The 241,630-nt window shown below is 38.9% G+C and overlaps 5 protein-coding genes, 1 long non-coding RNA gene and 2 pseudogenes across 10 annotated transcripts; 4 read left to right on the top strand and 4 right to left on the bottom strand.

The window, feature by feature from the left end:
- Positions 1-18,132: 18,132 nt before the first annotated feature.
- On the top strand, positions 18,133-20,021 carry LOC104595517 (UDP-glycosyltransferase 91C1-like). Its single transcript, XM_010256271.3, has one exon. The coding sequence runs from the start codon at positions 18,228-18,230 to the stop codon at positions 19,677-19,679; it is 1,452 nt and encodes a 483-aa protein (XP_010254573.1). The 5' UTR covers positions 18,133-18,227; the 3' UTR covers positions 19,680-20,021.
- Positions 20,022-25,860: 5,839 nt separating this feature from the next.
- On the bottom strand, positions 25,861-27,889 carry LOC104595516 (uncharacterized). The gene is made up of 2 exons (XR_734886.3): positions 27,364-27,889; positions 25,861-26,494 (listed from the first exon to the last, which is right to left on the bottom strand). It is a non-coding gene; the product is annotated as an uncharacterized LOC104595516 (long non-coding RNA).
- A 6,681-nt stretch (positions 27,890-34,570) lies between these two features.
- On the bottom strand, positions 34,571-164,692 carry LOC104595514 (binding protein). Of its 4 annotated transcripts, XM_088888398.1 has the most exons (41): positions 164,276-164,540; positions 163,311-163,610; positions 147,512-147,575; positions 145,380-145,608; positions 145,034-145,207; positions 123,960-124,042; positions 123,692-123,779; positions 112,695-112,917; positions 100,558-100,626; positions 99,958-100,416; positions 99,443-99,770; positions 84,453-84,911; positions 84,187-84,345; positions 83,902-84,051; positions 70,805-70,960; positions 70,594-70,635; positions 70,121-70,465; positions 59,852-60,025; positions 58,847-59,007; positions 58,438-58,750; positions 57,916-58,348; positions 57,444-57,780; positions 57,118-57,306; positions 55,244-55,505; positions 54,897-55,088; positions 54,602-54,820; positions 54,316-54,489; positions 47,259-47,374; positions 44,381-44,845; positions 44,009-44,222; positions 43,444-43,665; positions 42,844-43,308; positions 42,420-42,761; positions 41,875-42,327; positions 41,731-41,777; positions 41,062-41,155; positions 40,617-40,823; positions 39,537-39,662; positions 39,034-39,405; positions 38,684-38,915; positions 34,571-35,606 (listed from the first exon to the last, which is right to left on the bottom strand). In XM_088888398.1, exons 2-41 carry the CDS (start codon positions 163,424-163,426, stop codon positions 34,906-34,908), a joined length of 9,654 nt encoding a protein of 3,217 aa, XP_088744524.1. In that variant the 5' UTR covers positions 163,427-163,610; positions 164,276-164,540; the 3' UTR covers positions 34,571-34,905. The 4 variants fall into 4 exon arrangements, with proteins under 4 accessions (XP_088744524.1, XP_010254570.1, XP_010254569.1 ...); XM_010256268.3 differs by lacking the exon at positions 164,276-164,540 and adding an exon at positions 164,554-164,692 and having other exon boundaries at positions 123,692-124,042; XM_010256267.3 differs by having other exon boundaries at positions 123,692-124,042.
- On the bottom strand, positions 131,193-132,942 carry LOC104595515 (protein RTF1 homolog pseudogene; annotated as a pseudogene).
- Positions 164,693-183,650: 18,958 nt separating the features above from the next.
- On the top strand, positions 183,651-192,207 carry LOC104595513 (receptor-like cytosolic serine/threonine-protein kinase RBK1). The gene is made up of 8 exons (XM_010256266.3): positions 183,651-183,958; positions 184,057-184,503; positions 187,826-188,074; positions 188,651-188,805; positions 188,887-188,966; positions 189,064-189,199; positions 191,487-191,636; positions 191,737-192,207. The coding sequence occupies exons 1-8, from the start codon at positions 183,943-183,945 to the stop codon at positions 191,905-191,907; spliced, it is 1,404 nt and encodes a 467-aa protein (XP_010254568.1). The 5' UTR covers positions 183,651-183,942; the 3' UTR covers positions 191,908-192,207.
- A 12,076-nt stretch (positions 192,208-204,283) lies between these two features.
- On the bottom strand, positions 204,284-209,458 carry LOC104595913 (pentatricopeptide repeat-containing protein At1g50270-like; annotated as a pseudogene).
- Positions 209,459-214,351: 4,893 nt separating this feature from the next.
- Positions 214,352-232,416, top strand: LOC104595512 (serine/threonine-protein kinase CTR1-like). 2 transcript variants are annotated; one of them, XM_088887717.1, is made up of 17 exons: positions 214,352-214,585; positions 214,790-214,924; positions 215,480-216,358; positions 216,760-217,058; positions 217,137-217,281; positions 218,808-218,923; positions 222,578-222,786; positions 223,601-224,149; positions 224,311-224,351; positions 225,427-225,495; positions 229,900-230,000; positions 230,134-230,218; positions 230,325-230,423; positions 230,505-230,573; positions 231,063-231,194; positions 231,322-231,416; positions 231,705-232,416. In XM_088887717.1, exons 3-17 carry the CDS (start codon positions 215,681-215,683, stop codon positions 231,799-231,801), a joined length of 2,784 nt encoding a protein of 927 aa, XP_088743843.1. In that variant the 5' UTR covers positions 214,352-214,585; positions 214,790-214,924; positions 215,480-215,680; the 3' UTR covers positions 231,802-232,416. The 2 variants fall into 2 exon arrangements, with proteins under 2 accessions (XP_088743843.1, XP_088743844.1); XM_088887718.1 differs by having other exon boundaries at positions 214,790-214,928.
- Positions 232,417-236,137: 3,721 nt separating this feature from the next.
- On the top strand, positions 236,138-237,214 carry LOC104595511 (Tetratricopeptide repeat (TPR)-like superfamily protein). Its single transcript, XM_010256263.3, has one exon. The coding sequence runs from the start codon at positions 236,326-236,328 to the stop codon at positions 236,968-236,970; it is 645 nt and encodes a 214-aa protein (XP_010254565.1). The 5' UTR covers positions 236,138-236,325; the 3' UTR covers positions 236,971-237,214.
- Positions 237,215-241,630: the final 4,416 nt, after the last annotated feature.

Genomic DNA, 241,630 nt, shown 5'->3' with positions numbered 1-241,630 from the left:
TTCAAGAAATGCCAGAGAGAGAGAGAGAGATAAGGGTATTGAGTCCAAAGGATGGGACACCATTGCCCTTGGATTTGATGATTTCCCTATTCAACTATCAAGAAACACAAAAAGGCAAATGAAGTTATTTATACTGCTTTGATTGATAAGTATTGCGAAGTGGAGAAGATTGAATTTGTTCATTCTTTTTGTCATTGCGTGACAATATGCTTACTGACAATTGTTTGCCAAACACATATCAAGAAACACATCAGTTACTCACTGATGTCTTCCTAGAGGGTGGATAAATTGTTTACTCACCCGCCAATAATACTTTTTTTCTCTTGCCTTTCTCTTTACCCAAATAAATTACATTATACCAAGGTTCAAAGTATCAATACGTATCGGCTCATATTGGCCGATATGTATTGTTCCGAGACCCTTCCGGTACGCCCCTATAATGGGTGTATCAGGGGTCTGACCGGTTTAGGGGGTGGAGGAGCCCTAAACCGGCTTTCAGAAAAAAGATAAATAAAAAGTAAAAAAACAGTATTGATTTGCTCGATACACCCCTATCGACGTATCGAACGTATCAATATTTTGAACCTTACATCACACAAAAACACTGGAATCGAATTTATTTAAACAATTTTTACTTGAGAAACACTTGCCCATATAAATTCACAAAAGTGAGTTAAAACGAATGGAGCCTTAGACATGACAACAATAATCCATTTGAAGTGCCAAGAATTAGTTATCTTATAAATTCTTCTCGATTCACTCTTGTAATGTGCCAACTCTTTGACTATGCAGAAAATATAGTTGATAACCCTTCAGTTCTTCCTGCATATGACAAATGAGAAGTTGCTACAGATTGGGGGAAATATCCTGAATTTATAGGTGCCAAATTTTAGAGATGCAAAATGTTCAGTTTGTCCGTTACATTACCTCATGCAAATAAAATAACATCAAGTGCATTTTTGTTATAAGTTTTACATCGTTTTGCGTGTTTGAATGTAGATGAAGGTAAGAAAAAAATATTAATGTAACCAGAATTTGCACTCTTTTTACACTGCAAACAAATAAAAGGACAAAATTGAAATATGTGAGAGATTGGAAATATCAAGTCCATAAAGTAAGCCCATTATTGTAAGTTATCCTGCTGAGTAAACAGAGAACCTTACCGACTCCGGGTGACGAGCCCGTGTTGTATATATATATGAACTGGTTTGCATAAACATGAACTCATTCAAGATGCAACTAGAACCTCGCTGTTGTAGAAGTGTCATTTGTTTGCAGTGCAATTACTCGCCCATCTCTGCTCATGAGATCCTACTACTATTCCCTCCCGAGTTTCTTTCCTTCACGCGTTTTCTCCAAATTTCCCGTTATAGGAATCAAGCCGGCACCAGGTCGCCCCATCCACGCAGTTCAAGGAGAGATAAGTTTCAATCAAACGACTGCTTCAGTTTCACCGAAGAAAATCGGTCGTGTTTTTTACCTTAAAGAGTTTTGTGCATTAATCAGAAACCTCTCCAACAACAATAGAAACCATGAAGCTTTGAGTGCTTTAGATTTGATGCTAACCAAAACCCATTACTTCGATTCTGCCACTTCGGTTCTTGTAATCGACGGTTTGTCTCGATTGCGGATGCTCGGGAGAGCGAAAGCTCTTTTGAAAAATCTGAGGAGTAACGGAAAGGTGTCTGATTATTTTCTGTATAGTTTGGTAATTCATTGCCTTGTTAACGTGGGTAGAATCGAGGATGCTGATTCCTTTTGGAACGAGGTCTGTGGGTCTGATTTGTCATCAGATAGAAGAATTGATTCATCTGAGTTCGTGATATATCTATGTAAATTCGGCAGGGATTTGGAGATCGAGAGGATATGTGATCGGGTTTTGATGGGTGGTGGGGCTCTAAGGTTTCAGAGCTATATTGCTCTGATCGGGGCTCTTTGTAGGGAAAGCAAGGGTCATTTAGCTAAAGCGGTGCTTCAGGAGATGAAGAGAAAGGGTCTCAAACCTGATAACCTTACCTATCTAATAATGTTCCAGTGCTTCTGTAGGAATGGAGAATTAAGTGAAGCCGACTCCATTTTGAGGAAATTGGTTCGGAGGAAGTATGATATGGATATTTGTATATATGGCAGCTTCATTTACGGGCTTTGTAAGTCGAGTAAGTACAGAGAGGCGGATAAATTGTTTAAGAGATTGATAAAAGTGGATGATTCTGGAGTTTCTGGTAATGGGTCCTTGAAACAGGGAAGGAGGGCCATCTTCCAATTGAACTGCAAGGGTGCAGTTCCTGAGATAATGGCTTATGAATATTATTGTAGGTCACTGTGCGACATGGGAAAGCTTGATGAAGCAGAAACTTTGTTGAAAGAGATGATGAGGAAACGAACTGTGCCCGAGGGTTGTGTCTATAGGTCTTTCATTAAGGCTCTCTTTCAGGCTGGCCGAGATGAAGATGCTATTAGATTCTTTAATGCAATGAAGAAGAAAGGATTTGTTCGGCAGGAGGAGATTGCAGGTTTCATAGTCATGGGGCTTTGTGAAATGGATAGAGTTGACGATGCATGGATGATTTTTTATGATATTTTTGTTAAAGGTAGTGTTTTGGTGGAAAGGAGCATTTCCAATTGTCTTATTGGTAGTTACTTGAAAGTGAGAAGACTGGGTGAAGCAGAAAGATTGTTCGAGAGGATGAAGGAGGGAAGTTTTGGAGGGCTTGATGCCTCCACCTACGTGGTCTTTGTCAATGGCCTCTGTGAGCAGGGTGAACTTACAAATGCACTCCTTGTATTTGATGAAATGCTGGAGAAAAAAATCCCAGTCAATGGGACCATTTATGAGGTTATTTTGAGGGGATTATGCACATGTGGAAGGATTGAGGAAGCACATATGTACCTGAATAAAATGATTGAAAATGGGCATTTGGTTTCATATTCTAGGTGGAAAGTACTTCTTGATTCAGTGTTTGTTGGTAATGAAAACGATCTCTCACTTGAATTCTGAACTTCATCATCAGTCCAAGGAAGAGAACAATTGCAGTTTGTCTTCTTTGTGGTTGTGCAATAGAATGAAGATTTCCATGAATTATGCAGCAAACTTTTGAGATTGGGAAGCTTTTTCTGGCTTCATGAATCAGATGATCATATAATGACTTCATAGAAAAACTGCCTGATTTTTCCAAAATCCACCTCCTTTTATCTCTTCGATCCCTGTTTACGTTGCTATTGCAGACTGAAGCCAACAGGTCAGTAAGGGATGTAATCTCTCAGTCATTTAGCCTTCTCCTAATGTGTGGGGTCCAAACAGTAGAGCCATTCAGAACCTCGTAGTTCTCTGAAACAGTGGATTCTTTATTTGAGGCGATTGCATAAAGGAGAGGGAAAACCTCCTTAAATGGGCTTGTTGCTGCCCAAATCTCATCCTAAAAGCCAACCTAACACCATCCCCCACCTCAAAATTTACCCCTTTTATAAAGCGATCATACGAATTTTCAATTCTATTCCACAAAGCAGACCATAGGAGCTGGTGACCGAACCTGCACGGCCATAGGAGCATTTGTGTGTATATGTTGGCGGGTATGGCTTGGTAACTCAGTGAAGTCTGTAATGTAACCAGAAACTAACTTGCCCCAAATCCCCTTCCTTTCTTTCCCAACTGATACACACACAGTAAAAACACCCAAAAAGGGGGGAAATCTTAGAGTAAGGGTAAGGGAAAAACTCTTTATCATGCTATATAAACTGTATACTTACAAAAGATATCTAAAGGGGAATTGATAATTATTTTATGTAGGATCATCAATTAAGGCTATGTTTAGTTGAAATTCTACTCCAAAGAATCATTACTTGAATAATGAGTTTTGGGTTGCACAGCTACTTGCTGGTTTTGTAAGTTTTACTGTTTTCTTTATTGCATATTGAGCATGATACTTAACATTTTATGCCCCTTTATTTCAGTTTTGGATCGCATGTTTAATGTTTTACACTTTCAGCTTGCTAACATGTGTTTTCTTCTGATTTTCTCCTATTTGCCTTCTCAAAGAACCATTCTACCTAAAAGCTTAAGTTGTTAGGTGAGGTCCTTTAATAGGTTGATATTCTCTAACATGCTCCCTCACACGAAAGTCCATTGGGCTTGAAGTGTGAACAAGCACAGGCCCACCCATACTTTGTGCTGAAACTTAATTAATTATAATGGGGGTAATGAAGATTGAACACTAAGACCACTTGGTGAAAGTGGCTCTGATACCATCTCAAAGAACCATTGCTTAAGCTGTTAGGTGAGGTCCTTGAATAGGTTGATATTTTCTAACATTCCTTACTCTTTGTAGCTTGACAGGGTGAGAAAATATCTCATTACAACTTGTGAGCACCAAGCTCATTTCCAAATTATCTATATATGTGAAGCCAAGTAGATTGGAATATTTATTGAGCTGCCAAGACAAACCTAGAATAAACTGAATGAGGTACTGAACTTTCTTTTGCAAGAATAGTGTGTTTTGATCAAATCAAGCTCCAGTGGTAGTCAACCTTAACTTTAGGGAGAACCATAATTTCTTGATAATATGCATAATGTGGAACCGTAACTTTGGTTTCATACCTGGACCTACCCTAGATCGAATAGGTACTGATCTGTTCACTATCTGCTTTACTTATTAAGTTTGGTATTAAAACAGTCAGTTCTACATCATGGGACCTTTCCCAATGCAAATTGGGGCTTCAATTAAAATTCAAGCAATCAAATTCAAACTCTTGAATTAAAATAACATGCATTTTAGTTGAGTTCATCTTTTTCTCTATTTAACTTTTTTACTTGTGGCAATTTCTGAAATAAGGCTCTTTTGGTAATTTGAGCATTGGAAGCTTAAATAATATGATCCTGTTTTTATGTTTTAAGTTACGACATGGACTGAATAAACAGGAAATTACCCTCTTAATACTCATTTTTCTGAATATTTTATTCTTAAAACTTATTTTCTGTTCACATGTACAACACCAACGGCTGCCAGCTCCAAGAGATATTTCAGGCTAGCCGACATACCAACATAATACTTCTCATGTGTAATAACAGAAGATTCCTAAAAAGATGAAGAGGGCAAATGGGCTTAGAAACAAAATTCAAATGAGAGATCTGAAGAGAAAATAATTCAAATTGTAACAATGGTCACCATGAAGTCCTACATTTGCCATGTGAAATTGAAATGAAATTCCAATACCAAACATACTTATTTTGCTTTTACTTAATTTCTTAATTTTGCAAGAGTAGAAGAGGTCTCTCCAAGTGAGACTTAAGAGAGGGAGGGTGGGAGAGAGGAGGGGGAGGGGGAGAGATGTCCTTGGTTCATAGTTCTCTTGGATTGTATACATTCTCAAGGTTTTTTGTTTAGCTAAGGCTGCAACTTGGGTCGGGTTGGCCCGAACCCAATCCTAACCCAACCCGAAAAAGTTGGGTCGGGTCGGGTTGATGCTCAGGTTTGGGTTTGGGTTAGGGTTGACTAAGGGGTCAACCCTAACCCAACCCGAACTCGATTCTATAGTACATGTCATATATAAATATATGTTATATATAACATACATTGATTTGTTTAGATGCATGATATTTGTATAGTCCTCACCACATAGTATCATGTATTTCTTTTAAGATAATCACTTCACTTAATCCTAATCAGAAAGACTAAAACCTTGATAACATTATTTTATGTTTTTTGAAAATTTTATTCTTCATCTCCTCTATGTTATTTGCCGCCCAAGCAAGATCTATTGTAAGTCATAACTCATAATAAAGTATTTCTGAATTTTGTACTAAAAGAACAAAAAAATAACGTCAACAAACAAATACTAATGAAACATAGGATTAATATATGTAGTGAAAGTTGAGTTAAGATCTAAAATCGAAAAATTCTATGCGGTTTTAAAGGATGGGAAGAAAGTTGGGTTGGGTCGGGTTAGGGTTGAAGGAATTTAGTTAGGGTTAGGGTTAGGGTTGGGTTGGTCGGGTTGAAGGTTGGGTCGGGTTGAAGGTTGGGTTGAGGTTTATAACTTAGGGTTGGGCTAGGGTTGGCCTCAACCCGACCTAACCCGGCCCGACTTGCAGCCCTACGTTTAGCACCATCCATTATCTCTTATCCTTTCTCCCCTAACATTTATGCTTTTAAATGATTAATGAATGTCTGAACCTTTATTGGCATGTTATATAGAATAATATAATGTTGATATCGTATGTTTATCTTAGCTACTGGATGCTTATATTATCAATCCGCTTCTTTTGGGTATATTGTAATTTTATGCAGAATATTTGGATTAGCTCATGCAGGGAATGGGCCCATGAAGTGAGCTTTCTCCAAGTGAGACTTAGGAGAGGGAGAGGGCGGGAGGGGGGGAGGGAAATTTGATATGCATATTGATTTGGTGAAGGTTTTAGCACTGTTTAGATGCCATCAACAGTTCGGGCCTTCTTTTTCAACCTTTCTCTCAATTTTGGATTTTGGTTGGATCAAAATTAAAATCTTTATTATTTATTTCACTAGAAGATTTGGATTAAGTATTAGACTTGATGACAATAAAAGCAGGCCATTTCCCAAAGCTGGTCCCCAGCTATCCATGGTCTTGGGAGGGTTGGACTTCATATGGACTATGTTGCCAAGACAGTGTACAGAGGACCATACTTGTTATTTTCAATACAATTTACTATACTTTTACCTTTCTAAAAAGTAGAGTTGATTTTGAGTGGACTTAAAAACATCAATAGATTATTTTTTTTTTCACTAAACTATAATTTTCCTTTCTTAAATACTCTCTCTAGCTAATATTGCTTTGCTGCCAGGTTAAAACTCTATATAGAAACAACAGGTGAAGCCATTAACAACAGCTATTGCCTTTGTTGAAGATTTTTTTATATATAACAATATTTAAAGGTGGTCAAAACCAGCCATATAACTTGCTGCCGGTTAAAATAACAAGGTCCCTGAACTTGTTCTAGGCTAATGAACCTAATTGCTTTCTATGTCATGCTAAGTATCTACGTTATGAATGTAATTTGGTATACTCAAGACAGAATGAAACAATTAGACTCAACTTTTGAAACTCAACAACTAATTGAGCCTTACACTTGACTTATAGAGTTATAGTTCAAGCCAATCTGTTACTTTATTTAACAAGCCAAGTACTTCGAATTGCATTTTATTAATGAGACGATTGGACTCAACTTTTGAAACTCAGCAACTAATTGACCCTTACACTTTGAACTTCATTTTATATAACCAACCAAATACTTTGAATTGTATGTTATTCTATTTTGCCTCTATGAAGCAGGGCGTCCTCAGCCGACGAGATCGGATTCTATCAGGTCAAAGCTGTGCTCACACCGTTCTAACGGCCATTTTCACCCTTGCGGGAATATCTCCTCATAAAATAAAGCATACGGGCATGGAGATATTCTCAATGCAAGGCAATAAAGGGTGCTCGAACCGGCTTTTCCCTGTCAGTTTCTGTCAGGACAACTTGGTGCTCGCACTGTTCGAGCAGCCCTTGCAACCTTGCATTGGAAATATCTCCCATGAAATAAATCAGACAAGTATGAAGATATTCCCAACGTATGACTGTAAAGGTTGTTGGAACGGGCTTTGCCCTGACCGAAGTCGGACTCTCCTCAGCCAGTTATGCTATAAGATGCTTCGCATTTTCTTTTCTGAGCTTTCGAGCTTCTCATATTGTCTAATTATTTGATTTTTCTGACGCAGTTGAAGCTTTTAACTATTTCTGATACAAAGTCCCATGTATGGAGTGTACAACCAAAGGTTGCTTGCAAAGTAGATAGATGACTTGACTAGTCAATTGGATTCCCTACCTGGGGGTGGTATTAAATCTGTATTGCATACATCATACATCATCTCCCAAATTCCCTGTGGTAAGATAGATTTGATTAAAACTTTTTTTCTGCCATGAGACATTCTCTTATGGCTTTGGTGGGATCAGGTTGGTTAGGTTTGTTAAATGCCTTAATCCAAGTCAAAATTTTGAACTTTGGTCTCAATTGGTTCCAAAGTATGAATATTGGCAGAGATGTATGGGTGCTTTATGCAATGCATTTTTTATTTTCTATTTTTTGATTTCATTTTTATAAATATTTTTATGTTATTTAATAAATAAAATAAATAAGTTTCTAAAAACATCTTTAAATTGGTGTATCAGATACCATACAAATATACAATATGGGATGTATCTTATCGATATTTTGAACCTTAATCCAAGTTAAATTACAAGAAATGGCAGAATCAGCTTAGGGTAGCTAAAGTTGGTCCATCAAAATGAGTTTGGATTAGCTGAACGCTCCACACTGTTGAGTAGGCTGTGGGGTGAATTACGAGAACTTGGCTTCAGTCAGTACAATGCTCGTTTGAACATACTTTATGGCCTTGCATTGGGAAGATCTCTCCATGAAACAAAGTACATAGGTACAAAGATATTCCCAATGCAAAGTTGTAAAGGTTGTTCGAACAGTGTTTGAATGAGCCTTGCACTGACTGAAGCCGATCTCGAATTACGAAGGTCTACATCAGTTTTGCACGGGAATGACCATTCTCATGTGCAAGTCTGTCCCACGAAGAGATTTCAAAATTTTCATTTTTCTTTATTTTATTTTCATTTTTTTCTCTTTGATCCCTAACCCTTTTCCTCTCCTCTTTCAGTCTTTCTCTCCCACCTCACCCTTTGCCCCCTACCGGTCACCATCAAATTCCACCACTAGTGGCTCTCTTTCTTTAAACCCTTTTTTGTCCATCTTCTTTTGCCACAGATGCGTTTCCATATTGCCACTGCAAATCCTGACAATTGTACCAGTTCACCCAAGTCTAAGTTGTAAGATTGGTTCCACCGTCTCTCTCTCTCTCTCTCTCTCTCTCCAACCCCCGTTTTTTTCATCTTCTTCTGCCACGAAGATGTATCCGTGTTGTCGCTGCAAATCCGACCAACTAAACTAGTTCATCTGAGTGTAAGTTGCAGGATTGGTCCCGGTCAGTCACTGAGTGCATTTCTCTAGAGATCATAATGTTCGTGTTGCAAACCTAGTAGTGAATTGGAATGTTCAGTTTAGGAAGATGATCAAGTTACCATCTCAAAGTTTGTGTTTTTTGATGCAAGGCATTTGTGTTATTTATGGGATGTAGAAGACATCCCACACATGCACACAAAGAGAGAAAGAGAGATCTGTCGGTGATGGAAATTGACAATGACTGACGATAAAGTATAGGGTGAGGCAGGAGAGAAAGGGGAGAGGAAGAAGATTAGGCTGTTAGGGCTCAAAAAGAAAAAAACTAAATAAAATAAATACAAATTAAATTTTGTAAACTCTCCTGACTGAATTGGGATCTGCTCCTCACAGAACGTGTCTCACATCAATCTCATAGCCACATCCCACCCTGTATTAGGAACATCTCCAATGTGCGGCCAGGACAGGCTGTGAGGTCAGTGTGAGGCGTGTTCTACGAGGAGTAGATCCAGACTCTAACTGACTCTTGTCATTCTTTATGAGATGGATTCACACATGGGAATGGCCTTTATCATGTAAAACTGACGTGGACTTTTCCAATTCACCCCACAACCCACTCAACACTGTGGGGCGTTCAACTAATCCGAACTCCATCAAACTACAAGGCTACATGGCTAAATTGCAATTGCAAGGCAAATGGCACATTTGACAAGTCTTTTTGAAAAGATCTTCTACTAGTTCCAACAGTCAAAAGATGCATTGAGCTTTTGACATAAGATTTGAGCAGCCCAAAGACCATTTGGTAAGGGTGATTATTCATTGAGTTATTGGAAGACCATATCAGCCTGAAGAGTATGCACATTACTGATGTGGGCTACTTAGTACATGTTTGACACTTGGCCCATCATGGTTGGGTCACAGTGGCCCAAATGGCAGTGGATCCAGGTCTTGTGGGTCCCACCTACACTAACAATGTGTGGGCTCCACATATACTAACTACTATCTTTCATTGATTATAAACACCACATGGTTCCTGTATGGTTTTAGCATGGGTGGGGTCCACAAAACATTTGTAGGGCCCACTTGAATGAATTTTAATTGGTCCAACTATCAATATGATATTGGATCTCTATACGGGTGTACTTTACATAAACATGTTCACAAGAGTTAGCAAAACAAATTGAGTAACGTACAAGTCATTTCCATACTAACAAAATAGTAATTAAAAGCATCATCAAAATGATGAAACACATCATTTCATAATAGCATGCACATGCTCCAAGTGCAACAACATGTTCCTTCTTATAGTCCGCATTGTCATGAGAATGTTGTGTTGTTCAATATGTGCACTTGAGGTTCTTCCGGGGTATACTTATTTGCCCACATGAAATATTACTTTGTTGGTTTCATACCTCACCACTAGGGCACTTATAAAACCATCTTCCATAATTTTTTTTCCAGTTTTTACCATGAATAACCTCATACGTCCTCGTCCGCATGCACAAATGGATCCATTTCGAATAGTGGCCATAATTATCATTCCATAAGTACTCAATTAATTCATAACAACCAAGGCTATGTAGATTGTCTCCTATTATTTCTTGGTTGATTACGATTAACACGTAGGCTGTAGTGATCAACCATCTTGAACATGATTGCATCTCTGACTTGTTCCATCCGTTTAGTGGCTTGTGAACCTATGTCAATTGAAGTCTATGCTACACCATGGAACATCCCTCCCTCTCCTTCAACGGGAACGTCCTCTTATAAGAACCCATTCCAATATGGATCCTGTATCCGCAACATCCGAATGAAATTGTGCAGCACACAACAAGCAAGCATAATCCTAATTTGCTTGTGAATTGGGTAGGGATGCATCAATTTCAAAATTAGGAAATGTGCTTTTAGAATTCCAAAACACCACTCTATGGCATTCCTTAGTGAAAAATGCACATAATTGAAGTATTCTTTGGATGACCACCTCTCCCTTGAAAGTCTCTCAGGTGGTATCTCTCTGATCTGTATGAAGATAGAAATCCAAACACATTCGTGTAACCCGAATCAACAACATAATACTTTCCTACACGAAATTGCAATCATATTTATTAGTGTATTGATGATGTTAATACATCATAATTATTTGGTAGTTTTGTTGACCTTCTGGTGGTATCTCTCTGGGTTTTGGACTATTTCCAAAAATACCCTCGAATCTTGTGCAACACCCTCTCATTCTATTTCAATGAAAGTGAACAACATGTCAAATGAACATGCACACATCACATTCTGGGTGGTGATTGACTTGCATCCCCTTAATGACACTTGTTCACTAGCTGGAACACATGCATGGACATGTGTGCCATTTATAGCACTAACACAATTCTGCAAAGAGGAAAGAAGAAATGCAAATGAAGTTTTGTTATTATGGTATATTTAGGAATAAAACACTCCACAATTAGAATGAGTTACCTCAAACCACGGAGAATACTTTAGATTATTGAGAATCTATGGTGAAACAACTGTCAGATCATTGGGTTGCACAATTTCTTTACCAAACTCACAGATGGCCTTCAAAGTAGTGTTAAAGTGCCATGAAATTGTTTCACTAGAATGCTGAAAGCAGTTTGCAGTATTCTGGTTTGATTTGTTGTGCTCTATCACTTGTAATAGAATCCCTACATGCTCATCAGTTGATACATATCGATTGTCTTTCACTAACCCTCTCTGTCTCAATGAGGCCACTAATCTTAGAAGCACTGGTGGTGTCAGTTTGAACATATCTAAGCATCTAGTGCCACCATTATAGATGACATTCTTTAAAAATTTTGACCAAGCCAGTATGTCATCATGGTAGGGTGTCTTAGGGATCGACATCTCTTCTTTTTCCAGTTATCTCACAATGAGGACATTTGTTATCATCCGTTGCTCTTCATCATCAACTGCAACAATTAAAACTGCTTGTAGCATTGCCATCCTATTTGGGATGTCAACCATTTTGATCTGGCATATGAATAATGAATGACTATAAAATACCTAACAAGTTTGGATCCTGATTCAAATGACATCTCATGGTGGTGACTCCTAAGCATACATTAACATCTGCATCATAACAATCAAACACGTGTTTCCCGTAACCTGCAATACCATCCCTTTAATGGTGCATATGGGAAAAAACAGGCATAAAAATATACCCACCCATTCATTAATCATCAACCTGCCTCAAGCCCACAATCTTGCCTCAAACATGTAACACACGTCCATCCATTCACCATGTGCCTATGTCAAGTGTAGCCATCAAGGAAAAAAAAAACACAATTAAGAGAAAATAAACCTACATTCAACATACAACTCTATCAATCCATCAATTCACCATGTACCTATATAACCATAACAACAAATGAGAGCAACTAAACCTACATTTACTATACATCTCTATTAGTCCATCCATTCAACATCGATCTAACTATATAACCATAACAAAAAATGAGAGCAAATATATAAACTTGTCTTTACCATATCTATCTATCTATCTATCAAACCATCCATTTACCATCAAAGTAGTTCAAGTGTGACTATCTCATAACAAAAAAAAAAAAGAAAACCAAGTCATATGTGTTTCAAGTTTAACCATCCAACAATTGTTTAAGCATTAAAAAAAACAAAACAAAGGTAGTCAAATTTTTGAAAGTCAGACAGTACATGTTTAACGATTTATGACACTCATCACCCAAATCTTCCTAAGGGTGGGGGGCATGTTCAGAAACCACTCTCTTGCATCTGGGTTCTAGAAAACCTCATATAGCTTGACATTAATCATTATGGTCAAGCCCTTCAATGGTGTTCAACTCTACTAGCACATAAGACATGGATGTTAGACTATCTATCCTTGTTTTCAATCCATTTATTGCCTCCACTAGCCTATCAAACCTCTTATCAGTTGATGTACTCTGATTAGCATTTGCTTTACAAAACTTTGAAAGTTTATTCCTACATGGATTTTTAGTGGTTGTAGCCGAAACTTGGTCAATGTCAACATTGCCTGATTCATCAACTCCTAATGATGGTTGTTGGATCTCATCAACATGTGGTCAGTTGATATGTTTCCCTCATCTCGGGGTGGGGACTCTACGCCTTGTGCCAATGATGCTTGATGTAACCGGTTCCGGTCACGTATCATTTTTTTTCGTGATGTGTCAATTTTTTTGGCTAAGTACCTCATCATCTCGTATGCTCCCAAGTGGCCTGTGACTCAGAGGCTGAAGTGGAGCTCCCTGGTGGCGAATTGTCTGGTGGTGAACTACCTTGATGAGCTGCTTGGAGGTGAGCTACCTTGATGACGAGCTGCCTGGAGGTGAGTTACCTTGATGACGAGCTCCCTAGTGTAATGCAACTCGACTGCTATCGGCAAGAGGTGATCTGGCTACCAGTAACGACGGGAACTGAACTGGCTACTCCCTCCTGGCGGTGATCTGTTCATCTTTGTAAGCGGCGGGAGCTGAGGGACCTGCGAGAACCAAATTAGAGAACCCGGGGGTGTTTACCCGGTGAGGTCACTCCGATGGCTAAGTTAGCACAGTATAGTAGTAGAGAGATTGAAGATGATAAGAGGATGAGAGAGCTAGAGAGCAGAGGTTACCCATCCCTTTGTTCATCATACCTTCGCCCCTGGGGGGTGAGGTCTTATACTGGAGTCCTCATGGGCTAGGTGGAGAAGTTCTTGGATTCCAGCTGTGATGGGACTGGCTTGCGTGTTAGGTGGGTGAAATGCCATCAAACGGTAAAACTATCCCTTCTTGTCAGAACGGAGGAGTGGGTGAGCTAATATAGCCGTTACAAGTCACAATCCTGTAAAATGTGGGGTATGGAGGTGTGTTCCTCGAGGTTGTCAGGTTGGCACCTGTGTCAGGCCGCCAGGTCAGTGCCTGGGCCAGGCTGCCAGCTCGTGCCAGGGCCAGGCTGCCAGCTCATGCCAGGGCCAGGTCGCGCCAGCTCATGCCAGGGGTCAGGCCACCAGGTCGCGCCTGTGGGACACCATCAACTTAGCAAAGGTAAGTTTTGTCAAAGTGGTCTCGGGTGTCACCTAGTTGTTCTGAGGTGCCAGGCTACATGAGGGTGAGCTACCTATGGCGAGCTGTTTGTGGCGAGCTGCCTATAGCGAGCTCGAGCTGTCTAACTGTCAAGGGGCTGCACTTAGTTGGCACGAGGTGCCAGGTGTCACAATGTTATTGGAGGGCCAAATCCACCCTCATCAATGCTGAGAACCTTCTAGTGGGTGTTGTTCCCCCAAATATGACCTCTAGGTTGTTATACTTTAGGCCACCCACATTATGAAACCTTTCAGCCTTGGGGTTAGCCTAAAAAAAGACACTAGGACACCAATCAATTTATATGTAATGTCTTGAATTTAAAAATTTTAAATAAAATTACATAAGTTTAACGAATACCGATAAATAGTTATCCCATGCCTCCGATGAGGCTACAACCATCTACTTCTCTTCATCCCAACCATCTACTTCTCTTTAAATCTTGTATCTTGTTACTAAATGATTTCGTGTTGAACTTCTGCCCAACTTGTGTGAAAAAGCTCTGCCTCACTTCTTTTCAAGCAGCTGGTTTCAAACAACTTGCTACCATCCCCCCACACTAGACTTGTTGTACAAGTAAATCTATGAAAACATTTTCTTGCGCACGTGTCCAGTTTGCATTTATGGTGGAGGCATTTTCAAATGATGTATTAGCTACACTAGTCACCATCAAATAAACTTTTGGTTACTGACACAAGTTTGTATGGGCATATATCTTGCTTATAAATCATAGCTCAACCATATGTAGATTGCTTTTATTTATTTCTACTTCTATTCACTACCATGGAGTGCTTAGGGCTTAGGGTGATCATTTACCCAATTAGTTGCTTGCTTCTCAAAGAATGAGACTGAGATTGAGATGTGCTGTATGATTCCAGTCATTTTTTTCTTTTATTTTTTATGTTGTTTTTTCTTATTTATATTGTTTGATAGAAAATAAGAGATTAAGAGATAAACAAGAACTTGAGGGAAAGTTCTTAGGAATTTTTTGAGTGCTATTGGTGGCAAAAACCAACAAGACCCGGATTGGCTCTGCTTTGAGGGAAAGTTCTTATAATTTATCCAAAATGGTCTTACGTGGCAAAAACCAACAAAGAGTGTCTAATAATGCAGAAGTGATTGGCTCTGCTATTGGTGGGTGGCACCATTTTGTCTTTCTTGTACAGAGTTTCATCAAAATAGACAAATAAAACATATACTATGGGCTATCAACTTATCACCCAACAAACAACAATAAAACCTCAATTTTGAACCAATACAAATGGTGGGGAATGATCTATTAAATAATCCATCAATTGAATGGCTAGCTACCTATAATTTCATTGGATTGAATCCAATTAATAGATTTATATGTAATTTGAAGAAAATGAAAATAAGAAAATTGTTTTTAATATACAATAGTTATACCAAGATAAGAAAGCCGTATACAGGATTATAGGCTTTGCCTAAAACGACTTGCATATTATGAATTATGATTTCTCTTGTGTAGTCTCCTCTGTGTCTACAAATCTTTAAGTCAAAAGCCTTATGTAACCAGAGTCGAATTTTCACAAGAGTAAATAGTATCCTCTTGCATCACAAGCTCATAGATCGACATTCATTTTCTAAGAACAATACAGATGAATATAAACACAAAAAAAAAAAAAAAATCAGTGGTTCCCATATCAAACCATATACTACACTACCATACTCGCTTTAATCTATTCGTAGCACAACAAATTAGGACAGATGTGTTCATATTAATCCATACATGACACCGCAAAATGGAAGGATGCATTAACATTAAACCATATAAAACACAAACAGAAAACAAATTGACTAACAAAAAAATGAAATTGTTATGAACTGTACCTACGCAAACCCACAAAAAATGAAATTGTTATGAACTGTACCTACGCAAAACCACAAAAGACGAAACAAGAAAAAAACCCTAACAATCCATATTGGGATGTGAGCTGTACCTACGCAAACCACCAACCGAACGATGGACGACCACTGCCCTGAAAATCTTTCTCCAGGGCTTCTAAACAAACAGAATACGGCACGAAAAAACTTGCCAAACGGGCCAAAGTTATTCCCTTGTCTTGTCTAATGTCTATAGGACTGTCAATATCGAGGTATTGGATTTCAATTTTGTTATAATAATCCGATACCCAACTAAAGAGAATCCAATTTCAATATAATTATGTGCAATTTGATCAAGTAACACCAACACTAATTTTTTCTCTTTTACTTTTAATGTCAAAATCCAATTTAATAAATCAAATCGACAGAATCCAATCAATCCATCGACAGCCTCACTAGAAATCTGCTGCCCTCTTACTGTTTGCCATTTAGGAGTGGAGTGGAGTGGAGTGGAGGACTCCCTCACGCATCTACAAGTTCAATGAAATCTGCTGCCTTCTGATTTCTTAATAATCCATTGTCTGTATCCCTACGGATTGATTGTTGGCTCGAGTTGGCGTGTAGGACGGGAAGGGAAAAAAATAATATTATTGAACTTTCTGTCTTTTTCATGTTTGGTTTGTGTCCGTGTAATATCATGAGATTCGATAGAAAAAAGGTAAAATTATAATTTTCGCTTTTTTTATAGATATAGGTTTTGATGAAATCAAGTATAAAACACCCGTATGATTGGAATAGATGATCTGTAATGCTTTTTTTTTCGAGTAGTAATTTGGAAAAAAATATTCTCTCTTTTTTGGATTAAAGTTTGAGGATTAAAAAAAGGGATTTTTGGGTAAATTACATTTAACTTTGGGTAAATTACAAAAGCTCCTTGTCTCTTTTCATCTTAAATTATAAAAATTATCCACTCCCTTCTATAATAAATTAAGAAAAATTAAATAAATCATAAATTTATATCTATCAAAAAAGAGACCAGATTTGCTTTTCACACCTGGTGCCTCACATGTACACCGTAGCATACATTAGAAACATCTCCCGTTCTTATTAATTATTATTCACATGAGATGTTCCCAAGGTGGATGTGTATGTGAGGCACCCATTTGTGAGGAGCATATCCCGTCTCATAAAAAAAACTTTTACTATTTCATTTAATTATTGAATCTAATAAAAAATATGGATTGATCATGATTAGACCTGTTCATGGGCCGGGTCGGGCCGGGCTTTTATTGTGTATTAACAAATTTTTTTAAGGCCGGAGCTCGAGCCCGGCCCGACCATCGGGCCTACAATTTGGGCCTGAGCCCGGGCCCGAAATTTAGCCTATATTATTATTATTATTATTATTAATGTTGAAACAGCTGAATAAAGAGAGAGATAGATTGAAATTATAAAGAAAAGAATAATATATATATATATATTAAATTATAAATATATATTTTAATAAATATTATATTATTTATATATTTTATATAATATATAAAATATATATTATATATTTTATAAAATATATAATACTGAGTCGGACCAGACATTTTTGACAAATCCCGAACCCGGCCCGAAACACAGTCAGGCTTACTGTGTTAAGCCCGAGGTCAGGCCCGCGGGCCTAATTATATGACCAAGCCCGGCCGGGGTGCAGGCCGGGCCGTCGGGCTACCCGGCCCATGAACAGGTCTGATCATGATTCGATTTACCTTTTTTTTTGTTGAATTTGGATAACTCTATGGCGATGGATTTTTCGATCAAATAATCGAATTTGAATCACCCCTTACTGATTTAAAAAGATTTTGATGAGATTTTTTTTTAAATGACGCAACTCCAGGGGCTATTTATTGTAAAGTGAAAGTTGCGGGGTATTTGTCACTCCTTTCGATATAGTAATAATAGATACTATTGTGCGAAAACTATAATGCTCTGATCCTTTGATTGTTTGACCGGTTTCTATCGTTCACGTAACTCCTTGCGTCACTCGCATGATGTTTGTTTATTTTTTTGGGAAATACTCAAAATTAGTACCTGTATTTTGGGTCGAGTGATACCTTGGTTTTCTAACTTTAAGAAAAAGACAATTCAGTACTACATTAACTGGCATTTGAAAAAGACGTAAATATCTTTTAATTTTTTTGGAGTCACATTTGAGTAGACACGGTGATCTCTTGAAACCGTTAATTTTTTTATCAATTTTTTATCAATATTTAGATGATCTCAACCTTGCTTCTTCGGACACTCTCTCCGGAGTCTGGTATTGTGCCGTGGACATGGCGTCTCTCTCTTCTGTGGCTAACAATAATGAGCTTCACGTAGTGATGTTCCCATGGTTAGCTTTTGGGCACATGATGCCGTTTTTGGAGCTCTCCAAGCGTTTAGCTGAAAGGGGTCATCGCGTCTCTTTCGTTTCCACACCCAGAAACATCCAAAGACTCCCCAAGATCCCTCCAAGCTTATCATCTCTCGTGCATCTGGTGGAGCTCCCCTTGTCTCCCACCGACGGTTTGCCGGAGAACGCAGAGGCAACTGTTGATCTCTCATACCACAAGGTCCAGTACCTTAAGAAGGCCTTCGATGGGTTGGAGGGACCCTTGACTCGTTTCTTGGAGAGCTCATCCCCAGACTGGATCCTTCACGATTTTGCGCCTCACTGGTTGTCGCCTATCACAGCGAAGCTTGGCCTGCCTTCTGCTTTCTTCAGTCTCTTCAATGCATCGGCACTTGCCTTCTTTGGGCCTCCGAATGCTTTGTTGGGTGGGGATGATGACTGTCGGACGAAGCCGGAAGACTTCACCGTTCCGCCCAAGTGGGTCCCTTTCCCATTGGCGTTTCGCCTCTATGAGATCCTTAGAATGGTCGATGGCTTAGACCGGAATGCTTCAGGTGTCTCCGACACCTACCGAATTGGATCAGCGGTCCTAGGCTGCGATATTGTGGTCATTCGAAGCTGTATGGAGTTCGAATCCGAATCCGATTGCTTACGTCTCCTCGAGGAAAAGATCTACTGCAAGCCAGTCATTCCGGTCGGTCTACTCCCTCTGGCGGCACCAGCAGTGAAAGATGCCATGGGTGAGGATGACAAGTGGCTAGACCAACAGGGGCGGGGGTCGGTGGTTTATGTTGCATTCGGGAGTGAGGTAACACTGAGCCAAGAAGATGTGACGGAGTTGGCTGTTGGCCTAGAGCTTTCTGAGTTGCCATTCTTCTGGGTGTTAAGGAAGCCATCCAGCTTGACCCAGGAAGAGTGGGGACTATTACCAGATGGGTTTGAGGAACGAACCAAGGGTCGAGGGGTGGTGTGTAGGGGTTGGGCACCACAGCAGAGAATCTTAGCACACCCATCGGTTGGTGGATTCTTGACCCACTGCGGTTGGAGTTCGATAATCGAGGCACTTGAGTTCGGGCATGCATTCATTCTACTGCCCTACTTGGCAGACCAAGGGTTGAATGCTAGGCTATTAGCATGGAGAAAGTTGGGGGTAGAGATACAGAGAGATGAACGAAGTGGGTCGTTCACAAGGAGCTCTGTGGCCGAGTCGCTGAGGTTGGTGATGGTGAGCGACGAGGGCGCAGAGTTGAGGGCCAATGCGAGGAAGATGGCAGAGATGGTGGGCAATAAGCAACTGCACGATCAGTACGTGGATCATTTGATTAGCTACATGCAAGAGAATAGACGTAGTCACGTAACTCGTAAGGCGTGGCCATTGAAACCAGGCAAATAGGGAAATCTGGACTGCATCAATAATGGCCAGATGATCAATATGTTTAGGAAAGAAATACTGCATATGGTTAGATTTGATTTGGGTTGGTTCGATTTTGTATGCAATTTGGACTGCATCTGCATAACAACCCGGAGGAGAACTAAGGTGCCTGATTTTGTGGTTGGGGAAGAGAGTGAATCATGTTTTTAGACTTTAGTTGAACAATAAAAGAATAATCTTGTTCTGTCATGTCTTGCCGGCCGGTATGTATAATTTATAGGGTAAAATACAAAAACCTGGCAATGATAAAAACTTTCCCTATAGTTTCACTTTAATAAAAACCTTTTCTAAACTTTTAAAAAATTCGACAAAAACCTCTCTTCCTTTACTGATCCAGACGGAAAACGTTTAATTGATCCATATTTTTTTTCAAAGTACTATTTTTACCCTTTTATAAAATAGGCACTGAAATAACTAACCGATGAAAAAGGGATTAAGCCGACCAATAACAGTTGTCGGTGAAGAACCATTACTATGGAAACACCTACATTGCAGCATGGCAATCCTCCAAATGCAAGAATAGGCCCTCACAAAAGCATGACTGTGTTATTTGCAAAATGTAAAGAAAACGAATAGAACAGATAGAAAGGACCAGAACGAAATAGAAGAAGAGACCCTTTTCTTTGGAGGAGTTATTTCTTTATGAGATAGAGGGTTTGGAGTTGCTCGTCGAGTTTTTTTCAATGCCTTCCAGGCCTTCTCTTGGTCTAACTCGAACTAGGATTCCTTTTACACAGGCATGCAAAGATGAATTTCTCCTCATGTTCTTGAAATTCTAACCCCCATGATGAAATAGCGAAATAGAGGGTATAACCTTCAGCTTAAAAAAAAAAAGAACAGAGGGAGAGATTAATGGCGGTTTCTGAATTGTGAGAGTTTGTGGAAGCATTTGACCACACAATCCAATTTCTAGAACCAAAGTGACCAATTTTCAGACCTCGAACAATAAAACCCACTACACACAAAATCTCCATTATCTTTTAAAGCATTTATATGCTCATATGAGCATAATCTCCATTGTCTCTCAAGTTTGATGGGACTAGAGCACAACTCTTCAATGAATTGTTGTCGTCTCAATTTCTTAGTGACCTAGTTCTAGACATAGTGAATTAGTGATAAATACAAAGATTCCGTTCCTATTGAGAATCGTGATAAATTTAACTACGGGATCCCAACCCAAACTCTTGCTTTCAAGATTTCATTTAACCGCCGGATCCATTTTCCCTGCTCTTTGGGTCTTTTTTTTTTTGTGGAATACTTTGTTATGTGACTCTATCATCCAATTCTTGAAAAGGAAGCAATCTTTTTTGTTGAATTAGAGTAGAAAGATATATATGGCTTCAAGAACTAATGCCAAGGATATCATCACTCTTTGAGGTTCTATAGTTATCATCAGTGAGTTTTCTTCCCTTTTAACCGTCATTTGGAATCTTCCGCCCTCAATGGTATTTAGCATTAAGTTAACATTTGACGAAGGAATGCCCAGGAAGTTAACGTCCAGCAATTGTTTTTCACGGGCAATTGTTATTAGTTAGTTATTTCAGTACCCATTTTATAGAAGGGTAAAATGGACATTTGGAAAAAAATATGAATCTGTTAAAAATTTTTCTATTTGAGTCAGTGACAAAAGAGAAGTTTCTATCAAGTTTTTTAAAAGTTCAGGGGAATTTTTTATTAAAGTAAAACTATAGGGGAGGCTTTTATAATTATCAGAAACTATAAGGGAGGTTTTTATATTTTACCCTAATTTATATCTGCACAAGAATTAATAGGTGTTGTTTCCAAACTCCATTATTTACATTATTTGAATTGAAGGATTTCTGTGGATGCATATATTCGAATTTGATGCAAATTAAGTGGGGACCAACAAAATCAAGAGATAACTACAAAAATGAAACTTTGTCACAATGAATCTTACGTATCTTCGAATTTTATTAAAGTTTCCAGTTATGAAAAAAATTTTGTATAAGAATAATACTCCAAAACCACCGTATCAGTTACGGGGTCTGTGACAAAGACCTTGTTTTGTGATAAAGACCCTCAAAATTCCTTTTAGTTAGTTTTTAGTTTTCCGTTGAAATCTGTCGTTACAATTTCCATACTACCCTTGTCGAAAATTTTGAAAGAAAAACACTGTTCATCTTCCCCAATTCACCGTACATGAACAACAGATCCACATTTCTCTCTCTCCTCCGATCTCTCTTCTTCCTCTATAGCGAATGTTCCAAAACCCAAATGCAGCAGATTTTATAGAGTCCTGTTCTATTGTCCGCTGGACTGATGGAAGAATGGGCGAAGATGAGAGGAGAAAGAGGAGAAAGAGAGTATGTGTGTGTCTCCTCTGTAACTGTAAGGTCAATCTAAGAGAACCAAAAACAGACGAAAACGAAGATATGAAAAAGATCTCTTACTATTCTTCTCTTCTTCTTCTTCCACTTCCAAGTTGTTGCCTGAATCTTCAGAACGCTGCAACCGAGTTCTTAGCGGAATCCCTTTTAAAGCACCGAATCAAAGCTTACGACATTTCCGCGTTAAGCAGGAGAATCCATTATCATGTTTCTTCTCCTTCTCATCTTCTCTCTCCTAAAACTTCATCGCTGCCTCCATGAAAACGACTTCCATCGTATTTGACGAGGCACACACATACTCTCTCTTCCTCCGTACCGGAGAAGGTGCGACACATGATGAACTACGATTCTCTCAACAAGCCAACTAACACAGTAACACTAATATTGTTCTTCGCTGAGATTTATTCTTTCTAGTTTTTCCCCTACACTTCTTGGAGTAAGCTATTAGAATCAGAGCGTGTGACAGGTGCGGACAGGGCATGAAACACCGCTGCGATAATGGCGTATGGAAAGGGAAAGGCAAGGAGGTTTTCGATTTTCTATTTGACCTGAAGAAGATCTCGCACCTCCTGGAGCTCCAAAGTTTGAGAGAATTAAAACTCTTTCGAGCAGATCTAACTAACGAAGGGAGCTTCGGTGCCGCTATCTTTGGATGCGACATGGTCTTCCACGTCGCTACTCCAGTCCACTTTGCTTCTCCGGATCCCGAGGTAATGTAATGCCGTTGGATCAATTGTATTATTGGGCTATTTTCTTTGTATATATCCTTTTGAGGCAACGCACGGCTACTCTGTCTCGACAACAATGACAAAACGATATTGCTTTTTTTTTTTCAAATTAATAACAAATTAAGGATTAATTTTAGAGTGAATTGTTTAAAACTCCCAAATTAATGTTGTTTGTTGATTGAAACAGAATGACATGATCAAGCCAGCAATTCAGGGAAGGTTAAATTTTGCCGGAGACTCGACAATTCTGCGTGGGACGAAATGATTCGCACCTGGAAACATATCACGGACAAAACCGGATAAGATGCTGAGGAAAATTACAGAAACGCGGTAAACAAAGGTAGAGAATAACAGCGGTGGTAATCCTCGATCTCCCTTTCTTTTTTTATAGCAAAAGATGAGCTACACAAGCCGGGGGTAGCTCTTAGATCCCAATCACAAATGAAAATAAAATCACTAAAACCAAGACCCCTAGCACCCCCCTGCCGAAAAGAGCTTTACGAGCTAACCAGTTTGTCATTTTATTTGCTTCCCGATACATATGTTTGAATTTGATATTTAAGTTGAAGAAGTCCATTAGGTTTCGGCATTCTTTGATGACATTTTCCAATCTCCACGGAGGCGCAAGTCTACCATCGAGGCAGTCGGTAACTAGCTTAGAGTCATCTTCAATGACGATTTTCTGATCCCTATAGTTGATAGTCAAATTAATGGCTTCTCAAGCTGTCCAAGTTCTGCAAAATTGATAGTCAAAATTCCAATTCCAGTAGCTTTAGATTCCAGGACTTTGCCTTGATGATTCCTAGCTATGCAACCAATTGCACAATTGCCACCATTCGAGCAAGAGGCATCAAAGCTAATCTTGATGCAATTGTGTTTGGGCCTGAACCACTCAACATGGGTTACCGTTTTTCTTTTATTGGATTAAACTTACTCTCCCAGTGAGGTTGAGAAAGATGAATAATATTTTTCTTATTATAAAGGTAGTATGAGGATTAAAAAATATTGTAACGGCGGATTTCAACGAAAAGCTAATAGGAAGCTTTTGTCTCACAGTCATAGTACAAGGGGGTCTTTGTCACGGACCCCATAATACAGGGTCTTTGTAATTTACTCTTGTACATACAATAATGTTGAAATCAGAACTTCATCTGTCCAATATTTTTTTTTTATTCTATCGATCCATTAATTTTAAGCTTAAGAAATGAAAACATTTTGACAAAATATAGAAAAACAAAAATAAATCGAGCCAACTCAGTTTAGGCCTCATCAAGCCCAAAATTTTTCAAGCTGAAATTTTAGGAAAACAAAGAGTGATTGTTTTAGGAAAATTTTGTCTTTTTGTACATCGGGTACTTATAATTTCTAAGGTTCAACTATGATGATGAAAAGGCATGATACCAGAAAAACATAAATCGAGGGATCTCTTGTTTCAACACCCTACCAACTTGATTACACTGCACATCTCACTATGAAACTGGGGTCAATTCTAAGCCATATCATTTGTATGCCAATGACTTTATCCAAAAAAAGGCCCATTTTATCATATTCCATTTTATTTTAATTGGTATAATGCCAACTTAAGAAAAAAGAACATTACATTTTGAGGCCAACCTAGTTCAACCCTAAGTTCTAAACCCCAAACCTAACCCTAACCTTAGTCCAACCCGATCGGGTTAACCCAACCTTCTTCCCATCCCTTAAAACTTCATAGAATTTCTTGATTTTAAATCTTAACTTTCACTATATATATTAATTCTATGTTTCATTAGTATTTGTTTATTGATGTTTTTTTTTTCCTTTGACACAGTTTGGAAGGAGTACAAATACAAATATGTACAATGCAAATACATACAAAATAATATAAAATACAAGGTTTTGCACTCTACACATTTGTATTTGCACTCCTTCCAAATTGATTCTTTGGTACAAAATTCAGAAAAACAAGTGTTAGAAAAATGATTATAGTTTATTATGAATTATGACTTATGATTAGGGGTGGCAAATGGGTGGGTTGGGTAAGGGTTGAATACCAACCCACCCATCTTGACCCACCAACCCACCATCAATGCTTGTTGAAGGGTCACAAGCCACCCTAACCCTGACCCACCCATATTGACCCACTTGACCCATTCATATGACCCTTGCCCACCCTCACTCATACTAACCCACCTACCATCATATATAAATACATAAACGGGTCGACCCGACCTGTTTACCCTAAACAACAATTTTTGAGAGATTCAGCTCTCCCGAGACTGTCAAGTGGTATACACGGGGTGGATCGACCCATGTACCCAAAAATAGCATTTTTGATGAAACACCTCTCAATGATGCCACATGGTAGAAACAGGTCGTGTCAGCCCGTATACCCAAAAAAGAACAACTTTTTGAGAGAAACAACTCTCCCGAGATTGCCGTGTGGTACAAACGGGTAAGGTTGATCCATATACCCAAAATAACATAAAATACTAGAATATACAGAAATTAATCAGAAAAATTGCAGAAAATTCACAAAAATGCAGAAAAATAATGGGAAATTACAAAAAATTGTAGAAAATGCAGGAAAATAGCAGAAATTTGTAGAAAATCAGCAGAAAATTATAGAAAAATATCAGGAAATAACAGAAAATTGCAGAAAATATAAAAAAGTTGCAGAAATTTCAGAAAAAAGCAGAAAAATTCCACAAATAGCATAAAATTGCAAAAATTACAGAAAAATGCAGAAAATGCAAAAAAATCAGAAAATTGTAGAAATTTGCAAAAAAAAAATCAGAAATTTCAGAAAATACTAGTAAATTGCAAAAATGCAGAAAATACAAGAAATTGCAGAAAGATACTAGAAAATTGCAGAAAATAGCAGAAAATACTAGGAAGTTGCAGAAAATACCAGAAATTGCAAAAAAAATTATAGAAAATTACAGAAAATTACAGAAAACTGCAGAAAATGCAGAAAATATCAGAAAATTGTATACCTAACTGTTGTTACACATTATCTTCTAGGGTTCTATTCGCAATATACTTTGTTCTGATAAATGGATTTCGCTGATTTCTTAGTTCAACATAGAAACATTAACCTCGAAAACTAATTTACAAAAACAAAAATGAACATCAATTTCAATTTCAGTTAGCAGAAACATATATTTAATGCTGTGCTTAATTTGATACAAATAAGAGAGAAACATATATTTAACCAAAAAAGTTCTTCACTGACTAAGATGTGCCTAAACACGGCATTTAGTTATTTGGTTTCTAGTCTTCTCCTAAAGTTCAGCCTGTCACTTCAAACTCTTGTTGGTATCAGTCGGAATTTTGGTAGGCAAATAGGATCAAGCAGTTCAGGAATACCAGAAAAGAAACTTCAAAATTTTCTAAGTTGGAAGATACAAGTGGATCAGGAAGAACAACGCCCAGATGCTTTGAACTGTTTAAATCCATTTACCAAGAAAGAAAAATGCACCCATCTAGTCACTAAACAGTCTTCAATGTTGAAGTACCACACTAGCTCTTTTCAGACAATATACTTTAAATGAGATTGAAAGGGGAAAGCCTGTTTCACAAACGAAGATTTCCAATGTTGGTCTCCTTGCAGACAATATACTTTTGTTCCACCCCTTGCAGAAATAGAAAATTTTCGCTATAAAAGGCCATTATTCAATGTTGGTCCCAGTGTTCTCATGCTTGTCAGAGATAAATTTCACTGTATTTCAGAAAAAAAACTGTGAACTATGATTGTAAGGTTATATAATAAGTGCTGTTGTACAAACCAGTAAGAGAACTATTGTCTAATAGGTAAAGCACTAAGAGAAAATCTAGAATGCTGAAAGTGCCTTTTCTAAATGCTAAACCGTTTTTCTTCTCACAATATATATATAAAAAAAAAACCCTTTTTCTTCTCACTTGATAACACTCAATTGAACTTCTCCTCGATAATGGTTAAAATAATGCATATTTAGGTAGCCCCTACAAATGGATTTCAATGCCCATGGCAAGACCATATTCTTTTTGTACTTGTAAGTTAGGTCCAAGGAAACCACATGCAGAAATATAGTGTGGTCAGGATCAAACAGTTCTGCTCTGCATTGGTGTACATATTGGCAATACATCCATCTACTTATTTTATTAAGGAAAATGTAACAAATTGAGAAAATCGAAGCATAAACTCCTATCAACAATGATGTTTTTATTGTGAAGTAGGTGAGGGTGTATGTTTTGGTTGTACTTGTCCATGAAGCTGATCTTCTTAATTTCGACTAAAATATGGAGTATTTTGACTAAAACGAAGATATTCACAAACGAAGATATTCTTATTTTCAGGGGAAAGGAATAAAATGGAAAAGGGGGAGAAAAAGATTTCCTATTTGCATACACATTTCACGTGTCTTGTTTTTCTAGAGCATATAAGACAATGATATAGCCTTTGTCTTAGCTTTTTTTAAGCTTCACTAGTGAAAGCATATGAGCTCACATGTCTTGCTTCAATGGCGGAACTAACATGCTTCAATGTCAAGACTAGCAAAGCTTTAAAGAACTGCGAAAAAACTGATGGCGGAACTAACAGAGATTTACCTATCCAAGATCTTGGTTGCTTCAATGGCGGATCTAACGGAGACTTGCGCTCCCCTTAGAACTGCGAAAATTTTGGATGGCGAGTGGCTTGAAACTCTAACAACTTTCGACCTTGCACTTGATCTGATGACTAGAACAAACAAAACCTTAAATGGATCTTTGATGGTGGAAGTTCGTTCGACTGAGAACTGAGAAAAACCTAAGATGTTTGTTCGACAGCCACTCTGCAACTCCTCTCTCGACCGTTTCCCCTACCCTCTCCTCTTACTCTCTCTCTCGGCCCTTTGCTCTTACTCTCTCTCAACCCTCTCTCGACCCTCTCCTTGACCCAAGTGACCCTAACCCTTTTGACGCAATGGGTACCCTCGACCCAATCCACCCTAACCCTTTTTTCCTTGATCCTAATGGGTCATTTGACCCATATAACCCACTACTGAAATGGGTGAGTATGAGTGGGTTTGGAAGTGGGTGGGTTGGGTGGGTAAGAAGGGTTAGGGTCGAGATTGCCATCCCTACTTATGATGGATCTTTTATGGGCGGCAAACAAAGAAAGGAGATGAAGAAATAAAATTTTTAAAAAACATAAAATAATGTTATTAAAGTTTTAGTCATTCTAATTAGGATTAAGTGAAGTGATTATCTTAAAAGAAATACATGATACTATGTGGTGGGGACTATACAAATATCATGCATTTAAACAAATCAATGTATGTTATATATTACATACTAGCGGGGACCCATGCGATGCACGAGATCTATTAAGAGAAAGCTAAATAATAAAAATGGTCATATACTAAAATACCCCTTATAGTTTTATGGATTTACTAAAATCTACCCTATAATTAGAATTTTACTAAAACACCACTTATAATTTGCAATGGATTTAATCAATCTTCCATTATATGATAGTGGAAAATGACAGTGTTGACCCTAATGTTCATATTTAATCAAAATAAAATAAAAATACCATTTTTGCCCTTAATAAGACACGAGCAACCACTCTATTGATTATATTTGGTCAATTTTGTTTTTTATACAAAAAAGTGTTAAGGGTATTTTTGAAATAAAAAATCATAGGCCTAATGGCAAAGCAAACACTCCTTAATGAAAGGTTAATTAAGTTAATAAATTGTAAAATATATGGGATGTTTTAGTAAAATGAAAACTACAAGTTAGGTTTAAGTAAATATGTAAAACTATAAGGTGTGTAGGAATGGCAACGGGGCGAGGACCATATTCCCCGACCCCGATCCTCGACGGGGATGGGTTCCCCGTGGGGACCCGAATCCCTAAAATGTTTTTAGATAATAGTATTTTTTAAAATAAATAAAAATTCTAAATTATAAATAATATTTTAAATATATTTTGATATATATATATATAATATAAATAATATAATAGTATATTTAATATAAATAATCGGGATCGGGATGAGGCGGGGACCTCAATCCCCATCCTCGACCTCGATCGGGGATTCCTATTAATCCCTATCCCCACCCCACCCTACTAAAACAATCCCCATCCCCAGCCCCATCGGGTCGAGGAAGTCGGGTCCTCGTCGAGGATGGGGAAAATTGTCATCCCTAAAAATGTGTTGTAATAAATGACCCTAATAGAAACACATAAGAGTATACAATTGTTTTACATTTTCAACTTTTTAAATAATTAATAATTATTCATATTTTATATACTACTTTTAATAAAATTTTTATAATACAAAAATAACAATAAATAATTTCAGTTAGGTTTATTTATCAAACTGATGAAATTGACCAACCTGATTAACTCGACCCGAGTTGGTTGATTTTCTAGTATTTTAGGTTGGCTTTCTTTCAAAAACTTTCCAATTTGACCAAGTTGGATCAAGTCAACATCCTAACCTAACCAGGTCAATTTGGTTGACCAAATAGCCTACAACCAAACCGAACCAACTCATGAACACTCATTATTTTAGCTAAATTAATAGTCTTATCTATGATAAATAACAATAGTTTAATCTCCGATAATTATTGAAAAATTATAGCAAAAATACACAATTATTGAAAATATATTGATAATGAAAAATACAATAATTACAAAAATTATAAAAACACAATAAGTACTAAAAACATATTAACTTAGTCAATAAATAGTATAATCTCAAATAATAGTTTAATCTCTAATAAATATTAATCAATAGCTTATAACAAAAATACAATAAATACAATAAGTACAATAAATTAAATTTAAAAATTTCAATAATAGTAATCTAATCTCCAATAATTATTGAAGGTTTTCTGTTACATAACAAAATAAAATAAATTTATACATAATCATTGAAAATACATTTATCACAAAAGACAATAAATATTAATTTTAGTATATATAATTATATAATAAATACAGATTAAGAGTTTAAAATTATTATTAATAAATATTATTTTTTTGAAAGATATTTTCTCGAATTATTACTTGATATAAGTGAAATTAATTATTTACAATATTATGCAAAAATATTAAATTATTATTTATTTCAATATTATGTTATAATTATTTTTATACTTATTAGATTTTTTTTTAAATTTATTACATAATTTCTTTATTTAAATATTTAGTTATTTAAATATATTAAATTATTATTAATTTCAATATTATGTTATAATTATTTTTGTACTTTGAATAGACTTTTTAAATTTATTACATAATTTCGCTATTTTAACTATTTAAAATCTAGTTATGATAAATATTTAGTTATTGAAATATTTAAATAATCTATAAAATATTTAATTTTTTTTAATTTGAATTTTTTTATTTAAAGCTTTTTCATATTATTAAATATTTAAAAAACATTTAAATTGATAATTCAGAAAACATAATTTAAATTATTAGTACATAATTTCGTGATATATTTTGTAAGAATATAAAATTATTTTTTGTGTTTTTAATAAATATTTTAAAGTTACTATATAATTTTGTTAGAATATTTAAATAATTCTTAAATTTTTAATCCAAACTTTTTATTTATAGATATAGATAAAAGTAGGGCAAAGGATAAATAGGAATTAAAGATAATTTTGGAGATAAATATGAATTAGAGATAATTTAGAAGATAAATAGAAATTAGAGATAATTTTGGAGAAAGTGGGGGAGGTAGTTTAGGAGAAGAGATTATTTAGGTTATTGGAAAGTGCATCTCATTGGTTGTTTCAAAAATGACATGGAATAAAAAAATAAAAAATTCAAAAAAGGAGAAAAATCTGTTGATCGCTTTGTTTTAATATATATATATATATATATATATATATATATATATATATATATATATATGTATATATAGATTACATAATTTCATTATGAATTTTGTAATATTATGTTATTATTAATTTTATTATTATGTTATAAATATGAATTAGAGATAATTTAGAAGATAAATAGAAATTAGAGATAATTTTGGAGAAAGTGGGGGAGGTAGTTTAGGAGAAGAGATTATTTAGGTTATTGGAAAGTGCATCTCATTGGTTGTTTCAAAAATGACATGGAATAAAAAAATAAAAAATTCAAAAAAGGAGAAAAATCTGTTGATCGCTTTGTTTTAATATATATATATATATATATATATATATATATAGATTACATAATTTCATTATGAATTTTGTAATATTATGTTATTATTAATTTTATTATTATGTTATAATTATATTTCTACTTTGAAGAAATTTTTTAAATTTATTACATAATTTCGTTATTTTAACTATTTAAAATCTAGTTATGATAAATATTTAGTTATTTAAATATTTAAATAATCTATAAAATATTTAAAATTTTTTGTTATTTTAATTTTATTTATTTAAAGCTATTACATATTATTAAATATTTGAAAAAAATTAAATTCATAATCCGAATTAAACATAATTTAAATTGTTAGTACATAATTTCGTAATATATTTTGTAAAAATATAAAATTATTTTTTGTGTTTTTAATATATATTTTAAAGTTATTATATAATGTTATTAGAATATTTAAATAATTCTTAAATTTTTTAATCCAAACTATCTTTATATAGATATAGATAAAAAGTAGGGAAGAGGATAAATAGGAATTAGAGATAATTTAGGAGAGAAACTCCATCGCCATCCCCGACGTTGACCCCAACCTTAACCGAGGATTCCTATTAATCCCCGCCCCCGCCTCGCCAAAACAGTCCCCACCCCTAGCCCCATTAGGTCGGGGAAGTCGGGTCCCCATCGAGGATGGGGAAAATTGCCATTCCTAAAAGTATGTTCTAATAAATGACCATAATAGAAACACATAAGAGTATACAATTGTTTTATATTTTTAACTTTTTAAATAATTAATAATTATTCATATTTTATATACTACTTTTAATAAATTTTTTATAGTACAAAAGTAACAATAATTAATTTCAGTTAGGTTTATTTATCAAACTAATGAAACCGACCAACTCGATTAACTTGACTCGAGTTGGTTGATTTTCTAGTATTTTAGGTTGGCTTTCGTTCAAAAACTTTCCAATTCGACCAAGTTGGATTAGTTTCACTTTAGCCATTTGTAAACCAACCAAAATCGAACGACCTAACCATGGATATATATCATTAATCTAATTTTTAAATTTATTTTTTAATAATTGCGCTATAATTTTTAAAATTAAATTAAAATTTTAAATTTGAATATTTTGATCAAACTAACCAAACCAAAAAATTGACCCAAACCTATACAACTTGAGTGGGTCGGTTTTCACAAAAGGTTGGTTGGTTTCAGCTGACCAACTCCCTAATCTGAACAGGTCAATTTGGTGGGCCAAATAGCCTATGACCAAACCGATCCAACTCATGGGCACTCATTATTTCAGCTAAATTAATAGTCTTATCTCTGATTAATAACAATAGTTTAATCTTTGATAATTATTGAAAATATATTGATAATGAAAAATACAATAATTACAAAAATTCAATAAGTACTAAAGATATATTAACTTAGTCAATAAATAGTATAATCTCAAATAATAGTTTAATCTCTAATAAATATTAATCAATAACTTATAACGAAAGTACAATAAATTAAATTTAAAAATTTCAATAATAGTAATCTAATCTCCAATAATTATTGAAAGTTTTCTATTAAATAAGAAAACAAATAGATTTATACATAATCATTGAAAATGCATTTTTCACAAAAGACAACAAACATTAATTTTAGTATATATAATTATATAATAAATACAGATTAAGAGTTTAAAAATATTATTAATAAATATTAATTTTTTTGAAAGTTACTTTCTCGAATTATTACTTGATATAAGTGAAATTAATTATTTACTATATTATGTAAAAATATTAAATTATTATTAATTTCAATATTATGTTATAATTATTTTTCTGCTTTTTAGAATTTTTGTAAATTTATTACATAATTTCTTTATTTTAACTATTTAAAATCTTTATTTAAAATATTTAGTTATTTAAATATGTAAATAATATGTAAAATATTTAAAAATTGAATTTAATTATCCGTAAAATCATAATTTATATTATTATTACATAATTTCATTATTAATTTTGTAATATATTAAATTATTATTAATTTCAATATTATGTTATAATTATTTTTCTACTTTGACTAAAATTTTTAAATTTATTGCATAATTTCGTTATTTTAACTATTTAAAATCTAGTTATGATAAATACTTAGTTATTTAAATAGTTAAATAATCTATAAAATATTAAAAATTTGTTATTTGAATTTTATTTATTTAAAGCTATTATATATTATTAAATATTTAAAAAACATTTAAATTGATAATTTAGAAAAACATAATTTAAATCGTTAGTACATAATTTTGTGATATATTTTGTGAAAATATAAAATTATTTTTTGTGGTTTTAATAAATATTTTAAAATTATTATATAATTTTGTTAGAATATTTAAATAATTCTTAAAATTTTTAATCCAAACTTTCTTTATATAGATATAAATAAAAAGTAGGGGAGAGGATAAATAGGCATTAGAGATAATTTAGGAGAGAAACTCCCTACTAAATTAGAGATAATTTTGAAGATAAATAGGAATTAGAGATAATTTAGAAGATAAATAGGCGTTAGAGATAATTTTGGAGAAAGCGGGGGAGGTAGTTTAGAAGAAATTTTAGGAGAAAAGATTATTTAGATTATTGGGAAGGTGCATCTCATTGGTTGTTTCAAAAATGACAATAAAAAATAAACAATTCAAAAAAAGGAAAAAATTTCTGGACCGCTTTGTTTTAGTATATATTTATATATTACATGTATTATAGAGTCGGGTTTGGGTTGCCTAAGGGATCAACCCTAGCCCAACCCAAAGTAAAGTTGGATTCATGAATTTCAATCCTAATCCTAACGTGAGCATCAACCCGACCCAACCCAACCCAACTTTTTCGGGTTGAGTTAGGGTTGGATTCAGGCCAACCAAGTTGCAGCATTACTTAGGGGGTCTTTGTTGAGAGGTGGATTGGATATGGACCTAACTTGCAGCATTTGTTTTTTTTTTCCTTTGTTGAAAAGTGTCTGTCCTCGTAGCTTCAAGAAGAAACAGTTCACCACTTATTCCTTCAATGCCTATTTGCACGGGCTGTTTGGTGTGGTGCCCAGATTGGCTTGAACCCCTCATCCATAGCCCAGCATCCCATCCATACTATCATCATGAATTATTTGAGAATGTCAACCAAGAACCTATGCAGGTGGTAAATTCAGCATTAAAATTCCCACTGGAGTATCCACCGTTTAGGCCTCCGCAACCTCGTCATCAACCATTACATCCCAATAATATTCCATCTTTGTTTACTGATGACTCTTTTGATCCAGATTCAGGTAACGCAGAACAAGGGTTCATCCTCCAACATGCCAACAAACAATATACCAATGCAAAAGGCAGGCCTTGGGCTCTCACCAGCTATGATGCTGAAATTTGAGCCTTGTTAAGAGGACACGTGGCCCTTTCAAATGGCATAACACATCTTTTGGTACACTAGATTATGCTGCCTTAGTAGATTCTGTGAATACAGGGACCAATGGCGCATTATCTAGTGTACCAAAAGTAGATTCTGTGAATACACAAATGCCAAACGTTTGGGTCTATACCTAGTCTACTTGCAAAAATGTCTGTCCATATTTACACCTCCAAAGACCCATGATAGGGACCAATGGCGCCATTAAGTGGTACAAACAGTTAAGCAGCCTCAATAGATGCCCATAAATTGAAGTGAATCTTTTATTGTTGGCCAGAAAAGAAAAGGAAACTAAACAATCAATAGATCTCCCTGTTCAACACAGTAAAATAAATAACAGAAGTATTAGGGGCCATTACCCAATGTTGGTCCCAGATATCTGGGGTCTTGTGATGAATGGACTGGATATAGACCTATGGCATTTTTAACCTAAATACTGAACTCTATTCGGAAAATAATACAAAAATAAACAAATGAAACATCAATGAGAACATGATACCTCGGGTCAATATTTACAGTCAGTTATGGTATATGCTCTAAAATTGTACTGTTGATCGTAAACTATCCTGTGGTAGAAGCTTTGGATTTGACATTTCGAGGAAGGCTAGTTCTGCGAAGCTGAGGATTTTCAATAGAATATACAAGAAGGCTTCCATCCTTGGTTCCGGCTAGGAAGCATTCCTCAGGCGTCACTGTTAGAGATGTTATTATCTTTCCAAGTCCATCATACCGTCTCACCACCTCAAGTGAGTTCATAGACCGTACAATTATTTGTCCTTGGTCACCTGCACAAACCAAGAATTCACCACAACTGCTGAGTTCAACACAGTTGAGGCGGCCATTGGATTCACAGGTGGCAATGTGTTTTCCATTAATAGAGTATAGGTGCAAACTCAAATCACCATCTGCATAAAGCACTATGCGACCATGCCGAGATGCAACCAGCTTTGACAAGGCACTGCCAGTTGGATGTTTAAGAGACCTTACATATCTTCCCTTCCGCAATGTATGGAAGACACAAGTTCCATCTTTTGATCCGCTGATAACTATATCAAGCTCTACACTGACAAATAAGCATGTAATGATGTCATCATGGCCACAGAGGATATGGAATGGAGTTTCAACAATGACACAATCTTTTCTGGGTAGGTCTGTCTGTGTGCTCCGAACCCTCTTTTCTGTTGCTTTGGCACGATGGACCTCCCACACCATTACTGTTGTGTCATAACTTCCAGTAGCAAGGATGCTTCCATCAGATGTCACTGCAACATTAATTGACTTCGATAAGGAAACAATCATCAAATACAACAATTTCAGAGTAAAATTTCTACTAGTGAGACCGAAACAAATATGACAAGGTTAAACAGCAGAAGGAATGATTGAATGGATGTTGCTTGTACTAAGCAAAACAAAACCAGGCCTATATATTTCAGAAATGATTGAATCAAATGAATAGGATGAACACTAGTTGATATAGAACAATTATGGTATAAATCATATAGCTACAAGAATAAATAATGACGCTGTAGAAAGTTAATTCGAAGCACATTTCGTGTTATAAATGTTCACTATCATGAGTAACCTGCAGTTATACAGTTTCGAGGAGTATGAACCCTCTTTCTCTCTAGAAAATTACCTGCATATCTACACATATGTGTCTCACTCAACAATGTTAACAGAAAAATGAAAGTAGACCAAAGTTTAACCTGCATTCTTTGCTTTTGACTTGGAACATCGTAAGAGATTCAAGTGCAACAAACAGAAAATTTATAGGATACTGCCGACTTGGAACATCCTATATATATGCCCTAAAATGAGGACTTCTACAGTCCATGTTCTTGCTAATATCGAGTCATTAAATGAAAGTAGTTCAATTATACCATTACTTCCAAAATTTGAAGTTTAATACCTGATTATTTTGCTCCACAAAACTTGTAACTTGAGAAGAAAGAGGGAATAAAAGAGAATGACCAGACGTATTTGGTGGGGATTTCTAAAATATCTCTCACCAATCAAGTGGCTGGATACATATAGATTACTACAAAATGTCAAGGTTTAAAAGGTTGAAGTTGGTAAAAATATTGGTCATCCAAATATAGGAAACATGTTAGAATGGTCAAAAACATCATATTGAAATATTATAGAAATCATAAACATGGTGGAAACATTGTGAAATATGCAAAAATATAGAATGCTATTTTATATAATAATAAAAGATGCATAAGGTAGACCCTTCGAAATTATTATCTTGTTCCGAATCATCCAAACTACATGATAGAGTGAACTCAGGCAAAAATTAAATTGATAGAAAGTGCAAATGATTCTAACCAATCAACCAAGTAATTTATCATAGAATAAAAACTAAGATTTAACTTCACATATGAAAAGAATTTTTAGCTGGCCCATATCTGGTGGCCAATAACATTAATACTGAATATTTAAAATATTGTTGCCAACTTATGTTATAATACCATGTCTTGTACTCCACATAGTATTGGTAGCTTTTATTGGGGAACATGTCAATTCTAGTAATAATTCATGTTGGAAACCATGCAAATGGAAATATTAGGAAATTTATGGACATTTTAAACCATAAATAATGTCCAATAACATGATTATCCTTGCCAAGTAAAACTAAGGACTAGATTGTCCTTTATAGTCATGGTTTAAAGTATCGATACACCCAATACCTGATATGCAAGAACATGCGTATCAGGTGTTTCAAGGGGCACACTTCCCTTTGTTCTTATTTTTTTCCCAAAATCTGATAAGCATTGGTCATAGGCCTGGCTAACCCCTGAAACAACCCAAACCCCTTGGATTTGAGTGTATTGGTACCCCAAAGATACGATACGATTTTGGACCTTGTTTATAACCCAAGAACTACCTTGCCACCCATAACTATGTTAGTTACATATTGATTTACATAAAAATGGAAATGGGACTACACTAGCTAATCACTCCAGCAGACCACAATATGAAAGAAGAGGAAAAAGAAGTGCCAAAAATATAAGGAAATGCCTAGGTCTAATTTCAATGTATTTTCTGTAAAGTTGATGCTGGAGATGTTTTCATGACAACTTGATCATGGGAACGAGGGGTATCCAGAAGCAGGTGTATCTTGTTATCAGATTTTGGTGAAAAGCCAAACTTCGATTTCTGATGAAATGGACTAAATGGATTTTCAATTGTCCCAGTACTGCCTTTAATATAAGTATCTTCTGAGAGGAGAGCTTGCAGGAGGTTTTATTGCCTTTTGACTTTCAGGGAATTATTTCCCTATTTCCCTTCTTTTCTTCACATGGGTCTCATGTATTTTCTGTAAAGTTGATGCTGGAGATGTTTTCATGACAACTTGATCATGGGAATGAGGGGTATCCAAAAGCAGGTGTATCTTGTTATCAGATTTTGGTGAAAAGCCAAACTTCGATTTCTGATGAAATGGACTAAATGGATTTTCAATTGTCCCAGTACTGCCTTTAATACAAGTATCTTCTGAGAGGAGAGCTTGCAGGAGGTTTTATTGCCTTTTGACTTTCAGGGAATTATTTCCCTATTTCCCTTCTTTTCTTCACATGGGTCTCACGCATGGTCCAAAATCTATTGTTCTAACTTTTTCTTTAATAGATTGAATTCCTGGTCTACATAAGATTGTAGGGGTTGTAGAAGGACTTTAGAAGAGTTCTATATATAGAGGTAATGATATGTTATATCCTTGTTTAATTATGCTATTTTTTTACAATCTAATTCTTAGTTCCTTAAAGCAATAAAAATCTATTTTTTCTTTCTGAAAACTTGTAAGAAAGGCTTAGAGTTTAATTTCATGTTGAGTTTGTTGCATCAGGGTCCTTACATCCTTGAACTGCTTTTCCTCCAGTTTGACATGTGTATGCACCTTTTCTCTGGCCACTGTTTTCTTCATTGACCACGTCTAGACGCTTTCATTGTCATTTCTGTGGTTATGTGCTAGAAAAATGTAATTCCAGATGCAAGAGAAGTGTCGCATGATATGCAATGAAAAAACCTATGAGCCTCTTAGAGGCACCTCGGTTCAAAAAGGCAAAAAAATATATTGTAAGCTTATCCTACTTAGAGAACTATTCCTCAGTCTCTGGAGATCTATCCTCTTGGATGGGGAGAATTGACTTGAACTCTAGAGCATATACTTAAAGACTTCTTTTGATATAGGGTCCTGTAGTTGGTAATGAAGTCTAGATCAATTTTGACCATGTTTTCAAATTTTACCACTATTCCAGCATTCCCTACAAGTCTGTTTAATAAAGGAATTATCATAGAATTGTTTGAATGCACTATTACTCCACAAGATACAAATTGATACCTGCAACACAGCTGACCACATCTTTGTGCTGCCGGATGCTCTGCACCAATCTTCCATCATTAAGAGAGATTACCTGGAAACTATTTTCCCAATTACCACATGAAATCAAAAAATTTTCTGATGGTGTTTGCATTGTAGCAAAGCATTGTGCTCCAAGCTCAATATTTTCTGCTGAAGGACTACCAATTTTACGAGGAGATAGAACATCAGAACCAATTCCAAAAAAAGGATCCTGCAAAAATGTTGACAAGAGATAAGAAAAAGGTTTACTCCATAAATTTTACTGGGAAATGGTGACTAGACCATTAAATAGTACAATGCAAAAACTGTATTAGAATCACCATTCTCACCTGTGAGCTAGAGAAGGTAAAGTTCCCACCAGATTGCAGTTGGGTGGTCAACCACATTTTGACTGACATGGTGAGTCCCTGGTTCACAAGGACAATGTTTGATTCCAACATACCGACAAATAATACAGCAGATGGTGGACTTGTTGTATTAGAAATGATTGATGTCAAACTTATTGAACCAGGAGCAAAATATAAAGGATGAGCAATAGGAATTGGTGGGCCTCTTCTTGGGTGTTTTTTACGAAAAATCTGGATTGGTGTCTGCCCAAAATTTGCAATTTGGTCTTCAATGGCAGATCTTTGCAGTTCATCTTCCATTGTTTCAAGATCAACAGCACCCTCGTAAGTCAAGTAATAAAAGATATTTGCTGCCTGGAGATCCAACATAATTTTTGAGATTAATGAACCCGGGATTAGGACTGAACCCACATAGTTGGGATTAAGGTTTAGTTGAGTTGAGCTGAGCTGAGAGCTACTAACTAAACATATATGCAAGCACATACCTCTACTGCAGGTTTTCCACGTTGCTTGTAACCAAAAACCAGATCAATCCAGTTATGGAGATTGGAACTTACATATTCACTTTCAAGAGCTTCTCGGTTTTTGTTTATAAATTCCTCGGGGGAGCCCTGTGTAATTGATTGCAACTCAGAAATTTAAGGTCCTGATAAACTTTTTATTGGACTCCAAAAGGAATTATTTGATTAAAAACAGCCTCTAGTTTTCCTCTCATGCCATTTCCTAGCAAGATCTAAAACAAAAATAGTAATAAAACCACTACTCAACACCCCCAATAAATTGAAAAAGCAAGTGAAGCAAGATAAATTGAACTTAAAGAGAATGCATAGCAATACATTACTGAATCTACCATAAACAAAATAAGAAAAAGAAAAATTATAGTAATAAAGGAAAGCTTGAAAAAGAAAGAAAACCTAAAACAAAATTTCCCCTTTTCAATAAATGAATGGATTTTACTAAAAGATAAAAATATGGTATACTAACCTGATTAATACAATTATCTTTCATTGGGCTTGTGGCACCTTGGGCTGCCCTTTCTTTTTGACATACGTCCCAAGGCTTGTATTACCTCATATTACAATTAATAAATTATCTTTCATTGCTTAAAAAATGAAGAATCCAAAGGCCAAAAAAGGTTTCTGGGGAACCTAAAATTTTTCACCCAAAAAAAAGAAACTTAAATTTGAAAACCATTTAGATGAATGTACTTAGCAAAATATGATGATCAAAAGAATATCAGCAAGAAGCAAGATTAGGAATTTGTAGTCAAAATGAAGATGAAGAAGAGGAGAAACAAAGAACATAGGAGATGTGTAATAGATACATACTAGGTCCATTTTCATACCCTCAGACATGTAATAGATGTCAAACTTTCTAGGTATACATAGAGAACAGGCAAAAGAAATGATTCAGGATGCTGAAAGACATTTTTCTGCACTATTCTTTATTTTAAATAAAAAATATACTAAACTGTTCTCCCAAGGCTCCCTTGATTAACTAAAATAGTAGCATATAAAGTGAAAGTCTTCCACTAGCTATCAGAAGCTAGATGGGACTTAATATACCTTGGCCCAAGGAGGTAGAATAACATCTCCTAAGGGTTCACCGCCCTGTTTCACACCCAAATAATACGAATTTGAGTTAACAAGAAACTCTGGCATGTAAAAGAATTCAGGTATTAACTCCTTCACATCACTTGTATTAGAAAGACAATTGCGATATGTGCCCTCAATACTTTGAAAAAGGCGATCTGCATGGTCAAATTTACCACCCTGGAGAAAAAAAAAAGTGTCGATGTTAGCAGCATAGAAAGCATACCAAACCTCATACTTTCAGGTCCATTTGAAACCTTAAAGACCTTTCTTTTTTGAAGATGTTACAGTTAAAGAAATTGTGAATAAAGTAAAATGATTTAAGGAAGACCATGCAACTAAAATTGGATCATTTCTTATTTAGATGACAAAAATTGATTGATGAAAATGTAAATGTTTTTGTTTAAATCTATGATACCTGCAACATCCGGTGTAGAGCTGTGAAAGGCTCCAACCTAAGTAGGTAGAAAAGAACGATTCCCATGCTTGAATAATGAGAACCGTAATAGAAACTGCAACAAAAAGCACAAGGGCACTGCTAATGAGACAACATTAATTCATAAAAGGATGGCCACTCTCATAACTATGGAAAGCAATATCCTTGGTAGTTAGGACCTACCGAGTAGTGTCCTTATTTTCTTTTGGTAATTACTAGACTACCCTGCCTCCCCTCCCAAGACTTAACATAAAACAGCTCTCTCAACAGCAACTATGTGGATTATCATCTTTTATACCCGTATTATATGGCTCTTGGATGTATGGAAACAAGATTTGGATGAGATGCATTTTCAATAGCACCTATCTATATTTTACTGTTATACATAGATGTTCTCTGATAGTTATTTGAGACTCTTTGTTTTATCATGCTTTTTTAACATTCCCTGTAAGTTTTATATAAATTAATACTTAATCCTTCGCATATGTCTGGAATTTCCCAATTCTTTTCAAGATACTGAATAACATTTGCAAGTAATTTTGAAACATTGCCACTTTTCAAAGTGGTTATCAAGTGGAAACAGGAAACAGTCTTGGTTATAGTTAATAATGCAAAAAATGCTATGTTCTAAAATAAGGTACACATGCATACCTAGGAATATCAGGATCACAGAAATTACGATATCTATCCTCAAAAACCTGCATGTGAATTGAATTATAAGGATAGGACAATTGTAAAATAAGGAAAATAGTAACTGATAGGGAAAGCTCTAGTTAAACAGGAGATAATAGTCACCTCAAACCGTTTCATATCCAAAGCTCCAACAGGTTTTGAGAGGTCACGAAAAGTTGAAGACTTGTTAAAGTCGAGTTTCTCAGAAGAATAATCAGCCAAAACCCAAGGAAAGACAGGATATTGAGTCAAATCGTTGTATGATCTGCCTGCAAGTGTATTAAGTATCATTAGATATTCAAAGTTGGTAATATCCCTTCTCCTCCAACTCTCTCTTGCAGTCTCTGCCATCTCCAGTGCCACACGTCTATCAACAAAGGAAATAATTGCATTCTTGTCACGGTTACTTCCTTTTGGAAATAATAGTTCATTTCTGCAGGAAACTATCAAAGTTCCAACATCTTTGGCATCTTTCTGTGATGCAAAATTCAAAAATATGGGTGCAACTGAATTGTTGAAGAAAATCTCTATGGCAGTGTATCTTAGCAAATAGCGAGTCCAATGAACAGCTTTTATCTACCACAAAGAGCAAAACACAGCAATGTCAGACTAAAGGCATCAAATATGCAAGTAGTTACAAGTGTATATCTACAATCTATGTTTACCACCTTGGAGACACGCCATCTCCGGTGGCGTTTAATTTTCTTCAGTTTTCTTTGAAGAGAAGTTTCATCAATCACATCTGTGTTATCAAGGCCACTCTCTTTCTCAGAATACGCGTCAACATCCAAGGGAAATTTGGTTAAGTTCTGCTTATGGATTCCTCCCAATTGGCTAGATTTGTTAGGAACAGAACTGCTTGAAGCACAAAAGCTATTGAAAACAGATGATCCTCCGGTACCTTCAACCAGAAACTCACCACAGAAACGGAGGACAGTTTTCATGACTGCTAAATGCCCAGCTAATTTTCTCTTAGGTGTGACAAGCATGCAAGGAAGAGACATGAGAACCTGAACAAAACGAAGCCAGACATTAGATGCTGCACTGCATCTACAAGGAAAAGGTAGAACACATTTATGTACCAGCGCATACCTCACTAGTTTCTGTCTCCATTGTATTGGAGGAAGCATCCTTTCTATCTTGAACATCCTGGTCATTGCTTTCTTTAGAAAGCTCAGTTTCATTTACCAAAGAATCATCAGGAGAAGAGGCTTTTTCTGCACTTAGTTCAGTGTCACTTTCACAAGGCTCTGAGCTTCCCTCATCTGTAATCCTACGTACTCCTTTCAATAGAAGGCGCTTCAATTGTTCAGGAATATGACTCACCAAATTAGTTTTGCTTTCATAGGCCAGACGACTGGGACCAATGGAAACAGTAGATGGAGGATGACATAGCTTTTCATTAAAACAATAATTCCGTCTTAACTTGGGTCTACGCCTCCATGCATCTTCTGATTTCTCAAGTTTCCAATGAGTAATGGTACTATTTGGAAAAGGATTAGCAGACCATGGACCTCTCTCATCAATCAAAGCACGAAACATGTGAATCCACTTCTCCTGCTCAAGAACAACTAACTATTATTACACATGCTGGTAATAACTTTAATCAATAGCCAGATAAGAAAAAAAAGTCATAACCATAGATGCTTCAATGATAAGTAGATAACACATAACATCAAATTAAATTCTTACAGCGACAATCTGCTGTTCTTCATCATGGGAAAGCTGAAATGCAGCTCTTCTGCTCTTGTCTGAAGAAAGAATCATGCTCAAGCTACTTTGTATCTCATCTTCAAAAACCCTATTCTGGTAAGATTCTGTAGATGAATTCTCATCCAACCTCAAACAGATCTCATGCAACTGCTTTGCTCTATCAGATTTTGAAGTCTTCACATATTTTACCTCATCAGCTACCTGAGAAATAAAAATGAAGAAAATTACAATACTGTGGTTTAAGAAAAAAATAGATTCCAGATAGATTAATCAACAATATCTTTGAAATAAAACATTAAAACAGCTAAATGACCCTGCTGATATTTCATGAACCAGTATGTAAATAGGATTTTTCTGTCCCTCAGTTCCAACTACCTAATGAAGGCCCAACTAAGAGGAAAGAGTTACCAATACAAAGGATTGTTTTGACATTTCAATGTCATTTCCAATTTCAATTACGACTGAGATTGAAGGATATCTGAGCATACACTTAAATAATAAAGTCAAACACATGAAAGTAAAAAAGGAACAAGTAATGACAAACCGCAGTAAGGACTCTATCCTTTTGAATTAGACCATGAAAGGTATTTGCTTCCTTCACATTGCTGCCAGAATCAGATGAATCATCTCTTCCCACAATACCAGTAGCCAGCATGGACTTCCCACAGTTCACTGTTTCACGTATCAGGTGCGATATGACATGAAAACGTGCCCCATCATCAAGCATTCCATATTGCGATCTAACTGTGAGCAAGGACCTAGGCACAGTTGCAACTGGAAGTCATATCCCTACTAGTGTATAGAAGTGCACTTACGTATCTTCAGTTCTATGTTAGGAGGAATTTTAGATGATTCATTTCAAAAAGAGAATAACCAGTTTCAATTTTACATGGAAACATGCATGGAGAACCCGTACCATATGAATAGCTGTAATCTGCCCTTGCTTTGCTCATCATCAGCAGCAAGCAGACAAGGAAGCAGTGAAATGAACTGCTGAATACATCTAGATGCTCTTTCTAGATCAGCTCTGCAGAGATATAGGATGACAAGTCGAAAAATAATTTTTGGACATTTTTCCCCTCTCAGTACCATAGCTTTATCAACACTTTTATTTGGTTTTCCACCCAATGCATTGCTAATTCCACCTGATACAACAACTGCAGCCATTTCAGCAGCTGGAATATTCAATGATTCAACTAGGACACGTGCCCGTTGGCCAAAAGATGGCCCCATTGCTGGTGAAGATTTAACTAGCATTTTGCTTAGTCCTTTTCCATTCATCGCACTGATAATAAGCCACAGCTTGTCAAACAATCTCCACCAGACATCATCTATTATGTCATCTTCATCTGAGATAGGTGGCTTACAAACTTGTGGATGTCTGTGAAAAGAGAGTAATTTGAGATTAAAAAGGATGGATCAAGAATTATACAAATAAGATTGAAAAGAAAAAGACATTAGTAAACACAAAAGATATTCATGAATGGAAATGTGCAGATATGATATCACAAAGCATAGAGTAATGCATATTATATTTATAAAATTTATTTGTTGTATATTCTCGTGGGAGGTATCATCATCCATGCCTTATCCCAACAGGCAGGTGAGCCCAAAATGAACCTCTTATAAAATAGCACAGTCTCACCAAAGCAAATGGTGGCTTGGGGATTGGTAGATTATGCTCAAGGAACTTGTTTCTATTGGGGAAATGGTTATCAAGGTTTCTGTGGAGATTGAGAACCTTTGGCACTCTGTCGTCCAAAGTGTTCATGAATTTCATGTGAATGGATGGAATGTTTAACTGACAAGAAATGCAACACTTGAGATACTCTTGGAAATATATTGATTTCCTCTTGGAATCCTTCTTGTAGTTTGTAAGGCACAAGTTTAGTTATGGGAATTGTGTCAATTTTTTTTTGATAGATAATAGTAATTTTATTAATAAAAAACAAAGATACATACAACAAAATCTCCACAAAGAGGTGCGAGGTGCAGCCTCTAAACTATATCATAAAGCTTACAAATGAGCCCAAAAAAGCTGATTCCTATGTACCCCTTGTTTGGGTAAAAAATCTTCTAACCCATTTGCCAATCTTCTTTCTCATTGAACTGTGACTGATATATTTGATGTTAACCATTTGAACCTTCTCAAAGCCCCTCTATAGGACCAGGTTGCAATCTTCGGCTCTTTTAACCACCCAAGAACCAGTTTAGAGTCACCTTCAATGAATAAGTGTTCCACTGCAAGCTCCTTCGCAATCTCTGCTCCTTTTAGAACAACTTGGACATCTGCAATAACTGAATCTCCCATACCAATAGGACCAGAATATAAAGCCATGATCTGCCCCTCAGCATTTCTGAAAACTCCCCCAATTCTGGACAGCCCTGGGTTACCAAGGCTGCTGCCATCAAAATTTAATTTAATAACACCTTCAGGAGGCTTCCATTCCACCAAAGGCTTAATTCTAACAGCAGAACTTTTGGCAATTTGCTCCCAATTCCTCCATATGTCATCAAAGGAGAAAGGTAAAAACAGGTCCAATGACTTTTCCCAACATATGGGCCTATTTAAAATACTTTTCCACAAACCAATCTCATCCCTCTCCTTATCAATGAAAATTCTGGCATTCCTTTCCTCCCAAACAACCCACACCAAAGCAGCTCTCGCAGGAAATTGTGTCAAATTTTGGACAAATCTCTGGTGGACAATGTTCATTTTTACTTTTTCCCCTGAATAATTTGCTTTATTGGATCTCAAAGACTCTCATTTTGTCTTGTGTTTCTAATTTTATGGCTAATCTCTCTTGGAATTTTGGGTTCAGAAGAGGCTTAAGGCTAATGAACCAGATAAGGAAATTCGTCTTGCTTTAATACCCTTAGCAGTTTTTTTTCTTTGACAGAGATTTCCATAAAAGAATTTAGGTTGTTGAACCAAGTTGATCCTAGGGCTGCAAATGGATCGAATTGAAGTCGGATAGGGGTATATCCGAATCCGTTCCAATAAGAATATGAGAGACCCGAATTCTATCTGATATCTGATAGATATATAAAACAGATTCAAATTCAACTCATTTACATTAGGACCATTTGATGCTCTTTATTTTCAGTCAATGTTCAGATTTTGCCATTGCATTCCAGATTGTATTTCTTCATTCCTGATAAACTTTTTTGATTGATAACCTAATAAGAAGTATTTGTTCATGAATTAATCATCAATTCTAGGTTTAAACTATCAATTCCAAACTTCTGGCAAATTCCTAGTTTCCTAATCTCATATCCTAGGGCTCTCTTTAAATCATGATCTGAATTTATCTTGTTGATGCCTCTAATTGGTCCTACCCCTTCAGTTTCCCATTTGGGTTTCTTGAAGTTTATTTGGAAGCTTTGCCTTCTTTACGATAATCCTATTATAAAGAAAACCATTTCTACAAAGCTTCAAATTTTAGAAAAGGTCAGATCATAGTATTTAGGGTCATTGCTTGGTTCAATGGTAAAATCTCAGGCTGACAAGCATGAGAAAGTGGGTTCAAGTTTGAGAGTGGCCAATCCGTGAAAGAATATAGTGAAGGTTAGGCCCACATCCAATCCACCCCTTCCAAGACCCTGAATAGCTGGGACTGACATTTTCTTATGGCCCTTTTATGGAAACAAAATCATTTTATGTAATACTTAAGGCTTATGCAAACAAAATATCTAACACAAATTTGGAGGTAAGAAAACATACATTACTAAGAGTACTAAAATTGGTGGGCATAACATTTTTATATAACCAATGAAAGCACAATAAGCATTACCTGGGAACTTGGTCATCAACTTCTCCATGCATGGCCTCAAAAATAGAAGAGCTCAGATCTTTGTTACTCTCTAGTTCTTGGCAATCAGATAAAATACCTGAGCTACTTCCAGGATACTGCAGGGAAAGAATTATGTTACTTTACCTTTGAATCCACTGATTGTTGAAGTATGTAAAAAGAAACAAAGTAAATCCATACTTTGCATGATATCATGTGGTGGGCGGTATTGCATTGTATGTCAATTTCAAGAAGCCAATAATCCGAACTAGAAAAAGGATCTATAACCCCTAAGATGTAGGTTACATAAATCTTGAAAAGCAAAAAGTGAAAGATATATGAAAAGAACACCTCAGAAAGGAAGCTAAATGAAAGGGCTGTAAAGGGCTTAATGTTCCACATGCATGCAATCAAGTAAATAGCTTACCTTTTCGGAGGAATAAAAAGTGAATAACTTATCTTTTCCATTATTTTATTAAGACAAACATATTGCAGGTTGTCCTACTACAGAAACTTATTTTGCTTGTTTTCATTCTCCCTATGTTTTGTCTCTTCTTTTCTCCCTAATATTATGGTATCAGAGCACATTATTCTAGTTTGGTTAAAGCATCGCATAAGTGTCAACTATGCAACCGCCTAGGCATTTTGGAGGCCCATCACCTAGGCACAGAACAAGGTAGGTAGTATAGTTATAACCATCTTAGTGGGGCCAATTAACTGATTTTTATATACTCATATTAAAATGTGCAGCCTATTTTGGGTTATTTTGAGTGTATATATAATGGTTACTGAAGCAAGATAATTGATTAATATGTATAAAAAAGCATTCTTAATTAATATAACTCATTGCTTGAATTTAATGGTAAATCTTGGGTTGACAAGTGTAAGAACATGGATTCAACTCCAATGTGTCTCCTTGGAAAGCTATTCATAAGGTTCTTGAGCATTTTCTTATTCACATCAGGTTTGGTCTCAACTCTGGTGATAAAATTAAATTCTGGAAAGATCTATGGGTGGGTGAGGCTCCTTAAGGATACTTTTCCTTCGTTGGAATTTGGGCTTCTGCAGGAATGTAAGTGATACAGAACTGGACTTTGTTTCATATCTCCTACAAATTCTTGAATCGGTTTTCTTTGATGACAGTGAGGGGGATAGTTGTATATGGTCTAGTAATCCTTCAGGGGTGTTCAGCTGCGCCTCTTTCTTTAAATCCTTGTCTTCTTCAGTTACTTCTTCACCTTTCCCAGTCAAAGAAGTTGGTGCCATGCTGTTCTTCACAAAGTGAGTGCCTTTTGCTGGGAGGTTTGTCATTGTGCTATTAATACTTGCAACTTGTTGCAGAGGAAATGTGGGGTTGTGGATATGAATTTTCCATGGCTGTTATTCCCCTAGATGGCCTTATTACCTGGAGTGGTCGAAGGGAATCAAACTCTATATCACTGCAAGGAGAAAAATAGGATACATATATGGAAAAGTTAAAGAACCGAAAATTTGGAAATGCTGACTAGGAAGTCTAGGATAAATGGAACCAAGAAAACAATATGGTGATGTTGTGGCTGCTTGTATCTATGCTACCACAAGTGAGGAAAAATTTTGTGGAGATCTGGGAACAAGTAAAGTCCACCTACTCAGATCAGAGGCACTATGCAAAATTACCAGTTGCAAGCTGCATCTTCGACTTCTAAACAGGGGGAAAGAAGTCTTTCAGTAATTCAGATTTGACTTCATTTTGGAAGGAGTTATATCACTATTGGAATATGAATTGGAAATGTGATGAAGATGCCAAGGCCTATAAATCTGGTGCAGTACGGAAACAAAGCACGCTGAGAAAAGCTTCAAAGAAAAGAGTAGAAGTCGAATTATTAGGAAGAAGAATTCTTCACCGAATAATTAAGAGAAAATCAACATAAAAAAACTCCCTTAGCCTTCCCCTAGTTACTCTTTATATAGGCTTACACCCTTATGGCTCCTACAAGAAAGTTTCCTAATCTATGAAAAACTCCACAATAGAATCCTACTAACTTGGTAATTTTGAACTAGAATAGAAGTCCTGTGCTGACACTAGCTTGGTAAATTCAAACTAAGATAGAAATTCCATGCTGGTACTAACTTGGTAAGTTCGAACTAAGATAGAAGTTCTGCGCTGGTGCTAGCTTGGTAAATCCGAACTAAAATAGAAGTTTCATGCTGGCACTAACTCGGTAATTGATTACTTAGTTAGATTAGTAACGTCATCGAAGCTTCTTATATGTCTTGGAGTGGTCCCAACTTGCATAGAACTTATTGGCCTTCTATACTGCATCAAAATCTCTGGTTTCCCAGCCATTGGTGTTTGCTTTTCTTTTGGGGCTGAATCCTACATATGAATCTCTTAAAGTGCAGATCCTAGGTAGTAAAGATATCCCTTCAGTCCAAGACATATATGCCATGGTGCAATTTGAAGAAAGTAGGAGAAATGTGATGAACAGTTTTGAGGGGGAGTCAATTGCTTTGACAACAAAAGGGGGAGTAAACACAACTAGTGGGAATTCTTTTAAGAAGGGTGATTTCCGGAACAGAGTAGATAACAAGGGCAAACTTTTGTGCACTCATTGCTAGAGATCTAGGCACACTAGTGATACATGCTAGGATCTTCATGGGAAGCCAAAGTCGACTCAAAAGTTGAGTAAGAAGTCAGGCCAACAATGTCTTTTAATTACCACAGCTTTCCATGTGACTTCCCATACCTTAGATTTCCCTTGGATAATTGATTTTGGAGCCTCGAACCACATGACGGATAAGTCCAATTGGTTTTAGTCCTACAACCTGCTTTCTAGGAGGGACAAGGTGAGACTAGTTGATGATTCATTCTTCACCATAGCTGGTCAAGGCACTGTCTCTCTACCCTTTGGCCTTACTCTTTCTAATGCTTTGCAAGTTCCCAAGTTACCTGTGATCTTGTTTTTTTGTTAGTATTATTACCAATTCATTAAATTGCTCAGTAACCTTTTTCCCTTCTTGTGTGTTGCAGAGGTAGCATGGTAGATGGCCTCTATGTACTGGAGAATAAGGCTGGTCTTTCAATCACAGAGTCCAATAGTCAGTCTAGTAAGACTCGAGTCTATATGTGGCATAATCGTCTTGGTCATTTATCTTTTGAATTGTTGAAAATTTTGTTTCCAAAGTTGTTTAAGTGAATGTCCATGTTAGAATTCACATGTCAAACTTGTTAATTGAGCAAACATTGTAGAAATCATTTTCCTTTAAGAAATGGTAAATCTGGTTTTCTTTTCCACATTGTTTATTGTAATGTTTGGGAACTTGTTACTTTGCCTACCAAGACATGATACAAGTATTTTATCACACTTATTGATGATTACTCTAGATTTACATGGGTGTACCCAATGCAATCTTGAAACGAAGTACCCAAATTTGTAAAGGATTCTCAACGCATGATATTCACCTAATTTCAAATGAAAGTCCAAAATTCCCAGTTTGACAATGTCAAAGGATATTTCATAGTGATCTCATAGAGTTTTTCATTTCGTGTGGCTCCCTTCACCACACAGTTTTTCACCGTCAATCTCTTGAAATTGCTCATGAATTATTACTACATATGAATGTTCCCAAATGCTTTTGGATGGATGTTGTATTTTGTGCTGCATATCACATCAACTACATGCCCTCTTAGTTGTTAGAGTACAAGGCCCACATTAACTCTTGTTTCCTAAAGCTCCTTTGTTCTCTATACCTGTAGCGTTGTACGCATGTTTAGTTGTAGTTGTTTTGTTCATGACTTGTCTCCTTGGGGTAAACTTGACCCTCGTACTATTCCCTATGTTTTCCTAAAGTGCCCTTCTTGTCAAAAGGGTTATCGGTGTTTTGGTGTGGGTAGAAAAACAAATTACATGCAACACTTCAAGTGTACAACAATAAGCACAAGAAATACCAAGCTAAAAACAACAAAACAAGTTGTATTTTTAGGGATTTCAGACCTGAACATGAAGTAGAACCCCTCCTGGAACAGTTCCGCTATAGTAATAATGGCATAAAGCTGGCCTCCCATGCGGACACGCAGCGATAGAGGGATTAGAAGGTGCCAAAATGGGTTGACTCCTCAAAACCCATCTCCCAATACTTGAAAACCCTAGCTAGGGCTGAGCTACAACTTAAACAAGGGAGAAAGAACCAAAAAGCCCCTATAGGGACAACCCCCTTCTCTTTTATAAATCCCAATGGTTTGCTGAAGAAGCCAATTAAAATATTTACACATAAACCCCTAGAATGCTTCCCTCTCATAAGCAACTCCTTAAGAATAAAACTAACTTCAAATGAACCCCCGAAAGATACATTTGTTACAAAAAGATCCAAGAGACCAAAACCCAAGAGATGTGCTCTCATCTGCCCTTGACCAGAATCTGAACTATAAAATGACGAAAATACCCCTGGACCCAAATTGTCAATAAAGCTACATTTGACCTCATCATGTTTTGACCCTATATGTAGGAAGTACTATGTTTCTATCTATGTGTCTTTCTTTGAGAGTGAACCTTTCTTCCCTATTTCTCTTTAGAGGAAAAGTAGGGTTGAGGAGAAACTGGTTCAAGTTGTAGATCCAACACCCTCCTCTTCTTGATCCTCCTCCATTCCATGTTTCCATTTGCTGTTGTAAGGGCCAGCCAAGTTCAAGAGCCGTGGATCAACTTGAAGTTAGTACCATCAACATCATCAGATTCTTGAAGGGTAGATCCTATCAATGTTTAAAACGCGGAGGTGTGACGCGAGGTGTTCCACTACCTAGAGGCATGAGGCATAGTTCAGAACGCAAGAGGCGTAAGCCTCCTTAAAAGGAGGGGGGTTAGGAGGAGGATGAAGAGGGAGGGGGATCTTATTTTTTCTTTATTTTTAATACAAATCTTTTATATTACGAATAAAGATGCATAACATTAGTTGAAAGGGGGGGGGGGTCTTGTTGAAGCGAAGGGGGCAAACCACTTTCTTTCCACTTATCTTTTCTTCCCTTCCCTTCCCTTTCCTTTTCTCTTTTTTTCTTCTCTTTCTTTTTCTTTCCCTTCCCTTTCTTTTCCTTTCCTTTCCTTTCCTTTCCTTTTTTTTTCTTTTTTCTTTTATTTTCTGCCTTTTTATATCAGATGTGCATGAGGCGTACGCCTCTAGCACGCCTCATGAAAAAAGTGCAAGAAGCATATGCCTTAGAGGTGTCAACACCTCTGGCATATGCCTTAGGGCGTTTTGGGAACGCAACGCCTAGAAGCGCGCCTCCAGGCATACGCCTCCCACGCCTTTTAAAACACTGGATCCTATATAGCTACCTTTGTTCCCATTGTTGTGTCTAACCCCATTGCCACATATACCTCTATTGTTGATGACCTGGACATCCCTATTACACAAAGAAAGGGGGTCAGGTCCTGTACTACTAAACAACCCATTTTCCATTTTACTTCCTATGAGAAGACCTCACCTTCTTTCCATGTTTATGGATAGATTGACACTAGTTCAGTCCTAGTTTAGAAACAAGAGAGGAGAGAAGAAAGAAGAAAGAAGAAAGAAAGGGTTAAGAGTCCGACCGGAGAGAAAAATCTCACTCTCAGCCGACCCACCTTGTATTTATAACTTATGCATTATGATACAAAAGACAATCTATGACCCTATTAAGTATGAGACACAACTTAAACACAAATAAAATAGACAACTCACTTCTAATTATATGACAAAATGATCAAACTACCCCTTATTTTGTCAATTCTAACACTCCCCCTCGAGTTGGTGAGTATATATCATATAATCCCAGCTTATTACATATGTAATCCACTCTCCCACAACTCAACCCTTTTGTAGACAGATCTGCCCACTAATTTCTTGAGCTTACATGTGTTGTACTTATCACCCCACTGATCACCTTTTCTCTTACAAAGTGACAATCAACTTCCATATGCTTTGTTCTCTCATGGAAGACTAGATTGGAAGAGATGTGGATTGCAGCTTGGTTATCACAACACAACTTCATAGGCTTGTCAACTGAGAACCCCATCTCCTACAAGAGATTTTTCAGCAACAGTAGTTCACATGTAGTATGTCCCATGTCTCTTTATGGCAAACACTTTATTAACTAGTGGGGAAGTGTGTACTCCCTATGTAAGTTGTGAAGAACAGGTTGCAAATATCTTCACAAAAGGCCTACATAACTTACGACACAATGGCTTATGTGCCAAGTTGGGCATGATTGGCATCTATGTCCTAACTTGAGGGTGAGTGTTAAAGTTGTTAGTTGTTGTTTACTAGTGCTGCAAGGGCACTTGTATCCCTTTAATTTTTTATGTCGTTCTAATATAAATACAATGGCTGGCACCACCAGCCCACTTGTTGTCTCTCTAATCAACTTTTCTCTCTTCCTCTCTTCTCTTCTCTCTTACCCTCTCTCCCTTCTCTTTCCTCCTTTTCCTTTCTATTTTTCTCCTTTAGATCAAGAAAACAATCAACATTTTTTTTTCCATTGAAAAAAGAACAGAATTAATTATTCCATTACAAAATATTCTATCAAAAGCCTTATAAACAAGTTGAAAATTTTCGTTTTGTAATGAATGTAGGAAATAAAAAATATATTTTATTAGAAAAATGAAATAAGACATGAAGAGGTCAACAAAGAGTGAGGAGGATTCAGTAACACAGTTGAGAGTAGATAAGTTCATAATGTATTCCAATATCCTAACATAGGAAGGGACTGGATGATTCTGATTCTAAAGTACAGGAGCAGGGTGGTTGATGCAAGGGCAGCCAAGCATCTACTGAAGGGAACATGAGAAAGCTAACTCTTCAATCTTAAATCTATATTAAGTAGAAGTGATCAGTTAGGAGGGAAACGGTCTTTTGTTGGGTGGTTGAAGGTTGAACAGTTGAAGCTAATATGAGTACTGTTTCTTTGGGCTGGTTTCAATGGTTTTGCAATCTCTTAAGATAGACATGAACAAGTATATGGTTGGGTTACAGAGATGGAAAAAATTGACATGAACAAGTATATAATGTGAAAAATAAACAAAAATAAACACCTCTAATAGATTAATACCGGAAGATTATAGCCAAGTTCATTGATAAGCATCTCATCAACCAATCTTAAGAGATATAATGTGTTGTCTCGACATGGTTGCAAGACAAAAATGTCATCCTCAAATGACGCTTCTACAAGCTTTCCAATTACATCATCAAAGATATCATGAAGCAGGTCCCTTGAAATTTCCCCCTGCATACATTAAAACAAGTTGAATAGAGGCTGCACCATAGATACTGTAAGGGATGGAATAAAGATGGGAAAGATAAAATAATAATATCAGAATGAAATTATGGATCATTACTTGTTCACAATGCATGAGCAGGAAGTTTATGGTTTCTTCTAACTGCTGCCAGCCACCTTTTATGGAATTCATATAATGGCAAAGAACAATAGAAAATAAGCCCCTTGCAAGATGTTGTTCATTTATCTCGTTGTCAGCATGAACCTGAAACTCAGCCTTATAGTTTTTAAACACATCAAGTCTCAAAGATGTTGCTAGCCAGGAATGCCACCCATATTCCTGTTCACAATGATAAATGGTTAGATTACATTCTGATCAAATTAGATATGCATCAATAACATGCAATATACAATACCATAAGGGCTTCAATATTCGAAGGATTTGAATCAAGAAGATCAAGTAAATCTCTTAATATTTTCACTCTTTGAGCTGTTTCCTCACATCTTGACAAAAATCTGAAAATGAGCATCAACATCTGAGGAAGGAAGAAGTGTGTATTATTTCCCTTGATCTTGTGCTTTTCGGACTGATTATGTTTCTGTAATACCTGGACCTCAATTTCATGGTAGAAGTTAGAAGAAGTTCTCAATTTTAAAATATAAGTTAGAAGATGACTTCCATCTCATCCAAACCTAAATAATCAAAAAGTTGCATTTTCATATCAAGAATAAACCAGTCTATGGAAATAAAATTTCACATTACCTGTTTAGGGCTAGCACCACCAAGAAGCACATCAAACAAGGTTGCACACAAATGATCTGTTTGTGGAAACTTAAACAATCTGTCAGATATTGCAGAGAAAATCGGTTGCAGCCTAATACTGATCTTCTTATGGCTTTCTGAAAGAGATCTTGATCTTCCAACTGCAAGATTGAAAAATCTGGGTCCCTTCTTCTCAGAGGGAAGTCCAACCAAAAGTCTTCCCAAGAATTGCAAACTGAGCAATCTTATTGGCTCAAAGTCCCTACATAAACAAGTTGAAATAAATGTCAGTAGATATAGTAGTAGGGACTAGGGACCATCCTCGGCAATTAATATACAGTTTCTATTCACATGTACTTAGCATGTTGAATTCTTTACTAAATTCATTTATTAAGGAAAACATATATTAAGTTCTCAAAGTTGCACTTTTGATATCCTGTTTCCTCGTTGGTATTAAGATCTACCTTAAATCCCAACCTTATTCATCTTTACTGATTACATATAGCGAATACTTGACATGGCTTCACATCTTGACCACTATCAAAATCTTGATTCATTTATTTTCCTCTCTCCACTATTTCCCTAAGTGAGGTGCATTTATGAAGGAAATGAGCTTACAACTATGTGCACAACCAAATCAAGGTGGGAAGACCAGGAAGGTCCACACCTCATTAAGTAGTATCAGAAAGAATATACAAAATTTAATCATATTTATTTCCAGTAAAAATCTAGCCACATATAGAAGTGCAAAACATTTTACAGGGAAACAACCAATCCTTCTCTAAATCTCACTGTTGAGGTCTCTAAACACACTAATCACATTGATACACGTATAACAAGATTTACATGTAGTGGGATTCTTTAATTGGTTCTTTCATAGATGGAAGCACACAATGGAATTCTATCTGCCTACTCCTATGCAGCCATAGATGGGGACCCTAGTGGTAGATATTCAAGTTTTCTTGCATAAACGATCAGTTGACAGAAATTGGGAAATGTGCTACATGGAGGAATGTGAAGCAGTCAAGAAAATCTAACCACAAACTAGCTAGGGATGCCACAGGTTGGATAACTTGGATTGGGTAAGAGTTTGCCTTCACCCAAACCCAACCTCCAATGGTTCCAGCCTTCCACTCAAACCCCAACCCAACCTGACTTAATAACATGTAATTTTCAAACCTGCCCTGACCTTATAGGGTTCAACCTGATACCGACCTGACTTGACCCACAGTCTTTCAACAATACTTTTTAACACATTTTCAAAACCCAAGAGCCATTAATTTAATTTTCACTAAGGGACTCCTCATTTAACATTTGACCAGTTTGGGTTCATCCATTGACTAGCCTAGGGGTGTAATAATTATCAGTGTATACTTTGCTTCTACTTGCTGTTTGGGCATATTTCCTTATCTTGCTCCAGATCAAACTACAAATTTTAGTTTTGTCGTCTTGGATTGAGTTCTAGTATTAGATCAGTTCATAGCATGGATCAAAATGATATAAAAGGCAGTGGATGAGATGAGAATGCAAGATACTATGATCTGCTGTTTTCTTTCTGTCATTGGTGTTTAGAGATTATTTTATATATGATACCTCTCCTTGTGTTAGTTCCTAACAACAGTAGGTTGGATCATTCTTTTAACAAGTATTGTCTCCATAGGAGATAATATTGTAGATCTATTGAAACACCCTTTACCCATAAAAGAAATCATTACCATGGCATGATCCGCACCTTAGTGTATGACTGTATGCCTAATTTACTTTACCATATCAGTCATACCTCAAGCACCTTTGTAGACATTGATCTATAGTCACTGTGCTTATAACTTTCATTTAAGATCATCTCAGATTGATATTGTAATACAGAGGCATACCTATGAAGAAGATTAACAAAAATGTGACAGCCACCAAGAATATTGACTTGCTCCAAAAAAGAAGCAAGTAACTGCTTTTGAGAAACAGCACGAATAACCATATGTAATACATCCTCAATACATGCCATATCCTGACTTCTCTCAAAGAAAGCTATGAGAGCTTTGATATCTGATGCTGCAATGTTCTGCCTGCAAAATAAGATTTTGAAAAGTCATGTTGATAGAACTTTTATGTGAACACAGCTAACCAAAATGATTAGTAAATACAGCTAATCTACAATTTAGAATGCATGTAGGAGATATGCCAGAATTAGGAGACATTTAACCTGAGGCTCATTTCACCAAGACTTAATAGAAGGAGGCGGATTTTGTGAACTTCTTCTTGATTTGGTCTCTGTCCAATTATTCGTTTACTTATAGGATGAAGTAGAGGCTTGCTTCCAAAAGAAGAACGACCTTTTGGTTTATCCCAGTAAAATTGGCATATTATATCAATCACACGAGGGAGCCGACACAGGCTTGTGAGCAATCTTGGATCATTATCAAATTGCTGGATGAGGAACAAATATACTTCACGTTGGACTTTGTAAGTAGTATATACCCAGATAAATGGATTAAGAAATATACTTGAAACAACATCTTTCACCAATAGCTCTGACAACCCTGGTTGATAGTAGAAACCAAAGGTGAGATAAAACAATCTTGAAAGCAAATAAATCTAGATTCCAGAATAATGAAAGGTACATAACTTCTAATATAAACATATTTTAGCTTAAGATAAAGCCAAAGTTACATTACCACAGTTTGCCACAACATCAAACATTTGTTTCAAAGCTGAAAGAGTTTCTGAATTAAGTTGCTGTGGTGGAACAGATTGCAATAAAAATCCCAGGATAGAAAAGCCAGAAATAAGATGCATCTGTTGTTGATTTGCTAGATTATCATCTAGAAAAGAAGCTATTAGCTCAATAACCTCAGCTGCCATACGGTCTTTTGTGATATATCTAAGAAATGTATGCCCAAGTTGTTCATCTCCTGGATATTCAGACCCATCAAACTGAATTAAAAGAGGAAAGAATACTGAGACACCACCAACACAATAGATTATTTGTTGCAACAACCGACGGGAACATAACTGTGTTCCAGCCAGAACTACTGCTTCAAAAGAGTTCTTATCCAGTGCATGATCCAACAGTGGTGACACATTAAACAAAGTCCTACCACCACTGGCCTGCAAAAAGATAGTAAGATTTTTCAGTTCTATAATCAAAGATAAAGTAAAGGTGTCCCCATGAAATTGTACTAGTAAAGAAAATGCACCTGTGCGTTGAGACCAAAAACTATTTTAGATCCAAGGCCATCTTTTGCATCAAGAATTCCATTAGGCAATGGGCTGTCTGAAGAAAGTGCAGCTTCATTATCAAGAAAAGAATACATGTAACTTGGTCCTAGGAAATGGATACCCTGTATCTGCTCAGAAGAAATAGCATCTCCAAACAGATACACGGGACCGATCTGACCAAGAAAAGGAGATGAATCTTTGACAGATACCAAGCTTTCATCATCATAAACAGTTGGATTTGTTTTAGTTCCAATCGTACAGCGTGTCAAAGCTTCATTAACTTTTGCATACCTAACACATGACAAAAGACAAAGTTATGAAACAATTTTATCAAAAATGACTGAATTGAGAATGATAAAAAAATTAATGAAATACATGACAAAACACCTGCATTTTTCAGATGATACAAGACGACCATCAAGATAACACCGTAGTAGGCTTCCCCCAGAAAATGCTCTTCCAATGGTATGAGTTATGCAAAGAAAATGCCATTTCTTACGGACAAGATTGAGTTGCAATGAAACACATTGCCGTTTCTGATTGATAGACTGCAACAGCCATAATTTTACTGCATTAGACATTGACTATAACATTAAATAAAAATCCATCAAAATGGTAAGAAAATAACAAGCTGACCATCCAATCAATTTTCTGATTTAGAAGGTTATAAATCAAGAGACAGACAAAAAGAAAGGGAGAAACGGATGATTAGTGATCAGAATTCCAAAGCTTTCACCATCTGGCTCCAATTCCATATCATGGCATCTAAAAAGATGAATGATTACATTGAGCATACATGAGCTGTTACAAGAACAAATTAAAGAAGCAAGGCCAAGTATATGCCTACTATCATGTCTGATAGATCATTTGCCATCACGCTTAAGCAGTACTATCTACAAACTAAGTTATATATCTAGACTGAGGTAGGGTGGAGTAGAGTCCTTGATTCTTCTGTATGGTGGGCATGCCACCTGGTGGTTGATCAAACTCTTGGTCTGGATTGGATGTTTCTTAACATTCCAATTGGAACTCAAAAGGAGGTGAATGTGCTTGACTGAGGGTAACTGAACAAGGTAGTGGTTCATCATTGGCACTTCTACAACGAGTGAGACTGGGCAAATTTCCTAGATTGCAACCATCAAAATTCAGTCTCAAGGAATTTATCAAAAAAAAAAAAAAATTCAGTCTCAAGGAATCTGATGATTTGGAAGGGGTTCCAAATTAGATGTCATGTGTTATATCAGCATATTATTAGAAGCTAGACATTTTGGTAGTTAAAGTGAACCTCTCATTTCCATGCAATAATATTTAGCATTTAAACTTTGGAAAATAAAATAATGACCATATGTTATAAATAATATGAGAACAATTCAAGGAAAAAGGAACTTTAACCTCATAAATGAGCTTCTCTCTTCCAAGCATAGCAAAGCACCCCCTTCCATTTTCTGTAAGAAAACTGAAGAGGCCCATTGTTCCAGTTCTTGGAAAGTTCTCTACCCTGATCCAACACGAAAAAGAAAACCCCTTATTGTGCGGCCACTGCACTGGTGTTTTTATTACAATTCCCTTTAAGAAAAAAACAAAGAAAGAAGAAAGAGTCAGGTATCACAACCAAATTATAAAATTAAACAATATAAAAATAGAATAGATCAATGTATTTCCTGAATAATGATAATATTTTGGGTTGACAGATGTTGTACACATATGTTTAGTACCACAAGGGTACTTTTGTAATTTCCACATTTTTATGTTGTACGACCATCCTAGTATAAATAATAACATACTGCACATGCCTGCAGCATTCTTTTGGACTCTCAGTCCTCTCGCCTCTCCTCTCTTTCTCTTCTCTTGTTCAACATGGTATCAGAGCAAGTCGTCCAGGCCTGAAGGGTGATGTCGAGCAAATCTGATTTTTTCATCTTCCAGCGTAGAAAAAAGTTCTGGTTTATAGAGAGTTTTCTATCTGATGTTCAAAGAAGTCTGCCTGACTTTTCATCTTCCAGCGTAGAGAAAGTTCTGGTTTATAGAGAGGCTATCATCTGATGTTCAAGAAGGTGTATTATCTACTGTTCATCTGCTGTTCGGGTGCCCTGGTATTCGACTGAAGTTTTTTTTTTGTGTTACTTTGCACCCATTGATGGACTGTTGATGCCCTAGTATTCGACTTAAGTGTTCCTTTTTGTGTTACTGCTGTTCAGCTACCCTGTTGATGGACTGAAGTAGCTCTTTCTTTTACTTTGCTCTCATTGACTGTTCGGCTGCCCTGAAGTTGGCACTGTTCCAGGTCTGCCGATTAGGTGTGTGGTGAACTTCACCTTGCTCCTTCCATTTTGTTGTGGGGTCGTATGATCTCTGTATATCCGTAGGTCATACAGACCTGTTTATGTGCTGCAACAGCAGTGTTGGTCTTTTCGGATCCCTGTAAAACCGTAGGTCATACAGACCTGTTTATGTGCTGCAACAACAGTGTTTGTTCTTGGATCCCTGTGAAACCGTAGGTCATAAGGACCTGTTTGTGTGCTGCAATAGCAGTCTTTTTAGTGGACTGAAGGTCAAGAAGTGCTCAGTGCCTTCTGTAACAACTCTGTGAGGCAGTGCTCCTTCTTTGGGTGCTGTTTTTTAAACCTGAAATCATGAGTGATGAAGATTCAGCCACATCTGGAGTTTCTTCAATGCTGAATGGAATGAGTGGGGGTGGTGACCTATCCTTTCCTATGGCTGTTGTCCCTCTTGATGGTTTAAATTACCTAGAGTGGTCAAGAGGGATCAAGTTATATATCACTGCAAGGGGGAAGATAGGCCATATTAATGGGAGAATTAAAGAACCACACTCTGGGAGTGCTGAATATGATAGATGGAATCAGGAGAACAGTATGGTTATGTCTTGGCTCTTAGTCTCCATGCAACCTCAAATAAGGAAGAATTTCATGTGGGCTGAAACTGCAAATGAGATCTGGGAACAAACAAAATCTACATATTCAGAACTACGACACTATGCCAAGATCTATCAACTGCAGGCATAATCGTCTACTTGTAGACAAGGAGAGAGGTGTTTATCAGTATATTACTCTGACTTGACTTCTGTCTGGAAGGAGTTGGACCATTACCAGAATGTGGATTGGAAGTGTGACGAGGATGCAAAACTGTACAAGAAACTTGTCTCCCAACAAAGAGTGTTTGCCTTCTTACATGGTCTGAATCCTATGTATGAATCTATCAGAGTCCAGATTCTCAAATCTAAGGATCTTCCATCAGTTCAGGAAGTTTATGCTCTTGTACAATTTGAAGAGAGCAGAAGGAATTTGATGAACAACCCTGGTGGGGATGCAGTTGTGTTGGCAGCAAAAGGGGGTGTCTCTACTAGTGTGGGATCTTCTTCCAGGAAAGGAGATCTCTAGAAAAAAACAGAAGATAAGGACAAATTGTGGTGCACTCATTGCCAAAAACCCCGACACACCAGAGATACCTATTGGGATATTCATGGGAAACCAAAATGGGCTCAAGATCTGAATAAGAAGCAAGGTTCAGATGTGAATAAAAGGTCCAGACAACAAGGTACAAAGAAATACAACATGGCCAACATGGCTACTCGGGAAAATCAACCCTCCATCCCTACTGTCACTCAGACACATCTCTCTAGATCTGACCCAAGGGAGGATATTATGAATTCCTTCCGTGACCATTTAGAGCTCTATGGTAGAGCAATTCGTCAGATGGATGCTCCTCCCTCAACCTCATTTGCATCTATGTCAGGTAACTCTGCCATAGCTTTCCATGTTGCTTCTCACACCCTTGACTCTCCATGGATCATTGATTCTGGAGCGTTAAAACACATGACTGGTACGTCCTCTTACTTTCAAACCTGTCACCTTCTTTCTAGAAGAGACAAGGTGAGACTAGCTGATGGATCATACACTTCCATAGTTGGTCATGGAACCATCTCTCTTCCCCTTGGCCTTACCCTCTCTGATGTCCTACATGTTCCAAAATTTCCCATTAATTTGTTCTCTGTTAGTAGTGTTACTAATTCCTTAAACTGCTCAGTGACCTTTTTCCCTTCTCATTGTGTGATTTAGGATCTGGCCTCGGGGAGGATGATTGGTAGGGGACGAATGGTTGATGGACTTTACATGTTGGAGAATAAGGCTGGTCTTCATGTTACAGAGTCTATGAGTCAGTCTTGTAAGAGTCAAATTTATTTATGGCATTGTCGCCTTGGTCATTTGTCTTTTGAGTCTTTAAAAGTTGTGTTTCTAGAACTGTTTAAGTCAATGTCCGTTTCAGATTTCTCTTGTCAAACGTGTCAGTTAAGTAAACATTGTAGAACTCATTTTCTTCAAAAAAATAGTAAATCTGAATTTCCTTTTCGCATTGTTCATTCTGATGTATGGGGCCCTGTTACTTTACCATCTAAGAGTGGTTACAAGTATTTTATTACCCTCATTGATGATTATTCTAGATATACTTGAGTATTATATCCTATGCGAACCAGGGAGGAAGTACCAAAAATTATCCAAGATTTTCAACGGATGATCTTCACTCAATTTCAGACTGAAATCCAAATTTTTCAATCAGACAATGCGAAAGAGTTTTTTCATAGTGATCTCACGAAGTTCTTTGCTTCGTGTGGTTCACTTCACCGTAGCTCGTGCCCGAATACCACAACAAAATGGTGTGGCTGAACGGAAGAACCGACATCTCCTTGAAGTGGCTTGGGGTTTACTACTCCATATGAATGTCCCCAAACGTTTTTAGCTTAAGGTTGTTCTTTGTTCTACCTACCTCATTAGCCGTATGCCCTCTCGTTGGTTAGAGTACAAAGCCCCACATCAACTTCTCTTTCCTAAGGCCCCCTTTCTTCCCATTCCTCCTCGTGTCTTTGGTTGTCGGTGCTTTGTCCAAAATCTATCTCCCACCCGTGGGAAATTGGATACTAGTGCTATTCCTTGCATATTCCTTGGTTACTCCACTCAAAAGGGATACCGTTGTTTTGATGCTGTTTCTCGAAAATTCTATGTCTCCATGGATGTTTCTTTCTTTGAGGATGAGCCATTCTTTCCTGTTTCTCCTTAGGGGGAGTGTAGGCATGAGGAGAAACTGGTTCAGATCCCTCCTCTTCCTGATCCTCCGCCTTTTCGTGCCTTCTTTCGTCGTTGCAAAGGCCAACCAAATTCAAGAGCTGTGGAGAATCTAGAACCTGTACCTCCAGTGCCATCAAACTCCTCAGGGGAGGATCATACCCACTCAGGTAACTTGGCTCCCAATGATGTCCCTGATTCTATTGAAATTGATACCTCTGATGCTAATGGCATTGACCTTCCTATTGCTCACAAGAAAGGTGTTAGATTGTGCACCACTAAACATCCCATTTCCAACTTTGTTTCCTATGAGAACATTTCACCCTCATTTCGTGCTTTCCTTACCTCTATTAACAGTGTCCCTATCCCCAAGAATGTGGCAGAAACTCTTTCAGTACCTGAATGGACAGATGCCATGAAGGAAGAAATTAATGCCCTTCATAAAAGTGGCACATGGGAACTTGTAGATCTTCATAAGGGAAAGGATCCAGTTGGATGTAAATGGGTGTTCACTGTCAAGCATAGGGCTGATGGAACGGTGGAGAGGTATAAAGCTCGTTTAGTGGCAAAGGGGTTTACTCAAGTGTACGGACTTGATTATGTAGAAACTTTTGCCCCTGTTGCCAAGATGAACTCCATTAGAGTTCTATTCTCTCTTGTTGCTAATCTGGTTTGGGATCTACATCAGCTTGACATCAAGAATGCATTCTTGAATGGTGATCTTGAAGAGGAAGTTTACATGATTCAACCCCCTGGTTTCCTAACTCAAGGCAATGAACAAAAAGTGTGCAAGTTGAAGAAGTCTTTATATGGGCTGAAACAATCACCAAGAGCTTGGTTCAGCAGATTCCATGTTGCGGTTCAGCAGAAAGGATACAAGCAATGTCAATCAGATCACACACTGTTTGTGAAAAGAGGAGAAGGTAAAATGGCCACTTTAATAGTATACGTGGATGACATAATTGTTACTGGTGACTGGAAGGATGAAATCCAAAGGTTGAAGTGTTTCCTTGCCACTCAGTTTGAAGTGAAGGATCTAGGACCTCCCAGATACTTCCTTGGAATTAAAGTTGCCCGATCAAAAAGGGGTATCTTCATTTCCCAAAGGAAATATGTCCTAGATTTACTTCAGGACACTGGAAAGACGGGACTGAAGCCAGTTGACTCTCCCATTGACCCCAACCATAAATTAGGTGACAGCCAAGGTGAACCTCTCAAGGATGTGAAACAGTTTTAGAGGCTTGTAGGGAGATTGTTATATCTTTCTATGACTCGCCCAAACACTGCTTATGTTGTTGGTGTCCTCAGTCAGTTCATGCATGCACCTAGGTCCACTCATCTTGAAGCGGCAGAAAGAATCCTCCGATATCTAAAAAAGTTTCTTGGTGCTGGCTTGTTATTTCAAAGGCACGGGCATTTGAAAGTCGAAGTTTATACAGATGCAGATTGGGCTGGATCTCAAAGTGACAAAAAGTCTACTAGTGGCTACTGCACCTTTATAGGAGGGAACCTTATTACATGGAGGAGTAAAAAGCAAAATGTGGTGGCTAGATCCAATGCTGGAGCTGAATATAAACATTGAGTGAGTTGGGTTTCCCAGTGGACAAGCTTATGACTCTATTCTGTGATAACAAAGCAGATATAAACATTGTTGCTAACCCAATGCTACATGATAGAACAAAACACATCAAAGTTGACAAGCATTTTATCAGAGAGAAAGTCATCGCAGGCGAAGTATGTACTCCCTATGTCAGCTCTGAGAACCAACTTGCAGCATCTTTACAAAATGGCTACACCATTCTAGACATCATGATCTCTTTGACAAGTTGGGCATGATTGATATCTATGCCCCAACTTGAGGGGGAGTGTTGACAGATGTTGTACACATATGTTTAGTACCGCAAGGGTACTTTTGTAATTTCTTCATTTTTTATGTTGTACGACCATCCTAGTATAAATAATAACATACTGCACATGCCTGCAGCATTCTTTTGGGCTCTCAGTCCACTCACCTCTCCTCTCTTTCTCTTCTCTTGTTCAACATTTTGCATGAATAATTTAAAGCAGAAAAGGAATCACCGAAACCATTTATTTTATCCAGAAGTTGCATAATTGAAGATCACATGCATTTAACACTGGCCACCTCCCAAAACATTTATTCCCTGTTAACTCCTGATCTTGCAAGTGATTCTGTTAGAGTTTTGCTGATCTTGGCACCCATTTGACTATTGCTCCCAAAGCCCTTACCATATTGCAGATCTCTCTTAAGTATGCCTTTACAACCTTGACAGCTATTCCGTAACCACCCCATCTGTACTGGGAATACTGTCAAGTATTCTTTTTTTTTTTTTGTAAGTAATACGAATATTATTTTGATTCAATAATTCCGTAAGAGATATACAGTAAAAGCTTCCCACAAAGAGGCACGCGATGCAGCCTCAAAAGCAATACACAAACTTACAATTGAATAAAAAATGACTGATTCTTATGCACAACTTGCTTAGTTAAACAATCTGCCACCCCATTTGCAAATCTCCTTTTCCATAGAAAACTAGCTACCATATTTGTGGTTAGTCACTTGAATCTTCGCAAAGACATCCTAAAGGACCAAGCCACTATCTCCGGTTCCTTCAGCCACCTAATTACCAGTGTAGAGTTACCTTTAATTAGCAATCTTCTCATAGTCCTGGTCTCTAGCAATCTCTACTCCCTGTACTGCATGAACTTTCGCATTAACAGCACCCCCCACTCCAGTTGGACCTGAAAATAATGCTATAAACTACCTTCTACATTTTTGAACAATCCCCCAATACCAAAAGGCCCAAGATTGCCTAGACTACAACCATCAAAGTTTAGCTTGATAAATCCTTCTTCAAAGGGGCCTAATCTATCACAGGCTTATCTGTGACAGCAGAGCTTTTCGTAACCAGTTCCCAATTCTCCCACATATCATCAAAGGAAAAGTGTGAAAATAAGCCCGAGGCTTTTACCCAAATTACAGCCCTGTTAATTATACAATCCCAAACTGCAACCTCTTCTCTCTCCTTGTCATTGAAGAGTCTAGCATTTCTTTCCTCCCAAACTGTCCACACCAAAGTAGCTCTGGCACATCTGCACATGACCTTATCTCTTCTCTTAGGTCACCTAAAGGTTGTAGGGTCAAATAGATTGCCAATCTACAGATGCTCAGTCCACCTACAACCAAAAAGATCAAAACACTTTTCCCAAAGATCTACAACAAAGGGGCAAGAGTATACCAGTTTGGGGAAATACTAAGTCCAGGTCTTCTCTTTTGCAAATTGTCCAAAGTGTTTAGTTTTCTAGGAGAGACTTCCCAACAAAGAACTTTGAACTTAGAATGGAAAGGCTGAAGGTTAGGAACATAACACAAAGAAGAGAAAAAGGAAGAACAAGAGAACAAGCCCAAAGGGTTAGTATTGCCATCCCCCTCCTTAATCCATTGATGACTTGATTATTGCCTCCAAGAGATCTCTTCCCTAAGCAAAATCTCTTCCCTAAGCAAAATCTCTTCCAACATATATCAAAGTCCTATCCTCCTAACTTAATGATTCTCTCCTCAAAGCTTCCAAAGTGATCTCTATTCCACTCTTTAATTTGGCATTTAAGCCTTTGTGTCTTCCTATGGAACTTAGCTCCTTTCCACCAAACATCCCCCACTTCCTCATTCCACCATTCATCCACCTTGTGCACAAACTTTTGGTGTGTGCACCGCATATTTTCAACCCTAAACGATCTATGGTCACAAAGAAAGTCCTTAGTTCCAATACTAATCAGGTAATGATCTAAAGTGACTCTTGGAAAAGCCCTAGCTATCAACCCTATCCAATGTTTTTCCCACTCAGGATTGAAAACAAACCTATCCAACTTAGAACAAATAGGGGGGACTTGCAAATTGAACCAAGTGAGCATTATCTGCTAGAGGAGAATCTCTTTTAGTGCACAATCATCAATAAACTCATTGAACTTCCTCATACTAGTAGAGATCAATTGATTGGGATTATTTGTCTCATTTGTATTATTTTTTTTTTGATCAATAACACTTTCATTAATTCATCAGTAGAAAATTTACAAGTGGAAGACAAACACACTTATCTTCCAAGAGTCACAAAGAACTTCAAGAAAGAAAAGAAGAAAATACAAAGATACAAGGACACTAAACAAGGAATCCCTTTCTGCCCCTTGTTTTGCTAAACCGTCAGCTAGGGAATTAGCTGATCTCTTAATCCAACATGTCTTAATTTCCATCTCCCGCACCAGCCATTTGAATTTCCTCTTCTCATTGTTATACTTCCAAAGAGCTCCTCTCAGTCTCATTTGTATTATCAAAGAGCTCCTCTCACAGTCTGTCCAACAAGCCTCTAACATCAAAGAGCTCCTCTCACATTTCACCTCTCTCTATATCTATTAGGAGCATAAACATTCGACAGTACCCACATGAAGCCATCTCCTGTGTTTCTTGAATTTCAAAGAGACTGAGAACCGGCCTATTAATTCTTCCAGAGACTCCATCACCTCATTCTTCTATATTGTTACTAGACCCCTCGAGTCCCCACCCCCTCCATGATGGCAGAAAGGACCAACCGATTCCTCTAGAGCTCCAAACACTTCTCACCCATCACCTGTTAGTACATAAACCCACACTAGAGTATCTCTACTCCGCACAAAAGGATAACTAGAAATCACCAACAGGACACCTTTCTCTTGTTGAGTCCCAAAAACAATTGGGCAGTGATTGCTACCAACATGAAAGGAGTTATCTTCTTCCCTACCAACCCCAAAATAGGCTTCAGATAACATTGGTACAGTCAGGTTCTTTGATTTGTCATTGCCTTCTTCCTCCAAAAGGAAAAAAAAAAGAGCTTTTCAATATCAAAGCTATCCTCCTCTTGGAATCTTGGATTTCTATCCAAGCAAACACTGCCAATACTAAGTGTCTTAGACTCCTCTAAATTGATATCCTCTTCATTCAACGAATAAGCTCCTTCTAAATCTCCATTAAAGAGAGTTCTCCCACCCAATGCTTTTGGACTGTAACGAGAATCCGGGGGGGGGGGGGGGGCAATAATGGACCAGAGTTAGTGTCCATAAATGGCCCCTTAGAGTTTCCCACATGACCTTTTAAGTTGTCGCATGACCCAGCCCTTTTATTAACTAATGTGCCCGACCCACTTAAGTTACCCTTATTCCTCTCACAAGCCTTCCCCCTTTCATGTTTAGTCCCAGTCCTTCTTTTTCAATCAATGATGAAGATTTTATTACAAATAATAAAGGTGTTACAATAACATTTAAACATAGGTGTGAGATACAGCCCCCTTTACATGAATTGAATTACAATTGAGCCACTAACAGTTCAAACTAATGCACCTCTTGTCTTGTAAAAAAATCAGCTAACCCATTTGCTAATTGCCTTGCCCGTTGAAAAATGGTTATTATATCTCTAATTAGCCATTTAAATATTTTCACAGAATCTTTCTGGTTCCCTTAGCCACCTAATTTTTAAAGGTTGGGCTTCATTCTCTTTGGGCCCAATTGAGCACCCCACAAACGGATCAATTGATTCTGGTCTAGTACCTCTCTTTTGAAGATTCAAAAGAACTCATTCTCTATGTGTGCAAGTTGGGCAGGTTGGGCTGGGTTTGTGGTCAACCCTAAGATTTGGGCTTAAGCAGTGCATAGGTGAGGCACATTTTATGGTATGTGCCTCGCCTAGGTCCTAGGCACAGCCCTTTCAAAAGGTGCACACCTGGTGCGCCTAGGTGGCTTGTAGAATCAGGAATGTAATATGTTTTACATCACATTAGCTACTTGAAGTAATGCAATTCAGGAAAAAAGAGATTATGAGTTTGCATGCTTGGAAATGTTGTATATGTTTGGTTTTATTTTTAAATTTTCATTTGAATACGCATTACATCTTATGTTTATGTATTTTAGTTTTAGATAATAGGTTTTTTAAAACATTTATTTAAAATTTAAGTTTATATTTTTATTAATATTATGTTTATATTTTCTATTTTTTTGCAATTTTTTTGAATTTTCTGATATTTTTATTTTTTAGCTTTTTTTTTTTGTATTTCTGTGCCTTGCTTCAAAAAGGCATGTGCCTCACCTTCCGCCTTGCACCTCGGGCGCAAATTGCCCCTTGCACCTTTTTTGTGCCTTGTGCTTTTAAAACACTAAAGCCTAAGGACTGAGTCCGAGGTCAAGCCCAATCTTCCCAACCCAAGCCTAGCCTGCACTGTAATTTGATGCACTCAGCTTGGGCTTAGGCCCAAACCGAGCTCGGGTTGGTCAATGAACACAGTCTAAAATCACACATGTATGTATGCATTTATACAAATATTTATGTATATATCTAAATACATATCTATATATGAATGTATGTACGTACGTATGCATTTACACATGTATGTAAATAATCACGCTGGGCTTGGGCCAGGTTTGAGCTAAGGGGTTAGGCTTGAGCCTAGCCCAGAAATAACAAAACTCAGTCTTGACCCAAACCCAGCCCGAGGACCAAGATGATACGTATACCATGAAAAGAAAAAAAAAGTCAAGGACTTACAGATTCATTCCCAGTCAGATCAAAAAAGGCAGTTGGTCCTTTTTCATTTAGCATAAACAGAATGCTGCTTAACAGCAATGAGCAGTATTGCTGCCTCGTTCCAATTTTTTCACTGCGAAGAAGTGCAAAAATTTTGCGTATGTCCTTTCCAGATATGCTATGCCCACCAATTACCTGAATTAGTTGTGCAATTTTTAAAACGACACTTTCATTCACTTCTTCAGAAAACCAATCAAGAAGAAAATTAAGCATTCCTGCTCTGACACAAGAAGCACGATTGGAGATGGAATCCCTTAGCAGTTGCTGAAATACATTGAATCCATAATGCTGCAAAGAATCACTGCTCTGCCCAACCATAAGAAAAGTAACGATTCAGAAAGGCACAGACTCGTACAACCAAAATGTCACAACATTCAGATTTTTCAAAATTATGGAAATCAAAACTGGAAAGAAAAAAAATAACTAAACCCCACCTTCTGGAGAACACTAAAACATAGAATGATTACATCTTCATTCTGCACCAAAACAGATAATGGTGAAAAATTAACATTAGTGGCTAAAAATCCTGAATTCAGTTACAAGTTCCTATTCCTAAACATAAAACCAGAAAGAAGAAGCAACAGATAAGCTTAGATCTTATATCAAAAGAATACAAATTTTGTAGATTAGTTTCTTATAACTAACCTTTATTACAGGGTTCACTTTGATGTCAAACTTCCCATCAACAAGCATATCAAGCAGAGCATTTAGAAGCCCTTCACTTGGATGCCATTGGCAAAAGTCCAACAGCAAATTTTGCAACATCTCATAACCCTTCCCCACAAGGGTTCTGAATGCAGCCTGTGAAAAATAAAGAACTGAGGAAAGAAACACTACTGAATAATGAATAAAATTATGAAAAAATGGTGAGCCAAGAACAAAACTAAAGAGATACTTTCCCCTCACACCAGTCTAGCTGGCAATCAAACAATATAGTGAAGATGAGCAAGAAATTAAAAATGTTGATATTTATTCAATTTTCTTTGACAAAAAGAAGGATAACAACCAAACCATAGTAAATAAAGTGATGTTCATAAAAGGTGTTAGTTTCTAAAACATCAGTCCATTACATAAGGGCTTTTGCATTGATGCGGCTGTTGAAAAACATGGCATGTCCTCCTAGAAGTGCAATAATCAGCCTATTCTGCATAGGATTGGTAAGAATACATATTGATTATAGTGTTGAAGACAGAGACAGGAACACTTAATCGAACTTAGGGTTCAGAGAAGGTCTGATAGCAGAGTCCTCCAAGATTTCCAATCTGAGTTTTTTTTTTAGCTTGACTAGACCACATTTCCACGGTTTCCTTTAGTTTTCTTCTTTTTCTGATGCAATGTGCTTCTATCAGATGATTTATCTTAAGTTGGGTAAAAATTTTCAGTTTAGAGCATTCTATTATTGGCTTTTGAAGGAACTTTATTCTCTTTTATGTGTATGAACGTCAAACTTAAAGATGGTCAGTTAACTTTTATCAGTCAAAAACATAAAAAAGAAAGAAATCTACAAACAGGATAAGGGTCATTACCCAATAGTAGTCCATGCCATCCAAGGCCTTGGGAGGGGTGGACTGAGTAGACCCAAACCTCAGCAATTTTTTGCAGGAGAGCAGACCAAACCCACATTCTCATGCTTGTCAGCCCAAGATTTTACCATTGCACCAAACAATGGCCCCTAAGTTTACAGCCAGGATATTTATCATTTTTTATCAGCTGTAAGAATTATCCATAAAACGTAAGGGATCAAATAATGAGCCTTAGGGGATTAGTTTTATTCTATATAGAGGACCTTTTGAACATCCCATAGTTATTATCTGGCATGCAAGAAAGACCCCCTAACAAATATCTAACAAAAACATGGGCACCTAATATATATACTACTTTAAAAAGTACGAATAGCCTCAAGAATATTTCGGGAATTTTCTGAGGACAAAATTTACCCTTTATGTTTAAATTTATTGATAAAAATGAGGGCAAATAGGATAGTTGGTTATTCATATTAAATGAGTTGTAAAGAGGTAATTTCAAGATATTCAATTCTCTCTTATTAAATCTAACAATCAAGGTATTAATTTGCATTCACCTTCATTGAATCATATATCTAAGGTTTTTTTTTGTTTTTTCTCATCATTAAATTCTATAATTAAATCCATACATAATAAATTAATAATTCCATAACATAAAAAGTTATACTTTTAATATCTACCTGGAAAAAAAAATAGTGTTTTCATCTAGGTGGTGGTAAGAAATTAAACCATTTGGGCCAAATGGGCCAATCCGTGTTGCCACAATTAAATAATAAAATTCAAAAATATATAAAATGCAAAAAATATAGAAATTAAAAAAATAGGAATGTTTTTAACATCATATATATTATGATTCGGCCTGCCCTTGAGTTTTGTTAGTCTGATAACAGCCAAGAAGAGAGAAGAAGAAAGAAGAAAGAAAGAGAGAGAGAGAATAGAGGAGAAAAGGTGAGAAGAAAAGTCTGGTTCGAATGAGAGAAAAAAATTACCTCTCCCATTCGGCCAGACATGTTTTATATTACTAACATAATGGAAAAGACACATGTGCCCTTACTTAAGTAAGGGACACTAGTTCTAATATAATATTACAGATCAGCAACCTCAACATAAGTATAAAGACAGAAATACCCCTACATACTCGACACTAACACTCCCCCTCAAGCTAGCGAGTATATATCATATAATCCCAGCTAGTTACATATGTAGTCCACTCTTCCCCGACTTAACCCTAAATAAGTCTGCCCACTGGTTCCCTGTGTTAACATATGCAGTGTCTATCACTCCATTCAACACCTTCTCTCTCACAAAGTGACAGTCAACTTCTATTTGCTTGGTTCTTTCATGAAACACCGGATTAGAAGAAATATGAATTGCAGCCTGATTGTCACAGTAGAGCTTCATTGGAGTGTTAACATTGTATCCTATCTCCTGTAGAAGGTTCCTTAGCCACACTAATTCACAAGTAGTATGTGTCATAGCTCTATATTCTGCCTCTGCACTGCTTCTTGCCACGACTATCTGCTTCTTATTTTTCCATGTCACCAGATTACCCCCAAGGAAAGTGCAATAGCCTGTGGTAGACCTCCTATCAGACATAGAACCGGCCCAGTTAGCATCAGTATATCCTTCTATTTCAACTTTTCCACCACTTTTGTATATCAAACCATGACCAGGAGCCCCTTTTAAATACCTCACAATTCTTAGAACCACATCCCAATAAGGAACCAGAGGTTTCTGCATGAACTGACTTACCACACTAACCACAAATGAAATATCTAGCCGAGTAATGGTTAGGTAGTTCAGTTTACCTACAAGTCGTCGGTATCTGCCAGGGTTTTCAAACACTTCACCCATATCATTGCTCAGCTTAGTATTTGTTTCCATAGGTGTTTCAACTGGTTTAGCACCTAACAAACCTGTTTCCTCTAGCAAATCAAGCACATATTTCCTCTGACACAAATTAATACCATGCTTAGACCTTGCTACTTCTATCCCCAAGAAATATTTCAATTTACCGAGGTCCTTTGTTTGAAAATGTTCCTGTAGAAAAGTCTTCAACTTATCAATGCCCATTTTATCATTCCTGGTAATAACAATATCATCTACATACACCATCAATAGGATTTTTCCTGCTTGAGAGTCATGACTGAAGACTGAATGATCAACTTGGTACTGTTTCATACCAAACTTCTTTACCACCTCATTGAACACACCAAACCATGCTCGATGAGACTGTTTAAGCCCATAAATAGCCTTCTTTAGTCTGCATACCTTACCATCTTCCCCCTGAGAAACAAACCCCGGTGGTTGCTCCATATAGACCTCCTCGAGAAAATCACCATGCAAGAAAGCATTCTTGATATCAAGCTGATAGAGGGGCCAATCATACATAGCAGCAAGAGAGATCACAATACGAACCGAACCTATCTTAGCAACTGGGGAGAAGGTCTCTGTATAGTCAATAGCATAGGTTTAGGAGTACCCTTTTGCAACCAATCTAGCTTTCAGGCGCTCTACACTACCATCAGGTAAATACTTAACAGTATAAACCCACTTACAACCGACAGCCTGCTTCCTAGGAGGAAGAGTGATGAGGTCCCAAGTATGATTATGAGTTAGAGCTGAGAGTTCTTCCATTGCACGACACCACCCTGGAGAGGTAAGGGCTTCCTAGACATCCTTAGGGACAACAACTGAGGATAACAAAGAGATAAACTAGCGATGGGAAGCAGAAAGGTGAGTGAGTGAAACATAATTAGAAATAGGATGAAGGGTACAAGTGTGTTTACCTTTCTGCAAGGCAATGGGAAGATCAAGACCAGATACTGGGTTTGGGGCTGGTGTGGAGACAACTGCCGAATCTGTTGACATTGATGGAGCTGGAGGAGTAGCAATCGGTACATGTGGGCGATGTGTATACACTTGACGGATAGGTGGCCGTTCTGGAGGCAAGGACTTGGTCACAGCTGGAACAAGGGGAACAAAATCCGCAACTGAAAGTGGAAGAAGAGGAGGTGATGAGGAGGAAGAAGCATCACCAAACCCCAAGAAAAATGGAGTAGACTCAAAGAAGGTAACATCAACACACACAAAGGAACGTCGAGAACTAGGATGATAACACTTATACCCTTTCTGGGTCCAGGAATAGCCAAGGAAGATGCACTTGATGGATCGTGCATCTAACTTGTCCTTCCCAGGGCTCAGACTATGGACGAAGCAGACACACCCAAAAACCCGAGGAGAAAGAGGAAATGAAGGCAAGGTGGGAAACAAGGTAGTGAGTGGGGAATGACCATCAAGGATAGACATGGGCATCCAATTAATCAAGAAGCAAGAAGTAAGCACCGCATCACTCCAAAAGGGTTTGGGAACATTCATGTGATGCATGAGGGATTGAGCTGTTTCCAAAAGATGATGATTCTTTCTCCCAACCACCCCATTTTGTTGTGGGGTGTAGGTACATGAGGTCTGATTTATAATGCCATGTTGGTCCAAGTATTCTTGAAATGATGAAGAGAAATATTCACGACCATTATCGGAACGAAAAATTTTAATGTGAACACCAAATTGGTTGCGAATCTCAGCATAAAATTTTTGGAAGATGGTAAACAATTCACTCATTTCTTTCATTAAATAGAGCCACGTCATCCTTAAATAATCATCAACAAAAATGACAAAATATCTATATCCATTGTATGACATCACTTTATAAGGACCCCAAACATCTGAATGAACCAATGAAAAAGGACTCAACACACGGTTATCAACCCCAGGACTAAAGGGAACATGATGATGTTTCCCCAACTGACACGACTCACAATCTAAAACAGAAAGTTGACTCAACGAAGGAACCAAAGACTTCAAAACTTTCAGCGAAGGATGACCAAATCGACAGTGCCCCTAGAGAGGAGAGAGAAATGACTGGAGAGCTGTTGATGTTCTTCCACCACCATAAAGATAATACAATTCACCAACTTCATGCCCTCTACCAATCTTCATCCCCGTCTTGAGATCCTGAAAAACACACGAAGAAGGGTAAAAAGTAATGGAGCAATTGAATGACTAGGTTAACTTACTAATAGACATAAGGTTAAACGGAAATTTAGGGACATACAAAACTGAGGATAAAGATAAGGGGGTCATGTTAACATTGCCAACACCACAAATGCAGGATGTGGAACCATTAGCAAGGGTAACAGATTGTGATGTTGAGCAATGAGAGAAGGAAAAAAACACACCTGGAGTTCTAATCATGTGATCGGAGGCTCCAAAGTCAATAATCCAGGGATTGGGTGTAGATGCCAAACAAGCCATACCTGAGTGTGCGAAAGTAGCCGTGTTCTGCTGAGATGTGGATTGGACAAACCTCTCATACTCATCACGGGAAACACTCACCATCTCCTTCCCGAGAACCTCTGTGGATGTAGGAGGCATCTAATCAGCTGAACGACTCTCCTGTCTGAAACTGGTGTCACTAGTCAAGGCATGATTGGCCCAAGTTGAGGATGGACCATGAAGTCATAGCAATAATTAATGTTATGTCCATCCATACCATAATGAGTACATCTCCTCGGACCCGAGCCACGTCCTCTGCCATGGGCTCCCCCTGAATTTGTACCTCTAGTACGACCACCACCACGGTTATATGTAGGTCCACCACCACCACTCCGGCCATATACCGGTCCACTGCTACCACTACGGCCAGATTGAGCTCCGCCTCTAACACCACGGCCCCTTGATACTGCAAAGGCTGATCTATCAGAAACATTAGAGTTCTCAGTACATCCAATGGAAGTCCTCTGAAGTCGAGCAAACACCTCTTCTAAGAAAGGGAGAGCTGACCCTCCTAGTATCTGAGCCCGCACTGGTTCATACTCAGATTTCAGCGCCACCAAAAATCGAGTCACATCAAGTTGTTCTCTCTGTTGTTGTTGAATTTTGACATCAGAAGTGAGGGGGTGATAAACATTCAACTCATTACGAATGTTTCTCATACTAGCATAGTACTCCTCAAGACTTTGATTGCCCTGTTGCAGATTAAAGTATTCCTGATACAACTGATATAGTCTGGTTGTATTGTCTTGACCAGAATACAACTTCTTAGCATGGTCCTGCACATCTTTGGCAGTGTCCAGAAACATGAAATTTACACTAATCTTGGGTTCCATACTGTTCCATAACCACGTGATAATCTGTGCATCCTCTTGTTTCCAGTCATCATACTCATGAGAATCAGTGGAGGGATTCTCCTCCCTTATGTGTTTCACCTTCTTCTTTGCCTTCAGAAAAACTTTTATAGATTTAGCCCAAGGTACATAATTCTCTCCATTCAATTTTAATGGACGTCATTTGAACATTCAGGTAATCAGTAGGTATCATCACATTAGATTTGCTATCACTGCTATCTCCCATTGTTGAATTCTGTTATTATTGAATTCGGCACACTGCACACTACTTGATCACACTAGTTTCAACACTTGTTATTGCTGAAGATTGCACTTTTTACACCACAAACCCTACCCCACGACTACTTGAAATCTCACCACTATGAGGACCACTCCCCCTTCGAATCACACTAAAAAACAGCATAAACCCTAGCACACTACAATCTGAAATCCCACCATATGATCTGAAACATACTTCCTATTTGATTCATAACAAAAATATGCATAGAAATCTCTTACCTCATCACCCGAAAAACAAACCACACAAAAAGAAATCAAACCACACAAGACACCCACTACACCACACGAACCAGCCCTCTTCTCTTCATCGATTAGGGGAGGGCTTCTTAGAAACCACAACGACCGACCATGAACAGCACAATTGGAGGCATAGAGACCTCCAAGGGAAGAGGGCGACCACTCCTTTTCATCCCTTTCCCTTATCTCCAATCGACGGTAGAGAAATCAAGAGAAAACCCTAGACTGGGTGCGTAAAAAACAGAAATCTGGGCAGATTCGAGTTGCTTAGTTGTGCTCTGATACCATAGTATGATTTGGCCTGTCCTTGAGTTCTGTTAGTCTGATAACAGCCAAGAAGAGAGAAGAAGAAAGAAGAAAGAAAGCGAGAAAGAGAGAGAGAAAAGAGGAGAAAAGGTGAGAAGAAAAGTCTGGTTCGAATGAGAGAAAAAAAAATTACCTTTCCCATTCGACCAGACATGTTTTATATTACTAACATAATGGAAAAGACACATGTGCCCTTACTTAAGTAAGGGACACTAATTCTAATATAATATTACAGATCAGCAACCTCAACATAAGTATAAAGACAGAAATACCCCTACATACTCAACACTAACAATATATTTGGCATATTAAACAATAATAAGTATGATAAACAATGTTTTAAAACACAACCCGAAGGCCAACCCGGTTTTTCCTTTGGGTCACAGGTCACTGGTTTGACTATCAAGGTCAAACAAGTCAAACCGCTCTACGTCAACACTATATATGTGTATTTGTGTGTGTTGTGTGTGTGTAAAAATACATATTTTATCAATAAATAGTATAATTATGTTTTACATATATTTCATAGTTTTCAAGGCGCCAAGGCGAGGCAAGGCGAGGCTAGGCAACTGGGGGGCACCTCGTCGCCTGGTCACCTAGGCAGGCCTAGGCGACGGATTTTTTTATGTTAAAACATAGATCCTAGGGTAGTTCCCTAGGTACCATATTAAAGTACCTATTTTTTCACAAGAAAAGTATACTTTTTTCACAAGAAAAGTATAAATTTCATATTAAAGTATAGAAAATCAACATATTCATAAGAAAAGGAAGAAGGAAAATAAAATTCAAAAAATATAGGAGCTGAACCCTTATTTTTGTTATAGGAAAAGAAGAAAAGAAAATGTATCGGTAGTAGAAGAAGAAGAAGAAGAATATATGGAAGAGGAAAATGTGCTGATTAGATAAAATTTTAAGTTCTTCCTTACTTATTAGTTCAGGTTATGAAGTCTTTGAGGGTTCAATACAACATTTAGCAATGTTTGTGTTGAATAAACCCTAATAAATAAGAAAATAATAAAAAGAAATTAGTATATAAACACACAAAATGATTATTTTAGTTTAATAATGTCTATTTTATAATTATAATCTCAAAAAAGAATGAATAAAAAAATATTTTATAGTAGGAAGTAGAAAACTGCTTGGCGATTAGGTGAGGCGAGCCTCAAAGAGCGCCTTGTCGCCTAGGCGTCGCCTTGACAACTATGATATATTTTATAATTATGTTTTACATATAATATATGTTTTATGTTAAATTTATTTATGTTTTTTAATTCAGATTTTAATTTTTTATTTATAAAAAATATTAAAAATTGCAATTTGGGGCCAAAAAAGGGGTTTTTTCGCGAAAATAGCAAGGCAAGGCGCCTAAGGCCCTTAGGACGTATAGATCTTGAAGAGTTGCTCAAAAAAAAAAGAAAAGATAACCCCAATCAGACATTGGAATGAAGTATGGCTTCCAAAAATTTGCACATAATTAATTGTGCAACTTGCAACCTAGTTACCGGGTCAAACGAGGCAATGGTTGAACCGCTCGAGTTACATGCCTTTTAACTGGAAGAGGGAGTTTCAACAAAACCAAGCCCAAGATCAAGGCCGAGTGACAGTTCGAACAGTTCAATAGGCTAGGTTAATGATAGGTTGAAAACATTAATGATAAATAAGAAATTTTTTTATTAATGATGGAAATGGAATGTAAAATTTAAAACCAATTGGAAGTAAAACTATTGTCCTATTATCTCTCATTAAATCTCATATCTAAGGTATATTCTCTTATTAATCATAAATTTAAGATATATTTTTCTCATCATTAAATTTTACTAATTAAATCCACAACATTAATTTTAATAATATAAAAATAAATATTTTGAAAAATAATTTGAAAACAAAACCATTTTCTTCCCTCTCGGTGGTGGGTAAGAAATTCAACCATTTGGGGTAAAATGCATCAATAAATAATGCCATAATTAAATAATAAAAATAAAATATATAATACAAAAAAATAAAAAGAATCGGGCACGTCACTAACATTGTATATTCATTATACCAAACTAAAGTATGAAATGTAAGAAGTATTTTTATAAATGATGAAAATGGAATGCCAAAATTAAAATTAGCCTAGAAATGAAATGATGTCATAGTCAGATAATAAAATTTTTAAAAATATAAAATACAAAGAATCACAATTAAGACATAATGTTATATATTTATAAAAAATAAAATATTGGGTACGTCTATAATATTATTCATTCATTATAATGAACAAAAATAAATATTATACATAAGATACAGTTTTATCAATAATGGAAATGTAATACAAAATTTAATGTCAACCTAGAAAATAAACTTTTTTTTGGGTCATGGTTTAGGTCAAATGGATTAATCAATGATATGATAGTTAAATAATAAATATTTAAAAAGTAATAAAAAAGTACAAGTAGTCAAAAGAATATATAAAAAATTATATATTAATTATGTCAAACAAAATTTAAGTGTGATGAGTAAACATTATTTATATAATGTAGATGAAATATATAATTTAAAACTGATCCGAAAGCAAAGCTATTTTCTTATCTAAATGGTGTGTCAATGATCCAACTTTTCAAAGAAATTCATGATGTCATAATTGAATAATAAATATTTAAAAAAAAAGACCAAACACAAAATAAAAATGTATAAAGTTGTCAAAGACATTTCGGAGCATTTCTAATGTTATATAATCATCATATTAAATAAAAATAATTGTTAAAATAAAAATTATTTTTATTTAAGATAGAAACAGTACATAAAAATAAGTATAATCATCATAATAGTAATAGTAATAGTAACAATAATAATAATAATAATAATAATAATAATAATAATCATTATCATCATCATCATAATTATTATAATTTAAAATTTCTGCACGTGCACATTTAGTACAAGTATTTAAGTTTATTTTTAGTCATATTATTACTTTTATTAATTTTCAATTTATATCTTAACTATGATATATCTAAAATGCAAGTAGTTAATATAAAAAAAAATTCATACGTGCAACTCCACTTTAAATATATATACAAAGTAGTCAGACTAGAGCCCTCAACTCAAACACATGGCTTCCTTCAGTTAACAGTACCTTGAAATGGGTTCTTCCCATTTTCAGAGAATCAACCCACTCGTCACAAGCATTACTGCTTAACTCCACTTTAAATTCTTCAAGTCTTACTACTCAGACACTAGCACCTTAAGACAGGTGTCACACATCTGTGGAGTTAGAACTGGTTAAACTCCACTCTCAAATAGAAAAGCTACCTGGAAATATTTATTAAAACACAAACTCGATCCACTTTGATGGCACAAGCATGACTATTCATCAAAACAAAAAAAAAAAACACATAAACCACCTCAAAAAGAAGGGGGGGGGGGGGGGGGGGGGGGGTTAACTCCATTCACTGGATACCCACTCAACAACGTATTAGTGTTTAACTACACTTTCTTGAAAATTGGTAATTTCAAATAAATATTTTCCAGTTAACTCCATTCACTGGGAAATTTCCTAAAACAGTTACCCACTTTCCGGTTAACTCCATTCACTGGATAATTTCCTAAAACAGTTACCCACTTTAAATGGTTAGCTAAACTATCTTGAAAATTGATAATTTTAAATATATGGCTCTCTCTCAAAAATCAGTTACCCACTCTAAACCAGTTTTACTCAAATATAAACTAATTCTTATCTCTTTCCTCCTCCCTTAGATGAAGAATATTTTATTTCTGAAAATCCATGTAAGCTATTGATATTTGTAATGTTTCTGCAACTCTATTAAAAATCGTTTCTTTCTAATATTACGTCTATGCCTTTATGGGTTCTCTTTACCTATTGGTTTTATCGCCTTTTCTATAATGTCAATTTGTCTGTTTATTCCATGATTGTTCTATTTCAAAGGTAATGAACAAGGAATTACAAGAACAAGTGCATCATGGATGAACAGATAGTATGGTTGTCTTCTCAGAAATGTGGCTTAGTTTGTTAGCATTCTTTTTTATCAGTAGTTCGCTAGCAATTTTGTTTTTATTTCTAATTGCAATTGTTGTATATGACTAATGATTAAGTAGTAAATGAGATGGTGGAGATGTCAGTATTAAATTGGGAATGTCTACTGTTGTGTAACAATAAAAGTTCAACTATTGTCTATTGTCTCCATATACAAATATGGCTCGCTACGGCTTATGAGTCTAATAATCGCCTATAATCTAACACTCGGTGGTAGTATAGCAACCATAGAGAGCCACTTCAAACTTGCAACTTTATTCCTTACTGCCAAAGACTCTTTTGGGTGCTGCCATGCCCATTCAAACTACAAGTTTGAAACACTGATAGTATGTAAGTGATGAACCGGGAAACTGAATTTTCAATCAACTATAGTTTTATGTATTTCATGTTGCCTTAAATAGGGAATCCCCCAACTAAGAGCTCATGGTATAAAAGAGAACACATTTGGGGCCTGATTGCAGCTCTCTCCATTTAATCTGACCTGTTTTTGTCTGTGGGCCAAAAGGATGAATACATTTGGGCCTTTTTTTTTGACCCAGTTAAATAGTTAAACGATGGTAGACCCAACCCATTATTGCCGCCTCATCTAGCACCTTTAAATACATGGTTATAGTAGAACATTAATTAATACACCACTATAGAGTCTGGATCTTAACTTAATTAATTAATAAAACTAAACTAACTTAATTAAATTAATAAGTTAAATAACAACATAATTAATTATGGGCCATTAATCATTAGATATTAAATTAAATAAATGCTAACTTTACGTACATAGCCATCATAAAAAAGCTTCCACTCTAAAAATATGTGCGGCTCATATAAATCTTTGTAATTCAATTTCCAAATTTGAGTAGAAATCTTATGAAGGCTTTAAAGTTATAAATTAAACCTGATTTGATTATTTAAGTTAAATATAATTATATGATAAATAGTGAATCACAAATAAAATAATATTATTATAAAAAGCTAAAAAAAGTAAAAACCAAAATGATACATAAGTGTAGTTGCCCTGTACTTAGTACGGGGATCATTCCTAGTTGTGAATGATAGGAGAAAGTCCAATAAAAAACCTAAAAGTTCCAACCGCCAGAACCAAAATTTCTAGCAATTTACCATCCTAACAACACTGTAAACTATAAATTAGCTGCAAATGAGACAAAAGAAGCTGGATCTTCCGAAGTTGACTTGACATAAAAACAAGAAAATAAATCTAAAAGAACCATAATAATTAAAAAAATGGAGGGACTTAAGAGGAATAATTAATCTGCAATCAACAGTCCTTTGCCAATCATTGACAAAGAAAAAATATCTACTAACGTGACTTTCTATCAATAATTCCAATAATTCTTTGAGATTCACCAAATATCTAAAAGAACCATAAGGCAGTCACCAAATTTTGCTATCAAGATTGAACCTGCGACTAGTAAGGTGGTAAGAATATATCAAGGTGCTTTTGCTGAAGAGACATTTCAGATGGGCTGTTTAACTGCACATAAATGTCTGAATCTTAGAGTCAACCAAGTCAGAAGATTTTTTTTTTTTGAAAAATGTAAGAACATTTATTGTATATTCCAAAAGCCTATGTACAAAAAGATTGTTTACCAAGGAGAAAAGCAAGAAGATATAAGTATATTGATGTGCTGCAAGGAGTGCAGTATGCTAGTGAAATGAATATAAACAAGCTGCTCACTGAAGGTGACTCACAGGTTGTAATTGGATGGATGTTGAATAATGAGTAGGCCTTGTGGTTCTATAGGCATGAACTCAAGAAAATTAAAAGGCTGACAAGGAATGTCAAATAAAAATTGAATGAGTGTAATTGGCTTGTAGCATGCCTGCCAGATGTGTTAGCTAAACAAGGGCCAGTTAGGGACCAATTCTTTGGGCTCAGTTATAAAAAGAAGGGGAGGAGATATTGATATTAATAATGCATTCAACCACAAATCTTTACTTAATATGACAGACTAGAGAGATATATCAATTAGAACAAAAATTAATTATAGACTTTGAATGTTTTGCCAATGTGTACACAGACAACTTGTTCAATTTTGCAGTATAGAAGGCAGGGTTAATGGCATAAGCATTAAAGAATAGTCCCTGAAATTATTAAGATACAAAATAGTCTTTAAAACTCTGAATATGAAAAGAAGAGAAAAAAAAAAGGCAAGGTACCTTTGATGAGTCATTCCCTGTAAGCAGATGGGTCAAAGTATGAAGGACATTCAGGACCAATTGCTCTCCACTCCTCTCATCAAGGTTGCCATTTAACAATGAGACAATGTGCAAAAAGCATTCTCCCTTGCGAAACAGATCCTGGTAATACTGAAAAAGAAAAAATCATAGAGAATCAGGTCAACAAAAAGAAACCCAGCATAAGTTGCTTTGCCAACAAAATGATCTAATACACAGAATTATAATATATAAAACTCTAGGAAGAGCAAAACCTCAGAAGCATACCACTAGATCAGTTAGAAGCATCTCTCTTATACCAACCAATAGATCAATTGATAATTCTGCAAAGTTCTTTTCCCTTTCCCTTACACTAGCAAATGTTTGCAAGTACTTAGAGCATAGCTGCAACTTTGCCGTATCATCTTTTTCAGAAGACAGTGGTAGCTGCACAAAATGATCATTAGACAAAGGAAAAGGTTGGAAGTCTTTCATTTCCATTGCTTATGCATGTAAGAAAAACCAAAAACCAGATGGTACTAATAAGGCATTACCATCATTAGGTCAAGAATAAGTCTCAATACATGCTTTCTCAAACTTCTTTTCCAGAATAAATCAAACAGACAATCGATGCATGTTGGATTATGCAAAACCCCACTCTTTGCATCATCAGCTATTGACAGGTATTCAGTAAAGAGCTCTAAGGATGCCTCCAGGCATTTAAGCCATATTTCAGATGTATCAGCTGTACTTTTTCTCTGCCAATTCCCAGACAGAATGCCTCCATCATCCTCACCCTCTTTAGGAATTACATTGTCAGAACATTTGAATTCTTGGGCTTGAATACAGGCAATTTTCAGCACCCGAGAAATTGCATCCAGTGTCTTAAAAGAAGAAATGGTCTGCTCAGATGCCACTTGTAATATACGATGCAGACTCTTCAAAAGAATACTAGAAATCTCAGGTTGGCAAGCAGAACGTTCGAGGGCATCTAATAAAGCAGAACATTCTGGCTGTCATAAAACAAAACAACAAGGTAAGCTGAATTTCAGTAATTCTTGGGCCAACATTATGTGAAACAGTGAAGGAACTATCCCACTGGAAATTGTAACAGACTTTCCAAGGTCCTTGTAACTATAATGAACTATACTCCCTAATGACCAGGTTTTAACATGATCATTAATTTGTTATATTTGTAGATCCATGGATAATATCTTGATCTACATTCTAAGGAATTAATGAAAGTCAAGTTTACTTCTTTGACATTGCAGTGGTACAAAAGAAGTAAAGTTCCAGGCATAGTATCAATTTATTACCGTCTTTCTTCCAAATTCAGCTTATTACTCTCTTTCCTCCAAATTCAGCTTTTTAATAGATATAAAACATGCTGCCGTATGAAAAGAATTACAATACCCACCAAATAGCAAATTATGAACAAGATAAAGTAGATTTTTTTTGAGAAGAATAAGATAAAATAGAAACTTCTTTCTTATCAATAACAAAGAAAACCTTATTAATGTCTATGGTACAGAGTCTAAGGTAAGATATCTCCAGGGGCTTAGGTGGAAGTTGTAGGGATAGTCGTAGGAGAGGAAAAGAACACTGTTGATGTCAACATTGAGCAACAGCCACAGGAACAGGTAAAACAAGCTCAGTTTGACAGAGTGAGAAGTGTTGAGCCTGAAATAGAGAGGAAGGAGATAATATCTAAATAAGTAGCACAGAGTAGAAAATTAGGGGGTTTCTTTCTTGGAGTTGAAACTAGAGTACAAGAGTACTTCCAGATTCTGGCAGAAAGGGATCATTTGAACCTTGAGAAGAGGGACAATTAGGCTCAAACGAATGGGAAGTTCATAGTTACTGAAACTTAGGCAGAGACCCATTTGATGCATGAGTGATGTTAAAAAGTTCAAAAGTTTTTTAACAAATAAAGAAAAATTAAAAATATAAAAAATTGGATTTTAACTATAAACTTTATGTAATTATATATGATATCTATGTACATACATAAATATATTACATGCATATATACATAGAAAGCTTAATAAAAAGTTAATCACGTCTATAGTATTATATATTCATCATGCTGTATACCAATATATATATTTATATGTTCAACTACGATACTGGGAAGGCAGAATACCTGAAAAACTACAATCAAATCATTCGGCATCATGAAAGTGGTAATCAATCATCTTGTATTCATTAACAGAGTTGGTGATTAGTCAGAGTTCTTCCAGTGTCATGCATCACATACACACACAATGTTGTCCACGTTAGGTGTGCTGTCCCTTCTCCTTGCATATTTATCTTGTTTCTGGTTTTCTGAATATTTGTTATTTTTCATTATTATACAACTATATCTGTATCCATTTCAATTGATTATGATTTTATATCCATTCCATATGCTGGCATTTAATAATAAATATAATAAAAATAAAATCCCATCTAATTACAATTTATAACATAATTAAATTAAATTATAATTATTATCTATTTCATGATAAAAAAATAAATTCAATTTGATTATAATTTATAACATTATTAATAATAAATGGCAGATTATAAGGCTAAATAATCTAGTTCCATATATAAAATAATTAATTTTTAAGTTAATTCCAAATCAGAATAAATAATATTTCCTTCACTTAACAACAAAATTATCAATATCTGAAATTCTAAATACCAATTAATTATAACCCATAAAAATTCTTTTTAGACCCCAAACATCTGGGGGGGGGGGGGGTATAAAACCTTACCCCTGATAAAGTTATGCAAGAGGGGATTCAGCCCATAACAAATATACAGAAACACTGAATACCCCTAAAAACAACAAAATCATCTAACTCTAAGAAAATGAATTAGAAGATTGTCACTTCTTAAAGTCCAACCAATAGAGTTGTCTAAAATAACACAAATTCCATTTCCAAATAAATACAATTACAAGTAAACTTCATCATCATCTATGCCTTATCCCAAATATATGGGATCGGCTATAATTACAAGTAAACTTAAAAGGTATAATTCAACATCCACTTATGCACTACCACATAATTATAAATTTATAATTATTAATAAACTGAAATCCACTAAATAAAAATGGAAAGTTATTGACAAAAATTTATTTTTACATAATAAGAAGTATTAATGAAAAAATAGTCAATTTTTATAATATTCAATCGAAATTTTAAAATAAATTAATAAAATTAAAAAATACATTCAATTTACGTTCCATTTAAAATAATAAATATTAATTAAATATAATAAAAATAATTATTAATGTCTATTATTGATAAAACTATAATTATAAATCCATTTAAATTTGATATAAAATAAAATTAAGAAAAAGTAGTTTTTACTTATAGTGTCTTTTTAAAATTAATATCTATTCAAAATGCATTTAAAATTAGTACAACATTATCTAAAAATAATAAAACTAAAAATTAAAGAAAAAATAATATAAGATCATGCAAACTTATTAGTTTAATATTTATTTTCATTAATTTAAATCCCATTTTAAAGTCAGTAAGTTTACCTGATGAGGGCAGATTTGGCCCTCTAGTGAAATTGCAACACGTGGCACCTTGTGACAACTAGGCAAACACCCAGGCAAACAACTTACCAAGTTGGTGTCCCACCCGGGCACCGGTCTGGCTGGCCTGGCGCGACCTGCACGCGGCCTGGCGCGGCCTGCGCGCGACCTGGCCGGATCAGCCTAGCACATGATCCGACCTGGCCGACCTGGCAACCTATAAGACGCCCACCGAGAACCATTAACGGCATACCCCGTGAGCTCGGTAGCTCACCAACGAGCTCGCCAAGGAGCTAGGTAGCTCACCAAAGAGCTCGCCAAGGAGCTAGGCAGCTCTCCAAGGAGCTCGCCACCAAGGAGCCAGGCAGCTTGGCATAGCTCCCCCGGGCTTCTCGCCACTTGTAGGGTAGCTCGGCACAGAAGAGTAGTTTAGCGTATTGCAGGAAGATCTCCTGTCTGACAACCTGGCCCAGACACCAACCCGCCGACTGACACAGGCACCGACCTGGCAACCTGGCCTGGACACCGACCCGCCGACTGACACAGGCGCCGACCTGAAAACCTGGCCCAGGCGCCGACCTGGCCGCCTGACACAAGCGCCAGCCTGACAACCTCGAGGAGTTCATCACCGTACCCCGGTTCTGACGGGATATGACGAGTCTTACTGTTTGAAGGCTTTTCACCCACCTAACCCGCGAGGACACCACTATACAAGGACTCCGACCCCCAAAAGCCAAAGGAGAGGAAAAAAGGATGGTAACCCCTGCTCTCTAGCTCTCTCATTTCTCTCCAAGCTCTCTGTAATCAGAATGCTAACTTAGGCATCGGAGAGTCCCCGCCGGGAAAATACCCCTGGGTCCTCTGATTCAGTTCTCGCAGGTCCCTCAGCTCCCGCCGCCTACAAAGGAGAGGAAATCACCTCACGCGGAGGGTAGTCGAGTTGCGCTGCACCAGGGAGCTCCACCATCCTCTGAGTTGCAGGCGCCTAGGAGCAAGTCAAGCGACGAGTCCACCAGGCAGTTCGCCACCAGGGAGTTCGCCACCAGGCAGTTCGTCACCAAGTAGCTCTCCACCAGGGAGCTCGCCACCGGGCAGTTCGCCACCAAGTAGCTCATCACCAAGGCACGTCACCACCGGGTCAAACAACGAGGTACTTAGCCAAAAAATTTATACATCACAAAAAATGGTACGTGACCAGAAACGGTTACATCAATTGGCGCCGTCTGTGGGAACACGCTACAAAAAGCCAAGTTCTCATCCTACAAAAGCTAAGTTCTCATCTTACCAAAGCTAAGTCCTAACTTTTTAGAAATTGAAGCTATCGCTTTATAGTTTACATTTTTTATGAACTCAAAGACTATGCAGGGAGCTAACAGACTAAGTAGCTCTACCAACCTTACTTTCAATTTAGATAATGCCTCATCAGTCCTCTCCGCAAGGTCCCCCCTACAAAGATGAGCTCTTCGTGGCTTCCGCGGGAGTTGACGGCTAACAGACTACATAGGCACCCTTACCGGTCGAGCCTTCCAAGGCTCCCGTGTGAGTTGACGACCTAAAGTTACTAGTGCTGCCCCCGAAGGTCGAGCTCCTAGTAGCTTCTTGTAGGAGTGGGTGACCGGCATTACGAAGCTGATGCAGCACAATCATAGCTCGACACTTCACAGGCAAAGCCTACGGGCCACATTACTGCTTAAGACCCGGTCGCCTCTCCGGCACGGGCAAAGTCAAAAAAGGAGTAGACTATGAGTCACTCCCAAACCTACAGGCCACATTACTGCTTAAGACCCGGTCGCCTCTCCGGCACAGGCAAAGTCAAAAAAAGAGTAGACTATGAGTCACTCCCAAAGCCTACGGGCCACATTACTACTTAAGACCCGGTCGCCTCTCCGGCACGGGCAAAGTAAAAAAAAGAGTAGACTACGAGTCACTCCCAAAGCCTACGGGCCACATTACTGCTTAAGACCCGGTCGCCTCTCCAGCACGGGCAAAGTCAAAAAAAGAGTAGACTACGAGTCACTCCCAAAGCCTACGGGCCACATTACTGCTTAAGACCCGGTCGCCTCTCCGGCATGGGCAAAGTCAAAAAAAGAGTAGACTACGAGTCACTCCCAAAGCCTACGGGCCACATTACTGCTTAAGACCCAATCGTCCTCTCCGACACGGGCAAAGTCAAAAAACAGAGTAGACTACGACTCACTCCCAAAGCCTACGAGCCACATTATTGCTCAAGACCCGGTCGCCTCTCTGACACGGGCAAAGTCAAAAAAGAGTAGACTACGAGTCACTCCCAAAGCCTACGGGCCACATTATTGCTCAAGACCCGGTCGCCTCTCCGGCGCAGGCAAAGTAAAAAAAGAGTAGACTATGAGTCACTCCCAAAGCCTACGGGCCACACTATTGCTAAATATCTAGTCGCTTCCTCAGCAGGAGCAAAATCAGCAAAAGTGAACTATAAGTTGCCCTAGAGCCTAAGGGCTACAGTACTGAATTGGCGGAGACCCCCTCGCCTTAGTGGCAGCTCGCCACATACAGGCAGCTCCCGAAGCCTAAGGAATTGGATCAGCAGCTAATAGCTCGTCGACGTACGGGCCAAAAGAAATCTACTCCCTTCGTTGAGTTACTCTCAGCTAGGGAGTGGGGGGCAATTGATGAGGGCAGATTTGGCCCTCCAGTGAAATTGCGACACGTGGCACCTCGTGACAACTAGGCAAACACCCAGGCAAACAACTTACCAAGTTGGTGTCCCACCCGGGCACCGGTCTGGCTGGCCTAGCGCGACCTGCACGCGGCCTGCGCGACCTGGCCGGATCAGCCTGGCACATGATCCAACCTGGCCGACCTGGCAACCTATAAGACGCCCACCGAGAACCATTAACGACATACCCCGTGAGTTCGGTAGCTCACCAAGGAGCTCGCCAAGGAGCTCGGTAGCTCACCAAAGAGCTCGCCAAGGAGCTAGGCAGCTCTCCAAGGAGCTCGCCACCAAGGAGCCAGGCAGCTCGGCATAGCTCCCCCGGGCTTCTCGCCACTTGTAGGGTAGCTCGGCACAGAACAGTAGTTTAGCATATCGCAGGAAGATCTCCTACCTGACAACTTGGCCCAGAAACCAACCCGCCGACTGACACAGGCGCCGACCTGACAACCTGGCCCAGGCGCCGACCTGGCCGCCTGACACAAGCGCCAGCCTGACAACCTCGAGGAGTTCATCACCGTACCCCGGTTCTGACGGGATATGACGAGTCTTACTGTTTGAAGGCTTTTCACCCACCTAACCCGCGAGGACACCACTATATAAGGACTCCGACCCCCAAAGCCAAAGGAGAGGAAAAAAGGATGGTAACCCCTGCTCTCTAGCTCTCTCATTTCTCTCCAAGCTCTCTGTAATAAGAATAGGCATCGGAGAGTCCCCGCCAGGAAAATACCCCCGGGTCCTCTGATTCAGTTCTCGTAGGTCCCTCAGCTCCCACCGCCTACAAAGGATAGGAAATCACCTCACGCAGCGGGTAGTTGGGTTGCGCTGCACCAGGGAGCTCCACCATCCTCTGAGTTGCAGGCCGCTTAGGAGCAAGTCAAGTGACGAGTCCACCAGGGAGTTCGCCACCAGGCAGTTCGTCACCAATTATCTCAGCACCAGGGAGCTCGCCACCGGGCAGTTCGCCACCAAGTAGCTCATTACCAAGGCACGTCACCACCGGGTCAAACAACGAGGTACTTAGCCAAAAAATTTATACATCACAAAAAATGGTACGTGACCAGAAACAGTTACATCATTAATGAAATTATGGTTAGGTTGGACTGAAACTAGCTCGACCTACTTGGGAATGTTATAAAGCTTCTTCTGCTTCGATTTCACTTAACAAAGTCCATGCATTACACGGGTCCTAACTAACGTGTGTGTGCAAAATGAGGATTTGGTTATCAATGATGAAAATGGATAAATTGATTAAAAAAAAAATGTTAGAGTGAGCCGAATAGGGGTAGTTTAGTAATCTCATGTCAGTTAAGTACTTTTCTTATGTGGCTGTTTTATTAGAGCACTCTACCCCACACTTAAGTGTGGGCAGTTTAGTCTTTGTAAGTGTAATTAGAACCTAATAAACATAAGGGGGTCGACTGAATGGGTGACTAATCAGTTTCGACTAAACCCTCCTGTTCTCTCTTTCTCTTGTCTTCTTCCTCCTTCTTCACTGGTTCGGATTACTGTAGCTGCTCCAAAACATGGTATCAGAGCGAGGTTTCTGACCTGCTTCCGCTTGCAAAGCATCTCAGCTGTGTTCGTGACACCCTCTTCTTTGTTTCCGGTTAGTTAATGGAGAGAGCTGGTTCGCCCTAGGTCTGAGACATCACAGTTCGTTGCTCTCTGCTACGCACAGTTCTCTTCATCAAGGAAGGTGATTTCAGCAGTGAATGGTTGGCTGATACTCTCAAAGGAAGGTTGGTTATTTAGTCCTAGTTGAAAAACAGTTCACTTGATGTATGGAATTGTTTAAGATTAGATGCAAAACAGCAAAACAGAAAACAAGAGAGGAAGAGAAGAGAGAGAGCTGCTGCAATGAGTGTTAGAGAATGAGAGGTTCGAACATTACCCCTCTCTAACACTCTAAACATCTTATTAATAAGTTAATCTTTGACAAATTACAGAGAGGCCCTTGAGTGAGCAGGAAAATACAAAAAACAGAATATTACAGAGTATGGACCCAGAATAAGGCCCACAACAGAGAGAAACATAACATAACATAAAATGACAGTCTATGGGCCATTCGGCCCATCTTCTCTACACTCCCCCTCAAGCTGAGCATAGATGTTAATCATGCCCAGCTTGCCAGTGTCATGTTGAAGCCTTGCCTTGGAAATGCCCTTGGTGAGAAAATCTGCCAATTGTCCTTCAGAAGTAATGAATGGAAGACACACTTCACCGGAGGAGACTCTTTCACGAATAAAGTGTCTATCAACCTCAATATGTTTGGTTCTATCATGTTGTACCGGGTTGTGAGCAATGTTGATGGCAGCCTGATTATCACAGTACAACATCATGGGTTTGTCATGATCTACCCCAAGTTCTTCCATTAAGGACCTTGGCCACAACAATTCCGAGACTCCATGTGCCATGGCTCTATATTCTGCTTCTGCGGAGGATCGAGCCACAACTGTTTGTTTCTTACTCCTCCAAGAGACAACATTACCAGCCACCAGACTGCAATACCCTGAAGTAGATCTTCTATCATCAATATTTCCAGCCCAATCAGCATCAGTATAGGCTTCAAGTTTCAGATGACCATGTTTGGCAAATAGAAGTCCTTTTCCTGGAGAGCCTTTCAGATAGCACAAAATCCGTTCTGCTGCTGCCATATGGGTATCTCTAGGAGCATGCATGAACTGGCTAATGCAACTGACAGCATATGCAATATCTGGCCTAGTCATGCACAGGTACAAAAGCTTCCCAAGAAGTCTCTGGAAGACCCCTTTGTCTTCTAACAAAGTTCCATCCGAAGCTGAAAGTTTGTGACTCATATCAATAGGAGTTGCAGCTGGTCTTGCACCCAATTTGCCAGTTTCAGACAACAAATCAAGGACATATTTCCTCTGGGAAATAAGAATCCCATCCCTGGATCTGGCAACTTCTATGCCAAGGAAATATCTCAACTCCCCCAGATCCTTAATCTCAAATTCTGTACGGAGGAAAGACTTAAGGCCCAGAATGCCTGAGGCATCATCACCAGTCACTATAATGTCATCAACATACACAATGAGATACACTGCTAGAGACCCACTTTTCTTCACAAAAAGAGTATGATCTGACTGTGTCTGAACATAGCCGAATTTAACAAGTGCAGCTCTAAATCTCTCAAACCAGGCTCTAGGAGATTGTTTGAGGCCATAAAGAGATTTCTTCAGTTTACATACCTTTCCTTGCATATCTTTCCCATACATTCCTGGAGGAAGACACATGTAGACCTCCTCATGTAAGTCACCATTTAGAAATGCATTCTTTACATCTAACTGATAGAGAGGCCAATCAAAGTGAGCTGCCAGAGATAAAAGAACCCTCACAGATGTCATCTTAGCAACAGGGGCAAAAGTTTCCAGATAGTCAATCCCATATGTCTGTGTGTAGCCCTTTGCAACAAGTCTGGCCTTGTACCTCTCAATAGTCCCATCTGCCCTGTATTTAATGGTAAAAACCCACTTGCATCCAACTGGATCCTTCCCTTCAGGCAAATCCACCACCTCCCAAGTACCATTTTCATGTAGAGCATCCATTTCAGCCTGCATGGCATCTCTCCATTCTGGAATCCCAAGAGCTTCTGATACAGACCTAGGAATGGGGTTAGAAGCAACTGAAGAGAGGTAGGCACAATATGAAGGGGAAAGTAGGTCGTAAGAAAGGTGTTTGGAAATGCAGTGTGCAGTACACTTCCGCTTTCCTTTCCTAACAGCAATGGGGACATCAAGATCTGGGAAGGAGGATTCCAAGGGAGCTGAAGCAATACCTGTTATCTCATCTGTGATTGGGAGGGTATGAGCCTCATCTGTTGTAAGGGAAACCACTTGCTCATTCCTGGATCTCTGCCTTTGATACACTTTGGGATTATGGGTAGGACGAGGAGGTAAAGAGATAGGAGCACTAAGACAAGAAGAATGAAGTGGCTGATCCTCCTTTGATTCATTTTGTGAGGATACAGATTTGTCAAGAGACTGAACTGGGACAGGAAGGGGAAGAGCAAAAACTTGTGACAGACTCTCCCCCTGTTGACAATGTCCTTCCTGAGAGGAACCATAAAAAGAAGAAAGTTCATCAAAGGTAACATCCATAGAGACATGTCTGGTGCCAGTCTTTGGATCAAAACAACAATAACCCTTTTGTGTGGGGGAGTAACCAAGGAAGATGCATTTGTGGGCTTTTGGTTCAAACTTGTGTCTCTGCACACTTGGAATGTGAACATAACAAGTACAACCAAACACACGAAGAGGAATTGGGAAGAGATCCTTATCTGGATGAAGAAGACTGAAGGGGGATTTAAACCCTAAAACCCTGGATGGCATATGGTTTATTAGATAGGTAGTAGTAAGTACAGCATCACCCCAAAATCTTGTGGGAACATGTGAGGCAAATAAAAGGCTCCTTGCAACCTCAACAATATGTCTATTTTTCCTCTCAGCAACTCCATTTTGTTTAGGGGTTCTAACACAGGAGCTTTGGTGAATAACCCCCATGTCAGAGAGATACAAGGATAAGCTCTTCTCAAAATACTCTTTTGCATTGTCAGATCTGAAAACCTTAATTCTGGTACCAAATTGAGTTAAAACAAGCTCATGAAATTGCCTCACAAGTCTCGGGATTTCATTAAGTATATCCAAGTGAATCTAGAAAAGTCATCAATAAACAGGATAAAGTATTTGTAGCCCCCCATAGAGGGTAAGTGGTAAGGCCCCCACACATCAGAGTGTACAATATGAAAAAGAAAAGATGATCTTTTATTGCTCACAGGGTAATTTTTTCTACAATGCTTTGACAACTGACATGACTCACAATTGAGACTGGACACACTGACTCCCTTAAACAGTTTGGGAAACAAATGACTTAAAGCAGAAAAAGGTAAATGACCCAACCGACAATGACTCAACATAATTTGACTGACAGACTCTGAAGAAGTAGAACCAAAAGCAACATTCTTGGGATGATCAAAGCATTGGCCAGGGGTGTCAAGCAAGTATATTCCATTCGCTTCATGGCCACTCCCAATCACCTTCCGAGACTTCAGGTCCTGAAACACACAGTGAGAAGGGAAAAAGGTTACACAACAATCCAATGACTTGGTCAAGCTACTTACAGATAACAAGTTGGTATTTAACTTAGGTACATGAAGAGTGGAAGATAAAAGTAAAGAGTCTGTAGGCTTGACAGTTCCCTTGCCAGAAATGGGGGCAAGAGAACCATCAGCTAAGGTGATTTTGTCACGACCAGGAAGCAAATCATATGACACAAACAAAGTGGAAAGGTTGGTCATGTGATCAGAAGCACCTGAGTCAATGATCCAAGGGGTCTTGGGATTACCTGAGGTAGATGCATGGTTAGCAGAAGCCCTTATACCTGAGTGAGCAAATGCAGTGGTGGCTGGACTTCCAGAAGGGTGGGATGATGAAGTTACACCTTCAAGCTGGCTGATCATCCTTCCAAACTTCTCATATTCAGCTTTCATGGCTGCCAATTGTGCACTTGCAGACTCAAACTCTATATCTATACTTGTGGCAGTATATGCACTTCCTGTCTTTCTATTGTCATTCTTCTTCTGGAATCGGATAGGAACAAGACTGGGATGCAATTTCCAGCACTTGTCCTTAGTGTGTTTCGGCTTCTTGCAATATTCACACACCACCTCCTTCTTTCCTGTGCCACTGGGAGCTCCTGTAACTCCTTTGGGTTTGATTCCCATATTTGCAAAATGATCATTGATACTAACCCCTTGAACCTGCACTTTCCTCCTACCTTCCTCTACTGCAAATATGAATTTTTACGGATTGTGACCAGGCCAAATAATTGGTTCCATCCAATTTAACTGTAGTTACAGCCAACAAGGAATCAGTTGTAGTTCCCAAATTATGTCCATATTCAGCAGTGCTCTTGTTCTCAATTTTTGAGAAGTCCATTATGTAACAGCTTCAATTAAGGTTTCGGCAGGCCTTTAAAAGTGATTTGATTTCAAAGAACTCAGATTGAGTTGAAACAGTAGCAAACACAGCAGCACACAAACTCAGTTCAGAACTGACAGCCGTGAGAACCAAGTTCGGTGGCAGCACTTTCAAAGAGAAGAAACCCTGATTCAGCCTTCAAGGAACAATCAGCAGGCCTCCAAACAATATGTATTCTTGGTTCCCAACAGTAATTTTCCAAGGAGAACAAAGAAAAACAGTCCACAGTACCTAAGAGGACTTTTTACAAACAATATATATGCAACAGTCAACACTTCACTGTTAACAAGCAGAAATCACTTCAAGAACACTTTGTCTAGGTCCAAGAAGCAGCTGAACTAAAGTAGAGGCTTGTACCACTTAATTTAGATCAGTTTTTCAGCAGTTTGGAAGCCCAATAACAGCCGAACCACACTTCTAGAATAACCCAGAAATCAGTCCAGCAACAGTGGGCCGAATGGAGGTGTGCTTTGAATGCTTTAACAGTCCTCCCAAATAACAAAAATAACTCAGCAAAGAACTGAGAAAACAACTTACAGTATCTCTGGTTTGAACTTCAAACCAGGCTGAACACTTTGCTCTCTGAGCTAGCTTCGAAATCCCTTTTCTCTGATTTCAAATCAGGCTAAAAAACTTGCTCTCTGATTCCTCCTGGTCACCGAACCCTTCTCCAAGTGTATAGAAACTTGGGCACCCTCCAATGACCTCCAAGAACCAGGCGAATGACTGTAAACATTCAGCCCTAGAACCTCCTCATGCAGTTGGCTGAACTAGAACCACATGAGGGACACGCCAAGCAACGACCCGCTCTGATACCAAGTTGAAAAATAGTTCACTTGATGTATGGAACTGTTTGAGATTAGATGCAAAACAGCAAAACAGCAAACAAGAGAGGAAGAGAAGAGAGAGAGCTGCTGCAATGAGTGTTAGAGAATGAGAGGTTCGAACATTACCCCTCTCTAACACTCTAAACATCTTATTAATAAGTTAATCTTTGACAAATTACAGAGAGGCCCTTGAGTGAGCAGGAAAATACAAAAAACAGAATATTACAGAGTATGGACCCAGAATAAGGCCCACAACAGAGAGAAACATAACATAACATAAAATGACAGTCTATGGGCCATTCGGCCCATCTTCTCTACAGTCCTTTTGTGTTGCTGGTATTTCTAGGTAGGAACCTTCAAGAATCAGTTAGTACTGATTAGAACCTAGAGAACTAGGTTCATTGTTGCCCTAAGAAGGGTTGTGTGTGCAGTAGCCGAATGGTGTAGGGCTGCTGTGAGTTGTTGAGTGGTGTTAGGGCTGCTGTAGGTGGCCAAGTGGTGTAAGGTGGAATGCAGTGACCTTGCCAAGCTCCTTGTGGTCGTGTAATGCCCTCTTAAGTGTGTTAAACAAATCTGAACTGGGTGTAGCAGTTTGACTGTGTTGTGGTGCTTGTGATGCTTATGTGGGTCGTAGGTGTGTGAAGTCAGCAGTAGTGTGAAAAAGAACAAGTGTGTGCTCCCACTGTTGTGTTTAGGGGCTGCAATAGGTGCTGAAGTATCAAACTGTGAACAACATCAATCAGCTTGTAGCTGAGAAATAAGGTTAGAGGCAACTGTGAAAGAGTACAATGGCAGCAATAGGAGATGGCTACAATGATCAGAAACCTAATGTGGTAATTTCCTCCGACTACCTAGGGGTACAAATGACCTCAATTAAGCTGAATGGGGAGAACTATGTTCCATGGGCTAAATCAGTGGAAGTGTTTCTCAAGGCAAAGAAGAAAGTAAAGCATGTAAGAGATGAAAAGCCATCGGAGGGAGAAGGTCCTCGCTGGAGAACAAAGCACATAGAGGTTGATTGCCACTTTGTGAGGGAGAAGGTCCTTGCTGGAGAGATAAACACAGAACATGTGGGCTCGAATGATCAATGGGCAGATTTGTTTACAAAAGCTCTAAACTCAGGGAAAGTGAACCATCTATATAACAAGCTGGGATTATATGACATATATTCTCCAGCTTGAGGGGGAGTGTTAGAGTGAGCCGAATAGGGGTAGTTTAGTAATCTCATGTCAGTTAAGTACTTTGCTTATGTGGCTGTTTTATTAGAGCACTCTGCCCCACACTTAAGTGTGGGCAGTTTAGTCTTTGTAAGTGTAATTAGAACCTAATAAACATAAGGGGGTCGACTGAATGGGTGACTAATCAGTTTCGACTAAACCCTCCTGTTCTCTCTTTCTCTTGTCCTCTTCCTCATCTTCTTCTTCCTTCTTCACTGGTTTGGATTACTGTAGCTGCTCCAAAACAAAATGGAAATGGATAAATCACTAGGTTCCTCACTGAGTTCATTTTTAAGTTTTAAGCACATGCTCCTTTAGATCAATTGATAAGGTAAACAAACATTGTTATCGGTGTCTAATGTCTAAGCACATGCTCCTTTAGATCCTTCAATTTGCATCAAATCATGACATGTAATTTCCCCATGGTAAGAAAAAGAAGAAAGAACAAAAAGTATATAATGGGGGACAATAGACAAACATAGATTAGCAAGAGGTTAGAAAAGCAAAGCAAATGAAAAGTCTAGTTCCATAACAATTTCAGACATCCACACAAAAACACCCCAAATCATCATCATCATCCATGCCTTATCCAAACTATATGGGGTCAGCTACACAAGACACCTCACAAGTGACTTCAAATAAGAAGCACTAGACCACCACAGCAAGCTTCAAAATGGATGAAATGTTTTGAGGTCAAACAGAATTGTCACCTCACAAGTGAAAAATAAGAATCAAATGCAAGAATTGTCAAACAGAATTGGTCCTTAGTAATCATTTTCAGAAAAAAGTCCTTGATAATTCAGGACCCAACTCTAATTATTGCCATCAAACAGACTTCAAAACCCTAAATAGTATCAGCTTAACAAATACCATGGCAACAAACAGCAAACACCCATAAAACAAACTCTAACCACATAACTTCCATAGCCCACTCACACTTTTAAAATAGAGAAGGCTCATAGCCTCATACATAACAAGGAAATGTTAGTCCATGAACAAGACATCATCCATATCCAGTAGGTTCATAAAGCATATAAACAAACTTCAATAAACCACTTTTCCACAGTACAAGATTATGTCATAGCAGTTAAGACTGGCACAATGTTCACAATGACCAGACAACTCTTAAATAGAAAGCTCTCCATCTAAACAACTGAAATAGCGTGGACACCAAAGAAGCAACCTATTAGCATGCTTTTTGATCTTTACAACATATATAAACATGAAGAAGAGTACAACACAAAGGACATCATAAAGAAATAGGGAAAAGAACCCACCAAGTTATGTGCAATCCCATTAAATGTTGCAGTAAACTCCACAAATGATACCACTTCCATTTGAAGAATTTGAATTTCAGTTGCTTTCATTTGATTATTAATGGAACTAGAGGTCAAAAACAGTTCCACGTTTCCTGGAACTCCCTTAGAATAGATGCTGGACTCCCCAAAGAGCTCTTCAGAAGTTGGTCCAAAATAGAAAAAGTTCTCAGAGAATAGAAGATCCCACATCCTCTCTTCCCGAAATACTTTAAGTAATGTTGGTGCAGAAATAAGAACCCTTCTAAATGCATAAAGAGTACAATGCTGCAAAGTATTCAAAAAAGTCCTGCAGAGATGGAAATCAAGAAATATCATAAGAAAACAGGCATAAATGGGCAACAACCACAAAAAGAAGAAAGAAAAAAGAAAGGAAATAAACAAAACTGCAATCTAGCCATAGAATTACAAGCATTCTCTCAACAAAAAATGGAAAAGAGAAGTTAGCAATTCTTGTGTATAAGTTAATTATTCACCTTAAATAGCTTGGCAGCACATTTTGATTAGCACAAGCCCTAATGCAAGGGAAAATGGTCAGAAGAACCTTCATAATCCATTTTACCGAAAGTTCCCAATAAACCAAGGAAACTGGAACAGCAGCTCGACCAAATGATGATTGAACATTCTGAAATTTAATATCCTCGGGAGCAAGAAGGAAAGAACAAAGTATATTGCTTAATCTTATAGAATACTGATCCCAATATTGAGAAAAAGAATGAGCAGTATCCAATGGAATAACATATCCTGATGCCAAAAACTTTTTGGGGATCTCCTTTTCAGAGTCTGAAACAGGAATCTGAGAATCAGCTTGTCCAGAGCCCATTCTCTGCTGCCTGAAGTCTTGAAGCATGAAAGCAGGTAAACAGATGTTATTTGAAAACTTATGAACTCTTCCATTCTCACATAGAAACTGCAAATTGTTCAAATTTCCAAAACTGAAATAGTTGTTAAGGTCAACAGCATCTATTTTTATATAACAAAAGAATATCACAGCAATTTCTCAAAGAAAACTAGTAAGGTGCATTAATTCTTCATGAAAATTCGAAACTAAATCCTGTCAACGGTTTGAAGGATACACAGCCTCCCTGAGGACTTCTAATGACAGAAGTTGAAGCTCAAAAAGACCTGAAAAACAATTTTCCTCTCTGAGATAGAGGTTAATCCAAAACATCAGTACATGGAAGTGTGGAAGAACAGCAAATGAATGTCACAAGCATCAAATAATTATAATGCAGGAATTGAAAGCAAAGCAAGTTTATCATGTACAAATAGAAGAAGAATAACAAGCTTATCTATGCCATAACTCATAACATAAAGATACCATCCTCAACACTAACACATTAACTGAAGAGATCAGACTTATGCAAATAGATAACAAAACCATGAAAAACAACAAATCTTCTAACTGAACAACGATTACTAAATTATGGAACACCCAGCCAAAGCCCTTAACTTGCTTTAACTCATAGATTGTGATTCCCAACAAAACGGGATGGACAGAACATGGAGAGCTCTAAATTTAAAGAAAACAAGGGGAAAGAGAAACTGATAAATGGGTAAAAGTTAAAAGTGATCCAAAATAAGGCCTAAAAGGTTGGTTAAGCAAATATGAAGGACTGGTTAAAGGTTTAGGGATAGGTCTAGGTTTAAAACAAGGAAATATCTCACATGCCCAATAAACCATCTAATTCTAGCATCTCCTTCCCACCTTATATCTCTCTCCATCTATTTCTATCTTTATCTCTCTCTCTCTCTCTACCTTCTAAACACATTATATTTTAATTTTCATCAATGTATTAAAATATTATGTTTAAGTTAAAACTTAAACATTGAAATAAGACGAGTAAAAAATATCATAAATACTAATAAGAGAAAAAATAAATAATATAATAAGACAAATAATAAAACTCAAGTAAAATTTAATAATTAATCAAAAATATTATTTTAATTATAAAAAATATTTTCATATAAAGTAATAAAATTTAATTTCAATTTAAAAACGATTAGCACTCTGCCCACCATTAGACATTACTGCAGCCACTACTGAACCATCCTGCCCTCCATTTAAAAATGATTAGCACACTGAAAGTGTCTATTTCCCCCACAATATTTGTCTTGGTTGGATCACCTCTTCTGCTTGCAAAGCTCACAATAACTGGTATCAGAAGAAAACTTTTCTTCATCAAAGTTATCTTTCAATCGTTCCTAATGTTTCTCAAATTTTGTTTTTCCAAAATGATCTGGTATTTTATCTTGAGAGTTGCCATGACCAGTATTAATTCCAACCATTAAGCCTTTCTGCTAATCTCTTCCTTCATTGTTGTTACCCTTTTACCAAAAATTAAAAAAAAAAAATCGAGACCAATTTTCCCATTCTCTTTCAATTCACCACTCGCTTGGTCAGCCTCGATTTGGTTAAGAGGTGTAGAGAACACTGATGTGGGCCCCACAGCTATGGTCCCGCTGTGTTCGTAGGGTAGAATGTGTTTGTTATGGGCCCAGGAATAGGATCGTGTCACGGGTCGGTCCACGGGGAAAAGCTCCTGTTTTCCCTTGTTCCTCCCCTTCCTAACTGAACCTATCTTGGCGTCCTAGAGGGTAATTTGTCCAAGAGATCACCGAACTCTCCTTTTACTCTCTTTTTTGATTGGAAATTTGATATCTTTATTCAATAATTTCAGCTCCTTAAATAGGAGATTACAAGAGGTAAGAGTCCTTGTAGGAAGACTCCTTGATAACTAAACTGCTTACAGAGAAGATAGATAAGACTCCCAGATAAGACTAACAAAACTGCTTACAGATAAGATAGATAAGACTCCTAGATAAGACTAACTAAACTGCTTACAGATAAGATAGATAAGACTAACTAAACTGCTTACAAATAAGATAAGAGTAAGAAAGCAGATAAGATAAGGATAAGGTAAGATGAACTGTGGCTAGCTAGATAATCTGATGAGGGTCCCACGTTACTGCTGCTACCGGCGGCGGTACTTCTTCCCCACGAATGCGTCCATAACAGTGTTCTAGTCATCCTAGGGTTAGCTGGTGGTCAATCTATTATTTCAGTTTTATTGTGTTCTATTTGTTATGTAAATACTAAGGGCAGATCCTAGGATGACTAGAACACATTCTACCCTACGAACACAGTGGGACCATAGCTGTGGGGCCCACATCAGTGTTCTCTACAAGAGGCTTTGACCCATTGCTTCTTTTCAGTTCACCACTTCTTTATTCTTTACCTCCCCCCCTCTTCTGGAACCTTCTCTTTTCAATTAGCACTTCCTTCTCCCCCAACCATTCCTCTATTACCACCACCTTCTTTATTACGAAATCCAAATCTCTCAAACATAAATATGGCATTACATGAAATCCCCCCCTCCCTCTTTAATTGAAATGTTCCCATTTGAATCCAGGTCCAAAGTGTAACTTTGACCAACAGTCTAGACACTACCTCCACCTTCTCTAGATCCACTTGCAGCCCTTTCTCCACAATTGTCATCATCCTTACACAAGCCAAAAGCATCAATTTTCAGTAAATGAGAAGATGACTTGTCTACCAGTCAGTCACTACACCACCAAAAATTCAATCACCACCATGAACACCCGGTTTCCTTCCTTAACCTTGACCATCTTGGGTATGTGCTATGGGGTGTTAGCACGCACCCTAATCACTACCCATCTCACATTTTGCAGGCTTGTCATCTTATTGCACACTTCAATAAATTCACAAGCAACACTCCCCAATGGATCGTAAAACCAGATGGTTCCAGAGGTGAAATGGAAATAATTCTTACCTCCAAGACAGCTCTTCTCCATTTTACAGCATTCACCTCTTTCCTCTAGGGGATCAGCCTGAACCTCCCTTACGTTGAAACTGGTAGAGAAATTGCATCACCTTCTAGTTTATTTAGAACCACTGCAACATTCTCCATCACCAACAATAATGTTAAAAGACCAACCTCTCTTCCACCTTGCAAATCAATGTTTCTTCTCATAACCTAACATAGCACACTTTTGAGAAGCTAAGTACTCTATTCCCCCCCTACCTTCTTGAGATCATTATCATTCATGTGGGCTTTTCCTTTTACCCAACCATCCAGCTCCAACAATTTTCCTGTTCTCTTCCATCTTGGAGGTCTCTCCATTATTTTCAAGAGACAAGCCCTCCTCCAAGAAGTATCACAACCCTCCATCCTGCTTTCCTGCAGGTATGCAAAGTGGCTTTGATTGACCCTTACCAACAAACTAGATTCGGACCAGCTTTATGCCCTCATCACTGTCTTCATTCCATGAAAAAGGAAAGCCCTCAGGCCTCAATCATTAAACTTACTCCAAGATTTGATAGATAAGACTTCGAAGTTTTTCCTACGAAATTATCAAACTTAGGAAATCTCCTTGTGAGATAGATAAAACCTCCACCAAACTCCAAAATTTTTAACACCTAATTGCCAGCCAGCGACAAATATTGAAATAAAAGTTTTGTTGATTCCATAGTTAAGGCCGCAAATTAGAGAAAGTATAGGAAATGATTAGGGACAAAGAAAATGGAGAAAGATGAACAAGAAAGGGTAGAAACAAACTAGAGTGATGGGAAATCTTGACAACAAATCCAACTGAAATATGAGGAAGTAGAGAAGAGAAGGAGAGGAGAGAAAGGAGAAGAAAGGAAGAAGAAAAAGCTTGGAGCAATAAAACAGTGCTGGCGGCGCCATCTTTTATTATATTATATAGGGCGGCAAAAATAAGAAGGGAAAAGACCCTTGTGCCCCTGCTGTAAGTGAGTACAATAACAGAAATAATAGAAATAAAAAAATGCTTTAACTAGCCAAACAGACCCTAACACAAATAACTAAATTATTTCAACACTCCCCCTCAAGTTGGAGCATAGATGTCAATCATGCCCAACTTGTCACACAAATCATTGTGCCACACATGATGAAGACCTTTGGTGAAGATATTTGCAAGTTGTTCTTCTGAGCTGACATATGGGGTACACACTTCTCCATTTACAAGTTTCTCTCTAATAAAATGCTTGTCCACTTCAATGTGTTTCGTCCTATCATGAAGGACTGGATTAGCAGCAATATTGATGGCAGCTTTATTGTCACAGTAGAGTGACATAGGATTGCTCACTGCAAAACCCAATTCACCTAACAAATTTATTATCCACATGATTTCAGCAACCCCATGAGACATTGCTCTATATTCTGCTTCAGCACTAGATCTAGCCACCACACTTTCTTTTTTACTTCTCCAAGTGACCAGGTTTCCTCCTACAAAGGCACAATACCCACTGGTAGACTTTCGGTCATCGACTACTCCTGCCCAATCAGCATCAGTATATACTTCCACCTTTAAGTGACCATGTTTCTAGAACAACAAACCAGCTCTGAGAAACTTCTTGAGGTATCTAAGGATCCTCTCTGCAGCTTCAAAGTGAGTTGTCCTAGGGTTGTGCATGAACTGACTAAGGACACCCACTGCATAAGCAATATCAGGCCTGGTCATAGACAAATACAAGAGTCTCCCTACGAGTCTCTGGAACTTCTTCACATCTTTCAAAAGCTCTCCCTGACTGTCTCCCAGCTGATGATTAGATTCAATTGGTGAGTCAATTGGTATTACCCCCAACTTGCCTGTATCTTCTAGTAGACCTAATAATACTTCCGTTGGGAAATAAAGATGCCCTTGTGAGAGCGGACGACTTCAATTCCAAGGAAATAACGTGAGGGGCCTAATGTTTCACCTCAAATTGAGTGGCTAAGAATTTTTTTAGTCTCCGTATTTCAGCCTCCCAATCTCCTGTGATCATTATGTCATTCACATACACAATAAGAGCCGCAATTTTCCCTTCACCTCTTTTCACAAATAGAGTGTGATCTGACTGGCATTATTTGAACCCCATCTCTTGAACTGCTAAATGGAACTTACTAAACCAAGCCCGAAGTGATTGTTTCAACCCATATAAAGATTTTTTTAACCTACACACCTTTTGTTCATTGCCTTTGGCACAGAAACCTAGAGGTTGGGTCATGTACACTTCCTCTTCCAAGTCACCATTCAAGAAAGCATTTTTTTATGTCCAATTGGTGAAGTTCCCAATCAAGATTTGCTGCCAATGAAAGAAGGATCCTGATAGAGTTCATCTTGGCTACTAGAGCAAAAGTCTCTGCATAGTCCACTCCATATACCTGTGTAAAACCTCTTGTTACCAGTCTAGCCTTGTAGCTTTCAACAGTTCCATCAGCCTTGTGTTTCACTGTGAACACCCACTGGTCCTTCCCTTCAGGAAGGTCCACCAACTCTCAAGTGCCATTTTTGTGTAATCCATCAATTTCTTCCTGCATTGCATCTGTCCATTCATGTTTAGATAAAGCTTCTGCCACATTTTTAGGAACGGGGACACTATCCACAAAAGAGAGGAATGCACGGAATGAAGGTGAAACGTGATCATAGGACACAAAATTAGAGATAGGATGATTAGTGGTACAAAACCTAACACTCTTTCTCTTAGCAATAGGAATATCAAGATCATTGATGACAGGTGAATCAACATTGAGAGGAACAAGCATATCAATAGGAGCAAGTGTACCTGGCTGATGAGACGGAACTGCCTCTGGTGAATCCAATGATGTTGGTTGCATAGTGTCAGGTTCCATGGCTCTTTAGCTCTGCTGGCTTTTATGGCGACGATGAAAAACCCGGAATGGAGGAGGATCGGGTAAAGGAGGTACTTGAGTTTGAGCCGCCTGTTTCTCCTCAACCCTACTCTCCCCCTGAGGAGAAACCGAGAAGAAAGTTTGATTCAAAAAGAAGGATACATCAATGGAGACATAGTACTTGTGAGAGGTAGGACAGTGATACCCCTTTTGAGATAAAGGGTAACCAAGGAAAACACAAGGAATAGCCCAAGGATCAAGCTTACCTCGAGTAGGGGACAAGTTATGGACAAAGCAACGGCACCCAAAAACACGCATCGGAATGGTGGACAACGGAGCTATAGGAAATAGAAGCTGATGTGAGGCCTTGTACTCTAGTAACCGAGATGGCATACGGTTGATGATGTATGTAGCACACAAAACTGCATCCATCCAAAAATGTTTTGGCACATTCACATGAATTAATAAGCCACGAGCTACTTCGAGAAGGTGATGGTTCTTTCGTTCAACAACGCCATTTTGTTGGGGTGTCCTGGCGCAAGAGCTTCGCTAAAGTGACCCACTCAAAGCAAAAAACTCCGTGAGATCACTATGGAAGTATTCCTTCGCATTGTCCAACTGGAAAATATGGATTTCAGTTTGGAACTGAGTGAACACCATGCGTTGAAAGTCTTTCACAATTTTGGCACTTCATCTCTACATCGCATAGGGTAACCAAAGTGTATCTAGAGTAATCATCAATCAAGGTAATGAAGTACTTATATCCAGCCTCAGTGGGTAGAGTAACAGGGCCCCAAACATCAGAATAAACAATATGAAATGGAAATTCAGATCTTTTATTTCTCAAAGGTAAAGAACTTCTACAATGTTTACTCAATTGACATGTCTGACACTGTAACTGACTCACTGACAATGACTCAAACAACTTTGGGAACATAACTTTTAATGATTCAAAAGAAAGATGACCAAGACGATTATGCCATAAATAGGCTTGACTCTCACTTGACAAACTCATGGACTCTGTAGTCACAAGACTTTATTCTCCAACACGTAGAGACCATCCACCATGCTTCCTTTACCAATCGTCTTCCCCGAGGCCAAATCCTGAAACACACATGAAGACGGAAAAAAAGTGACTGAACAGTTCAAGGAGTGAGTTATACTACTAATAGACAACAAATTTATAGGTAATTTCGGAACATGCAGTACATTAGAAAGGGTAAGGCCAAGTGGGAGAGGTATAGTACCTTGGCCAGCTATGGTAGAGAAAGAACCATCATCTAGTCTCACCTTATCTCTCCCAGAGAGAAGGTTATATGTCTGAAATAAATTTGACTTACCGGTCATGTGGTTTGAGGCTCCGGAATCAATAACCCAAGGAGAATTAGCGGTATGAGATGACACATGGAACGCAGTGGCAGCGTTACCTGACGTAGACGCGAAAGAGGTAGAGGGACTAGGACTAGAATCCATCTGGCGGAGAGTCCTACCATACAATTCCAAATGGTCACGAAAAGAGTTGATAATTTCTTCCTTAGGGTCAGAATTGGGAATGCCTCTCCTGAGTTACCAATGGACTAGTCTATGTCGACGCCATATTAGCTGAGTTATACTTTTTCTGATTCTGCTGGCTTGGTATCTTGCCCTGATCAGGTGTTGACTTCTTACCCAAATCCTGTGCCCATTTAGGTTTTCCATGGAGATCCCAACATGTATCTCTCGTGTGCCGTGTCTTCTACCAGTGAGTGCACCAAAGTTTACTCTTATTATCTGTTCTCTTCTGAAAGTCACCTTTCTTAAAAGCACCTCCAACATTTGTATCTGAATTTCCCCGAACAGCTAGGGCAACTGACTCCCCCTCTACACAATTCGTCACACTTCTTCTACTCTCGTATGACTACACTAAGGCATACACCTCCTGAACTGATCGCAAGTCTTTACTACCCAAGATCTACACCCTGATGGACTCATATGAAGGATTCAGCCCTAGGAGGAAGGCAAAGACCCGTTGCTGAGATACAAGTGACTTATACGCCTTTGCATCTTCATCACACTTCCAATTCACATTCTGGTAGTGATCCAAGTTCTTTCCATATCGATGTCAAATCAGAATAATACATCGAGAGACTCCTCTCCCCCTGCTTGCAAGTAGAGGATTCAGCTTGCAGTTGATATATCTTGGCATAGTGTCTCTTCTCTGAATAGGTGGACTTTGCTTGTTCCCATATCTCACAAGCAGTTTCAGCCCACATAAAAGTCTTCCTTACCTGTGGCAGCATGGAAAACCAAGAGCCATGACATCACCATACTATTCTCTTGGTTCCCACCTATCATATTCAGCACTTCCGTACTTCGGTTCATTCACTCTCCCATTGATGTATCCTATTTTCCCCCTAGCAGTGATGTAGAATTTTATTCCCCTAGACCACTCAAGGTAGTTCAGACCATCAAAGGGAATAACAACCATGGGGAAACTCATATCCATTCTCCCACTCATTCCATTGTGGCTCCCTAAAATCTCTTAAGTAGCAGAATTCTCAGACGACATGGTAAGCACAAGAGAATAGTATTCTGATTTGATCCCTCCTTATATCGACAAAAGCTCCACACACAACAATTCAGTTCTGGACTTGATCTGAGCACAAAAACAAACAGCACCAACTTCCAAAGAAGAACTATGACGAGACTGATTTTCACCACAGCATTAATCAATAACGTGTAAGTTCCACCACAGCATTAATCAATAAGAGAGATCCTAACACACATGAAATTAGACTAACAAGCAGAGAGAACAGGTCATCTACGACCTACAGTCACCTTTTCATAGGTACAGGATCACACGATCCAACAAATAAAAGATATAACCCTCACAAAAGTCTGCCGACATTCAGTAGTTTGGATTCATTTGCTCTCCACTTGGTACACAACAGAGGAAAGAAATAAAAGAAGAAAGAAAACTTTAGGGTTGTACCAGTTGCAGATCTGATTTGATCAGCCCAGATTCAGTCCTCTGTTCCATTGAACTTTACTGGTAGAATATCTCTTTTCTCCATGGCCATTTCAGCAAAGTAGGCAAGGAAAACTGAGAAAATAGACCAGCCGAAGGTTCAAGAAAGTCCAAAACTCGATGGAATAAGTGTGTCCAACCACACGTCACAGAGAGGAATCAAAATCCAATAAAGAAACCAATCACACGGTCTTCTCGAACTGATAACAGTCCAAAAAAGGTAAGTTTTCTTGACTGTCGAACAAGAAGAGGGCAGAACACTCTTCAAAAGGGATCCAAACCAAAAAAAAAAATTATAGATCTATATAGATCTGACCTGGGCAACTTCAGATCTGAAGTTTCACAGTGATTGGAGTAGCCGATTGAGAGAAAATGAAGAAACCCTATTTCTTATGGCAAGCTTCCAGAGAAATAGCAGTAGAGATGTGCAGATCAGTACAGCAACATACGAAATCCAAAGCTGAAGATGAGTCGATCTCAGATCTAAAAGGATGTCAATCAAGGACAGGTTGAAAAACCTGCTCTAATACCATGTCAACTTGGATCAAATCAGAGAAGAATGAGTTGAGAGTGAAAAGGGTGTGTTCTCTCTTCAACCCCACGCCCAGAAATAATTAACTTATATATGAGATAATGCAATGTTATGGAAAGGACAGTTATGTCCTTGTCTTACAAGAAATAATAAAACAAAAGATATTGTACATAAGTTACAACATAAAAGGGTGGTCCCAAGGGCCAAAAAAGGAAAGAAGATGTAAGAGACATAGATTAGTCTCTACAGCTTAAACTAGCAAGCTCTGGTTTAAGAACAAACAATATCCAAGATGCAATAACCTTTGATGACTAACTGACAGCTGAAGGGCCTTTACATCCTTTCACATGCCACTTAACGGCTGGTTAACAATGGGTACTAAATTGTCACGTTTTGGAAGTTCAGGTACCAGATTGACACATTTTAAAGTTCATGGACCAAATTGAGACTAGGCCCAAAGTACAGGATACTAATCTGCAATTTTCCCTAAACTTTATTTGTTAAACACCCGCTACCTCCCCGTCCCGCCACTTCCTTTTCCTCCCACTTCCCCTCACTTCTTCCCCCCCAGTCCTCTCCCTTCAAGTCTCCTCTTCTTCTTCTCTCATCTAGAGAATAGAAACTAGGGAAGAGAATTAGCAGGAAGAGAATCAAAAGGACTTACCTCTTTAAGCTTGTAGACCCCTACAGCTTCTATTCCATCAAGGACACCCCTCTCTTCTACCTCCACAGAATTGGGTCTCCTCTCCAATGACCTAGGCTGGAGATGGGAGGAACTTTGATCAGGGTCTTTTCAAACTCTAGTCGGATCGCTTGTGTCTTGCTGGCTTTGAACATCTTGCACAGCCACTGGAGTCCCTTATCTCAATGTAGTTTCTCTTTGAGGTGAGCCTAATCTTTCTAAGTTATCTTGAGCTGCAGGTCAACCAAAAGTTCCCTAGTGGAGGTTGTCAACGACGACAACCTCTGGCTTTCCTCCTTTTCTTAGCCTAAGGCGTGTTATGCTGCTCGTAACTAGTTACCACCTATGCCCATTCCACCCCCTCCATTCTCTTTTTTGATCTCCTCAATTTGTTCACCTTTGAAGATTTTTTCCAAGTGTACCACTTCCTTCTGTGATTCCTATTCCCGTAAGCCTGGAGTCTTTCCCTCCCCTTTATCTTTTAAACCTTTATTTGTCTTTCTTCCTTCACCCCCGCTTGCCACGTGTCCTTCCTTTGCCCCTTTTTTCTTGTGATTTTCCTTTTTTGCCCTTCAAGGCTCCCATCTCCTTGCCTCCTTCCTCCTTGCATTGGCATATTGTCTCCCTCAACTCTGCACCTAGTCCCTGAACCTCTCGATATACCTCTCCCCTCGCCGGTTTCTCCACTAGAACAATGTTGTAGTTATCCCGAGAGAAACTCAAGAATGTATTGTCCTCCCCCTCCACCATAATCCTCAAGTCATATTTCTCGCCCGAAACCACAAATCAACGAAACTCAAAATTTCTAAGAACTCCTCCACCTCCACCAATAGCTGCACCATATCCAATCAATCCACACTACCCTTCTCCGTGCAAATAGTGCACCGGTTCCAGCTCCAAAATCCCCTTTGCTATTTCTTTGTTGTGAAACATAAATAGAAATAGTACCCCATTTAATTTTCCAACGCCCAATACTTTCTCCCTTCCCCACTCAACCACTGCCTAGTTCTCCACATCAAATTCTATTCCAACGAATCTCCCAACTAAGCTTGCCCCCAACACCCTCTTTCGTTCTTCTAGTTTTCCCACCTTTCGTACGTCTACCTCAATCAAGGCCACATGTTCCTGCAAAACATCAAAGAAATCCTTCTGATCGAAGTTCACATAATAAATTCATGGATTCTAATCCTTATGTTATGTTTGGTTTGATTGAAAATAAGAGAAACAGAAATTTGAGGGGATCAGATTTCTAATTTCTGTAATAGGTGGATTGCTATCATTTTTCATAGCGAGGAAGAACAGTTTATTCTTGTAAAGATTTGAAATCTTCCAGCTTCCCTCTTGTATTGAGGTCATTTCCCCTCTTTTTTTTTACAAATTTACTCATAATTACCAAGAAAAAAATATAACTTGGTAACTCATGAGGCCTGAGCCTCAGGCCTTAAGGTTGTTGAGAGATATATTGTATTTGGTTGTATTTGGGTTTTTGGAGGTTATAGGGGTATATTTGCAATGCTGATAAATTTTGGGGACTTGTATGTATTTATGGGAGGAAGAGGGGCATGTGTGAAATTCTGGTATAATTTGGCCTTTTGCTTATTTAAGCCATTGGTTGTGTGGGATTAGGGTGGAGCTAGTGGATGTTTTGTTGTGAGTCTATAGAGAGGTCAGCCATGTATCTCTTCTCAGTTCTCATAGTGGATATTTTTTGCTCTCTTCCTGTGGATGTAGGCTACCAAGCCGAACCACATTAAATCTTGGTGTTTTCTCTATTTCCTCTTCTTATTTTCTTCTTGATTTGTTATTCTATTTTATGTTACTTGACAAAGGTGTATGCCTAACTAAGGGCCTTGGTGCCTGCCTCACACCTCCATGTTTTTCAACATCAATTCAAACATAAGCAGAAGCATGCAATGTCTAGAATAACTTCCCAACATGATTCCATGATCAATGAAAGAACTAATCCTTGAAGGGGCAAGCCATTGGTTCAACAATTTGGTCTATATCAACATGGGTTGGTGCATAACAATGAAGTAACAAGTATTAAACTTTTTTGGGAAAACAAAATTATTTTGTGAGAATTAAACTTAACTATCTAATTCCCTCAATCAATAAACTAGAATGATATTTATGAAGAAGTTTACAAAATGAAATCCAACTGAAAACATCACAGTGAAGTCATGAGAAGCAAACTAAATTGTCCAATCAATTCATTCAATCATAAACTAGGCTGGTGATCAATTTTTTGTACACTGCAGCCCATTAAATGCATAACCAATAAGCAACTGAAATGCAAGAGAAAGGCTGCAAGAAATGTGATTTCAACTAATAACCTCTCGTTATCAGTGCAGAAGGTATTTGTGGACTCCAATACATTGTTTGATTGAAGGGAAAGTCCATCCAAAAGCACCTCTAGTCCCCCAATGCTTCTGAAGTGATTCTGAGCACGTGCATTATCAGATAATGCTAATTGAAGAGTGCACAAAGTTAAATACTGAAGTACTTTGTCAGTCCATTGTTCTTTCATATTCAGTCTTCTGATAACACGCAATAGTTCTGAAATAAAACAACCAGTTTCCGTGAATAAATTAAAGAGCACAGATACTGTAATTCTATTTTATTTGGAAAAAGGAAAAATCTGATGTGTAACACAATATTTATAAATGCATCTATGTTTCTTTCATTGATAAAAGTATAGTTGGGGAGGAAACCAAAAACAAAAGATCAAGTAGGAAGATATGAAAATGACTCATCAACACCAAAATAAAGACTATATGACAAACCATTCTCTTGAAAAAAAAAAAAAAAAAACTCTATGCTTGAAATCATTTTTTTTTAATTTGATTAGTCATGAACAGTACAAATAACTGTTGGAAGAATATCAAATAACCGCTTTGAAGACAGTAAAGCAATTACAACTTTGCCCAAAACAGTTGCTGCCTATAAACCTCCTACTTTGCTAATGCATCCACTATCCCATTTGCAGTCCTAATCCACTTGAAGGTAGTGCCTATATCCTTCATTAAGCTACCGGTTTCCCTAAAAGTGTGTCTGTATGCACAAGCACCTGGAGTTTTGTGATTTGCCCAGGATATAACTAGCTTAGAGACCCTTTCCACCCCTACCTGTTGAAGCCCAATTTGCTTGCCTATGCTTGAAACCCTTTTTTCTCTGATCAGCAGCCTATGCTTGAAACCTTTGAAACCACCAAGAACAAAAGCACAACTCATCAAACTGCAGATCATGCAGAGAGAAGTGCAGCAAAGGTCCACCATCACTTACAAAGGTTCTTTTGCTTCTTTATTTCCAAATTGCCAAACAAATAGTGTAACGAAACATATCCTAAAGAGTATATCTATTACTGCTCAATAAGTGAGAAGGCCAAGTAACCTCCCTCATAGAGTTGTGATGGATCGAAGACATCTAAAGAAATAAGTAATAGAATTCCAAATATGGGAAATTCTGAGGCAAAAGAGAAAAAGAGAGTTCATTGACTCTTCAGCTAACACAAAATGCATATTTTGCAAAGTTGCAAACCTCTATGGTTCACTTAAGTCTTTATTAAAGACAAAAAATTGGCTTTTCTTGAATAGACATACTTGTATCTCAAGTAAGCTAGAATAATTGCAAACATTGCTGGTTTTGATTATACTCCAACCCCTAACCAACACCCAGAAAGAAATTACGAATTACCAAAATTTAGCTTGACAGAATTTTCCAGAGGGGTTCATGACATCATTGTCTGTGCTATGAAGTGCAGATTTGTCGATTGCGGTCCACCCTCTCATGGCAGAAGTCCACCATAGAACCTTTGAATATCTTTAATGCCCAAACCCAATCCCAACAGATTGCTTTCAACACCATGTGATGAGGCCAAAAAAAAGAAGAAAAAATGAAAAAAAAAAAAAAACGTGAATGTATTCTGTTTTGAATGTTTTTGTAGTAGGATCCCAAATTCTTTTTTTGGGGGGTAGGCTTTGTTGACAGTTTGGGACCAGGAGTATTTTGGTCTCTTGGGTTCATATCTGTTGGGTTTTGGTCTCTTGGGTCTTTTTGTAACAAAAGTTATCTTTTGGGGATTTCTATGCTTCCCTTAGTGGAACCCTAAAGACTGAAAGAAAATAAATTAGCAAATTAGAAAGCATGAATTTTACCAAGTAATTCTACCTCCCAAAGAGACATAATTCCTTTTTCATGCACCCAATCTCTTTTCACACCTTTCTAAAATTGAGTACTAAAATGGGTAAAAGACTTAAACATACCCTGAGTTTTCATAAATTGACTAAAATGAACCATAAGTTTTTCAAAAAGACTAAAACATACCTTGTGGTCTAATCCCTCAGGACTTAAACATACCTTCCATCAATGAAAAGGACCATTTAAAATTTTAAAAATCCTATTTTGCCCTTTTTGAGAAGAAGGAATATAGGAAGAGAAGTGGAAAAAAAGTACTCAGTACTTGGTCAGGGTAACAAGCAGCTTGTAAACGACGATAAGGAGCATGATCAGTTTCAAGCTCCTTATTATTCTTTGAGGTAACCAGCAGCTCCTTAAACGACGATTAGTACTCAATTCTTTCTCTTTTTGTTTGATTTTGGGTTTTGTTTCAAATTGTTTATTATTTGTTTTCTCACGGTGGATGATATATGCGACAAACACAAAAAATGGTTTTCATTAGTATTGATTGTTGTAACTAGAGGCTTTTTATTGTAGTTCAATGTTTGTTTTGATATTCTTTGAGGGCTTCCAATCACCTATTTTGGGTTATCATAAATTGAAATTTGTTGCTTGTCTTTTGGGGAAAAAATTTGCTCTTCACGAGTATGGACCAATTTTACATGACGATACTGATATGATGAAGATCATAAATCAGATCTAGATGAGGTGGGATACAATGATGAAAGATCATAAATCACCAACACCATCCAAAAAAGGTGTCATTCTTGATATTTGAAAATAAGTTTCAAAATACGTCACCCCTTTTTTTGTTAAACATATACGGACTGATTCTGTGTAGATTGTGAAAGGATTCACACCCATGGATATTACAAAGTTGATTTTTGGTTAAGTCATCTCATAGTATCTCTATCATTTTTTTTATCAGCAAGAAGATTTTTATTAATAAAAGTGAAATATTGAAATACAAAAGTTATAGGTTGCAGAATGCATTAAGCAAATCTGCAAACACTACAAAACATCTACAGTTCTGCCTAGTACAAGGTAGATCTATTTGCCACCTGTTTTGCTAGGGTGTCCGCCAACCCATTTGCAGTCCTATAGACCCAACCAAACTGAGAGTTGAACCTCCTTGCAATTATGTCAATTTCTCTGTATATAAATTTGAGCTTCCAAGGTGCTGATGTGATGTATTTAGCCCAAGAAATGACCAGCAGTGAGTCTCCTTCTATTTCTAAATCTGTTGTACCAATCTGTTCAGCCATCTTTAAACCTTGAAGTAGAGCCAAAGTTTCAGCCTGTATCGAGTCCATAGTTGTCAAGGTGACGCCTAGGTGACAAGGCGCCTTTTGAGGCTCGCCTCGCCTAATCGCCAAGCAGTTCTGTACTATGCATTGCAAAATATTTTTTAATTCTTTCTTTTTTGACATTATAATTATAAAATAGGCATTATTAAACTAAAGTATTCATTTTTGGGTTTATATACTAATTTGTTTTTATTATTTTTCTTTTATTCTTTTCCTATAACAAAAATAAGGGTTTAGCCCCTATATTTTTTGATTTTCTTTTCCTTCTTTTTTTTCTTCTCATGAACATGTTGATTTTCTATACTTTAACATGAACTCTATACTTTTCTTATGAAAATTATGAATAATTATTAAGGAAATATGGCTATGGCACCTAGGGAAACCCCCTAGGATCTATGTTTTCTATATAAAAAAATCCATCGCCTAGGCAACAAGGCGCCCCCTAGACGCCCAGCCTTGCCTTGGCGCCTTGAAAACTATGATTGAGTCACCAATACCTATTGGTCCTGAGAAGAGTGCCACAACTTCACCTAGATGATTTCTAATAACACCCCCTATACCTGCCCTTCACGGGTCACCAAAGGAACTCCCATCAAAGTTTAGTTTTAGTTTGTTTAGTGCAGGTGGTTTCCACTTCGCTCTCACATCTTCTTTGGGTACATCTGTTTGTGCTACTCCAGTCCAGCTTATTAGAATCTCATTTGTGGAGAAGTTTTTGAATAGTTCCACGGTCATCACCCAATGTGCAGTTTTGATTTTTATGGTTTCAATGACTTCCTCCTTTGATTTACTTTTTTCAGAGAAGAGTCTTTGGTTTCTTTCCTCCCATATAGTCCATACAACAGAAGCTCTTGCTGCCTTCCATAAGCACTTTTCTCTTTTCTTCTATTGCCTCAGGAAGGAGGGGTTGAATAGACTTACCACAACATGTAGGGGAGCCCATCTGCATCCAAAGAGAGAACAAACAATTTCCCAAATACAAGATACAAAAGAACAAGATAAGAGTAAGTGGGGTAGGGCTTCACCACAATCCTTACAGAGGACACACACATGAGGAGAAAGGCATTTATTTGGCCTTCTTTTCTGTAGCACATCACACGTGTTTACCTTCCCTAGGAACACTTCTCAATAGAAGGCTTGTACTATGTGAGGGATCGGTTTACACCAGATTCTCTCACTAGAAAGTTCACCCCCAAAGGATCAGAATGAGTGAGCAAACCAAAGAAAGAGGCACAAGAAAATAAACCATCAGGAGTTGGGGACCATACTCTACTATCAGCTGTAGTTTGATCTAAATAGACCTTCTCAAGGGTTGATAGCAAAAGCAATAGGGACTCGCATTAATTTTCCCTTAGCCCCCTTCTAAAGCAAAAGTCCCAAGAGATACCCAATTCTGAAAGTATGCCAACCCTAGCAACAGGTTTGTTTTTAAGGTTTGATAAAGAGTAGAGTCCAGAAATTTAACCTTAAAGGGCAAATCCCCTACCCAAAGATCTTCCCAGAATAAAACTTTATTGCCACACCCAACACCGAAACGGATAAATTGAAGAAAGGTTGGTAGTACCTCAAAGATTGCCTTCCAGGGGGAATTCGGAGCTGCATTGGAAGCTACTTTTGCATCCCAGCCGTTTTCTACTTCACCATGAAGGCTCTTAATGACCCTGTAAGGATTGTGGTGAAACCCTACCCCACATACTCATGTGTGTGTCCTCTGTAAGGATTGTGGACGAATGATAGAAGATTGTAATCAACCCATTTTTTATTTACAATCTTCTCAGAGCTGTTGTTCAGACACGGCCATGTAGAGAGAGAGGGAGGGAGGGAGAGAGGGAAGGAGTTCATTATACCCACCATCCACGAGTTTAGGGTGTATTTTGAAAATTTAAAAGAAAATGAAGGATAAAAGAGTCACAAAGTATATTTGTCTTTTTTTAAACCCAGGGTATGTTAAAGTCTTTCTCTACTTTCCTTAGGATTAGCACCTAGGGGAAGGCCTAAGTAGATCATAGGCCAAATGGTGGTATAGCACTGCAGACAAGCAACTAAAGAGTCTACTTCATAAAGCTTAAATTTGATGGTAGCAGCATGTGAAACCTGTAACCTTCAGGAGCAGGAGGTGTGTGTAGGAGTGAAGTGGGTCAGCTGTCATAATGTTTTCGAGCCCAATCAGACAAGGAAATTCTCTAACAGCAAAGACTATGGTTGTTAGGGATGCCATGCAGAGGGCATGCAGCAGTGGATGTTTCTCAGTCAAGTCCTTTGTTACCTCCTTGAGACAGACAAACAGCTCAGAGGTTGTTCCTCATAGCTTATTTGGAGCATCCACACCCCCAAAAAAATTTCCTATCTGGTTTGATCTCTTATTCTGGGTAAGAGTCTACCTAGAGAAGGTCTGCTCAGAGGGAAGGAATCCAATTCAAGATTCTAGTTGTGTGTTCTGTGGGTACTCCCTGGAGACAACTGAGCATCTTTTCATCCACCGCCATTTTCCTCAAAGAATCTGATTAAATTTATCTGAGCAGTTAATATCTCATGGGTGCAGCCAAGCTCCATTTCTGCCCTGCTATCCTCTTGGAGGATAAAGGGCCTAAGCAGCAAACAACAATAGTGCGGGAGATGATTCCTGCTGCTGTGGTTTGTGTAATGCATTCTGAGAGAAACAGCAGGATTTTCAAAGGCAGAAATTCTAATGATGATGAGATTCTTTGCAAGATAATCAGCAAGATTGCTTCTTGGAGTGTAGCTGTTAACGAGTTTGCTTCCCCGAATACTTTTATGTTGTTGAGAGAGAAATGGTTGTATACTCTCTAATGTTAATGTACTTTTTACCCATTAGAATTTCAACTTTATGACATTTTAGTCAACCACCTAAGTTTCTTAATCTCATTCCTGTACATCCAAATCATTACCCCCAGCTTTATCATCATGCCATCACCAATTTAGAATTCCCTTTGATTATAAACTTTTTGATCTTCATACTTCTTGCGCATTGCACTCCTTCCATCAGAGCCATGAATTCAGCCCTTCATGAATCACCTACACTAATTGGTACATTTTACTGTTTATAAATAATAAAACTAAATGGGCATTTAATGGCCCTTAACCTGGTCAAAACAGATTTAATAAGTACTTGATTATGGACATTTTAAACCAGGCACCCCATCGCGTAATATGGAATTGCCCAGAAACACTTTGACTCCAGAACACCATAAGTTCAACTCATAACCATAAGTTCCTTAATAAAGTTCTGATTCAAAAGTTGAACTGACCCTTTTGGGGAGTCATCCCAAAGTATTTGAATGACAGTAAACTGAAACAGATCATGGGTTGGGTAGCAGGGCTAGCCTAATTTTGGGAGACCTGGCATACCTTTTGTGCATAGCATTTTTTCCAACAATTTATAAAAGATGTTAGTTGCCGATAAAAAAATAATACTTTAGACCACCAGAATCACCTCATTCCTTGCACCAGAATCACAGCAGACAGTGCATGCCACATAAGCTGCCCACCCCAAACCATGGCCACATCATCTCTGTCCTCCATACACTACTTTTTTAATCCAATTCATAAATATCATGCATTTACCACTTCTTATCTTCTTGAATGCATGCCTTCAAATAAATGTTTTAAAAGGCATGCCTAGGCACAGAGGCAGCACACTTTCCAGGCTGGACGCCTCGCCCAGGCTAAGGCGCACAACCATTGGACAGGCGCTCACCTTTGCACCTAGGCGTGTGCCTCAGGCCAGGCGACAGGCAGCCCAGGCGGCCTGGATGATGTCTAAACACTCCAATCTAAACAAACTTCGAAAACATATTAAAAAATATTAAAAAAATACAAAATAGGAAACTTGGGAAAAAAGGAAGCTGAATCGGCAGGGGTCTTTGCCAAAACAACCAAAAGAAAAAAAAAAGTCTGAAAGTGGAGGGAAGACTCCAAACCAGACTACCAAAGAAAGCTGAAGCTCATCCAGATCTAGTTCAAGCTCAAGTTCGTCCAAGACTCCAAGGCTGAATCAGGTATATATATATATATATATATATTTGTCTCCGCCCCATTTATTTATTTTGGCTTTTCTCAGTGAAACAGGGGCTCCGCCCCTTTCTCTCAGTGAAACAAGGGCTCCGCCCCTTCTTCTACAGGGGATCCACCCCATTTTTTCAGTTTTTCTCATTAAAACAGGGGCTCCACCCCATTGTTTTTTAGTTACTTTCATTAAAACTTCCCATTCTTCTTTATAGTTTCTACAAGGACTTGCATACTTGCAGACTTGCAGTCTTGCTTCTTGGTTCTTACACAAAAACAATGGCTCTGCTTCATTTTTTTTAGTTTTTTTTTCTCATTAAAACAGTTTAGTTTTTCTCATTATCAAATAGAATAGTTTATTTATTTGTGTTATTGTCAAGTAGAATAGTTTATTTATTTTCGAAGTCTGATAGATTCACAAATATGAGTATTGATAGTTGCAAATTGCAATTTGTTATCTGCCAATAGGAAATTTTGCCAACCAAGTAAAGAGATGGGAGACAAGTCCGACAATACTCAAGAAAGCTATAGGAAAGACCCGGGCTGGAAATATTGTTATTTGCAAGATCCAATGAATACAACTTGTATCACTTGCAAATTTTGTGGCAAAGTGACAAATGGAGGGATCTATAGAGCAAAAGAGCATTAAATTGGTGGAAGAAGAAATGTGAAAGTCTGTCTTAAATGCACAAAAGAGGTGAAAGAAGAGATATTAGCTTACATGCAAAGAAAAAAATCAATGAAGGAGGGCATAGTTGGAAGTCAGGAGGGCAGAATTCCTGATTTTGATGATTTTAAAAATATAATTGAAGATGAAGATGAGAAGGGGGACAGTAGAAGTGCTCGGTGGTGGCGATCACATTCCTTCAGCTTCAAGTTCAAAAAAAAGTTCTAAACAGCCCCCCATAAGAAGGCAAAAGGGCCTTTGGATAAATTTTTTCCTACTCCAACCCAGAAGAAATTGTGAATTTGAGAAGAGAACAGAAAAAGATGAAGCAAACCACTATTAGTTATGCGTATAATAAAGAAGGGAGAGAGCAAGTATGCATGCACATTGCTAGATGGTTTTATCAAGCCGGTATTCACTTGAATACCGTATGCTTAAAAAGTTTTGCAGCAATGGTAGAGGCAATAGGGCAATTTGGTTCGGGATTAAAACTCCCAAGTTACCATGAGTTGCGAGTTCCTTTCTTGAAGGAGGATGATTATACAAAAACATTGCTTCAACACCATAACAGTGTTTTAAAAGCGCAAGGCAGAAAAAGGTGCAGGGGTCAATTTGCGCCTAAGGTGCAAGGCGAGGCGCATGCCTTTCTGAAGCAAGGAGCAAAAAAACAAAAAAAAAAGCTAAAAAATCAAAAAAAAAACTGTCAAAAAAAATAAGCAGAATATTAATAATAAATATAAACTTAAATTTTAAAATAAATGTTTTAAAAAATTGCACTTATGGGATATATCTATAACCATCCAGGTTTATTGACCCTGATGAGGAAGTTCACAAATCAAAGAGATATGATTGGGCCAGCAAAAACTCGTTTTACTACCTCCTTTCTCACATTGCAGAGTATATACAAACAAAAGAAGAAATTGAGAGATTTGTTCAACTCAAAGGAATGGAATGATAGCAAATGGATAAAAGAAGCAAAGGGGAAAAGAATAGGGGGAGACAATCATGATGCCCACATTTTGGAATAATGTCATAATGTCATCTTTACTCTTAAAGTGTGTGGCCCTCTTGTTCGTGTATTAAGGTTGGTGGATCGTGAAAACAAGCCTTTAATGGGTTACATTTATGAGGCTATGGGCCGAGCAAAAGAAGCCATTGACAAGGCATTTGGTGGAAGGAAAGAAAAGTATGAAGATATTTTTTAAATTAATGATAAGAGGTGGGAATGCCAACTCCACCAACCATTGCATGCAAGTGGTTATTTTTTGAACCCCCAATTTTATTATGATGATCAAGAGAGAATTGAAACAAATGAAGAGGTTATGACGGGGTTTTTTAAAGTAATTGAGATGCCTGAGAAGGACAAGAACAAGAAAAGTTTAATCAATGATGAAATATTCAAGTGCAACAATGCAGAAGGCATTTTTTGTTTTAATATGGCTATTTCCCAAAGGAAGATTAAAGCACCAGGTAAATAACATTGATTTAATAATTGATCTAATATTTGACTCTTAATATTTTTAGTTAGTCTAATGATCACTAGTTCAGTTAATATTTATATTTTTAGCTGAGTGGTGGACCATATTTGGTGCTTTTACCCCGGATCTACAAAAGATTGCAGTGGAAGTTCTAAGTTTGACATGTAGTGCATCGGGATGTGAGCGAAATTGGAGCGTATTTGAGCATGTATGCCAAACTACTACACTAGAATACTTCCTTTTTTTGGGGATAAACTATCTTAAATTTACACTTATTTAATTTTTTGAATTAACAGATTCATACTAAGAAAAGAAATCGGTTGGATCAGAAGTAATTGAATGACTTGGTATTTGTTAAGCTCAACCAGATGCTTAAAGAAAGTTTCGACTCATGTGGCACTAATGACCCCATTTCATGAAAAGACATAGATGAGAATAATGAATGGGTTAATGGGGGAGGTAGGACGTGATGAGGATAGTGCAGAAGCTGATTTGGTGTTTGATGATGATACACTAACATGGGGAGATGTTGCTCGTGCTTCTGGAGTTGAAGAACCACTAAGGTATACAAGGTCTAGAGCTTCAACTTCACAAGCAAGAGCAACAAAATCTAGTGGAAAAAGACCAAGACAGCTTCAATTGGAAGATGAAGAAGAGGAAGAAGAAGTTGATGTTGATGTTGATGTTGAAGTTGAAGAAGAAATGGAAGAGGATTTTGATGACTACAAGTCAGATGACAATGAAGAGGATGTTGATTCAGTCCTGAAGAATGGCTGGAACCTTAAGACTCTTTTTTTTATATAGAAAATTGTCTATGACTTTTGTTTTGTAGAAAATTGTCTCCGACTCATTTTTTGGGTAGAAAACTGTCTATGACTATGTCTATAACCTATGTCATTTTTTGAAGGAAAATTGTCTGTCTCTTTTTTTGAAAGAAAATTGCCTATGACTAACTCTGTGATTGTTCATTGTATTGCATTAATGGCTTGTAGCTTGCTTGAAGTCTTGAACTAAATGTTGACTGGTCATTGGTGAGTACTTGAGAACTTGATTATTTCAGATTTTTGTTGTTATTTGGCATATTAATAGGTTGTTTGTTAATTGTTTAATTTAATTTGAAGTTTAGGAATATGTCTTTTAATTATACCCTACAATTTTTGCATTTGTTTTTGATCTGTGTGCCTTGCCCCCAAAAAGGCATGCGCCTCAAGCGCAAAATGGTCCTTGCGCCTTTCGCATTTAAAACACTGCTTCAAATATAATTGCATTATGTTTGTCTTTTCTATTTCCAGTAAATTCTTTAAATTCATGATAGATGATCGATTGTACCATTTAACGACAACCTATCAGACACAAATGCCTTCTTAGACTTGCTGAATCAACTCAAGAGCTTGCTTGCCACACACTATTGGCAGATGCTCAGATTATATTTAACTACCCAGTTAGTCAGTTACTACTCAAGAGTTATGCACATGATAGTGTCAATTAAAATCAATTGTAAAACTAATCAAGTAAATATTAAGAAAAGATCCAAAACTTCTTAAGAATGAAAATTTTATAAGACTTGCAGCCATTATTGAATAATCACAGAAAAACTAGAAATACATAGTTGAACACATGGTTACATTACCTATCAAAAGAATAAGAAAATCCAAAATAGAAATGGCATACCTTACCTACTAACCAATTCAGGCCCCCAGCTTCCATCACTGATACAATTGCCTTCTGATGCCAAAGCAGCCTTGTCTCAGGAATAAGACTCTTCTGATCAGTTCCAGAAACACTCTTCAGATCACTATAAGGATCAACTGAAAATACATTGCCACATGAACCAGAAAACCCGCAAGTTTTGGCATACAACTGAGCTTTCTCATACATGCTTGAGTTTAAATCAATAAAACTACAAACTATTGAGACCACATATACAAGTATCTTTTGTAAGACCTTAGTCTTCTCAGAAGTAGGAGTTGATAATCCTTCGTCAGCAGCAAAAGCACCACTAACTGTTTTAAGCTGGACAACTGACGCTGAAAGAAACAAATGACATGACATTAAAAAGAAAACTCCATGATCATTTAGCAGTTCCATACATTACACAAGACAAAAAAGCAATGCTCAGCACTAAAATTTAAAACAAGGGAAGACCCCATAGATAATTGTAGTGATACAGTGGACCAGACCTGATACTTTCTTGTGGTCTCATTCATCATGTTACTCCGTTACTTATTTTGTTATTTTCTTTTATCTTTTCTTGCTGATTAATGTACTGTTATAGGTGGCAGGGTATTTCAGTCCTTTTACATCATGTTATGCTGGCACAAATAAATAACATTGTTTAGGGTGGCAGTAACATAAAATTCCGCCCCCTTTCTCTTCTTCTTCCTTCCTTCTCTCCTTTTCTCTTCTCTCTTCTTCTTTTCTGGGTTACTTTTCATCCTAAATGTGTTTAGTTAACAGCAGTAAATTCAAGTTGGTATCATAGCAGGTTTAGGTCTGCTCTTCACTCTTGTAAGCTTTAGCCAGCCGGATACATGAAATTTTCTTAGGGCTGGAGTTTTAGTTCTTCTCGTGTCCTGATTCTTGGAGATTGGTAGTTGAAGCTTGCCCAAGATTTTTTCTTACATGGAGATTGCCCAGCAGTCAAAAATCAAAGATACTGAGTTCAATTGAGATTTAGGGTTTAAATCTCAGATAGAAGATGGCACTCAGAAATTTCTGGGTAGCTTTTCAGCTTTTCTAAAGATTGACAGCAGGAGGTAGGGTTCTTGGAACCTCTGTAAGGAGTGGCTTGTTATGGGCCCGGGCGTAGGATCTCATCACGGGTCGGTCCACGGGGTAAAGCTCCTGTTTTCCCTTGTTCCTCCCCTTCCTAGCTGAAACTATCTTGGCGCCTCTGGTGATTTGTTCAAGAGATCACCAACTCTCCTAACTCACTTCTTAAACTGAATATTCGATATCCTCATTCAATAATGGGGTCTCCTTAAATAGGAGATTACAAGAGTCCTAATCCAGGGGAGTCTCCTTGCTCAATAGGGAGACTTCCAGTTCTATCTTGCTAAGGATAAAATAAGCTAATCCTAATCTCATAAGCTACTAACAAGATAAGATAAAAGCAATAGAATAAGATAAGAACAATAAGACAAGAACAAGCAAGATGATCTAATCTAATCTAGATAAGGCTGTTGTTGCCGAACTGGGTAGGATGAGAATCATTGAATCACTGCTGCTACTGGCGGTGGATCAGGTGCCTGTTGCTGCCGGTGGCGACGGTACGTCTTCCCGGGGAATGCGTCTGTTTCTACTGTTGCTACAGTAGTCCGAACCAGTAAGGAGAAGAAGAAGAAGAAGAAGAAGAAGATGAAAGAACTGTCGAACCTAATAGCTAAACCCTATCAGTCGACCTCTTAATAGTGATTAGGCTCTAATTAATGTACAAGGACTAAACTGCCCCTACTTAAGTATGGGACAGAGAACCTCTAATAAGACTGCCACATAAGCTCATAACTTAACCAAGGTGAGTTGACTAATCTACCCTTATTCGGCTAACTCTAACACTCCCCCTCAAGCTGGAGAATATATGTCATATAATCCCAGCTTGTTACATATATAGTTCACTCTCCCTGAGCTTAAGGCTTTTGTAAACAAATCTGCCCACTGATCACCTAAGCTTACATGTTCTGTGCTTATCTCTCCAGTAAGAACCTTCTCCCTCACAAAGTGGCAATCAATCTCTATGTGCTTTGTTCTCTCATGAAAAATAGGGTTGGATGAGATATGGAGCGCAGCTTGATTGTCACAGTACAACTTCATAGGTTTATCCATGTGGAACCCGATTTCTTGTAGAAGATTCCTCAACCACACTAATTCACATGTAGTGTGTGCCATGGCTTTGTACTCGGCTTCAGCACTACTTCTAGCCACAACCGTCTGCTTTTTACTCTTCCACGTCACAAGATTTCCTCCAAGAAATGTGCAGTAACCTGTAGTAGATCTTCTATCAGACACAGAGCCCGCCCAATCTGCATCCGTGTACCCAACCACTTCAAGTTTTCCTCTTGGTTTATACAATAACCCACGGCCCGGAGCTCCCTTCAAATATCTTACAATTCTAACTGCATCCCAGTGAGATATACGAGGGTTCTGCATAAATTGGCTCACCACACTGACTGCAAAGGAGATGTCTGGTCTCGTGATAGTCAAATAGTTCAGCTTCCCCACTAGTCGTCTATACCTTCCAGGATCATCAAATATTTCCCCTGTATCACTGCTCAACTTAACATTTGGTTCCATAGGAGTCTCAGCCGGTTTTGCACCTAACAGTCCTGTTTCGTCCAATAGATCGAGAACATATTTTCTTTGGCATAGGTTTACACCTTGTCTTGATCTAGCAACTTCTATACCCAAGAAATACTTCAATGTCCCAAGGTCTTTTGTTTGAAAATGATTTTGCAGAAAGACCTTGAGTTTGTCGATCCCCAATTTGTCACTGCCAGTTATGACAATATCGTCCACATAGACCACTAATAAAATCTTTCCAGCTTCTGAGTCATAGCTGAACACTGAGTGATCAACTTGGCATTGTTTCATTCCAAAATTCTTCACCACTTCACTAAACTTCCCGAACCAAGCACGAGGCGATTGTTTCAACCCATAAATTGCCTTTTTCAGTCTACACACCTTACCAGCCTCCCCCTAAGCAACAAACCCAGGTGGTTGCTCCATATATACCTCCTCTATAAGGTCACCATGAAGGAAGGCATTTTTTATGTCAAGTTGAAATAAGGGCCAATCATACATAACTGCCAGGGAAATTAACACACGGACAGAGCTAATCTTAGCCACTGGAGAGAAGGTCTCCATATAGTCCACTCCATACAACTGTGAATACCCTTTAGCAACAAGTCTGGCTTTCAGACACTCCACACTACCATCTGGAAAGTATTTAACAGTATACACCCATTTACAACCCACAACATGCTTACTAGGAGGAAGAGTAGTGAGCTCCCACGTGTGAGTATGCTAAAGAGCAGAGAGTTCCTCCTCCATTGCCTACCTCCATTTACAAACTGGCGATGTGAGGCGGAAAGGCGAGATACTGAAACAAAATTGGAAATGGGATGGAGAGTAGAACTACGTTTACCTTTCCGTAAGGCAATGGGTAGGTCAAGTCCTGAGGGTTCAGCAACAGGAGCAACAACAGGATCCGTGGACAAGGTAGAAGCTGGAGGAGGGGCCGGTGTCATTCGACGTGTATACACTTGCCGAATTGGTGGTCGTTCAGTAGGGATCTGCACTGGATGAGGTGACGATTCAACTCCAACAGGAACACCCGGAACGGGATCACTGACCGGAAGAGGAAGAGGAAGTAAAGGTGGAGACGAAGATGCCTCAGTTCCTGAGAAGAAGGGAATAGACTCAAAAAAGGTGACATCAGGACAGACATAGCACTTCCGAGTAATGGGATTGTAACACTTGTACCCTTTTTGAGTCCGAGAGTAGCCAAGAAAGACACACTTAATGGAGCGTGCATCCAACTTGTCTATTCCAGGACTCATATTGTGAACAAAGCACACACAGCCAAAGATACGAGGTGTTAATGGAAAGGGAGACAAGGTGGGGAACAAGATAGAGAAGGGAGACCGACTATGAAGAATAAAGGAGGGCATTCGATTAATGAGGAAACACGCAGTAAGTACAGCATCACACCAAAACCATTTAGGAAAACTCATATGATGAAGAATAGACCGAGCTATTTCAAGGAGATGACAGTTCTTCCGTTCAGCCACCCCATTTTGTTGAGGAGTGGATGCACATGAAGTTTGATGAATGATGCCATGCTATTCTAAATACTATTGAAAGGAAGTTAGAAAATATTCACGACCATTATCTGAACGAAGAACTTTGATTGGAACACCAAATTGTGTACGTATTTCAGCATGGAACTTTTGAAAAATGGAAAATAATTCACTCCTTTCTTTCATTAAATAAATCCATGTCATTCTTGAACAATCATCAATAAAAGTGACAAAATACTTGTAACCATTATAAGACTCTATTTTGATCGGGCCCCAAACATCTGAATGAACCAAAGCAAAAGGACTCAACATACGACTTTCAACTCTAGGACTGAAGGAAACACGACGATGTTTCCCAAACTGACACAACTCACACTGTAACACTGACAAATGACTCAAAGACGGAACTAGTATCTTGAGTGCCTTGAGAGAAGGATGTCCCAGTCGACAATGCCACTATAGAGGAGTGAGTGAAGTCTGAAGTGCAACTGACGATCCACCACCGTCAAGATAATACAATCCACCAGCTTCATGCCCCCCACCAATCTTCTTCCCCATCCTGAGATCGTGAAAAACACAAGAGGAAGGGAAAAAAGTAACAGAACAGTTAAGAGTCTTGGTTAATTTACTAACAGACATAAGATTGAATGGAAACTTAGGGACATATAGAACAAATGATAAAGAAAGAGAAGCCATGTCAACATTGCCAACACCACAGATGGGAGAGGAGGAACCATTGGCAAGGGTAATAGTTTGAGATGTGGAAGTTTCAGAGAGAAGAGAACACACCTGGAGTCCCGATCATGTGATCAGAGGCTCCAGAGTCAATAATCCAAGGAGAGGTTTTAGATGACAGGCAAGCTATACCTGAGTGGGCAAGAGTAGCAGTAGTGTGTTGTGAAGTGGACTGAAGGAACCGCACATACTCATCACACGGTACACTCACCATCTCCCTTCCGGAAACAGATGTAGATGTGGAAGGAGTTAGGTCTGCCTGTTGATTATCACTGACATCAACCCCACCAGCAATAGCATGATTGGCCCTTTTCGAGGGAGGGCGGCCATGAAGATCATAACAGAAATTTACGGAATGTCCTTCCCTGCCACAGTGGGTACACTTCCTTGTAGAGCTGCCTTTTTCTTTGCCACGGCCTCCCCCTGAGTCACGACCACCACCACGGCCCAATATGAAACCACCACGACCTCCTCGGGAGGCATGTCCTCCCCCTTTCGTACCACGTCCACCTCCTCTGACTGTCACAAAAGCTGATCTATCAGACTATGTGGGATTCTCAGTCTGTCCCAAAGAAATCCTGCGAAGCCGAGCAAACACTTCCTCAAGTGTAGGAAGGGTAGAGCCCCCCAATATTTGGGCCCTAACTGGTTCATACTCTGATTTCAACCCCACTAAGAACCTTGTAACATCTACTTGTTCCCTCTGTTGTTGTTGAACCTTAACATCTGGAGTGAGAGGATGATAGACATTGAGTTCATTTCTGAGGTTCTTCATACTAGCATAGTACTCTTCTAGGGTTTTATTTCCTTGTTGCAGACCAAAGTACTCCTGATAGAGCTGATATACCCTTGTAGTATTATCTTGCCCAAAATACAGCTTCTTGGCATGTTCCCATATGTCCTTAGCTGTATCTAAGAACATGAAGTTGGCACTTATTTTGGGTTCCATACTGTTCCATAGCCATGTCATGATTTGAGCATCCTCCTATTCCCAATCATCAAACCCTGGAGAGTCAGCCGGTGGTTTATCTTCTTTCATATGCTTCACTTTTCTCTTTGCCTTGAGAAAAACTTCCACCGACTTGGCCCATGGAACATAGTTCTCACCATTCAGTTTAATTGAGGTCATTTGTACACCTAGATAGTCAGAGGAAACCACCACACTAGGTTTCTGATCACTACAGCCATCTCCCATTGCTGCCATGATACTCTTTCAATGCTGCCTCTAATCTGAATTCCCAATCACCAACTAAGTGCTGCTGTCAAGAGTTTGATGTTCCAGAACCTACAGCAGTCCCTAAACACAATGATAGATACACACGCCATTGTTCTTATCCACACCACTACTGATTTCACAAAAAAACAGACTACACCGACATTAATTCAGCACTTACTAACCACATGCAAGCTCTCTTACAACTACTCAACAGAGTTTGTGCATCACAAGCACCACCACACAGCCATAGCTGTCACACACAATACAGACCTGCTTTAACGCTTTTAAGAGGGCACCACAAGACCAACAAAAACTCAACTAGTACCATTGCATTACACCTTGCACCATTCGGCCACCTACAGTAGCAGCCCTTACACCATTTGGTCACTGTAAACACAGCCTGTTCTTGGAATTTTTCCAAGAACCAGGGCAACAACCAACCTAGTTCTCTAGGTTCTGATCAGTCCTCTCAAGTTCTTGAAGATTTTCAACCCAGAAATACCAACAGCACACAGAGGAGAGATAACCAACCTTCGTTTGAGAGCTTCAACCAACCATTCACTGCTGAAGTTGTTTTCTTAGGAAAGGAGGTTCTGTGCACCAGAAAAAAGAAGAGCTGTGATGTTTCAGGCCTGAGACGAACCACTTTTCTCCATTGACAGCCCAGAGAAGAAAAGGAGAGAACTGAAGCATGAACTGAAGTTGTCACGAATTGAAACAGGTCACGAACTGAAGTTGTCACGCTCTGATACCATGTTTCTACTGTTGCTACAGTAGTCCGAACCAGTAAGGAGAAGAAGAAAGAGAAGGAGAAGAAGAAGAAGAAGAAGAAGAAGAGAAGAAGAAGATGAAAGAACTGTCAAACCTAATAGCTAAACCCTATCAGTTGACCTCTTAATAGTGATTAGGCTCTAATTAAATGTACAAGAACTAAACTGCCCCTACTTAAGTATGGGACAGAGAACCTCTAATAAGACTGCCACATAAGCTCATAACTTAACCAAGGTGAGTTGACTAATCTACCCTTATTCGGCTAACTCTAACAACGTCCATAACATTACTCCCCTCCTGGACTATGAGCTTGTCCTCAAGCTCGAACTCTGGATATGTGGCATGGAACTCTGCCAATGGGAGCCATGTGGCTTCGGCCGATGGTAAATTACACCATTCTACCAAGACTTCAACAGCAGCACCAACAAAGAGCTTAGCTGACTGATGGGGAAGCTCAGTACCAGTATCATTAGGAAACAAGTTGCATAAGATGTTGTTCTGAGGTCCTTCTTGAGAGCCATCAATCCCAACACATACAACATTCAACTTCAATAAGTATTCAAACCTCAAAGTAACCAGTTTTGCAGGCTTGGGATTTGAAACCTCATCATCATGTATATGAAGGATGATTTTAAAAGGATGAGATCGATAGATTCCTGATTGGTCAAGGTTCTCTTTTCCAGTAACCTTCTTTGGCCCTCCTCTTCCTCATCAGGCGCATCATCCTCAAACTTATTCATTTCTGTATTTGTAGAAACACCATTGTCCTTAATTGCTTGCTGGTGGGCAAACGCTTGAGCATCCTTCATGCTTCCTATAATTTCCGATTCAATACTCTCCCCAAATGCCTTCTTCTGAACCAGCAATTGTGAGTAAATCACATAGAGTGGAAGTGGCAGTAATTCTGCTAAATTATGCTGCTTTAATTTCTTTGTATGCAGAACCCTAGTTGGTGTCGGACAGGCAAAGATGCTTTCTTCAGAGATTTCGGGAGACTTGAAAGGAACTTCTTTCGGTGTGCAATGGTCTCCATAAGGCTTTTCTTGAACTCTTCACGCAACCAATCATTGAACTCTTCAATGAGTGTGCAGAATCAGATACTCTAGCCACTACCACCTCGCAGCCGAGCTCTCATTGCCCCAAATACAATTCAAATACTTGTATGTAGTCCTGTTCTCAAGCTTATACTGTTTATTAGGGTCCGTGGCATCGACATTTTTCACCATACAAAGTCTGTATATACTCTGCCCAGACCTAGACATTCCAATCCCAACTCTCACAAAACAACCCACAATCAGCTCTTCAAAGAAGGGTTCCATGAACCACTTAGCTAGCTTTGACCTCCTAATCGTAATACTCTTAATTTCCTCAAACGTCGGCACCTCCTTCCCGGTTCCATGCCTATCATCGTCACTGTCACCCAGATCCCCATCCCTTGTTGAACCATCATCTCTGATGTGACTTCCACTCTGAGAGTCACTCTGACTTGAACTACTCGGACTCACCGCAGTAAGTATCGATCTCCACCGAACCGGAGACCCACCTCGCGCGCCCAGACCCCCTCTTCCCGAATCCCTCAATTTACAATGACCCTCCGGGTCCTGCTTGTTCCTCCTCTTATTCCGCAGCTCATTCAAAGCATCATCTTTCGCAGCCAACTTATCGGCATACCTTGACCGAACACGAACTGAAGGGGGTGTCTCTTTCATAATATCACTTTTCTTTCCACCCTGCCTCGCTCTAACGGCCTCCTGCAACCTCTTATCATCTTTCTTCGTGGCTCGTTTAGAAAGGACGAACTCTCGTTGCAACTTGCTCATATTAGCGAGTTCTTCCCTGTCCCTGTCGTCCTTGTAGAGATCACTCCCGACATCAGAATCGTCCCCGCTGCCGGCATGGCGATCTTCGTCATCGTCGTAATCGCAGTCGTCATCTCGGCTATCGCAGTCATCGTCCTTGTCGTGGGTGTCCAGTCTCTTCTTGAGAGGGACTTGAGATCCAGAGGGTTTTCTACCTGAGTAGCCCGGATCATCGCCGTCCGAGTCGTCATCGTCCTTCGAATCGCTGCCATCGTCGAAATAGGAATCATCCCTTCGCCTTCTCGATGGTGGAGGGCGCGAGTGTTTGTTCCTCCCAGGTCCACCGGTTCTTCCTGCCGCTTCCAGAAGCAAGTTTTCTAAGTCCGCCATGACTCTTCTTCTCCTCCCCCTCCCCTCTTTCGTCTGAGGTTTGGGGATCTTGCTTCGCCGGGAAAGCTCAAAATTAAGCCGCCTTAGCATCAGGTCATGTGCACTGTCTTTTGATAGTACAGATCCTTTAATATCTTGAGGGGCTGAATTGAAAAACTCTTCCTCAGGCACAAGTTCAATATCCGAATACTTTGACTTGAAATCTTTGCGCACCTTATCCCGGTCATCTGTCCATTGATTCCGAAAAAACTGCTCGCAGCGATACAGCCAGCCTAAGGGATCTCCGTTGCCGTTGTACGACGGGAATTCCAGCCTGTTGTACTTGGGGATGACTGCGGCTACCGGGGCGACGACCTGCTGTTCGCCGGACGACTCCGTCGAGTCTGGTCGGCGGTTGTTTGTGGTTACAGCCCCTTCTGGATTCCTCTCCTTGTTAGAGAAATACGATTCCAGCAAGCGTCGCAGCTCCCAGACATCGTCTTTGACCTCATGAACCTCCACGCTGGTTTCCACAAGCCTACTCCAGTTCGTGGACCCTGGATGATAGCTGCTCCAGATCTCCCATGACGGTTGGCTCTGATACCAAGTTGTTATGGGCTTAGGCGTAGGATCTTGTCACGGGTCGGTCCACGGGGTAAAGCTCCTGTTTTCCCTTGTTCCTCCCCTTCCTAGCTGAACCTATCTTGGCCTCTGGTGATTTGTTCAAGAGATCACCAACTCTCCTAACTCACTTCTTAAACTGAAGTGAGTTAGGAGATTACAAGAGTCCTCCCCTTCGATATCCTCATTCAATAATGGGGTCTCCTTAAATAGGAGATTACAAGAGTCCTAATCCAGGGGAGTCTCCTTGCTCAATAGGGAGACTTCCAGTTCTATCTTGCTAAGGATAAGATAAGCTAATCCTAATCTGATAAGCTACTAACAAGATAAGATAAGAGCAATAGAATAAGATAAGAACAAGCAAGATGATCTAATCTAATCTAGATAAGGTTGTTGTTGCCGAACTGGGTAGGATGAGAATCATTGAATCACTGCTGCTGCTGGCGGTGGGTCAGGTGCCTGTTGCTGCCGGTGGCGACGGTACGTCTTCCCGGGGAATGCGTCCATAACATGGCTACTCTTTCAAACTTTCTCCGAGACTGTTTTTAGGGTTTTTTTCTTTGAGAAACAGTTAATCTAATGACCTGTTGATCCCATTCTCAGTTTTTGGGAAATCCTTCTATTCAAAAGGGGAGTTGGTTGAGTTTCTTTTCTTCTCTTTGTTGAGTCCAACATGGAGGCTTTTGGGAATGAACAAAAATCTGCTGGAGAAGATGTTGGAGGGGCTGGTGGTATGACTGATTACAACCCCTTTCAAATAACCACAATTAGACTTGATGGTTCATGTTAGAATTGTTAGAATTAGTTAATAGGGGCATTATTGTCTTTTTCATGTTATTTTCTCTCTCATGTCTGTTGTAACTTACCTAAGGGTATTGTAGTCATTTCAGCTTTAGTAGAATGCTAATACAACCTAGATCGACAGTAAGGAGAGAAAATTAGATTTCTCCATGCTAGTCTTCCTCTTTTCTTCTCCTTTTTCTCCTTTTTCTTTTCTTTATTAAGGTTGGAACATGGTATCAGAGCCCTGAGGTCGACTAACTGTTCACGTCTCAACTTTTTGTGCCCTAGGAATAGAGAATATTCTCTATTCTTTGGTGGAGAGGAAAATGACTTAAGAAAACTGATCGCCCACTTGGAAAAGAGGCTTTAATGCCTCAAGTTGCAGTCTTGTGTTTGTTGGTGGTGTTTTTCTAAAAGCCCTCTATTCGGCAATTCGAAGAGGGCAGCCGTTGTGAGGTAGGTGCCCCTCAATGTGTGGTGATTTTGTAGTGGTTTATGGTGTGGTGAAACCTTGTGGTAAGTGTGTAATCTTTCCCAAGTGTTTCTAAAGTAGAAGGCTGATGATTTTTGGTGTTTTTCCTAAAGAAAAAAGTGTGTTGCAATAGTTGCACACCAGCTGTTTGACAGTTCGCATAGGTGACAAATCAGTGATCTCTTCTCACTCAAGGCTTCATCAAATAGTAGCACTAAACCTACAGTAGTTGTGCAATAAGATTTCATGACTTCTCAATTAACTATGGTAAAACTCAATGGTATAATTATATCCCATGGGCCAAGTCGGTTGAGGTATCTCTCATTGCAAGAGGCAAGTTGAAGTACATCAAGGAGGGTCCATTGAAAAGTGAATCAGAAGGGTACAATGAATGGGTACAAGAGAATGCCCAAATTATGGCATCCCTTTGGAATAGTATGGAGAATCACATTAGTGTGAACCTTATGTTTCTAGACATGACCAAGGAGATTTGGGACCATGCCAAGCAATTGTATTCTGGACAAGACAATGTCACAAGAATTTACCAACTATACCAAAATTATTTCTCTTCAACAAAGGGATAAAAGTGTTGAAGAATATGCTTCTCTAAAAAGCTTAAGGAATGAGCTCAATGTTTATCAACCTCTATTCACTAATTTGAAGGCTCAACAAGAACAAAGAGAACATCTAGATGTAGCAAGATTTTTATCTAGGTTAAGGTCTGAATTTGAACCAATGCGGGCCCAAATCTTAGGGAGTAGTGATCTTCCATCCTTGTCCAAGGTTTTCTCTCCCATAAGGAGAGCATCAAATCCACATAGTGATTAACTGATTATCCCCCACCTTTAGAGAGACCAGCCATGGTGGTTTCCAAAGGAGGTTTTCCTACTAGGAATATATGTTGTAGAGGTGGAGGTAATATGAGGGGTTTTGGTTGTGGGCCCAGAGGTGCACAAGGAGGTGGTAGAGAGGTTGGTGGTGCAAGAGGTGGTGGTGGTTGTAGTGATAGTGGCTGTGGTTCAGCTCGTCAGTGCTCACATTGTGGACGAGGTCACAATCAACTTTTGTTATGATCTTTATGGCCCTCTATCTTCCTAGGCTAACCATGCAATGGTGGAAGGTGACTTTGGTAAGGATAAAGACACAATCTTAATCTCACGTGAGGAGTATGAAAAGCTTCCCCAGTCTACCTCTTCTAGTTCTACCACTGCTACACTTGTGAAGTCAGGTATTGCTTGCCTTGTTCCTAGTTCTTCACCTTCACCCTGGGTAATTGATTCTAGAGCCTCAGACCACATAACTGGCTCCTCATATAGGTTATTATCCTTGTCACCACCTTCTACCTCTCAAACCGTTACCTTAGCTAATGGTTCTCCTTCTGCTATTACTGGTACAGGTATTGGTAATGTGTCTTTTGGTTCTAGCCTTAGTTAATACTCAGTTTTTTATGTTCCCAAGTTTCCCTTTAGTCTCTTGTCTATAAGTAAGCTTACTCAAACTCTTCATTGTTCAATAACATTTTATCCTTCATACTGTCTTTTAGGATCTCAAGACAGGGAAGACGATTGGTGGCGGTTGTGAAGTTAGAGGACTGTACTACTTGGATGACCATGGTCCTCAGAAGGCTCTTCATTCCTCTCTTACACCACATCAGTGGCATTGCCGTCTTGGTCATCCTTCTCTGCATGTTTTGAAAAAGCAAGTCCCAACTTTGGAGTTTGGGACTCAGCTAGATTGTGAGTCATGTCAGTTAAGTAAACATCATAGAGTATCTTTTGTTCCTAGGGATGATAAGAAAGTCTTGAGTCCTTTTGCTTTAGTCCACTCAGATGTTTGGGGTCCTAGTCGTGTGTCATCTTATAATGGATTCAGATATTTTGTAACATTTATTGACAACTATTCAAGAATGGCATGGATTTACTTAATGATGGATCGTTCAGAATTGTTCTCTATTTTTCTATCTTTTCATGCTGAGATAAGGAATCAGTTTGGTGTATGCATTAAAGTGTTTCATTCTGATAATGCCAAGGAATACTTTCATAATAATTTCCAGTCTTATTTTGATTCTCATGTTATTATACATCAATCCTCATGTTCACACACTCCGCAGCAAAATGGTGGCTGAGAGGAAAATTCGTCATGTGATTGAAACTGCTCGGGCCTTGTTGATTCAAATGCCAGTCCCTAAAATCTATTAGAGTGATGCAATTCTCACCTCTTGTTTTCTCATAAACTATATGCCCTCTTCAGTCCTAGATGGTAAGTCACCTTTCTCTATTTTGTTTCCCTCCACTTCACCTTTCTCTCTTCCTCCTCGTGTGTTTGGTTGTGTGCGTTTTGTTCACAAATTGGGTCCAAGCCAAGATAAACTTGACTCCAGAGCTATTAGATGTGTTTTTCTTGGTTATTCTCGTACTCAAAAAGGTTACAAGTGTTATGATCTAGTTTTATGAAAAACTTTTGTTGCTCTGAATTACTCTGGACGTGAGCCTTCTCCTTCTATTCCTCTTCCCTCTAACGCTGGTGATGTCTTTATTCCCTTTCCTACTGTGGAGGAGCCTATTCAACCATCTATTCACATAGTATACTCTAGACATGATAAACAACCAAAATTGTCGCCAATAGTTGATCCAGCTCCAGCTTCTGACATGCCACCAGAGTCCTTGCCGTTAACAGATCCACCATCCTTAGATCTTGATCTTCCTACTGCTCTTCATAAGGGTAAGCGTACTTGCACAGATCACTCCCTCTCTCGGTACGTCTCCTTTGCTCACTTGTCTCCTTCACATCAACATTTCATTTCCCTTCTATCCTCTGTTTCTCTACTGCGTCCTCTACAGGAAGCCCTCTCATCTCCTAACTAGAAGAAGACGATGGATGAAGAATTTCATACTCTTCAATCCAATAATACTTGGGATCTCACTTCCTTACCACCTGGGAAGTAGGCTGTTGGTTATTGATGGTTTTATACAATTAAGCACCACCAAAATGGCAGTATTGAGCGGTTCAAAGCTCAACTTGTTGCTAAGGGGTATACTCAGACCTAAGGTGTGGACTATTCAAAAGCCTTCTCTCATGTGGCTAAAATAGGTTATGTTTGAGTGCTTATTTCTTTAGCTTCCCACTTTGATTGGCCCCTATTTCAGCTTGATTTTAAAAATGCTTTTCTCCACGGTGATCTTCAAGAGGAGGTATATATGGAGCAACCCACTTGGTATGTTGCTCAGGGGGAGTGAGGAAAGGTGTGTCGATTGAAGAAGGCTATCTATGGGCTAAAGCAATCATCGTGGGCATGGTTCAGTCATTTTAGTTGTGTGGTGCAAGATTTTGGCTTAAAACAATGCAGTGTTGATCACTCAGTGTTTAGTAGAGACTCGTCATCTAGGAAAATCATTCTAGCAGTGTATGTTGATGATATTGTTCTCACTGGCAATGATACACATGGAATTGATGAGTTGAAACAATTCCTACAGCAACACTTTCAAACTAAAGATCTAAGAACCTTGAAGTACTTTCTTGGAATTGAGGTAGCTAAATCAAAGTGGGGAATCTCTTTGACCCAACAAAAGTATGTTTTAGATATGTTGGATGAAACAAGGTTGTTGGGATCCAAGCCAATTGAAACTCCTATGGATCCCAATGTGAAGATGACTGATAATCAGTGAGAGCCATTAGAAGACCCTACAGAGTATCGGAGACTAGTAAGCAAGTTGATCTATCTTACCATCACTAGGCCTGACATTTCTTTTAGTGTTGGAGTCCTTAGTCAATTCATGTAGAATCCAACAACTGCTCATTGGGATGGTGTTATGAGGGTGTTGAAGTATCTAAAGGGTGCTCCTGGATGAGGGATTTTGTATAAGAAAGGGGGAGATATGTCTCTGGTAGGGTACTCAGATGTAGATTGGGTAGGATCTCCAATGGACAGGAAGTCTACTACAAGTTATTGTACCTTCTTGTGCGGAAATCTCGTTACTTGGAAGAGCAAGTAGAGTGTGGTTGCTAGTAGTAGTGTTGAAGCTGAATATAGGGCAACGGCCCATGCTACCTGTCACCTAGTTTAGTTGAAACATCTTCTTCAAGAGATGAATATCACAGGCCCATTTAGATCATACCCCCTTCAATAAGAGAAATGGTGCTTCTCTAGCCCTTCTTGTAGTGTATGTAGATGACATTGTAGTGACAGAAAGTGATATTGATGATGTTGATTCACTTAAACAATTGCTTAATAAGGAATTTGAAGTGAAAGACTTAGGTGACCTACAACATTTCTTGGGAATTGAAGTGGCCCACTCTAGACATGGTATCTTCATCTCCCAAAGGAAATATATCTTTGATCTGCTTAAGGACACTGGAAAACTGGAAGTTAAACCAGTAGACACAGCCATTAAGTTAAATCATAAGATAAGTGCAAAGAGGGGTGAGCCTCTTGAAGGCAAAGCCATGTACCAACAGTTGGTAGGGAAACTCCTTTATCTATGTCTCACACATCGTAACATCTCTTATGCTATTAGCGTTGTCATCCAATGCATACTCTCCTAGAACCACTCATAAGCTTGTTGTGGAAAGAATCCTTGCTTACTTTAAGAGATGTCCAGGTCGTGGCATATATTGCCTCTGATATGTAGCTTGCTGATCTCTTCACCGTAGCAGTCACCGAAGTTAAATTGGAAACAGATTTGTGCAAGTTGGGAATGATCAACATCTATTCCCAACTTGAGGGGGAGTGTAGTGATACAGTGGACCAAAACTGATATTTTCTTGTGGTCCCATTCATTGTGTTACTCGGTTACTTATTTTTATTCTACAAGAACAAAAGGCAGCCATACTAACTCTCCATAGCCAGATTGCAGTAGAGTTCAACCCAGCCTCACAGGGTGCATGTGGGTTCAAATTTTGATAAGCTCTCTATTGGTGCCTCCAAGAATAGTCAAGGATTTTAGAGGACACATTAGGAAGGTCACATGAGCCTATTCAGATTCAATTGGTCATGTAACTTGACCAGAATAGATATTCTAGCATTCTTGCAAGCCTTCAGATGTTCTTTTTTGGGATTTGAGCAAGTGGAGATGAAAGGACACTCAAGGGGAGTCATAAGTGAGTCATGACTCCTCCAAGGTCGCCAGCTAAGATGTATTTATGTCATTGCACTGCTTCTCTTGAAGCCTTGTTATAATCCAGTCTCTCCATTGGCACTTAGAATGTGTTTCCTTTTTTTTATGAATGAAAATACTTTAGTAATCCAGAAATTAAGGCAATACAGGAAAATGAAGAGGCACGAACTGTTACCTCTTCTAACAAAGTATTACATCAAATTAAAACAGGAAAAAATAGAAATAAAATTACATAGCAGCCCAAAATAAATGATCCCTTGAAGCCCCTTGCTTAGCTAGCCCATCCGCTAAAGTATTTACTGATCTTCCCACCCAAAGAGAGGTAACTGTCATATTTCTTGTGAGCCAGTTGACTTTCCTCAATAAGTCTCTGTATCACCACATAGCTGAAGCTGGCTCTATCAGCCAACCCACAACAATTTTGGAGTCTCCTTCAACTACCAAATGTTGAACTCCTAATTGTTCTGCAATCTGAATACCTTGTACAGCCGCTAAGATCTCAGCTCTATTACTCCTATTCCCATAGGGCCTAAAAACAATGCTAAAATGTTGCTCTCTTTATCTCTCAGCACCCCTTCTATCCCCGATGGGCCTGGGTTGGTTTCCTTGGCTATTACCATCAAAGTTCAACTTTGCCCAACCTTCAGGCAGAGGCTTCCACACTGCAGATTCCTTGTCCTTCCTTGTATGGCTATTGACCACCGCTTTCCAGTTTCTCCAAATATCATCAAAGGAAAATGTATGAAAGAAGTCCATAGTTCTTAACCAGTGAATGGCCCTAATCATTTTTCCTTTTTTTGTAGGCCACACAAAAAAAGGACCAAACAACTGACTTAATTCCATGGACAGATTCCACCTGCACCCAAACAAGGAAAAAATCCAACTCCAAATAGCACTAGAAAAGGAGCAAGATACAAGTAGGTGGGAGCAATCCTTACCACTAGCCCTACAAAGTACACACCAGTTAGAGGACAAACACATGAAAGGCCTTTTCTTCTGCAAGAAGTCCAAAGTATTAATCTTTCTATAAAACACCTCCCAGCAGAAAATAACAATTTTAGGAGGAACAGGTCTAAACCAAATCTCCTTGGTCGGAAAACCCAAATGTCCCCTGGAAGAGCAAAGGGACTTAAAAGATGAAGCACAAGTGAAAAAACCTTTTGGATGAGGAGACCATAATCTCACATCCGAACTAAGAGGGTCCAAAAAGCCATTGCCAAGAAGAGACAACAAGTCTGAAGCACTACTAAGTTCATCATCCCTCAAACCTCTCCGAAAGCCAAAGTCCCAAATTAAGGAAGAGGGTGAAGTAAGAGATGGGAGGAAATGAGAGAGAGCTTTTTTCCTTGTAAAGGGAAAAAGAATAGAGTGTTGGGAACCTGTCCTTAAGGGCAACAGTACCCACCCAAGTGTCTTCCCAAAATAAAACAGTCACCAGAATTGACATCATACCTGACCAAGTTGAGAAACTGAGGGAGGATACTCTGAATTGCTTTCTAAGGAGATGCCGACGTAGCTTGACGTGATACACCCGCATCCCATCCATTTTCCCGCTTGCGATGTATACTAGATATCACTTCATGCCACAACCTCTCCCTTTCTCTAAGCCACCTCCACAACCATTTTCCTAAGAGAGCTTTATTCTTCAGTGCTAACCTTCCTAAACGCAATCCACCCTCCTCTTTACTCCTACAAACTATTTCCCAATTGATTAGGTGATCTTTCTTTTCCTCCCCAGGCTCCCACATAAAAGATCTCATTATCCTCTCCAATTTTTTAGCCACCCTATTAGGAATCCTAAAGATAGAGAAAAAATAAACCGGTAGGTTTGCTAGAGTAGCTCTCAATAAAGTCACTCTCCCCCCTATAGAGATGTAGTTCTTTTTCCAAGAACCTAATCTTTTCTCAACATTTTCCAGAATTGGGGTCCAAAATCTACTCTCCCTTGGGTTAGCCCCTAGAGGGAGACCTAGATACTGCAAGGGCCAAGAAGAAATGGGACAACCTAAACAATCTACCACATATTGAAAGAGTCATCTCATTCAAATTAACACCTACCACACAACTCTTATCCAGGTTTATCTTCAAATTTGAGACATTCTCAAAGTGTTGTAGCAATGCTCTGAGATTCCTCACTCCTTGATGAGGCAAAAAAAAAAGAAGAAAAAAGGAAAAAAAAAAAAAAGAAATGTGTGAATGTATTCTGTTTTTCATGTTTTTGTAGTGGGATCCCAAATTGTTGTCTTTGAGTAGCTTTGTTGACAGTTAGGGACCAGGGGTATTTTCGTCATTTTATAAGTTAGATTTTTGGTCAGGAGCAGTTGAGTGCATTTCTGTTGGGTTTTGGTCTCTTGGGTCTTTTTGTAACAAAAGTAATCTTTTAGGTGTTCATTTGAAGTTAGTTTTGTTCCTAAGGAGTTGTTGGTGAGAGGGAAACATTCTAGGGGCTTATGTGTAAATATTTTAACTAGCTTGTCAAGCAAGCTAGTGAGTCTTATAAAAGAGAAGGGAGCTGTTTCTGTAGGGGTTTTTTTTAGTTCTTTCTCTCTTGTTTGAGCTGTAGCTCAGCCCCAGCCAAGGTTTTCAAGCATGGGGAACTTGGGTTTTGAGGAGTCGGCCCATTTTGGCACCTTCCAGTCCCTCCATCGCTGCGTGTCTGCGCGGGAGACCAGCTTGCTGCCATTGTTACTGTAGCGAAACTGTTCCAGGAAGAGTTTTACTTCAGGTTCAGGTCTGAAATCCCTAAAAATCCAACTTATTTTGCTTTTTTCAGTTTGGTATTTCGTGTGCTTATTGCAGTATACTTGAGGTACTACATGTAACTTGTCTTTCTGTCCACATCACTCCTCACCTGTCACCCCCTTTACAAAATATCATGATATCATCGGCAAATTGCAGGTGGGTTACCCGGACATTGTTCCTTCCAATTCTCCAACCTCTCACTTCCTCTTCCCTATCTGCCTTAGACATTAATCTACGGAAGACATCTACAACTAAGGTGAAAAGAAACGGGGAGAGAGGACCACCTTGTCTAAGGCCTCTACAAGTTGGGAAAAAATCTTTGACCACTCCATTTACAAAGACTGAGTAATGGCAGGACCTAATACAACCCTTTACCCAGTTGCACCATCTATCTCCAAAACCACAACACCCTAGGACCTCAAGTAAAAAACTCCAATCCACAAGATCATAAGCCTTCTCTAAATCTAGCTTACATACAAAACCTTGAGTCCTAGACTTTCTCATGTCCTCCACACACTCATTTGCTATTAAGATCTGATCCGTTATATGCCTTCCCTACATGAAACCACCTTGTGCTTGAATGATGATGGAGGGTAGTACTACTCGAATTCTCAGCGATAACACTTTAGCCAGGATTTTATAGATGCTTGTCACTAGACTAATCGGCCTAAACTCCTTAGGGTCCTTTGCATCTGCCTTCTTGGGGTTAGGGCTAAGAAAGTAGCATTAGCTCCAGGGCTTACCGTTTTTTTATTTGCAAATTCCTAAAATACCCCAACAAGGTCTTCTTTAACCACATCCCAACAATCCTAATAAAAAGCCATTGTAAAGCCATCTGGACCAAGAGCTTTGGATCTATCCATTGAAAACACCGTTTGTCTGATCTCTTCTTCACTAAAATCCCTTTCTAACCAATTTACTTGTTCTTCAGACAATCTAGTCCAATCCAAATCTTCTAAAGTTGGCCTATTATTCAACGGTTTCCTATAAATTGATTTGAAATGATCCACAAACAATCTGGCTATCTCATCTTGATTTGTGACTTCCTCTCCATTCACTTCTACCATAGCCACAAAATTTTTTTCTTCAGATCCCATTAGCCATTGCATGGAAAAATTTTGTATTTCCATCCCCTTCCTTAATCCATTTGTGTCCTGACTTTTGCCTCCACGAAATTTCCTCTCTTAGAAGGACCTCTTCTTGATCCTTCTTTAGGTTTCTTCTCAAAATCCTTTCTTGCTCACTCATCATCCTTTGAGCTTCTTTGGAATCTAGTTCCTCAATCCTAGCCACCAAGGTAATTTTTTGCTCCTCTATCCTTCCAAAGTGTTCCCTATTCCACTCCTTGATTTTGGATCACAACCTTTTCAACTTTTTGTGAAATCTCACTCCATTCCAAATCACCCCTCTTAAGTCTTCTCTCCACCATTCCCCAATCAAGTGCACAAAATCCGAGTAACCACATATTCTCAAATCTAAAAGGTTGTGGTCCAGAGGTTAATGTTTCAGCACTTAACTGGATAAGGCAGTGATCAGAAGTGACTATGGGTAGAGCTCTAGCCATCAAGTTCCTCCAATGGTTCTCCCACTCTTTAGTAAAGAGGAACATATCTAATTTCGAACAAAGGGGGTTTTCTTGGAAATTAGACCATGTAAAATTGGCTTGTAAAGAGGGGTAAGTCCTTTAGACCACAGGTATTAATAAATTCATTGAACTTCCTCATGCTGGTTGTAACCGTTCTTTAGGGGTTATTAGATTCATTACAAAACCTAATTACACTAAACTCCCCCCTAAGACACCAAGGACCCTCCCAAAGACCTCGTATGCCATACAATTCTTCCCACATCTCATTTCTCTCTTCTATACGTGTTTAGCCCACAAACATTGGTTAAAACCCAGGTGAAACCATCCCCCACATTCCTAACCTTTAGAGACATAAAAATCTCCCTATTAGCTCCACTAATTCTACAGCATCCTCCCTCCATAAGGTTACTAGACCTCCAAAGGCTCCACAAGAAGGAGCCGAAGTCCAACAAACTCCTCCTGATCTCCATACACTTTTGACCCATCTTCTATCCAGTTCTGCCAGCTTGGTTTCCTATATCAAGACTATGTCCAGTTTCTCTCTTCTTAATAGGTCTTTAACTGTCCTTCTCTTTCTTTCACTTCCCAGACCTCTCACATTCCAACTGATGATTTTCATTGAGCACTTCTTTCAAAAAGCCCTTCCCCAAAGACTCCACCTTACAGTAGAGTCTTTCTTCTTTCCCCTCTCCCACTAAATTCAATGTTGCCCTCAATGTGTTTCCTTCTCTTGCAAAACTTATCAAAAAATGAATCTAATTACAAATCAAAAGATTTACCAAGTCAAATGAGACAAGGAAGACTTGTATATCCATTTCAATTCTATAGAACTCAAGGTGGATAAGAGGTGCATTGAATGTTTGGGTTGGTGCAATGCAGCTACTATCCCAGAAAAGAATTTTATAGATGCTAGATACTCTTGGATGCATGTGAACATTATAGATAGAAATAAAATAACAAAATAGAAATACCAATGACACAAAGAAATGAAGAAAATGAGAAGTATGGAAGTTTGCCTTTCATCAGTGCCGTAAGCTTTTGAATGCCTCCATAGTAGCCAAATACTTTGCAATTGTGCACTGAGCGAGTTACAATTGTCAAAGCTTCCAAGATAGGTAACCCATCAGCAGTTATATTCGAGATCAAGAAAGTCCCTGAGTGGTCCATAGATTGTGTTGTACTGGTGTTTACTGGATTAAGAAAGAAAAAGAAAATTGTTAGAAAGTAAGCTAGTCTACTTTAGAATAAGACTTGTTTTATACCCTTTGAAAGTAAAATATCCCAGTAAATATCAGTATCATAATTGTTAAGAAGCAATAGAAAAGAGGCATCTTTATAAATAAAAACAATAGGTGCACTTACATTCACTCACAAGAGCAGTTAATTGTGCTATCTCTTGAGCTAGAATAAGAATTATTTCAGCAGGATGTCCAGCAGAGCAACCAACAACTACATCATTAAAACTTGATGAATATTCCCCAGGGGTAGATAGAGCAGCCTCAGGCAACTGTTTCGAAAATGCAGGAACCCAGTTCTTGTATACAAGTAGGAATTGCTTGAGGAAAATGTGAAATAATTTCCTCTTTTCAGCCTAAAATAGCATGAAAGATTATAACAGGAGATCAACTAAACATGCCAAATTGTAATAGCACAAGCAATCATTGCAACAAATTCAAAATCACCATGCAAATTATGTATTGTTAACAACCAGTTTGCAAATACTGTCAACATATAGTCATGTATCATGTATTGGAGAGAATAAAGAACAGCATAAATACAGAAAATTAGCTTTCCTTTCAGTGATAAAACATAGGGTCCCCAAAACAAAAAGGAGTGAAACTACCTGGCAACTAAAACTATTGTACATTCATTTTTTATCATTCTGGTCTTTTCCTTCTTCCCCAAAGGAAAAGACTATGCAGGGATCTTAGCTATTGGCTATATTGTCAAGCATTTCAAACAAGAAAAATCCAGAGATCTTCCAGGATAAGATGCACTGCATTCAGTTAACAATTGATCTAATTATGATCAGGATAACAGATTAAACCCCCATTCTTAAGGAGATTAGAGTTATCAACATGCTGTAGAATGAAAGAGGAGAGGCCTCATAGGTGTTAGGACATGCCCTGAGGGAGGCAAAGGTTTTGGCTTATAGCCCAAATCTATATGGTAGCTGAGGAAGGTTTTGTTCGTGCAGCAGGAAGGCTCTGTCGCTCGGTGCCTAGATCAGCAAATTGTTTCGTTGAGTTACATGCAAAACAAGGTGTAAATAGGGAACAACTGTTGAGGGGTAACCAATGAAAGCTGTATGTAAAAGCTATATGCAATAATAAAGGTGGGATTAGGCAGTGAAGGCTGTATGTTGCTCACGTGCCTAGATCAGCAAATTGTTTGGTTGAGTTATTGCAAAACAAGGAGTAAATAGGGAACAACCGTTGAGGGGTAACCAATGAAAGTTGTATATAAAAGCTATATGCAACAGTAAAGGTGGGATAGGCAGTGAAGGCTAGCCTAGCAAAGGGGGCAAATTTCACCTACATAACAATCTTTTATCACATCAATAAAGCTTTACATTAACATTAAAAACCAAAAAAAGGAAACAAGTTGAATGTAGAAACATGAATCAAAACAAACAATACTAAGAAAATTATTTAACGATTTAATTTAAATTTAATTATACTGAATTATCATTAAAAACAAAAAAAAGGAAACAAGTTGAATGTAGAAACATGAATCAACGCAAACAATACCAAGAAAATGATTTAATTTAAATTTGACTATACTGAATTATCAAATATTATACATTATGCATTCATGTCCAAATTCTACCCTAAGAGGTTAGGGTTCTTTAATCACACATTAGTGCATTACAGAGTTGACAAAGAGATGAGTCCCTTCAACTGTCATATCAGTGTCAGTGTCCATATGTACCTGACACGTATACGTTACCTGTTCTGATTTCTGAATTGTCCATGTAACATAAATGGGGATCATAACAATGTAGTAAGGCTTTGCCCATTCTTTATGGAAGACCAGAATGTGCTCCCCACCCCCACCCCTTCTCTTTTTTAACACAATTCTATACATTATTCATTGAGAAACCATCATTGCACATGGAAATTTGCTACAACTTCGAAAAGAACAAGAAAAAGTAGAGAGGATAAAAGAGAACAAATAAATTTACCAAGAAACCTGAAAAACAAATTTTCATAAAAAAAAAAATAGTGTAGAAAGAAAACAACCAATAATAAGATGCAACATCCAATAAAGTTCTGCCGGAATAATTAAAATTAGCACCTACAGTTGGTCATCAGCCTTGAATTTTTTTAGAGAGTCCCCTCAGCAAAGATATTAAAACAATAATGCAAAGAAAAATAGCAGACACTTGGGATCAAATCCCGCCTGCACCTGGGTTGGGGGTTATGGGTTGGAGTTGGGCTACCCCCCCTGTTGTGTAGCCTTCAAAAGAAATAAAAAAATGCAGAGAAAAATACCTTATCAGTTGCATTTTCATGTCTTCCCCAAAGTGTATGCAGAATTGCCTCATCTCCAACCTCACTAAAGAAACAGAGAAATTACAAAATGTTATTCAGATAACTTCAACCATATTTAAATGCCAATGAGATTGGTAAACCTTAAACCAACTTCAGAAAGCAGCAAAGCAAAATAAAACCAGAACTGGATATGTCAATCTTAACGGTTAGCACCACAACATAATTGTCACGAAATTCTTGATATGCCGATCCTTCATAGTGCAATATATATACATAGAGCTTAAAAGAAGAAAGAAATGCAAAAATATTGGAGGAGGAGAGAAATCAAGAGGTAATCTTTGAATGCGTAATGGCCAAGGCAGTACACATTGGGCTAAATCTTTGGAGCTCTTCTCAACCTTTTCTCATGATGACTTATGGAGAATGTGGGGAGAGGTGGCTGCATCCTATTCAAGGAAACCAAAAAAATGTATTCAATGAATACCATCTGAGGAAAGCTTTATCAAGCTCAAATTTGATGGAAGCAATGTAGGAAATCCAGGTCCATCAGATGTGGGAGGAGGATTTAGAAATGCACAAAGGCACACCACTGCTATCTTTTCAGAATCAATCGACTATGGGGATTCAACAAGGTCTGAGCTTCCTGCAGTACTTCATGGATTACAGCAGGCAAGAGAAATGAGCATCACAAAGTTAATCATTGAAGGTGATTCTAAATTGTCACTGGATGGTTACAAAATAGTCAGAAAGCATTATGGAATTATAGAAATGAATTTAGCAGATTGAATGGCCAAAAAGGAGCACGATTATAAATATAGAATGTATTGATCAAAAAAATTATAAACATAAAAATGAGTGCAAAGACTTGCAAAGATTTGTAAATGGGTTAGCTGATGCCTGATGATTTAGCTAAGCAAGGGGTTAACAGTGTAAAATCCCTATTGGATTCTAGGTTAAAGTAGAGAAGAAGAGGAGAAGGAAGAAGAAGAGAAGAAGAAGAAGAAGAAGAAGAAGAAGAAGAAGAAGAAGGGTTTGGCAAGATGAGGAAAAACTATCCTCTCTAGTCAACCCACTTGCATTTATCTCACATAAGCTTGGTTACAAGAAAGTCAATATTGCTCCTCATAAGTGATGGGACACACAACTTAAACATAAATAAAACAGACCTTTCACTCTCACACAGATGCACCCAAATGACCAAAATACCCCTGTTCTGTGAACTCTAACACTCCCCCTCAAGCTGGAGAGTATATGTCATATAGTCTCAGCTTGTTACAAATATAATCTACTCTACCTCAAGACAATCCCTTTGTAAAGAGATCTGCCCACTGATCTCCCGAGCTCACATGAGATGTGATTATCACTCCACTGATCACTTTCTCTTTTACAAAGTGACAATCAACCTCAATATGCTTGGTTCTCTCATGGAAGACTGGATTGGAAGAGATGTGATGATGTGGAAGCTTTTATTGGGAAGACATATCACTGCCGGCAACAGCAGTAAAAGGAGCAAGATTTGCTGATTCTCATCTTATCTAATTCTAGCTAGATACAGTTCTTATCTTATCAGTTCAGTAGGATAGATTAAGGGAGTCTTATCTTATCTTATTTGTTGATTCTCATCTTATCTAATTCTAGCTAGATACAGTTCTTATCTTATCAGTTCAGTAGGATAGATTAAGGGAGTCTTATCTTATCTTATCAGTTCAGTCTTATCTTATCAGTTCGGTAGAATAGATTAAGGGAGTCTTGTCTTTTTTTTTTTATCAATAAAGGGAGTCTTATCTTATCTTATCAGTTCAGTCTTATCTTATCTTATCAGTTCAGTAGGATAGATTAGTAGGGAGTCTTCCTAAAAGTAGGACTCTTATCTCTTGTAATCTCCTATTTAAGGAGCTGATATTATTCAATAAAGGCATCGAAAATTTCACTCAAGAAAGAGAGCAAAGAAGAGTTGGAGATCTCTTGAACAAATCACCTTTTAGGGCGGCAAGATAGGTTCATCAAGAGCAGGGAGGAACAAGGGAAAACAGGAGGTTTTCCCCGTGGACCGACCCGTGACGAGATCCTACTCCCAGGCCCATAACATGTGAACAGCTGCTTGGTTATCACAGTGTAGTCTCAAGGGTTTGTCAAATGAGAACCCCATCTCCTGTAACAAGTTCTTCAACCATACTAGTTCACATGTGTTATGAGCCATAGCTCTATATTCACCTTCTGCACTACTCCTTGCCACCACAGTTTGTTTCTTGCTCTTCCAAGTTACAAGATTGCCACCAAGGAAGGTACAATACCCTGTAGTTGATCTCCTGTCTGATATAGAACCAGCCCAATCAGCACCTATATATCCTACTATCTCAAGGGGCCCTCCACTTTTATATAGCAAACCACGGCCTGGAGCCCCCTTCAGGTACCTAACAATCCTTAGAACTGCTTCCCAATGAGGAATCCAAGGATGTTTCATAAACTGACTCACCATACTCACAACAAATGATATATCTGATCAGGTAATAGTCAGATAATTCAGCTTTCCCACCCACCTCCTATATCTTCCAGGGTCATCAAACTCCTCACCTACATCAACACTCAACTTGACATTCAGTTCCATAGGAGTCTCTGTTGGTTTAGCACCTAACAATCCTGTTTCTTCAAGTAGGTCAAGAACATATTTTCTTTGACATAATTTAATTCCATGTCTTGACCTCGCAACTTCTATTCCCAGGAAGTACTTCAACTTACCCAAATCTTTCGTATTGAAGTGGTCTTGTAGAAATTTCTTCAACCTGTCAATTCCATTACTGTCACTCCCAGTTATGACAATATCATTCACATACACAACTAGCAAGATCTTCCCATCTTTTGAATCATGGATGAACACAAAATGGTCTACCTGACACTGTTTCATCCCAAAGTTTTTCACTACTTCACTGAACCTACCAAACCATACCTGAATGGGCAAGGGTAGTTGTGTTCTGCTGAGAAGATGTTTGAATGAACTGCTCATATATTGCACGAAGTACACTCACCATCTCCTTCCCTGATGGAGGCCCATCCCAAGGCCCACATCACCTTAGGGGCGGCAGCTCCAAGGATAAAGATAAGTCAAGATCCAAGAAAGAGATAAGTCCAAGATTCAAGATAATCAAGAATTCAAGAATTCAAGATAAGTCAAGAAAGATTCAAGATCCATCAAAGAATTCAAGATAATCAAGAATTCCAGAGATCAAGATAATCCAAGACTTCCAAGATTCATGCCTGGAGATCAAACGGTGAAGATCATGGCAAAGAATTCGATCCTATCAAGATCAAGATCAAGAAGAATTCGATCTTATCCAAATTAGATGTGTTGATATCTATCTTAGTTGTTCTTTCCTAGTTATTCTATGATTTCCAGATGTATTATAAATACTGCTATTGTTTTCAGTTAATACACACTTCAGATTTTCTCTTCAATTCTCGCCACCTTTTCTCTCTCCTCTAGAGATTTTCTCTCTTTCTTGTTTTGCTAGAAACTTGGTTCGCCCGGTGCTTGCATAGCCAGCCCGGTTTATTGCTTCCACGCTGCGTCAGGTGGTATCAGAGCAGGGAGTTCGCCCAATCAGATGGCCAACCAAGACGGTAGCAGTCGCAACCCACCCCGTGACAAAGATCAGGGGTTCCCAGCTGTTTGGAGAGCAATTGAAGAGCAGCGCACGGCCACACGTAACATCGAACAGCAGTTGGCAGAGATGGCTGAAGAACCGCGAACCTTGTTACGGGAGGTTGTTCCACGGAACCGGGAGAATCCGCATCCAATCGAAGGAGACGACCACGACAGACCACCTGTCAATGCTGCGTTCCGACGTCCAGTTCTTGACGACGACAGTGATGATGAGTTAGAATTCGGTGGTGCTCCAGTTCTTCCCGGCAACGACAGAAACGGCAGAAATTGGCACAATCAAGGTAATTTCAATCCTCGTAGGAATAATGATGAATTTAAACTCAAGGTAGATATTCCTACTTTTAGTGGAGATCTTGGCATAGAGGGACTTCTAGATTGGATCACAGAAGTCGATCGTTTCTTTGAGTACATGGAGATACCAGAGGAACGAAGGGTAAAATTGGTAGCTTTCCGATTAAAGGGAGGCGCATCTGTTTGGTGGGAACGCATGAGAGAGACCCGGATCAGAGAAGGAAGGGGTCCTGTTCGAACCTGGAGGCGCATGAAACAGCTTATAAGAGGTAGATTTTTACCCCCAGATTATGAACAGTACATGTTTGAATCTTACCAACGGTGTGCGCAGGGTTCCCGTAGTGTTAATGAATATACATCTGAATTTTTGAGATTAGCTGAAAGAAATCAATTATCTGAAAGTGATAACCAGCAGGCAGCCCGTTATCTGAGCGGTTTGAGACCGTCCATCAGAGATAAGATTAGTGTACAAATGGTTCTCAGTGTGCAGGAAGCAAGGAACCTAGCCTTGAAAGCAGAATTGATGTTCCAAGACAAGGCACGTGGTGATAATTATCGCTAGTACAGCGAGAGCGACAACAGACCGGCAACTGTTGACAGGAACAAATCAGCCCCGGCAGTACAACCTTCTCACCCGGCAAGTACAGCTAACGCCGGTAAGGTTACCACAGGAGGACATACTCGAGGTAACCCTTCCAACCCTCCTAAACCCAGTAATCCCTATGCAAAACCTGCTCCTATTAAATGCTTTAAATGTAATGAGGTTGGACAAAGGTCCAGTGACTGTCCCAGGAGAAAGGCAGTTAATATGGTAGAAAGGGAGGAGGAAGAAGATGTGGAGGAGGAAGTATACTGTGGGCCTGATGGGGAAGATGAAAAGGGTCCATACGAACATGAAGAGTATACTTGTGTTGTGAGAAAATTAATGCTGTCCCAGAAAAATCAAGATACCTCTCAAAGGCACAGGTTGTTCCGTACTAGATGTACTGTCAAGGGTAAATTATTTGATTTAAATATTGATAGTGGCAGTCAAGAAAATATTATTTGCAGGGATGTCATACAAAAATTACAGTTACTTCCTGAAAAACATCCAAACCCATACACAATTGGGTGGATTAAGGAAGGAGGCGGCGTACGAGTGGAGGAACGCTGCAAGGTACCATTTTCTATTAGTAAGTATAATGATGAAATATATTGTGATATTGTAGACATGGATGCTTGCCATATTTTGTTGAGTAGGCCTTGGCAATTTGATACAGATGCGAGGCACATGGGTAGGAAGAATACCTACCAACTTGAAAAGGAAGGTATACGCTACACCTTGTTACCCATGGCTGAAAAGAATATTCCTAAGGACCCAAAAGCAAATGAGAAAAATTTTCTTACTATTACCCATCATCATGTTGAATTTATGAAGGAATGTAAGGATACCCATGAGGTACATTTGTTAGTAGTAAAGGGAGAACATATGAATGAGACCCTGGAGGAAAATAAAATTCCAGTGGAAGTGCAGGGACTACTGGATGAATTCCATGATGTAGTTCCAAATGAACTCCCTCCTATGAGAGATGTGCAACAGCATATTGACTTTGTTCCAGGTGCTAGTCTACCTAACCTCCCACATTACAGGATGAGCCCCAAGGAGAATGAAATTTTACGGGAGAAGGTAGAAGAATTGTTGAAAAAGGGGCACATTCAAGTCAATATGAGTCCTTGTGCAGTACCAGCTTTGCTAACACCCAAGAAGGATGGCAGTTGGAAAATGTGTGTCGACAGCAGGGCTATTAACAAAATTACTATTGGATACAAATTCCCCATTCCTAGGCTGGACGACATGCTAGATCAGCTTAATGGGGTTGTGGTTTTCTCAAAAATCGATCTCAGGAGTGGATACCATCAGATCAGAATCCGCCCCGGAGATGAATGGAAGACAGCGTTCAAGATTAGAGATGGCTTGTTCGAATGGTTAGTCATGCCCTTTGGACTAACCAACGCACCCAGCACATTCATGAGGCTGATGAACCAGGTACTGTGTCCCTTTACTGGTAAATTTGTTGTGGTATATTTTAATTTACAACAAATCTATCACTGAGCATATGGGACATATTAGGGAGGTCCTAAAAGCATTAAGGGAAAATAAATTATATGCTAATTTGAAAAAATGCACTTTTATGAGTGATAATTTATTATTCCTGGGATTCATTGTGAGCAAGGAAGGAATTAAAGTAAATGAAGAAAAAGTGAAAGCCATTAGGGAGTGGACGACCCCATCAAATGTCACAAATGTGAGATGCTTCCATGGGTTAGCAACTTTCTACAGGCGATTTATTAAACATTTTAGCAGTATTGTAGCCCCCATCACTGAATGTTTGAAAAAGGAAAAATTTCAATGGGAAGAAGAACAAGAGCAAAGTTTTGCTCTCATAAAAGAGAAATTATGTACTGCTCCTGTCCTTGCCTTACCAAATTTTGATAAACTGTTTGAAGTTGAATGTGATGCCAGTGGAGTTGGCATAGGGGCTGTATTGTCCCAAGAAAAGAGACCCATTGCTTTCTTCAGTGAAAAACTAAGTGAAGCTAGGAGAAAGTGGTCCACTTATGACAAAGAGTTCTATGCTGTGGTAAGAACCTTGAAAACATGGGAACACTATTTAATTGCAAAGGAATTTGTCCTTTACACTGACCACCAGGCCCTAAAATATCTCAGTGGGCAAAAACAATTAAGGAGTGACTTGCATGCTAGATGGTCTGCATTCCTTGACAAATTCCCATACAAAATTGTGTACAAGGCTGGACAACAGAATAAAGTGGTCGATGCCCTTAGCAGAAGAATAGCCCTCATCAAGACCCTCAGTATTGAGATTATGGGTTTTGAGTGCCTAAAAGACCTATACGCCCAGGATGAGGACTTCCAACAGGTGTGGGAGAAATGTGTGAATTGACAGCCAGCAGATGATTTCTACATTCATGATGGGTTCCTTATGAAAGGAGAACAGTTGTGCATCCCTTGCACGTCCCTCCACAAAAAGATTATCAGGGATCTGCATGGGGGTGGATTAGCAGGACACCTGGGAAGGGACAAGACAATGGAAGCAGTCAAGGGGCGTTACTACTGGCCGAAATTAAGAAGGGATGTGTCCACCATTGTGAGTAGATGCTATATTTGTCAAACAGCTAAGGGACAAACCCAAAACACTGGTCTCTACATACCCCTACCCGTTCCTACTGCTATTTGGGAAAACCTGTCCTTGGATTTTGTGCTAGGCCTGCCAAAGACCCAAAGGAACATGGACTCCGTCTTCGTGGTGGTTGACAAGTTCTCCAAAATGGCTCACTTCCTCCCATGCAAGAAAACAGCAGATGCATCAACAACAGCCAAATTATTTTTCAGGGAGATTGTCCGTCTACATGGGGTACCCAAGACTATTACCTCAGATCGAGACACAAGGTTCTTAAGCCACTTCTAGATGACCCTATGGAGGTTATTTGATTCATCACTAAATTTCAGCAGCACAGCCCATCCGCAGACAGACGGACAAACCGAGGTGGTGAACCGGACCCTTGGTAACTTGATTCGCAGTATATGTTGGAAGCGGCCAAAACAATGGGATTTCGCCATTGCACAGGCTGAGTTCGCCTATAATAATGCAGTACACAGTTCTACAGGTATATCTCCATTTTCCATTGTCTACATGAAGGTTCCAAATCATGCACTGGACCTAGTAAAACTACCCAGAGTACCCGGTGTCAGTGCCTCCGCAGAACAGATGGCGGACCAGATCCAATCCGTCCAAGAAGCCGTGAAGCAGAAACTAGAGCAAACCAACGCCAAGTACAAGTTGGCAGCAGACAAGCATCGTCGGCCCCAAGTATTTGACGTCGGTGACGAAGTTATGGTATTCTTGAGGAAGGAAAGGATTCCCGTGGGAAAATACAACAAGTTGCAGCCTCGAAAGTACGGTCCATACAAAATCATGAAGAAAATCAACGACAATGCATATGTCATGGACCTACCAGATCATATGGGTATCTCTAAGACCTTCAATGTTGCTGACATCCATCGCTACCTGCCAGAGATGACACTTGCATATCCTAGTCACGACTCGGGGTCGAGTTCTTTCCAAGTGGGGGAGAATGATGGAGGCCCATCCCAAGGCCCACATCACCTTAGGGGCGGCAGCTCCTAGGATAAGGATAAGTCAAGATCCAAGAAAGAGATAAGTCCAAGATTCAAGATAATCAAGAATTCAAGAATTCAAGATAAGTCAAGAAAGATTCAAGATCCATCAAAGAATTCAAGATAATCAAGAATTCAAGAATTCAAGATAATCAAGAATTCCAGAGATCAAGATAATCCAAGGCTTCCAAGATTCATGCCTGGAGATCGGACGGTGAAGATCATGGCAAAGAATTCGATCCTATCAAGATCAAGATCAAGAAGAATTCGATCCTATCCAAATTAGATGTGTTGATATCTATCTTAGTTGTTCTTTCCTAGTTATTCTATGATTTCCAGATGTATTATAAATACTGCTATTGTTTTCAGTTAATACACACTTCAGATTTCCTCTTCAATTCTCGCCACCTTTTCTCTCTCCTCTAGAGATTTTCTCTCTTTTTTGTTTCGCTAGAAACTTGGTTCGCTCGGTGCTTGCATAGCCAGCCCGGTTTATTGCTTCCACGCTGCGTCATTCCCAGAAACACCAGTAGATGTGGAGGGAATCTGATCCTTTGCGGATTTTCACTAATTGTACCACTGCCCCTAGTCATAGCATGGTTAGCCCAAGTGTTGAGTGGACCATGTAAATCATAGCAGAAATTAACAGTGTGCCCCTCTAATCCACAGTAAGTACACTTCCTAGGAGCATTACTTCTTCCTTTACCACGACCTCCCCCTGAGTCTCGACCTCCACTCCGGCCACCAGCACGGTTAAACATGGGACCACCTCGATTTCCTGGAAGTCCACGGCCACCACTACCACCACCTCTATTTCCACGGCCTCCACCTTTAGCAACCACTAAACCAGATCTGTCTAAGAGAGAAGAATGCTCTGTAGACTCAATAGATGTCCTCCTAAGACGGGCAAACACTTCTTCAAGTGAAGGAAGGGCAGACCCCCCCAGTAATTGTGCACGGATAGGTTCATATTCAACCTTCAAACCTACCAGAAATCTAGTCACATCAAGTTGCTCACGTTGTTGTTGCTGAACCTAAACATCCGGTGTCAGGGGATGGTACACATTAAGTTCATTTCTGATGTTCCTCAAACTTGCATAGTATTCTTCCAAGCTCTGGCTGCCTTGCTTCAGATTGAAGTACTCTTGGTACAACTGATACACCCTAGTTATAGTCTTGCCCGGAATACAGTTTCTTAGCATGATCCCAGATCTCTTTAGCTGTATCTAGGAACATAAAGTTCATACTGATTTTTGGTTCCATGCTATTCCACAATCATGTCATAATTTGAGCATCCTCCTGCTCCCAGTCACTAAACCCAAGAGAGTCAAAGTAAGGTTTTTCCTCTCTCACATGCTTCACTATCTTCTTGGCCTTCAAGAACACTTCCACCGACTTGGCCCAAGGCACATAGTTCTCACCATTCAGCTTAATGGATGTCATTTGAACATTCAGATAACCTGGAGAGATCATAACTCCAGTTTTGTTGTCACTATCATCTCCAGTTGAACACATTTTCAACTAAATTTGCTCTCCTCACAAGAAAGTATGAACACCACCACAGAAATCAGTATGAACACCACTACACGACACAAGGGTTTACTTTCAACTATTCAGAAACATCCACACACCATTCAACACAGTATACCACCACCACACCACTGCAGTCATGAACTTCAGCAGCCAAAAACAACTACGTCTAGCACACATACGAGGTATAAACAGAGGAGAACACCACACCACTGCATGCTAGTCACTTCATACCTCCAAAAAAAAATTTTGAACCAAAATACAGCATCTACAGTTCACTACTTGGGCGAAAAACAGACCTGTTCATACCTGTCCACAAACAGCCCTCTTCGTATCACAGAATAGAGGGCTTCTAGTACACCACCTCAGTAACTAGAGGCATACTCACCTCCAAAACCACAAAACGACCACTCCTTTTTGGCCTCTTGACAAGCTGCAACTCAGGCTAGAAGAAAATCAAAGTAGGCTGGACTGGTTGGTAGCGAACCCAGGAAGAAGAAAAACAGTGAGAAAAAAAGAAAAAAAAAAGGAAAAGAAAACCAGGTTTTATTGCTCTGATACCATGTAAAATCCCTATTGGATTCTAGGTTAAAGTAGAGAAGAAGAAGAGAAGGAAGAAGAAAGGTTCGGCAAGATGAGGAAAAACTATCCTCTCTAGTCGACCCAGTTGCATTTATCTCACATAAGCTTGGTTACAAGAAAGTCAATATTGAACCTCATAAGTGATGGGACACACAACTTAAACATAAATAAAACAGACCTTTCACTCTCACACAGATGCACCCAAATGACAAAAATACCCCTTTCTGTGAACTCTAACAAACAGAAACCAAATGTTTTGGGCTAGCTTGTAATTATTTGTAACACTGTTGAGGTAGGGTAGTAATCGCTACCCTACCATAGGAATGCTTGTACTAATTACCTCATTTTTATTTTCATTAATAAAACGTCTCAGTTATCAAAAAATGCTTCCCTGAAAGATTTCCCAGCAGTAGGCACTCCACTGCTGCTACCAATAGATTGATGCTCTTTGATTTATTCTCAAATAATCTTCTGTTCCTCTGGTTCCATAGTGACCAGCAGACCGCAAATGGAATGCAGCTCCACAAGATTCTGGCTTTCTTGCTTCCTCTAAGTTTTGGCCACCAAGAGAAAATTTCTGCCAGAGATGATGGTTGAAAGACACTAAAGAATAGAGCTTCCATATAAAATTTGCCACTTTGCAAGAAAAGAACAGATGGAGAACTGTCTCCTCATCCAAGTTGCACAGATAACAGTAGCTTTTCGAGTTGAATCCTCTGATCTTCAAGTAGTGATCAGTGATTAAAATACTGTTTTTTTTTAAGAGTAAAAGAAAAAATTTATTGATAAAATAAGAGCATATTACAGCACTACAGGGGTGTTAAGATAACACACGAACTACCACCCAACAAAGCTTACAAAGACACAAGACTAACCAAAAGAAAAACTGAGAAATCCCACCCCCCTCATACAGCAAAGCTTACAGAGTCACGAAACAAACAAGAGGAAAACTGGGACCCCCCCCCTTCATACAACAAGGCTTTCAAAGACGCAAAACTGACAAAAAGAAAGACAAAACCACCCTTCAAACATCGGGTAGTCTTCAGGATCGAACGACTTGTTAAGCCCATCATCTTCCTCATCCCAATTTTTTTCTTCTTTCCGTTGCCTCATCTTCTTCAATTTCTCCTCCCTTTTACTCAATTCAAATTTTTCAAAAGCGTTTCTAGCAAACTCTTCACCTACCCAAAAGAACAGCCCTAAACTCTTGCCAATTTCAACCTCCCTATCCACCAAGGTCTTAATCTCCACTTCCCCCCCCCCCTCTTTGTCGGCTTGTTGAGACAAAGTAGGGCTACCCGCACCAGCTTGATCTACCCCTTCTTTTCCCCTGACCCTTCTTTTGTCAGGGTCGACTTCACCTCCCCTTCTACAGAATCTCCTCCCCCATCCTTTCATTATCCTTCTTCTTTGCATCTAAACGTTTTAATCTCTTCCTTCTGTACACTCTCTTATTATTTGTTAGAAGGACCTGCCCTAATCAATCTGTCTTTCAACCTCGAGAAAACCTTAGACACATGAACAAGGCGACACTTGCTTGGCTCTCTTTTCACTCCTTTCTGTGGGTCCTATTACACTTTGTTCATAGCTCTTCTCCACCCTAAATGAACTCCTATACGACCAACTGAGATTTCAAACTGTTGAAAATCCTCGCAGTCCACAGAACAGCCACTTTTTTCATTCTTATCCAAAGCCTCTCTCGCAACCTCATCACCAAATTCAGTATTCACACTCTTAGCATCATCCCCTCCACAGCCAGCCCTTCCAAACAATCCTTGTCCTCCCCTTCCCACCTCACTAACTCCTTTGCTACTTCCCCAAAAACCACCTCCCTTCCTTCCTTTTGACCTTCCGAGCCTTCTAAACAAACAGCCACTTGAGTCCCCTCCTTTAGATTCCATGTCTGTGACAAAAATGAAAATATCTCGACAAGAAAGTCACCAAAAGAGATAAACTTACCTGCTTGCTGAATCGAACTTGTCTTCCCCCTCTTCCTTTAATCGCAGAATTCTCTTAGATTGAGAGGGGAACAACAGAGCTTCCACATTGAGCACTCTACGGAAACACTTCATGAGTAGTCTCGAGACTCAGACTCCAATGCCTCTTCCCATAAAATTTAAACTGAAATGTACACCTCTAACTTTTCGTAATCGCTTGAAATTTCTCTTGTTCGAAACCCTTAAATTGAAATGACGCTTCGCAGAAAACTCTCCAACATTATTGATGACCTTTGTCTTCAAAGTTTGGACTGCAATCGAGCTTTCTCCAGCTTTTCCTGCCTGAGTCGTCTCTTCGTCTTCTGAAAAACCAACTTTTTCCTTTTCTTTCATCTCCCCAAAACTCTCCTTTCTTCCTTTACCATGTGTCCCAGCCTATTCGCCCCACCACTTTTAATTCTCTGTGGAACTCTACTTACACTGTCCATTATGCAACCCAAGGTAAAAACCCCAACCGAATCATAAATATTTTTGCTTAAAAAAATACTCTCATCTTCAACCTTGTGCTCATTCCTTTAGGCCTCACTATTCATCTTCCTTCCAACATCGCCAGAACCCAAACTAATCTTATGGGTCTCTCCTCTTCACAATTCCATGTTCTCAATCCACCTTGTTGGGTAAGATCCTTCAACAACCAGTCTCAAGTTGAAGGATTCACTGGCAAAACGAAGAGAAAGAGAAGTAGGAACAAGGTGGATTTCATCGACTTTAATTAAAATACGAGCAGCAACAAGGTTTCTCCACAAAATTGTTCTAGCGTCAACAAATCTAAATCTACCACAAGCATCTCCCACTGTCTTAAAAGTTTGAAAGCTCCACACATGCAAGGGTATCCCAAAAACAGTAACCTACACCATATTCAGAGGACCCATATCCCTGATTACTCCGACTAGAGGATTCCATCTCCCAACTCTGAGATCAGGTTCTCAAACCTTATTCTGTACACTCAACAAGATGTCACTTGCCTCCTCCTTGCATTTAAAGATGAACAAGAAAAAACCAGCTTTAAGCTTCCTAATGTGAAAAGGTTTCTCAAGTCGCCACTCAGCAACGGCCCCTTCTTCGATCTTCTCGGGTCATTCCAGCACAGTTGCAAACTGCTCCATATCCTCTCGACTTAAGTCTCCAACTCCAACCAAGAGGCTTTTTTTCTAGATTCACTTTCATCCCTGTCAACATCTCAAAATTTGCCAAAATAGCTCTTTAAAAAAAAGTAAGGTAATTTTATTAAAAACTGAAGGAAGATACAACAGAGATCTGTCTACATAGTGACAGATCAAACCTCAACAACAGTTACAGACACCAGAAAGGGTGATTCCTAAGAAACTGGAAAACATTCATATGGTTGAAAACTGGACTGACAGCTACCCAGGAGACCAGTTTACTGACTGCACTCTGCACAATCTCATCTGGACTTTTCTTTTTATTACAGAAAATTCTGTTATTTCTTTCAGTCCAAATGGGCCAAAGAACAGCCACAGGTACTCCACACCAGCTTTCCTTTTTCCTTCAAGCCCCTAATTATCCAGCAACATGATAGGTCTTTGACAGATTTCAGCGTGACCCAGCATACCCACAGCACTAAGAAAGTGATCCCACACCTGGGCAGCAACTAGACAATGCAGGCACAGATAATCTGTAGACTCAAGTTGCAGCCCATATAGACCACAAGAGACATCTGATAGCTGCATTCCTCTTCTTTCAAGATTAACTCTGGACAGACACTTGTTCAAGGCCATAGTCCAGAATAGGAAATTGACTTTGGAAGGGCTGATTGAGTTCCAAATCTGCTTACTTGGAAAATTCACTGCACCTGAACTGCTGAGTTTGAGAGGCATTGACTTGACTGAGAAACACCCATCATTACTCCATTTCCACCTCCACTCATCTTCCACAGTGGAGTCAATTTTCTGATCTTGGAGAGTTGCCAGCGGTCCCAAAACCGCTTCCAATTCCCAGTCAAACAAATTTCTTCTAAACTAGGGAACCCAGGTCACAACATTACCCGAGATGGAATAGGATTCAGCAATAGGCATCTTGGTTTGCAGCACACTGAAACAAGAGAGAGAAAATCTCAGATAGAGGATTCTCCAAGCACCAAGGGTCCTTCCAGAAGCTGATTATGTCACCTCTCCCAACTTTGAAGCTTAAACCTTCCCCAAAAGTGGGGAATTTTTCATAATGCCTTTCCAAATGGAACAGCCCCAATTTGGTAGGGGATCCTGAGAACTCCAGCTGCCCCTATTCACACCATATTTGGCTGCTATAAGATTCCTCCACCATGCACTTCTTTCTTGAGAAAATCTCTAAATCCATTTACTAAGGAGAGCCGAATTAAAGACCTTAATTTTCCTTAAACCCAGCCCTCCTTCCTCCATGGGGAGGCAGACTTGATCCCAACTGACAAGATAAACTTTCTTCTCTTCCTCCCAACCTTTCCAGAGGACTAATTTACAGATGCATCCAAAAAAAGAGCGTGTCATCTGCATATTGAAGGTAAGAAATACACGGACCATCTAAACCCACTTTGAAGCCTTCAAACCAGCCCTTTTGAACTCCTTTCTTCATAAGTAGATTCAGCACTTCCATCACTAATACAAATAGCAAGGAGAAGATTGGATCCCCTTGTCTCGACCCTCTGGAGACTTGGAAAAATTCAGATGAGACACTGTTAAGAAGAATGAAAAAGGATATTGGTAATATATATCCACACATCTAGCTCCTCCACTTCTTCCCAAACCTCATCTAGCTCCTCCACTTCTTCCCAAACCACATCTATATCCACACTGTTAAATGTTGCATTTATTTCCAAGAATCCAATATATTATGTGCCTTAATTCCAACCAAAATCTCCCAGTTTCATTAATGCAGTGAACAAGATACCAAGGGCCAATATCCTCACTCCCCCCATCTAATTGTGTTAATGAATTACCTTCTATGGCAAGACTAGGGAGGATAGTTTCCCCTGCTTTGCAATACAGAAATTGATTAAGAGGGACCTGACTCACACTTCGGACTAGTTTGTAACATCAATGGGACTACTAAAACCAAAAAGATGCTATGATCCACTCTATAGGAAAAACTATGCAAACCAACCCAGGGTTTAGGATTGAGCTACCACCATAGTGAAGCCATTAGGAGGATTGCCCTTCAATAAGATCTCTGAAGTCTTACTCAAGCATTTCAAAACACTTTGCAAGTAAAAACCATAATTTCAAGCATTTGTATGCTGGTCTTGTATCCACCTACATACTCCTATGTTTTTTTTCGATAAGTAAAAAAAAGAAAATTTCATTAAAACAAAAGAGAGTACAATCTGGATGGGTTGATAAGGTAGCATCTATGTTTGCCTTTTTTTTCTGTTTCTGATATAGGATAATCTAATAAGAAGGACAAGCAACTCAGAGAAGAAAAAAAAAAAGGAAAACTTTCTGAATTGTAATATCCTGCAAATATTAGGTTGACTAAGATATTAAAAAAAAAAAAGCATACATAATGGCAAGACATATGCAATGAAAAAGGATATAAGCATCATTATGGGAAATCACAGGATAGAAGTACCTAAAACAGATCTTTGGAGATGGAGAAGAGAACTTATGTGACCATGAACCAGAATCTCCAGAATGGCCACTGGATGTTCTCCGAATGAGGTCAGCAACACCCTTAACGAAGTTCATGCTTCCCGTCAAGATTTATGGCACATCAACACTTCTGAACCAAATCATTTGGAGAAGAAGTTTCGTTCCAGCCCATCAACTGTTCTGAACCAAATCATTTGGAAAAGAAGTTTCATTCTAGCCCATCAACTGTTCTGAACCAAATCATTTGGAAAAGAAGTTTCATTCCAGCCCATCAACTGACCTGAACGCCAAAATATGTTTAGAATTTTATATAAACGTCAACCATGGTTAATTTACCATGATTATCCTGCAATGCCCACTATAACATAGGAACAAAAATAACCATAATCACCAATACATGTATCTTCAGTTAAACAGAAAAAAAATTATTAAAAAAAAAAAAGTAAGCCAAAAGAAAGAACTCTAGTCCAATTGAAAGTGCAGATAAAGACCACAAAATGATTTTTGTTTTCTTTTTTTTTTTTTTGGCAAGACCAAATGGGTTTTGTGAGCAAAATAACTGAAGTTTTTACACCAGGAAAATATTTAATCCAAAATCAGATGCATTCACCAATCAATTGCAAGTAACTAGTCCTAGATTCACGTAAAGTAATTAAATTTGATAAATAGTAAATCAAAATGATAGAAATGCGCAGAGATCAATCAAAAGCCAATAGACCAATGACGTAAAAAACACGGACGAAGAAAGCAGAGAAATATCTCTTGAGAAATTCGAGTTTATAAGAAAGGAAAGGAGTCTAATCAAAGTAAACTAATTACTGCAATACTCCAAATTCTTGTGACAATAGAAAATTCTCGATTTTAAAAGTAGTTGTTTGGGACTGACATTTAGCAGTTGCTATGAATGATTGAAAATATGATTTGACAGAGAGAAAGTAAGCATACCTGATCACACCAAACAATTCATATTCACCAGAAATTCAGAGTTATATGAAACAAAACAAAACCAAAAAAAAAACAAGATCTGAGATGTTGGGTTTCGTCGGAACTCCAACGGCGCCTGAGATTGGAAGGGCCAACGGACGCCGAAGCAAAGAGATGGAGGTGGAGAAGGAAAGGGAAAAATGTTAGAAAATGCACGAGAGGATTATAGGACCAGGTGCAAGAGTCTTGAACCGTTGGATTTGAGTAGATTGATAAACCCGTATGTAGAGTGCATCTACCTGTCATAGGCATAAATCTCTAGGGATCAGACGAGAACGCTCCCGACATGGCTATCTTGGTCAAAGAAAACGATGCTATCATCACCAGCCAGCCCTCTCAATGACGGGAGTTCTCAAATCACAAAAGGGCAACCGTGAAAATAGGTTTTCTGCAATTATGAAAATACCAGTATACCACGGTGACGCTGTGACGGTGGATTGTAACTTTGTCCTATGCTAGTGTCACGGGCATGAGCGCCACGGAGGTGTCAAATCACCACAAAAATAAGATCTCACGATTCTCACCCACTGGGGTGGTAACCGTGGTATAACTTCCATTATCAAACGGTGCCATGTCATCACAAAATCAGCATTTATCACATTTATTTCCTATACCTAAATAGTAATAAATTCTTGTTTTGATTTATGTGTAAGTCAACATTTGTAATAAACTTCATATTAACACTTCTTCTCACACAAAAGTGTTTATTTACTGTTCCATTGTTCAATTTATATAACGTTAGTGACGTCTAACTGTCAATAAATCTCAACAATATGTTAATCAACTAGTTTTTTCTTGGTTTTAAAGACAAATCAAATATAAACATTTATTTAATAAATAGAAGATGTACCAAATACATACTACATTTCCCATTTTGGCTAACCCTCCCCCCGCCCCCACACACTTCTAAAACAGGACTTGCTTCTACTATTAAGATAAGACTCAAGAGTATGGGTTCGGCTATCAATGGGTCAGATCTATCCAACGGACCTGAAACGATTGAATCGATTATAATGGTTTTAGTTCATGCTTTTATTTTGATTAATAATTGAATCGATTCATATTTTTGCTTGTCTGAAAATTAGTATTTTCTTTCATTTTTATTGAAACTATTTTGACAAATATCAGATATATATATATGACATTTGGTCCTAAATAGGACAGTCAATTATATGTTTTCAATCTATGGTTGAGCCAACCAACTTTTGCCAATTACTTAATAGACCAACCGGTCCAAAGTGGTCGGCCCCACTGGTACTTCATCCATTGTCAGTTATTGCCTTATCGGAATGGATGGTTCAACTAGTTGGTTAGACCAATTAATTTTTATAACAATTCAAAGAACCAGACGGCTCAACCTAGACAATACATCATTGTGATAGTCTATGCAGTTTGAACACTTGGAGTGGTTTAATGCTACATTGAATTTGGTGATTCTAACAATTAAGTCGACGGCAGTATGTCGAAGCCAGACACCTCCAGCACTGCAGTGGTCTATTTGATCGGACCACTCTAATGGCGATTACAAGATAAACCATGTGATTTAAATGTGTGAGGCGCGTGCCTAGAAGCACATCCTCATGTGAGGCATATTCAAAAGGAAAAACTTCAACTGTTGCCTCGGCCGTTGAGAACATTTTTGGGGTAAGATAGTAATTGTGTCTTATTTATTTTTAATCATAATTGATAGTGCACAATCCGGCCAGTCCTATCTATTAACGATCTTGCTTCGGGCTGGAGCAAAAGGTGCCTGAAATGGAGGAGACGAATAATCTCTGGGGAAGAACCCGGTGAGAATGCTCTGAAGCTCACGTTAGTATTTCCTCAAAGGCAAGATAAAAAACCAGATGGCGCAAAGTTATCACCTACCTCTCTTCTTGGGGGGAAGGGGGCCTTTTATAACCACTTCGCACACTCACTCCCAAGCTCCTGTCAGGTCGGGTATGATTACCTTTGCGCTTCTGCCAGTTCGGGTGTCATCACCTCTGCTAGGGCAGAACCGCCACTGCTCTCTTTGTCGGAGCCATCACTGTAACTGGAGATGGCGGTGGCAGGTGGCCGTTGAAGTGCGGCTTGTCAAGCGTCAGATCCCAAGTCAGACAGGTGCGCCGCCTTAGGATACGGACCCCTTTGGTGTCAGGTACGGTACAGTTGTTCAATTCGGCGTCCTGGGGGCGAAGTGCTGGAGTGGTGTGCGAGGTGAAGTCTTGAGTTCGGATAGAGGTGTGGCCCGAACTGCCCTGGGGCGGGCCAGTTCGGGTTGTTGCCCTTTGTGCTCATTGTAAGGCCCGGGGTCAAAGGGAGAGTTCGGACCGCTGGTTCCTCCTTTTGGAGCTCGCGCCTTGGGCGTACTGTTGTGCCAAGCTATTGCCTTTTCCACGTGTTGAGTGGTTACGAGGTCGGGCCAAATCTTCCTTCATCAATTGCCCCCCACTCCTCGCGCAAAGGGGCTTGCCCTGGCGCGGGGAGTTCGTGAGGTGGCAGGTGGATTTGACCCGTATTTCAAACTAGTTTGACTGATAGCGCGAAGTGCGCGTTCGTCAGGATTTTTCCGGGTTTCTCGAGCGCCAAAAAGTTGGGAAACGCGTCAATCCGTCTATAAATGCTGACAGACGTGACAGCACGCGTTTATTTCAAAAATTAAAAAACGCGCCGCTGGGAGACGTGACAGCGGGCGTTATTTCAAATTTGAAAACACACGCAGTTGCCGCCTTTAACGTGGGGAGACGTGCACCGACGCTCCTTCAGTTTCAAAAGACGTGCGGCCAGTCACGTCTCGGTCTCAGGAGACGTGCGGTCAGCGCGACTGCGGGGCGTTGGATTTGCCTTGATCAGAACCGTTGATTTTCGGTTATTGTGGGTATAAATAGTGGGGGACCCCAGTCGCTTTTCATTGTCATTATCCTGCGTTTTGCTTCTTGAGCTCGCGTCCAAGTTTCAGTTCGCATCCAAGTTTTTAGCTCGCGTTCAAGTTCCCGTAGTCCGTTTGCTTTTTCTGGGTGAGTACTTTCCTAGAATCCTTTTCCTCCCGATGTCTAGCTCGAATAGCTCAGACAGTTCTTCGAGGGGGTCAGATGCAGGTTCTACGAACCGAGCCGCATCCCCCTGACAGCTCTAGTGAACCCGAGGTAGAGCTCGAGGAAGAGTTCGAACCCGTAGGCCGAGTCGCCTCGGGTAGTTTGGCGTCCTCCTCCCGTCGAGGTCGGACATTAGACAAGTTTGGGCCCTCGACCATGACGCCTGAGGGGCTTCACTCCCTTATTACCCAGTTCAACTTGCCTAGGGAGTACACTTACTTTATACCCTCGGGCAATTTCCCTTGGGAACACGGTCCCGATGAGATCGTGATATTCCGGGAGCAACTCGTCGCTGGGTTGCGCTTGCCTTTCCACCCCCTCGTTGTCGAGGTTATGAACCACTTCGGCGTTACTGTCGGTCAGCTTCACCCCAATTCTATTCGTAACTTGGTGGGGACCATCTCCCTATTTTGCGAACAGATCTTGCCTTTAGACCTGGAGATATTTTTTTCCATTCTAATGCTTAAGAAGCAAGCAGGTCCCCTTCCTGCTCGTAGGCGGGCGTATTACCTGTCTCCTCGCCCGGGGTTTAAGCTTTTACACGATCTTCCCAACAAGGTCCCGGCGTGGAAACGGGACTACTTCGGGGTGCGAAGTGCATTGGGGTGGCCGTTCCAAACCGGGTGGGGGATGGCTGCCCCTGATGCTGGTGTTACGCTTGATAGGGAGACGGCGAAGGGCCTCCGAGAATGGGCACGGCTTGGGCTAAAATGCCACCATTATCTGACGGAGGCCAATCTCATCAAGGCCGGTCTGAGTTCGGGTAGGTTCCTTACTCAGAGGCTTGCCTTTTGTTTTGCTTTCTGTTCTTTCATTTTCTTGATGCCGAGCTCTTTTTGCAAGTGCGATGGACGCAGAGAAGACTCGCGGTGGGAACCTGTTTCACATCATGAAGAGGAGGAAGCGAGTCGCCAAACGAACTCGTGCCGAGCTGCCCCGAGATGCGGATCCCGAGGTACCAGACTACCCGTCAGTGGATCCGCCCAGAGAGCCCGAGATGGCCCCTCCAGTACAAGAAGCGGCAGGGGCCCCTTACGTCGAGGCTGCTTATACGGGGGCTCCCGCTTACACTGAGTCTGCTTATACGCGAGTTGGTCCTTTAGGCTCGGGAGGCCAAGGCGAGTTCAGGAGCGTGTTGTCGCCGACCACGCTCTTCAAAAAAGTAGGGAGGCCGCTTACCCTGAGGAGGTTGCAGCATGGACTGAGCTTCCTTTGAACCAGGTAGCTTGTCATGCTGCCACTAATGCCATGGTGGTAAGTCAGCGATTTCTTGTCGGGCTCTTTGTCATTATCTTCCTTGCTATTGCTCTTTTGAACATTTGTTATTTTTCCTTTTGGTAGGTGAATTCTTCTATCCATGCCTTATCGGCCCAAGCGGAAAGGAGCTCAAGGCGGGCACGAGCTGCCGAAGAGGCTTCCCGCGCTGAGGCGGCTTCTCGCGCTACATAGACCAGGCTGGCGAGGTCTTAGAGAGATACCGAGGCCGTGGGAGTGGTGGTGAAGCCTATGGCGGACTTGAGGCTGGACTTGCAGCATCAGGTTGAATACCTTCAAGAGGATATTAGGGAGAGGACAAAGATCTTTTCTCAGGGCATCGAGGATGCCAAGAAGAAGGTCGTCGATGAATATATCGCCTCGTCGTGCTTTGACGACCTGATGGTGGGCTCGTACAGAAGGGGCTTTAAACTGAGCCGGTGGATGATCCAGAATACATACCCCGAGCTCGATATTAGCGCCATAACCACTTCGCGCATTACTCAGGAGATGGCCAACGCTGCAGACGGTGAACCGGACTCTAAGGATGAGGCAGGACCTTCGGGTATCGTTGAAGTGCCTTCTGATGGTGAAGAACTACCTCCGGCTCGGTATATATATATATATATATATATATTTGGAAATGTACACAAAGTATTTTGCAATGGAAAGATTTTCTTTTGGTTAAGTGTTGGTCACTCTTTCTTCCGAACTAACCGTATGGCCAAACAGACCATATGCCCAATCCGTTTTGCCCGGGTTACTGCACTCGTGCGGCCTGTTTTGCCTTTGCTTGCCTATGTCGAGGTCCTTGTTAGCTCGGCATTTAGCCTTAAGGCTCTGGTAGCGACTTAGTCCACTTTGCTTGGTGATCTATAGGTAGTATCGTCTCAGGTTAACGACGTTCCACGCTCGGGGTACTTGCTTGCCCTCTAAAGTTTTGAGCTCGTATGCCCCCTCGAGCGCTCTCTTTACTCGGCAGGGCCCTTCCCAATTCGGTCCAAGTTTGCCCACGCCGGGCTCGGGTGCCATGATCTTACGGAGGACCAGGTCGCCGACGCGAAAGTTCCGCTTTTTTACTCTGGCATTGTAGTACCGAGCTACTCTTTGCTGCTAAGCTGCGGTCCGGATGTACGCGAGGTCTCTTACCTCGTCCGGTAGGTCGATGTTGGTACGTAACTCATCTCCGTTTGTCTGATCGATGTATACTTCTAGTCGCAGTGTAGGTATTTCGATCTCCGCCGGGATTACCGCTTCAGTGCCGTAGGTGAGGTTAAAGGGGGTCTCTCCCGTGGCGGTTTTTTCCGTAGTTCGGTGAGCCCATAGAACAATTGGTAGCTCGTCCACTCACAACCCTTTAGCTCGGTCTAGTCGCGCTTTCAGTCCACGGAGGATAGCTCTGTTCATTACTTCTATTTGATCGTTTGTCTGCGGGTGCGCAACCGATGTGAAGTTCTACCGAATCCCCATATCTTGGCACCATTCCTGAAACTTGATATTCTTGAACTGCTTGCCATTGTCGGAGATCAATATCCGAGGTAATCCAAAGCGACATACTATGTTCTTCCAAAAGAAGTTCTGTACGTTTCAAGTTGTAACTGTTGCAAGAGGTTCAACTTCTATCCACTTTGTGAAGTAATCTACCGTCACCACTAGGAACTTCCTCCCACCTGTTGCTGGCGGAAATGGCCCCAGGAGGTTGATGCCTCATTGCACAAAGGGCCATGGGCTGGTGAGATACTTGAGGTCGGCGGCAGGCTGATGGTGGATATTGGCATGCTTTTGACATTTGTCACATTTTTTGACGAGCTCAACGGCCTATGCCTTCATCGTTGGCCAGTAGTACCCCTGTCGAAGTGCCTTTTGGGCGATGGCTTTGCCCCCCAAGTGTCTGCCGCACTGACCTTCATGAGTGTCGCGGAATACGAGCTCGGCTTCGGCAAGTCGCAAGCAACGCAGGTAGGGGAGCGTGTAGGACCGTCGGTACAGCCGTTCGTTTATTATGACATATTTGGCTGCCTGGCGCTGCACCCTCCTGGCTGCATTGCGGTCCGCAGGGAGGGTTCCATCTAGCAAGAAGCTCGCGAGTGAGTCGATCCAGCTCGGCTCTGCTTCAAGGACGGGAGCGACCTCCTCTGCCCCACCGAGAATACTAGGCCGAGGTAAGTCCTCTATGTACACGGTTCTCATGGCGTTGTGACTGATGCTGGCTAACCGGGACAGGGCGTCGGCCTCAGTGTTTTCTGACCTCGGGATTTGCCTGATGAAGTGTGACTGGAAGTTGAGCAGAGCCTCCTTTACTTTTGCCAAGTAGGTGATCATAGTTAGCTCGCGTGCTTCGTATTCGCCCGTAACCTGGTTGACACCAAGCTGAGAATCGCTGCAGATAACTATGTGTTTTGCACTTACCTTTTGCGCTAGGTTCAGCCTGGCTATCAATGCCTCATACTCTGCCTTGTTGTTGGATGCCGTGAACTCAAAGCGTAGTGCGTATTCCAATTTCGTGTCACACGGGCCGCGCAGGACTATTCCAGCCCCGCTACCCTGTTGGTTCGAGGAGCCATCTATGTGAAGGATCTAAGGCTCCTCATCCGAACTCCTCATCCCAGTTCGCGTTTGGCCTAACTAGGAGAGATGCCACCCTGGCTGCTACTTCACGGGGTTCGGACTCTATTGGCTTGGGAGCTCCGGGCTCACCCGAACTGGGGATCTCGGGCTCAACCGGCCTAGGGACTTCGAGGCTGAACGTGCACTCGGCGATAAAATCTGCTAAGTCTTGGGCCTTAATAGCAGTTCGTGGCTTATACTGGAGGTCGTACTCGCTGAGCTCAATGGCCCACTTCGCCAGCCGACCGGAAACCTCGGGCTTGAGTAAGACTTGCCTCATAGGTTTGTCAGTCAAGACGATGACAGTGTGAGCCTGGAAATATGGGTGGAGTTTCCGAGCTGCAATTATCAGTGCGTATGCCAGCTTTTCTATCTGCGGGTATCTCGTCTCTGCTCCCTGCAAAATTTTACTAACATAATAGATGGGTCGTTAGACCCAATCTACTTCTTTTATTAGTACCGAACTGACCACCTAGTCGCTTGCCGAGTGGTACAGCTCTAAGACCTCACCCTCCTCGGGCCTGGTTAAGATCGGCACACTAGCGAGGTAGTTTTTTAGCTCATCGAAAGCGAGCTGACAGTCTCGGGTCCTTTCGAGCCCTTTGCCTTTGATTGCTTTAAAGAAAGGCAGACAACGGTCTGCCGACTTGGACATGAAGCGGCTCAGAGCGGCTATTCGGCCATTTAGCCTCTGAACCTCTTTTACCTTTCTAGGTGGTCTCATATCTAGGATGGCATTTATCTTGTCCGGGTTGGCCTCAATACCACGCCGGTTGACAATGTACCCTAGGAACTTATCCGTTGTGACTCCGAAGACACACTTGTTTGGGTTCAGTTTCATGCTAAATTGACGCAGAATTTGGAAGACAGAATCTAAGTCTTGTATTAATTCATTCGAAAACTGTGTTTTGACGACCATGTAGTCTACATAACATTCTATCTTCGTGCCAATTAAGGGCTGAAACAACTTATTCACGAGTCTTTGGAAGGTCGCCCCAGCATTCTTCAGTCCGAAGGGCATGACCTTGTAGCAGTACAGGCCGAACTCGTTTATGAAAGTGGTTTTTTCCTCATCGGACTGGTCCATCCTGATTTGGTTGTAGCCCGAGTAGGCGTCCAAAAAGCTTAGCAACTCATGTCCCGAGGTCGCGTCTACTAGGCAGTCAATTCTAGGGAGGGGAAAGCAATCTTTCAGGCAAGCTCGGTTCAGGTCGGTGTAGTCGACGCACATGCGCCACTTGTCGTTTGCCTTTTTTACCAGTACCGGGTTGGCTACCCAGCTCGGGTAATGAACTTCCCTTATGAATTCTGCTACGAGGAGCTTTTCGACCTCCTCGTCGACCGCTCTCCAGCACTCTGGGGCTAAGTTGCATTTCTTCTGTCTAATGGGTCTGACTACAGGGTCAGTATTAAGTTTGTGAGTTATAAGGTTGGGGTCAATGCCAGGCATATCGGTCGCGGACCATGCAAAAATATCTTAATTTTGAAGTAAGAAACTTACCAGTTCAGATCGTAGAGGTTCCTAGATGGAAGCACCGATCTGTAGCATCTGAATTGGGTCCGTAGTTGAAGTTGGGATTGCGACTGTTTCTTCTGTGGGCGCAGCTTGTTATTCGCCTTGCTCCGTATGCTGCTCCAGTTCGAGGTCGTCGTCCACCTTGGTTTCTCCCTTCGGAGCGGCAACATATCACTTGCGGGACTCAAGCTGGTTGCCCCGCGCTACCCCCACACCGAAGTCTGTAGCGAACTTCATTGCCAAGTAGTAGGTGGAGACCACTGCCCGTAGGACATGCGTGATTGGCCGCCCTATTATGGCATTGTATGGGGAGGGGGTTGCGACCACCAGGAAATCGTGGTTGAGTTTGCTCGCACAAGGCCATGTGCCGACTTCCACAGGTACTGTTATTTTCCCGAGGAGCCTGACTTCCTCTCCGCTGAAGCCCACCAGAGGAGTGTTCGCGGGCTTCAACTCACTTCTCTGCAACTGAAACTGGTCAAACGCCGACTTGAAGAGAATGTCCGCCGAGTTGCCCGAATCGACAAGTACGCGCCTGACTTCGAAATCGCTGATCCTTAGTTTTATGACAAGCGCATCATCGTGAGGGTAGTGGACCCCTTGCGCATTGTCTTCCATGAAGAAAATCGGTTCCTCCGTCTTCGGCCTCTTCGGAGGGTTATGTTCTTCTCGGGCAGCTTCGCGAACTGACGCCCGGGCCGCCGCCGAAGTACAACCTGCTACCATTGAACCTCCCACTATCACGTGGATGGTTCCCCGAACTGGCCTCTCTTCCGGAGGTTGTCTTTGCGACGGTTCGCCCGGCCTGCTGCTGGATTCGGGGGCGTCCCTACCGTGCTCCCCTTGCCGACCTGTCTTATTATTATTATTATTATTATTATGCTCTACAAAATTTCTCAAGTACCCGCGACGGATGAGTCCCTCTATCTCGTCCCGGAGATTATTACACTGTTCGGTACTATGACCGTGATCTCTATGGAAACTGCAGTACAAGTTTTTGTTTCTCTCGTTTGGGTTCCCTTTTAGGCGAGGTGGCCATTTTACGTATGGGGCATCTTTGGTCGTCATCAAGATCTCGGCTCGCCTGGTGTTTAAGGGTGTGTAGTCTGTCCGAGCTGCTAAGGGAGCTCGGAACGGCTGGCTCGGCTTCGTCTCCCGGGTCGGGTTTTTTCTTCTGTCATCTGGGTTGGAGGGCTTGCCTTCCCTCTTCCTTTTCTCGATCCCGCTTTCGGTCCTTTGGTTGATCTCTTCCTCTGTTCTCATGAACTTATCCTCGAGCTTGAGGAATTCGGCTACGGTCACAGGCTGGCTAGCTACCATGTGCCATTTGAACTCCTTGTGTGTTACTCCTCTCTTGGCCGCCGCGAGCTGCACCGCGGGGTCTAGTCGCGGTATCTGCAAGCACGCGTCATTGAACTGCTTGATGTAGCCCTGGATGGACTCTCCTTCCTTCTAGACTACTCCGAAGATGCGTTCCTCGGTTCTGGGGCACCGCTTGTTGGTAACGAAGTGTGCGGTGAAGACCTGCACGAACTGGGTTCAACTTCTTATTGACCCGGGGGTCAGTTCCTGTATCAGGTGCGGGCCACCCCTTTGAAGGTGGTGGTGAAGGCCACGCACATGCACGATTCACTGGCCCTTGCTAGGTGTATTTGGGACAGGCATCAACATGGTCGTTGGGGTCGAAGGACCCATCATACTTGTCTAAAGGGGGAGTTTGAAGTCTCTGGGCATGGGAACTGCAAGGAGTTCTGATGAGAAGGGGGAAGGAACCGAGAGAATAGGGGCAGCTTTTACCTCGTCCGAGCTTGTCTCTTCTTTACCTTTGAGCTCGGGCAGGATACGGGTGGCAGTTCGGCGACTTCGCCGGCGTCTTCGTTGCTGAGTGGGCCTGGTACTGGTGCTGCTAGCCTCTGTGTTGCCGAGCTCGATGGGCCCGGAATGTTGGTAGTCCGCCGCTAGGATGCTGAATCGGTTCTCTGTGGGCGGGAGCTCAGACTTGGAGTGCCGAGGTACTGACTTGGCGGGCGAGGTTCCCGACCCGCCAGCGAGCTGCGAGGCGGGGGTGATTTTTCTTTCCCCCTGGCCTGGGGATGAGGCCTGGCTCTTGGGGGGGTTCTGAAGTTGGGAGGCTTCTCCTCGGTGATGGCGTCCACCTTGAGGGGAGGGCTTAACCGGCTTTGGAGCAGGGTGCCGAGGTGGAAGTTGTGGTTCGTTCAGAGGAGGCAGTTGGGGGAACTGCTGCTGATAGTGATATTGAGTGAGGTGGTGCAGTACTTGGTGTTGCTGGAGCTGATGTTGATTGAACTGCTGCATTTGGGCTTGCATTGCCTGCATGCACTATATCAAGTCGTCAAACTGGCTTTGGCTAGTCGCCAGGGGGACAATAGTTGGTTCGGTAAAGGTTGTCTCAACAGGGAGAAGAAAGGGGACGTTCACGGCGGGAAGGTTCGCTGGCGCCACTGTTCGTGGCGCATTCAGGCTGGGGATCCCATCCATCGGAAGGGGGATGGTGAATTGTCCGATGCACACCACGGGGACTTGAAGTTGTTCCCTGGGGGCGTTCATCTCCGTGCTACGTCCGGCATTGCTGGAAGAAGCCATGAGTGTTGGGGTTTCTTGGAAAAAATGGGGTTATAAGAGTTTTAAAGGAAGGCTTTTAGAAGCGCTACCCACAGACGACGCCAATTGATGGTGCGCAATCCGGCCGGTCCTAACTGTCAACGATCTTGCCTCGGGCTGGAGCAAAAGGTGCTTGAAACGGAGGAGAAAGCGAGTAATCTCCGGGGAAGAACCCGGTGAGAATGCTCCGAAGCTCACGTTAATATTTCCTCAACGGCAAGATAAAAAACCAGATGGCACAAAGTTATAACCTACCTCTCTTCTTGGGGGGAAGGGGGCCTTTTATAACCACTTCGCGCACTCACTCCCAAGCTCCTGTCAGGTCGGGTATGATTACCTCTGCGCTTCTGCCAGTTCGGGTGTCATCACCTCTGCTGGGGCAGAACCGCCACTGCTCTCTTTGTCGGAGCCATCTCTGTAACTGGAGATGGCGGTGGCAGGTGGTGGTGGCAGGTGGTCGTTGAAGTGTGGCTTGTCAAGCGTCAGATCCCAAGTTAGTCAGGTGCGCCGCCTCAGGATACGGACTCCTTTGGTGTCAGGTACGGTACTGTTGTTCAATTCGGCGTCCTGGGGGCAAAGTGCTGGAGTGGTGTGCGAGGTGAAGTCTTGAGTTCGAATAGAGGTGTGACCCGAACTGCCCTGGGGCGGGCCAGTTCGGGTTGTTACCCATTTGTGCTCCTCGTAAGGCCCGGGGTCAAAGGGAGAGTTCGGGTTCCTTGTGGGGAGTTCGGACCGCTGGTTCCTCCTTTCGGAGCTCGTGCCTTGGGCGTACTGTTGTGCTGAGTTGTTGCCTTTGCCACGTGTTGAGTGGTTACGAGGTCGGGGGGGCAATTGATGAAGGAAGATTTGGCCCGACCTCGTAACCACTCAACACGTGGCAAAGGCAACAGCTCGGCACAATAGTACGTCCAAGGCGCGAGCTCCAAAAGGAGGAACTAGCGGTACGAACTCCCCACAAGGAACCCGAACTCTCCCTTTGACCCCGGGCCTTACGAGGAGCACAAAGGGCAACAACCCGAACTGGCCCGCCCCAGGGCAGTTCGGGTCACACCTCTATCCGAACTCAAGACTTCACCTCGCACACCACTCCGGCACTTCGCCCCCAGGACGCCGAATTGAACAACCATACCGTACCTGACACCAAAGGAGTCCATATCCTGAGGCGGCGCACCTGACTGACATGGGATCTGACGCTTGACAAGCCGCACTTCAACGGCCACCTGCCACCGCTATCTCCAGTTACAGAGACGGCTCCAACAAAGAGAGCAGTGGCGGTTCTGCCCCTGTAGAGGTGATGACACCCGAACTGGCAGAAGCGCAGAGGTAATCATACCCGACCTGACAGGAGCTTGGGAGTGAGTGTGCAAAGTGGTTATAAAAGGCCCCCTTCCCCCCAAGAAGAGAGGTAGGTGATAACTTTGCGCCATCTGGTTTTTTATCTTGCCTTTGAGGAAATATTAACGTGAGCTTCAGAGCATTCTCACCGGGTTTTCCCCGGAGATTACTTGCTTTCTCCTCCGTTTCAAGCACCTTTTACTCCAGCCCGAGGCAAGATCGTTGGTAGATAGGACCGGCCGGATTGCGCACCATCAATAATGATAGACATGGGCATGAATTATGAACGTATCCAACCTAAAAGCGATATGAACAAAATAGTTTGTTGAGTGCCAACAGCCAAAGTTAACTCTATTCAAAACATCCTCATTTGAAGGACATTATATGTACTAGGGAATGTGTATGTGCATCATACATAGTTTCAAATTATGTCATTGTTGTTATTGTGGTTATTGATGATGGTGGTAATAATAATAATAATATTTTTATTTGAACTCATACAACAAGGGAAAAAATCAAAGTATGGTGTATCAGTGGATTTGTTGCCATTTAACTCAAGACCTATCTTCAATTATTCTTATAATTTGCATCAAAGTTTTTTTTTTTTTAACTAATGATTGAATAGATGGTTGGATTTATTAACTTGTCACTTTTACAAATTTTTAAATATATTTCCAGCCAGATCACTTGGTTGAGAAAAAGAGAGAGGGAGAGAGATATTTGGTTAACAACCAAATGACCTTATTAGTTAAACTATTGACTTATTTGACTAGGGCAACGGGCCATGTTAAGGCCTTTTTTTTTTTCACCCATCCCCATCTTTAATAATAAGTCTCATTTTTCAAACATATTTTTGTTTAGAGTTCGATTATGGTACGGAAAAAAAAAGGACATGGTACCATAAAAACCTTACAATAGATGAACCGATGTCATAAAAGTGATAACCAACGATGGGGTATTTATAGAGAGGTTTTGATTGGTCAAAAATTCCCCTTATCGTTTAATATGCAGAATGTATAATGTTAATGACATGCTCATGTATTCTATAAGTTTTACATACAAATATATATATATATATATATATATATATATATATATATATATATATATATATATATTCTTATTATTGTATTTAACTTGTGACATAATAAGGGTTACCTACTTGCTTGGGAAGAAAATACAATTTCAATATATTTTTAAGCATTGTTTTATATATTGTGGTCAACTCAATTGATTAAGCAGGTCAATCCATACCCAATCAGGATTATAGGTTCATCTACCACCAACCTAGTTGCTTGCAAAAATAATCATTAACATGGTGACCTATTTAGCCATTTGACCTAGTTAGTGGGGTCAATATTTAGATAACAATGCTATTTTTTCCTAATTTTTACCCCATTTCCAATATTAATGAAAATATTTTTTATTTATCACACTTGTTTTTTAAATATAATGAATATATAATATTAGATATATGTCCAAATCTGTCAACATATTTATACATTTCCTAGAACTCTATGTATTTTATTATTTAATAATTACATCTTATATCGATGTATTTGAACTAAACAGTTGAATCACTAACCTACCACCTATATGGACAAAAAAACATTTTGCTTTTGGGTTGATTTTGAATTTTGTATTCCATCCCCATCATTTATAAAAGTAATATAATTTTTACACTTATTTTTATTATTTTAATATGTTGAATATATAACGTTAGAGATGCATCAAATATATTTTACAAAGTTTATATTTTGTGTATTTTTATTTTTTAATATTTAATTTAATTGCGAAATCATGGATTTACCCATTTGATTTGGAAAATTACAATATTGACCCGCCTCTAGATACCAAGGCGTTGTTTGATGCTATTGCCAAATCCTCCATTACGATTTTTTCATAAATCACTAATTTTTCATAAATCAGTAATATTTGTTAGTTTGTTTCCATTGCTGTCACATAAGCTAGTTTATAAGAAATCAACAATGATGTTTTGTTTGGAACTATTTCCCAATAGTGGTTTTTTTCATTGTTGCAACATTTTCATGGCTCTATGTTGGATCCCATGTCATTTAACGCAAATAATAATAATAATAATAATAATAATAATAATAATAATAATAATAATAAATAAATAAATAAATAAATAAATAAAAATAAATAAATGAGGAACTATCGAAAATGACAGTTCTTCATTTAGGCCCAATTTGCATAATCGATTTGTACATGTTTTTTTTTTAATATTTCTCATAAATTCCGAATTGTTGATATGACTTTAAAGTGGTGTCGGTTTTTCTGATGTCAACAATGGTCCCAAACACATCTCCAACTGGTTTCAATTTTAGATTGGTTTTAATTTTTATATTTCATTTACAACATTACTAATAAAAATAACTTTAGTTTTACCATACTTATTTTTTGTTTAATATGATTAATACATGGTATTATAGATGTGTCAAAATTGTTCCATACATTTTTGTATTTTGTATTTTTTCTTTTTATTTTTAACCATGGTGTCATTAATTGACACATTTGACCTCAATGTTTGAACCACTAACCCACCATCCAAGTAGGAAAATGATTTCATTTTCTGTTCTTAAATTCTTATGTTCCATTTTCCTCGTTAATAAAAAAAGTATTTGTCATACTTGTCTTTCTTTTAATATGATCACAAATACGCAGTAATAGAAATGTGCCAAAATTTTCTACAAAGTTTCTTTATTCTTAATATTCTTGTTTTTTTCTATTTTAAAATTTATTATTATTTATTTATGACATCATGGGTCATAACGGTTGAATTGCTTACCTATCACATAGATAGAAAATGTGATTTAATTTGTAGGTATGTCTTAAAAATACAAGTTTACATATCATTAAGATTATTGTGTGAGGATTTAATTGGTGGACTTTAACGATGAGAAACAAAAATGTGGTAATGCAAGATTCAAGACGAGGGGTATTTAGTCAAGAAAACTTCCATGGGACCATATTCATACTTTTTTTTTTTTTCAAATAAACAAACGGAAGGGTGGGGAGGGGAGAAAAGAGCACAAGAAAAAATAAGAAAAAGAATTAAAATAAAGAGAAAAACAGTAGGAAAGGAAAATAAATAGAAATAAGGTCCAAGTCGGGCTTGGACGTGAATTTAGACTTCGTGAACTTGGGCTCAGGCCCAAAACACAAGACATGTCTTTTTTCCTCGAGTTGGACTCGGACTTTCTCAAAAAAGCCTAGTTCGAGCCCGAGGCTGACTTGATAATACATATATATATATATATATGTTATTTTCTTTGTTCCTCTTTTCTTTTTTAAAGTCATAGTGAGATTGCTCATTATGTTTGGGTTTTGAGGTATTTTGGTGTAAATAAAGTAGTTTTTTTATTGAATAACAAAAATCATTTTCCTATTTTTTTTTAGATTGGACTTCGAACTTTATATGAGGGCCAGTCTCAGGCTCAAGACTTATGCCCAATCGTTGGGCTGGGCTTGGGCTCGAGCTTAAATGTGTTTTGTTAATATAAAAACAAAGCCTGACCCAAACCTGGGCCAGCATGGCCTATGAACAGGTCGATATATGACATTCAATTGACAACAAATTATAACAAGATAAATAAATAAATAAATAAAAGTTACTTTAATGGAACTCTTAATAGGCAAATTTTGCATATCAAGATTCTCAATACTTTCAACATTGAATGGAAGGGAATGAAATGAATTTGCATTATAAACCATGCCTCACGCTTATGAGCAGTGGAATACTTCCATGTTTTAAATAATCGATACTCATTTATTGTTTATCAATTCCAACCTCAATTTCATATTTTTAAAACAAATAAAGTAAGTAGGTTTAGTTGACTGATCAAACTACAACAATAAATCTCATGTGCACAAACTGAACTAAAAATTTATAGGGTGAGTTGAGATATTGATGTAGAAAGAGTACTGCATATTTCTGAAATTTCAACTTGCAATGCTTTGAATTAAAACACGGTTTATGCTTGAAAGACAGATATCATTATTTATACTTGCATCTTATTTGATGAAGAATGTGTGTTTATCATCCATTGTAGCACCACACATTACTTATAGGATGTTGAGACTTTGTTTTCTAGTGCTCGAAACACCCTGTCACACGGATTTATGATTCAAAACAGTCTCCAACTAAAATAGAATGAATGATTGTTATACTCTAAGGCTCTGTTTGGTTTGAATGGTTTGCAGGAATAGGGGTTTGGAATTGGAATGACCAATTGTTTGGCTGGGTAGAATCGGAATCTCATTCTCATTCTTGGTGGAATAGCATTCCCCTATTCGAGGGAATGATCATTCCATCCCTTCCCTTTTGGGAATGAAATCACGTTATTGTTTAAACCAAACAGATTATGAGAATAGACCATTCTGATTCCGAAGGATTTTGATTCCAATTTTAGCTGCAAATCAAAAGGATTCTAAATGTCAATGGGGCATTGGTATAATTAAAAAATTCCCTCAATTGTATGCTTATCTCTTATATGGGTGCAAAAGGATCGGATCATGATCCAATCTTACTTGGTTGAATTCAGATCAGTCTGAATTGGATAATATGATCCCATATGTAATTGGATTGGATTTGGATCACCCCTACCCGATATGAGAAGATCTGATCCAATATATATTATGTTATTTATTTATCTATTTATAAATATATATTTTTATAAATTTACTATATTATTTATTTTTGTTTATAAAAACACACACACATATATATATGTGATGAAAATAGTTACAAAATATTTATATTTTTTGTTTTTTATTTTATTTCTCTTTTAATAACTTATTAATTTTTAAAGAAAACAAGTTGAATCGAATCATATCTGAAGATCCAATTTACCAATAAGATTTGAATTTAAATCAAGTCCTATCAAATTCGACCAGATCTTTGAGTTAGATCAGATTCGATACAAACAATATCTAATTGAATTCAAATATACCATGGTTCAAATTCGATCCATTTGCAACTCTATTCTCTTATTTAGTTTCACGTTGAACATATCCTAAAATTCTAACAAAAAAGACAGCCTAAAAGAGAGATTAGCATACGTGAATAGAATAGTGAGAAATGAGAATAGAGCAGTCAAAAAGACTCAAAAACGTTTGTCGCACTTTCGGTGCTTCACTGTTATGGACATGGACATAGTCACCTGGGCTTTGGAAAAAAAAAAAGCTAGAGATTCATCAGTCAAATTAGGTCCATTATCTGGATGACTACTGACTACGTCCATATCTATCTCATGTGAAATTACAGGGTGCAGTAGGTTTATTGGGATTAACATTTCGGTTCACATAACTGGTTCAGTTCACCAACTCCTGATGGGGGCCGTTCAGTTCACCAACTCCTTTAACTAAATGATTTGTTGAAGTGTCTGAACTGAATGACACTGCTTTCAGCCATTTCGGCTCTTAGATGTTAGACCTTAATATTAGAGCTGTCAATGGTTGGGTCTGACCTAATGGACCCAAATCCATTGGGCGAGTTTTGATTTTAGGATCGGTTAATTTGGGTTCTTAATCTATTGTCTTGATTGTTGTTGCTCCCAGACAGGTTCTATCCAGTCCCATAATTTTAAAAAATGATTTGGAAATAGAACCTTTTTGTCCATTGGTTTTCGGGTTCATAGTTTAATCGTCCGATTTAAATGGATGGTTCGTTCTGAATAAATTGACAATTCAACCACTTGAGTCAATAGATCATTGATCGATTCAAACGATTTTTGGCCAAAAATCAAATTTGAAATAAAACAGAATCAATTGCCTAAATGATTTCTGGGCCGAATAGTGACTGTCTGGATCAACGGCGATTCAAAAACCATGCCCAGTCCTGAATCGATTCAGGCCTCATTCAAGCCTAAATATATAATATATATTTATATATTAAATGTGTAATATTTTCATCACATTTGTTATAATTGGATCTATTAGATCAGATCCAATTAACCCAGCATTAAAAAAATCCAATGGGTATAAAATTACAGACGACAGACCTTATAGGGTCTGATTTGGTTCTGAGACCTTAATATTTATTGTCGGATTTGTTGTTATTTTACCCAGACCCGACCCGTTGTTAGCCTTTTTATTTTCTTTTCGTGATTCGGAGTTTGTGAGATTATCCGAGGCAGCTAACAACAGACGATCTTAATCATCGAAAGAAATCCTAATGATCATCAATCCAACATCTGCTGCACTGAAGCGCCAACACTTGACAACTGATTGAAAATTTCGAAATTTGAATCGCCCACAAAAACAACAACGGCCCTTGAGGTATCAGAGTACATTGATCTGCGCACGCCTCAGCAACACCAGAATCGTAACTTGGTTGGGCCAAATGGGAGATGAGATTGGCGACCCACAGCACATCCGAACCGTGTATTGGGAGCAACTCAAATGATAACTTTCGGAAGATATTCTCGATGCACGATGAGATGTCAACCCACCAAATGGAACAGATGTTGCTTGTACGGCTGTACTGTACTGACTACCGAGTACGGTATTTAAGAGCTGTACGGGATAATGCCTGTTCTTATTAATTGCGAGATTACTTGATCAGTGGTCTTGTTTGTTTCTGACAAAAGAAGATGATTGATCGGACGGTTGGAAATTTCCGTTACGAATTATTGAATTATTTATTGGTTGGTCAAGGTGGGACCCTTAGGCCGTAGCATGAGGAGGATGGTCCTTTCTCAAATCGGCATTGATAATCAGGATTACTTGCGTTGGTTGGTTTGTTTTGGTCGAGAGTGGGGCCATGGGCAAACGGTTGTTACGGCATTGGCCACGTACGTCAAATCAAAGCAACGGACGGCTTGGATTGTTTTGTATAGAAAAAAGAGTTGGTGGAGATACTAAACACACGACCAAGGATATATAAGTAACCACCTCGGAACTCGGAAGCAGGAAGCTAGTTTTCGCCTGCTGCTTATCTGTCTGGAGTCTGTGCTTCGAGAGAGAATAACCACCTCGGAAGGAAGCAGAGGGAGAAAACATAGAGATATTCCCTAATCCCTACAATCTTCTATTCTTCGTCGCCACTCTTCCTCTATCTTATCCCGCACAGCCGATATGAAAATAAAATCTCTGTTTTTTCCCTGTTGTCTGAATCTTCTGCTCAACCTCAAATGACAAAAGTTAGAACAGAGGACGGTAATATGATCTAGATTGAGAAAACTCAGAAATCCCAAATGACCTCTCCGGAAGGCAAGCATCGTTCTTCAACGAACCTTCATTTATTTACCTTTTTTTTTAAGCTTTAATGGTTTAAATTGTTTTCCCCCTTCGTATTGTTGTTTTTGTAGAAACCAGAGCAACCCAGGAAAGCCCAGGAAGGGAATCTGAAGATGGTGGTCTTACGAAACCGGAGTTTAATGAGGATCACAGCTCCCCAAGAGGTGTATTGGAAATCCCTATTTTGGGAATGGATTCAGATAACAACAGCAGTAGCAGCAGCTGCAGCTCCTTATCCTCGGAGAAATTGATTCCTAACTCAGCTGTGGTTTCGGAGTCTCATGGGTTACAGTGGAAGAATTTGCTTGATGTTATAAAGAAGAAATCAATGAAAAGGCTTTCGACGTTTCCCATGCTAACGAGCTCTGAGACGTCGAGAAGAAGTTTAAGCAGGAAGTTAGCTCGGATTCGTAGCGCCCACGATGGGATTGATTGTGGGGGGAAGTCAGTGCCAAAGCCCTCATGGAGGAGCTTCAGTTACCAGGAGCTCGCTGCCGCCACCGATAATTTCAGTTCCGGTGAGAAAACCTTCCACTTCCCTCCTTTTTTTCATAATAATGATAAATTACAATAATTTAGCTTTATTATCTCCGCCTTTCACGGTTTTTTTTTTCTTATTTCTCTGTTGGTTGCTGGGTTTCTGCTCCACTGCTCCTTTCTTTGGCTAATTGGCTTGGTTAGAAACTCAATTAAATTACCCAAAAGCCCATGAAACTGGAATCATATCTCTCTAGAACTGGAACATGAATAACATGATGACCATGTAGTAGCAATTAGCGAATAACGATGGCCTACTCCAGTTTATTCTTTTTCCATTTTTTTATTTGTTTATAGCTTTGGTGGGCCTCCAATGCACTAACAGAACGTGCATTATGGGCTAATCTCTAAAGACCAGGATCAGTCCAATTGGATTGATTCTTTCCGGTTGTCCAAAGTGGGTTCTGTTCTGGTCAAATTTGTGGGCCTAATGAGCCCTACGCCCCTACCCTATAAGAAAGAGTTGGCCATTATAATAGACTTATAGACTTGGTCTTACAAAATTTCGGGGCGAGATTAACGGGAACTGGCTAACCCAATCCGGGTCGGACCGGGACGAACCATTCTTTGACCGAACATTTATGAGTGAGTGAGTGACTGACTGAAACATTCCCCGCATTTCTTTCTGAAATATGGAAATCAGGTTTGCTCTTTAGACAAGGGGCTTGCAAATTTCAATCTCCTTTCTTTCGTTTACATTCCTTCCAAAAGTGGTAGGTTAGGTCATACTCATAACCTAAATGGGGCCACATGTTTCCGATTTTCTGTCTCCACGCACTCACCATGTGACAAAGACTAATAAAGAGAGAATTTTCTTCAGTTCTTCCTTCTTTATAAGGTCACTCAGGGCTTTGAAGTTGAATGATTTCTCTCCATGTCCGTCCATCATGTCGTTCTTTATTCTTTAACGTGCTTGGGTCAGTACTCCATCTTGCTTTTGGCCCCTTTTTTGGTTGTTAATTGCAGTGGCAATTGCAATGTGGGCTTTCATTTTTCACTGTTTCACAACCCAATTGTGTAAAAGTCGTTACCACTCTTTAAGTAGGGATTGTGGGGCCAGGTTAGGTCAATCCTAATCTGAACCTCCAATCCGACCTAGCCAATCTTAACCTTAGCCCAATCTAAAATCCCTTAACTCCAATCCAACTCAAAATTGATTTTGGATTGAGATGGACTCGGGTTGGGCCCAACACCAACTTTACATCTATACTATATAAAATCGATGTTTGCCTTGATTTTGATGCAGGTCATAAAAGTGAAATTCAAATACCTTACATCATATAATACTTGAGCACATTTGCATTTGAACTTATACTAGCCCCTTAAATCTCATAAAATCTTTCAAATTCTTTTAATCTTTGATTAAGACCTAAAACTCAACTTTTATGACTGTATATTGACCATATTTTTGTTTGGTCTTTGCTCATTTGATGTTTTTATTGGTTATTTTGAATATAAAAGTGGAAAAATAGTGTTTTTAACTATTTGTTGATTCGGCTAGTTGAATTGTTCAAATTGTCGCTTGGCCATGATTTTGGGTCCTGTTCTCCTAAACCCAAATTTTAGTAAAAAACCATTAACTTGGTCAAAAATTATCTTGGCTCCAATGGTTGGACTGTTGACCCATTCAACTCAATGACTAGGCATAGGTTGTACACTAAATGTATATACAAAATTTCGGAGGTCATAACTTTGCGCTTAGTTGTGATGATCTTTTTTTTTCTTATTTAGGTAATTTTTCGAGATTTATACTTCCTCGCCAAAAAACCATTTCTTTGCCTCAAATAGCAAATTTAGCATTTCTATAAATATAAAATAAAATATTGAATTAAAAATATAAATTAAGCACAAAATAGTACTTATATATACATATATTACATGACTTGGAGGCAAAAATGGTTTGGCCTCCAAGTCGGTCTTTAAAAGATTAAAAAAATTAATGTTTTAAATGATTCTCTTATGAATTATGATACCTCTCCTATTGAAAATCTGGAATTATGAGATTAACGATAGTAAGATTATGGAATAAAACTTACTAATGGAAACTTGTCATTTAAATTTAGGGCTTAATTATAAATAGATTATGGTAGTATGTAATAGGACTATAATATACATTGTACAATAGCAATAGTAGAGTCGGGTTTGAGTCAATTGCAACTTTAACCCTATTGTCAACCCAGCCTTACTTTTTGGGGGTTTTACTGTTCAGTCCATCCTTAAAAATCTTAGCTCCACCTTACAGGTGGGGTGAATCTTGACCATGGATTGATGCCAAATCTACGGCAGGATACGGTTTATAGGAAGATTACTAGTAAATTAGAAGGGGTCTGTAATTTCAGATATCTGAGGTGGAGTGCAGTCTACCTATCCCTACCTTTTTTTTGGGTTCAGTTCGGGCTAACCTATCCCAAGTTGCAGCCCTATCCGTAAGGCACTTAGGTTATGTAGGAAACCTATAAAAACCGAATTAGGTACTTAGGTGGGGTACCTGGGGCAGGGTTTCTCCCTCTCTCGTTTGGCTAGGGCCACCTGGGGCAGGTTCCACGGGATCCAAAACCGAGTTAGGTGGGCTCATTGGTTAGGCTTATGATTTTGTTAATAAAAAAATTTTCCCTTTTTTTTCCTTGTGGTGCTATAGAGTATAGAGTACAGATGATGTTTCTCACATATTTTGATCCTCGGACGATGTTTTTCTTACATTAAATTGAATTTTAATAATCCAACTAGAACAATCAGTTAAGTTACTTCTAGGATGATTGGCCTTGCGTACTTATTCAGCTCCTCCCAGCCACACACTGAAACATTGGCAATCGTCTAATGTTCCCCCTAATTGAGTAGGGGATAAGCTGGCTTTTGTAGCGTAATCTCGTTACGTCCTATTCAAGATTTGATTTTTGTGTTACCTTTTCAATTTTCGCTCAGTTAGAGTAAAAATACAAATATATAGAGTGTAAAACCTTATATTTTATATTATTTTATATATATTTATACTGTACATATTTGTATTTGTAGTTTGTACGATTAGGCTCAGTGTTAGGAGTACAAATACAAATATATGTAGAACACAAAACTTTGAGGGTGAGATAAATCTCATGCCCTTGAGTTAGGAATCTTTAAATCACTGAGCGGTAGGCCGCGATGGGCCTTGGGCCATGCCCGCAACTGGCATAGTGCATCTTGTCGGCTATCCTCGGCCCAGTAGCACCCTGTCTCGACCCAGTTATTATCAATTTGGCTATCTATCATCCCCAAATTATGGTATTAAACTGTCAACTATTTATTGAATTTCATTGATATTGGTAGAGAAATTGATTGGGAAAGGAGGACACGCAGAAGTGTACAAAGGGTGCCTATCCGATGGTCAGTTCATAGCTGTGAAACGACTCATAAAGAAAGAGGAGGATCGGATCTCCAATTTTCTGTCGGAGCTTGGAATTATTGCTCACGTTAATCACCCAAATGCTGCTCGTTTGCTTGGGTTTGGCGTGGAAGGGGGTCTGCACCTCATCCTCCAGTACTCCCCTCATGGGAGCCTTGCCTCCGTGCTCCATGGTGATGTGCCTCCCTCTCTCTCTCTCTCTCTCTCTTAATATCTTGCAGTGAAATTGGATTCAGTCCTCACAAAATAATTCTCATACCGAGTTCACAGCAAGTGCATGCAAAAGGCTGTGAACACAGTGTGAGGATGATTTTGTGAGGACTGAATCTGGTCTCTCCTGCAGTTTATTGTTAATTGGTTGAGTGGGTTCTTATTTTTGCCTATGAATGGAGCGCACTACTAACGCAGGACCCACCTATACATAACTGATGTGGTCACAAATAGATAGGCAGAGAAATGAACTCTGTGTCGAGCCTGACACATGGGTTATGGACCCTTATGCACACAAGATCAGGTCTAGGTAAAGTCCATTGTATTTATCAGATCCAACTCTGGCACATATGGCCATCCTTATGATCCTAACCATCTTATGTATTAGAAGATTTGCAAAAATTAGAGGAAGAACTGCCATAGAAGACTATTTGGTGTGACCATGACATGAATGGGCCGATTGCCCATTTATCCAAGTAACAAGTTCACATTTTTTTTTTGTATTGTCTTTATTGATGAATAATGTTAAGATTTTTCAGGCACAAAAGAGAGTTTGGAGTGGGGTACAAGGTTTAAGGTGGCTTTAGGGATAGCAGAAGGATTAAATTATCTCCATCATGGCTGCCACAGACGTATAATCCATAGAGACATCAAAGCCTCTAATATATTACTAACTCAAGATTATGAACCTCAGGTATTATCTCTATAGCTATTACATTTCTTTCTTTCAGCTCTGATGCTTAATTACAGTTCGATGCTTCTCTATCTGGTTCAGATTTCCGATTTTGGCCTTGCAAAGTGGCTCCCAGAGCAGTGGACTCACCATATTGTCTTTCCCATAGAGGGCACGATCGGGTGAGGCCATCTCTATTCATATACTTGCTTCTGATTCCAATCACATCGATTTGCTTCACCATTTCGAATTAAACACGGTACTTGCATTCTGTGTCAGATACTTGTCGCCGGAATATTTCATGCACGGCATCGTCGATGAAAAAACCGACGTCTTTGCTTTTGGGGTATTACTGCTGGAGCTCATAACGGGTCGACGTGCAGTTGACTCTTGTCGCCAAAGCCTTGTGATGTGGGTATGGTTCATTACTTATTTGTCTCTCATCAACCAATTTCTATTAGTATTCTACATGCGTTATAGTTAGAGGTGTCAATGGCTCGGGTTTGGGTTGGAGCCGTGTGAATAAAATCTTGAACGGGTTAGATGGATCAATAAGATTTTGCACCAGTCTAGACTTAATAGTCTAAAATATTGATTAGATTGGATTGAATTTGGAACTGGTCCATTTGTAATGGATTTATATTGAACTGGTTGGGTTGAATCAATATTCGGTCCATTGATAGAAGATAATGAGTACAGGTGTCAATAGCCTAGTTCTAGATTAGATTTAATCTAAATTAAAACCAATTAGAACCGATTGGACGGTCTAGACTATAGACATCGAACTGGACCAGTCCAGAATGATCTAAACTATTGGATTATTGGATTAGACTTGGTTCATTTGCAATGAATTCATATAGGACTGAGTTGGATTGGACCAATATACAGTCCATGGGCAGCCCTAGTTATAAATACAGTTTACAAGCAATCCTTTTAAAAGTTTTGTGGATAAGGTAATCGTGTCAAAACATTAGGTTCTCTTCGGGAGGAGTGCACATGTTGGTTCGGTGCATATATGCATTTGGTTCTTTTGTTGGTATTTGGTATTTGGTAAGTATGCAATGAATGTGACAGTTTTCATAAATCTCAAGGTATGTTTGCATCTAAAATGAGAGCAAAGTTTACATTCAAAAAAATGGATGCAAAATTTGCACTTAAAGTTGGTTAACATAAAAAAAAGATAAATTCCAATCTAAAATTCATATTTACACCTATTACAACTAAAAACATTTGGCAATAAAATAAATTTATCAATACAAAACTACACTAACTTTAAATTTGCATGGACAAAAATGCACTCTTAGAATTTGTATCTGCACTCTTCGCAAATGCAGCCATATGAATAGACCTGTTCATGGGCCGGGCCGGGCCGGGCTCGGGCTGGGCTTTTAGTGTTCATTAACAGAAAAATAATAGGCCTGAGCCTGAGCCCGGCCCGACCAACGGGTCTAGAACTTGGGCCCGAGCCTGGCCCTGATAAAAAGCCTGAAGCCCGAGCCTGAAGCTCGAGCCCGAAGCTCGACCTAATAAAAGAAAATCAATTTTTTTTTCCTATTCAAATAGACATTATCTATTTTAATTCAGATGTTTTTTTCCCCTATTTAAATGAACAATAGGCCTACAAGTGAATCAACAACCTTCTCAAATCAAAAAATTTATTCAAATGGACATCGCATAGGGTTTTTACTTAGGTTTAACTATAGGTCGGGCCGAGCTATTTTGGCAAAGCCCGAGCCCGGCTCAAATTTTATGCAGGCCGGGCTTTTTGGCCCGAGGTTAAGCCTGTGGGCCAAAAAGCCTGTTCAAGCCCGTTCGGAGGTCGGGCCGGGCCGGTGGGCCACCGGCCCATGAACAGGTCTACATATGAACAAGCCAAGAGAAACTCGCTGGTGAACTTCAGATATATTACCAATATCTGGATTAAATAATTCAGATTCTTCTGTATTTATTTGAACTCATTAATCAGGAGGTGCTACATATCTGCAATTTTTAATTTATATCAGATATTCATGGTTGTTGTCGATAGGTGTCAATGGACTGGTTTTGGGTTGGATTACGTCCAAATCAAAATCAATTTGGATGGATTGGAAGGACCAATAAGACATTGAATTTGGACGGATTGGATGGACCAATATGATATATTGGATTGGACCTGGTCCATCCATAATGAATTTATATTGGATTAAACCAATATCTGATCCATTGATAGAAGATAAGAACATAGATGTCAATGGACCAGGTTTGAGTTGAAACCAATCTAAATTAATAACATGAATTTGAACAGTTAGACAGTCTTTGGACCGATCCAAAATGGTCCAAAATATTCATTGGACTGGATTGGACAGGTCTATTTGTAATGAACTCACTTTGGACTGGATCGGATTGGACCAAATCCAGTCCAATTGACATCCCTAGTTGTCGAGTCCATATCTGTCATGTCATGACATTTTATTTATGGACTCGTCCGGCCCATTCCTTCTTTAAATTTTCATCAAATTGATTAATTGAATAAAGTTCGATTTTGTTTTTGTTCAACTTCTCCTCAAGCTTTATCTCACCCGTAACTTTAGCTGATTCGCTTTCCAGTGATTAAAAAAATATTTTCATTTTTTTTTTGTAAAAATAATTGGCTGGTTTCGGGACCCATTAATTTATTGTGGATGACAATTTCCTACTTATTCCACGTTTTGTTTCCTCTGTAGGCAAAGCCACTATTGGACGCCAATAGTATGAAAGAACTTGTAGACCCTCGTCTGGGAGATGCTTACAACATCACCGAAATGCAGCGAGCCATGTCGACGGCTTCCTTGTGCATCCACCATTTATCCACCATGCGACCGCACATGAACTGGGTAACAATAATTAATGCTATTCATCTCCTGAAATCACCAAAAATTTTCTTTTTACTACAAAGCAACAGCGATATATGTAGATTGTTGGTGATGGTTGCAGGTGGTAAAGCATCTGAGTGAGGACGGAGGGGTAGAGTTCTGGGAAAAAGAAGCAAAGGCAAAGCCTCTTGTGGGAAGGGCACTCATCTTGGATGACTGTGATTTGGAAGACTACACTAGTTCTAGCTACCTCAACGATCTCAATCGCCATATGCAACTTGCATTAGAATAGTGCAATATTTGTTCTACTTTTTGACTTTTCTTATTGATCTCCTTGTCATTTGGCCTAAAATGTATGTAATTAGTGGGGCCATATTCACCAGTTGCCATCTATTTAGAATTTTAAATGGCAATCTTACAGGGTTAGGTCAGGACTGGAGTGTGGTATAATTAGTGGGGCCATTTTCACCAGTTACCACGGGCTTCACATGTTTGGGAGCATTCCAGTGTTGATTGATCTATGTTGATGGAGCCACTTGAAGAAGCTTTCAATGCTAAGCTTCACTGGAAAGTTGATTTGTCAGTTCAATAAGTATTTTTTTCAACAAATTTCATGTGGGTCCTAAGTTGGAATGCCAGAAGTTGCTGCATAAAAGTCCTCAGCCTCATGGCTTTCGGGGGACACGGCTTTGGTGTTTCAGGATGGATCTTACACGGAAACCTTCGGCGCTTTTTGGTGAAAATCCAGAATGACCAGAACCGTGACTGTAACATAAATTTACTCTCAGTAGCTTATTTAGAACATTGAAAATGCTCAACCAAAGCAGTTCCAGTTCACATTTAACACGCAGATTTACCAACTCTATACGGGACCAAGTTTTTTTCTTTTTCTTTATAACGATAAGAATACCGGACCAAGTTTAGTATTGGTCAGCATCAGAACTGAAGATAGGAGTACAGTCTTTTTTCCTCTTTTGGTAGTAACAGGGGTGCAACTTTTACGTTTTGCCAAAATTTCAATAAATCCAATAATTACAGATAAGTACCTCGTACTTTGCATAATACTTAGATATTCTGAATTTCGAATGCAGCACTTAGGTATTTCGAGCTTTTAGAAATAGACACTTGGGCCCATTTCCGTTACAAATTATTGTAAAGTTACCGAAATACCCATATCTTTTAATTGTTTAAATCATAACATTTAAATAGACAAAAATAACCCTGATTTAAAGTAGCGTTCTTTTCGATTTGGGCACCACTGTTGCTCATCCTAAGAAGAAATCGTTTGTTGCCGCCGCCTAAGAATAAATCGTTGTCGTCGCCTGAGAAGAAACCGTTGTCACTGTCTGAGAAGAAACTGTTGTTGCCACTAAGAAGAAACCATTGTCGCCGCTTGAGAAGATACCATTACTACCGCGGGGAGGAGAAACCATTGCTATCGCCTGAGAAGAAGATCAACCATTGCCGCCACCTGAGAAGAAAGCAAGGTGTAGCCCCTCCTCCCTTTTGTGTTTCCACTTTTCGTGTTGCCTGGGAAGAAGAAAACCACATGACTATTGACTGCAAACCACAAACCCTAGGCAATATTGACTGCAAACTGCAAACTGCAAACCACATATCTCGGTCTTATTGATTGGTATTAGTTCTAAGAAAATAAAGATATCTTTTGGTAAAGTCCTATGTACTGAAATGATCAATATGAGAAGAAAAGACATTTAATGTTGTATCCATCAAATTAATGGGGGTGTAAATCTCATAAAGCAGTCTTATTAGATCTGCATGTGTAAAGAAATAAGACAAATTATTCTAATCTAAGATTATGCTAGCTCCATAGATTGAGATTTGTACTCCATTGATAGAAGACAATACAATTGCAAAAATCTCAGACTGACTGATCTCTAGCTCGGATGAGGGTTTTCTAGTTTTTATATGTTATTAGAACCATAAGTGTCTATAATAATATATGATTTAAGACTGAAAGAAAGAAGAAAACTGAAAGCATCTTGTTGCTCACATTCATAATATAGTATGTGGTTCAGAAAAATCCATCTGAACAACTCATTGTTGTCTTCCACCAAGCTTGTTTTGCTGTTACTGAACAAGGATATTGCAGGGGAAAATGTAGTGTTCCTGTTTGCTTCTAGGTAACCTGATATACATACTGTTATCAATGTTTCTAGCCGCTTTAATATGGAGAGAGGGATTTATTGATGTTACGGATAAAACAAAGTGATAAAAGTTTAGAATATGGCGATGGAGATTGCTCACATAGTATAGTTGTGATGCTTATTTATAAATTGGGGTTCATATATTAGAAGTGCAAAACGGTCAAAAAATATATGAAAAGAGTACTTTTGATATTATAAAATGTTTAACTGACAGAATACTAACAAATGGACCTAAGGGTCTATTTCTAAAGTTCCGAGTACCAAAGTGTTGCATTCGAAAGTTCATGATACCTAAGTGTTACTATCCCAAAATATAGAATATTGTATAGAATACTTTATCTGTAATTTACCATTATAATGTGTTTGTATAGAATACTCTTTTCCAACTTGATTAATCTTAATTGATGCGTGTATGGAGATATTTGAAATAAAATCTTCCACCTCAGCATGAATCAGATGACATTGCCTTGCAATTGAAGGCGGTAGGGTGAGACGGTGAGTTCATGGAAAGGGCAGAAACCGTACAATTAAAAAGATAGGCTTTTGATCGACAAGGTCAAATTGAACTTGTCCTTCTAGAAACCTAAAACAGTTGGATCAGAATTTCTCAATTTTGGGTTTGACTTATCAAGATTGTTATTTTGACTTAGGACAGGAGATGTGAATTACTGAATTATCCTTTGTGGCTCAATCCGGAGGTTTGAAATTCCAATATCAATCTCTTTTTCAAACATTTCAAAGAAGGAAATGTCTAAAGCTTTGAATAGCTGAAAAATAAGGAAACTAAGGCAATAATTTGCTAATTTTTTTAATTAAACATTAAGTATGGTTTATTTTATTTGGAAATAATACATGTGGTTCATAGCGATTAGTCTCCGTACAAGGCACAAACTAAGTGTTGACTATGGAGTGACAGTGAATGAATGGTTCAGACTTCAGATTGATCAATCCTATATTATTATTATTATTATTATTATTATTATTATAATAATAGTAGTTGTTAACAGGTCTTATTTATTTGCTTGACTAGTGACTACTATTAATAAGTTTGGGAAAGTTTTCCTTTAGCTCATCTCATACCAAAAACCTAATTGGATTAATTGTTTTCTTTTCAACTAGGGTTTTCCTTTTCCCCTAATTTTCTTAATGAAAACCTAGTACTCCAAGTCTCCAACAAGTCTCAATTCTCTACTCTAGCTCGTTGATTCTGTAGAATTCAACTCCACTATATGTGAAATTCAAATGCTGAAATGTAGAATCTCGTGTGGTGACTAATACTAAATTAAACTATTATGGGTTAGAAATTAGTGAGATTGCAATACATTGACATTTAATCACAATTCCAGTGGTGGGTTTTTGGCAAAATTATCAGAAATCAGACTTTCGAGTTTTGACTATTGTGAGTCCACTGGAGGAAATGGCTATTCCTTCAAATGGGAGAATGTCATTTCACTAAAAATGAAAATAGGATTTCACTTCTGCCCAACTGAATGATTGGAATTGGTTTAAATCCAACCATTCGGATTCCGATTCCAGACCCTTATTCCCATGAACCAAGTAAACCCTGAGGTTTTGGATGGTTTAATATTGGGAATTTAAATTCTTGGTTCTACGTACATGTGATCAAGGATTTCTGATCAGAATGCTTCTCATTCTATCTAATTGCGCTTGCATAAAAGAATAACAGAAAACGACCTCTCTCTCTTCAAGGAGTTTAGATATCAATATCCGTGACTCTTGCTTGCTAATCTGCCGTTCACAATCCCAATTAACCCTTTGTGAAATATGAATATGAATGGGATCATCTGAATACAACTGTGCATGTAAATGGGATTGGTCCTTTTATATCTTCTCTTGATGGGTGTTTCTTTAATTAAAAAGCCAAAGCTTACATGAAATCATGTACGACAAATGAGAGACTACGTTAATTTCCTTCCGACCCGGGAATAACCAACATGGATCTAATTAGTGCTTACATCCTGTAAAGCAAAGTTAGAATGGGTCACTTTCACTCGGTTGTGTTCACCTAACAGCTTAAGCTTTGAGGTTGAACGGATGACCAAGTGATCTATGATCTAGTGTTTGATCCTCTTGCCCTTATAACTTTCAGCACAGGGTATCGATGGATATATATTTGTTTGTCCACCTTGAGAATAAAAATTTATTCAATGACTTCACCTAACAACTTAAAACTTTTAAGTTCAATGATTCCTTGAGATGCAGTAATTTCTTCTGGTGAAGTCTTGTCTTAGAGAATAAAAAAAATCTATCCATAGACCTCACGTAATAGCTTAAATTCTTAGGTTGAATAGTTTATTGAGATGATATCAAAGTCTCCTTGATCAAGTGGTCAAGTGTTCTATTCTCATCGCCCTTATTGTAATTAATTAAATTTCAGCACTGGGTGGACTTGTGATTGTCCATGCTTCAAGGCTCAAGCCCAATAAACTTTCCCTTAGGTTGTGTTTGGTTGCAGTGCAATTTAATTTGCATTAATACAAATGTACGAAAGTGCGAATGAAAAAAAGTACAAATTCTTGTTTAATTTTGTTGTGGGTTTTATTTTATTCTGCTTCATGTCTTAATTTACTTTATTTGTGCTGTAATCGAACAAGATAAGCTAAAATTTGAAACAGAAATCGGTCAGAATTTACACTCAATTCATTTACACTGCCATGATTTTGCATCAATACAAATTTATTTACATTACAACCAAACACAGCCTTAAGAAGTGTATTAAAGAATAAAAACCTATTAAAAATCTCACCTAACACAACCCCACCTATTCTGTTTCATTTTTGCTCGATAAGTTCAGTACTTGAAAATTCAAATTGCCCTCAATGTATGCCCACGTAATCCTCCCCCCAACTCCATCAATGCAAAAACTATCTTACATTATCCACATCTATTTCGATGCTTATAAAAGCTTAACAAACATTTGAATTAACCATCTGGCTTTTGAATTATTTTCACCTTTTAGAAGTTAATTGTTCCGAAAACCGCCTCTTTCTCACAAGAAAACAAAACCTAGTGTTTGAGATGCGTTTGTTTTCTTCTAATTTCTTGTAATGGTAAACATAAATGTCGTCGGCGTGCTAGTGTGCTGCCTTGTCTCCTCAAAGTGGATTAGTGGTGATTATTAAATTGATAAACTACTAATTGTGAGCTGAGAGCCATTAGTTCACAGTCCCATTAGAAAATAAAACAAGACATCTGATGAGTGATGACGTAGGGTGTCTTCTAGACTGTCAAGACATTTGTGGTGTGGATGAAACCACACTACCCCTTAATAAGATAGTTGTTCTACACTGTGGATAAAGATGTGTGGATTGAATCACATTGTACCTCCGTATGCGTTCAACAAGGGTTGTTGTATTTCAGTTCACACCTTGTTTTATGATTCCATGTATTTCAGTTACAACATGGGTTAACACACAATATGACATTAATGGGAAATTAGGAATGCTTCTCACAAAGTCTAGCTAATTTTACAATAGCAGGTGCATAAATTCTTAACAGTGGTGACGATAGTTGTAGCAGCATCAGGTAATGAGGGTAGTGGTGCAAATGGATAGGATCATGATCCGATTTAATTCAAGATCTGATCATATTTGGCCAAATTTGGACCACCCCTGTTTTGATCTTTGAGTCAAATAATAGGATCTGATCAGAAATCGGATCGGATTCGGATCACCCCTATCTGATCCGAGAAGATCCGATCCGATATATATGTTATATATTTTATATATAAATATATAATACATATATATGTTATTTATTTTTTTATATAAATATAGTATTTATATTGTATTTTTTAAAATTTGTTATATTATTTTTTTTTATAAAAAATGTATATATAATTAAAAAAATACTTATATTTTTTGTTTTTATTTATTTAAATAGGTTTATTTTATTTTTCTTTTAATAATTTATCATTTTTTAAAGAAAACAAATCGGATTGGATTAGATCTGAATATCTAACTTTCCGATCGGATTTGAATTCAAATCCTTGCCTATCATATCCGATCGGATCGAATCTGCAATGAACAATGTCAGATCGGATTCAGATATACCTTGATTCAAATTCGATTTGATTCGTTTACACCCTTAACGGCGAGAAATGGTAAACAATGGTGAGCTTCTACCTAGCAACAAATTAGTAGCGGCAAGCCTTGTAATGACCAATGAAACCAAACGGTAAGAGGGAATTATTGCACAAAAAAATAAAAACAAAACGACAGTGGAAAATAGAGATGAATCACTTACATCCAAGGTTTTTAAAACCGACCCGGACAACGAAACGGTCAGGGGTCTAGTTCCTAGGTCGAACGGTCTGACTATTTTGACAAAAAAAATAAAAAATAAAAAAATTGTCAAAACCGTTGAACGGTTCGAATGATTCAACCACCTGGGTCAACGGTTTGCTAACCAAATCAATGTTTTTTTTTGGCAAAAATCTGGTTTTGGGGAAAAACGTATGACCAGTTCCCGATTTTCCAATCCGACCATCTGATCTGGTCCGGTTTTGAAAACCATGCTTACATCTGATGGTCCAATGATGCAGTGGTGTTCAGAGTAACAATAGTGCTTGACGTGAGATAGAGAGACTGTAGACACGAGCTTCATAATGATGAGCCCTAAATGTAATGATAATATATTGAAAATAATGCAAAGCATCGAAAGACACATTATAGAGTAATATGAAAATAATAAAAATAAATTAGAGATAAATATCCACAATAGCAATGGACTATAATATAGATCAATCCACTATATAGTATGATTTGATCTAAAACAGCAACCGAACTAATAATTTTGAGGTGGCGTATAAGAACACAATATCTCGTGGTGCTTCCACACCACCGAACACCAGCCTATAAGTGACTCCTATGCTCTGTTATTTCTATTAGTTTTATAATCTCCTAGGTCCTGTGATGCAGGACCCCATTTTTCCTTATCCATTTCACTTTGTCTCTTTTAAGATACATTTAAAACGAGGTTGAGTGTAGTTTTGAGATTTTGGCCGCTTGTCCATCTGAGATTTGCCGTGAGAAATTAATTAATTAATTAATCCTATAGTCAAAGAATCAGGAGAATGGAGAAGAATTCACTTTCTTTGCTAAAATTAAAAGCTGGTTCTGATTGCACATGCTAGCATATTAATTCTATAAATCAAATTTCAACTTAAATTAATATTTATTTGCTTTTAAAATGTATTATAACAAAATACAATCGAAAGGTTGTGGGTTGGGTCTGATTGGTATGAGATTGAGAAGTTGGGTGTGTTCAGAAATTACATGTTAATAGATCGGGTCGGGTTCAGTTGCGGCATTGGAGGGTTGGGTTAGGGTTGAGACAAAAATTTGAGATATCAGATTGGGTTACGGTAACGATATAGCAGGAAGAAAGATTCAAAATATCGATAGCATATCATAGCTCAATTTTGGGACCTTCCGTACTTTGTGGTAACTAACCTTCCAATACTTTAACCACTAAGCAATAATGGCAGCTGTTAAGTTTATTAGTTGTGATATATGTGAAAATTAGACATGGGAAGAGTTGACCCAACCTGCGAACTCCATTTGACTCAGAAAAATAAAATTAGAGTCTCATATTTAGCTACTTGAAAATGAGAATGACTGATTTGATAGACTTAGAAAAAATTGGGTTGGGTCATGGGCCATCTGTTTACCCGATTGTCAAATCTAATTAGGACTATTTATGTATTGTTAGAAGTTTTCACTATTTAATCTTTACTAGTTAGTCTTTACTCTTTATTGCTTACTCTTTGAATTGTTAAATGTTCAGGTTTTTTATTTTATTTTTGGAATTTTAAGGTTAATTCCTTTAATTTTGACATTTTTCATGTATTTTTTTCTTTTTTTTTTAATTTCAGTTATTTTTGGGATGACCCAAATTGATCCATGGGTCAACCCTAACCTAAACATTTAGAATTAGGGTCCAGCATTTGATGACCTAACCTGAAATTAACCTGAAGTGCCTTGACCCAACCTGAACCCGACCCACCCAACCCAAATGCTAGGTCTAGTGAAAACCACCTAATTTAATGGACATTCCTTGAAGCCCAAGGAAAGTTCAAGGATCACCACACCACACACCAGATGGGAATCAGAATGGTCTATTCTCCTACCTGTTTGGCTCAAATAGGAATCAAAATCAGAATCCAAATTAGTTGCTTGAAATAGATTTTCTTTTCCAAGGAAAGAGGAGGGAACGACCATTCTATCAAATGGAGAAATTCCATTCCACCAAGAATGAAAAATCAGATTTTAATATTATCCAACCAAACAGTTGAATCACTGATTAATGAATTCTGGACCCCTGTTCCACCGAACCAAGCAACCCTAATTTCATGGGTTTCAATTGCGTCTGGATGCCCGTAGGCCCCATACCTCCAAAAAGTGTTAGGTTTGGACCTTCGGTCACAACCTTGATTCTAAAGCCACCCTAGCAAATAGACCGTTATTTGGCTCTTGGACCAATTTAGACCCGATATTTATATGGACCAAGGGAGTTTTTGGTATAATGGCGTTGTGTTACAATTATATTTTGGGTTAATCAATACAAACTTATAAAAAATGTATTGCCACATAGAATGACAACACAACACCACCAATCTAAAACCTTTTCAGAAATCTGAAATCTCTCACACAAATTCGCATGATTTTTAAAAACGAACTGGTCAGGTGACCAATTTCTGGTTAAACGGTTCAACCGTCTGAGTTGAATGGTTCGACCCGTGATGTCATAAATAAATTAAAAATAAAAAATATTTATAAATAATAAAAAATTGTATAAAATTAAATAAAAAATAAAAAATATAGAAAATAAAACTATCTAAATAAAAAATAATACAATACAAAATACATAAAAAATATAAAAATAAAATACAAAAAAATTCAGAAAAAAATAGAAAAATAAAACAAAAAATTGCAAAAAATACAGAAAAAAAACTCTAGAATGTTAAGTTTTATAATGCAAAAATCCTTGACCTAAAATAAAGATTCACAAAGATAGATTCCCCTATCACCAAAATAAAAGGGGAGAAATATGAGCATTCATTCTAGAATGTTAGATTGCTATGCAACCAAGATTGATTTGTAAAATACTTCAATACACATTAATTTTACCTAATTGATCAAAAAAATTACACTAATTTTGACCTGGAAGTGCTGCAAACTCGTCTGCCGTAAAGCCTGGAAGTGTTGCAAATTGCAAAAAACACTAGTCGTCGCCAGTTGCCGTTAATTGCGGTTACTCGGTGTGTGTTGCCATCAAACATCGGAGGTGCTGGCCGCCATTGCAAACTCGCCTGTCGCAAAGCCTGGAAGTGATGCAAATCACAAAAAATGCTGGCCGCCGCTGCAAACTCGCCGTTGCCAATCGCGGTCAGTCGGTATGTGTCACCGTCGAACGCCGGAGGTGCTGGCCGCTGCAGGTGGTCGGTTGGGTGTGAGGGATGGCCGCCGCTGCAAACTCACTTGCCGCAAAAGCGTGGAAGTGCTGCAAATCACAAAAAACGTTGGCCGCCGCTGCAAACTCACCATCGCCGGTCGCTGTTAATTACTGTCAGTCAAATGTGTATCACTGTCGAACGCTGGAGGTACTGGCCACCGCAGGTGGTCGTTTGGGTGTGAGGGTTGAGAGGAGGGAAGAACGAAAATGGGGTTCTAACCCTACATTCGATTAATTGATTTGGGATGGGGATATTAAAGGAATTTTATTTTTTGTTTTTTATTTTATTTAAAATATTGAAAATAAAAAAGAAAACCCATGAACCGCTCGCTACCCGAGTTAAACAGTTTAACGGTCTGATCGCCCGGGTTAACGGTTTTTTGACTTTTTTAATGGTTTTTAAAGATTTCTGATTTTTAGTGTAACCGGACCCAAAGGCCTGAGCGGTTACTGGTTTTTCCGGTCCGACCATCCGGTCCGGTCCGCTTTTGAAAACCATGCAAATTCGTATTAATCAACGCAAAATACAATGACAACACAACACCATATTGTACCAAACACCGCCCAAATTTATTACTCAGGATCTCGCACGGCATATAATAAGAATAACTACTCACCGATCCTGGAGAGTAGAGGCAACCGCCCCAAACCACGTGGAATTTCTGCTGACTTCTTCCAGCCTTCCACGTACCCTTTCTTGTTGTTTGACATTTTACTCTTTTAGAAAAATTTTCAAACTATTAGATCATATTTAATAGTTTATACATTATTATTTAATACAATTTGTTGGTTAATTCGCCATATACCTCCAACTTTATCTGGGAACGGTGTTTTATGGGTCATACTCATCATTCTTTCTTTATGCATAGTCTATGCTTTTATGTATTTTGGGTATAATCCTATTTCTCGGGCTAATAATAAAAGCTTCTCACTGCCCCTCCTGGAGTCATTTTTATTTCACCAAATTATGTCTTACGCATCCATTCCCGTGGATCCGTACAAACTCCAATAAGAGGCATTAAAAGCAAACGAACATGTTTTAAAGCACAAAAAGTGATTATTATAAAGATAAAGTACTTTGTACTTGGAGAGTAAGGATATTTAAGGGACTCAACTTTTAAATGTGACACTTGAACTTTCAAAATTAAATATACAAGGCCTGCATTAGTATTCCCTTAGTTATCTGCAAAAATGTCATATGTAACATTTTAATTTTTCAAAATATGAGATTGCTTCAAGAGGGATTATTCGTACCATGATTTTCAAAACCGGATCAGATTGGAATGTCAGATTGGAAAAATCAGGAATCGGTTAGATGATTGGTTCCGTTTTTCCTTAAAATCGGATTTTCTCTAAAAAATATTGATTTTGGTCAGCAAATTGCTGATTTGGGTGGTTAATCGTTCGAATTGTTTTGACCGTTTTTTATTTTTTTTGTCAGAATGGATTCTTGACCGGTTTGTTTTTCAGGTCGGTTTTAAAAACCATACCCCATACTGAATTCACAGCTACATTCCATTGTGTACTGCGAACATCTCCCAAAGAATATTAAATACAAGTATGAGAGATGTTCTCGATGTACGACCAAGATATATTGTGAGGATGGTGACACGAGTGCTTTGTGAGGAGATGATTCAGACTCCTTTATTTCAAATGTGATGTTGATGTAACACTATTTTTTGAGGAAACACCCACCCAGGGTACTAAACATGCCCTTGATGTGTGGGTTTTCACCTTTACCATTCGCTTCAAATTTTCTTTCCTTTGAAACTTCAATAATGAGTGAAAACTACTGATGCTACTATGTCACAGTTACAAAATACACATTGCAAAAAAAGTGGAATCCCTTCACCGACTGCATTCATGATGATCACATCTTCCTCCCTCTCGCTTAATTACTAGAAAATCTTCTTCCATTTTTTCGAAAGTCAGGAAATCTTATTCAGGACAAACATCTCTTAATCGAAAGCTTTCACTTATGTTGGATTTGTGCGCTATATATAGGTGATAAGTGGGTCCTAACAATTGACCCTCTCATGCAAGATTCAATGTATTGGTATGTATTCAAGAATAAAGTCAATATATCACTCAAAAGTGGTCACATGTCTTAATTCCTTGAGTTTGAGGTATTAGTGACCCTAAAAATCGATATCATTAGCGATGGTTTGGGATAAGATCTGTTTGTTTGTATTTTGTAACACAATTTTATTTAGGGAAAATTCTCGATAGGTATCCTGTATTTTAGGTTGAGTGTCAATTTAGTACTCGAACTTTAAAATGCGACAATCTAGTATTCGAACTTTTGAAATGCGACAATTTAGTACCTATCGTTAATGGACCGTCAGTTATGTATATTATATGACCTCATATGCGATTTAATATTTTTAAAATGTCAAAATTACCCTTAAAATAAAATACATTGTTCATTATCTTCTTTCTTACGAAAATAAAATAGATCTCAAGCTCTCAAAAGTCCAGACAAAAACCGAAGAGTGCTTGTCGCTCGCTATCCTCTGCCCGAACTGTAAACCACTAGCACGGAATGAAGAAACGATGGCCTTTAGAGATAGATGTTAAGGTGCTGAACTGGAAGCACGTCGAGGAATTGGTCGACAGAGATCTCGGTGCGAGAGAAGGTGGTGCCTTTCTGCACAGATGATGAAGGCTCGAAGAACAAAAGATGACCTTTGGTGCGGTGGCCATTATCTATCAAACTCCCACCTCTGTATCGCAACGCAACAAATTCTTCCCTTCCCTGTTATAGATTTTGGATGGATATCTTATTTGTTGGCATCGACTCCATTATCATCACAGTAAAACGCCGACTTCTGGGTCAGCAAAGGGAAATAGTTTTGGTGGGTCATCTGGATTTTGCTTGAGGTTGAATGAGATAAAACACATATTGTATGATGATATTGTACGTCATCAGTATGATTTTTGGGCTGTGATTGACTGTACAGATTAATAAGTATACCTATAGCAAAATAATGTGAACATATCGGGAGTAAGTGGTTGCACATGATGTCAAGAGTAACCATGATTGATTGACTCAATAAAATTGTAACCTGTCCCCTTTCTCATTTCACTTGTTTCCTTGTATTATCTAATTTTCATGGACATCTCTGTATCACCAATTTCATAATAGAAGCTTGATGCCTACAACAACACCGCAGGATTGTCTGGGTCGAGCTCCAGCAAAGCTATTGCAGCTCTTCTTCCTACTTTCTCATTTCAGTGTACTATACAATTACGCAATAGGGAGCTCCACATTACTGAATCACCCTTAACTGGTGAGCATTTTAGCAACAATTTTGCTTCCTCTAACAAGCCTCTTGTCTAGGTAGACAACATGGATGGTTTCCATTGATTCAAATATTAATTGCCCTTCTCTCACCAAACCTGAGTGACTGCAACCCATTAACACAGACAAGAATGTTACAACATCTGGCTTCAGAACCTCCTGGATCATGGTTTCAAGCATCTTGAGGCCCTCTCTACCCATTCTATGTCGAGCACAGGCATATATCAAATAGTAGAAAGTTACACCATTTGGGTCAACCCCAAATTTGATTTCATCTTCAAGAGAATCCTAGCACCTCATATGATTGACCCAATTGACAGAACCCACAAAAATTCCACGTTGCTAAACTTCTACTAGGCAATTCATTGAACAACCACACAACAGGTTTAAGATATGAAGCTTGCAGGTATAGATCAATTAGTGCGGACCCAACAAACAAGTTTGCATTGAACCCAAGCAAAACCACTCTGCAATGAACTTGAAGGCCTTCTTGGTAGAACCCAGCATCACTGCAAATACCCAAAACTGAAGAACATGTGGACGGGCTTTCTCTAAGGCCTTGAGAAACCATTTCTTTGAAGAGATCAAGGGCCAGCTTTGGAAACCCATGGTGAGCGTGACCAGCTATTACCAAGTTCCAGGAGATGATGTCACAGACGGGCATTGCTTCAAATATCTCAATAGCTGAATCAAGACGGCCACATTTGATCAAGTTATCGATCGTTCGGTTGCGGGAGAACACAACCACATGATAACTTCCATCCAGCTCCAATAAAGCAGAAAAGAAAGAAGCTCAGGTTGTTGTTTCTGGTATAACAACGACGACAATCGATCGGGCAAAACTTAATAGACTTCTTGTTTGCAATTGCATTGCCTGCAATTGCAAGCGCCTTTGGTTTTGATTTTAGCGGATAGGTTGATAAAGGAAATTAGATTATATTTCAAGGGTATTTTTGTCTTTTCATGTGCCATTTAACGACTGATTAATGGTAGGTACTAAGTTGTTGCATTTTGAAAGTTCGGGTATTAAATTGTCGCATTTTAAAGTTCGGATACTAAATTGGCGCTCGACATAAAGTACAGGGTATCTATCGAGAATTTTCCCTAATAAATACTAGTATAAATGCACGAGAGTGACAAATAATGTTACTTTAGTTTATTTCAGGTATTAATTTGCTTCATTTATATTACAAATAAACAAAATCAGACAAAAATATGAAAAAAAAAATTAGAATTTGCACTCTCAAACTTTTGCATCAGTGCAAATAAAATTACATTGCAAGCAAGCCATGTCTTGGTGATTACTGATTCCATTTGTGTTGATCAGGTCAATCGTGGGGTGTATGGGAATGGTTATAAACTGGGATCGACCATGTTAGTTAGTAGGTTTTTAGCATGGTAGTGTTTCATAATCATTCCGTTTCACAAACTTGCTACATCATAAGCGTTCCGTTTCCCAAGACAGTCCTGATGATTAATTGAGTTATCGGGCCTGATACTTACGGATCCCTATGAAGAATTCCCCAAAAGCAAATGAATAGTGTTTTTCGTTTGAAGATTTGAAAACTATATTTTATACTGCCAGGGGTAGAGCAGGAATTTTTTTTTTATGAATGGGGTGGGGGGTGGGGGGGATAAAATATAGTTGGCCGGTGGAGATTGAGGGGAAGGGGAAAATATACATGAAAGAGTGGGGATCTGGTAGGGGTGTTCACGGTTTGGTGGCTAATTTTTGAAATTGAATCGGGGTTATCGGTTTTTAGAAAACCAGTAATTGAAATTGAACCGATGCCGATCAATTAACCAGTTAACGGGTTTGATTCGTCAATTTTTTTGGCTTTTTATTATTTACAATACTTATTAAAGAAAATATAAATATATAATAAAATACTAGAAATATATAATATTATATTTTAAATAGTAAATAATAAATAATATATTATATATTATAAATATATATATTTTTATATATAATGCATATTTATTAATTGATAATGTATAGAAAATATAAAATATATATAATATAAATATACATAAAATATATATAAATATATCGGTCAGTTCAATTAACCATCAGTTTTCTATTTTAGTTAACCGAAATCAAACTAGTGCCTCCGGTTTTTTTAAATATTAAATCAAAACCGAATTAATCGATTTAATTAACCAAATTTTTGGTTCGATTTCGATTAGTTCAGTTTTTCTTTTCTCACCCCTAGCCATGGGTCCCCTAGGTCCCCCAACTCCATCTGCATATAGGGGAAATAATTTTGGTTGTTGGGGGCCAACAACCTAAACCTAGGCTGTTATGAATGTTCTTGGGCATGACAGGTTAGCCCATTCAGTCCCCTAATTGCCTTTTTGATAAAAAAATATTGAGGCCAATTACTCTTTTACCCTGCATCCATGGTAACATGTCATGCCCAAGAACATTTCAACAACCAAAGTTTTCCCCATCTAGGGCAGTCAATTGGAATGTGTGAGTCCGAAAGTCCGACTCCCAATCCAATGTTCACAATGAGTCAGAGTAAATTTATAATATACATATTATATAATTGTATATATTTTTATATTTAAAATTATTTTATATGTATAAGTTAAAAATAATTAACTTTTTCTATGCTTTAATTATTTCTTTCTTTTAGAAATAGTGAAGCAGACTTGTATTAAATCCAAATTCCATCCCGAGTCTGATTTGAGACTCCTAGATCCAACTGGCTTTATATCGAATTCAGATTTAAGTTTTAAATAATTGAATTGGTCTTGAATGTGGTATACTGCCATCTTCAGGGATGTAAAATGGGTTAACTTATTCCATTTTGGTTTTAATTTGATTAGGCTCAGTTTGGAAAGAATATAAATGTGTAAGTACATAAAAAATATAAGGTTTTGCATTTTATATATTTGCATTTGTATTCTTATCGGCTCAGTTTGAAAAGAGTACAAAGTGCAAAATCTTGTATCATTTGTATCTTTGCATTTGTACAAATATAAATATGTATAATATAAATATATACAAAATATAAAGTTTTACGCTCTTCATATTTGTATTTGTACTCCTTCCAAATGGAACCTTAGTGTTTGCTTTCATAAAGTGACAATACCAAAATCTGTTGATTTTGGTGGAGGAGCTCTCCTCACTTCTAGGATGAACATTAGCTTGCACCATCCACCACTACTTCCATCAGTCAACAAAAGAGGAATCAACATTCACATTTTTAAAGGATAAATTTTGCAGCCAAACAAAGTGGCTCTAGCACGGTTTACAAAAGACTAATGCATGCACTATTGATTAAGGAACAATTAGCTTTTTGTTTCTTTTAGGCTCTATTCGTTTTTCGTTAAGTTACTTATCCGGGTAAGTTTTTCCTGTAAAACATTTATTCAGGTAAGTGCATTTTTACTCATGTTCTTTTATTTATTAGGTAAATAAGGCAATGACCATTTTAGCCATAGAAATCCATTATTAAAAGGGGCATTTTGTCCCATTCATGTGTTGGCATATTATGGGCCCGTGCGTAGGATCTCATCACGGGTCGGTCCACGGGGAGAAAGCCCTGCTTTCCCTTGCGCCTTCCCTTGCGTGCAGACCCTATTGCGGAACTGAATGGGTGATTTGTCCAAGAGACCACCCGAACTCTCCATTGGGGTGATTTGTCCAAGAGATCACCCAAACTCTCCTCACTCTTTCCTTGACTGGAAACTGAATGCCTTTATTTCAATTCGTAGCTCCTTAAATAGGAAATTACAAAAGGAAATTCTTAATTAAACTCAAACTCCAACTTGAACTCAAATTCCTAATTACCTACTCATAATGGTAACACAACTTTTACTTAAAATAAGATAAGGATAAGGATAAGGGATAAGGAATGGTGTAGCTGGCGGCGAGTTGGCGGGCAGAGCTGATGTGGTAAGATAAGTGTGGCCCCACCCTGATGAGCTGTCATGTGGGCCCCACCCTACTGCTGCTGGCGGGCGGTGCGCACGTCTCGCAATGCTGCTGTCGTGAGGAGCGTGCTGCTGTCGTGCGGTGCGTGCTGCTACCGTGCTGCGCGTTGCCGGGAAGGTGCGTGCTGCTGGGTGGCCCGCTGTGTGTGCCGCTGCCTATGACTGTGCTGCAGTGCGCTACCGGTCGGTGTGTCCATAACATCACACCCCTCCTGGACTACGAGCTTGTCCTCATGCTCGAATTCCGGATACGTGGCTTGGAACTCTGCGAATGGATCAAACGATTGCACACTATTTCTCAGTCCACCAACAGTATGAACAACAGGGGCTGTCCCGTAGCTCAGTGCATAAGGCTGGTTGCATTCTTTTGCATCAATCCCATTTATGATGCCCTTTAGCTTCTAATCACACTCATTTATTATTTGATGCAGACCCCAACCTCCTTCTTTAGTTTTCAGCCCCAGGCGTAACCATGGCTTACAATGACTACACGATCTGCTGCTTTCAGGCCAGCTACAAGGACCTTGAAGTGTTCCCCACCTCCTGGGTCGTGTAGTTTGAAGTAGTTTTGTGGAAGGTCCACATAACGAAAATCGCGTATTGGACCATGACCCCGATGTGCTATGTTGTGGATCAGAGGGACGCACCGGGTATACTTACAGAAGAGAACCTCAAGAGCAGCCTTACAGAAGCGAACCATGCGTTTTCAAATATCCCCTCGGCCTCCCCCATATATATTGTGGAACATAGGGCTGTCTATGAACACAAAATCCATGCCATCAATAAGCTTGAGAGAAAGTTACCTCCATATCCTGCCCATCCACCTTATATCTCTTGCACACTCCTGTTTCTTGGATTTCTGCATAGTTACCATCCCCGGCCAAAGGATGAGACTTTACAGTTTCATCCTCCGTGCGCTGGTTACGAAAGAATTGCTCGGAGCGTACAACCATCCCACTGGGTCGCCGCTGCCGCTGTGTGAGGAAGACTCCAAACGGCTATCCTTGGCCATAATAGCGGCTGTCGGGGCAGCGATCTGCTGTTCGCTGGATACCTCCGCCCAGTCCGAATGGCGACTATTTGTGTTGGCGATTCCCTAAGAACTCCCTTCCTTGTTGGAGAAGAATGCTTCCAGTAGGCATCGCAGCTCCCAGACATCTTCCTTGACTTCACGAACCTCCATGCTGGTTTCTGCTAACCTATGTTCCAGTTCGTTGACATTGAATGATAGCTGCTCCATATCGCCCGTGACGTTTGGCTCTGATACCAAATGTTATGGGCCCGCGCGTAGGATCTCGTCACGGGTCGGTCCACAGGGAGAAAGCCCTGCTTTCCCTTGCGCCTTCCCTTGCGTGTAGACCCTATTGCAGAACTGAATGGGTGATTTGTCCAAGAGACCACCCGAATTCTCCCTTGGGGTGATTTTTCCAAGAGACCACCCAAACTCTCCTCACTCTTTCCTTGACTGGAAACTGAATGCCTTTATTTCAATTCGTAGCTCCTTAAATAGGAGATTACAGAAGGAAATTCCTAATTAAACTCAAACTCCAACTTGAACTCAAATTCCTAATTACCTACTCATAATGGTAACACAACTTTTACTTAAGATAAGATAAGGATAAGGGATAAGGAATGGTGTAGTTGGCGGCGAGTTGGTGAGCAGAGCTGATGTGGTAAGATAAGTGTGGCCCCACCCTGATGAGCTGTCATGTGGGCCTTGCCCTACTACTGCTGCCGGGCGGTGCGCGCGTCTCGCAGTGCTGCTGTCGTGAGGAGCGTGCTGCTGTTGTCCGGTGCGTGCTGCTGCCGTGCAGTGCGTGCTGCTGCCATGCGGTACGTGCGGTGCGCTGCCTAGCTGCTGTGCGGTGCGTGCTGCTGGGCGGCCCGCTGTGCGTGCCACTGCCTATGACTGCGCCGCAGTGCGCTGCCGGTCGGTGTGTCCATAACATGGCAACTTTCCCTAGTCCCCACAATAAATTGAAAAAAGAACATGGTCAATGGGAACCAAAATCCTATTGACTAACTTTCCCCCCTCTCCAAATCCCAAAAAAGAATGCCCCCTTAATGAAAAGATACAAAATAAGCTGATTTAACTGAGAACTTACCTCGCCACATTAATCTATCCTTCCCTATGAAAGGACGGATCTCCATTTTCACGAATTATACTTGCATTTAGAGCATTGAAGTGCTCATGAACTTTGTTATTGATCGACCTATGGACTATGGTGTTGCTGATCAATAAGGTCGCTAACCCATCTAATCCACGGATCATTTCATATATGTAAATTTCTCCCATTTTTTATCTTCCAGCATGCACCCTTTTAGAGAACACCCTTCCCAATTAGCAAAGTTTTGATTCCCCAAGAGCAATTCGAAGGAGGTTTTAAGGTTCAGAAATTTTTGTGTTTCAAATATTTCCCTTCTATTAACTTAACCAAATGACTAGTGTTGGAACAAAATCTTTAAGCCAATTTGGCTAATAGAGCTAAGTTGAAGGTTTAAGGGTTTCTAAAATCAAGTCCCATGCAAAATTTGTTTTTACACATTCCTTCCCAACTAATCCAATTTATCTTTTGATGATCATTGGAATCCCTCGTTAAGGGATAATAGGGATTCTTTCTAGGTAGGAATGGCAACAGGGTGGGACGGGGATGAGGAGCATCCCTGCCAATAGGGGTAAGGTTATCCCTATCCCTGTGGGGATCCCCACTCCCTATGATTTTTTATAATGTTAACCATTTTGTTATCATTTTTATTTTATTTAAAAATTTAAAAAGAAAATAATTAAAATTTACAATCCTATTAATAAATATTCAAACATATTCAAATATATTTTTAAAAATAGTAATATATAGATGTATGTATACATACATACAATATATAGACATATACGTACATATATAAATATATATTAGCGGGGATCCCATGTGGTAGGATCGGGGTCCTCGCGGGGTGGGGAGTGCTCTCCCCATCCCTATCCCATCCTTGCTAACGAGGATGAAGATTTCTCCATCCTCGTCCCTGTAGGGGAAAAATTATCCCCATCCCCTATTTATAGGCACTAGTCTTGCACACAACTCTTTCATATATGTAATTAAAAATACTTCTTTTAGTTTTACCCATGTAAGAAGGAAGACTAAGGGCCTGTTCGTTTGCTCTGAAGTCTGGCATCTAAAAGTGCAATAATTACATTAAGAGGTATATTGGTATTGGTGAACTTTTTTTTTTTCTATGAAATTTGAATGCAAAGAATGTGGTTCTGAATTTTGAATTTTGAATTCTAAAAATCATCAAATATCCATTTTGACCCCACATATGAAACTTTTTGGGAGTATCATTAGAAAACAAAAAATTGTATGTTTGCACTTTAAGAGATAAGAGATAAGAGGAAACAAACAACCATTTTCTCTTAAGTTAAAAGATTCCTCTTAAGAGATAAGATTTAAGAGGAAACGAACAAGCTCTAAGGCATGAGTAAGGCTTAAAGGCTTATTTACCACCACCACCACCACTGTCATCATCCATGCCTTGTCCCAACTACATGGGATTGGCTACATAATTCATATTTTGTCAATCTATTTTATTTAAAGTCATCTCCATTGTTAAATTGTTAGTGCTTAAATAATTTCTTATTACTTCTACCCATGTCCTTTTTGTTATACCCTTCGCTCTTCTATCCCCTTAATTAATGTGCAATAAATCGTTTATTCTAATTGGTACAATTGGTGGTCTTATATGCTTGTGCTTAGACCACCATAGCCTACTCTCACTCTCATTTTATCACCTATTGAAGTTACTCATAGGTTCATATGGATAACTTCCATTCATCAATCTTAGCATTCACATTATTGCCACTTTCATTTTCTAAACATGTTTTTTGATTGTCAAACATTTTTGTCCTTACAACATAGTTGGTTAAGGCTTACTTACCTTCTTTATGCCAATGACCTAGGACACTTTTTTTTTGCAATTTGAGATACAAGTTTGAACTCTGAAAGATTCAACTTTTGACCTCAAGCTTCCTCATACTCCTTCAAGGGATTCATAATCATCAATCCTTCTAAGACATTGGCTCTAGAGAAGATGTACGAGTCATTTGCATAAAAAAGGTGAATGATAATAGGGCAATTTTGATTTAACGGAATAATGGAGATGCCACTTGTGTTATGTAGGTTTTGGAGATACATAGATGGGAATTCAACATACAAGAGAAAATGATAGGGTGATAGAGGTTCCTTGCCTCGGGCCTCTATATGGAACAAAAGTTTTACTTAGGCTATTGATGTATCGCGATCTATCTGCTCTCACGTGTCTAATGACTCGGACGCTGATTCAGATGCTAGACTCGTTAGTGGCCGAGTTGTGTTAGGCCGAACTAACGATGGTCGAACTGTATTGTTCTACAAGAGAGGTAGGATTAGAGTGCCTAGGTTGTTTTTACCCAGGGTGGGCACTCCGATGCTTAATTCAGCGAACTGTATTGAGAGTTCTTAAGAGATAAGAGAATGTGAGAGCTCAATCGCACATACCTTCTCAGGTGAAAATGAAGGCTTTATATAGATGTGAGTGGCCTGAGACCTCTTGCAACGAGTCTTAGGTTATCGCGGAGCCATTTCCGTTCACTCGGGAGAATAATTACATTGGTTACATAATTTGTGCAAGGGTTGCGGTTCGTTCGATTAACTTTGATGCGTGCAATGCTAGGCCAGCCCAACGGTTGACTCATTAGTACTCCAAAGATCTCGGACTGGCAATGGATCTAATGAGACAAGTCAACAGGCTCGCCCTGCAGGTCACCAAAGGTACTCCTTGTAGCTCGGCCGGTCTCTGAAGTAGGTCGCTATTTGTTGGAAGACTTATTAGCCTGGCCTGGACGAGGTATTTGAGGTCAGCTTGGGCAAGGTGCTACAGGCCGACTTGCTGGGGTGATCTGCTTACTCAACGCCGATGTATCACTTGAAAGTCATGTATCACGATGTAATTCGGAAGACCAAATTACCCCTCATTAGCTACCATTTACTATAATTTAATAAAAAATTGGAGAAAATACATTGCAGATCCAATCAATGAACTTAGACGCAAGCCCCAATTTTCCCATCACCTCTTTAACAAAATACCATTTAATTCTACCGTAAACTTTATTCATGTCCATCTTTATTTTCACAAAACTTTGTTTTTGCCTAGCCATCTTTATAAAATGTATAATTTTATGTGATGTTAAAATATTATAAAAAATAAGTCTATTGGATAGAAAAGCATTTTAGCTCAAATTAGTATTTTTTTGTGATGATGGTTTTTAACCTTACTAAAATTTTTGCAATTATTTTAAAAATAGTATTACATAAATGGATAGGTATGAATTGAGAGGCATCTTCTAGATCCTTGTGCTAAGAGCCCGGAAAAAAAATCACCGGTAGCTAGAATAATATCCTTCTCAATTATTGCCCAATACTTTTGGAAGAAAGAATTGGGAAAACCCTAAAAAGCTTCTGTTCTCATTAAGACCTCTTTGAATTTTAAGGCTTATTCTTATCCTCTATGACATTTATTTTCTTGTATGTTGTACCCAAATTTTATTTTTGTTCTTTTGCTTTTTTTCTTAGCTATTTGCAGCCAAAAAGCACTTCTCAAAAGCTCACTATAAAAAAAGCTCCTTTATTCATACCCCTTGATGGAATCCTCTATTACATATTTTTCCTTTTATGTCATATCAAAATTTTATTTCCGTTTTCCTTTACTTTGTTTCTTAGGTATTTGCAGCACAAAAGTACTTTACAGAAGCTTAATATGAAAACAAGCTCCTTTGTTCATCCCCCTTCACAAGTATCTAAAAGAAAGATGGAATCCACCTGTGAAGCCCTACACCTTTTAGGCTTTGTCACATGCAACAGTGGGAAATAGAAAATAATGGAAGAAGGAAACTTGTGCTGGTCATACCAACTTCAGCCATATAAATCAGACCCCTTTGCTTATGTGCTTCATGGTTTTAACTATTTAACTTTTGGGAATGGTTGGAATTAAATCCTGTTTTATCGTAAGATTGTTTCTTAGCTTTCAATCAGAGATTGCTCATACAGAGGGTAAGCTTCAATCAGTTGCGTTTCCTGTTCTGATCTCTCTCTCTCTCTCTCTCTGCTTTTCGATATGTTTCTTGCTTTCTGAATCACCACCCTTCACCACTTCTAGTGTTTCCATTGCTTTGAAATGTTCTAGTGTTCTTGTTTTTCAAGGAACGATTGATTCTGTTACTTCTAAATTCTAAGGGATGTTTTTGTTATTTCCAGGAAATCGAAGGAGGTTACGCACATTACCTCAAGAACGAGGGATGCTTTTTTGCTTTTGTATGAATTATGACCATGTTGTTGTTGGTTTCACTTTCACTCACCGTTAACGATAGACGACAGTGTTCTTGTGCTCTGGTGTGTAAGTTCTTTTTTAGATTATATATATTATATATACAGCAGTGCTTAGTGCGCATTCCTGACCTTTATGCTTACGTGTACCTGCAAGCATCCTTTAGTGCTCACGTGTAAGCAGGGGTGCGCAATTGCGCAGAGGCGTTCGTTAGTATTTCGCGCTTATTTTTTGTTCAAGTTTCAACCGCTTTCGTCGTCCACTTCAGGGAGTTTAAAAAATGATCTAAATCAGAAATTTGAACTCCTCTGCGGTATCGTGAATCGTGAGCTTATCATTGTTGATGGATTTGCGAAATCGGCTCTCGCACTCTCTTTTCCTCTGCAAAACCGCTTCCATAAATTGTCTGAAACCGTTTTACAAATCCAAGCGACGAATGATAAGCTTATTGATGATTCCGAGCTCTGCAAAACCGCTTTTGACATTTCTTCCCCGAAATTCAGCTCTGCTTCCTCTTTGTTTGAAGTGAAGCCACTGACAGTTGAGAAGAGTCTGACACTGGTTATTTGTTTTCTTTTTTTTTCTTTTTATTTGATTCTTTCTTTCCGATCCGGTTTGAGTGGTGCGGAAGCAAAACACCTTTGCTGCTCTGTTGTTTCTCGTCCACCGAGGTTTGGGAGAAACTTGCACAGCTTTGACGACCAATTAGGGTTTGGCGTCACTGCAAGTGGGGAGGAAGCTGTTGTTCTTCACGGAGAGCGCGAATAGACCGAAGACTGAAAGGAAGTTCGAGCGTGTGTTGTCTCGTGAGACTCGTGAAGATGCCTCACCGGACTACCTATTTCTTTCCGAGGCAATTTCCAATACAAGGAAATGATGCTTCGTTCAAGCTGTTACACCCGGATCACGAGAATAAGGATTCGAAAGGAGCTGGTAATGTCGAAAATGACGGAAAAGATCAGAAGTTCGCCAAGGAGACCAAAATTGGCAAGAATCTAGCTGCGCCAGATCTTTTCACGGGCGGAAGTCTTAAATTTGGGAAGCAACTTGCGGCTTTCGGCGATTGGTTGGCTGATAGAAAGGTAGATCGTGCCGTTCACGAGAACCCGAAATCTTGCGATGAGGACAGGCGGCTCTTGCTTCAACCGGAGCAACCGCCGGAGACGATCGTCATCCAGGATCTGGTTCCTGGCCGGCAGGTGTTGTCACGTCGGCTGTCGAGTGATAGTAGTTATTCCGGAATCCTGTTCTCCGGGGCCACTGTTGACGAGAATGTCTCCACGGATGCAAAGGAGTCGCAGCTGTCAAGCAGGCAGGAGGACGACGAGGAAACCAGAGAGGTTTTAGCACAAAAGTCACGGGAAAGCTACTATTTGCAGCTTTCGCTCGCTGTTCGGCTCACGTCTCAAGCATCTCTGGCTGACGGACCCGTGTTTATTCAAGATACAGAGACCGCCGGCTTTTCTTCTGATATGGAGGCCGTTTCTTATCGCCTCTGGGTAAGCAAAGTCTTGTTCTTTCTCCACCTCTCCCTACTTCTACAAATGAATTTCTGCGATAACTATTTGTCTCTGGTTCATTTGTCTTAGTTGTTTCTACTTTCGACCTAGTAATTCCTAGAAGTTTTTTCGCTGCTCTCTTGGGGGGTGGCGGGGTGGGTTATTGGAAATGAATGAACTAATTGGTGGTTATTTGAATTAGCTCTAGTAGTTTAGTGTTGTCTTGATATTGGATTGGAGAAATTTTGTCTGGTTTAGTGGAGATCGGCGGAACTAGTGTAAGAGTAGCTTGAAATTAATTTTTTTCTTATTTGCAATTTCCTTGGAATCATGTTCTATTTGTCATCTTATGGACTGGAATTTGAGATACTTAAGCATTTCATTTTTCCTGCATTTTGCAGGTAAGTGGATGTTTATCTTATTCCGACAAGATATCAGATGGGTTTTATAACATTCTGGGGATGGATCCGTATTTGTGGGTGATGTGCAATAAGTTGGAGGAAGGTAAAAGGCTACCATCTTTGGTTTCGCTTAAAGCTATTGATCCTAGCGATTCATCAATGGAGGTTGTGCTTGTTGATACACGTGGAGATTCACGCCTCAAGGAGCTTGAGGACAAAGCACAAGAACTTTATTATGCTTCAGGCAACACCTTACTATTGGCAAAGAAGCTTGGAAGACTTGTTTCTTTCTACATGGGGTAAGTCTTAACTACTGCATCACTAGAACTGATTTTTCTTGATTCTCTGTTCTATGCTTACTTTGTTTGAATTTGAAGGGGTGCTTTTCCAATGGAGCGGGGTGATCTTCACATGCACTGGAAATTGATTAGCAAGGGATTGAGGGATTACCAAAGGTGTATTCTGCTCCCGATTGGCAGCCTATCTATGGGACTCTGTAGGCATCGAGCTATTCTTTTCAAGGTGATGTACCTTCAATTGGTGTATTCCAGTTTTTACCTTTTATGACTTTTATTCATCTTAATTTTCATCCATAGTTCAGATTTCAAGTGCCTAGCTAATATTAACTCTCTAATATATTGTTTTGAACTGCAGTATGATAACTTCTGATGAAGTATAAAAGCTAAAAGATGATTGTTTGAGCATAATATTGCATGAGGCTGTGGAATGTTGATACATTCACTAGATAACAAGAATACTTGTTTGATGAAAGTAGTTTCTTATTTACCTTATTGCTTGTTGTTTTAAAACCAAAAATGGGAAAATTAAGTAGGTTTGATTAGTTATATGTTGTGCAGTTGAGTGCCAACAATTTGCTTGTTTTAAGTTATTAATATCAGTTCCTTAAAATAATACCACTGAAGCTAATATAAGCCAGTTCCCAAGAATGCTGTTGAAGGCAGTGTGATTGATTTCCTTCTTTGAGGCTAGATGACTGACGGACTGGTGACTGGACATGGACCTAAACTTTGGCACCTTTTTTTTGCACACAGTGACCCCTTGTGGGCATCCTCCACAATATTCTTGTCCTCAACTCAAAACTTTTATCGATCAATCTAGAACGTGGTTCAAATCACTTCTAACACTGATCTTCCGAAAAGGTTAGTAAAAATGTTCTGTGACATTAGCCTTTGAAAATCTTGAACCTCTTTAATTGAACACCTTGCTATTGTTTTGCATAAGAAACAGAATTAGGGATTATTTCTTCCCTTTGTGAAGCAGTCAGCTGTGACAATCAGCATGTTGGCACGAAGTTGAGCACGGTTCATATGATGCAGGCTAATTCTTAATGCTGCAAAATTTTCATTTGTCAATTGAAAATTAAACAAGCCATACTGACAAAACAAATTAAGCAGACCATTTAATTACACACAACTAAAGAGAGTTTCCTTGATTTTTAGATCATATAATGGCTATAATTTGCAGCAGTGAGTTTACAGCTTTGAAGCTTTAGTGCATCTGAATCTACCTTTTAGGCCTTGTTTGTTTGCAGTGCAGTTTCATTTGCACTGGTGCAAAAGTATGGGAGTGCAAATTCTGGTTTACTTTTGCAATAGGTTTTACTTTGTTTTGTTTGTTTGCAGTGCAAGTGAAGTAAAATAAAACCTGAACCAAAGTAAAGTAAATTCAGATGCTTAATGGAATCTGAGGCACTTAGCTCGATAAAGGCACCTGCATATCCTATTGAGCTCATTACATTCACCTTCTTCAAAATATTCTCATTTCACTATATCCTATGAATAGAGAGTGAGACATTTCAGGCAGATTGAAGGGTATTAACAAAATAAAAACCAGTGAAGTTAATGACTAATATATTCAAGCATGCATTGAAGAAAACATATTTCTTTTGTCAATCATGACAAAACAATAATTTTCTGTTTGTAGGATGCTAACTTGAACAGTGAGGATATGATGTATGTTATATCCTGTTAATGCCATCTATTGTGTGGTATATGATCCTGATGGTTGTTTTGCTTATTGATATGCAGAAATTGGCTGATTATGTTGGCCTGCCTTGTCGAATAGCCCGTGGTTGCAAATATTGTGTAGCAGATCATCGGTCTTCTTGTCTTGTAAAAATTGGGGATGATAGGCAATCATCAAGGTCAGAAATTGCTTTCCTTTGGGGGGTCACAGGAACTTTAAGAAACCCATAAGTTCTGGAAACCCATGAACTTTAAGAACAGGCTTTTCCTTTTTTTTTTGGGGGGGGGGGTGCTGTTCTACGTGAATCACTTGAACATTCTCAAATATGTTATTGTGTATCCTGTATTCCAGTTGTTATCAGTTTTAGTAAACTGGATAATTTTAAAGATCATTGGCATTTTTTATGCTTTCTCTTCTTTTTTTTTTCAATACTTGCATTAGCAACAAATATGTTAAATTTCTTTTTGTTGTATGTCACAAGTTTTTCTGGATTCTTTGCTATGAATAATGTGAACATGCTTTCCTTCTCCATTGCATGTTTTCTGCCTTGTAATTTCTATTATGTTCTTTAGATTGTGATTTGTTGAGGACATTATGAAAATTAGATAATGAAATATTGGAGGATTAGTAATGTAGGACAAGAAGGAGAAAATCTTACTGAGGTGAACGTGGTGGAAAGAAGAGGGAGAATTAAGGATTTGAATTATGAGTGGAAGAAAGAAGAGAAAGAGAAGAAATAGTGCACTTTTAGAAGAAAAAGGGAGAGAAGAGAGAAGGAAGAAGATCACAATATTATCCATAGGTAACCTCAAGATAAACTTTTCATTCCATTAACTCCATCCTTCAAATTCAATTATGATGACTCTGTTTATAGACTAAACATGAAAGCACAGATCTTCCTTTATAGACTCCTATTTCAACTATAAAAATGACCTAAAACAAACTCTAACTTTAAAACTGAGGAATCTCAACAACTAACCCACAAGGACACTCAAATAAGGACTCTTAACTCCTAAAGCAACTCTAAGGCTCAGTGTGGAAGGAGTGCTAATAGAAATATGTAGAGTGCAAATCCTTGTATTTTGTATTATTTTATATATATTTGTACTGTACATATTTGTATTTGTACTCTTTCAAAATTGAGTCTATGGCTCAGTTTGGAAGGAGTACAAATACAAATATATAGAGTGCAAAACCTTGTATTTTGTATGTATTTGCACTGTACATATTTGTATTTGTACTCCTTCCAAACTGAGCCTAAATAACAATTAGGGGTGCCAATTGGGTGGGTTGGGTTCGGGTTAAGCTTCAACCCAACCCATCTAACCCATCAACCCATTAAGGACCCGTTAAGATAAAATTAAATGGGCTGGGTTCAACCCAAATCTGCCTTAACCGAATCCAACCCATCCAATCCATTAATCTTTTAATTCATGGAGACATACGTAAATTGTAGAAAAAACATACAAAATGCAAAAAATAACAAAAATCATAGAAAAACATAGGAGTTGAAGAAAATAACAAATTTTGCAAAAAAAAAGGAAATTAAAAAAAAAAATAAATTGCAGAATAATAATATAAATTACAAAAAATTACAACATAAATTGCACAATAATAACAAAAAATACAGAAAATGGAAAAGACAAAAAGAAAAATATAGAAATTACAGAAAATATAAAATTATAGATAATCATTAGAAATTATAAAAAAATCACAAAATATGCAGAAAAAACAGATATTATAGTAAAATATAAATAGATGAGAATATATTGTTCTCTCTCTCTCTTTTTGATATATTTTGAAGGGCTACACAACGGGGGTAGCCCATCCTCCAACCCATAACCCCCCAACCCAGGTGCAGGTGGGATTTGATCCCAAGTCTCTGTTATGACCGGCAGGAGACCTTAACCAACCAGCTGGTTGGCACCTTGCACATTGTTCTTTCTCTATAAATATAAAATAATACTGTGTATTAATATTTCAAACACGTTCCAGTGTGATCCTAAGATAGTTTATTTCCCTCTATATAAAAAAAACGGCTTTCGCTGAACCAATGAGCTTCGGGAACTGGGCCAGATTAACAGATAGCATTTAACTTGCTAGTGTTCTTGGAGAGAGATGATGAAGAAAAGTGCAGACTGAGAGAAAATAGGATTGAAGAAGCATGGACTCGAGAAGACGAGAAGTTGACTGCTCACATTAGGAAATATGGCCACTGGAACTAGCATGAACTTCTAAGATTTTCTAGTAGGAAAGCATGCATGGAGATACTTCATCAACAAGAATCTGGTCTTATGCTTCATTTGGTTTTTCATGAATGATTTTTGACATTATTCAACTTTGACTTGAAGAAGAAATCAAGGAATTTCTGCAACTTTTGCTGTTGGCCAGATGGAAGAGGGGCGGGTGAGATACAATGGATAGAGTTGTATCTGGTGATGGAGTGGACAAAATAGTTAAACCATTTGGATCACTGCTCTGAGTTCATGCCGTAACAGTTCTGATTTGCATGGTGGTAATGCTTTGGATTGCTTCTGATGAGTTCATCCTGGTTAGGATTGAGATTATGATTTCTAATGAACAGAGAGAGAGAGAGGTAATCTATGCTAAAAATTTCCTCTAGTTACCATCTTCAACCTCCGATTAGGGTTAGATCTTAGGGGGAAGGGGGAGAGAGAGAGAGAGACAGAAGGGAAGGGGGTGTACAACAAAATACTGAAACGGGAAGGGAAGAGAGTGAAAATCGAAACTGAAAAAATCCCAATTTGTTAATGGTTACCCGCTGGATAACCATAGTCCAACCCACCCGAACCATTAATTTTTTCTTTCTTGGGTTACCCGACCCGTCAATCACACGGGATTAAATGATACAACCCAACCCATAAGCTAATGGTTGGGTTAAAAATTACTACCCCTACAATTAATAATCCTATTAAAACTAACTTATTGTAAAGACACTAGAAATTACTCAAAACAAAACCACAGTTTTACTATAAGTAGCAAACACTTAGAAATTAAATAGTAATTTCATTTTTATTAATAACAGCAAATTTCTATAAGACTTTTTTTTTTAAAATTAAGGTATGATTTATATTAACTGAAAATGTATCAAAGATTACATCAACCCTTGTATACCAAGGCACTGTACAAATGGATGAGCATACAAAAAGTATGCTAATTACAAAAAAAATGCAACTGTTAGTCATTCATTTACAGCATCCACAAAAAAAAGAATTCTTTCCCAATGATTTGTAAACTTCTGCTGATTCATGTCATTTAACTCCTCCAAAACCCTGGCCCATTCAATCAAGCACCTCTCCACTCTCCCAATCAATCTTTCTATCTCTGTGACCTATTAGCTGAATATTCTACTGTTTTGTTCTGTAAGACTTAAAAACGCTACTTCTAAGACACCAACAGACTTGAAAATATATATTTAAGAGACTTGTAAATACTAAATCCCAACGCACCCAAAAGTTATGAAATTGCTGTTGGATGAGGACTTGAAAATAAATTTTAGGAGACTTGTAAATACAAAATTCCAAAGCACCCGAGAGTTATGAAATTGCTGTTGGATGAGGAGTTGTGAGAAAACTGATTTCTTTCTTCGTGGATTTTTTTCCTTGCTTCCATGCCTGCATCAGTTAGTCACACTGGAAACTTGTACGTCTATATTTTTCTTAATTCCAAGTGCATGAAATGCTTATATGTTGTATATGATTTTATAGGTACTTCTAGAATACTATTTCTTCTAATATTATAAAGTTCACTTATGATTCATGCTTCTTAATTCTGTGTTATTATGTTTATGCACACATATATATTTTGGCAGGGAATATGTAGTTGATCTAGTTGGAGAACCAGGAAATGTTCATGGTCCAGATTCCTCAATTAATGGAACTTTACTTTCGCCAGTGCCTTCACCATTCCAAATTTCTCCTAAAAAATTTTTCCAACAATCAATTATCAATAAAACCTCCTGTAGACAAATTCTAAACCTGGAGAGCATCTGCAATCTTCCCAAAGATTCTCGAAGTTCAGGTATTATCTGGTTTGTATACCCAGAAAACATTTTTTAATCTTGTGAGATCTTTGTTTACTATTATTTCTAACACATGTCACATAAATTTCATTGATAAATATTTAATTGAATGAAAGCCTTCAGAAGTTTTGGGCTTGGATACATTACTATGGCAAAGAGAAATTGTAGGAATACAGAAACCCCAACAATCCGTGCATCAGATGATAGAAATACTTCAAGTGATATTTGAATATCTTTGAAATCCAAGTTCTGCATTTAAATGTATGTTGAGGTTGTGAATTGGGGAGTATTATTTATGCCTCCTAATACAGTGTAGGCAATTAAGTAGGGGGCAGAAACCTTTAACAGAATCTGCTTCTGATTGTAGGCGTACTTTGAAGTGGTATCTAGGCAATAGTGTCCAAGCTAAGTTACATTACAGAGTATCATTGAGATTCTGACACTCAGGATTATATGATTTCATATCTTTGCTTTTTTAATCAAACTTTCAAATTATTAAGACAATGCTTCCATCTTATTCATAATTAGAAACTCAGATGCATATGTTGTGTTAAACGTCGGTTCTTCTTTTTCATCCCTAGGTTTGCATGCCCATTGAGATTTATTAGCAGGAGTCAGCACACATGTGGCACATGTGCTCATGTATATTATTCAATAATGATGTGGCGCATATGATATAAACTTTATTAGAATGTGCTTTTTGAATTCTTTGTGAATGTTTGTGCAACTTAAGTTGGAATACACATATTCAATTGTTTACCTACCAAAAAGGTGCAAAATTTTTAAACTAATGATCTTTCCCAAAAAATACAGAAAATCCACTTCCAGTTAATAACTATGGAGATAGGCCTCCAACATGCTTGGATAAAGAAGTCCAATCAATTCATAGCAGTAAATTCGTTGAGGATTTGAAGCTTTCCATATGTGTACTGGGTGATGAAGCTTGTGAAAGATCGGAATCATCAGCAATGCCTTTGGAGTTCAAAGATAACAGTAATAGTTGCATTGAAAGCCAGGCACTGCTGCCTTCTATACAGCACTGTGCATCAGAAACTCTGGATGCTGTTCCAGGAATGTCAGTACATGGACGTTCTAGACTAGATGGAGACAAATCTCCCGTTCAAGAATCTTACAGGAAAGAGTTGGTTGCATATGAAACTCCTATGAACAATGCAATAAAGCAACCTAAACTTGAGGGGTGTAGTCAAATGGAATTGTCAGAAACTGAAAGCAGACCTGAGAATCAAGGTGGTATTGCTACTACCACTATCCCAAGATATTTGAATCTTGAACCTTCTCTTGCAATGGACTGGCTTGAGATATCATGGGATGAATTACAGATAAAGGAGCGTGTTGGTGCTGGTACGAATTTGTTTTTGCTATTGACTTGTAGAACAATCTTTTAAATTTGGACACTTTTTTTCTTATTATTGTTTTCATTCTATTACATTTTCTCATTTACGTGGGGAAATTCTCGGGTGTCCCTGATTGTTCTGATTTTCTTGTTACACTTTGTTATGTAGGTTCATTTGGAACAGTGCATCGTGCTGAATGGCATGGATCGGTTAGTATATTAACATTATAATTTGTTAGTATTAAGTTACTTGTTATGTTGCAGGCTTGCATCTCTCTCTCTCTCATGTTCTGTGGCACTGATGTCCTAGGCAGTTTTGTACCTTTCAGAAGGCAATTCATTATTTCATATTGCATGTGTTGTCCAATTTTAGTATATTGTACATTCTAATTTATTAATACCTTTCAATAATCATGCTTCCTCCATAAACCCTTCTATGTACATACTAGAGGTGAGCAAATGGGTAGGTTCTACCTGGAACCGAATGGAACCGACCCTACCCAATCTGTTACAGACTTACAGGGTAGGGTCTGGTTCCAAATTCTTGGAACCGACCCCTATCCAGGTCGGTTCTAGGGTCTAGGGGTTTACCCTACCTGAACCGACCTTGGTTGGCCTTAGTGGAACCGGCCTTGAAATAAACTCCAAAATATTTTTAAGCACATGAAGGTTTGAACTCAAGCACTCATTGTTACAAAAGCCATGGTCTCACTTGACCATTGAGTTACTTAAGTAATTTGATCATTTGTTTTCATTTTAATATTTGAATGTGTATAATAAATAATGTAAAAGGTAATATTTATAAAATTTAAATTATAATATGATAAATTTTGAACCGTATGTAATATATTATAATAATCTACATATTAAGTTACTCAATTTAATCAATAAACATAATGTAAGTTTTAAATTATATATTATCATTATTGAAAATCAACTTTTTAAAGGATATGTTTTATTTTTTTAAGAGGGAGAGTAAATAAAGAACAGGTTCCACGGGTAGACCCTGGAACCGATCTTCACAGGGTAGGTTCCAGTTCCAAAAACTTGGAACCGACCCCTACAGGGTAGGTTCCAGGTTCTGCCATGGAACCAAACCGACCCATGCTCACCCCTAGTACATACATCTATGGATGTACATTTTTCCCCTCCTTTCCTTTTTTTGTATTTAAGGGATGTACTATGATGTATTTTCTTTGGTGACTCCTACCTTCCCATATTTTGTTTATTGAACTAGTTTTCTGGCTATAGTTTATCAAATTTTTTACCGAAATATGAAATGCAGGACGTTGCTGTGAAGGTTCTATCGATTCAAGATTTTCACGATGATCAATTGAAGGAGTTCCTGAGAGAGGTAAGAAAATGGTAAATATGAAAAATACAATTATTTATCATTAGCATCATCTCATCTTCCAAGACTAGTATATGTATTTGGGATTGTCTACGACCAGTGGTTTTATTGTGTCACCTGTCATCCAATATATTCAAGGAAAAATCCATTTTTTTTTTTGAAAAAAGCAAGTTAACTTTATTAGAAACTCTATAATCAAGATACAACAAGCCCCCAAGAGGCAGGCTCCCCAGCCGGGCAAAAAGACCATAATACAACAAGATTACAGCTCCCACAAGCTTCTAGCTCTCATCAAGGACCCGAAGATGTTAGGTTGAAAGCCTTTAGCAGCTGCAACCCAAGACACCGGTTTTCCAAAGGAAAAGGACACCAACTCCTCCACCCCCGTTGACTCTTTGTGAAACACCCTTCTATTCCTTTCATCCCAAACAGTGCTGACCATTGCAGCAGGCAAGGACAGCCAGACACATTGAGTTAACTTCGAGAGACCAGGAAGGCTCCAGCCCCACAGAAGATCCAGGAGATAGCTAGGCATAACTCAGGAAACGCTGACTGCAGAGGGATAGTGCCACCAAAGCCAAGAAGTCACAAGACAAAGCATGAAGAGATGATCTGAATCTTCAAGCCCCTGCCCACAGAGCACACATCATTGATCCAGGACCTGCAGACCCCTTCTAACCAGATTCACCTTAGTGAGGCATGTATTTAGAGTTGCAGCCCAAACTAAGGCATTAATTTTAGAGGGGGAAACAGGCTTCCAAATATTTGAAGCAGGAACTCTATCAAGAGTACAGTTGGCCAGGGAAAGAGCAAAAGACTTCACAGAAGACAGCCCAGCAGCAGTCCCATTCCAGATCCAAGAGTCCACACTAGTGTCTAACCTGTCCAGAGAGCATCTGAAGAAGATCAGCAAAGCTCTCCAGCTCCCAATCTTGAAAGTCCCTTCTAAACAAAGGATTCCAGACCATAGTGATCCCCTGGACATCATAGCATTCAGCCACCATAGCTTCCTGGTCCAAGCTAACTGAAATAACTTTGGGAACAGCTTAGCTAAAGGACAGAAGACAGCCCAGCAGCAGTCCCATTCCAGATCCAAGAGTCCACACTAGTGTCTAACCTGTCCAGAGAGCATCTGAAGAAGATCAGCAAAGCTCTCCAGCTCCCAATCCTGAAAGTCCCTTCTAAACAAAGGATTCCAGACCATAGTGATCCCCTGGACATCATAGCATTCAGCCAACATAGCTTCCTGGTCCAAGCTAACTGAAATAACTTTGGGAACAGCTCAGCTAAAGGACAGTTAGAGCACCAAGGGTCCTTCCAGAACGCCAGCCTACAGCCATTTCCAACTTTTGGCTTGATTCCTATGCAAAAACTAGGGAGGAGGTTCATAATTTTCAATCAAATCAAACAGCCAAAAGAGGGAAGAGAACTAGTAGTTATATACCCAAGCCATATTTAGCGGCAATTAGGCTTCTCCACCAGTAGTTGTCTATCCGAGCCATATTTAGCAGCAACTAAGCTTCTCCACCAGCTAAAGGATAGTCAGAGCCAAGGTTCAAAATTTCGATACGATACACCATGTATCGGGTGTATCGTATCGGTGGCTGAACGAAACACCTTTTTAAAGGATTTTACAGAAACTTAGCCTTTTGTGTTAATTACCCTTAAAACCAACCCCCTGGTGAAAATATCAGAGCAAAAAAATGTAGTATTTTATAGTATCAAAACAGCCGATACGCATGTTCGTGCATATCAGGTATATCGATACTTTAAACCATGGTCAGAGAACCAAGGGTCCTTTCAGAACGCCATCCTACGACCATTTCCAACTTTTGGCTTGATTCCTATGCAAAAACTAGGGAGATGGTTCATAATTTTCAACCAAATCAAGCAGCCAAAAGAGGGAAGAGAACCAGTAGTTATTCAGTCTCCCCTATCTGAGCCATATTTAGCAGCAATTAGGCTTCTCCACCAGATGCCTCTTTCAGTCCCAAACCTCCAAATCCATTTTCCCAACAAGGCATGATTGAAAACCTTTATCCTCCTAATCTCCAGGACTCCATGGTCTTAGGAGAGCAGACCTGGTTCCAATTTACCAACTGTTTTTTTGTCCTCCTCTCGATCCCTCCAAAGAAAGTCCCTCTACAACTTCTCAATTCTTTGAGCCACCTTCGAGGGATTGAGAAAAGGGAAAGAAAGTAAGAAGGGAGATTGGACAAGGAACTCTTCAGGAGTGTAATTCTTCCTCCAAGGGAGTATCCTCCTCCCAACCCCTCCGAAGAAAGTCCCTCTGCAACTTCTCAATTCTTTGAGCCACCTTCGAGGGGATCGGGAAAAGGGAAAGAAAGTAAGAAGGGAGATTGAACAAGGAACTCTTCAGGAGTGTAACTCTTCCTCCAAGGGAGACATACTTTGCCTTCCAAGAGGACTGTTTCTTCTCTAACTGCTCCAAGAAAGGTTTCCAAATCAAGGAAGAGCTACACTTAGCTCCCAAAGGCAGGCCTAGATACATTAGGCAAAAGACCAACTTGGCAAGCAAGAACCTCAGCCAAAGACAACATTCTCCACACTCCCACTGGGATGAGAAGAATTTTGTTCCATTTCACCTTCAGACCATCCACCACTTCAAATCAGAAGAGCACACCTAAGAGAACTTCCATCTGATCCACATTAGCATCAATAAACACAAAGTATCATCAGCAAGTTGCAGCACTTGGACTTTTTCTCTTTCTGGCACCACTTCAAAACCCTCCCACAAACCAGCCTCCCCCACTTGAAAGATGAGTTGGGTCAGAATCTCCATGTTGCAAATAAACATGAGGGGAGAGAGGGGTCCTCCTGATGGAGACCCCTAGAACTTTTAAAAAAAACCAGCTGATTCTCTATTTATCAGGATTGAAACTTCAGGTGATATGACACAGACCTTGATCTAGTTTCTCCACTTCTACCCAAAGTTCATTTTTTCCAGAGTGAAATTCAAACACCTCTAATTCACATGTCCATAGGCTTTTTCCAAGTCCAATTTGCAGATGAGGCCCGGTCTTCCTTCTCTCTTTCTTGAATCAATCAACTCAGTTGCCACCTCCTAGGAACAAAAGCACATTGATTTTCAGACACCACACTGCTTAGCACCTTTTTAAGCCTTTCTGCCAGCACCTTAGCCAAGATTTTATAAAAGCTATTAAGTAATCTGATTGGCCTGAAGTCATTTGATTCGAGAAAAGCCTTTCTGCCAGCTTACTTCTTTGAGCATCATACATTTTGGCCTTCCTATTGACCTTTTACAATTCTATCTTGCACAATTGTACTTCTCATCAGTAACACAGTGCCTACCATTAACATAATGATATATTCCATCTATTAAAAAATTTTGTGATAGTTATATGCATCTGTAACTAGTTGCCATTTAGATTTGTAGTCTTTACAATCTATTTATTTTTGTCTATGTTATAATGAAAACCATATTTAGGATTTAATATTTTTGACATAATCATCTATATATACATACATACATACATACATATATATATATATATATATTCAATTCTAACATTAATGTATAAATAGTACTAAAATTAATGCTCAAAAAGTAGAATTTGCTGATAACAGTTTCAGATGAATGCCTTGTGAAGAAAAGTAGAAGAAGCTGAAAGGTTTCAGCAGTAAAGAAGAAGAAGAGAGTGGGATGTTGCCAGAATTGAATGAGTCTGGCCGCCAGCCCCTCTTGGTTTATATACTTAAAATAAAAGAATGGAAGATTACAGGAATACCCTTAGTAGGGCGGCTACTTTAAGTGGCTGAACAGTCACAACTTAAAATAACATAAACTAATGGGCCTAAGGCCCAATTACTTCCTAACTTAACAACTTAAAAATAAAAAAATAAAAGGCTGGGCCAATAACTTAAAATCGGCCCAACTCAACACAAAACATTTAACACAAGCACACTATTGAGTTATTTTCCTTTTTCTCTGCTTCAACTATCAAGTTTTGACTTGATGACTCCTGTCTGCTATCTCATTCCACCTGGGGGCATATCAACTTTCAAAAGTACATGCCTCTGATAATTTATGTTCTTGTATTTACAGTATGGTAGGATTCATACTGTTCCATATATACTTGGTCATATTGTGCTGGAAAATTTCTACTTTTGTTACATCTGCTGTAAAATTTCATATTGTCCCATATATGTCATGTGAAGATGCTTTTACAATAATGCATATGCATAGAAGGTACAATATATACTGTGAAATAGTGTATTAAATTTTGTATATTTTTTTCACATTCTATCTGTTTCATTGGACTAGGAGGTCATGTCACTTTTGTGCCACCTGTGTTGTTCTCATACTTCTGTATCAGAGTTGTTTTGTTTAATTGCTTTTCACCTGGTCTTCAAAATTTTTTGCAGGTAGCGATAATGAAACGTATTCGCCATCCAAATGTAGTTCTTTTCATGGGTGCAGTTACAAAGCGTCCACATCTTTCAATAGTGACAGAATACTTGCCTAGGTATGCTTGCTATCTTATATATCTTTATCCTTCAGGAATGATGCTTAAATTCTACCCAAAACAGGACTGGCCCTTGAAATGCAACATTTTGATATATTTAGCCTTCTCTAAACTCTAAATCCTTGTGGAACAGGGGTAGCCTTTACCGTCTTATACACAGGGCAGCTGCTGGAGAAATCTTGGATAAAAAGAGGAGGTTACGTATGGCATTGGATGTGGTCAGTGGTGGTTGTTATAGTTGTTGTTGTTGTTATATTTTTTTTTCCCAGCTATGGTCAATCACCTCTATTGTTGGAATAAATTTATATTACTTACTTGATGTAGGCTAAAGGTATCAATTATCTACATCGTCTAAATCCTCCAATAGTTCACTGGGATCTTAAATCTCCTAATTTGCTGGTTGACAAGAATTGGACAGTTAAGGTGGGGATTAACCTCCAACTTTTAGCATTTCATTCTTAGCTTGTTACCAACATATCTTTATATTACAATTCCTGGATTCAGGTATGTGATTTTGGGCTATCGAGGTTTAAGGCAAACACTTTCATATCATCAAAGTCTGTTGCTGGCACGGTATGCATGCTTTAAACTCTCTGGATTTCTTTCTCCTCATTCAGAGATAATGTTCTTTCCATAAATCTAGGACATCCTGTATTTACCTGAAATTTTTCTTGATCCTCTACTGTGGGAACTCTTTTGGCTATAGGTGCCTTAGATGTGTTTCCAGTATGGTTTGAACATTGATTGCTATTATCCAATAATTGGTTGTTGTTAGTATGTAAAGGTTTGGGTTCAAAAGGCAGTAATTTCATGGATTTGCTCCACATTTTCCTCCAACATTTCCATGCATCAGTTGTTTAATCTCCTCTGAACTTTCTACCTGATTTCTGTTTTGATTGGTTGGCTCTGTGCAATTTCCATCTTAATATCAAACTTGTGATTCTTTTAACAGGAAGTTTTGATAGATGTGTTTTCATAGAATTCCATATTCTCTTAGTATTTAGTTACAAATTTTCTTCATAGTGCAATACTGGAATGTAACTCTCTTCCTTCCTGTTTCAGCCTGAGTGGATGGCTCCAGAATTTCTTCGTGGAGAGCCCTCAAATGAGAAATCTGATGTTTACAGTTTTGGAGTGATTTTATGGGAGCTTGTCACCATGCAACAACCTTGGAATGGACTCAGTCCGGCACAGGTATTATAATTGAGCATTTTGGTTCTATTATTTGCCTTTTCTGCTCTTAAGTGATTCATAAGACATGTGTGTGCTGTAGATTACATATTTATAGGTTTCTTCCAGGACTTACATATCAAATTTTCAGGTGGTTGGCGCTGTTGCTTTCCAGAACAGAAGACTTACTATCCCTCAGAATACTTGTCTTATGTTGGCATCCCTCATAGAGTCGTGTTGGGCTGAGTAAGTGTCAGACGCCATGTACCCTATGTACCTTCCAAAAACGTTTCAGTTGTCACACTGAGTTGGTTTCTAGCCAAACATAATAGCACTCTCAGTCGTTCTGAAAATGTCCTGATAAGTTGGAAAAAACATAAGTGCAAAGAGCAGTCAAATATAGAATCTGAATGAGGCAGGGTTGTGTCTGCAACTTAATTACCATGTTTTTAGTTGTATATAATATTCAGAAATGCTTCCTTTTCTATTCATGTTATTCTATGAAATTGCTAATAGTTTTATTTGCTTCAACAGTGACCCTAAGCAGCGACCATCTTTTGCAAGCATCGTTGAAACGTTGAAGAAGTTGCTGAAGTCTCCACTGCAGTTGGTACAGATGGGGGCCCAGTGAGAAGTCACATGAAGTGTTTCACTTTGTAAAGATAAGTAAAAACCTAGAGTAGTTGAATTTGCTAATTTCTGTGGGTTGATTTTGGGGGTTAAATTAACTAGGACTACCTTAAATGGGGGTATCTTCTCTCTATACACCGAAGGGTCTTACTACCACCCCTCTATGGGTTTCGGGTTCCCCTGGTTTTGTTGGTTATTATGAAGCAGTTAACCTTATGCAGTCTCTAATTCAGAGCGGAGCCTCTTCTTATCTCCCAGGATTTTTGATAGGGAGATGAGTCTATATAGTTGCACCCGTTTCTGCTTCCTGGTGACGCAATATATGATATCAGCTAACTATTTTTTCTTGCCAGTTCTGAAGTGCAAGGAAATGTTGTTCTCTTTCAATAATACTTCACCATTCAGTGAATGCCCTTCGTGTGCGTGTGTAATCACAGGGTGTGCTAACGTGTCTGAGCTTGATGTCACTGAAGGACAAATACAGTTGAGCTTTTGCTCGTGTATATCCTTCTGTACATGGAAGCCTGGTTTCTCTTTAGTCTTTACCTTGTGTTCTTTTGACAGTATTAACTGGGATTGAATGTAAAAGAAGATAAAAAAAAAGAAATTTCTTTTATTTGTTTGTTTGCTTTTGCCCCACTGTTTCAGTAATACACTAGGAAAATGCAGAAGTGTTCTGCTTCTGGCCGGTTAGGTTTATGCTTATGCAAATATGTTCCCAAAATCATTCTCTAGCTATAGGTCGTACCGTCGTAGAAAGACTTTGTTTGGGGATGGGCCAAGGGCGATGGGCATAAACATAATGATTTACACCCTCTATCTGCCCTCATCCTGGTCAAGAATCAAGATGGTATATGATTAACTGGTTGCAGGCCATGGCATCCTTGTCTATACCATGACAAATATTGTGAACTGACTGGTTGATGTAATGAAATGAGCTTGGTGATCGTTTAAATCGGAAACCTAATCCCAAGAATCACCTTAACTCTTACGAGTCCTCCAGGCATGCTTTTCACTGAATTCCGATTTGATTTCACTTCATGAATGACGGTTTTGGATGATTTGATCCCCCAACTTGACTCCTCGGCATAAGTTAGTCAAGATGATGAACTGATCACTGCGAATGTGGCTCATGCTTATCAGTCAAGTGACAATCCCTCTATTCAAGCGGTTTACTCCAATTAACTCTTTTGGTCCCCCTCCATATAGTGGATCTATTCATGATCTTTCTGTGATTCTTGCCCAAATTCTACTAGTAGTATCTTCATCTGAGTTTTGTTGATCCTAAATTTTCTTGGAAAAATCTATGATAATGGAAAGACATAGTATCAGAATCAGAAGAGCTTTGACCAATCAAAGCATCCCCGTGAATTTTGTTTGAAACCACCTGATTGATCATTGATCATATCTTTTATGATGCCAGTTGATTGGCTGTGGGTTTTTTTGGTAATATTTCAAACTTAATCCTATTCAAGCAAATCATAGAGATGAAAATACAACACAAGCATATAAAAGAACATCGTCCACTGTTGGTCCCACCTATCTGGCATTTTTGGGTTTTCTTTGTTGTTATTACAAAGTATCTGCCCTCAAACTTGAACCCTTGTCCTCGTGCTTATGAGCAAAAGTATCTACATATATGGGGTGAAAATTTGTGAACTTATTTTATTCGAGTTCTTGAGAGTGTCTTAAACACAGACGTGCACTATCTATAATATATAGATAAAAAAAAGTACAAGTGCCATTCAAAGGCATCACTGATGAGATCTTCACATTGCCCCATTTTAAACCAAGGATTAAAATATGGGTACTTCTGATAGTGGGTATATGCACAATTGCACATCGATATGATCAATACCCTTCAGTTTTACTCTTTTTTTTTTCAATGTTATAAGCATTAGAGGGTACTATCCATTAATTTTTTAAAGTTTTAAATATTTTAAAATATCTTTGTTTCGATGTATCTCTTTGCATCTAGATGCATTGATAGGGATATGATACGTTTGATATGATACTAGGCATATCATAGACTTAACAATTGTTATCTAGTTGTCTTGACATTATTGTAATTTTACCTAATTAAACACTATCCTTCTGATATAATTATATTATAGTTGTACACTATACTTCGATAATATTTTAATCGTTGTTTTAAATTAGTGTTATTTCAGCTTGAAAGAGAAAAATGCATTTCATTTCTTAATTTTGAATAAAGTAGAAATTGTTGAGTTTCTACTTTTTCTTTCTTTCTTATCCTTGGTGTAAGTGGGAATTGATCCCAAGTTTACGCTACAATTAATAGGAGACCTTACTAATTAGCCAGTTGGCAACTTACATTATTGGGTTTTTATTTGGTACTTAATAAATTGTGATTCAAACATTGACGTTGATAACCCTTCTTTTCATTAAAAACTGCTGCTTTGCAAAACACTCCCTATGCAGTTCTTTTGCTGCAATACCTACCATCATGAGATTTTCGGGAAGTTGAAATGCAACTTTGCAAGCACTCTCTTCCTTTTAATTTTTTTCTCCTTTCCTGCTGCAATGTCTTGTAGGGGTATTCGATCTAGGGCTATCGATGGGTTGGGTCTTAAGGGAGACAGGGTAGAATTGGAATTGACCTAACAAGGAATATCAAGGTCCTGGAACCGATTCATACCCTATAGGGTTTGTAATTTTAGACCTAAAATCAAACAGATTGATTTTTAGGACAATCAGATTTGACCTGATAGACTCATTTACAATAAACCTGCTGGAAATATTATACAGATCCTACAACCAAATCCAGTCCAATCTGTTTGGGTCCATCGTGTCAAAAAACCGACCCATTGATTGACACCCTAATTCGACTGCGGAGGATGGAGGTTGAGACTTTTGGGGGAACTTGTGTACCCAAAATAGGTTTTTATTTGGTACTTAATAAATTGTGATTCAAACATTGACGTTGATAACCCTTCTTTTCATTAAAAACTGCTGCTTTGCAAAACACTCCCTATGCAGTTCTTTTGCTGCAATACCTACCATCATGAGATTTTCGGGAAGTTGAAATGCAACTTTGCAAGCACTCTCTTCCTTTTAATTTTTTTCTCCTTTCCTGCTGCAATGTCTTGTAGGGGTATTCGATCTAGGGCTATCGATGGGTTGGGTCTTAAGGGAGACAGGGTAGAATTGGAATTGACCTAACAAGGAATATCAAGGTCCTGGAACCGATTCATACCCTATAGGGTTTGTAATTTTAGACCTAAAATCAAACAGATTGATTTTTAGGACAATCAGATTTGACCTGATAGACTCATTTACAATAAACCTGCTGGAAATATTATACAGATCCTACAACCAAATCCAGTCCAATCTGTTTGGGTCCATCGTGTCAAAAAACCGACCCATTGATTGACACCCTAATTCGACTGCGGAGGATGGAGGTTGAGACTTTTGGGGGAACTTGTGTACCCAAAATAGGTTTTTATTTGGTACTTAATAAATTGTGATTCAAACATTGACGTTGATAACCCTTCTTTTCATTAAAAACTGCTGCTTTGCAAAACACTCCCTATGCAGTTCTTTTGCTGCAATACCTACCATCATGAGATTTTCGGGAAGTTGAAATGCAACTTTGCAAGCACTCTCTTCCTTTTAATTTTTTTCTCCTTTCCTGCTGCAATGTCTTGTAGGGGTATTCGATCTAGGGCTATCGATGGGTTGGGTCTTAAGGGAGACAGGGTAGAATTGGAATTGACCTAACAAGGAATATCAAGGTCCTGGAACCGATTCATACCCTATAGGGTTTGTAATTTTAGACCTAAAATCAAACAGATTGATTTTTAGGACAATCAGATTTGACCTGATAGACTCATTTACAATAAACCTGCTGGAAATATTATACAGATCCTACAACCAAATCCAGTCCAATCTGTTTGGGTCCATCGTGTCAAAAAACCGACCCATTGATTGACACCCTAATTCGACTGCGGAGGATGGAGGTTGAGACTTTTGGGGGAACTTGTGTACCCAAAATAGGTTGTTAACAAATTAGCAGGGCCCAGAATGAGGGATTAAATTTGGATTATAGAATAGGTACAGTCCCTTAGCAGGAGATGCTAAATCAACGGTCAGAAAGCATGACATGACAAAATGATTTTTGACTTTGACTTCGACATATTGCCTTCGCCTCCGACTCTGACTCGGAATTAGAGGGTCAAAAGCGTGTAGCATGGGCAGGACTGGAGCACAACATTGTCTAACTGACGGTTGGATTGGAATCCACTTCACTCTACCTGACCCAACCACCTTGACCTACCTAGGAATGGATTTCCATAAATTTGAAGTTACACTCAAGTCGCGCCGGTCGGATTGGAATCCACTTGGCTCTCAGGATTTAACCTTGTATTGGCATCATAACTTCCTCTGGTACCAATCCAACGGGTCACATGTTTAGCTGAAGCAAAGGAACACCAAACTCCGAGTCTTTTTACGTCTTTCTCCCTTTGAGTTTCAGGCTTTCAGCCACTCTGAGAGAGAGAGAGAGATGGAATGGGCGACGGACATTCTGATTCAGGTCGTCTTTCTGCTGCTGACGCTGGGGATGTACCTCGTGATGCAGAACTTCCCCAAACAAGCCCTAGCAAAATTCAGGCTAAGGGGACGAGCCAACGTCCAAGCAAAGCGCCACTTCGTGCACGGGGCTCAGCTCTTGGCCCGTGCTCGAACCGCGCGCAGTCGAAGCAGCTGCATCTCCCTCGCCAAAGAAGCCACCGACGAGGCTGATAAGGCCCTCTCCCTCGACCCCAAAGATGCGGCCGCTCACATTCTCAAAGCCCTAGCCCTCGATCTCCAGGGCCACAAGACATCTGCCCTCAAATCCCTCGACGCTGCGCTCTCTCCGCCCGCCGTCAAGTCCCTTACCGATCGCGAGCGAGGGGATGCGCTCTTCAAGCGCGCCGAGCTGCAGGTCGAATTGAATCGCCGGCGCCGGGTCGACTCGGCGGTTTCAGATCTCGTGGAATCGGTGAATCTGAGCCCTGAGAATTCCAAGGCGTTTTGCCTTCTGGGGCAGTGCTACGAGCACAAGGAGATGAGGGAGGAGGCCAGGAAGGCTTACGAGGACGCGATTCGGGTCGATCCCAATTCTGCCGCGGCTCGCGAGGGTTTGGACCGTCTGGCGTCTCAGTGAGTGAATGTGGATTGTGAAGAACAAGATGCTCGGATCAATTTTTAGTTGGAGGTATCTATTTTAAATTTCACAACTGCCGATTGTGTTTGGTGGTATCCATTCTTCCGGGGCTTCGCACTCCATGATCACTCTTGTACCTCATATATGTATTATTTTGTTTCAGTTTCTGGTGAAACAAGTATCTATCTTGGAAATGTAGCCTGTAACTTTCTTTCTGGAAAATCATAGAAAACTGGTTTGACTAGATGAAGCCTTTTGATTTGCTGGAGAAGATAGATTGCAATCTCCTCAGGGACTGAGAAATTTCATTCTCTCCCTCACCTGTATTTCGCCTATAACTACAAATTTTCCATTTTCTTGTTAACTTACCTATTAATCCCTGATGAAGGCAGATTTCCAGGTCGCGCGGCTAAACTTTTTATTTTTCAAGTATTCTATGGATTTTGATTAAAACATTTAATTTATAAATTACAAGTAAGTTGTAATTTTGGATGAAGAATTGAAGATTAGGGGAAAAGTAAAATTGTTATAAAAAGAAATAACCTTTGAAGGTGAAAAGTAAAATTGATATAGAAATACAAATATGAAGAGTACAAATACATACAAAATAATACAAAATACAAGGTTTTGCACTCTATATATTTGTGTATTCCTTCTAAAAGGAGCATTAGGCTGCGTTTGGCAACAGTGCAAATAGAGTGTACAGAGTGCGTTTTGGTCCATATATATATATATGTGCAAAATTGGATTGGTTTTGTTGTGACAAATTACTTTTTTATCAAACAATTTTTAGCTGTAATAAAACATGGCCTTATTTTTATCCATTTTAATCTATTTTAGAATTTCATTTTGGGTAAGAATGAAAAATGAATCAAACATGACCTTACTTTCCTATCAAACAATTTTTAGTTGTAATGGATGCAAACAGAACCCCAATGAAGTAATGTACCTTTTTAAACAAAGGGAAAATTCCTTATCAGTACTATGAACTTTTTAGGGGTTATTTCAAGTCAATCTCTGAACTTTAAAATGTGTTTATGCAGTACCCGAATTTTTAGAATCTATTTAAAAGGTTCCTACTGTTAACAGTTTGTCAATTATCTGTATCACGTGATGACATGTACCACTTAAAACTTTTGAAAATATCAAAACTACCCTTCAAATACAATACTATTCATTGTCTTCTACCTTGAAATAAGACATCATTCATTACAAAAACAGATAAAATGCAAAGAAACAATTGATATTCTGAATAGTTAAACAAATTCACATTATTGAAAAACAATGAGAAATCACCAGAAATATGAAAGGAAATGGGGGGATGCTGCTGCTATGAAACCACAAAAAAGAATTCATCATTTCCAATCTTTAAAATCAAATCCTTGAACTTACGTTAGATTCTCCCTATCAACGGATGACGATTAGTTCATTATTGTTGTGAGAACTTGCAACTAAGGTGGCGTTTGATAACACTTTTCAGACCTCTGAAGTCTGAAAATGTTGCTTTTCAGATGTTAGAGGTGTTTGGAAGTGTATTTAAATTTGGGACTGAAAATAATTTTTAGATATGAAATAATAAGACATGGGTCAGGCGTTGAACGCGTTCAGATGCGTTTCAAACATGGTCGAAAGTCTGAAATACCCTTGAATTCTCGCTTCTCTCCTTTCTTCTTTTTCTCTCTCCGTTGCAACTGAATAGTCTAATTTAGGGGTAAAATAGTAAAAATAGTGAATTTCAGATGTTGAAGGTTTGATCCAATACAAACAACCTTCTTTATTCAGAGGCTCTAAAAAGTCAAAAGACAAAAATGCCTCTTTTCAAATTTCAAACCCTTTTAGTATCTTTTCAACTTTTCAGATTTTAGATTAATCAAACGCCATCTAAACCGGCACTAGCCTCAATTGTTCAAAACAAAGAGACTACACCTATAAACCCAATTTTGCTCCAGATATGCCCTTCTCCTCCCAAGCCCAGATTAACATAAAAAACCCAATCTTTTTGTTCTATCTATTATGAGCAGAAAACGATAAAATATTAAAACTCACTCTTCGGGTGATCAAAAGGAAGCCGTCGTCACTGTAGATGAAGTTCCCCGATGTCTATAGTGTTGTGGGTTTTGCAAGTGAACAAAGATTTGGCGATTCTATGTTGTCATAACCGATATTGATTGGGAAGACGCAGGTTCAAACATTGTCTAGTATCAATTCAATCCTCATTGATGGCATTGAATGAGTCTGTCCACCTTGTAATTTTTTTTTCTCTTTTTTTTTTTATCAATTCTTTGATGCTAACTTAAATACAGGGGCTTTTGTCTGGTCCGGTTCTTTTTGATTTAAGGACTGAATGAAGGCCAAGGTGCCAGGCCCATGATGCTAGCATTGGCCTTCTTGCATACGTTGTATCACAATTCTATGTCAAGAGTCAAGACCCAATTGGATCACAATTCTATCTCAGATAAGTTAAAGTTCTGACGAGGATGTAGTCATGTAGACTCCAATAATTTCAATTGAGCTATAATGCCTATGGAGTGTAAACTTTGGCTCTTCTCTGTGAATCCACCTAAAGTCTGTAATCCCTTGTTAGGAAAATTACTGAGCATCCTTGTGACAGTAGAACAGGGATGAGCGATGGTGTGAGTGGTGGAAAAAAAGGAGACAGTGAGGAGGGAAATCCCGGGGGAGAGGGAAGAAGAGAAGGGGAGAACATGAGAACCGAGTGAGAAATGAGAGAGGGGAGAGAGGAAACCACCACCGCTGCCATTGTCATCCATCCATAGATTCATTGTCGGTAATCGGTAATCTATCACTCCATAAGTTCAGGTAGTTTTGACATGTAAGTTCAGATAGATCAGGTAGTTTTGATTCACTCGAATCGGAAGGAGTTTTGCTTAAATTGGTTTATGTGAAAGTGGAAGATAAAGAAAATTAGATGGCACCTGATGGATAATTTTGACATTTCCAAAATTAATTGGCGGACTGTTAGCGGTAGGAACCTATTAGGCACATTCTGAAAGTTCAGGTACTACATAGACACATTTTGAAGTTCGGGGACCGACTTGAGACAACCCCTAAGGCTACGTTTGAAAACGATGCAAATAAGTGTGAATGCAAATATGTAGAGTGTAATGGATGCAAACATGAATTCCAATAAAGCATATGCTTTTTTTTTCAATCAAAAGCTCACTTGAATGCAAATTTACTTTTTTTTTTATTGATGTACTTTTACATCTTATTATCAATGTAAATTTGCATTGGTCTGTCATTTGTCAATGCATAAATGTAATGTTGCCACAGGCAAAAGTGAACTAGAGTGCAAATTTACCTTGAACCGGAATTTACACTCCATTTGTATCATTTCCATACGCAGCCTAAAGTTCAGGGTACTGATCAAGAAGCCTATTTTGAATGAAAATTTACTTCTTTTTTTTATGCAAAATTACATCTCATTTTCAGTGTAAACATGCCTTGAAAATTGTGTTTTCTGTTATTATCAATGCATAAATGCGTTCCTGCCTAACACTAGTAAAACTGAACCAGCATTTACATTCTATTCACACTGCTTCCAAATGCAGCCTTATAGGCTCAGTTTGAAAAGAGTATGAATACAAATATGTACATTATAAATACATTAAAAAAATAAGATAAAATACAAGATTTGCACTCTACATATTTGTATTTGTATTCCTTCCAAACTTAGCATTAGTAATAATCTATTGGCTGGTTATTACTAAAGGTAAATTTGTTATGGTTAGAACTTGCTTCCAGTGAGAGTGGCAGGGAGCTGGGCTCTGAGGTAAACCCGGCTTCAGTCTAGAAAGATGGCAGCCTCGGATAGGACAGAGGTAAATTGTAATGCAATGCCAGTTTTGACCGTGCCTCCTGCTGGGCTAGTGTTGCTTGTATGCTGCGCAATTCCAAAGGGGAGAGATCAAACGGATTTTGCGGTGAAAGAGTTCACTGCCAACAGCCAAACTATTCTGAGCGATACAGAAGCCAGAGAAATCCTCTTGGGGGTGCCTAAAACTGTTGAAAGCTGCTCAAGACAGAGTCCTTTTGGAGTAGGACTCGACTCAGGCCATCCAAAGTACTATTGCCTCTAGATCTCAACTTCTTAAGCCGAGTTCTCTCCACTGCACAACACTTAGTCTGGCATTTGTAGCTTTTCAGGGCGTCGCTCCACAGTTCAGTTTCCAGTTTTATAGGTGAAATGCCAACAACCTTACTTGGGAATTATTTCATGGCAAAGTTGCAACCAACCATTACTCCTTGTGGTTTGGCTCATTTATGATGGTTTGTACAACTTTGTACCAGCCTTAATGCTTGGGCATTCTATGGAGGTATGCCAAGTGACCAACTCAGCTACTGGGTCATTTGGGTTTCTCTCAGTAAAGATTATTATATACACCTTGAAGAGCCCAGATACTTTGGGCTTGGGCCCAAAAAAAATGGTACATTTTAGCAGGTTTCTTGGAAATTGAATCATTAATGTAATTGCACTGAACATGCATTCATCCCTATCCAACATGATCCAACTCAATCCCATTTAAATAATATTATATGTAATTCAATCTGTATTGCATCTATTAATAAAATTGATTTAAATGTATGCAAGGGATTGGTTTAAGTTTCATACACATTCGGATTCTTCTCCACAAAAGTT

Source organism: Nelumbo nucifera, chromosome 5 (genome assembly GCF_055504915.1).
Source record: "Nelumbo nucifera cultivar China Antique chromosome 5, China Antique-T2T, whole genome shotgun sequence".
In the NCBI taxonomy this organism is placed as follows: Eukaryota; Viridiplantae; Streptophyta; class Magnoliopsida; order Proteales; family Nelumbonaceae; genus Nelumbo; species Nelumbo nucifera.
This window is presented reverse-complemented; position numbering and strand designations above follow the sequence as displayed.

Bases quoted from the DNA above. Each gene is read 5' to 3' on its own strand.
- LOC104595517 (XM_010256271.3), top strand. From the start codon at position 18,228: ATGGCGTCTCTCTCTTCTGTGGCTAACAATAATGAGCTTCACGTAGTG.
- LOC104595514 (XM_010256268.3), bottom strand. From the start codon at position 163,426: ATGAACTTCGTTAAGGGTGTTGCTGACCTCATTCGGAGAACATCCAGT. The intron at 57,781-57,915 runs GTAATGTAACTT...ACTATCAACCAG, and splicing joins TGATGTTGTGGCAAACTGTG to GGTTGTCAGAGCTATTGGTG. The intron at 38,916-39,033 runs GTGAGAATGGTG...ACATTTTTGCAG, and splicing joins TTACCTTCTCTAGCTCACAG to GATCCTTTTTTTGGAATTGG.
- LOC104595513 (XM_010256266.3), top strand. The intron at 188,075-188,650 runs GTGATGTGCCTC...AAGATTTTTCAG, and splicing joins CCTTGCCTCCGTGCTCCATG to GCACAAAAGAGAGTTTGGAG. The intron at 189,200-191,486 runs GTATGGTTCATT...TTTCCTCTGTAG, and splicing joins GCCAAAGCCTTGTGATGTGG to GCAAAGCCACTATTGGACGC.
- LOC104595512 (XM_088887717.1), top strand. From the start codon at position 215,681: ATGCCTCACCGGACTACCTATTTCTTTCCGAGGCAATTTCCAATACAA. The intron at 217,059-217,136 runs GTAAGTCTTAAC...TTGAATTTGAAG, and splicing joins CTTGTTTCTTTCTACATGGG to GGGTGCTTTTCCAATGGAGC. The intron at 230,574-231,062 runs GTATGCATGCTT...TTCCTGTTTCAG, and splicing joins CAAAGTCTGTTGCTGGCACG to CCTGAGTGGATGGCTCCAGA.
- LOC104595511 (XM_010256263.3), top strand. From the start codon at position 236,326: ATGGAATGGGCGACGGACATTCTGATTCAGGTCGTCTTTCTGCTGCTG.